The sequence below is a fragment of the Conger conger genome, chromosome 3 (genome assembly GCF_963514075.1).
Source record: "Conger conger chromosome 3, fConCon1.1, whole genome shotgun sequence".
Lineage (NCBI taxonomy): Eukaryota > Metazoa > Chordata > Actinopteri > Anguilliformes > Congridae > Conger > Conger conger.
In genome coordinates this window covers 21,235,631-21,481,615 of record NC_083762.1, presented here as the reverse complement: position 1 = coordinate 21,481,615, position 245,985 = coordinate 21,235,631, and the positions used below count along the sequence as shown (strand labels likewise).

General features: G+C 40.5%; 8 protein-coding genes and 1 long non-coding RNA gene across 15 annotated transcripts; 1 reads left to right on the top strand and 8 right to left on the bottom strand.

Annotated features, from left to right (window-relative positions):
• Window positions 1-5,013: 5,013 nt before the first annotated feature.
• LOC133123400 (rho guanine nucleotide exchange factor 9) lies at window positions 5,014-91,561 on the bottom strand. 5 transcript variants are annotated; one of them, XM_061233856.1, is made up of 13 exons: window positions 91,271-91,561; window positions 89,355-89,496; window positions 88,135-88,241; window positions 39,324-39,503; window positions 38,699-38,788; window positions 34,012-34,212; window positions 30,494-30,673; window positions 28,540-28,772; window positions 25,115-25,244; window positions 21,214-21,345; window positions 16,376-16,619; window positions 15,914-15,982; window positions 5,014-12,108 (listed from the first exon to the last, which is right to left on the bottom strand). In XM_061233856.1, exons 1-13 carry the CDS (start codon window positions 91,355-91,357, stop codon window positions 11,930-11,932), a joined length of 1,974 nt encoding a protein of 657 aa, XP_061089840.1. In that variant the 5' UTR covers window positions 91,358-91,561; the 3' UTR covers window positions 5,014-11,929. The 5 variants fall into 5 exon arrangements, with proteins under 5 accessions (XP_061089840.1, XP_061089841.1, XP_061089842.1 ...); XM_061233857.1 differs by lacking the exon at window positions 38,699-38,788 and having other exon boundaries at window positions 91,271-91,560; XM_061233858.1 differs by lacking the exons at window positions 88,135-88,241; window positions 89,355-89,496; window positions 91,271-91,561 and adding an exon at window positions 58,373-58,530.
• LOC133123436 (uncharacterized) lies at window positions 91,468-105,140 on the bottom strand. Its single transcript, XM_061233900.1, has 5 exons — window positions 105,011-105,140; window positions 100,142-100,241; window positions 93,496-95,113; window positions 92,118-92,164; window positions 91,468-91,591 (listed from the first exon to the last, which is right to left on the bottom strand). Exons 3-5 carry the CDS (start codon window positions 95,080-95,082, stop codon window positions 91,468-91,470), a joined length of 1,758 nt encoding a protein of 585 aa, XP_061089884.1. The 5' UTR covers window positions 95,083-95,113; window positions 100,142-100,241; window positions 105,011-105,140.
• Window positions 105,141-128,925: 23,785 nt separating this feature from the next.
• LOC133123239 (APC membrane recruitment protein 1-like) lies at window positions 128,926-138,003 on the bottom strand. Its single transcript, XM_061233579.1, has 2 exons — window positions 137,883-138,003; window positions 128,926-136,037 (listed from the first exon to the last, which is right to left on the bottom strand). Exon 2 carries the CDS (start codon window positions 135,954-135,956, stop codon window positions 132,672-132,674), a length of 3,285 nt encoding a protein of 1,094 aa, XP_061089563.1. The 5' UTR covers window positions 135,957-136,037; window positions 137,883-138,003; the 3' UTR covers window positions 128,926-132,671.
• A 126-nt stretch (window positions 138,004-138,129) lies between these two features.
• Window positions 138,130-141,199, bottom strand: LOC133124847 (ankyrin repeat and SOCS box protein 12-like). Its single transcript, XM_061236380.1, has 3 exons — window positions 141,050-141,199; window positions 139,722-140,569; window positions 138,130-139,562 (listed from the first exon to the last, which is right to left on the bottom strand). Exons 2-3 carry the CDS (start codon window positions 140,539-140,541, stop codon window positions 139,429-139,431), a joined length of 954 nt encoding a protein of 317 aa, XP_061092364.1. The 5' UTR covers window positions 140,542-140,569; window positions 141,050-141,199; the 3' UTR covers window positions 138,130-139,428.
• Window positions 141,200-145,560: 4,361 nt separating this feature from the next.
• Window positions 145,561-146,967, bottom strand: LOC133123219 (protein shisa-1-like). Its single transcript, XM_061233558.1, has 2 exons — window positions 146,591-146,967; window positions 145,561-146,220 (listed from the first exon to the last, which is right to left on the bottom strand). Exons 1-2 carry the CDS (start codon window positions 146,883-146,885, stop codon window positions 145,700-145,702), a joined length of 816 nt encoding a protein of 271 aa, XP_061089542.1. The 5' UTR covers window positions 146,886-146,967; the 3' UTR covers window positions 145,561-145,699.
• A 4,082-nt stretch (window positions 146,968-151,049) lies between these two features.
• LOC133123277 (uncharacterized protein C8orf48 homolog) lies at window positions 151,050-160,781 on the top strand. 2 transcript variants are annotated; one of them, XR_009708219.1, is made up of 7 exons: window positions 151,050-151,242; window positions 152,847-153,106; window positions 154,394-154,537; window positions 156,633-156,862; window positions 157,640-157,792; window positions 158,589-159,093; window positions 159,554-160,781. XR_009708219.1 is itself a non-coding variant. In XM_061233618.1 (6 exons), exons 2-6 carry the CDS (start codon window positions 152,887-152,889, stop codon window positions 158,697-158,699), a joined length of 858 nt encoding a protein of 285 aa, XP_061089602.1. In that variant the 5' UTR covers window positions 151,050-151,242; window positions 152,847-152,886; the 3' UTR covers window positions 158,700-160,781. The 2 variants fall into 2 exon arrangements, 1 of the variants encoding a protein (XP_061089602.1); XM_061233618.1 differs by having other exon boundaries at window positions 158,589-160,781.
• Window positions 160,755-167,470, bottom strand: LOC133123278 (uncharacterized). The gene is made up of 2 exons (XR_009708220.1): window positions 167,286-167,470; window positions 160,755-164,214 (listed from the first exon to the last, which is right to left on the bottom strand). It is a non-coding gene; the product is annotated as an uncharacterized LOC133123278 (long non-coding RNA).
• Window positions 167,471-190,757: 23,287 nt separating this feature from the next.
• On the bottom strand, window positions 190,758-195,940 carry LOC133124548 (zinc finger C4H2 domain-containing protein-like). Its single transcript, XM_061235844.1, has 5 exons — window positions 195,801-195,940; window positions 194,080-194,251; window positions 193,173-193,345; window positions 192,341-192,503; window positions 190,758-192,111 (listed from the first exon to the last, which is right to left on the bottom strand). Exons 1-5 carry the CDS (start codon window positions 195,851-195,853, stop codon window positions 191,998-192,000), a joined length of 675 nt encoding a protein of 224 aa, XP_061091828.1. The 5' UTR covers window positions 195,854-195,940; the 3' UTR covers window positions 190,758-191,997.
• A 4,721-nt stretch (window positions 195,941-200,661) lies between these two features.
• On the bottom strand, window positions 200,662-245,331 carry shroom4 (shroom family member 4). Of its 2 annotated transcripts, XM_061237046.1 has the most exons (10): window positions 245,036-245,331; window positions 226,682-226,833; window positions 212,106-212,252; window positions 208,196-210,500; window positions 206,992-207,053; window positions 206,061-206,687; window positions 205,133-205,720; window positions 204,650-204,791; window positions 203,898-204,170; window positions 200,662-203,202 (listed from the first exon to the last, which is right to left on the bottom strand). In XM_061237046.1, exons 1-10 carry the CDS (start codon window positions 245,168-245,170, stop codon window positions 202,909-202,911), a joined length of 4,725 nt encoding a protein of 1,574 aa, XP_061093030.1. In that variant the 5' UTR covers window positions 245,171-245,331; the 3' UTR covers window positions 200,662-202,908. The 2 variants fall into 2 exon arrangements, with proteins under 2 accessions (XP_061093030.1, XP_061093031.1); XM_061237047.1 differs by lacking the exons at window positions 226,682-226,833; window positions 245,036-245,331 and adding an exon at window positions 213,625-214,193.
• Window positions 245,332-245,985: the final 654 nt, after the last annotated feature.

Below are 245,985 nucleotides of genomic sequence, written 5' to 3'. Positions count from 1 at the left end.
GATCAGATGCCCGAACCACCTCAATTGGCTCCTTTCGACGCGAAGGAGCAGCGGCTCTACTCCGAGCTCCCTCCGGATGTCCGAGCTCCTCACCCTATCTCTAAGGCTGAGCCCGGCCACCCTACGGAGGAAGCTCATTTCGGCCGCTTGTATACGCGATCTCGTTCTTTCGGTCACTACCCAAAGCTTGTGACCATAGGTGAGGGTTGGGACGTAGATCGACCAGTAAATCGAGAGCTTCGCCTTCCGGCTCAGCTCCCTCTTCACCACAACGGTCCGGTGCAACGCCCGCATTACTGCTGACGCTGCACCGATCCGCCTGTCGATCTCACGCTCCCTTCTACCCTCACTCGTGAACAAGACCCCGAGATACTTGAACTCCTTCACTTGGGGCAAAGACTCGTTCCCAACCCGGAGGGAGCAATCCACCGGTTTCCGGCAGAGAACCATGGCCTCGGACTTGGAGGTGCTGACTCTCATCCCGGCCGCTTCACACTCGGCTGCAAACCGCTCCAGTGCATGCTGAAGGTCACGGTCCGATGAAGCCAGCAGAACCACATCATCCGCAAAAAGCAGAGATGCGATTCTGAGGTCACCAAACCGGACACTCTCCTCACCTCGGCTGCGCCTTGAGATCCTGTCCATGAATACCACAAACAGGACCGGTGACAAGGGGCAACCTTGGCGGAGTCCAACACCCACAGGAAACGTGCTTGACTTTGTGCCGAGAATGCGGACACAGCTCTCACTTTGGTTATACAGGGACCTGATGGCTCATAACAACGGCCCTGGTACCCCATACTCCCGCAGTACACCCCACAGGGTTCCCCGGGGGACACGGTCGAAAGCCTTCTCCAAGTCCACAAAGCACATGTGGACTGGATGGGCAAACTCCCATGACCCCGCCAGCAACCCTGCCAAGGTAAAGAGCTGGTCCACTGTTCCACGGCCAGGGTGGAAGCCACATTGCTCCTCCTGAATCCGAGGTTCGACCGTCAGTCGGAGCCTCCTTTCCAGTACCCTAGAGTAAGCTTTCCCAGGGAGGCTGAGGAGTGTGATACCCCAGTAATTGGAGCACACCCTCCGGTCCCCCTTCTTGAAAATGGGGACCACCACCCCGGTCTGCCACTCTACAGGTACTGTCCCCGACCTCCATGCGACACTGAAGAGGCGTGTCAGCCAAGACAGCCCAACAATGTCCAGAGCCTTCAGCATCTCAGGGCGAATCTCATCTACACCCGGCGACTTGCCACTGAGGAGCTTTTTGACTACCTCAGCAACTTCCGCCAGGGATATAGGAGCAGATTCCCCCGAGTCTTCGGGCGCTGCCTCTTCCACAGAGCACGTGTTGTTCGGGTTCAGGAGCTCCTCGAAGTGCTCTTTCCACCGCCCGACAATATCCCCAGTCCGGGTCAGCAGTTCTCCTCCCCTGCTGAAAACAGCCTGAGACAAGCCCTGCTTTCCCTTTCTGAGTCGTCGGATGGTTTGCCAGAACTTCCTCGAGGCCAACCGAAAGTCCTTCTCCATAGCCTCCCCGAACTCCTCCCATACCCGGGTTTTTACTTCAGCGACTGCCGAAGCCGCAGCCCTTCTGGCCACCCGGTACCTGTCTGCTGCTTCAGGGGACCCCCGGGCCAGCCAAGCCCGAAAGGCCTCCTTCTTCAGCTTGACGGCCTCCCTCAGGTTCTTGGGTTACCGCCCCGACAGGCACCGATGACCTTCTGGCCACAGCTCCTGCTTGCCGCCTCTGCAATGGAGGCTTTGAACATGGGCCACTCGGACTCCATGTCCCCAGCTTCCCCCGGGAAGCGTGAGAAGTTCTTCCGGAGGTGGGAGTTGAAGACCTCGCGAACAGGGGCCTCCGCCAGACGTTCCCAGTTCACCCTCACTACACGTTTGGGTTTACCGGGTCTGTCCGGCAGCCTCCCCGGCCACTTGATCCAACTCACCACCAGGTGGTGATCAGTTGACAGCTCTGCTCCTCTCTTCACCCGAGTGTCCAAGACATACGGCCGCAGGTCTGATGATACGACCACAAAGTCGATCATCAATCTTTGGCCTAAGGTGCTCTGGTACCAAGTACACTTATGAGCTACCCTATGCTCGAACATGGTGTTTGTTATCGACAATCCATGACCAGCACAGAAGTCCAATAACAAAACACCGCTTGGGTTCAGATCAGGCAGGCCGTTCCTCCCAATCACCCCCCTCCAGGTTTCTCCGTCATTGCCCACGTTAGCGTTGAACTCGCCCAGCAGAACTATGGAGTCTCCGGGTGGCACCCTTTCCAGGATGCCGCCCAGTGACTCCAAGAAGGCCGGATACTCTGAACTGCTGTTTGGTGCATAAGCACAAATGACAGTCAGAGCTTTCCCCCCAGCGACACGTAGTCGCAGAGAGGCGACCCTCTCGTTCCCCGGGTGGAACTCCAACACAGTGGCGCTCAGCCGGTGGCTTGTGAGTATCCCCACACCCGCCCGGCGCCTCTCACCTTGAGCAACTCCAGAAAAGAACAGAGTCCAGCCCCTCTCCAGGAGTTTGGTTCCGGAACCAGTACTGTGCGTGGAGGTGAGCCCAACTATATCTAGTACCGCTCCGCCTCCCGCACTAGCTCCGGTTCCTTCCCCACCAGAGAGGTGACGTTCCACGTCCCCAGAACCAGTCTGCGACGCCGAGGATCAGCACGCCTGGATCCCCGCCTTTGCCTACTGCCTGTTGGGCAAAGCACCCGGGATAAGGTCATGGGATAAGGCCCGGCCACCAGACGCTCGCCGACGAGCTCCCCTCCCGGGTCTGGCTCCAGCAGGGGGTCCCGGTTTCCCTTTTCCGGGCGAGGTAACTGGGTCGTTGTGTGGCCGTATCATGGGAGTCTTTGAATCGCTCTTAGTCCGGCCCCTCCCCCGGGACCAATTTGCCTTGGGAGACCCTACTGGGGGCTAACAGTGCCTCCGACAACCTAGCTCCCAGGATCACCGGGACACACAAACCCCTCCACCACGTTAAGGTGGCGCTTCCTCGGAGGGGCATGCTATTCCAACTTTATAATATTCACCCTGGCTCAGAGTAGATTGCTTGTGTACCCTGCTGTAAAATCCAGCTATGCCATTTTGACCAGCTTGAAAATTGAGCTGGTCAAGCTGGTCATAAACTTGGTATGAGCTGGTCTATAGGGTGAAGTTTTATTTTCAGTAATCTGCCATTTCCATACAAGAATTAATGACTGTGAAAGTGAACACTTAATTTGGGTGTTTTTTTCTGGATATTTGGAAGGGGTAAGGCTACATTGGTCACTATTTGAAAGTCTACACAATCCAAATACTTTTTTTCTGGTAACAGCTAAACAACTCAAGTCAATTAAAGTAGATGGCAAATTATAATGATTTGAAAATGATCTGAGAAAGAATAGTACTAAAATCAGTCAAATTAGCTACTAAGTTAGCTAGCTTGGGAAAATTCAGTCTCCCAAGATGAGCACGTGTCATGGAGGTAGCTATGGTAACAAACAACATTGTGTGGAAAGTGGGGGCAAGCCATAGTTAATTGACAGTTTTCATTACCACACCCAGACAGTGTGGGAGAACTTTTATAGTGGGAGATTTAGGCTAAGAAAAATAAGTTTTAAAATACATTTAGATGACTGAATAAAAAAAAAAGAAAAATTATGCACATTTGTTTTGTTGGATAACTGGCAAGTCACATTCAACCACCATGTTACTCCTTTAAGATAAACAGTGCATTTCTGGAGAGTTAATTTAGCAAACTCTAACCTTTTCCAACACCACTCTAGGTCCATCGTCATCTATGCAACACCTGGTGTGATTTTGATATGTTGCTTGTTTCATGCTTCAGCATTTAAATAAAATAGAACGTCCATTTTATTTTGAATAGGGTATGTGTTGTGTTTGCAAAATTTCATATGAATAGACATGCCTGCACATACATCCATCAGTATTACCCACAAAATATTTTTTTCCAAAATAGTCATCACAAGAGCAGAAGATTCACGCAGGTAAGAGGTTGATAACGAATTGCATTCACAGGGCTTAATTTTCTCTGTTTCACCAGCACCCCATGCATTTACCTAGGGGAGAGCTGCTGCTATTCCACAAGGCTGGTTCTGGCACTGGGGATTCTGGGAGAATGGATTTCAGACTCACTCAGCTGTTGCAGGTGAAGATAGGCAGCCCACACTCCACCACTTCCCAGAGCCACCATCTGGATTTGTTCCATTTCGTTCCATGGCCATCTACTTGCTTTTATTTATTTTCCTTTTGAGTGTTTGAAAATAGACCTTCACAAATGATAACTTTTCTAATGCCGAGACATAACATGTCCCTAGATTGACTCTTGTATCTAAAAGAAAAAAAAAACATTTCAGGCAGTTCACAGAGTTTATTATGAGAGCAAAATAACAATGAACTATTACAGAAAACACAATTAAACCATCGCCTTAAACTTTGGGTTTTGTATCCAGAGGAAAAATGTACTACTGGTTTTTTTTTCTCGTTTCTTTCAAAGTTAACTGTATCAAACTTAAGGTCTGTTTATAACTGAAGGTGTAGTATTTTTTAAAAAAAGGGAATTTCTCCAGTAACACCATTTTACAAAAAGAAATATGTGATTATTTTGACACCTTGCATGTTCACAGTAGAAATATATCCTCATTTTTTATTTCTTGAATATTGATTTCAGTGAAATAAAATGGTGTAACTCTTAGTATCATGTATGCAGTGGAATACATATCAACACAGGAATATTACTGAAATTCAGTGTGTGCCAGCAGAATATCTGTCTCTACTGTACAGTACACTGTACAGAAACAATGATTATTTGCTCAAGTATGATGCAGGGAGTAAGATAAGTAAACATCTAGGTATGTTAATGAAGTGATGCATATCAATGATAGGTATTCCTTATTTATTCAAAGATTATTTCTGTACCGTTGATTGTAACATTTTGTCTTGTATGAAGCTGTTCAATGATCATGAAACAAGAAAAAGAAAAATAGCCAACTTAATTATGTAGAATTTATTCAGTCAGCTTGGTGATTGCTTTTGATATAGAGAATTTTATGTATACAACACTGATAACAGTTGACCAAGTTACAAAATTTCTATATCTAAAATTCAAAAACGAAAAAATAGAGAACATTTTTTTCCTGTAACATTACAGCACCAAGCAGACATATGGTTTAGTGTGCAGTTATGTACAAAGTACCAAAGCTTACAAATGGCTCTTGAGATTGTGGAAATTGAATGTATCACCATATAGGGTCATTTCAAGGGGGAGATTTCAAAAATGATCATGTGAAATGTGCAAACTATTATTTAATTATATACCATTGACAAATTTACTTCGTAATAAATGACATGAAATTACAAGTACAGTGCTCCCTATATTATTTATAATTTGTTAATAAGGCTATTTTTTATTGTGTACAAATCTGTGATGTTTCTTCTTCAATGGTCATCTTTATGTCTACGTTCACCTTAATTAATAATACTATGTTTGCTCTAAACCAGTAGACAAATGAATGTCTTAAAGGAGACATTGACTATTTATAAGTATAAATAAGCTAGCTAATATCTATTTATTTAAATATACTGTATATTTTCTAGTTTTTTGTGGAGAAACCATTTGAATGTATAGTACTAAGAAAAATACAAAAGGACCATGTGATTGATTGGCAAGAAAGGAGTGGCCATGTGCTTTTCATCGCTGTCGATTTGAACTAAAGCTGTCTCTCTGTATTATGCACAGGGCTTTAGTCAACACATTTATAGGCATTTATTTGATTTGAATTTCACAATTTGTTTTCTTATCACATCACCTTTGGTCATTCAAAGGTATTAGCTTTCTCTTTGTCAGGAACAATACTATGACTGGTATAGCTGCTACCGTATTTAAGTTGGCGGATTGTGTTTGTGTGCAAACTATAATGAAAACATTGCTTTTATAAATAAATGAAACCCTGTTTCAACTTCTGGGTATTATTATTATACTGCTGTGTAACAGTGTGACTGACTATAATTAGGAGAAAACTGTATGAGGAGAGAATAGCAAAGCAGCTTGCCTATATAATCACATTAAAACTATTGCTAAAAGTCGCATTAAGATAAACATTTTAATTGGACTTTCCCTCTTCAGAAACAGTGGCGAGATAAAGCGTCAAGTGGAGAATAACAAAGATGGACATGAACATAAAGCCCCAAAGTGGTCAAACTACACAGTTTATATTTCAACAGAAATACACATTTCATTCACCGGATTCAAAGTGCATTTAATAGGGGGAGGGACTTCAAACATAGAATGAACTGCTCTCCTGAGGTCTGAAGATAAACCAAACAACTCAGAAGACATATTCTGTATATTAAAGAAAGGAACAATAATACACAAAATAGACTTCATACTAGATATATTTGCTTCCAAATAAAACCTACTCTTTCATTTATGTTGTGTGTATCTGTACTTCTGCAATGTGCTGTTGCAGTGCAAAAGCAGCTATGCAGCTGGTAGGTGGCACAGTTTAAGTATTAATTATAAGTACGTGTTACAGAAGACTGTGCTATAATGTCCCAACTGACACCACAATTCAGATTACAGTGCTCTTAATAATTACAATTAATTACAACTGATGTTCATCAAATAAAATGCACTTTTTACACCAATACACAACATATTCCCAGTGCTTCTGAATACACCAACACATTTACATAGACTGGTGGCCTCCCCAGGGAAAACATTAATTGCAGCTGTCACATCCTGGTAACTACCTGTGCCCGACACACGGCAGGGGATGTTGTGTCTATTTGGAGGTCAGTGTAAAGAAAAAGAAAATCTATTATATATTTTTCTCTTTAGATTGTATTTTGATTTGAGAAAAAGATATTGTATTATTTTATTCGGGGTGGTGTGACTACTGTAATACAACTGCAACGTGGGCAGTTTAAAAGCTACATTATATCATTAGCAAATTTTCTTTGGAGAGCTAAAATGGTAGTGGTAATGGAAGTTTTTTTCTCAAATCATAAAATAGAAAGCACATAAATAAGTGAAATCCCCCCTCCCAAAAAACCTAAGAAAACATAAAATCTGATAGTTTCTTGTGTCATGCAGAACCTTTGATGCCATTAACATGCGTCCACTTGAAACAAAACCTAGCATATAACTTAAATAATACTGTATCTGTCTCATACTTAAAATACCAATATTTAAATATATGATCTGTCATATTTACAATATGTACATGGTGTAGCTGCTAGTTGTAAGATAAATGGGTGTCAATTCATTTTTCCCACCATCCCATTTTCTGGCAGGAGTCTGTAGTATCCTGGTCTTTCTGCTGGATGTAAACTCAAATGGATGCTGTGTAGGATCAATCAAACAGTACTGTCATGGCAACTTTCACAAAATTCCATTGTGTTGGGTTCTGCAAGTTTCTCAGAAACTAACATTTTAGATAAATACATATATTTAGGAAACTCTTACCATTAAAACCCCAAATCATTAACACTGTTATTTCCTTCCTTAAACAGCAGTATAAGTTTGCCAGTTGTTCAAAAAAAAAAAAAAAAAAAAAAAACATTATTTAATAAATTTGTAGCATAAAACTAAAAGGATAAATCCTCTCTCAATGGTCACCAATATATCCTTCACAGCAGTCTTGTGGTGTTATTTGAACAATTGTTGGCCAGAATTATGCCATCCAAGTACAATTTGTCAAAATGATATTACCCCAACACAATGCTCAATCTGATTTTGTATTTGTCTACCTGAACTAAAATAGTAATAGTTTTATCCAGCCTTCCCCAAATGATCCAAATTATGATTCAGAAAAAAATGAAGTTGTGTACACAGTAAAATGTTCAGTGTTAAATCAACTCTCACAGAGTATATGGCTCCAATTTTATGCATGTATGACATGTACTCTGTTAGACTTGAATAACACTGTGTAGACATAGTCAATGCACAGAGAGCAAACACGGGACTTTTGGATAGCTGTCTAGATCATTCAATCAAACATCACAAGTAAAATGCTAGAAGGCACTGTTAGATGGCATCTATGTCTTTCAATCTGGAATCTGATAGCATGCAGCAATATTCCAATCTAAACCTGAGGTTTTCATTCACTATGAGAAAAAACCCAATGTACTCACATCTGACACACCCTGTTTTCAAGAGCATCAGGATTGAAAAAAATAAAAATAAAAAACGTATCTTGTGCCAGAGATAGAGGGACAGGATTAAACACTCACAAACCTAGCAACTTGGTATGTTCTAGTATGTTTTCCATCTTTTTGAAATCATGTAGGGATTTTCCACTTGGCAATCTTGTAAATCCAACCTCTATTGAAGCTATACTTATGAATTAGTGCTGTAAGTTTTGATTTTGTGTCACAAGGATATACATGGCAAGGGGTTTAAATCATATCACACTGCACCTTTCAATTTTGAACCTCTGCAGGGACATCACTTCATATAAACTGTTTTATGTTGAAAATACACTCACTGAGCACGTTATTAGGTTTTTATTAGACTAACTTTTAGAAGTATTGGTTTTCTGCTGCTGTTGTCTATCCACTGAAGAGGTTTGACTGCTTATGTGTTCAGAGATGCTCTTCCGCATACAACTGTTGTAATGCGTGGTTATTTGCGTTACTGTCACCTTCCTGTCAGCTTTGACCAGTCTGGCCCTTCTCCTCTGACGTCTCTCATTAACAAGGTCTTTCTGCCTGCTCACAGGATATTTTTTTTGTTTTTCACACCATTCTCTGCAAACTCTAGAGACTGTTGTGTGTGAAAATCCCAGGAGATCAGCAGTTTCTGAGATATTTACACCACCCTGTCTGGCACCAACAACAGTTCCACAGTCAAAGTCACTTAGATCACATTTCTTCACATTTGGTCTGCATGCTTTTATGCGTTTAGTTGCTGCCACATGATTGGCTGATTAAATATTTGCATTAACAAGCTGGTGTAGAGGTCTACCTAATAAAGTGCTCGGTGAGTGTATATTTAATGGTCCTCACTAATGTATGAGGTTGCTTCTTTGTCATTTACATTATGTACTGATTGTGCGTGCTGCAGGATATTATACTACAGAAGTAGACTTTAATCAGTAGCATGTGTTAGAATCTTTTCCTGCAGCATTGGCGGTACATGAGAAACTGTCCGATATTGACATAAAAGATTTATCAACAGATGTTTTACCATTTTTGTGGGGTGCTGTTTATGGAGTATGAGCTGTGGACAATGGGATAGCAATGGGAAGCAAACTGCTGAGCTTTAAGGAAGAAGAGACAACTGTCCCCAAAGGGGATGCTGGCTGTTGTGCACCAAAACACAGAGCAAATTCAGCTTTTCAATTCAGTTTAATTTCAAGTCCCTATTAGCCAATGAATGAGCAGCACTGTGGTCGTCTCTCATCACATTTTGCTCTAGGACTGTCATGTTTGTTTACCTGCGCATATCTCACTTATGTTATTCCTCATACAGTGGAGTCTGTAAGTATTTGGACAGTGGGACAATTCCTGTTCTTTTGGCTCCATACTCTAGCACATTGATTTGAAATTAAACTATGAATATTGAGGTTAAAGTGCTGACTGTCACTTTTAATTTGACGGTATGTACATCCACATCAGTTAATCCGTGAAGGAAATGCATCCCTTTTATACATAGTCCTGCCCATTTTAAGGGAACAAACGTAATTGCACAGTTGGCTTCTCTGCTTCTAGTATCAGCTGTATTATTTTTACTCCAGTCTTCTGATTGCCTTTGGAGTCTGTTATTGGCATTTGTCAACATTAGGGCCAGAGTTGTGCCAATGAAAGTCAAGTAAAGTCAAAGAAACCAACACTCGTAGAGATACATAGAGACATAGGCCAAGCAACAGGCTTGCCAAAAAAAACTGTTTGGAACATCATCAGGAAGAAAAATAAAATTTGGTGTATGTTTGGGATCATTGTCTTGCTGTGGGATGAAGCACCGTCCAATGTGTTAGGAAGCATTCGAAATCTGAAGTGAGCAGATGAGATACATCTGTTCACTTCAGATTTCATTCTGCTGCTGCTATCAAGTTATCAATGAAGGTAAGTGTGGCACCTGTGGCAGCATACCCAAACTATAATACCCCCACCACCATGTATCACAGATTGGGGGGGTGCTTAGGTTATTGGGCAGTTCATGTCAGCCTCCACACTTTGCTCTTGCCATCACTCTGAAACAAGTCAACCTTGGTATCATCTGTCCACAATGAGTTTTACCAGAACTCTGAAGGCTCTTTTTCGCGACTACTTACCAAACTACTTACCAAACTGTAACTTGGTGTTTGGGGGTTTTCTACATTATGACAAGAATTCTTTGGTCATGAACTGTGGAGGACTACCAGTCCCATTGCGCGTGCTGAGCTCACCAGTGCTCTCTTTCTTCTTAATGATGTTCCAAGCAGTTGATCTTGGCCTATGTCTATGTTTCTTTATTTCTCAGCCCATCTCATTGCCTCCTTGACTTTCATTGGCACAACTGCTGTCCTCATGTTGACAAATGCCAATAATAGACTCCAAAGGCAAGAAAAAGCACAATCAACACAAGATACTGAAAGGTTTCTTTTACCTGCACTAAGGAAGTCATCGTGTACATCTGACTAATCAGAGAAGAGAAGCCAATTGTCCAATAACTTTTTGTTCTCTAAAATGGAGGGACTATATATAAAAAGGTATATAATTCCTACACGGATAACCCTGTATGGATGTGAATACCGTCAAATTAAAGGTGACAGTCTGCTCTTTCACCTCAGAGTCAAAAAAACTAAAGTTGTACCACTGTCCAAATACTTACGGACTGCACTGTAGTAGTGTACTGTTTAGGCATAAGTGTTTTTGATAAAATTATGACATTTTATGAGCACCATTAATGCAATGTCCAGGAAATAAATACAATTATTTAATAACTGAGGTTGAAATGAATATGGTTATAAACCCTGTCACTTATGGCCCATCTGGGCTATATGATTTGAAAACAATTACAAATAATATTCAGAAAAGTTAGAATTGTTGCTCAAACAGAAATTACTTTAATATATGCAACAAAAAGTTACTCTGGTCCACAAGAAATAAATACCCTGTCAACAGCATTAAACTGGAGTTACCGATTCTGATTTCTTCCATCAACCAACAAGAATACCATGGCATGTTATGTAACTGCAGGTGAACAGACTTAAACATGCAGCAATCAGGAGAACACAGGAATATAAATTTTACCCGAAGAAACCCTTGCTGAATGATTGACCAGATGGACAGGCTTTCATTTACAGAGGGTAACCCTGGCAGATGGTGCAAAGCACAAGGACAATGATGAGAGAGACCACCAGACATGCCCACTGATATCACAGTGAACAACAGGGTGGATCCTGTCGTGGAACAACCGGTGAATGGTAGTTACTTTTAGTTTTCGTTTTCTTCTTCCACCGAAGAGCATTTGTTTACTCAGTTTGTGCTCAAGAAAATGATACTCAGTGTTAGCTTCCAGTTTGAGGGTAAAGCCAATAAAAACAATAAAATAACACAATCTTTACAAAGCGGGAGATTTGCAGGTGATTTTCGTCAAATATTTCTTTCTTTTTTTGTACAGGATCAAATGATCTGGTGCTGCAGTTGTAGTAGTAGAAGTAGTATGAGTAGTAGCAGTAATAGTAGTACTAGTAGTAGTAATACAGTAGTAGTTGCTGTAGAAGCAGTAGTACAAGTAACAGTGGTAGTAATTGTTGGCTGTCAGGCAAGATAGAATTTTGCAAATTGACAGCATTCCAAATGTCATTGGTCCTTTTTTCCTCTTTGTTTTTGTTTTTCCTTTGTGTCTTAATAGATCATTTGTCATATAGTGCTTCTCAAAAAATAAGGTAGTCCTTCTAAAAATGTCCTCTAGAGTTCCTCTATTTTTTAAATGGTGTTAACCTGCTGAAGTTCTGCCAGAAGGGAGACTGGCTCCTCCTGGGCTCATGAAATTCAAAGACCTGGGCTTGTGTGCCATCCGGTACCATGTACTGTCCTGGGTTCATGGGGTCCTGGGGAGGTGGATATGAAGGGGGCATGGATCTGCTTTGGCCTACACCTGGGCAGAAGAAATGTAAGCACATAGAAACCAGCAAGAGCCGAGGAAAGAGAGAAGGGGGAAGGGGAAGGCGGATAGACCAAATGAATGCTGCCGTTAGTTCAGGGCAAAATGAGAATAACGAAACACCCATGCCACAACAAATGGACAAACGTGAAAACTGATACGACACACATTGTCATCGTATCCACCGGGGCCGCATGTCATTGCTTTCATTGGACACCGGAGGTACGATGCACACATTGCTACATTTAAATGACAACAGTTTTTTAAACCATAGAAAAACATCTTCTCAAGGGGTGATTTTATCCTCCTTCATTGCATAAGTTTGGACATGAATATCTACAGTGCTTAAATGAAGGTCACAATGCAATCCAGTCATCTGAGCTTGCAAAGACCCAAGCTCTTAAGTCAACCAAGGACTGTAGAAGTAGCGCAAAATTCTTGGAAATTAGATAGGAACAGCTTTCTACTTGAATCTCAAATAAGCCAAAAAGTACAGATTTACAATTACTAGATGAGACATTAATCTGACAGCAACAGTAAATGTATACGAGCTTACTGACTATTGAATTAATAACTGTTTCCACCTGGAAAGATAATGACACATTTTATAATAAATGTTTTTGAATATGCATTACAGTATAATGAATATACACACCTGTCAATCTACAGTAGGCCTACATGCAAGGAATTGGACCTAGCGGAAGAAGATTCATGTAGCCTGCTGTAGTACAGACCTGCCTTTTCTAATCATTGCACACTGCTGAGGTGAAGTGGACATAGCTGTCTCTATAGGTGCACCTTTCCACACCATATGCAAAACAGAGATTGCATGTTCTTTTAAAATCTCCATTGCCAAAAGACTCTAGCTAGATCCATACTCTCAGAAATAAAGGTATATACATTTCTTATAAAGGTACAGAGGCTTGTCGCTAGGGCAGCACCCAATGGGTGCATACAATTATACCCCTAGCCAGGAAGGTACCTTTTGTACCTTTTTTTGCTTGGAAAATGTCTAACTCATTTGTACCCAAAGAGAACATGACTGTTCTTTCAGGATACATTTTGGAATTTTGATCCTTGAAGAACAAAAATGGACCTCCACTGTCACTGTCAATTTTAGCTCTTGGATCGGTACCACACAAACCTACCATGAACCAATTATTTTCTCAAGCAATACTGCAGACCATTAGCTGGTCAAAAACTTTCACTGATATTGCATCAGCACCAACAGTTTCTTTCCTTCAATACTTCAGATACTGGAATTGTAAGCAGCCCCTCCCAGCTCATCCTATCTTCATGGTTTTAAGCTAGAGAGTTTAATCAATGACTAGTTTGCTATATGCTGTACGAAAATAATGTTATAAACGAAAAAATTGTGCAAAACTTACCTCATAGCTTAGAGAGAAAGTTGAATAAGTATTGTTTGGACTAAAACACCAAGTACTGTATGACAGCAAGCTGTCCAGTTAACTGCTGCTTTGCTAGCTGAACCCGTTTTTCTGAGAGCGTGTGGAGTGTGGACACTTTTATAAATTTGAAATGGAAAAATTACATTGTACATTTGTAGGTATCGTTCCCAGTGGAAACAGGATGAATCTAATTCTAAAATTGAACCAGTTTTGATTGATAATCAGTCACTTTGCAAGTGTATAAGTTCAGAAGACCATTCAGAATCACAGTGAATGTTATCGATAATCTAGAAATGATAAAACCTCAGTTTGTTGATTTTGTTATTTTACATAAACAGACGGCCAAATGAAAAATACTGTAGGTTTAAAATACTGCTTCACATAGAGTCTTGTTATTTTTGTAGCCATTGAATGATGGGTATTTTAAAAGTAATACAAAGGTAGGGGTTTAGGATGATGATCAAAGGGATTTTGCATGTCATTAGTAAAGTTTGGGTGTAAGCAACCTGCCTTTGGATGCATGCATGGTGAAATATCTGTGCTTGTCTGCAGTTGAGATGCTTGAAAACCTTAAGACTGAATTGCACTGATACATGCAAAGCGCAACAAGGTCCCAGCAAATTGCATCAAGTCATACAAAGATGACCAAATGCTTTGCGGCTGGATTGAATCACCCCCTTAGATACAGTAATGGCACAAGAGGGCAAATTTTAAGACTCCAGATTTTTGTGATAAATTACTGTATTTGTGATACTGCGTTTCTGAAAAATTACTGTTTGGAAATCAACACTACACTAAAGCCAATATCAGGTAAGAACAACAGAAATTTAGATAAATTAAAAACTGGAATAAAAAAATATAACAAAAGTTGCCATGGCATCTTGGTAAATACAGTATTCCTTTGATTTTAAATTTTATTACATATCTTGATCATATAACATTATTTCCATAATTCCTCCATTTCCATTTTCCATTTTGATTTTATATTACACATGGACATAAGCCATATCAAAGTACATTAACGCAAATGTCATAATGGTTGCATCAACAATACTACAGTGATGTTTTGGCTTTTTTCTCTGCACTAAACATACAAGATCTATGGATTTATACTTATTTCAGACAAAAACAACTGATTAAGAGCAGACTCTACTTTGGCAATGAAAATTGCCATTTCAACAGTTGCCATGGCATCTTACAGAGCAATTTATACTCTACTTAGTGCTCTAAGAAATATACCTTTAATATTTTCATACCATGTCCATATAAATTGTCCATCTTTCTCAAGATGATATCTACAAATGAATCTGAAAATTTAAAAGAATACTTCACCTTGTGTTGCCCATATATAAATAATTATACACATATTTAATAATGACAATAGCAAACTGCCCTAACAGACATTCCAGCAGAAAGGAATCAGACACTACTGTACATCGGCATTCATGAAGCAAAAAACACAACAGTGTGAGAGTCCCAGATTAATTGTTTTAGCATTGCTATTACTATTATGATTACTATTATTACACCTTGCTTTTCATTAATAATATACGGTGAAAGAAAATGGAAGACACAAGGAAATACAACGAATGGGAGCAAGGCCCTTTGCCCACTTTACAGGTCTATTTTAAACATCATCGAACAGTCATGCTGCAGGCCGACACGGCATTCTGTACAGATAAACAGGTCCACCAGGTCTTTTCATTGCTGTTTCAATGATCTCAATGTTAAGATGAGAAGGGTACCGTTTATTGTCTGGAATGTCATTAGACTACTCAACTGCATGAAGAGGAGAATGACATACAAGGCCGTTTTAAAAGTCAAATCATTTTCATTTAGGAAAACAAAATTATATTTAATAATGTAAACAATTCAAAGTAAATTTGCATTATAAATGAACACGTCTAACCATTTGGAAATTGAGGTATACTTTAATAAATGATGGACTTCATATGTATAAGTATAAGTGTATATACTGTCGTCCAGGGAGTGTGTTTGGTTGTTCACAGTAAGCATGTACAGTGCAGTAAACTGTCTTTAGACTGCAACTTTAAAGGGGCTCGTTACAGCATTTCCAAGCTCACAGATTCACACAGTTTGCTTCTTTCAGTGAACAAAAATAAGTGCTGCCTTCATACATGCCTTTCATAAGCGACGCTGGGAAACAGTTTTTCATGTAACACAACCCTGGCGGATTTTCTCCCTGGATCCTTTCGAAATAAAGGTTATCATCAAATACACCAAAAAGAAATGTGTGATTCAAAAGCCTCTAAAGTCAGGTGTAGCCTATTCCTGTCACAGAAACAGCAGTGATGAGACCTGAAGATGATCATTTAAGTGAGATCAGAGAAAGTTTTTGGGGATCACCTGGTGTCTCTTTGTTGCCTCACCTTTCTGTTTGGTCACTTTCCGTACAGTCATGGCAGCCTGCCGCTTCTGGTACTCAGATATTTCAAACCCTGCAAAGAAAAGAATGTTGAAAAGCATACCCATATATCCACATTGATATAGCAAGACTTTTCCTGTTTAGACCAATGGAAGCATTCATCTAGTTACATAAACACAATGCTATTATTTCACTGTATGGGTACTATCAAGACAATTTGTGAAATAAAAATGCTTATCTAATCCAAATGATCTTCCACACACCATCTGTTAGTTTCTATATTTATGAGAGAGGTTTCATGAAACCCACAACGGGAAGAGCTAAAATAAAAGGTTTCTGCTCTCAACAGCAAAACACAATGTTTGGGTCAAATCTGTGAGTCACTGATAGCAGGGTATCTGTGTCCAGTTTTAGGTTCATGACACATTCGTGCCACTGCAAAATGTATGAACGTTGGTTCGCTTACCTATTTTTTCATCTTCTTGCACCATCTTGCGTTCTTCGTGAAAAGCTCTGAGCCACCTAATCTTCTCCTCAAGCTTCTTGGCCAGAAAGAGGTGCACCTCCTCCGTGTCCTTGTTCTGTAGCTTGAATGCATTTTTCACACTGACGTTGAAGTCCTCGTCCCGGCCTTCATCAGCGTCCACCACCTCGTACCGGTCCATGTCGATGCGGCCCTTGTAGTACAGGATGTCTCTGCGTATCAAGTCCTGTGGGTGGAAGTACAGTTATCCACCCGTGCTAATCAGATATGGGCAGACTGCATTGCTATTATCACTGTACACCACTCTTTCTCTCTTTAACCGTCTGAGACCCACCTCTGAGTCCTAATCAAACGGTAAAAAAACAAACTTGAAAATTCTTCGCGCATTTTCTATCCATAAAATGTGTTTAAAGGCTAAGATTCTCACCGAGCTGATGGTTTTTTTCTAATAAAGAAAGCCAGTCCTTTACAAATTCAAATAGGGGTGCAGTTCACCATAAATCTACCAATGCAAAGCACTTCTTTGGTCCGTAACTTTCACTGACAACATCATAGAGGCAATAGGAGAGTTCCATTGAAAAATTAATTCTAATTAAATTACTGTATGAGCTTGTTCATGTAGCAGAGAATGTTCTGGAAAAAATGAGCCATGGCTTCATGGTAAAGGTAAGTGCAGCCTAAATTTATGAGTTAAACTAAGAGGAGGAGAAATTGGCCAAAACATGCTTAGGTCTCTGAGGGCTAAATATGCCGATTTGTTTTCAAATAGTCTAGCATGCCCCTGAGTTCAAATGAGGTATTGGTCTCATACTGTCCAACCCAATTAATCATATCTCACCGAATGCTCAAAATAAACCATTCTAGAGACATCAAAAAGCACCATTCTTCAGAAAACAGAAAATAACAGCCTCAATTTGTTTTTCCCATACAAGTCCTAACTACACATCTTCCAAATAAAATACTTATTTTAGCTCATTGATGAAAATATAAATTTTATCTTCAAAGAAGTTCAGACCCTCAATTTCCTAAAGCTTTTTTTATGTTCTTTGGCATTTTTCTCCCCCAATTTGGAGCGTCCAATCCTAAACAGCTTCAGCCCTCATTTCTGCAGCCTACACTATTAATTTGGGACAGCGAAGACAAATATAAAATGTTCCCTCCTCCGAAGCACATGTCAGCCAGCGCTTCTTATCACACAACACTTCACAGGTTTGGCCCACACAGACACAAGTTCCCCCTGTAGGCCCACTGGCCAAAGTAGGCACCAGCATGGCCTGGATTTAATATCATGTACTAGAACAGTGTTTTAAAGCAATGCACTACCCAGCAGCACACCCTAAGTCTAAAGAATTTAAACCTCAGTCATGATCACATAATCACTCAAACACTTCCCAAAATTATCTGAGACAGGAATGGCTGCAATAATCTAGATTAGAAGTCCCATAATTGTTATGCGCTTAAATTTAAAATGCAAAAGACAGAATATTAGTTTAGGCCAATTATCATACTGGAGTCTGCTGACAAGACAGCAGTAGTCATCTGCTTAATGAATTTTTTTTAATCAGGCACATTGTTGCGTGACGCTGGATTCTTATGGGAAAACTGTTCAGATATCTTAAAATTATGCATGAGAAAATGAGGAGCTTCAAACAGATGTGCTTGTACAGTAATTAAACCAATCATGATGCACCATGACAAAAATAAATGGCCCATCAAAATTCTTGTCAAACTTTGTCCGCACAGTATGTATGATTTTGATTTATTTATGTATTCATTTAAGGACATTTAGGACATTTCAGCTGCAAAACTATCAACATTAATGAGAAAACAGAATCTTTATTTATTCAAAATCATTGGCACCCTTAATATAAATTAAGAAAAAAGGCTCCATATAATAAAGTTCATAATCTATAAATTATGTTCAAACATATGGGAAAAATATGGTATATACTTTTATTTCAATACAACTGTCAAAATTATTGGCACCCCAAACAATTCTTGTATAAAATCAAAGTGAAATTGGCGATAAAACATTACTTAATTTAGTTAATATAGTTCCTTTAGACTGAGATTGTGTCATTCCACCACAAATTAGGTAACAAGCATGCATAATTCCTTTGTCATTCATCAATATGGGAAAAGACAAGGAACTGTCAATTCAGAAGAGACAGATGGTAATTGACCGTCATAACTCTGGTAATGGGTACAAAAGAAGCCTTACATGCTTAAACATACCACTTAGCACTGTAAAGGCAATTATAAAAAAATTGAAAGCATATGGAATGACTGCAAACTTGCCATGTGCACACTGACCCCACGGATGGTGAGGAAGATGGTGAGAGAGGCCATAAAGAACCCAAGATTGGTAGCATCTTGGGGTGACCAAGTCTTCATAAAGTCAACCATAAAATGGCACCTGCATATCAACAAACTCTTTGCAAGGGTGACAGGAAGGCAACCCTTTCTGAGTACAATAAGAAAAACCAAGCATCTGGAGTTTGCCAAACCTCATTGGAATTATGACTGGAAGAGAGTGCTATGGTCAGATGAGGCCAAAATTTAATGTTTCGGCCATACACACCAACAACATGTTTGGCGGCAAAATGGAATGCAAACAGTACAAGGTGAGGCACCTCATACCTACTGAAAAATATGGAGGTGGGTCATTTTTTAGAGATGTTTTGCTGTCATGGTCCAGGGGCAGTATTTAAGATCAAAGGCACAATGAATAACAAAATACCATGAGATTTTGGCAGAAAATATTTATATGTTTACCTCAGCTATGAAGCTGAAACTTAGTTGTAATTACATTGTCCAGCAGGGCAATGACTGCAAGCAGAAATGGTTAACAACATTGACCAATTACCTTATCTTAACGATCTTAACAATAAGACATTAACAATCTCAGTCTCCAGACTTAAATCCCATACTCTAAACTAAATATCGGGTCCATAACCGCAAACCCATTGACGTCAATGATTCTGAAAAGTTCTGCATGGAGGAATGGTCAAAAATCCCTACAAATGTGCTCTCTGATCTTATCACAAACCATAGGAAAAGACTCTTGGCTGTGACCTTTGCCTGGGGTGTTTGCACAATGTATTAAACCAGGGGTGCCAGTGGGGGAAATACTTCTTTTTTTATGTTAAACTTTGGTTGATTCCATTGAAACATTATTAAAGGACACTACTTTACACATGTTGGAAAATAAAGCTTATGTCAATGACAATTATTTTTTAGTTTACAGTATTTTTGTGCATATTTACCAATAATTCAGGAGCACACTGTATGTACCCATTTAAGCAAATTACACTAATAAAAAATGAATGGGTGTCAAAAGATTGGCATACCAAAAATGTTAACTGAGTGTAACTGTAAGAGCTCTCAGTTTCAGGAGGCCGATATGAGTAGTTTTCATTTCCATGACTATCATGCGTGTTGAGAGACCTTTGAGGTGACCATTACAGCACCTAGGCATGCAAGCTTATATGATGTTATTTACATGAACACACATCTCTTGTAGTAGTGGAGAAGCTGTTTCAAAATTTGACGTGAGACCTGGTGCGTATCCCTACTGATCAATGAAGCAATAGGAGGAAGAGGAAGGAGAGGAACAAATAGCCTGCGGGTGCTCATTATACCATTGCTATTGCTAAAGCCAGAACCAAATTGAAGAACAAAGACAAAGCGGTAAATAATTAATGATGTCCAGCAGACATGCAACTAGCACAATTTCCCACATTGGGGACCTGATTAAGACATGCCATGTTATTATTGTTTTTTAATTGTAAAAAATTATTGTAAAATTGCAATGGAAAAAAATCAGTGTTCCTCTGCAACTGCCATTTTCATGGGCACAGATTAGGCTTATTCCTGGACTAAATTGTGTTTTCTACCATATCGCCACTTAAAATAACAATTAGTCTAGGATTAGGCTTAATATGTATCTGTAAAACTGTCCCTGTATTGTCTATTTGACACCTCCAGCTACCTAACCATTATGTGACATAGAACCATGATAAATCACAAAATGTCGATCAGGGATATGTCTCTACCATCAAATTTCTTTCCATCCACTTCCCTTCCAATTAACATCACTGTTATAAATGTAATTGCATTACCTTTGCGATTCATCCAGTTTGGTCGATATGTCAATGTTTGTGTATCACCCTTACACAGACAGTGAGTCAACAATCAAGCAGTAGCAATCAAAAATATCCTATGATTTATTATGTAAAGAATTCTATATTTTTATTTATTTGCCCAATTACGCAGGCTTTGAATGACATGTGCATATTTAAGAGCATGCTTTTAATAAGCATAACTCCATCAGGTGGCAATTCCTATTTTTTCCCTTGATGGGTGTGCTGACCTGTCATCTCAATGTGAATACAGAACAAAGCCATTACAAAGGCATGGTATCTTAACTCCCCAGTCTCCACAGTGAACTGTCTCCCCAAGTGTGCTGACTCAGTTATGGTCCTGAAGGGCTATGCTCCAACAGGGCTTCCATTCTCTTTAAAATAACTGGCACCCTCACACCCAGAAAAAGGAAATCAATTTTTTCAACAAAGATAATACTCAAGTGTTTCAGCACCTAGCTGGAGTGAAAGTTTGAAGACGAAGCAGATATCAGCCACCAGCCATCTAAGACCAAGACTGAGTAGCCCTGGGGACACCACAGTCCTTAAAGACCACAGCTGAGTAGTTCTGCAGACACTATGACGCTCCAGATCCCAACGCTGCAGCCCTCTAAGGCTAGAATACACTTGCGCTGTAAGTTCCTGTGGAAAAGAAAAAATGTATAAAGTAAAACTAACCTTTTTACACAGGACCATCTGGTGGTCAAACAGGAAGAAGACTCTTTGTTGACTCCTTCCATATGGTTGGTAAATCCATGACATCTCACCAGTGTAAATCAGCTCTGAGCTCCTGTCCAAAATGTCATCCCCCTACACAGGTAAAAAACAAAAACAAATAAAGGAAAAACAGAGGAATAAGCCAGTACAGTAGTTGAGTCATCCAAGCAAGAGAAAAACAATTGTCTGAAGAAAAGAGTTTGATACCTGTTCAAAATGCATGACCTTTAAAAAAATTTAATTCAAGTTATAAGTGGAAAAAGAGCAACAGAAAACTATGTCCTTGCTGCATGGGTGCCCTGGCTGTCCTCTTTCTCTCCTTGGACTCTTATGTGATTTGAGCCAAGTTCAATAAGTGATTTCATTTCATAATGTATAGCATGATGGTGAATGATGCACAAGTTATAGTTACAATTACAGTATACTTAATTACTGTCATTCACACCTGATAAACACACTTTCCAATTGTGAGCTAAAACCCCAAAATAAAATCAATTGTATGATTTTATTTTTACAAAACATAACACACTGAAAAGTATGTGTGGCATGTATCTCATAGATGCTGTTATCCAGAAAACCATGTGAATCTGATTGCTCTGCAACACATATTCAGCAAGAACTCTGGATTTCAAAGGGATATTCCTGGAAATAAGATGTGTGAACCAGACAGGACAAAATATCACCATTCTGAATGACTAAATTAAATCACTTATGGCATTTTCAAGTCAAAAGCATGTAGGTATTATTTGCAACTTTTGGCTGATCTGATTCAAAGATTAAAATACAAGCCAGAACTTTTAATTGAAGCCATCTTGCCCTGTGTATTTAGTATACTTAAAAAAAAATCGAAACAGAAACAGTAATTAGCACAGAGGAAGTCATTTGATTTGGTGAAAAGCAGCTACCTTTCTGTGGAGGGTTACAGATGTGAGATATGCTGAACAACAGCCGCAAGCTCGGCTTTGATCAAAACTGATAAAGCTCGGTTTTCACTTCAACCCGCAAACACAGACACAGATCTCCTGCCGCACTCAAAACAATCACACAATTTCTTCACGGTTTTGGCTCCATTACACATCCTTATGAACAGTGCTAAAAGCAGTGTAGAACTAGCTAGAAGCTAGAAGTTAGTCATCTTAAAACTAGACGACATGACCTTGCAATAATTCACAGCGACTGAAGATGCAAAATACAAAATCATATATCTATGATTTCCACCATTCCACCTGGTTAAAATTGGACAAGGTAGATGACCAGCTTCTTTCAGTATGGAGTAACTGACTATCTTTATTAGCTGCCGTGCAGCCAGTAACAGTGGTAAAACTAGACTATCATTACTATTCCATGACACATTCATTTCCTTAATTTACTTATCAAATGTGTTTGTTTATTAAATGTTGACAGTAATCATGCTCCGCCCTGACTACCATTATTTAATGTTGTATGTCATTATTTATTAGACTATATTATATTATTTTGCTTCAAAGAATATGAAATGAATTTGTTATAATTTGCTAATAATCAAGTAAGCACATGTAAATAAATGCCATAATTATCGTGGCTTTATTCCCCATGCTAGTCCTATCTAAGGGATAAGTGTCACTGCTGCCTCCCCAGTCCTGCTGGGGTCAGGGCAAATGATTGATGTTATTATCCACCATGGACAGATTTCCAATGCAGGACTCATGATCGACACTCACTGCAAAGGTCACCTTCAACCTTTGTTTGAATGCAGAGTGTGTGTGTGTGCATGTGGGTCTGAGTGTGTGTGTATGCGTGTGTGTGCTTTGTATTCGCCTCACATGTTTTCCCATGTCACTTGAAGTCACACACCACTGGTGCCAGAGGGAGTTGAGGGCATCTGTTCCAAATGTTTTAGCATAAATTAATCAGTTACTGAACATTGTGCATTCCAAGACTACCGCAAGTTCCAGCAACTGCACTTTTTTAATTCCTTCATATCCATATTTTTAATCCACATTAAGATGGGGAAGTAGAGACAGACTGTGTTCCTTCGACGGCAAGCAGACGTTCTGGAGCTACTTTGAACAAAGGTAGTGAAGCGTAACTGAAGGGATGAAGTCTCACTGTGAATGTTATTCCCTGCCTTCCTTATTTGTACCACAACATTAGAATTTCCATATGCACACACACACACACACACACACACACACACACACACACACACATCCAAGAGTTACTAGCTAGCTATACTAATCCTCGGCAGGCTGCAAAATAATCAAAGCAGAAATCATGAATGTCATCTTCTTATTTTTTCATCTCATTATTGGGTCCGCAACTGTAACCATACATAAATACAACATTGTGAACATAAAATCATCATTAGCAATAATATGATGATAGAAAATGGGAATCAGGGGGCATATTCTAAACTAAACAGCATAGCAATGAAATTCAAATCTGCTAAAACCCAATGAAACCATTTTCAGTCCTTGTAGGCTTGTTAGAATAATCAGATGTGGTTGCTTGTTCAAGTGCGTGTGTGCATGTGAGAGCGTGTTTGTGTGAATGTGCTTGTGTCTGCAGTATGTTGAGTTGGCATGTGGGAATTTCATGCTGAGCCAAGAATTTGCCCAGTTTGCCATGGGAAGTTTTCTATTAGATGGCATTACAAACTTCAGTGCTTCCTACATTAACCACCAGGTGGCATATATAGTCATAACAATAAGTACATGTGTGTGCATGCATGTGTGTGTATGTCTGGATGCGAGCAGTTGTGAATGTGTTTACATGTGCATGTTTGAGTTTGTGTGCCTGTGTGTATATACAGTACAGGATGTGGACATGTGTGCATCTGTGTGTATGTGCCTGTGTTTGCATGTTCATCTCTGTGCTCAAATGTGTGTGTGCGCGTGCATGCATGTGTGTGTGTGCATGTGTGTGCGTACATGCATGCGTGTGTGTGTGTGTGTGTGTGTGTGTGAGCGTGCGTGTGTGTGTGTGTGCGTACATGCGTGTTTGTGTTAATCTCCATTAAGGCTTACTGTCCTCACAAACCTCTCTGTGTGTCTGCCTTAGGCTTGAGAACCAGGACAGCGCTCCGCACAGTAGTGTTGGCCTGAATGCACATGAAGATCATGACCCTAAAGGCCTGTGAGATTACTCAATGCTGCTGACGCATTTACAGCCCAGCACAGGGAGGAACTGCAGGGAATCATGGGTAATATCTCCTGGCCTGTGAAATAATTCTGCAACCTCTGGCTTTCCCTCCCCATTTCAATTAAAGCATCCCGTCGGGAACAAGCCTCCACACACTATGATGTAACCAAATTTGCTTCCAAAGCTGGTATTGTACGCACATATTCATAGCTGGGCTGGACCCTGCAAGACATGGCTTCTGAATACAGTGAAAACTGACATTATTTTCTCACTTCTCACTTTTAAAGCATTACCAATAACGCTGCTTTTTTATGCTGAGTTAAAAGTTTCTTCATGGAGCGACGGTTTGGGAGGGAAGTCTATATTCAAGCTTTAAGAAACAATTACGTAGGATAAAACGCATGCCAATTGTCCATTTCCTTTGAGATGATGATTATACCTATATACTGTACCTGTAGTTTTTCTTTCATATTTACAAAATTATTATCATCACCATCATACCTTCCGGTTGTTCTGTTCCTCAAATAGTGAATCCAATAAACATATATTTTTAACAATTCATCAATTAATTCACCTGGCATGACACCATACATCCACGTGAAGCATTTTTTGAGAGATTTTGTGACCTTTAAGGATCTGCCTGTCTGGGGGGATAAATGGGTTTTGTGATGACAGCGCTATGAACCTTTATTGATTTGTGCTTGGAGGTGTGTTGAGTGAGGCCAAAACCCCAGATCCCTACCTCCCAGTCCAGGACAGAGGCTTGCCACTGTGCGATCTTATCGATGTTCTCCAGCCTCCTCTTCCTCTCGTTGATCTGCTGGGTTACGTTCCTCATGACGGCAAGGGCGGCAGCCACATAGCGATAGTCACTGGAGAAGTGGGACACACAGCCCACGTCAATCCACACATTCCCAATATTACAACTCCTTACCCCTCAGCACAAGCATAAATCACCACGGATCATGAAACCAAGGGTCCAGGGATAGCATCCGGTTGGACGTCCATAAGTCATATTCACTTGCCCATGGATTCAATCAAAACTGCCGTCATCTTACATGAAAGTGATACTCGGCCATCTTGCCTCGTCAGAAATGTCATATTAAATCATTAATCTTTGAACGTCCAACTTAACACTTTCATTGTAGCTCATCTGGACTTGTTATTTCATTTTATTTTGTCTATTTGGTGAATAATGTTCACTTTCTATTTAGATGCTATGCACTGATGCACTCTGCAGTTCTCATATGACGTTAATTGAGCTCGAGTGGAGTGCTGGCCATGCTGTTCACAGAGCAGCACTTGGACCATGAAAGTTCACCACATGCCTCAGCACTTGGACATGTTTTTCATTGCATTTACTGCAAAAAATCAGTTCTTCTCATCAGCATGTATTAGTGCTGGCATTTTCAAATGAGGATGTGTTGAAATACAATTATTGTAGGACAATATCATGCACAAGATTAATAAAAATAATAATTACCTTTTGCAATCTACAGGTAAATGTTTCGCGCAAGTCTTAAAAGGCAGACAAAGATTTTCTGACATACCGGCATTCTCCACCCCAAAATGATTCCCCTCACCGGACTTCCCCGGTAACAGAGAGTCATATTTCGCAGCATATTTAGAGATGAGACAAGGTTAAGCATTAGAAGAAGTCAACATTTTACTGATGACATGCGCTAAGGAGATATGGTGCTGAGGCTCCATAAATGGCCATTTTAAAAGCAAAGACATTCAAAAGCATAAAGTTGAATATTCAGTGAATAACATTAATTTTGCAGTCGCACGATGTATAGTTTGAGTGGTTGCTCTCTCATCTCTGAGAGACGATGGATGATTCAATATTACATTCTAGCCCAGGATTCCCTACAGGGTGACAAAGCGCAGCTCTTTCAGGCATTACTCACTGGGTAACCACGGCAACCTACCACATCACTTCCTGCAGAGAATCCAAGGAGAGGCTAAATCCGCAGAAAGGGGGGGGGGGGGGGGGGGCTATTCTGAGGCGCATTGGGCAGGCAAAATGAAAGCAGAAAAAAATTCAAGGAGAGGTATTGTTAAGACATGCTCCTGAAATCTCAGGCCGGATATTTGATGATCGCTTTAGGCCACTGTGTTCATCTGCTGAAGATATCAAAGAGACTGGCCATGTAACAATAGAGAGAGGCCACATCGCAGGACAAACTCTTCCATGAATAGCATGCCGTATCTGGCTGCTGCTCCCAATTTTACGCTTTAAGAAGGCACAAAGCTATTCATGTGATTAGACGTGACAACAGGAAATTGAGTCTGTTAGATTTAATTACGAGGCATTATTTCTGCTGCTCAAACTGGAGACTGGAGAATTTTTTTTATTGTTCTTCTTATTTATTAATTAATTTTCAATTATTTTCTTTGGTGAAAACAGGCTAAAAATATCTGACATATCGGTAATGAAATCAGGGACCCACAATCGGTGAAAGCCACATACTGCATGTCATAAAATCCAGAATCACCATAACCATAGGGCTGCAGGACCAATGCTGCTGCTTCTTCTTCTTCTTCTTCTTCTTCTTCTTTTCTTCTTCTTCATTTTGTTCTTCTTCGTCTCCTCCTCTTCCTTATCTTCATCATCTTCATCCCCGTCCTCCAAAGGAAAAAGTTGTTTCTGACGCACAATTCACTTGAAGTGTTGGATGGATCATTGATGGATCGATGAAAGAATGTGTGCAGTTACAGTCGAAGTTAGAGACACATGGTGATTAAATCCAGGGAAAAGGCATCCAGAATTCCCAGCAATATTCATGATATACTAATTATCCTGTACAAGCATACACATCTGAATCCAGTAGCAGAGGAGATGTGCAGTCCAATCATTTCACAAACATAACACTTTTTTGGCCAAAGAAAAATAATCAGTAATTATTGAGCAAATTATTGAGAAAGCTGTAAAAAAATGAAACATCACGTATTATATACTTATATTTATTGTATTTTGAAATGGCCTCAATCGTTTTATTTTGAAGGTTTAATTTCAAGCTTCACACAAAAAGTGTAACACATGCATTTATTTGTAAGTCAAAGTTAAGGACAAACATTAATCAAATCTGGGCCAATGACTGTTCCAGAATCCCCAGCAATATTGAAAGAGATATTATATTACTGACATTGAAGCCTATAAAAATAAATCAAATTACGGGCAAGATATTACAGTACAATCTCATTTAACAGAAATAATACTGTTTTGCCAAGGGAAGATAATCAAATCATGGGCAAATTTGGTCAGGAATAACGAAATGATGCACCGAGCATTATGCTTATGTCGTACTGCTTCTGGGGTTGATTTTAATCATTTATTTTGAAGTTATAATTTTCAAGTTTCTCTCACTAACAAAAAGTTTACTCCCTAATGAATGTAGTAATTAAAATAATGATGAATAAATTTGAGATGCAATAGTGGCTGTTACAAAACCTGCTCTGGTAGTTAACAGCATGTGAAACTACACTGAATAATCATAGCTCACTAAATGTATTTGAATGGATTTGACTAAATAAACAGAGTAATCTGTTTGGTGGATATTTGAACAGATTAAGCTGCCTTATTAAAATTTCAAGGCGGTCCATTTCCTCATACCATTTCTTATGATATTTAGTTTCAGTGAAGGATAAATAAGACTGGTCCAATGTGACACACACAAAAGCAAACTTTAAAAATAAAATAATTATGTGAACTTACCTTTTTTTAACAAGCGCATCATCTAGTAATAGGATACTGTTATGCAGCGATGGAGCAATATGTACAGATGTTGAGTTAATGTCAATACACATTACCTGCTCCAATGATTCTTTTTCTGCAATGACACTACTGGCGGCATCCATTAAGAGGCACATAGGGCAGCTCCCGCATGAAAATGAAACCCAGAAAGAGTGTTTGGTTGGACATACCACAGAACGAATAACAAGTGGTCTCCCCCCCACCCAGAGGGACCCGCTCAGTAAATCCCACCAAACACAGTCCCTGGGGTTCATTTTCAAACAAGTCTTAACTTTCTTCTCCCTGACCTGACCTACAGCATACGTCTGTCTCTGGCTCAGATTGGACGATAGCAGGCGGAAGCCCACAGAACTGCCCTAGGTGCCCTTTAATGGCGGTGGAGGCCGGCTCGGCGCTGTAGTACACTGTACCTATGCTCCTGGGCAGTGTACTTCAGCAGCTCGGCCAGCTGAAGCGGGTACTTGCAGATCTTCTGCACGGGCGTCAGCAGGAAGCCGTCGATGGCGATGTCAATCATCTGCTGCAGGAGCCGGCAGGCCTCGAAGAAGTGCTGGTAGCGTCCGTCCTTCATCAGCTTGGACAGCTCCATGCAGGCGTCCAGGTGGTTGTTGCAGTACTCCGAGTAGATCCAGAAACCGTCTTGCTGCACGACACAAATAAGACGGACGAGTGGGTACGATTGGACCAGCGGGTGGTCACCTCATATCACAATGGTTGGCCTAAGTCTATCTGAAGCTAGACGTTGTACCATAGCCATAATAAACTCGAGCAAGATGCTGAGATATACAGGAAATTGCAATGGAGGTTATATTAATATCATACAATTCCCTTGTCAGACCTGATCTAGAGTACTGTGTCCAGTTTTGTACACCGCACAATAAGGAGGATGTAGAAGCTATTGAAAAAGTACATGGAATGACAACTAAATTGTTTCCAGATGTAGTACCTAAAAGTTAAGGAGAAAGAATTAAGACACTTAACCTCTACATGTATAAAGTACTCTTTCTCTGCTCTCAGAAATAGGTTTTCACATGTATTTTACAAGGGATGTGCATATCAGAAGAAGAGATCTTTGATTTTTTCAAACCAGCCTTGACAGTGATCAAACCTCTTTAGTAGGCAAAATGAAGGATCTAGATTGTCTGAAAGGCCTGCTGTCATCATCAAACATGTTTCTGTGCTTGTATGGGGGATTTCTACGGAACTGTTGCAGGTTGTATGTAATGGCCACAGCTGCCACAGGTAATGAAAGCCTACAGATAACTGAAACAGTGGCTCAGAGTGTGACATGATGATTATTCTGCTCGTTTATTCTTATTTGTGCTGACATTTTAACAGTTGAATCCAATATTTCAGGCACTGCGTTTTGTGAGGACTATATCACATTGTTAACATACAATCTTTTTAACACTTATGGCACCAATTCTTTTTTTGCTCAAAGTGAAATATCAGCTTTCAGAGAGACTCCAGTGCATACAATAAAAATAATAAATACATGGAGAAAGTCTAATGAATAATAAATATATGAGATGGACATACTGTATGTCTATATAATATCATTTTTATAGTTATTTTCCTTTCATCTTGCCCACAGGAAAGGTCCACAGCCCTGAAACGAATGCATTTCTATATAGAATTTTTCTGCAGAATGTTAATTCATGTTTATTAAATAACATATGAAATGGTTCAAATACACAATAAAATTAAACCATGACCCAGTTCCAACCACCCTCTCATAAAAGTGCAAATATAAGAATGTCTCCTTATCTCTGCATTGTTGATAGCAATGTCTAGATCAGAAGACCCTATATTAAACAATCTTTCATTTTAGACTTTCAGCATACAAGATGGGAGGCATTGCACATAATGGAGCAGAGAACACATACTGAGCACTGAGCCCCAGGACCCCACAGGAAAGAGGGCTATCCTAAATTCCTGATGCTTCACATTTATTCCTAACCACCGTGCATCTGCAGGACCTTTAAACTGGCACAGGGCCAAAACCCTGTTTGACTAATCAATACCCCAGGTACCAGTCCCTCCCAGCTCCAAGGTATGGTAATGTGGAGACAAAATGTCACTCGTTACTCCAGAACATAGGCTTCTCCCTTAACTATTGTCCAGAAGGTGTTACTATTACTAGATTTATTTCTTCTTTTTTTCATAAGAAAAGATATACCTGTATGAATCTACTTTTGATTTGGGCCTGCATGTAATTAATATTTACACATAAGACACATTGGCCATCCAACAAAACATTAGTTAAGTGTACAGTTTACATTTATGTGATGTTCATTAGACACAGGGTATATTTTGTGCTACATACACAGACATCTTCCACACATTTTGAACCAAGAAACTTACATGTTCAAGGAAGCAAGGCCCAATTTCACTGAGATGAGGGTCCTCAGTGTTGTACTGCTTCTCCAGGTCTCGAACAAACCCCATTTGAAATCTGTAGATGTCCTCAATATTCCCAAATATGACTTTCAGCTGGTCATCATTGAACATATCTCTTCTCTTCCTGCACTGCCTCAGATAGCCCTTAAATGAAGGAAATGAAATTGCAAGTCAGAAACTGCTTAAGGAAGCAGAAAACCATAATGGCACTCTAAAGGGAACATCCAACTGCAGTTTTGTATGCACTTGTTATTATAAAGGAAAAGGATCTTTTATGGTGAAAATCTCATCTCATTTGATGAAGACATTATTGGACTGAATAGCATGTATGCTTGCCCTCCTAACAAGATTTAGATGGGGGTCGAATCACCACTGAACGCTGAACGATCTCATCACATTCTTTTTACGCCTGGCAGCTCATTGGCTCCATGAATATTTCATTTGGGTCTGTGGGGAAGGCTGGAGACAGTGAGTTGTCCGGGGGTCCCCATTATGTAATGATTCCTGCTTTTCACAGAGGTACCTCAGCACTCTCATCGTTATTACACTTCATTTACAAATAAGCCAGATGATTTCCACACTGAGACACTAAAATAATGTGCTGTGGCCTTCCCTGCAAGCTTCTTGTCACTTTATATTATGCAGATACTCTATATATTATGTTCATGTTTCACTATTTCTTTCTTAAATATTTTATTTCATACATGATACAATATTGTCCTTCGGCAAATACACCAAGTACCATTTTGCTTACTTTCATTAGGTAAATTTAAGTAGCTTTGCATGAGGTTGTAGAGGCTGGTGACTCATGGGGTATTCAAAATTGAAACTCCATTAACAATCCTGGCCAGGTTCTTACCATATTGCAACCAATGCAACCAACTACCATTCAATAAATGGGGAGGCCATGGTTGGTGGCAAAATCAAGGATAATATGACTAGATGATTGGGGCAGCCTAGTGGCTAAGTTGCTTGACTAGGACCAGGTTGGAGGTTCAAGTCCCAGTGTAGCCATAGCTATTGGGCCCTTGACCAAGGCCCTTAACCCCACATTGATCCAGGGGGGATTGCCCCCTGCTTAGTCTAATCAACTGTAAGTTGCTTTGGATAAAAGCATCAGGTGAATAACTGTAATGAAGCTGACTACTAGACAACCCTCACGCATCTGGTTGTTGGCAACACAAATTGGAGTTGGAGCTGAAATTACCCTGTCAGACTGTGTTAAAGGGGGCTGCTTGGCATCCGTCCAACCCTTGAGAGTGTGGGATCTCCAGAATGACCAAAGGACACCAGAGTCCCAAAGGTTCTATTTCTAACAAATAAAATAAAAATAAACTATCCTTCTTTGAACCTGTGGAGTCTCCCTGAGACAGGGCCTTTAGAGATGAAGTGCTTGTTACTATATTCGTCAGAAGAATTGCTTGGCAAGAAGTCCTGGTGAGATGGAAAAGTTGCTATCCTGAAGCTTTGTGCTACAAAGACTGTCTTTCTCAATTACTGTCTTCATAAGTCTAGCATCTGATTTAAATGATTCTTAACGGCATTAAAAGGTCACCTTTCTTGTCTTGTTACAGTATTACTGGCTGACTGAGCTTAACCATTTCACAGGGTCACCACTTGAATGTGCATCAATATTATAACAAGGGTTTGCTTCTTATTTAGTGCATGAAGGTTAAATTAAGAAAAACATTGTACATCTCATGGTCATTTAAAAAATATTATTCTTCAGTAGCCAGCTGCTTAATGTGATAACTGTTTTATCATTTGGAAAGACTGATGCAGAGCTTGTTTGAGAACAAGCAGTTACTGACACAAGCAAGGGCTAGCCTTGCAGTAATACCGTTCTCACAGTTCAGGCACCACAACGGCTCATATTGTGTTTTAATTGAAGAGACAACAGGGTTATGCATATGCATACTACCTAATATTCCAGTCAAAAGTGTTATTGTCACAGGAAATAAGTAAGCTTGAGTAAACTGCTACTGATCAATTTCAGTAAATATTTTGAAATAAACAAGGATTAGGAAATGGGTTTCCAGAACACAGATCAAAACTTACTATAAAATATAGTTTCAGTTTCATCCATTTAATTGAAACTCTGTTCTGAATAATATTTTAAATATTACAAATACTGCATCAAACTGGCCTAGATCAATTTAGACCCTCTGTGTCATAGACTTTTGAAGGACAATTCCATATAAAATAGGCAAACAATTCAGAAAGGTATGACAGAACAATACTTATCATGGATATTATAATAATACCACAGTTTTCCTTTCCTTTTGCACTTCATGCACCCCATTCCATTTTTAAATGTATCAAATGCAGATGAAGTATATGTGAATAATAATATATTTCATAAGAATAAAGCAACTGCTACTGCAGATTCAGTTGATATACTACTGCAGGAGCACTATGAAATCCATATCTGAGCAAAATGCATAAACTTAATGTTGCTCTGTTGATTTATTTCATCGCATTTCAAGTGCACCCTGACTGCATTACCATGGTGGTGATATATGGCCAACGATCCGGTCGATATTTTTTGTTGGGGGGTGGGGTTTATTTCTGTCTGGTGGAAATGATTTATTACTGGAGATGTAGGCAGACTGGAAATGAACCTTACATCCTCGTCTCTGTGTTGATGTCACGTAATAGAGGAAGGGTTCTCAAATCCAGTCCTAGGGGACCCATGCCATGTTGGTTTTTTATGGGTAACATTACATTTTGCATGCACAACATTTATTTTATTCCACAAGATATTTTTCTTGCCACAACTGACTGCATTGAATGCATACAAGTAAATTGTGCTTTACAGTTTATTGACAAAATGGTAAATGTACTTTAAAAGCCTTGCACTCTTGACTTTGCGCAGGGCTTTGCATATCCCCCAGACAGCACTAGATCCACCTAATATGAATATATGAATAAAGCTGTTGTGATGTTTGAATAATTATCTTGTATTTATTTTATGACCTATACTTTGATGCATCTGACTTTGATTTGTTGTCTCATGTTGCCTCCCATCATGTAAAGTCTTCTAAATTCAATTATGATTATGAATCATGAATAACACAAATAAAAGGGTATTGCCTGTATCAGTGTAAATACTACTGAACTGATTATTGCTGATTAAACGTTGTGAGAAATATGTTTTAATAATATGTATAGACTGAAGAATAGAAATAAAATAAATAAATGTGAAATGTGTTTGGTCATGAGAATTTAGTGCTACAATAATATTCTATTGCAACAAACTATGGATTTGTATTCCAAGATAAATGCTTGTATGGAATACATAGGCATATGAGCACCCAAAGTTAAAATAAACTTAACATTGTATCTCTTACTCAGAGGCAACTGCCATTACATATGCTTACATAAGTATGCTCTGTGTTTCATATACGGGTCATTAAGAGCTACAGTATGTTAAACATGTGAAGGCTCAGCATTAATCTTGGAGGGCTCAAGGAGTAGGTTACCTCGCAGATGTCCTTCAGGTGTTTGATGTAGTGTCTCTCTGTGCTCATGATTTCGTTGATGACGTTGGCCCTCATCTGGTCCCGGTTCTGAAGCGGCCGGCCCAGACAGAGGCAGTCATTGCCCGGGTCCAGGTGGCCATTTTGTACCTCGCTGGTGCCCTCGGCTGGCTCCGACGCACCGTCCTCCTGGTTCACCCATAGCTGGCAACACCAGAGAGTACATGTGAGCAGGGGGCCTGCAAGCAGCATTGTCAGCACCTACCCCTCAGCATGCCGGAGATGCTGCTCTAAATCCACCATGGTGACTGTTTTCAAAAAAATACATACGCAAAATAAATATACATTAAATGTTTTTTTAATTGTATTTGTCATATAAACAACATAAAGAAGGCATGTATGAGGAATGTAAGAAAGAGCAGAGGAACCATAAAAAATTTGAGAACATTAAATACACAAGGATTGGTGCCTGTCAACGATACAGAAATATTCTGGAAACAAAAATGAAAAAGGCAAACACATTTTGTAATAACATTGCATTGAATTTTGTATTAACTGATGAAGACACCCCAGACAAAAGTGCTCCTTATGCTTGAATTCAAATGTGCTAGAGAGCACAGCATGAGCAGCAGAGTGCAGGTAAGACTTCAGCAGATTCTGGGATGAAAGCGTACGATGCTGGCAATGAAACACCAACACCATGGTACACCACACACGGAGCAACACTCAGACAGCGGGGGCAAGGCCAACAAAAAAGCACACAGAATGCTTCAAGTCTGAAAAGCTGCAGTCATTATGTATAACCAGCGAGTGTTCTGTGTTCTGCGTTTGCATTTCAGCACTGTCAATATTTTCTCAGAAATCTCACCATGAAGGAATCTCTAGCTCAATTATGATGACCTCTTTTGATTCTCTGATTGAACTGTCATGAATCCAGCAAAGTGGGAAAATGACTCATCAGAGAAATGCTCAGTGTCTGCCCATCAAAACAGGATGTCAAAGCATAGCGATGTCAGGGGACCACTTCACATCCATTCGCCAGAGCTGGGGCCTGTATCATGAATCAGGATTACTGAGTTTGCTGGAAAACTGCACTGAGTAAAAACTGGGACAGCTCTGTTTACTTTAGTCCATGCTCCATGCTTTTCCAGTGGGTTTTGGGTCTCAGTGCAGTTATCCAGCTAACTCAGTAACCCTGCTTTGTGATACAGAGCTCTGTTCTGGGTCTCAGTGCAGTTATCCAGCTAACTCAGTAACCCTGCTTTGTTACAATTCCCGGCTACAGTTTTATTGACCTGGTGGTCCTGTCAAAGCTGTGTCGAGTTTAAATGAATCGTCTGTTCTCTAACACGATAATCCAACCACCCCCAAGCACAGCCCATCAGCAGTGACTGAAATTCTAGACGCCCAGATTAAATAAAGTGGAGTGGAAAAAATGCTGTAATTGTAAGACTTTCAATTCATTATTCACTGCATGTAACACCAGCAGGACAGCATTCCCCCATTCAGACATCCAGATTAAACATGGGTAATCAATATCAACACAACAAGCCCACATAGTCCTCTGCATCTGATTTCTCTTCTTTCGTAATCACATGCCAGCCTTTCAACATACTGCTAATCCCAAATAAACCTTGGCAGCAAATCCCCTGTATTTGCCATATCATCTAACACATGTGGGCCTCTATTAATTGGGAGAGAAAAGGGCAATTTGAAAGAGGACACACAGAGACTGGTTAATGAAAGCACTCACACGGTTCAATGATTTTAGGATTAGGACCTGGGGACTGAGAATCTTAACCAAACTTAGATTGTTTGAGCGTGGCTTTCGTTTCTTTATCCAAGGTCTCCACAACTTAAATGTCCACAGAATCATGTGAACTGTGAACCTTAAGTGTGGCAACACTTTGGGAGGACAGTGGTATGGTAAAGAAGCATACTTGACTGCTGGAGAGGTCAGTTGGGAGTTCCCAGCATTGTTGGTGACACTGTACACGCAGTGATCCTTACATAAGGAGGACAGCATCTTTAGCAACATCACAGTGCAAAAGTGGCGATGGCAGTACTGAGGTGACATCACACTGATCAAATAGTCAACCTCACATACTTACGTATCCTTGCTATGAACTCCTTAAATTGAGTCAACTCACACCTTGCTTTAAATTGTAGTGTCAATTTGAATAAAATAACACAATAACTCTGCAACAATGTGTGTGTTTACAACTTTTATTGATTAAAAAAAGACTTATATTTCAGACAACCGTGTTTGGTTCATTCATTCTAAATCTCCTAGCACTGTGTGGACCAGAATGTTCAACTATAGCCTGTGCCAGGTGTAACCCAGCAAACACTTTCATTAATCAACCTGAAATTGAAATTTGCTCTGTTGGTAGAATTTCAAACAAACTCTGTGCAAACAGGAGTAGGACAAATTGGCTGAAAGATTGTCTAGGATTTTAGTGGTATTAGTAAAGTAAAAAATGTTATAGTTATAAATGTACTGTCTGAGATATTGAGTTGCAAATCTTTTCAAAGAAAATACTATATCCCAGTTCAGAGGCTTGAGTTTAAATTGCATGGTCATGCAGTATCCAAGCTGCTGGATCCAAGAGCTTAATATAGATGCGTGTGATTAACAGTCAAGGAAACTCAAGAAACGTCACTTTGCACAGTCCTCAGGTCTGTACCTAAGAATAACCTCAATACATAACACAAAGAACTTTAGAGGAAAATTGTGACCATATCTCCACATTTCAATGAGCTTATGGCAGCAGCATTACACTTCTGCTTCTTGACATAATTTTTATGGTCACTACATGTCCTGTACCACTGGACAAAATAAATAAATAAATAAAAAGGCATGGTGCAGGAGTGCCAGATATGAAATATCACAATAAGAACTATGTACCCTGAAATTAACAAAACCTGGTGTAGAAATACAGCAATGGTGCATCCCCATAACTTTCCGCCAAAGGAATGGATTTTTGTATAAATCCATTAAGGATTGTGGTGTGTCCATAGACAATTGATAGTCATGGTATTACGTTATGTTATTGCTATTCAGGACATCGTGCATAGCTTTCACAGAATCAATACAGTAATCGTTGAAATGTTTGAGAGATCAGCAGTGTTGTGCTTACAAACGACAGGGCATCATTAGGATAATGTGATTCACTGTGGTTGCTGTAAAGCAGTCTGTCAGCAATAATGGGATTGTCGACAGAGGTTTTCATGTCATTCATGAATTGCCACATAAAATGGTCAGCAGACTGAATAATAAGGACTAAAGCAGGCGAGGGTAAAATCACTGGTGGATTAACAAACATGTAATATTGTGTATGGATCCTGTAATCATTTGTATATATTTCTGGAGGCTATCTACTGTCTGAGCTGCCAACAGTAAGGTTAGACACACACTGTAGTCATTGAAGGTCCCATAGCACTTATTAAAAATAGTAGTGGTGTTCGCCCTGCTGCCAGTCCGAAAGTCCATTACATTATTTATTACTAAAGGAAATCCAGCAAGCAACTCATGTTTAGTGGTAATATTATTTTCACATTTTTTTCAATGCTAATCAGGAGATTTTTGCTATTTACCGTTTGAGACCCATCAAGTTGACTGGTCAGCGTGCAATCCTGCAGTTTATATCTCTGAGGTTCTGCAGCATAATTCAACCAGCAGCGTCCATTGAGACTGCATTTGCCTGTGGCACACACAGCCTATCAATATCCGCCCTGCTTTCACCGGTTGCTGCGAGGGGGTCAAAGGTCACTGGTAAGGTGCAACCAAAAGGCAGGCAGCAGCCTCCTTTCCCTGTGGTGATGACATTTTCCTCCAACTCCAGAGTACTCAACACTGCTAGTATTCTCACGCGACCCTTTCCATGTACCATACAATGGCCTTCAAGCCCCAGCACAACACATCCAGAGACTCTAAATGTGATCCAGAGGGGTGAACGAGCAGTGCTTCTATGAACTATTAACTTCTTTTCATAGCAAAGGTTATGGTCCTTGTATATGCCTTTGCATTCTCAACTCATCTTATCTTAGCTTGTTTTCGGAGTGTTTATCAGAGACACATACATAGCAGCTTAAAATGTAAAGCAACTTCACAGACATAAAAAAGAACATAAATATGTACGCACTGAACGAGCGATGTTACACAACTACTTTGTGAAATGATGAATGGATAAGGATGTGTTTAGAGTCGGCTTCAGATAAATGAATAATATATTTAACATGTAAAATCTGAGGAAACATGGTCAATGTCAGATGTGTATGCAGTTTCCAGAAGCAGTCTGTCTTGTCAAATCATGTAAAATACCTGAAAGCACATATAGGGCTGGTTTCACAGATGCAGATTAAGCCTAGTACTTGTCTAAAGTCAGTTTTGTAAAACATTAAAACTGTGCTCTCTAGACTTTGTTCCATATGTCAGGATCCTTTTGAAAACAACCTTGAGCACAAGATGCACAAGATTCTTAAAAATGGTTGTTGTTTATTTATGTATTTATGTATTTCTTATTATTTTAATTATTATTGTTGTTGTTATTATTTTAGCAATAGATGAGCTGCGGTTATGGAGAGGTCATGGGAGGGTCAAACGCGCAGGGATGCTTGTGGACGAAGACATAACGGTTGCCATGACGAACCCAAGGGACCGTGATGATTTATGGGCAACAGAACGCACCTTTGTAGCTGTGTTTTGGAACCGTGGAGTTGCTATGGGGTTGATATAGAAAACTTGTTTTGTTTGAGGTTGAGGAGGGTGCGGTTCAACCTTAGAAAAGAACAACAAAAATACACTTCGGTTCAAGAGCTAGTATATATGACAATATGGATGGAGATGGAAGAGTGGTGGTCAGAGGAACACTACATATAGTTAATATCCTCCTGCATACATACATCCAATTTCAAACAAATGAATAAATGTATCCAAAGGAGTAGAAAATATAAAGATAGGGAATGTCCTCAATATCCACTGGTTAGTTTATATTGGGTATAAAACACTTTTTTGAACAGATTTAAAGTAAAAAAAGTATTCACATGATTTTTTGTGGTGACTTCAGTCACTTCAGTCTTCAAAATACATTTCTTCTATTTTTGTTCCAAAACTATAGTTAAAACTATAATGGAAATTATTTTGTGCCCTTAAGTACAGAACCCATTCCTAAAATGAAATTATGATAAATGGACAATGGACAATGGCGTAGAACATCTTGATTTTCTTTCTTCTTTTTTCACCTTTCCTTGATGGAACATGATGAAGGTGTTGGATGGTTAACAGAAAAGACCTTTACACTGCTTTCACTCACCCTCACAAAGCTGGCCGGAAACCACCCCTCTTCATCGTCGATTTGCCCCCACCACCAGTCCTTGTTGGAAGCATCCAGAACCTTGATGACGTCCCCCGCCTTAAACGCCAACTCTCGGTCGGCCATGGTCACGTGATCCCATACTGCCTCGGCGCTGACGATAGAACCTCCGCTGATCAACTGGAGGTGAGGAGAGAAAGACGCTTTTCAGTTCCCAGCATTCCCCTTAACACAGTGTCTGCAGCTCTAATCAAATTTAAGCCAGTGCTGGCCAAGGGAGGAGGGAGAAAAATGACTTAGAAAAGCTATAAGTCTACGAATATCCTTCATGCATTCCTGACTCATTCCTATCAAAGAGAAGGCTGTTGATCTTGAAAATGCAATGCAATTTTGAAAGCTGCCTTAATGGCATTTAAGAACTTTTGGGGAGGGGGGGTTGTACATTGTAGGTATCTTTCCACATAAATTGAAATAACTTTAGATTTCAATCATTATGGATGTTTGGACATGTACACAGAAAGTAATATCAGAACAAGAATGTTAGATGCGGTATACAAAGTGGAAACAGCCATTGACAAAACAGCGGCAGTAAATACGGACCCAAACATACATACAACGACAGCCTGAGACACAACAGGGCCAGCTGCGAGAGCAGGCTGGATTAATAGCAGCAGAAACTAACACACACCAAGTGAATATGCTAATATAAGTAGCTGTGCAGGTAAGAATGGCCTTTAAAGTTTTGTTGTAGGGGACAATTTCTTAGCAAAAAAACATCTCATGACTTCAATAACCTGAGCAACTCTGCGTAATGCATGCCCAAAGTCTCAACAACATAGAAAGATCGTAAAAACACCTACTGTTGTACTGGCATCATCTATGGTGGATCACACACAATTTGAAATACTGTGAACCACTGTGCTTCTCTTCATTATGCATTTACCAAAGGTTATTTGAAATAAAGTTTTCTCTCAGAAACTATGTTCCTTTTATTTACCGTTCTTAGCCTCAACTTGACAATCATATGCAAGTGGAACAAGGTACTGTAGATCCAAGCACATCCCGGAAGAATACATCCGAAAATCATTTTTGTTTTATTATTTTTCCCGACGGTGCTGAAAACATTTTCTCCTCAGTCCGGATGAAGAAAAAGTCAGAAATACATTCTTAAAACATTTAAAAAATATTTTCCCCACCGTTGTTACCCTGCTGTAGATAGAAGATATCATATTAAAATATATAACTTGGCCATAATATTAATTAACATAATATATAGCAAGGTATTAACAACTAGAGACCATATCCGTGAACCAGCCTTATGCTTTCTCCAGCCTTTTGCCAATTATTGCAATCATGTTTTGCTCAATTAGCAACATCGTCCTGGTTATTTAAGCATAATGAAGTATGACTGATCCAATTACACAATTTATTTTTTAGGTGAAGCAGAAAAAAAAAAAAAAAAAGATTGAGCTGTTAACGGCAAACATATACTCTTGGCAGTGCCGATGGAAAGTCCAGTTTCTCTCCTGCATATTGCCTGCAAAATTCTGGAAAGCTCATGGGCCCTCAACCAAAAGGCAATGCAATTACCGTAAAATGTTTTTCTGCCAACAAAAATCACATGAAATGTTGACCAAACCAAATTATCTTGACCATGTCATGAGCATCCAAGTGTGACTGAGATAATGCAATGAGCAACAGCTCTCGTGAATGAAATAGGCAAATCACATTGCGCTATTTCTTAAAGAAGGACCACTACAGAAATAAATCCACTTTAAATTTCCAGGGTTACTTTTGTATAGTTCTGCTTGTCACATGATTGGAAATAGCTTTTAAAACAAGGGGTTTCTTTGCAATTTTGTTAAAATTAATGCGTGGTGACAGCTACTTCAATGCTGATGCATAAAACACATGATTACAGCATTGAAAAACACTTCATGTTTCTGTCAACCATGTAACAATATAAAGCACTCGTGTTAGTTTTTTATTTTTTGGTTTTGAAAAACAAGTTTTGTTTTGAATAAACATAATAATCTGTGAAAATATGCATTATGTTACAAATGCAAATATATTAAAAAAAAATTTGAACACAAATATCTGAGCACATCTTGACTATTAGCAATTATTATACCACGGCAAGGAAAAATAACCAAACAAAATATGGCATTCTAAATGGCCGAGAACAGATCAAACAGGTGTGTAGAATTTTTCACAGCTAAAATGTCCAACAAATATCAATGTGTGCAACATACACTGCTGTTTGCAATTCATTCTTAATTCAAGTAGTCTGGTTATCATAGCCAACCTGGTAACAAAAATGTTACTGTAGGCTACGTATTGAGTTACACTTTGCATTGTCGGAAATATAAGCATGGGAGATGTTTCAAACGTATTGTAACTGAGAGATAGTGGCGGCTTGGTGGTGATACTGGATGGAGGGGGGGCTAAAAACTAAAAGTCTAATACCCATCAATAGCTCACGCTCCAGTATTGCATTTGAAAATATGCCATTCGAACATGTGTCTTGATGAATACTTTCATTCGAAGCACCTTAGAATACCATGAAAATCTCGATAAATTGCTTACCATTATTTTGCGAGCTAACTATAGTTAATAGCCAAATGTTATAATTAATTTGGGCAATGGTGAGCTAGTGAACTTTCCTTTGGTGGTGATGCAGTTAGCTTTTAGTCGCAGCAGGCAATTTAGTCTAAACTATCCCAAAGTACAGTCATTGAATAAAACTTATTTGAATTCCTTACTTTTCCTTTTGAATACACAGTTCAGAAATGTTTTTTCAGAAACATTTGAATGTACTGTATGAGTAAGTCAAAGTTAAGTTTATGATATCTAAGGCCTATATTTCACTAACTACTGGGGTCCAAGGTTTCTTCATAGGTATTTTTTTACCTATAATTGGATGGAAACCTGCTTTAAAATCTAAAATATTTTCTCTAACAATATTCTGGCACATTGCTATGCTTTTGACAACATATTTCCACTGAGTAAATGACATTGCATAAATTACTTCGGTTCTTAGAGCAGTCATATTGTTGGCAAATCAACCACCTTTCTGCCAATGCACACATAGCCCAGGTTGGCAGTGACTAAATCCTTGTTTTTCCCCTAAAAGGCAGATTCTTAAAAAAGGAAATCAGTGAACAATGTCAAACAATTTGTGTAAAACAACCTCTGGATACCTGAATAGTGAAACAGCCTTAAATGGAAATTTCTCCTTAGAATAAGTGAAGAGACCCATTTGGAATGCACTTCTGGAGGTGATTTTGCCTAAAAGCATCTGCTAAATGAATAAATGAAAAATTGGAAACAGTGATGATGGAAACAAAGCTTGACCTATCCTTTGAACACTGCAGTCTACAGAAAGCAAAACTTTATTTGTGCCTAGCAAAGCACTCGCCAATAGAAATCATTACAAGAAAATAACTATATACAGTATCCATAAGTATTTTTGTTGCTTATGGACATGACATGAGGGAATTGAAATGAAAAATTAAGGTTAAAGTTCAGAATGTCGGCTGTTATTTGATAATATTTACATCCATATTGGGTGATCCGGAAATACAACCCTTTATGTACATAATCTTCCCATTTTAGGCGACCAATAGTATTTGGAAAAATGTATCTAATTTGAAATAAAGTCACCATATTTAGTAATTGGCTGGAATCCTTTGCATTTTATGGTTGCCTGAAGTCTGCAAGCCATAGACACCAGGTATCTTCTCTGCTGATGCTCTGCCAGGCCTGTACTGCAGCCATCTTCAGCTCCTGTTCTTTTGGCCTTCACCTTTGCCTTCAGCAAGTGAAACACATGTTCAGCTGGATTTAGGTTGGGTGATTGACTTAGCCAGTCAAGAGCAGGCCACTTTTTGGCCCTGAAAAACTGCTTTGTTGCTTTATCAGTATGTATTGGGTCATTGTCCTGCTGCAGTGTAAAGTGCTGTCCAATGAGTTGAGACATTTGGTTAGATCTGAGCCAATAAGATGTGTCTATACATGCCATAATACATCCTGCTGCTGTTGTCAGCAGTCACATCATCAATGAAGTGATGGTAAAAGGTCTGCATTTTGTTCTTTCATCCAAAGCAATAGAGGTTCCTCATTCACCCATTGACACACACCAACAGCGACTGGCTACCATGCAAGGTACCAATTGAGGGCTAGGTATCTTCTCAGGGACACCTCGACACACCTAGGGCCGGGATCGAACTGGCAACCCACTGACCGTCAGACGGCCGCTCTTACCTCCTGAGCTAACCCCAGCCACACATGAAAGAGTTTAAATTCTATTAAACAATTCTGAAGGTGAAATTCAATAGAGTGCCAACTTTAATGGCTGTATAAAACTTGGAATTACGAAGTGAGAGATGACATCACTGAGAGTAAATAAATAGGCACCTGTCGAACTGACACACTCACTGAAAAGCTATACTGATATTTTCAATGCTTGACAACTTCCTGTTATTTCCTGTTTTCTTTTAAAGAAGCTCCTTTTTCTCCACAATGTCTCTACACTATATTAAACAAAATCCTTAACAGTGGCCTGAATGTCCAAAACACACACACACACACACACACACACACACATTTATGTATTATACCCCCTGCATATTAATAACTCTCCCCACACACAGCATCAACATGTCATACTGTATCTTTATGGCCCTACAATATTTTAGTAGATAAGAGTAAATATGAATATGTTAACAAATCAGCTGCATTTAAACAGCTTTTCACACTATTTTGAGCATCCTAATGCATGCAAGCTGAAGAGCTGGGGGAAGGTGACTCACTTAAACCCCTCACCAAAAAAACTGCACCCACCCTGTGGATTCACAGCAGCCATTTTGTTGCAGAACACTCACTGCACATCAGTTGAGAGGGGAGCTGGGGTATTATTAGATTGTCGAAAAGCATAAATTAATCTTAAAAAACAGATGGTAAGTGGGAAGCAAATAGGTAATAAGATTTCCACTTTGGTTTTTGGTGTGCCACTTGTCTCAGAATGTGACTAAATTGCATTGCATAGTGCAGAGCTGTGGGACCTTAAATTAGCCACACACACACAGGTATGCATGCACACACACAGGTTGCAGTGGGTCTCAGCTCTTTTAATACCAGGAGGTCGGGACTGTACACTCCTGCATGGTATAATTTCCACTTTAGCAAAATAACAAATAAGAAAATGAGACAGTTTTTACCTGAGGGGAAAATAATATGAAAGTGATTACCATACCCAGCGCTGTATCAATTCAAAATAAAGCTTACCATCGTTCATCACCAATTCCCAGTACATATACTACATGCGGTGCGCCATAATGGATAGGGTAATGGGCTTGTAACTCAAAGTCTGTGGGTTTGATTCCCAGCTGGTGCAATGCTGTGATACCCTCAAGCAAAGTGCTTAACCTGAATTGCTTCAGTAAATATCCCGCTACATGAAGACATTGTATGTAGAACTGCAATCTGTGTAGGTTGTCCAGCATAATGTTGCCAAATGCCCAAATGTACTGTTACATACATTTACATGACGCATAACAGCACATAGCTGAATGCAATTATCAAATTATCAGTCCCGATTAAGTTTGGTTTAATTAACTACCATTATACTACTTTTATATTGTTTATCTAATCTAATAACATGGTGCTACTTAAAAAAATCCAGAAAGCACATTCAGTATGATAAGTACATTTTGAAAGCACTTTTTAATGTATTTGCAGAGTCTGAAGGTGGAACCTTGCTCCCCATTTAATACATCCATTAACTACATCCATTAACACTATCCATTTACAACATGATCAATGCCTGTTTGCAACCGTCTTAAAAAATGTAAATGTAATTCATACTTGGGAGTCTATTTATTCATTGCTTTATAGCAGAATAAATAGGCCCTCACAAGCACAGTAACAAAGTTGCAGGTATGTACCTACAGCTCCAATTCTTGCCCAGGTCCTGAGGGTAGGTCTGGCCCGGCTGATTACAACATCAGACATCCTTTTCATTGGTGTAATAAAGTCTTTGGAGGATAATTGTCCTGCCGGCATTAACGCTGTCAGACTGGCCTGTGGACTATCCTGGGCTCCCACAGGCTTACCTGGCCTGATGTGTGTCAGATAATTCTCCATGAGTGTCCACTGTGACCCCGACAGAAGACTAATGAACATGGAAACCCAGAAGCAGCTCTATCTGTGATCTCTCACACAGGCTCATCAGGCCAGAGGGATATTTCACATGTACTATATATTAATGAATTGGAAGACAGCTGTCCTAAGTCAAATTAGATGGCACAAACGGCAAAAGGGAAATTGGTAGGGACTCATATATTTTCTTAAACTTCCAGCTCTGGTTTGTATGTAAATGACAAATGCTTCAGTAGCTCATCCATTTAAAGGGATATTTCATATTTCACTTTGGAATAGCGAAAGTTGTTTTGTGGAGCTTATCCCCAATTTATTTGCATAGAGTAAGTATTAGCAATGTCAGCTGTCCCTGTCGACGGTATCGCCTTATCTTCACATTGACCTCATCGAAATGAAAAACAGCTCAAAAAACGTAGACCATTTGATGTTAGTCATCTCTTTTATCGATCTCTGTAGTTACTGTGTCCTTTAAAACATTTGTGACCTCGCCAAAATTGATGGGAGCTGGAAGAATGGGAAATATGGCAATGTCGGATGTCAGGGACAGCTGATGGTGCTAGTATTCACTCTATGCCAATAAAATGGGATAAGCTATCCACAATTGCTATTACTAGTGTTACATCAAAGTGAAATAGCCCTTTAAATGCTTACAAGGCAAGTAAAGCATCTGTTGCATGCCTAGCTGGCAGCAGGCCACGGTGTTTCTCATCTATGGGTAGAGTGCATCCTAAGCCAAGGTTACTGGTATTGAGCAGATTTTCAGTCATACCATGCACGCAATCACTTGGGGTCAAATTTTCACCACTCAAATTTTCCTTTGCATACTTGATAAGATCTCATTAGAATTTAAAGTGGCAATCTATGATTTTTCAACCAAATACCATATTCGAGACATATTCCCACTGGCAATTTCTCACGCAATGGCCATTGAGATCATTTCAGTCATTTGATCATTTCATTTCTATATGTTACAAATTTAAGTTAGTGGAGGGCCTGCCATTCCCGGGCTGTATGGAAAAGTATGCACAGAAACCACAGAAACCTATGAAAGAATCGAGTGTTGCGAGTACAGAGACGCATAGTGTGCATGACACATACTTCCGGCAAAGGAAAGTTTGAGCGGACTTCGAGCACGGCTGTCTTTGCTTGCATTTACTTTACAACAATGGATTCATGTATAAGTAGTGAAGTGACCAAAAAAAGGAAAAAGGAAACCAACATGGAAAACCACGCTGTTGTGTTTTGGAGCGTGTCCTCATGTCGTGGGGAACTATGGGAATCAGACCTGAATAGACCTGTTATGACCACCAGCCACCATGGGTGGCCACTAAATCCACCAAAACCAAGGAAATGGTACATTGCCACTTTAATATCAAACTGTCTCTTGTGCAACATCAGTAGCGGGATGATTAGGTGGCCTAATGTAGACAATCAATATGTAATTTTGACCAGGACACCAGGCTTAACAATCTCACTCTTTCTAAATGGAATGGGGCTGTTAATGACCATAGAAGGCCAGGACCTTGGTTTAACGTCCATATCAACATAATGCCATTTTCTACAGCACAAAATTACTTTTTATTTTTACTTGGTCCAAAAAGAAGAATTCTACCCACCAGCATCATTTCCAAAAGCACAATTGTTTTCCAAACCAGTTTCGCTTCAGCTGTTTGAGGGCTGCTAATGAATGCACCTTATTTCTGACTCTGACCCTACTCTGCCAGAAAGTCTAGCTAGCTTATGTAATGTGACCTGAAATGTCCAGGAAAATGGCAAAATACAGTTGGAAATGAGGTATAACTGCCTTTTTTTGAGGTGAGAAGAAAATGGGATCAAGCCTCCGCAGCTAACCATAGAACATTCTGCTGTGAACTGGAAAGAATATACAGGTGGAATTTGTATTACATCGCTTAGAAACAAGATGAATTGGATGGATTTGGACTGTGTGACTGCATGTATTTAGGATTTTTCTGTTTCGACGAGGCTCTCCTTCCCCTGACACCATCCACCCCTGAATATTAGCACCCATTTTCTACAGTGAGTGTTCAGTATGTGTAGGTCACACGTCGGTGAATCCCACCCCACTTTAGTTTTGTCATGCCACCTCTTTTCCAACCCTGGACTCTGTGCCACCAATTACAACCCTGACCTTAACCCACAGAAAAGGAGGCAGAGGATAGCATCAGACCCCATACACTGCTCTTCCTTGTTTTTTTTGTTTCTGGAAAGAAACGAACAAGGCTCAGTATAGTTCTGCAGGTGGTCAGAGAGCTCATTAGACAGGATCTGCTGCTCAGGATCATTTGTATTCCTCTGAAGCGGGTTTTTTCATCCACCGGCTGTTTTCGGTGCCCGTTCACCAGGCGGAGCCCCCCCCCCCCCCCGCATTCTCCGACACACAGCATCCTGAGGAGAGCCCCATTCCAATCTCACCCCAAAAACTGGCACAGGCAGCCCTGGAACGGCACCAGAGTGCTCAAGGTCCTGATGTTTTTCGATACAAAGCATCTTGTTTAGTAGCACTGATCCAAGCACAGCTGGGTAGTTGCCCGGATCTGGAGTGATTCAGCGTTTCCTTGTAATTTTATCTGTCTATGATACTCATTTTATGACATGTTATTATGTCTTCCTCCTCAGCCTCTGAATAAAAAGTCATTTATATTCAAGAAAGCTGGTCATTAATTAGACAGGATGGCCTTGCAGAACATGAAAAACATACTGCAAGGCATAGTTGAGTATTTATGAAAAAACTAATAAAGAAAAATATATAAGCTTGGAGACTGACATCCATCAAGCATATGCTTGTGCCTTGTAGCCATATGCACGTATGACAGGCTAGCTCCACTACTGGCTAGTAGAATTATGTCAGGACTCTAAAACTCATGAGTATGTACACTAAGTGTGTAGTGCTCTGTCTTGGTCCAAATCTTCTCGTGTGTGCATTGATGACTGAAAGACTGAAATATAAATAATCTGTGAAATATGTTGTTATGTGTGGGGTCGCCCATGTTTTCAATATTGGTTAGGATTTGAAAAATCCTGCAGTCCGCACCAGGCATAACTAAGGCTGTTAACTAAAGGTTACACTTCATACTCTGATGTCTCTAGTAGTTATGTTACACTAGAGCCCATGCAACTGAGGAGCTCCTGGGAACAAATAGCCTCAGCTGTAATGTCAACAAAAGCCCCTTGTTTTATATTCTTTGCCTCTTCCCATCAAAGCATTTTTTTTCTTGCTGGCAGAATTCCACATTGATATTTCTCGAGCCATTTCTAAAAACAGAGATTTTTTCCAAAATGCATGGCGTCAGATAACAAATTCTGATATTCTGGTGAGAGTTCACAAAAATATCAATAATCTCTAACATGTGTTGCAGTAATTGCTCCACAGCAGAAATAACAACAACCTTTGACAGGTCAAGTTTCACATCACCTGGCCAGAGTCTCACACAGCTCTTTATATAAAGACAAGTGATCAGCAATGCACTTGTAATTTTGTAACTTGTAAATTTGGTACAATTCATCACAGACATGCTCAACTTCTCATAACAGTATATGAGTGAATCACATAGATCAGTTCGTGCATTGAGCAGTCGTGACTTCCTGGCATTCTTACAGTTCCTCACACATACTATCACCAGCTTGTGTCTCGTCTAAACTAAAGCACACAATACATAAAAAAATATAACAACCAATAATCAGACACAATAATACTTTCAACCTAACGTGTTCTGTTTAATGCATACAATTGAAAAGCTATTGCTAAAATATTCTGTGATTTAAACTGCTGTGGACTCAAAATGTAATTGCGCGACTTAACATTTTCATGTGATTACATCATGTAATCTGTGCCTGAAAATATATATTATGTATAAATTACTTCATGTAAAATGGGCATTATGGACAGCTAGAGAGTTGCTATACAGCCCTTTTTATCTTAATCTTAAAAATGTAAGCCATTGGCTAGGCACTTTTCATCCTGGTTTTGCTGATAAATGCACTGTATCATCAGTGGGGTAAAACCACTAGACACAAATGAGTTCCATGAGGGATAGCAGTTTAAAATATAACCTGGAATTCCACAAATGTGTCAGTAATTGGCCAGCTCGACCCTTTCCTCTCCATCTTAGGTGATGCAGTCAGTGTTCTGGTATTAAAATGGATACTGTACAACAGTATGGAAGACATGTGCTGATTTTGATAAATCATATCCCTTTCACCACGGAATTTTAAAAACATGAAAAGTCTTCTTCTATTTGTCTTTGTCTTCTGCTTCTTCTTCTTCTTCTTCCTCTTCAGTTGACTGCTTTATTTTAAGCTTAATCACCTAAGACTAGACATGTACAGACCACTTCAGGAGACCACACTGTAGACAATTCATGAATACTGAGGCAACCCACAGGATCTCCAACAATGGAGCCACTGTGATTCTCTATTCCCGAGCCCAAGTCTATTTCTCCATTGTTATGCATTGAGCTTTGCAATGCACTGGGCAACAGTGTCTGCTATTTTGCAAATTAATTCTTTCCATCATCAGAAAACATCAGAAATATGAGCAAACGCCAGTTTTTACACTATTAACATACTGTATACTCAACACAGTTGAGAACATATTGCAAGTCTTTTAGATGCACAGTTACACCTATGAGCAAATTGGGAGCACCTGGCAGATACTTTTCTCTTACATGGAAATGATGTCTAAGAATCAGAGAGGCTGGCAATTTCTGCAGCATTACTTTGTTCTACATTATATTGTCTTTTGACTCACACATCAAATTCACGAATCATGTATCAAAAAGTTTATTACAGTAAGCATATTGTTTGGCATATTTGACAGTTTTTTTCTTATTTCTCTGCCTCATAATCACTTCCTTGACTTTCATTGGCACAACGCTGGTCCTGATGTTGACCTATGCCAATAACAGATTCAAAAGGCATTAAAATCTAATCAAGATTGAAGGTTAGATATTGAAAGCTCACTTATACCTGTTCCAAGGAAGCAATGGAACACACCTGAGTAACAGAAACATTATGAAGCCAATTGTCCCAAATCTTATGGTGCCCTGAAAGTGTGGAGTAGGTAGTAATTTCCACGTGCTGAAACCAAAATGCCTAAAAATACTCTTTAACCCCTTCATGCAAGTCCCCAAGTGGCCATGGCACCAGCTTCATGAGACTGCTCTGCTCATGAGACATTCAGTACTCCAGCGAGCAAACTACAGTATGAGTGGGTGCTCTAGCTTCATTAGGAAGCAATGCACAAGGACATCCTGTCCAGTCTTAGGTAATTGTACTTTTTTACTGTAATTAGTATTATGGACAATTTGTATTTTTAAGTTTGTATACATGTACTTTCACCCAATTCAATTTCAGAGAAAAATATCATACTTTTCAGTCCTTATATTTTTAATTTACTCCTTCAAAGTACTTGTTACAAATTTCATAGGTCCAACCGTCCAACTTTTTCTTCTCTGGCCAAAATTTCAATCCCTGTTTTTATCCAATCAAAGCCATATCAATGGTTAATGAACCTGCCACACCAATTCTGATTGTAGTCCAGACCTGAGAATTCAAACTTTGAACATTTTAGCAAGTTATCTGCGACATTACATTCCAGTCTGATTCCAACCATTATACGGAATTTTTATGCATGGTAATGACTAAAAACTCTTAAACTAATGTGTAACTGATGTAATCTAAAATAACATTGAGCTCATTTCAATGCAAAAACAATGTGCCCTCTGTCCCTTAATTCCAGCCTTGTATATCCCTAGCAATTGAAAAGTTAACTTTTGACTGTGTAATACTTAAGTACATTTAAAAACAGATACTTTTTTATTTCCACTCAAGTATATTTTTGGCTGGATACTCTAACTTTTAATTGAGTGAGATTTTTACACAGTACCCGTACTTTAACTTAAGTATCATTTCTTGGTAGTTTTTCCATCTCAGTTAAACAATAGCATATAACAGTATGATACATATGAACATTTGTACCACCAGAAATGAATATTCAGTATGCAATTGAGAGTCCTCTGCCGTATTTTGAAATGAAATGTACACATAGTAATATTGGTTTAAAAATAGGCTTTGCAATAGCCTAGTCATTCTTGAAATGTTCAACATGGCAGTAAAACTTGGATCACTTGATCATGGCTCAAATTTGGCCATAATATCCGTATTCTTTAAGAAAAATAAAGACCGCACATATTGTGCAAACTGCAGATCCATTTCTTTAATAAATTCTGATGCCAAGCAATATGCAAATGTTCTAGCTAATCGCATTGATAGATATATAACTAAGCTCATACATCATGACCAACTTATGCAATGGTTCTCACAAATAATATTGCTCTCCACAGTTCCCCATTTCTAGAGGCATTCATCAGAGTTGTCCACTTTCACCCCTGTTTGCTCTTTCCTTGGAGCCACTGGCTCAGTCAATTCCCCAATCGATATCCATCAAATTGATAAGTGTTAACAATACTCAACATAAAATATCCTTGTATGCTGATGATGTCCCGTTACTTATTACTGATATTACCACTTCAATACCATATATTCAATCAACTTTTAATGAGTTTAGTGCTATATAGTGATACAAAATAAACTGGACAAAATCTGCAATGATGCCCCTTAACTCAGGGATAAGTAAAAATGCCCTGCCCTCACATATACCACATATTGCCATGAACAACTTTGAAAACATTTTTCAACAAATAGAGACTGAAGTCAAGAAATGGTCCCATCTTCCAAGCTAGGGTCTCCATTAATAAAATTGTATAAAGTGGACATGTATACATTTCCTTGCCTGTATACTATGTATACTATGATTCAACGTCCCCCTCCCGATAAAGTTCATACTCTAATGTCAAATTTTATCTGGAAAGGCAAATGTGCCAGAATTAAATTAGAAACAATAGAATGGGAAAAGTGATCTGGACTGCTTTCTTTACCCAACTTTTAATTTTATTGTTGTTCTTTTATTTTACGCTTAATTACAACTTGAATAGATCTTAATGTGTCGGTCTCCTGGCGACCTATTGAAGAATGGCTGGTATATCCCCACAGACTTCAGGATGTAATCCAATCAGCTATTCCTCTGCGACAAGCTAAATTGTGTTCCGGGCCCATAATCTCATATCTTCTCACAATTTCGGAAAAAGTCAAGAAACATACAAAGACCATCTGCAAATGGCATTTTGCCACTCCCATTTTTCATATCTATATGGGTCTGTCAACTAGACGAGTTAAGATAGTTAAGATTACTCCCATGATTGCTCATTTTCTCAATGGAGAACACAGGGAACTCATACATTTGCTGATATTTTTGTGCAAAATGGCCTCCATGTACTCCAGGATTTCAAATCATTATATGATCTACCTGGTACATAGTAGTTATTTTTACCTACATTTGCACCTGGCAATGAAAACTTATGGGGTCCCCTGGGGAACACAGATTCCTACACATGCAATACATGCCATCCTGGATAGGAAAAATATATAAGGGGTATCTCTTCCCTTTACACACTTCTACTTAGAGCCTCTTCCAAACCCCTTGCAATCCAATCATGAAGATAAAGGTCTATCTACTAGTAATGATGTCATTCTCGGGGATACCTAAAAATATATCTAAAAATCCTGACCTTCGGCTCATACACTACAACATTCTTCACAGAACTACAACATTCTTCACAGAACACCGAGAAAACATTGCATCATGAAGCTCGCTCATTCTCGCTCATTCTCAGTCCTCAGGGGCACAACAGTGCATATGTTTTGGGATTGCCCCACTTCACATAAAGAAAAGGAAATAATGTGTTAAAATGTTTTGTATTGAAATTGTTTTGAATAAAAACATTTGATTAAAAATAATAGCAAAGTTAGAAAATCAGTAGTCAGGCAGCCTACTAGCTACATAAATCTGAGAAAATTGTGAAATTGAGCTGTCTTCATCATGCCGTTCTATAATTGCAAACCAATACACGGTAAGTGTGAATGACAAACCAATAGATGTCAATGAGAGTCAAGCAATATGTATGCGAAGCAAACCAATATAGATGACAATGAATCCAATAGATACGTAATTAACAAACCAATATAAGCATCAATGATAATCCAATATATGCACGAGTAACTAACCAACACATGCATATGTCAAATGAATATATATGTGAAGCAAACGCAAGTAGGCATATGAAACCAGTATACCTGATAATCAAACCAATAGTTTGTAAATGCCAAACAATATAAGAGCACAGTTAAAAACCAATATGTGCGTGAATAACTAACCAATGCATACTTAAATAAAACCTATATATGTGCAGCAAACCAATGTACTTGACAATCAAGCAATAGCAGACCGATATACCCCTGAATGACAACTGTTAGCCTTTGATAATAATGCTAGGCATGTTTGTATCGGGGGCTAAGTAGCTGTTAGTATAGGAGCACGGTAGCATACCGAAGGCAATAAAACCAAACAAATTATTACATATTTAAGTATGTCTTTATTCTACCTTATTTTTTTAACTACCAGAATATGCAAATATATACGCTTTATAATGGTCGAAAATTTCTGAGGTGGTTTTGGATTGGTTTTTGGACCCCTAGATATCCTAAAACCCTATGCTGATGAAAGGATAGTCATTCCCACTTGGAAATGATGCAGAAGTGAGTTTCATAAGTCAAAACAGTTGATTTGTAGTAAAATATAAAATGACTCTCAGTATTTAATTTCAAACTAAAGGAGAACAATTTCATTTTTGCATTTTCACCTAGATTTCACCTAAGCACTTCATACCTAAATTACAAAAATAAACTAAGCTATATGTGAAGCTTACACCTGAGTTATAAAGAGTTATAACACCTTAAATAGAACACCAGAACACTTATGTAGGCAAGGATTGGACAGATATGGCATCTGCACGTAGGGGTTAATGAAAGCACTCCACTGTAACCATCCAGAAATGGTGTGATTATAACTCTAAAATTGTTACAGATTCAAATGAAACTCACTCTATATCTTTCAAAAGTTTGGAATCACTAGCCCCTTTTCCACTGCAGGAATCATTTCAAGAACTCAGGAACTTGTTTAGGAACTCAAAAACGAAAGCCCTGTTTCCACTGGAGGAACTAGAGCCAATTCTGGTTACTGGGGTAGTGGGGGATGGTTCTTGCACCCCTTTTTAATCCCTGCTCACATTGTATTACCATTCTTAGTTACAGGAACTATGCAGTGGAGCTAGCAGTCCTGTACATCGCTGATTGGTCAACCACAACCTTCTTGTGAATCATCTTTTGCCAAGCGAACAAACAGCCATATTTAAATGCCAGGTAGTGGCAAATTAGTTTAGAAATGTGACAGAAATTAATTTAGGACAGATTACCAAACTACCAATATGACTTGACGTGCTCACCAATAAGTAAGCATTTACTTGTAGCAGCATATATTTATATATATGATAGCACAATTGTTTTCAGCTGTGCTTAATATAAAGGGAGTGATTTCTCTAGTACCAAATTAGCACATAAGCAATACTACTTAAGGATGAGGTGACAGAGTGTGTTGTTACTGGAAGAAAGGCTGCTGAAAATGGGGCTTTGCAATAAAGATTCAGTTGTTGTTTAGATCAAACATCAGAATGGGAAAAAAATGTGATGTCAGTAGAATGATTGTTGGGGGCAGATGGGGTGTTTTGGGGGGGGGATTATTTTGATGCACAAAAGTCTCTAGAGTTTACAGAGAACGTGCACAAAATAAATAAAAACACATCCAGTGAGTGACAGTTATGTGGGTGAAATATGCCTTGTTAATGAGAGCGGTCAGAGGAAAATGGCCAGATTGGTTCAAGCTGACAGGAAAGCGACAGTATCTCAGATAATCACGTTACAACAGTGATATACAGAGGAGCATCTCTGAACACACAACACATCAAAAGTTGAAGTGGATGGGCTTCAGCAGCAGAAAACCAATATGTCCAAAAAAAGTCTAAACGTACCTACTAATGCGTCAAAAAACCACACTCAATATGTAAAGTTTACACACATAAACAAACAAAAAAACACTTTGGAGTGGGAAGTAATCTATGCTATTTCAAGTAATTTTGTTTTCGCATGTGAAAGTTGTAGATCACATTGGAAGAAGTCAGTCACGTGATTTTGGAAAAAAATTGGAATTTTACGCTTTCATGTCACGTTTTGTTTTCGCATGTGTACATTTTCATTCAGTGAAAATGTTCAGCGTGCATGTGACATTTTCTTTTAAATCACATGTGAATACCTTAAATTCATATGTGAAATCGTGATTTTAAATGAATTAAAATTTCACAAGTTTTTTTCGTGAGGGAGAGGAAGGAATGTTTTGTCAAAAGAAAATGCAAATACCAAAGGTCATGCGTTACACTGCTAAATAAATCCACATGCATTCAGCTGGTATCCCAGCAACACAAATAAAGATAAAAAAACATTCTAAGTGACTGTAATCACCATAGCATAACAGTTGCAATAAGCATAAGAGCAAGTTGTTTGGAGAAAAGAGAGCTCTTTTCAGCATTGCAGATTTTTTCTGAATCTCTAGCCTGTCTGGCAAAATGTTATGTAATAGGCTTATGCCCAGAGTATGAAGGCCAATCAAAGTTGCTTTGCTTCAAGCCAGCAGGAAACACACGCAAACACACTCACAAATTGCAGTGTGTATATATTCTGCCTGATTGCTGCATTTTCTTGCAATTTTGGAAAGAAACACCTGCTATGAAGTATTTGAAGAACTGCAGAATTAGCCTGAATATCCAGAGAAAAGCAAAAATGCTCAATGTAGAAAGATCTCTGAAAACAAGCCACCCCCTCCCCCAAACATACACACAAAACCTCTCTCTCTCTCTCTCTCTCTCTCTCTGTCTCTTACACACACACACACACACACACACACACACACTAAAGCAACAATACATGATCCCAATGTTCCGCTCGACTGTGTTAAAAATCGGATTCACCTTTGCTACATGTTCCAGAAAAAGGGTATATTTAGCACCACATGCAACTGCATGTGACAGCACCACTGTCTGCATCAAATATGCATGCCAATGCTCTACTACAACCACCCGCATTTGCCCTTAGACTAAGATCTACTGAATGGTCCTGAGAAAATCTATGTTGTCAAATCATAGATAGTTGTAGACTATATATACATAAAAATATCTAATAATTATATATGCACAATATCAATGCAATATCACAATGACAAGACATCTTTGAAAGTGGTTCATTTTGGTTTGACTGTATATTGATGAGGATGAGGATATCCTTTGGGTAACTTATGGGTTTTCTTCACACTTACCAATTTTATATATGTGAATGTCTTTACTCGCAGTATTAAGAGAATAGTTATTTAAGATACAGGTTTTAGGCCTAATCGACGGAAAGAAATCTCAACCAAATTAGGCAAAACCCAAGATATGCAAGCTATCATAGAAAGCTCTCATTTTTATTTACAACCTGGGTCTGCATGGACTTAAGATGTGATCTTATTTTTGGATAACAGAGCTCGGTCACAAAAAATAGTTCAAGTTCTACTGCAAATGCATTTACTTTCAACATGAAACATGTGAAAATAAAATATGGACACCAAATTGGGTTAAAAATACTTGCTGGAAAAGAGAGCCAACTTATTAAGCAATATAATGATTAAAATCTTTTTGAGAGGACTGTACAGCAGTATTGGCAGTGTAGCATATTTATTATGGCATCATAGACTTGCTACGTTGCTAATCAGAAACACCCCCGTACACACCCGCACACGGTTCAATATTTGTAACAACTAAAAGCACCCTTTTTGGCTGCCAGGAACATCCTTTGACTAGATCATTTTCACTTTTAAACCAAGAGAGCAGAACCAAACAATACACAATGCTATATAATCACATCTCTGCTTTTCTTATTGTACAGCGTTTCCGTAATAATACCACATTGATATGTGATAGCCTAATCTGGCATGGGCCTAACTCATAAAAAGACAAATTTGCCAATTAGGCTACAGACTATGCTCCGTTTATGTGAGGAGACTAAGCATGCAAATCAGATCAGCATCTTTGTCGATTACCACAAAATAACAACGTCAGGCCACATATTTGTTAGATCATGCGAATGATATTGAATCGATTCACAATACGAATACATATGAAATAAAACATTTTATATGCACAATATAATCTGCACACAAACGAATTAACAACACAGGGAGGAGAGAGATAAGAGAACGAACACACACGATAAAAAGGTGCGTTATGACAGCCGTACCACAAGCGAAACCTAATATATGTATCACAACGACAACCACGACCATCACCTATACGCTTACAGACATATTAAAAAGACAAGACAGGACAAAGGATTTAGGGATAGATATAAGATACCAACGTCATTCATATCACTGTGTGGCCATGTCGGAGCGCTGGGAGTCCCCCCGCTCTGAGTGAACGCGCACTCGCTCCCTCACTTCCACTGTATAATTGCCGTATGAATCTCAGTGCAGGCAGGCAAACACTGGCCCAAGCGAAAAAAATCCATTTAACGAGAACCCAAGAAGAACATTAAAATGACGTTCACAATCAGCAGCCCCACGACCACGGTAAATACAACCACCGTTTGTACGTCCAAGGTCATGGTGCAATGCAGGAGACTGAAATAATCACGATGTCGGGCTGGCAGGTTGTTTTCTGTTGTCAACCTGGGTTCTGTGCAACTGTCCATACATCCACCATTATAACCATAGAAGGGAGGAAAAAAAACAATACCAACAGCCTTTTCTGTTCTCATATAGCTTTTCTTCTTACTCTTTCTTATCGTAGCTCATGTTTAAATCTCGCCAACAGAAGCATCAACATCCTCACCATCATCATCATCAGATTCAGTACCGTTAATGTCTCTTCGAGTCTAAACCCGGCGTCCGCTGGTTTCCCGACTCGGGGACTGAAACGCAGTGAATACAGTAGATTACAGCCACTGCGCGAACCTTGACGTGCACTACTCTGACGGCAGCGCAAAGAAGCTGCGGCCGCTACTGCATCTCCCTGTGTGTAGCAGCGAACAGCAGTCTAGGCGGCCCCTCTTGAATGCTAATCAGTAACCGGCAGCTAGGCAGCGAGGACTCAGCCGTCAATCATACCAAAGGAGGGGGAGTCTATACAGTTGCACAGCCAATATGTAGCGATCAGGTCCAAAATTCCAAACCCATTATGTCATCGAGTCCCCGTTCAAAAAATAAATCTGACCTGGGTATAGTGTCCTACGAATTAAGTACTGTTTTCTTCTTATTATCCTAAATAAAATGTACACTTAGTAAAATAACACAATAAAACATATTCTTCTTCTCCTGCTTCTTCTTCTTCTTCTTCTTCTTCTTCTTCTTCTTCTTCTTCTTATTATTATTATTATTATTATTATTATTATTATTATAAACTTGAGAAATGTAATTCAACTTCTATGATAATGTATTCAATCTTTCATGACAGAAGAAATGTTCACATTTTGATTAACAGTACCAATCTACAGCTCCAGTCTACTGCTGTGTAGTCCCTCCTGAGCATACTTTTTATCTCCATCCATCTTTTACTTCAGCTCCAATGAAGTCTGAAACTGATGTATCGTTAAACAGCCGCTGGTTTCATTGGGCTGAAGGAACATATTTGCACACACTCGTGCACACACTCGCGCACACACAGACACACACACCCACACACACACACACACACACACACACACACACACACACGCATTCACACACTCACACACATTTCAAAAGGCTTTCTTTTCTTAGTCATTGCAATAATGTCATTTAACAGATTTCACAATGTAAAGTAAAAAGGTTGTGAAAGCAATACAACAGCAATTGTTCAATTCAACAAGGTTCATATAAACCTGCTAATGTTGCTACATTAAATTACAATAGGATACTTGTAGGGGGAATCAATTAAATAAATATTAATCCTATAGATATGTAGTCACATTGCCATCATGACCATATCTAATGTTAACTTCAAAACTATATTTCTATTTCTGAAAAATAACAAACATGCGGGGAATTATTCATTTTAACAGATGACTGTGCTAAAATGATATCTACAAGATATATACAAGATTATATCTACAAGAAATCTTAACTATAACCTTTGACCACAGGCCGTCATGGTCATCCTGTGGTTCCTAAATAAAAAGTCATTCAAGTGTCTTTCAAGTATTGTAAAATAAGAGTTTACATGAACATCCATTATATGTATACAGATGGTGTTGAATCAAATGGCATTAAATACAGTTTGACCTAAATGATACAAAATATACAGGAATGTGAGTCATCAAGATATCTGAAATATTTTGAACGTTTCAAACTTTTAACGTAAAATACAAATACACCAAATTTAATAGGTGTAATTTCTTGGAATGGTAACCTGCATTATTCTGGCCTTTTTGTTTTGGAGTGCATGATATGGGAATTGTAGGGCCAATATAATAATATTTTATTGCCCAATGATGAGGTTTACTGCCGAGGTCAATGCTGGTACCTATTGTACTTGTTTTACATTACAGCACAAATGCAAACCAAATCCAAGTGTCCACATTCATGGAAGCAGTAGAGGAAGAACATAGGCATGTGGAAAAAAATGTATACATTTTCCTTTTTTTAAGAAAATATTTAAATATACTGAGTCTCTGAACAGCTTTGCTTGTAGGTTTGGTTTGTAGAAGTGTTAAATAAAAAAAGATGACTGATTAAACTACTTTTTCAGTGTTCAATTTTCACTGAATTTACAGCATCAATGGCAAATAAAATGCATTGTCTCTCTGGTCCATATATCTTGGCACATCATACTGGTCCATCATATCAGCCATAATATTTGGTAATTGGCCAAACTGGTTAAAATGAGTTATTTACCAACTGATAACAACATTGAAAGACACAGTATAATGAGATAAAACAAAATAATTTATAGGTAAAGGCATACTATGCAAAAAATATTATAAAACAACCATGCTCTGTCATTACTGTTGTACAGGTAGCAGTTGAAATTGTACTTACCTCTAGGGTCTTTCAGCGAACTTATCCCTGGTTATGGGAATGCACTTTGTTGTACGTCGCTCTGGTTAAGAGCGTCTGCCAAATGCCAATAATGTAAATTACTATGACATACTGAGACATGTCTGTATTCACTTCTACCCAATACTTTGCTTGTTATCCATGGGCCTCTTCTGGGCATGGCATTTTTTATTTCTGTGCTGCATCTGACAAGCATGTGTCCAATACATTGAACTCATGCATTCTATGGTCCAATAGAAGGAGGGCAAGAGGAGACCTGTATGGATTGGCTACTACAGTGATGAGCTGGGTTTGCAAGAGATTAGCCGTAGTGGCTAACCATTAAGCAAGTGGCTGGCTAGCATTCTTTAACATTACAATAGGTAGCTGCCGTAATTAGCTAACTAAATTCAGTTTTATACATCAGCTGCTGGGCCATAATAGCAGGGGCTCACTGCAGAGTACTACTGTTTATATTTTTGGGAGATTCTACCTGATTATTTCCTCTCCTGGGCAGGGAGAGATGTCTGATGAAAATAAAAGCAACAATGAATTTATGTGTTTGTGAGTATGCATGTTTATGTTACAGAAGTGTGCTTCCTTCCAGGCAGGCTAGCTACAGCAGACTGGAATATACTGGTGTTAGCAGTGGCTAGTATCACCACTAATGACATTTAGCTAAATAAAAACATAAGTTAGTTAAAATGCTAGCTAAATGGCTTGTGTGCATAGCGACTAATATAGCAGATGTTTTATTAATCATATTAGCCGACGGTTTTCTGAGCAATTTGCGATCACACCATAGTCTGCAATGGCCAGAATCATCTTTGGGGTGTCGGAGGGTGGGGTTGAGAACATAGACGTTTATTCTATGTAAACAAAAGGCCAAATCAAGGCCTAAAATTCTGCATAGTTTTTGCCTTTAACAACTGCTTGCACAAAAATGTTTTGTGTTCTCAAAAACAAAACAAAAATCTAATTTGTAACTTGGCCATCAGTATAAGTAGACTCATAGAATGGGGCTGGTTTTGGATCTGTTTTCCAGCTGGTGCAGCAATGTACTTAACCTGAATTTCTTCAATAAAATATCCAGTCATATATGCATTGTATGTAAAATATTACAATTTGTACAAATGTACAATTCACTCTGATAAATGCCAACTTGGAATGTAAGCTAATATCAGAAAGAATAGAGCAAATATGTGTCAGCTACAGAGAAACTGAAACCAGAGTAACTTTGGCTTTTGAACAAAAAAAGCACCAGAGATACAGCGGGAATTATAAAGCCAGCTAGGAATGGTCCTAGCCATTTCATAAAAGACTCAATTTCAGTGAGGGATCACATGCAGGATGGCTTCTGACAACCCATCTTGACTCAAATTGCATTGCACCGTAAATTAATAAATACATCTGTCAATTATTTGAGAAACACAGTAAAACAAAAGTTTTCTAGACTGTCGGCTTTGTTTTATTATGCCACTCCTTCTGAAGGTCCTGCCCACAGCTTATAGATGGACCCAATATGCAGTTAGAGATAAAGGTCAACTTCCAGTTTTTAATCAATGGAAAGAGTTACTACCTATCATTTGATGCAATTTCTTTGCACCGGTGATAATAATAAAAAAAAATAGATGCATTGGATAATAATGTGCTTGAAAAGGCAGAATGATGCAAATGGTGTTTCTGGGTTCATACCATGTTCTGTTGACCAGTCAGTCCGTAAATGTGAGACTCATGTCTCTGAGAGTCCATTGTGTGATTATATAAGTAATAATCCTCGATGAGGTGGTCATTACATGGTTTTAACGTACGGAGGGGGGGGAAGAACCGGAGCGCTTATCTTTTCACTCTATCTTCACTCCAATTGTTTTATATGCATTAGGTGGAGCCAGCAGAGACATGGAGGGGCTTTCAGCCCTGCTGACAATGTGTGGGCCCTGACCTGATCCACCCTGTCAGGCCCCAGCATCGACATGACAGCTTTCAGAGAAGGGAAGTGCGTGTCTCAGACTCTGTGACCGCGCATCAGAATGCAGAGCTTTCCTTCCAGCTCATTTTCAATTCCATATCTGCCCTTTGAGGGCAAAGCCAAAGCAACGGCGAATCCAACAACTGTTCAATCAAAAAACAATAATTTATCATCATCTGAAGAAACTTTCGTTTTGAACAGTAAGGGTATTTTCAAATGAATCACATGCGTACTGCACATCCACAGTACAATTAAGCAAATACCTCTGAAACCATTCTTTAAAACTCAAACTAGACTTATGATAATTACAACTCGGCAAGTTCAGCAAAACTCAGTTGACAACAGCTAACAACACTCAGCTAACAAATATATAATATTTTTGACATGTAGACAGGATATTAATTTAGATATTTAAATCAGATATTAGCTATACACTTTTGATATAATCTTGCCAGCGTCATGCCAGTACTACAAACCATTGTTAATGCTAGAAGCAATAAAATAGTCACTTTCATCCCAGAGCAGAAAACCATATCTGAGCAGACCAATGGTGGTCAGAATAAAATCAGCACTACTTAGAGTAGTTCAGAGGGAGAATTTTCCCCCCATGTAAACTGTCAGGGGAAATTGTCACTAAAACCCCCTGACATGCACAGATTAGAAATGAGATATTTCATCTACATGTAAGGATCAAGAATTCAAGTCGAAGGTCACTGAGAACAAGAACAAATATACACACACTCATATTATATTCCAGCAATAAGTCCTGTCTGTACAACCTGATTATTATATGATGTTCATTCATTTACAAGGATCTTGTTTTTTTGGCAGACGGAAATGAGCAGAGACTGGATGGCTCTGTCAGGAGTTGGGGGGGCAGCCAGGACCACAGCTGTGAGGATGTAGCACACCCACAGGATCCTGAAATGTGACTGCAATGGGTCACCTGTTTCTATGGTGAGGGCCTCATATCCCACACTATGCTACACTGAAGAAGCCCCTGCACTAACAGCCCATACAGACTAAACTCGCACATAACACTCTTATGTTACCACTTAGGCCTATAAAGTGTGCGTAAGACCTGAGCGTGAAGTCATATGCAATATTTTCCTTTATCCTAAATTCTATATTCTACTTCTTCTAAATCAGTTATTACATTATTGGCATTTGGCAGACGCTCTTATCCAGAGCGACGTACAGTTGATTGGACTAAGCAGGAGACAATCCCCCCCTGGAGCAATGCAGGGTTCAGGGCCTTGCTCAAGGGCCCAACGGCCCAATGGCCCAACGGCTGTGCGGATCATATTGTGGCTACTCCGGGATTAGAACCACCGACCTTGTGTGTCCCAGTCATTTACCTTAACCACTACGCTACAGGTCGCCCTGATATCATAATTTACATTTTTTTACTTCCATTAATCAATTCACACATGAATGGGTTATTTAGATATTCAGGTGTTATATACTGTCCATACACAACCATGTATAGCATATTAGTCTATACAATTGGGAGTGACTGAAAAACAGTACATTTGCATAATGAGGTTCGAGACTGGCAAAGAATTTGCCAAGATGTCTGTTTCCTCGGATGAAGTCATTATGATTGACGTCATTAGACTAGGGTGGCGGGGGGTTCCCTTTTCCATACACGCCATCTGTGTTGTTCCTACACACCCCTCAGATATCAAAGACCCACCCACCTCCTCTCACACACACACACACACATACACACGCGCACTCCCAACTGGCCATACATTTCATATCTCAGAGTAACTGCGCACAAACTGCAAGTATCAAATGAATCCAGATCCAATTAAGTGCACCTTCCAGCATGACTTTAATCTGATTTAAATAGATGATGTAACTGTAAAATCAGTTTAGCTTTCACAGGGATACAGATTTAATGCATGACTGAATCACAGCCACAATGCGCTTGCATTCCCCTAAAAACACTTCTTCTTTTCTCCCCTGTGAAACAGGGCACTCTTATGTAAGCTCTGAATTATGCCCAACATGATTCCCCGTGCTGCGATACCAGCTCAGCTCTTTCCTGACATTTAGATGCCAAAAGGTCACATCTGAAATTTTAAATTTACAAAGAAGACCCGCAAATGCTAATGAATTCATGAATATAAGTAATGGCAAAGGGTGACTTTGTCAAAATGTGTTACCTCTGGGGACACTGCGGTCAGCGCAGACTGAGGCAGATTTTAGCTGTGCAAGGTCAACTGGTGTTACCAAATATCAACCCATAAATTAACTCAGCACACCTTCCTCACTTTTACTCACCACCGCTCACCTCTTTGTTGTGCGACTGTTTGAAAATGATTAATTAAAAGCAAAGAATATGGATTTTTCAGTGTTATATCTAGCCTCTTGGCCATCTAGCCTGATCTTGGTATTTTCTGGGTAGCATGATATGTCTTCCATTTTGTTGTTGCTTGTCATGTGATCTTTTTAGAAAATGAAATACACCAAGCCAAATGTATGCTGCCAATGTAAAGGTATTACAAGTAGGAATACATGTATTAATAATGTAATTTTCAGGGTTTTAGTTCTAATGTTATTCTGAAGACATATAAATACCTTATTTAATTATAAATCAAAAGCACTAGGATACTGTAGATGGGGAGTTATAAAAAAAAAGTCGAATTTTTTCATTTGGCTTTCTCACAGCAAGACAATAAATAATCAAATAAATAAATAATCAAAGTACGTCCTCATAGCACAGTACTTGCTCACAGAACACAAAAAAAATAATATTAATAATAATAATAAAAACACTTCCAGCCAACTACCGCCAACATCCTTTCAGGCACAACACCCCTAATTGCTAATTAAAACTCTGCCTGTACAATGCAGTTATTCTTAACCCTTTAAGCGGAATGATGCAATTTGCCACACCGTGGTGGTGAAGCGGTTAAGGCATTGGACTTTGGTTCCCTGCAGTTGCCCACCGAGGACCAGGGTTTGTGCCAGATCCGAGTAAGGCCAGCACATGAGGGAGCGGCAAAAAATTGGGCCACAAGTCCGAGGGTAGGGGGTTGGGAGGTGGGGAGGATCATCACAATCATGTGGCAGCAACTCGATGCATAAAAGCATGCAGACATGGTCAAGAGGTTCAGTTGATTTGTGATCTAAGTGACTTTGACCGTGGAATGATTGTTGGTGCCAGAGAGGGTGGTTTGAGTATCTCAGAAACTTCTTATCTCCTGGGTTTTTCATGCACAACAGTCTCCAGCCACACATTACAACAGTGGTGTGCAGAAGAGCATCTCTGAACACACATCGTGTCAGAGCTCTTAAGTGGATAGGCTACAGTAGCAGAAGACCAATAAGTCTGAAAAATAAGTCTAATAAATATCTCACTGGTTGAACCATTAAGGAATTTTCTTCAGCATATTTTATGTGTTCATGCACATTTTTGTGATGGTATTAGTGTTTTCTTTTCTCCAAATGACCTTAATGACTGATGTTTTTTTATATTAGAGTTTCTACTGGACATGCAACTTACACCATGGAAAGATGAACATCACCTCACCCCTGAACACCCACAACAGACTTGTGTGATTCCTTGTCTGCCAAAATATGTTCAGTGTTCATATGCCTATATTAGTAATGCCACCAAAATAGCACAGAGCACCAACATTTCCATTAACAGATGGTCTGACGCTGGGTGGACAATTGGACACCAAACTGGGATAGTGTTAAATGTTTTTTATTGGCCCATCACCACCAGCCTACCAAACCAAGGCAGAGATCAGAAATCTGTGAGGGGGGAAAAGGGAACATTTATAATTAGAGCCCTTGTAGCAGTGTCCAATGTGGCTATGTTTAAAACTAAAACCTTTAAAATAACACTTTCTCAATGTGCAGCTTGGTTCTCTGGGGGTTTGAGAATATATGGAATGTGCAAGGGCGCAAGGAAAAAACAGCTTGAAGCTCAAAAGCCCCAGTGGTTCAGAGAGGTATTGCAACTAAAAAAAGAAAACTGTAAATGGACTGCATTTATATCGTGCTTTTATCCAAAGCACCTTACAATTAATGCCGCTCGTTCACCATTCACACAGTCACACACCATCGATGAAAGGCTGCCATGCATGGCACTAATCAGCTGGTTGGTGCACACCGCAGAGATACACTGGCATGCATGTCTGCGGTGTGCACCCACAAGGAACGGGCATATGGCTTGTGAATTGAGCAGAAGGAGGCCTTGCTTTGTAGCTGCATGCTCAGTTCCAATGCTGTTGATTTCATTTAGTGGAGCAAGCAGATTAAAGGTTTTTATATGTGTGATCTCTCCTGAAATAGCTATTTGCAAAAACTATTTTTTTGGGGCAATAATCAGTCATAGAAACCTGCAAGGTTGTGATCCAGTTTCTGGAGACAATTTGACTCTTGTGCTACCATAGCCCAGGACACCGACCTTAAGTGCTTCATATGCTCAATAAGGGCTAAACTGATTCCGGGAAGGTTGCAGAAGCATTTATCTTAGCTTCATTTAATAATTAGCATTACAGTCTTTACAATACAATGCAGCTGGCTAGCCAGCTGAGCAAGGGAAGTCATAAAAAAATTAACACTGATAATATTTTACACACTGCGATTTATGTTAAAATGAACAGTTCAATGGGTATAAAAACAAATCTCCTTCCAAAACCATGCAAGTTATTAAAGTAAACTTAATGCATAGGATTTTCCTGCGCTAATGAGGAAAATATTCATGCATGACATATTGTAGAGCTGTAATGATTCACTTTTTCATGCATGTACTGCATATTACTTGCTATACATACTATGCATATGGATACAAATACATTGTCTGCCATTTAGAATTGCATATTTATCTAGAGCATAAAATACAGTGCTCCCACATTATACCATCGGTTATGAACCAAGGGCCAGGGCCACCAGTAAAAAACCAAGTTGGCAATAAGCAGGGGTGGTGATAAAATGGGTGCATAAAACTGCAGTGCATTATATCTTAATACGACATAAATATAATGTAATAGTCATGCTGACAAACACATTCCTGGTAGATTGAGCAGTCTCTTATGACAAAGGCACTCACAAATTCATGAGCCTCTTGTTTTACAAAAGGTCTGTGGCAAACCTGAGGCCCACATAGACATGGCTTTCTCCAAAGAACGCTTCTTCTGATCATGACCTTCAGACATAAGCAACTCATCTTTCACAGAACCTGTTGCTGACAAGTTGTGGGTATTGTTGCATACAAGTTATGCTTATTAATTTATTTCCTTAAGGTGTTAGGTGAGTGCGATGGCCATGCTCTTTATTCTTTTGCTGGTGGTGTAAAGCAGTTAGATTATGCATTTGTACACATTAGCTAAGCTTGGAGAGCTGGGGAATGGAAGATTTGGTGGGCTGATGGTGCAGGGAGATAGGAATAAACAATGGCTTCCTATGGGAGAGAGCTTGAGGAGCTCCATGTCTGGAGACCCAGGAGCCTGAAAGGCAGACGTGCTGCTGTAGACGGTTCCTCAGCTGGCTGGCTGAGACCCAGGTGCACTGTTTCACACATGGGGAGATGCAGTGGGCACAGCACAAAAGGGTATCCACTGACCGCATAAAGCCAAATGTATCCAAACACTACTCCTTGTTTTAATGCCTCAATACTATTTCTCATCTATTTTATTTGTGGTTCGACTTGTTCTTTCTAATTTGCTCAAGCAGAGTGCTTGACCAGCAAACATCTGTCTACAGACAGTTAATGTGTGAATCACTGACACAAAAGTACTTAATACACTGCGACAAGCAGTGAGTTTCCTAAAACTCACTAAATTTGCATATTGAAATGCTTATGATTTTGCAGTGGAACAATTATAATGGCTGTTGTTCAGCAATTTAAAGACTGAAATTAGCCGTGGCATTTACAACATTCAGTTGGCCACACAGTAAAAAAATGTCCAGCGTTAATTCTACTCTATCAGTGTGTGAGTACAGTGTGGACCATATGGACCATATGTACTTTGTAAGAACTTGAAAAATAACATACACACTACATAGGCATAAACACCAACATGAAATAATGTGTTGCATTAATTTTGTTTCTCCATTGTCTGTCTTTTGAAAGAGAACAAAAGGAAGACATGCATTAACTACTACAACTACACCAACTGTAGTAACTTGGAAAGTACAATCAAATATTAATTTTCATCTGATATTGGGATTAAAAACAGGCATTTCCTTTTGTAATGAATCCTCCCAATTAGGGAACAAGATGAGAAGAAGTGCAAAGATGCTCAACAACAAATTATATCTAACAGATTCTCAACACCCATATTTGTATGATTTTATGCATTGCACTGCTGCCACACAAATGGATGAATGGATAATCGGATGAATAAGTAGGTATACAGGTGTTCCTAATAAAGTGCTCAGTGAGTGTAGATCAATACTAGAATTTGTGGCATATTTTCACTGCTACAAAAATCAGTTAATCCAAAACTCCAAGCCTTCGATGAGTAGGTGGTTTCAAGCCTATCACAAAAGAGGGATTGTTCAATGAAAGAAAGGCATCATTGTTAAACATAAATACTTTCTTTTAGTGATTCATAATTGATGAAAAAAGTGGTCACTGAATTCTCAAGAACCATTGCAGCAGCATAACATGATGGACATAAATCCATCTCCAATATTTCACTAGACACCCACACTCAGCATTTGTCCTGAACAATACAGTAAATACAAATTATTATTAACAAATTAATGTTTTTGTTTCTGTTTATTCTTCACTAGTTTGGTAAATTGTTTTTGGTGATCACTGAACTTTCCAGATTGTACTTATGATGGGCTAACATTTACACTTGTGTATAATTAAAATTAACAATACATTTTCATTGAATCCAGATTATGGCCTTCACTGCCTGGGAACTTGACATTCAAGTTAACCAGACACTTGGAACTGTATGAAAACATCACAAGCATTTTACTCTTCACAAGGGAATTACGTGATCTTCTCACCCCTGATTTGATAATGGTAGGGGTGGCAGAGGGAGACTACCCCACCCATTTCCTCTCTGCATAGCAGTCTTTTTCTCATTTGCTTTTGTTCCAGATCTGTCTTCTTCTACTTTTCCACACCAGCTTCCTGTTTCCTGCCCGGAGGCCTCTCAGGCCATCGACAACATCCTAAAAATAACAATAGCAGCCCCTCTCCAATGCAATCTGTCTGAATGCTAACTCGTTCATTCCCTGAATTAACTGGACACTCAAAAGAAAGCTGATTGTTTTCCAATTTCTTTTATTATGACCTTCAGATATATTGTCTGTATGACAAAAGTTTTTATTTTATGATTTAGATGATAATCAATAACTGGGGAGCATTTTTTTGTATTTGGTGTACAGACTAGACATGACGTCCATGAATATGACTGTCAAGTGCAATCACTTAGGTTAACATTACATAAATGATGCACTGTTACACTGCTCTTCTCCAGTTCCATCGCTCTGGAAAAGACCATATCCTAAGTGATTATAATGTAATGTAATTAGCATTTTATCAGGTGCTTTCTTTAAAGACTTCCTTACTTTACATTATATGTATCATCTGGCTACCTAGTCAAATACTTGATGTTGAATAAACCACTCTAAGATGCAATGGCAGTTCTCATTGTAGAAACTGAGTCTGCAACCTTCTGGTTGCAAACCATCAACCAATAAAAAGCACTGCTGCTCTACAGAAACTCTTCAGCAACCATTCTCAGTATGGCTTTTGATAAAAAAGGTAACGCTTTATTTTACAGCCAATTAATTCCCCAGTATTTACTGGGTAAATACACAGCTTAGGTAACTACTTTGATTTCAGTGGTAAGTACTATGAAACAAAGTCAGTGAGTATTATGTAAATGCATTTTACAGCCAGTTTCATAGTACTTACATCTGAAATAGAAATGGTTACCTAATAATACCTGTTTTTTACCCAGTAAATACTAGGTAATGAGCAGGCTGTAAAATGAAGTGCCAAAAAAACCATACTGGTTGAGTTTTTGGATTCGTTACCAAGGAGACTGGCACATGCTTGGCAAGGAATGCAGGTAAGAAGACAACAACAGCCTTCCCCTGAAAGTTAGCAGCAGATTCCTATAAACATCCAATATGCAGCAAGGGTAGCCCACCACACATGGGAAATATATGTCTCTGTGCTGCTGACGTCAGTAACTGCCAGCCTTTGATGTGGAAACTAATTAGCCAGGTTGGTAATTACATAATACCGGATGGATATGAGGAGTTGTTCTCAGGGCTGGCTCAGAAAACCACTGATTACTGGCAATTTTGAAAGAGTTTCAGTTATATCCATTTGAATTAGAAATGTAATAACGTGATTTGGGAAAGACATTAATGAACAGATGATGAAACGCACAAGGCGATGCTTAATTTGTTTAAAAAACGGCATCTGTGGGACAACATAATAAAAAATAAAACTCATTAAAAGCAATACAAAATCACCAGGATCCTATCATCCTATCATCCTTTTACCCTTCACACGTGTTTTTGTCATTTAACAATCAATCGCAAGTACTGTGAATCCTTACAGTACTGAAGTCCTGTAAATCAAAGGATACAGAAACTAATCCACAAGTAGTGAGAATGTGTGTAATTGAATGTTGAATGAATGCTTTAAATCTTCTATCCCTTTTTCTGGTTTCTCAAAAAGATATGAACAGGGGCAAAATGACTTTTGAATGAAAGCGTAATAGCCTTATAATCTATTTTATTTGTAATATCCGACAGCTTCAGAATAGTAGTCGTGCAGATAGCAGGACATTTGTTTCCCCAGAACAGTATTCTATTTACCTTGCTCAGGAGAGGTTGAATTATGGCACACAAAAAAAACTCCTCGAGGCAGAATCAGAGTGGTGTTTTACTACAGAGACAAGGACAGAGGTTAATTCAGTAAAGGCAGCCAGAGTCATATGAAATGGCAGAAGCTCCCTAGGGTTTGGAAAACTAAAAATGACCCTGTGATACACGTGTCATAGACTCCCACAGGGCCTTGTCGACTGTTCCTTCTCATAATGGAACTGCTGGTATTGGTGCATTCATGTGGCAAGGATAAAATACTTTACTCAACAGTTTTATCTGCTTCAATCAACACAATCACTGGAACCAGTCATTCTGTTTTGTCTCTATTAATTCTAGCTTAATTTTCTGCAAACAGCATGCAATGTGAAAATGTGCGACATGTACAACAATTCTGCTTACTTGTCATTATTAGAATTGTGGGACTTAAGAGAAATCCCATTGAGGGAATCAAGAGACTGCATATACTTGCATTTCATAAAAAAGAAATTATATTGCATAAATTCTTTCCAATCAATACAAGTCCTATTCATATTCTATAATTTTGTACCAAAACACAAGTTATTTTTACTCCTGCAAAAACTGGATATCAGATATGTGGGCCTATGACAATTCTGTAAGTTCATTTACAGTATTGGACTAAATGGCTTATCTTTCTGAATATTATACCTTATTAATACCATTTATTTTACTGCTAGGACATTTCCACCTGCAGTAAAATATTAATAGTATTTCATTTTCTATATATTTGAGATCACATAAAATGCTTTTCAGCACATCATGAGATTTCAAAGAAGCAGGTAGAATAACATTTCCTTTTTCTACATTGGTTATTACCTTTGATCATGCCAGTTCGGAATGAAATGCCTGTGGGTTCAACCAAGCCAAACTAGCCACACCGTACATTTTTTAGTGTCAATTTACCTCTAAAAGAGTTTATAAGCATCCAAGAGCGATCAAATGTATTCTATGAGTCAAATTAACATTTGACTCTGAGTTTTTTCGGAGCTTCTAATTCACAGGACTCCACTGAACTGTGAAAGTAATGGATCTTAACATTCCCCTTACATTACATTACATTATTGGCATTTGGCAGACGCTCTTATCCAGAGCGACGTACAGTTGATTAGACTAAGCAGGAGACAATCCTCCCCTGGAGCAATGCAGGGTTAAGGGCCTTGCTCAAGGGCCCAACGGCTGTGCGGATCTTATCGTGGCTACACCGGGATTAGAACCACCGACCGTGCGTGTCCGAGTCCTTTACCTTAACCACTACGCTACAGACCGTCCCTCCGTCCCTCACGCTACAGACCGTCCCTTCTTACATTGAAAATTCAGTTGATGAGGTAAGCTCTTCAATCTTTTATTAAAAATGAATCTAAGTCAATTGAAGACAGCAGAGGCCATCGCTGCCTCTGCTTAAATTTTGCTTCTGCAAAATATCAGCAGTAATTAGTGACAATTAACCATTTGCAAGCTTTATAATAATAATAATATTACATTTTATTTGTAAAGCGCTTTTCCCAAGCTCAAAACGCTGTTTATGTGCATAATTAACTATTTCCATTAAGATATTACCCACTAAATAGTTTCCTTTCGAAAGATGTTAAATTATTAATGCTGTTAACATCGTGGATACAAGCAACATCACTAATACTTGGAAACCAGGACTACACTGTAATAAAGTGTATTTCTATGGTAAAATGTTTGGTAGTAAATTTACCATTGTCAAAGTCATATGCAGTCTAACTATCATATCATATACAAAGTTATCCCTTAAGATACCAGGCTTTATACAGTATTTCCCTTAGATTAAATTATCCTTAGATTAAACAGTGACATGGGAAATTTCACTGCCAGTCAAAGTCTTTTTCTACAGAGCACCTTTGAAAACTGCATTATGATGGTGTCATTATTGTCTCGTAAATCATGAAATAAATCAAATTAACCCCTGAGATTCACAAATATTTGTGTCATATCTTTCAAACAAAATAATTTCTTAAAAAACAAAATAAAACAAAAACAACATTTGTTCACAAATATGTATTTGCACTCAAATATCTCCCGGACAGACAAATGTATTAATATTTTATTCACTGAGTCTACTCCAGCCAATCAGATTTTCATTTTATTACTGCAATTTATTGTTATGGTTAACACTTACACAGTGGGGGGCTTTACTGGTGTGAAGTGACCTGGAATGTGTTTCATTCTGTGACTGTAAAGTCAGATTTATTGCCATTAAAATTTCTCCACCAAAGCATATGGAGGAAATGGAGCCATAAAATGCTTCGTGCCTTTTGTTACATGAGCTTACACCACGTCTTCTTGAGCTCATGAATCTGGAAATCACACTGTCCTGTACAAAGCTAGTCTACTCTAAGTCAATTCTTTGTAATGGTGGCTGTCATTGATACATCACTCCTGTATAAAGCCTAATAAAAAGACAGGATCACTAGTTACCCAAAGGCTGGGTTTATGTGGGCAGGTCAACTACAGTAAGCACTGCAGTCAATGGTAAATAACATGAGGTGATGTGAAAATGAGACCATAAAATCACTGAGATACTATACTGCACATTGTTCAGACTCTTGGGTTGATGATGATACTTAATAATGATTTATCTCATTAACATGCCTGCCTTCTTTTAAAAACAGGCCAATTGTTCCAATGGCAATTATGAAAGGTGCCTAACTTGTCAATATTTCTCAACAACACGAAAAACATTGGCATAAAGCTCAGAAAGTCTCAGCTTGTCCAGACTGTTCCGCCACAATGTTCCCATCGGTCAGGGAAACAGATGGATTATTGATTTTCCGAAGCCATTTGGTCGTCCGGGCTGGTGACCGCAACTCATAAGATTGTCATGTAAAAATGTTGTAATTATTCAGTCATGAAGACCGTCTTTTCTGGTCAAGGGTGATAAAACACTAATTATAACCACCCATCAAGCACTCAAGATGCTCACCGTGTTACTCTGAAGAGAGAACTAGAAAACAGGGAAGGACAGGGGGACTACTACCATACGCTATGACTGCTGCTCAACTCAAATTATTCAGAACCAATGAACGGAAACAGCAGACCGAGTCAAAGACCAACGGCCGTCGGTTAACATCCCCTTCAGAAAGTTTGCCCGATCGGCCATCACGCTTGACCAGGGTAATTCTGCTGGCAAGGCATTGTTTTATTTCATTATTTATTGGACAAGAAACAGTTATCTTATTAGAGCAGCTGGCGTAATATGAATCACTGTCCTTTTTTATTGAGCTTTATTGCTGTTGCGGAGAGGCTTGGAGGAGAGAGGCAGAGGGTCGCAGATTTATCGCTGCACTTGCGCCGCTGCCTGCGCTGTGAAGCAATCTTGGAAGTGAAAATTAAACACTCCCTTATAAGGGCGGAGGAATAACCTCAGGCACACATTCCTGACAAGTATTGGACCATCATTTTAAGCTGCCACCTTATTCTCTCTCTCTCTCTCGCTCTCTCTCTGTCTCTCACACACACACGCACGCATGCACACACGTATGCAAATACATGTGCACGGTTACTGTCCTGTCTGGCTTCTTTTAACCTTCTAATGCACGCAAGGTTGTTTTTGTTTAATATTTCTTGTATTTGATCATTTTTTTATCCTCTGCGGCCTAGTACCGACTCATTCCCAGCTAAGGAAAAAAATATTAAAACCACAGCAGCTAAGGCTCCATTCAAACATAAAATAATAGATTAAAAAGTTGCTGTTATACCAGAACATATTCTTTAGCTATCAATCTGATAGCTGGGCTCATATTACTATAAACTACATCTGCATTGACAAATCCGCCTATTAAACAATCTGTACAGAAGATCACATGACCAAATAAACACCAAGTAAAATCGCATATATATTCAGGGGTGAAAAATTATGATGGGAGATTAAGTGCAAGTTCTCAATTTCACAATAAACGTATTCAAGATTTTAGATGGCCAGGAAATGCAATAAACCATTACCATTCACAAACAGGTATTATGTTTCTGCTGCATTCTCATTATACTAGTAACAAATATGTAGTTTTAGTTCTATGAGACTATTTTTAAGCATATTATTTGCACATCTGCATAATCTATCATCATGCAGCCCAGCCGGCACCGGATACTCTCTTGTGTAAGAAAAGCAATATTCAAAAATCCTGTTTAAAATCTCATCACTAATTACAATGAGGGGACAGTATTGGCAGGGGTGGTACTGAGTGAAGGTAATAATGGTGAAATGAAGATTTATTATCATTATTGATTATTAGAGATGTGTATTACATTTCCAAGGTGACCATTAGGGATTTGTATGTGCGCAGAATGTTTGCCACAAAATGAATGTCAAGTCAGATTGTAACCCAATAAAATTCATGTTCTTTTTTCAGATTCATTAAGTTGCCATTAAAAGGCCTTCTACTTTTCAGTGTGAGACTCAGTGTCTGAAGAGAGACCTTACCATGACCTTCTGCTAGCCACAATCTCACAGAGCCATTATAGATAGCCTCGTGATCAATAGGGGTGAAGTAAGCCTTTTGAAGCTTTATCTTTAGTGTTAGAAGGCTCTCTCCGTTTCCTTGGCACGTCTCTCAATCCCCGGCGAAACCTTGCAGTGACCCTCGGGTGAGCGATGATTTCGCATCATTGTCATGTACTCCAGGAATCGATACGAGGGCAAAGATATGGAAATGTATCTGCGCAGTATGTAAATGAGGCCAGCCCCAGAGAAGGGGGGAGAAAACAGAACTCCCTGTGCTGGGCTGCTCATCCCTGGCTTTGCAGAAGAGAGAATCAGCACATTTTCACTCTCCCTGGAAGAAGAGATGTTCCAACTGCTTATCAGCCCAGTAGGGAGCCATTCTTTCCTCGTCTACAAAATGGGTGGCCAGTGGACATCTTGGAACGCGCATCATTCTCACAGCTGTTAGAAAATAAATTGGGGTCAGTTTCTTGAACGCTTCATGCACAATTTCAGGATTTTTTTCAAAATTTCACGTTTTCCAAAAGATAACATGAAGATACGTTTTCAAGAGTTACTCTAAGAGTTACCTGAAGATACAGTGCCCTTAATTGTTTGCAAATTGTCATCAAAATGACATTAAGAGGTCTGTGCTAACGAATTGCAGTTTTATAGCATAATTGAAACTAGGCAATATACTATTTGATGAGGCAGTAACTGCTTCTGTAAATTTGCAGATGCAGTAGCACATAAGATAGACATAAGATAATGCTCATGTCTGAAAAATGCACATTTGTGGTAGGCTAGAGGAAGTAGTTTTAGATTTATAATGGTTTAGATAGAATGGAGGTAATTGTATCAGGCTAACCAATTTGTCCTTTATCAGGACAAAGATATTTAAGATGGTACACACAAGACTTGAAATCACGCAACTCGTCCCAGTATGTTATTGAAAAGTGATTTCACATAATACTTCAGAAGTGACATGTTTTGAGGAACACTCGTAAAATGAGCAAATGTCTTGAAGAGATACTTCCAGACATTTATACCGCTACAGCATGCTTCAGGAAACTCACCCTACCAAATTTGGCACCATACTGTTGTTGTTCACTTTGGACCAGTGACTAACTAGGAGAGCTTTCAGCAATGAGAAGCTATGACAATTCCATCGAATTGCCTAAACTTTACGGAATTGAAGACAATATAGGACCATTGCATTATTTTTTAGCGTGTTCTCGCTTCTGAAATGTAACTAATGATTATATCTGGTACATTTGTAACTATTTCTGGTAAAAACTACCACAGCACCCAGGACATTAGTTGATAATGTATTACATTTGTTCTAATTAGCATAGGAAATCTTGGGGCGGCCTGTAGCACAGTGGATTGTCTGCAGCTTAGTCTAATCAACTGCAAGTCACTTTGGAAAAAAGTGTCAGCCAAATGACACGCAATCTTAGTAAATAGCATTCTGTATTGAATAAATATCATGGCAAATGTAAAATGAAAAAGAATTAAGCCTGGCCAATTATTAGCCCCAATTGTTCACTTAAGGGTAATTTCAGAATAGCAGCAACAAACACCTTCAAACCACAACACTGTTTATCCCATCCTTCCCTGTAAAAGACGTTGAAATGCCATTGGCTGTGGCAATCAGAACCAATTTTCAACCAATGACCTTGAATTATTGTAGTTATACAATGTTTTTGTACAGTGTCGGGCCGTCAACTGCATATTTTGACGATAAACACAGGCAGAGGGTGAGTCAACATGTCACTCAGCCTTTTTCAATGATAGGGAGGGACTTAGAATGGTCTTAGAATGGCTGGATTTGAGGGCCAGATTTGATGATTACTGCTCTGACCAAAAACAAACACATAGTAAACTAGGGGTAGCAACCAGTGAAGCAACAGAATTTCTGCAAAGCCTGCTATCATATAAAGGATCTCCAGTCTCTCAATAATATTGGCAGCACACACACATACATGTGTACAGTGTATATGTCTATTTATAGGAGGAAGCCTGCTGTGCCTTCTAGCTTCAACATTTTAAACATCCCTTCCGCAAACCCCGCAAAAAAAGGTCCCTGGTGGAGCGCTGCACGCTGCACAGACACATGCCGATTCTTCATACTGTGGCCATAAAGAATGACAATGACATAATGATACAAATAGGGCGATTATGTAACACAAGAGAGACGAGGCAGTGATGTCTGCTGAGGCGAGATGTACATGAGAGCACACAGCCACACAATCTAAAAAGATTTCATCTCTAAAGATAAGAGTGCTTCAAAGAAACCCAGAAATATACACTGGGCCAGTTAACAAAAGACGAATGGCATAAGCAACGTAGGTTTTTCTAACACATCTTGCTGTATGTACACTCAGTGAGCACTTTATTAGGTATTTATTAGACTTATTTTTTTGACTTTTTTTACTTTTTTGGTCTTCTGTTGCTGTTGTCTATCCACTTAGAGGTTTGACGCCTGTCTTCAATGATGCGCCTTTGCATTCCGCTGTTGTAATGTGTGGTTATTTGGCCCTTCTGGCCCTTCCTCTCTGATCTCTCATTAACAACGCATTTTTTTCACCGCTCTCTGTAAACTCTGGAGACTGTTATGTGTGAAAATTTCCAGGAGATCAGTTTCTGAGATACTCAAACCACACTGTCTGACACCAACAATAATTCCATAGTCAAAGTCACTTAGATCACATTTCTTCCCCATTCTAAGGTTTGGTATGAACAACAACTGAACCTCTTGACCATGTCTGCACGCTTTTATGCAACAAGTTGCTGCCACTTGATTTGCTGATTAGATATTTGCATTAATGTAAGGTCTCTCTTGCTGGTGTACAGGTCTACCTCATAAAGTTCTCACTGAGTGTATGTGAATTCAGTGTCAGGCTATAAACGGGTTGTGGCGGTGCCCAGAGGTACAGTATAGCAGACATACAGCTATAAATCTTTTCCACTGTACAGCTGGAACCAGATTGGCTCATTGGACCCCATTTCATTTGTGCTAAAACAGGCTGGTTTGTTATACTGAAAAGGGGTAATGAGACAGCTTGGACCTAGTTGTACAGTGGAAACGGGACATTGGAGAATGTGGCATAGTTAATGCTGCCACCTCTGCATCGGTACCATTTACTGTAGTTTGCACAGAATATGTGACCAGAGCCATCAGTGGGACTCCCATTACTCCCATTTCTGCCCACATTCGCTATATCTTTGACCATTCCTGCATAGGTTCTGCCCAATTCCCACCTAACTGTGACTGCACCCGCCCACAACACTGATAATGCTGAATCTCTTAACTTTAAGAATGAAGCATGTTTTTAATTTGAATTAGAATATGGGTTGAAACCTGATATGAAACTACTTAGCCAGCCAAATAGCAAGTGTTCACTTCATATGGCTAACATTAGCTATAGGCTACACTATCATTAGCATTAAACCATGGTATTCCCCTCCATTTGGTTTTGAGAATAGGTGAATGTCACTTCAGAGTTGTATAGGTGGGCTCACAGAAGATCTGACCAAAGTTTCAAAACCAACAATGCATAGCTAGCCAGTGCCAGGGCTGCACTGAAAGTAAAATGGTTTGCAGTGACCATATCAGATGGTATTCAGACGCATGGCGCATCACTGAAGTGAATATGTTGTAACTCTTTAGAGACTGAAGATTACATCCAAAGATACTTTGGAACACAAGAACAGGTTGCCTTAAACAGCCAGCTGTTAGCACCCAGGTTCTGCACCAGAAGTACGCTGCAATGCCACAAGAGGGATGATTAATATGAATGAGGCCTACAGCATGGTGTAGTGGTACCTAGGGATATTTAGCAGACACCATGGGCTCCACAGCAGAAAGGGTAACTTTTCATGTTGAAAAAACTAATTTACAAATATATTTGCTCTAGAGTAGGCCAGCCTGTGACTTGGATTTTCTTTTCTTTTCTTTTCTCTTTTGTAAATACCTAAATGCAAAAGGCTAACAAGCTTAGTTCAAACACAATTATAAGAGAAACAAAGTCAGTGGATATGCCTCATCACCCAGACATAATAATCAGCAATAATTTCCATGGTTTAATGCTGAGGAGTGTGTCCACCATCTGTCTATCCTCTGAGCAGACATTGACTGGCGTTAACACTGAAGCAAGTGTTTGAAGGGTCATAAGGCCATGCAGCAAGGGCAAGTGCAGTGTATTCTGAGGTTTAAATGAACATATAACACAAAATAAAATGCATTAAATATTGAGGGATGGCTAAATTAGTACCACAGACTAATCAGGTTTTTGCATCAGTTTGCATCAATATATTGAGACTTTAATTGAATACAAAAATGAAGTTAAAAGGGTAGACACAAGTTAAACCCTGATTCCAAAAATTAATTGGCTCAGCATTACAGGATAATATTGTAATAGAGCCTCTACCTATCCATAAGAGAGCTAAAAGTCTAGGAAACAGTACAAAGCTTTTAGTTCTGATCTAAGTACCTTGTTGCAATTATGTTTCACATTACCCTGATGAATGACTTGGATTAGCTTTCCATTCCAGAAAATTGAAACAAACTCATCGATGAAGACGGGAAGACAGGCAAAGGGCATTGGCTGTCATACATACAGTTAGGAGACAGCTGGTGAAGGACATTCTCTTGAGTGACACAAAGAACGGTACATACCTAAGGCAGGAGTGTGTTTTCTCATAAAATAGGGGTTTACAACTGATAAGGACATAGCAAAGTCCTTTAAAGTGCTCTGTAATCTGAATGGTGCTGTTCTAACAGATCTGTTGACATTGAGTTAAAATTGCATCCCTCACAGTAACACAATAATGTGCATGTGGCAGACAACACCAGGCGTCTATATCCACCATATCCTCGAAGGGTCCCATCCCTGGATATCTGTGTCAACTCCTGGTGATTTGACAATAACATACCTACATATCTAGGTGTGAGACACAATAATACAGAGGTGGAATATCAGCTTTTTTCCCATTACAACTGAGCCACCGTGTAAACACATGAAATGTTCTCACAGTAAACACCTCGAGCTGTTAAACCTCAAATAACACTTCAGTGGCATTAATCAATCCACGACCCTATTCCAGTTGGCTATAAAGGAAAGGCAGGTGCAGCTGGAATCACAGAAGCAAATCTCTACAGACTGTGCAGAGATCCATTTGTCGGCCGGGAAGTCATAACACGCAATGATAAATATGATGCAGGTGCATTCTGGATAACACCATAGACGCATATGTAAAAGGCTCCACAATAATGTATAAGAACAGAGCAGATGCAGATGACATGTCAGGTATTTTAAGGGCATCATTTACAATCTGCTGCACTCACCCAGCTAATCTAACCAAAAATCTATTTATGTAAGCGTGAAAATAATGTGAAAGAAACCACTGAATTCTGCAATGCTTGAAAAAAACTCCAGCACCCCACAGCAGTCATGAGCCATCATCAGCGAGAAAACAGATGAGCGGGCATTGAGGGGGGAGTTTTTTTACAATGAAAAAACTCTAGTAAAATAGGACACTTGTGTCTCTGGGCCTATGGATATTTCTGTTAGAGGAGTACTGGGTAAGCAAGTTCTGCCAGAGCCATGTCGATTGAACTTTGCCTTTTATCTCTAATATGTCTTGACAGGGGAATCAATTCATATCCTAAAATAATTATCCTTGTTTCTTTAGAAAAATAAAAAAACACAAAAGAATACAATTTGGGCATGCTATAGGGCTGTTTCTGTAACATTCACCGCCACTGTTAGCAAGTGTATAAAATTATCAAATTTATTAATTTAATATCTGTGTCGTTGTTACCGTGCGCAGCGCTGCTCAGACAGGCCTGCAGTAGCACACTCCACAACGCACAACAAGTAACAACACTGATCCCGATATCCAAGATTTCACAGAGATTACCTTGCAAGACATCATAGCATCGTTGATGAAGAACTACTGCCATGGCCCGTTCCGACCTGCTCACAATTTTATAGATCTAGAAACCCTGATGAGGCCTCAATGTTAGACTGAGATCAAGAAAGGACAAGCTAATTTTACATAATATGAAGCTCAAAATTAAGCTTTCCTATTCTTTCTTTTCTTCTTTCATTTCTTTTTTCTTTGTAGCTAGATGAATATTGCTTGAGTAGCCTAGATACCTTTACTCAAAACAGCTGATGTGAATGGTGTTATGTAGTCAAATTACATGTAGCGGAGCATATGCGATAAACAAAGTCATTGTGGCAGCCTAATTTAAAGCTTCTAAATTGGTCATCTCACAATTCATTTTACAGTTTGCTTTATAGCACTACAGAAAACTGTGCATCGGCTACTTTAAAGCAAGGCTATCTTTATTGTTCCTTTGTGTCAAGCTAGCTTCATTTATTTCTTCCAATCAGACAGATTTGACACCAGTAGCAATGTGTCGCATTGCAAATATTAAGCCTGAAGTAACCTTTAAATTGCTAAAGCAACCTCTGGGGAAAAATAACACCAAATTTAAAACATAACTGAGTTATTCTATTTGATGTGAATATGGCTAGCACTTGTCGAGTAAGAGTCCTGTGAGTTCCTAGTTATACATGGAATTTCATCTTCACATCTTTCATACAATGTGAAATGTTTCATGGAACCTATTTTCCACAATTCCAAGTAGCAGAAAAATTACATTCTGCCTTTACGAATCTAGCAAAAAGCATTGAGTCCAGTTCAGATTTAAAAGAGCACAGCTCAGTATTGTTATACATTTATACAGAATGTTCAAGATTCAATTTGACAGCCAGTTTATTTAAAGCCACTCCACTGGTGTACATCTGCCATCAAAACATCTTTAGATCACTATCCAAAGGAGACTTAGCTTTTCTATTTTCGTCTCTGCCATCATTAACTATCCTGAAAGTTCAAGAAAAGGTATGTAAATATTACTTGCAATGTACTACAAGCAATTAGACTGCATCAATGTCTATGTGTGCCATTTGGAAGACAGCAGTCAATGCACTCAGAATAAATTACTTCATCATCAACTTTTCACTAGCACTGTTGTAAATCACCATTAAAACATGTTGTTAATCCTAATATCTGTCATCTGCAATTGCTTTTACAATACAATTTTCAAAAGCTAGTAATTTTAATAAAGTGTCTTGAGGTCCAACACAGGTCTAAATTAACAACACACTTCACTTAAAAGATAACTCGGTTTATCTTAAATTGTGTTCATGCATAAACAGGCATAGGTTTTAACTGTGGGGATGAAAGAGAGGCAGTCACAATGAGGCAGAAGAGATTTAAGATTAATGTCTAATTAGATGCATTCATGGCTTTTCGAACTTGGCCCAGCAAGGGCAGGACAGAAGGGTCACAGATGTGCAGATCAAAGAATTCTGCATGGTAGAGCAGGCAACAAACACAGTTGAGATTTTTGGAGAGGAATATTTTCAGAAATCTCAAATATACCACAGCTTATCACTTTCTGTGCACATCCCAGTGAAGGTCACATTTGCCAGTCTATCAGAACCAGAGTGACACTTTTCATGCTGTCTGAAAGGGGAACTCTAAGTAGTGATTGCCTTTATCTGTCATTCAAAAGAATTCAGACCCTTGGACAGTTTTCACTTTGCATATGTTGAAAATGCAAAAATGAATTCTTTCAACAAACTATTTTGAAAAGGCTTATTTATGTGCAAAATATTGTAATTCACTAGTTACAGTATTAAATATTATTTTTCAATATGAAAATAGGCATAAAATGAACATGCAACAATGAATCAAATAGTAAATATAGATACATGAATTTAACTCATCAGCGGCAATATTTCAAAATTAGCCTGCGTGAAAAGCAATGACTAGGAAACAGGTTGCAGGCTGTCACAGTATAATTACAGTATATGAGGTGAATTTGTTCACTGTTCAGAAGAAAGCACATCAGCATTCTGAAATTAGAAAAAAATCATTAATCCTTGTTTGACAGTATCAAAAAGTCAATGACACACAGCTGTGGAGGTCCACTAATCCTAGCTTGCACCAAGTGTGCAAGTACGGACATGCTATTAATGTAATGCACTCACATACTATTTGGCACTTTGCCAGGCTGTCAGTCTTGATGAGAAAATGACATTTTATGTGTGTGCGTGCGTGCATTTGTGTGTGTACAGCCTTCCCTGGCATGCTGGGAAAATTTAAGTTGATCCTGCAGTCTGAGCAATGTTCTTGCAGACAAGATGATATCACTGGATCAATACTACTCTCCACCATTGGTGGGGGTCAGTTACCCACCCATCTGACTGAAATATGATTACCAGAACAATGCCTTCCTCATTTATATATGCCAAGCCCACTTACCACTTAAACAGTCCAAACATGTGAGAGCTATCTAACAAATTACTTATTGCTTGTTATGTTTTGGTAATATTGTGTCAAGCAAGTAAGGAATAGCTTTGAAAAATCCCTAATTAAAATAGTATACTGTGAAGCACCAAAAGTAACAAAATGGGGGGTTTAGTGCAGTGATGTAGACTATGGTCTGAAATCAGATCCAGATGATAGCAGTGAAGCCTTAAATGAGAAGTATTGGTAGATAATTGCATCATCCTCATAACCCAGGGGTGGAGGGTTTTAGTCAGAAATAGGGTCAGTTTTTCTGGCACAATCACTGTGCATTTCACCTGCAGCATTTCAAATAGAAATGAAGTTGCAACTGTAGCCATACACCTATGGACAAATACTTCAGTGCCCATTCCTGAATGTGTTTGGTTCAAATGTAAACCTGTAGTAGTACAACCTATTCATATCAGTTAACTGAATAAATTTTTTATTTTATTTTGTGTGATTATTTATTATTTATTTGATCAGACATTTTGCCATCAAATCCAAACCAACACAAATAATTGAATTTGGGGCTCATGTTTTTCCTTTTCTTAAATCAAATACAACAAAACATCCTAACATTGAGTATCCAGAGATGATGTGATACAGTACAGTAGATACCAGTAGCCATAGCATAGGATGGCCCACTATCACACAGCTATCTTCAAATATTCAGAATGATTATTTGTGAGATGGGGGAGAGGAACATGAGCAGGAGAAGGGGTGAACAGTCACTGAGGATGTTTCAGAGATTACTCTGGTACATGTATCATGAGTAGCTAGTATACCTTAAACTAGGAAGTTTAATCTTTTTTAAATAAAGAACTACAATGCACAGATGACACAACTAGATAGTTACCCAGCTCTGTGCCAGCTGAATCTCAAATACTATAAATGCAAGTTAACATTTTAATTAAAACTATGCTTGAAGGACTATTGGAGAATCACTATTTAAATGAAAATAGAGAAATATAAGCATGTAAATGTTATATACAGTGGGCTGTATAGGAGGCTTCCATTTAGAAAGTTTTGCAGTTTTACAATAGTCTTCAAAACTATATAGCTATATAAACAATGAACATAACTAGAAATTATGTGAAAAACCACATTTGTACTGTTTTGGACCCTACATGCCCTGGAGAAAAAATAAATTTACAGAAATCCTCATATACATTAGCATAGTTTGAAATTTGCACTTCTCTAAACAATCAGCTCATGAAGAAATCTTCACACAGTGGTATAATTTATAATTTAAGTAATACCACTGTGCTGGGTATCAACACTTAAAAATATGCAATCGGATTCAGTCAACGGATGCGGTCAGGAAGTGGTACAGGAGTGAAGGGAGCCAATAACTAAGCACTGCACTGAGAATCAAATCGAGCTCAACAGAAAGCACATTATTATGCACAGGGCATATGTCCTTAACACGTCAAATGAGGATTAGGAGGCTGTAAATACAAGGGAGCGTGTGAGACACAAAACAGGATGACACTCACATCGTGAGAGAAACAAGTGGAAATAAAGAGCAGCGCCTTACCGACTGCCTCTTAGCCAAACAGTAAAGAAGCATCCCGAAACTACACGGAGTCGTCACAGGAATGCGCACGTTTGACAATTTAGTTTCACGGTGATGTTCTCCCTCGGACAATAATCCTATTTTCAGAAGGGACGCCAGAGTGCTCAGTGTCTGCACTTCAAAGGCATTTCGATGGCCTGAACCTCAGAAACACGACTGCTCCCGTCAGGAGGCAGGCATCACCTTAACATCTGGGCAGCGGGCTATTAAATTAACACGCATGAATAGAAGAGAAGGGTTTTTTCCATCCCTGTGTTTTTTTTCTTTTCTTTTTTTCCCCATCCTCTGTCCCGTGTTTCTTTGTGTGCTGCTGACTCATCTGGTAATAAGTACAGTTGCATAATATGATCACCACAGAAACAAGTTTAATTGTCCTTAAATGACTCTGTGAAACTAATTAAAATGAATAAGTGCTAAGTGTTACAGAATCTAAACACAATTGAACAAATTCCAAAAACAAATGTTCTGGAGTAGATTGAATTTAAAAACTGTGGTATACATATCTCAATCTTGGAATTAGCTCTTTTTCGCTCACTGTACAGCTGAGTGCCCGCTCAGGACAGCTCAGGTTGCCAGGTTTGTGGAGCAATGAAAAGGAATGAAATTTAAATGAAAAAATGTCTCCCTCTCTTTCTTTCTCTCTTGCTCAACCTCTCTCTCCCAAACGTCCACACAGGAATTCTAAAGAAACACGGAGAAAAGAAAACAAGGCCGCTATGTCACGGCAACAGGGCCTCTTTGAGAAGTAGGTAATCAGGTGGTTGATAAGTGGAGCTCGTTTGTGAGTCAGGTGACCAGGGAACACTGTGGGGAAGGGAGGAATTAAGTGTGAGCTCCTTTGAAGTGGCAGTTTAAGACAGGAGATTAGAATGAATAAAGCCACAGATGGTGGGCAAGACAGAAGTTACACATGACTAATGCTTTAAAAAAAACAGTACTATTGTATGGCAGCCACTTCAGTAATGATAGATTGGTGTGGTGTTGTTTATTTCCGAAAGACCTTTAAGCTATGCTCAATCACTTAAATATCAAATACAGCCAAGGCCTCCATCATGAAATAGCTTTTATTGCACACACACACACAGACACAGGCATGCGCGCACACACACAAACAAATTGCAGATGTGCAAATCTGCAGCAGCACTATGAAAAGAGCCCTTAAGGAATGTTGTATTTGCAAATACTGTGCCTCATTTGGCAGAGACGCTGTGAAGCATAACGAGTTGTTAGGAAGCTGCACTGCATTCTGGTGAGACGGCAGTCCCATCGATTTAAAATCGCCCAGCCACAGACGTCACAGTAGAAGAGAGACCAGGGGGGTAGAAGTTGCCTGTGGATATCATGTCATGCAGAATGACCCTCCACTGAGTGATGTATGTCAACAGGGGGGGCTCGAGGCTCACCTTCACTACCCAAACTCCAAGGTCACCTTGACCAAACTTCAGTCTAGACTCAAGACTAATGCCAAAATTTGAAACATACTTCTTAAAGAAGAGAGCAATGGGGAGATAAATCTCACCCACACAATATCAAACCCTTAATAAATATTTCAAAAAGAGAGAAAAGTCTCTACTCGCTACCTCGCAAACAACCTGCATATACGTATTAAGTATTCACAAGGACCAGCCATTGCACTTGCTTGGTTTGAATCCACTCAGTGTGCTGTAAAAATAGGATCAATTAATAATGTTCCCCTGCATCCTGAGAACCACCTCCCCAGCTATTTTTGAACTGTTGCTGGCATGTTGCTGGCCTGAAACGGGACGGGTGAGCAGGAGTTGGGGAACAGTTATTTGGGGGCAGTTCTGTGACTGGAGATGGTGATCTGGGGTGGGGAACAGTGATTTGGGGGCAGTTCTGTGACTGGAGATGGTGATCTGGGGTGGGGAACAGTGATTTGGGGGCAGTTCTGTGACTGGAGATGGTGATCTGGGGTGGGGAACAGTGATTTGGGGGCAGTTCTGTGACTGGAGATGGTGATCTTGGGTGGGGAACAGTGATTTTGGGGCAGTTCTGTGACTGGAGATGGTGATCTGGGGTGGGGAGCAGTAGGGTGGGGCAGTTCTGTGACTGGAGATGGTGATCTGGGTAGGGAGCAGTAAGGTGGGGCAGGACTGACTGGAGATGGTGATCTGGGGTGGGGAACAGTGATTTGGGGGCAGTTCTGTGACTGGAGATGGTGATCTGGGGTGGGGAGCAGTGATTTGGGGGCAGTTCTGTGACTGGAGATGGTGATCTGGGGTGGGGAGCAGTAAGATGGGGCAGGACTGTGACTGGAGATGGTGATCTGAGGTGGGGAGCAGTAAGATGGGGCAGGACTGAGACTGGAGATGGTGATCTGGGTGGGGAGCAGTAAGGTGGGGCAGGACTGTGACTCACCATGTTTATGTGCAGTTGTTCTGACCCGGGCCGGAGAAGCCTCCTCCTGATGGTGCCTGTGTGTCCACCGTGCCAGGTTGCATCCGACTGGAGTTTCAGCGCAGCACCTACAGGAAGGGAGGGACATGGACATCACAATTCAGCACTGCCTAGTCAAAGCAAGAGCCATCTTATTACCCACAGCCCCAAAAAGTACGTAAAAAGGTACAAATGCTTGACCCTGGGGTGGCACCCTATAGGTACATACAGCTGTACCCCTAGCCAGCAGTATATAATTAATTTGTGCCTTTTTTGCTGGGAAAACGTACTCATTTGTACCCAAAGAGAACATTACTGAACTTTCAGGTTACATTTGGGAAATCTGATCCTTGAAGAACTAAAATGTGCCTCCACTGTCACTTAATTTATTTTCATATTTGTGACCCTCTGTGGCAAAATGAAATGAGTGCTGCATTGGGAGCAAGTTAAATTCTGTAATGAAATATCTAAAAAATGAGAAATGTAAAAATGCATAGTGTATTGTACAAATAAACTAGAAAATATTTGAAACATATTTGTTTACATATTTAGTTTATTACTAGCGCTGCAGGACTTGGGAATCTCCACCCATCACCCTTTGGGCTGCTGCAAGCTCAGAGTTAAGAGGCAGAATGTGTTTTCAGCAGCGTTACGATCATTAAGCCCGTAGGTTTCAACAAAACAGCTTAACTCTCCATTCCCCTCACATTGCACCTCTTTGCATATGCATGTACTTTAAATAGTGCTTAATACAGTATGTATACATACCAATGTAGAGAACTATCATCATAATATATCAAATATAGTATAACTAGCTGCATTTAAAATGTTTATTTTCCTAATATTAAATATTAAATATTAGAGTGATGTTAGGATAATTATAAAAGTCCCATATTGTACACTTTTCCAATGCTTAATTTTAGGTCCTGATATGCATAAGAAGCTTTTTTTATGAGCTGTTTTAGTGACTGTGTCTTTAAGGCTTATTGATATCAATGAACATCTGTTCTGATTCTGGCTATAAGGTGGGTTGTGCTGAAGCAAACAAGCTTATCGTTGTGATGCCCAAGCACCTTGTTTAAGTACAAATTGTCTTGATACAAGTGTTTTTATAACCTTCAACTCCTTTATAATCCACATAGTAAGGGAAATGTCATGGGACCAATATGGGGTGCAGGGATATGTGCTGCAGGTGCAGTGACCTGGCCTTGGTGAGCTGGACGTCCAGCCTGCTCGCTCCAGCCCGCTGGGAGTGCTCTGGGAGAGGGGCAGGGACTGACACCGTTGCAGAGTGGCCCTCATAGGAGGGTGCCGTGGAGACAGCCCAGGGGGGCGGGACATGGGCTGAGGGTCACAGGACAACGTGAGGAGCAGCTCATGATCAAAATGTAATTACACATGAATAACAGACAAATTTACAGATGTTAAACAAAAACAGACAGAAAGACAGACATCGACAAATAGAATTGAACATAATCGTTCATAATCTCCCGCAATATACCGGTTAAAATCAATGGTCAATATACCCCTTAATATTAAATGACCACAATGAATTTGGATATAGCATTCAAATACACAGGTACAGTGAGTTCCAGAAAGCATAAGGGTCAGTGATCAGAACATGTGCTAAGGCAAGTGCCACACCCTGACACACAAACTGTGAAATCACTCATTTATTTCCAAGCAGCTGATTTTCTGGCTCGATACCCCGGGATATGGAGGATGAAGAGATGGAATGAAAGCATGAAAGTGATGAAAGCAGCAGTGTGACCAGGAGAGAGGGGGATAGGTGACAGCACAAACCTTACAGCGCTTCCATTTGTGCAGGCATCCCACTGCATGTACCGTTACAGTATGTAAGTGCTAGTTTGGTGTCTCCTCATTACTGCAGCTAAAGCCTATAGACGTGGATTCATCAGCAGGCGATGCTATATTTGTCAGTGAGTGGGCGATGGGTTGTGGGCAGGCATCTCCATTCTACTGCTTTCAGTCTGAGGTTTCATATTTACTGTCGAACAGTCACCTCGTATGGTTTACAGAAAACCCGCCAGGTTTTACAATAAAATCACAGTTTTGCATTGCAATCTGGATGCAGTTGGTATTGACAAAATAGACTCTCAGATACTGTATATAGAACACAAGCTTCATATGTCAGAACTCATATTTTTAATAGCAGAGAGATACTCATTTGTAACAGAACAGGATTATATGTAGATGAAGAAATTATAGAAATCATTCATTGCATGCATTGAATTTAAAATGAATGTGGTTGACTGACAAGGATAACATTACAGTATACTGTATGCCATTCCTTCATTTTCATATGACATATATGTACTATTTAAGATACATTTCCTCGGAACTGAGTCTATAACAACTGTACTGAGTTAAAGTAAAACTAAGGATCGGGGTTGCTGCTTGGTTATCTTTAATGCAGAAGTTAGCTGCACTGCATAAACATTGACTGAATCACATCAAATGCACATGAAATGTACATGAAGTGATGAACCGAGACATGGGTCTACATTCTTATCTTACTCGGCCAGATGTTTCTTTGAATAGAATGTATCTATTATGTAACTTTGCTGAAACCAAGCACCAAGATGGTCGCTGCTCTAACCCTCTCATGCCGAGTGCATTCTGAGACAAGCACAGGATGGAGAAGTCTTTCCAGAGGCTTAGAGCTCCTGGATTGTCACATCTTCACTGGATTATACAAAGCGCCGAGCTGGGAGCCTTAGAATAAATATCTGAACAAAAGCAGGGCTGCTTTTGCACAGAAGTGGCACCTCAGGAAATGATTGTGTTTTGTGCTGAGGGTTCAATACTATTTATATTTTTGTTTGCTAAGTTGGAAATCAATGATGGATATGGGGAGGTGGGTGGGGGGTGACATAATCTCTTAATACCTTGCAGTTGTGGATGGGAGGCATCTCCTATTGAATGGTCAACAGTGAGGCATCTGTTTCATGGGTAAAAATATTTTTTTGCCAATTGCTATGGAAACGTTCATTGTCTGGGCCTGATGTGAGGGAAGCGGACAGAGCAGACAGCGGGGGGAAGGATTCTGCCAACGGCCACACACCAGGAAGAGAGTAGGGTAGGGGACACGTCTTACTGTGAGAGGGTGCATGGGCTCGGTCTCCATGGGAACATGTCCGTCTATCACAGAGTGCGGTCTCCTGCGTGTCACCGGTCGTCTCATCACCGGCTCCCCCGGCTCACAGGGGCCAGCCCGCCGCTTCCAGAGCGGAGAGGAGGGCCCATCTTGCCCAGAGAACACAACCCCTTCCTCCAGAACGGGGCACTGCAAGCTCAACTGCGGGGTATAGACGGAGACCGGGCGGCGTTCCCTCCACGTCGGAGAGGTGGCTGCCACCGGGACACCGCCCAGGTCAGCAGGACTGCCCCTCCCTGAACAAAGCCCAGCCGGTACATCCTAGTGTACAGCCAGTAGTTAAGGGAGAAAAGATTACCTGCTGAGATAACTACTGTACACAGGCCCAGAAATGAGACTGACTTTCACTATGTCTATACTGGCACCAGCCACCTGTCACACCTGGGCTTGGTGGTTCAAGCCCCGGTGTAGCCATGATGAAATCTGCACAGCTGTTGGGTCCTTGAGCAAGGCCCTTAACCCAGCATTTCTCCAGGGGGGGTCTATACTGACACTTAGGATAAAAGCTTCAGCTAAATAACAAATTATTTATTCTTTATTTTTACATGACACTGTCTATGTCGAGCTGCGGCCATTTCCTTGGGAAAAAGTCACATTATGCGCAAAATCATATACAGCAATACAGGAGGCAGCCGACATGTTCTGGAATGCAAGGTGACAAGGAACGTTCTGCGGAGACCCAGGTGGCCAGGAAGTGTGAGCCATTCTGACAGAGCGTCTGGGCCAGTTTTCCACATCCATGAGCAGCCACCCCGTTTAATTACAGTGAGATGAGTCGCAGGGGCACCAAGGCGTGAGGACCGAGGGCAAACACCTGGAGAGCAGGACCCGGCACTGAGATAGCGGAGAGCCTGGTTATGCTGAACACAAAACGAGTAGGTGTCCTCACTGGTCCTAAACAACTACGTACACGTTTGTCCATGGGTGAAAAATTGGCAGGGGGGAGGTGTAGGTGAATGTGGGCTAGACGTTCTTTGTTCTGATTTATATGCCTGTACTCTCCAGTAGATGGAGCAAAATTATTTCTGTAAGCATTTAGGATCTCCTCAAATTTAACTCTAATCCTCCTTTTTGGCAGTCAATTTAAATACAAAAAGTCTGTAATTCTCGCTAAGGTAATAACGTTACACTGAATGGTTAATATTTGACAGGGCTGACGAGATGCGAAGATGGTGGAAGAAAAGCAGTGATGAGACAGACCATATCCAGCAATGAATGGCAGAATGTTCTGCAGTAATGGGATGAAGAAGTGATTCCATTAAGAGATGTAATGATGCTGTTCATGTTCTGAAAATGAGGTGTCGTAAAAACGGCCACTCTCCTCACTGCCAAATAAAGACAAATTGGCCGTTAATTGAACAGCAGAATTATTAGATCGATCTGCTGGACATCTTTACGATGTTCCTCAGGCAAATTCCATTTTACTGTATTCCAGCTCTGTACAATTCAGACTGAGCAGGGAACTAATATCTATGGCAGCATTAGCATGGAAGCTGTCTCTAGGGGCTTTTGGGGCAGCTTTTTTTCACAGAAACAGACATTGCCTGACAATAGTTAGTTCCTTATGGAAAAATCTTTATCTCAGAATTTTGCCACCAGGGTTATTGTTATTCTACAGTGCATAAGTCTAAAAGGAACAGATTTTATATTAAATTAGCACATACAGTATTTCTCAATTTAGTTATGCCAGTAAAATAATACCACCAGTAGACCTCCAGTGTCTCACTGATGTGTAGTTTATTTTTAGATTATTTTCTGTTTCACTGTTTTTTGTTTTTTTTTACATTAGAGAAAGGATTGATTCTTGTGTTCATTTACCACATAAATACACATGATTTAAAACATATTCTTAATTGCATTCACAATAAACAGCATGGTGGCCAATATATTTTACTAAAGGCATTGTTATAATGCAAATCACTACCCCACACTCTACCCTAGTTTGGATCCCTGTACCCTGAACCCTGTTCTTGATCATGTGCTCTGTCATTTTAAATGTCATGTATCATACAGTATATGTTGACACAGTATTTATCAGCATTTCACAAGGCAAAGCGAAGATGGAATATGTGTATTAGCTACATAATTGTTTTTTGAGGGGGTATTTGTTTTGCTGAACTGGGTTTTAATCAAATGAATAGAGACAGATAAATATAACCCCTTACCTTTAGTGCAGTCATTAAGCCCTCTGATGCATAGTCTGTATTTGAGCAGGTTTCTGTGCCTCCTGCATCCCTTTGATTCTCTTGATCCTGTCTTGGACCGGCAGAGACCGAGACAGAGATATCTGCAATATTCCTATAATTTCCTGTATCTTCTGCGTCCTCAGTAGTGTTGCAACTTGACCCAGTTTCCATCTCCAAGAGAGCCCTGCTCTCTGGAATCTCACACCTAACATGGTGCTCCACTGGGGACTTAGGCGAGCAAGGTGACCCAGGCGGAGATCCTAAATTTACCGCAAGGTCCATGAGGTGGCCGTTGGAGCCTTGGGAATCTGAGCAAGTCTTCCATGACCTCAAGACCACCTGTGGAGAACCTTGTTCAAGACTGTCAAGAGACAAGGCCTCACCTGAATTTGAGTTCAGGGACATGGCTGTAGCACCCTTGTCCTCGTTCCCTGGGTGTAAAGGCACGTTATGGGCAAAAAGTCCAGACCTCTGAGAACAGGGGGAACCCAATTGGGACCTCTCTCCCTCAGGAGGGGAGAAGGACTGGGCAGAGTTCCTCCACTTCCTGGCTGTCTCAGCCACGCTACTGAAGAACCTGAAGAGGCCTCTGAAATGGCCACCTTTGCTGTCAGCAGCAGGTGCTGCAGGTGGAGGGCTGTGATCTCGGATGCACTCGAAGTCTGCGGAGGCACAATCTGAATCGATTGTCTTGTCCAGGGTGTGAAGCTCTGAGTCAAAACTTTTCCCAGACATGCCAGAGGATCCTTTTCCCATGAGGGAGATTTTTCTCAGGTAGCCCCAGACATCAGCTCCACGCAATCTCCTCCCACCCTGGGGCGTCTTGGGGCAGTCCCTCCAAGGATGCTCATCATGGGCTGATGAGTTGTTGCTGTTTGAGAAGTTGGGGTGTGCTTTCACCTTTGAGTTGGGCGCCCCTTTGCTTCCATTCTGACTGCTGGACATGTCGTGAGGCAGTTGTTGGTTGTTTTCTGAGGGCCTTGTGAGGTCCACATCCTCGAATGAGCAGTCAAATTCCTTTGTTCGGCCAGCATAAGAGTGCCTTTTGCCTTTGCTCCTGAAAGGTCTTCTCCGAGAATGTGTTTGGCCTGGGTATTCCCGGCTGGGAGATTGGATATCAGGGTCATCTTTGAGAGTACTGCCACATTTCACCCCATACAGCTTGAAGGACCTCTCCTTGAAAATAGAGGGGGGCTTCAGCTTCTTGAAGGACCTGACTTTGTCAACAAATGACAGTTGCGGGGAATTTTCCCCAGGGAGGATCATGGAGTGGGGCCGCCTCTCAGACCCAATTGTGGTTTTCCTCCGCGTGAGAATCCTCCAGATCCCAGCTGTTCTGGGCTTTCTGCCAGTTGCCACCCTCTCCCCATCCTCCTGGCTTGGACCGGAGGCTGGGGCGTCCCCCTGCCCAGGGTCCTGGATCTGCACTGCGCCTGTCACATTCTCAACATCCAGGGAAACATTGAACACCCTGTTCACAAATCCATTTGGGTCTTTGTGCTTAGCGATGGGGCTACACGCTTCTTCCATCATCACATCTTGGAGGCGTTGGTCAAAGAAGTGCATACAATTCCATGACTGACATTCGGAGGGCTATCTGCACACAGAGAAAACAGATGGCCTTCAGGATCAGGAAGTAAAACACACAGAGTTCAGCAAAATATATGCTATCTACACCTCCTTGGGGATAGCAAAGAAACTGCTGCTTCCTTTTATTGTATCAGTGCCTTTTCCAATGCATGCAATCATAAAAGTTCACACCCTCAATTGCACAAAAGCAGCATATGTGGTTAAGTAACTGCAATAAAAGAAAAATACCGTACCCACAGTTTAATGATCTAGGTTAAAATCTGGTCAAAATGTCTTTATGGCATAGCCAATACATTTCACTTAGCAGCATTAAATTGTCAGCCAGATATTTTCCCTTTCTTGATTCACTACTTGCCAAGCACCAGTGCTGACATTTTTGCTGTGTACATTGCATGCTTGGCTAATTAATCTGACAACATATGCTGCCAGGTCTTAAATCTTAAGAGTTTGTAGCCTCAAACAAAATGCTTACATTGAGACGAACACCTGACTCCGCATAAACAGAGGCTAGAAATTCTACTAAAACACTAACAGCACAAAAGTCCCGAAATCATCTGTTTATCTAATATATTTCTGTTTTCTGGTAAGTAACAATAACAATAACCCTGAGCTTGTTTTGCATCTGTGTGTGCAGTTTCTACTGCTGCACTGTAGACAGGTCACAGGTTCACACTGCACATACACTGAACAAAAAGACAGTCGCCATTATTTCTCAAGGTCTTGGCCCATTTCTCCACAGCCCTGCTGAGTTCTGCTGTCGGCGGATCCATCAGGGTCCCTGTGTATGTCACGGGCCTGCTTGTGCAGCTGGGTCATGGGTACATGCCTTTGGTCACACAAAGCAGCCTGTGTTTGCAGCGGCTCCATGCTGAATGCACAAAACAGCAGCAGCCGTGTTCCAGCTCAGCTGGCCAGACTGCATGGCAGCTCCTTAGCTCTTGCTTACTGCTATGGACTAACTCAGGAGACATGCTGGGCCCGTGCTAATCATCATGTCATGGACAGCTTGTTACCGCACAGCAACTGTGACACAGGCTTTGTTGGTTCAGATAATGATTGCACAAACCCACACACACACACACACACATGCAAACAGGCACACACAGACACACATACACGCACACAGACAAATACACACACAGGCAGCTGTGAACACATATATACAATACGCAAACAAAATAAAGGACAGTAGTAAATTCATCATGGTAAACATTTGTATAACTTCTGTATCAATTTATGGTAATTTATTGGGACAATTGATCTGGACAATTTGTGTGCCTCATCATATCACCCATAAAACATAATGATAATAATTCACCTCATAATCCCCTTTGAAACTTCTCTCTGTGATAACACTCTGTCAGGATAACCCAAAATCCCATTACTCTTGTCTTCATATGACACCCAGGAATTTCTTTGTTCTCTCATTGATGTCATGCAGTTCTGCTTCCGAGTCAAAGGTTGAAGAGGAGCCACATTCACTGGCTTGAGAAACAAGCTAACAAGCTAACAAGCATCCTTACTAACAGCTAAAGAACACTTTGCATCTCCTCTTTGAACTCAATGCTAGAACCCAATGCTAGGATTAGTTATATCCAACAAAAAGACCCTCTATTAATCCTTCACTCAGTTTAATAAACATGCCAGCTTGCCTACGTACAATTTTGAAATCATACTTCTTTGCTATAACTCTTAAAAAAGTCAAAAGGCATTTCTTCAGAAGTCACTAAGGGGTGGATGATAGCATTCTTTGTATGCCTGTATTTTGTTTCTTGAGTTTTTGACATTTGATATCTGACAACTTGCTTGCTTTACTTTGAAACATTCACAGGTTTACATTTAAAACAAAAAAAATACTACTTCGAAATACTATAGGGATATTATGTTTCCAGACTTAGTACACATCAGCATAATATTTTTGTATACGTATAGTGTATACTCACAATTATAAACAGAAATATACATTTTTATATTATGCCGGTACTTTTGAATCTGAAACAAGGGTGGCCTGGCTGCAGGGGAGAGCTTGAAGCTAAGGCTGGAGCTTTAACTGTAGGCCTCAAGCCAACGTACAACAATCTGAACAGAGGAGAGAAGGTTTCTGTCAAAGGATTTACCCTTGTCTCATTACTCAAGAATGACTCCTCTAGTCGATCTGGCACATTGGGTCTGCCTAAGGCAGCTGGGCATGAAGTGTACTCATCTGACTGCACAGGTCAGCTAATGGATTGCAGTGAACAAAGGAGGACAGCATGTGCCTTTGTGCACTCTCCCAAATCGACAGATGACATTTTAGCGATGAGAAGGGTTCCTGAATACAACTGGCTTTTCCATATTGGGAGTAAAAGAAAAGATTGGGGTTAAAATTGGTTTAGAGGAGATCTAAACCCTCTACTTTAATTTCTTATTCAAACCTTTAATGGACTTGATTTGCTCTTGTGCTCATCTCATCAAAAAACAGTTTTGAGTATAAAACAGTACGTGTACTAGCTTGAGACTTGAGGCACCTACAATCACCTACAACATTGCACGCAAATAATTTTTGTGTTATATCTCTGTGGCACGTCAGGAAGACCATTCACACCAGAATAACTTCTCCTGTATCCAAAATTGTCTCTCTCTCATAACCTACAAGAAGGGCCAACTATTTTTTGCACCCTATTTATAAAATAATATGAGTGAAAAAAATATATAGACCAGACTGGCGAATCTGGGTACTTTGAAGTACTTTGTAGTACATGCCCCTTCTTGGTATAACATGGCGGGAATAGGATATTTTACCTCTTTTGACAACAAAATCCGATGTTTTTTTATTTTATTTTATTTTATTTTGTATTTTGAGCATTTCCATTGTGAGAATCCATTCAATTGAAAGAATAATAAATAATAACTATGCATTTTAAGAGTGTCTTTAGATGCAGTGTCTTTAAAATGCATAGTTATTACTTATTATTCTTTCAGGAGAATAACATGACATATGCTGACTGGACAATCTCAATTTCTGATGCATCAGACTAATACTTTTTTATATCTATGGTCAGCAGCATTTAGCCACTAGGATGTCCACCATGATGTATCTAATAAAATGGCAAAATATAAAGTCCAAAAATGAAAATTAGAGGGAAGCTAAAGAAAAAGATATTGCCGCAGTAAAGCGAATCTGCGGAAACAAACTAAAGAAACAAGGGCAAATTGCCCTCCACAGAGCTAAGAACAGGTCTACTGAGAGAACCCACGAAACGGTGCCAAAATCTCACAGATATGATCAACACTGTAACTTCTGCGGATCTGTGCTCCCCTACACACTAGAAGGAAGACAGAGCATAGTGCTCTGCAGCAATTGGTAATGAGTGCACAGAGCCTAGGAAACAGAGAATATAATATAGAGCTCACACAGCTGAAACTCATCAGGGGTAATTAAGTTCAGAAAATCCAATGCGTGGGAGCCTCCCAGTGGCCCAGAGCAGAACCACACTGGGCCCCCACCTCACACCCGTAGCATTAAAAAAAACACTCCTATGTGAAGTAGAGATTCAGTAAAGACAAGCAGAATAGAGAAATCCAATCTAATCTTGCACAACTCTTGTCAACTTGCTGAGTTTGCAATATAACTAAGATTGTGTCAATTGTTTAAATTAGAAGGCTCACAAAAATACTAGCTCTCAAAAATGCTGATTACAATAAGAAAATGTTTCTTCACTCCTGTGTTAAATGGCTATTAATAAATAACCAAGTGTAAGAAGGCAAATAGAATAACCTCATGGTGTTACGTCACCAAATAACATGATTATAGGAAGTAAACAGTCTATTTAAAGGTCCAGAGACAGCTGAAGTTTGTTAAAGCAGATCGGAAGAGCATTCTGAGGAGATAGTAGCAGTTCAAGAGTCAGGGCGCCTCATGACTTATCAAGTCGGTTTCGTATGTCAATGGGGAATCTGTTCTTCCTGCCCTCTTGTGAAACTTGTAACCAAACATAAAACAAATCATCCTCATGATCATCAAAGCAAGTTGACATTTTTGTCCGTTTTTGGGTGAATATAGTTCAAATATATTTATATAAAGAAATTCTGTTAACAAATGAAAACAGCTTTCATTGAATCCATTCATAAGGGTGCTCATGTACGTCTAAGAGTGAGAGACAGGACAATAGTGCACCTAGGAACAGAACCTGCCAACTTCTTCTAACAAGGCCAGTTCCTTTGACATTTTCAGGAGGTCCCACACAGGTTATGCTACTCCCCTTGGTCCACTGGTTAAATGAAAATTATGCAACAGATCAGACACTGAATATGGCTCTCTTTGGCAAGCTAAAGCAGATACAGTACCAGGAATTCAACAGCAACTCAGCTTTAGATTCAACAAATTGTCAAAAAGTGTGGATGCACAAGCAACACAACTCAATGACAATGTAAGCTTAACTGGTTGACTGCAGAATGAGAAGGAGCAGCAGCTTCACATCAGATTTCGGCATACTTGTCCATGCTCTCCCAAAGTGACAGATTGGGCAGCAGTGATGATCTCAGCTTTCCAAAATTGTGAATTCCAAACAGAAAGAATTGATATGGTATTCTCAACAACATTGGTCACATTAATAAAGATCTCATTGACAATTATATAATCTGAAATGACATCTAAATCATTAAAAATCTTATACATGCTTGGCACTGAGCTGTGAAATTCTTATGCATATTGAGACATGTCATCACTCTAAATTTGGCTGATGGTAGGCCAATTCTTTATTGGAGGTACTAATGGACCTTCTCTGATAACCTTGGCGAAGAATTTTAACGACTATCAAAATATAAAGAGAGCCCACATTCCTCCAATGGACCTATTGTGAATAATAAAGAGTTCCATTAATATTCTGCCCATGGAAACTATACTGCAGAAGAATGTGTGAGAGACATTTAATGGATCATCCTCACAGACACAGGACCGGACCAAGAGCAAAAGAGTCAGCTTGTCAAAGGATACATTATGACAGAAAACCAGTAAAGACCCTATTAGAAGGCTTGTGTTGATATGGACACTTACGGTAGTGATTGTTAATCAATCTTCACTGGAAACATCAAGCTGTTGCAACTTCTGAAGATACAGTCAGCTCCATATCTGCAGACACCGCAACCCTCCAGGACTGGCGTTAAGAAAGATATTTTTATACACAGTGCTGTGAAAAAGTATTTGCACCCTTCCTGATTTGATTTCTTTATCATTGCATATTTTTCACACTGAATGGTTTCATACCATTACACAAAATGTTATACATTGCAACACATTTACAAAATATATATTATTTAATTGACTTAATTAAGTTATCAAACATCTATATCACCCCTGTGAAAAAGTAATTGCCCCCTTAACTTGAATAACTGGGTCACCATTTCCTATTATTTGCTGTGGAGGAAATTTAACCCACTCTTCTGCTTTAATAAAGACAAACTAGTAGGTTTTTGAGTTGGATTTGGTAGGTTGTGCCACAGTATCTCTATTCGTGTAAACACAGAACTTTGACTAGACCACCCCAAAAATATTGATTATTTTAAATCAATAAGATGTAGACTTGCTTTTGTGTTTTGGATTATTATCTTGTTACATAACCCAATTATGCTTCCACCGTCCTACTCTCTCATGAATCCCTTCCCTGCCCAGTCTCTTTATTACTGTTGAGTTCTGAACACTGCAAGTTCTTCTGGGAGGGACTTCCTGGATTAGTTGTAACAGTGGATTGGAGGAAAATTAGTTAGTATTAGTTAGAATTCCCTAACAGGAAATAATGGGTAAATGATTCCAAATGGTTCATCGTATAAGATTTGTTAGCTGCATGAGATACTGAAAATACTGCCACCTCCAATTGATTGGCTCTACATTTTTTAATGAGAAACTATATTGTTATAATCCATTGATAAATGCGTACATCACAGATATTTGAAATTTTAATATTAGGTTACATTCCGCAAGTTTTAAGCTGTGATGTAAGTTCAAAACATTTCAGAGTAGCGGCAGGTTACATCATGATTGGTGTAGGAACTAAGGTGGGAAGCAATGCTAGTGCCCAATTCTCACCATGTGGGTTGTAAGCACTTTGCAGTCTGTATTCTAACCTGAGAACAGCAATTGGGAAACTTATAGAATGGGAGGTACAGTGGTGCTCAGACTAAATAACATCAATTTTCTCTGTCTACCCACACGCCCACTGGTGACAGAAATCTGAAGTTATGGGTTGGTGGGGCATAATTTACACAGAGAGTTTACAACTTTTCATGGTCTCCAACAGAAATTGCCATAATGGTCACAGACTGTAACCTCAAGCAAAACACACAGAATTCAGATACAGCCTCACAGACAGAGGTGGAACCAGAGGGGTGGCTGGGGGGCACTGGCTACCACTGAAATTTGACTGGCCACATTGGGTGCCACCCCATATTTCTATCATGTAAATTTCTATCAAGTAACTGACTGATAACAATGATTATCCATCCCCCAAGCAATAAACAGTTGAGGTTTGTTCAGTGCGCGTTTCAGTCACCCACACATTCCGTCCAGTGGCAATGGATTCAAAGTTTAGAAAGTATGTTTTAAAAAAAAAATCTGTTTTAAAGTTGTAGTTGGAGGGTGTAATCATTCTTATCGGCCAGTTATGTGAAAGAAATTGACATATTTGCGGTACCTTAAACTATTTAGATAAAAGAATGTAGCAAACTTGTACTAACTATAGTCAGACAGTAGTTCATTGAACTTGGGCTTTGCTATCTCACTTGTCAGCTCACGTTAGCTAAAAAGCTACTTGTGGTGTACTTTGCAAAGTGGTGAAATTGTGGAAAGTATTTTCAAGAGGCGATCAATACTACAAGTGGAAATCGAATAGAATATTAACGTTACTAAAAAGTTTCCTGTTATCCACACTCTCTCCACAGACTGCAAGCTAGCATGCTTTCATTCATTTGTATTAAACAGTAAGCTAAATTAATATATCAAAATTGTTCAAGGTTTTTCCAGTTCTTGAGGCACGTTATATCTTAATTGTGGGACCCCCTAAAGTAACCCCTAGGACACCCCATTTATATAATTCTAGAAACGCCACTGCTCATAGAGCCACACAATGAAGCCCATTGGCTACAGCAAATTAAGTACCGATAGTCAGCTCTCGCAGTCTGGATTCCATACAAGACTGTCAAGCCTATCCATACACTGTAATATTGCAATTAATAAAAAGATTATCGATCTGATTTGTTTGTTTACTTATATTTTAGCAGTAAACTAAATAAGGCCCAGAACCTAGGTTGTGTAAAGTAGGAGCTGTCCGCAAACAGAAAAAGAAAAAGTATACAATGTCTCACTCTCTGATTCTCTATTTATCTCTCTCTCTCCTTCTCTCCTGTGATGACACTGTGATGATGATTTACAGCAGTCCCTGTAGCTTCCATAACCTTTGGAATTTGTACACATGAGTACAGGCATGAACTCGTTCAGACTCATGAGCTAAGCAAGCTTTGGGGGAAAAAATTCCCACCCTTGTCATAATGTCCTCTGGGACAATGCAGTCAGCTCAGCTTTTGACAAGAGCAGCCCTCACAGAGGATATCCGCAGCTTGTGTTTTGTCTACAATTACACCATGTGCAAGAAGTGGCTCATGTTTTGCCACTTAGCCAGTGTATCAACACACCCTTATTCACAAGATAGGTATATTTCTGTTCTTCTTTTTCACCTTTCACTGAACCAGACTCATACACCCATTCTCACACATTCAAAAGATCTCCAAATTCCTGAGTTAAAGCTAAAGTATGAAGCAATACCGGTAACCATATCAGTATTAAGCAATACCTGTGGCAAAATCTGTAAATCAGATGACTCCTCCTGAAAACCCACAAATACATTGTCAAAGAACTGAATCATGTGGCAGCAGAGCAATGCATAAAATCATGCAGATACGGGTCAGGGGCTTCAGTTAAATGGCAAATGGCTGGCATTTATATAGTGCCTTTTTCCAAAGTGCTGTACAATTGATGCTTCATTCACCCATTCATACACACACTCACACACACATACACACATATACGCACACACACACACACACACACGCACCAACAGCGATTGGCTGCCATGCAAAGCACCAGCCAGCTTGTCAGGAGCATTTGGCAGTTAGGTGTCTTGCTCGGGACACTTTGACACACCCAGGGTGAGATCTAACCGGCAACCCTCCGACTGCCAGATGACTGCACATACCACCTGAGCCAATGTCACCCTTCTAAGTTAATGTCCACATCAACCATCAGAATGGGTAGAAAATTTGATCTCAGTGATTTTGACCGTGGCATGATTGATGGTGCAAGACGGGCTGGTTTGAGTATTGCTGCTGATCTAGAGTTTGCAGAGAATGGGGTGAAAAACAAAAAACATCCAGTGAGCAGCATTGTGTGGTCGAAAATGTGTTGTTAATGAGAGAGGTCAGAGGAGAAGGGCCAGACTGGTGAAAGATGACAGGAAGGTGACAGTAACGCAAATAACCACGCATGACAACAGTGGTATGCAGGAGAGCATTTCTGAACACACAATGAGTCAAACCTTCAAGTGGTTAGGCTATCGCAGCAGAAGACTTCATAAGTCTAAAAAATATGTCTCCTAAATACATAATAAAGTTGAATATACATAACTGAGTGTATATTCCTTCAATTGGTGCAGGGCACTTCATTTCAGATTGGTTGCAGAGAATGTTTACAGTGGCTCAGTCAGAGAGGGTGGGGAGGCATAATAAGAACAGGATATGAATGACTACAATCTTCAAAAAAAACAAAACACACGCCGCTGAAAACGTCACAGGACACCAAAACCCAGTTCTGCTCCATTGAGGTATGGAAAGTAAATGGTTAAAGATGTTTAAATAAAGTCTGGTCTGGTTTGTTGTCAATTAAATTGACCAAAGCAGCGCTTCTTCAGAGAGCAACACGTATAAACTTAAGCAGAATGCAAACACACGTGTAGTTCCCTTTTCCCAGGACAAAGTTCAAACAGCGCATGTTTGGGGCTGCGTACATACAAACCAAGGGCACTATAGTTCTTAAGAACAGGAACAAAAAACTGGCCACCAAACTCAAAGATAACTCCAAGTTAATGATTCAGCTCCGTTAATTTGTTCTCACTGGTCCACAAAGTTCCTCTTCGTTTTATGACTGTTAACCAATTCTAAGCAAAGTCCAATAAAGACCTCGAGTTACTGTAGAACACACGTGTTTCTGAAGATCATGCGTGCACAAATCTGAACATTCCTGAACAACTCAATTATTTCGTATGCTACCAAATTGGACACAGGAAAAACGTGTAGCGAGAATTTAAAGTAGCAGTCCCTCCCGAATTCCCAACTTTAAAGTAGATGCAATGATTAATGTTGACTGGTTTAACAGAGGACTATTGATCTTAATCAATAGGCTATATTGATTTTGAGGAGGTAAATACGAATAGGTTAATATATCATAATATTCCAGAATGCAGCCTCAACTTATACACAAACATATACATATATAAACAAACTTTTAAATGAAATATAGGCGGATACTCTGTTTTTAAAACAACTAAATTGACATACTATTCTTCATTTGATACATTCATATCCTTCAAATTACATCACTCTTGAAACTACTAACAGGAGAACTTCTAATTAGGCTAGTCTATGGCATCATGTTCTGCTGTCTGTGTTGTTGTTTTTCTTAAATGCTGAAATTCCAAAACATACCCTTTTCGCCCAAAAGTACCACTAAACCTTTTCGTTTGTCATTCAGAAATTTCACACAGCGACCGGTTTGTTTAAAACGCACACAATGTAACACATATTCCAATGTCCAACGATTTTCCGTGTTCCGCGCAACAGTTATTTCAAAGTTAGTCAAAGTACCGATATTCCACCTCACCCGTTTTAGTCTTCATTCGGGTAAACCAGAGTCCCAAGGTTCCCTTTGTATAACCGAGACATTGACTGAAGTCACTTATAATAGTTCCAAATTGTCAAGACTGCTTTACTTTAGCGGCTCGGTAGCCCGGTTACTTCAGTGGACTGAAGAGACCACACTGGGTTATCGTAAAACAGACACGCATGCTCTCATACTCAAGACCCGACCGGTCAGCGCGCAGTTCATAGCCGCATTCTCTGCACCACTCGAATTGAACAAAAGTCCGATGAATTCCCAACAGGTCTCAATTTTAATCCCAATAAGTGTGGAACTACACATTTAAATCTGATCACATATTTCTCGGGTGCTTGGCAATATCTATCGCAGCAAGCATAGATGATCGAATTCAATCTAAATAAGCATCGCTACTGACACAATAAAAAGGAACACAACCATGGAGCACACATAATTTATCGTTTACTTTTATGAAAACTCCAGTACAAAACTAGGACTGACAAAACATGTAATTTACCTTTTAAGCTACATGATTCAATTATATATATATATATATATATATATATATATATATATATATATATATATATATATATATATATATATATATCATTTGAAAGGCCACTGGGGTCTCTGCACGCCCAAATTTCAAAAATCATATTATTGTCTGGTTTGTTAGACTTCCTTCCTGGAGATCTCTCAAAATGAACCTAATTGCATGGGAGGAGAATTCTTCCGTTTTATCTAAACTGGCTGTTTGATGCACAAAATGTCTACAAAAAAAAATCAACTTAAATAACTGACAGACAAAAACAACAGCAAAACGAATGTGAAACATAGCATTGAACGATTGTGATATAAAAATATACAATAGAAACGTTTCCTATCTGTTTTGAGGCTATTGTCATCATAGAAACAGTGTTTCCCCTTTGTACACAAAAAAAGGAACTCTCATACCAGTGGGTTGAACGTTTGACAAAGGAGAGGAGCAGTACATTCAGTATGTACATCGTATGCAAAAATCTGGGCACAGAAGCAAACCTGAACTGTAAATTAACCTTTAAACATTGAGAATTTTTTTAAAAGCAAGATTGCTCTTTATTTTCATTTTTAGTGTTAAATGATAAAAAAGGAAAAGTTTGGGAACCCTTTTGGATTATTCTGTGTTACCTTTTAAAAAGATGATTACTAAGGCCCAGACCCAGGTTTTCTTTGAGTCAGGTGAATATAATTCCAGGGCTGAACTTTTTATTCTGAAGTAACTTCATGACTTCTAAATTATCGAACTGCAGTGGCTGTTCCGTCTGGTGATACAACCAAGGGTTTGTTACTCTAAATAGTTGTCAGAATGACGATGGTTAATTTCCACCAAGAAAGAAAAGGTAACAAAAACTGTCTCAACATTTCAAACTGCCTATTTCCACTGTCAGCAACATTATTAGAAAATGGAAGATAACAGTTGAAGTCAAGGCAAGGTCTGGAAGACTAAGAAAATGGTCAGATAGAATGCCCGAGACCTGGTGAGAAATGCTCAGAAGAACCCACACGTCACTGCAAAAGAGCTGCAAAAAGGAGTGGCAGGCACAGGTCTAGCTGTTCACGGGACGGATGGGGGGGAATTCCAAAAGCGAGAATTGAAAGCTGGCTACAGAAAGTGTTTGCAAGCTGTTATAGTTGCCCAGGGAGGAGTTACAAAGTACTAACTGACAGGGTTCCCAAACTTTTGCACAGGGCCTTTTTGTTAGTGCCTTGACCAGCTTGAACTCAGTGAAATAATATATGTATACATACATGCATACACGACTGGCTGTAAAATCTTCCTGCAAGCCACAGCAGTAAAATGTCAGTATATCATGGTCTCCTAAGTGAAACAACAGGAACAGTTTCTGTCTGCTGAATTTCTCATACCTGTCCCTGTAGAAATAGCATGTGGCATTGTACACATGTACACCACTGTTAAATTTGTCATCTTCTCTCACAACTCTCCTTAAATGAACTGAAGCCCACAGTGACACATTTAGCCATATACAAAATCACCTGGGCTAATACAAATGGCATATAAATGTTTCATATTGTAGGCTACATTATGAAAAAATTCCATTACATCTGTGAAGAGTTTTCAGATGATATCAGAGGTTTTCTCATTGTTCAGAAAAATGAACTTCCTCCCTGACTTCCTGTGAGAAATTCCTTGCCATGTAGCACAATGCAGTTTGTTGGAACACAAGGTTTGCATGAACATTTTGGTTCAGAACAAAGAACAGCAAGGGCGAATTTAGGTATAAAATAAATGAGGCATGTATTCAGTCTTACCATTACATTACATAACATTAATGGCATTTGGCAGACGCTTGTCCAGAGTGATGTACAGTTGATTGGACTAAGCAGGAGACAATCCTCCCCTGGAGCAATGCAGGGTTAAGGGCCCTGCTCAAGGGCCCAACAACTGTGCAGATCTTATAGTGGCTATACCGAGGGTCAAACCACTGTCCTTGCAGGTCCCAGTTCTGTACCTTAACCACATAGTTAGATAATTCTATTGAAACAAATTAAATCCCTGTGCGTCCAGTACAAAACTATGAGACAATATTTACAGGCTGCTTGCTAACTGTACCACCACTATGAATGGCTGCAGATGGAAACAACATTAGCTTTGCCAACTAGTAATGGAAATACATCGTCCAGCATCTTCAAAAGCGGAGTTATTTGCATTGGTATCTTGCCTGTTTATAACAAGTAAAAATAAAAACAGAGCTCTTAGTTGTTGTACACGCAGCTAAATTCAGAACTATAATTCAAAAGTAACTATGTATTCATCCACTGCTTGGGTGCAGTGCCACTTGAAGCATGAGTTTGGCATTGCCAGGTATGCAGTACTATTGCGCTGAAGGAGTGGCAGTGGGAGCACAAGTTTACAATAAGTGGTACGCATATTTTCTGGCAACCCCCAGCTCACACTTGTATTTCCGTCACTTCACAGCAGAGTTAATATTGCTTCCATCTGCAGTTAGTATACACACCGTAGATATTGTCATATATTTTTGTATTGAATTCACGAGGATGAATTGTTAGACCACAACTACACAGTATAATGTTGTATAATTGTAGAAATAGATGCTACAATCTTAAATTAATTTCGCACAGGTAAGACAAAATAATATGAATAATTAAGTTGTGCAAACACTAGCTTGTTAAATAATAATTCATGACATGAGGCAATATTTAAATACTGGTCCTGCTTTCTCAATGATAACTAGGGCACAAGCAGGCACTGATACAATGCCACCAGAAAAGTCATACATTACATGCTACAATACGTTAATTGATATGTAATTGTGCAGCAATTAGACCTTCCACAGAAGCCAGTTGAAATTTAACCAAAGCTTAATTACATGCTTTTCAATGGGCTAAGCCTAGACATCCATAAATAAAATGTGTTAATTGGTTGTCACCAGACAAAGGTGCACAGATTGGCTTTGAGCTCAGCACTGGTGTCCCACAATGTGCAGTAGCAGGAGGGCAAGCTGTAGCTGTCAATTTCAGTTTTTCCACATACACTCAGTGAGCATTTTATTAGGTATTTACTAGACTTATTAACTCTGCTGTAAACTCTAGAGGCTGTAGTGTGTGAAAATCCCAGGAGATCAACAGTTTCTGAGATACTCAAACCACCCTGTCTGGCACCAACAATCAAAGATGACATTTCTTTCCCATTCTGACATTTGGTCTGAAAAACAGCTGAACCTCTTGACTACGTCTGCATGCTTTTATGCATTTAGTTGCTGCCACATGATTGGCTAATTAAATATTTGCATTAACAAGCTGATGTACAGGTCTACATAATAATGTGCTCGCTGATTGTACATTGTCAGGCCTGTCTGTCAGTGAAGAAACTGCAATTTCCAATTCCGCTAGACCTCAGGACTCATACAGGACTGATCTGTATTCTTTCTGGTGTTGCTGTACATTGCAAACAAAATTGAAGCTTTAAAATACTGGGCCATTTATTGAGTCAGCCATTATTGTTGTTTAAGTCGTGATTTGTTTCAGTGGTGAGCATGGAATTCTACTTCTGAGAAATCAACCAGCAGTTCTAGCAAGGGTTTCACCTGTTAGCAAAACTGAACAAATATTTACTGTTAGATAAGGCACAGCAGTTGCTTAATATGACATTGTTCCGGATTTGGAATGGCTAGCTATATATGCACAACCTCTGCTATCAATTCAGTTCATAAGTCAGGCTGGCACAGACATGACTTAGAGGAAGATACAGTTTTTGGTGCGCAATGAGAAGATGTCATCCCAGCTGACTGAAAACCCTCCCATCTGTGGACAGCGCTACCAGAAAAATGTTGGCTGGTCCTCACTAAACATTGAATCCATACACCTTTTTGTTTATATCTTCCTTTTATATAATCTCTCTATTTAAATTATTTTATATTACTGTTTTTATAATTTTAGTGAATTGTTGTAATTTTATTGTGGTTTTATTATGTTGTCATTTTCCCCTTTTGCACAGGGCACATATGTGTCCTTGGTGTGAAGTGTATGATCCCTGTATAAAAAAAACATTCATAATTATAATCATCATCATCATCATCATCATAAAAATGGTTAGTTCTAATTCTTTATAAGACTTCTAATCCTAATCACTCACAGCATTCTACACTATTTACTCCTACTCATTGTTTTCACCAAAGTTTGAATGTTCAATTTGTGTGTGGTCATGCTTATCACTGCAAATTCAGCATTCAATTCAAGAATGTCCAAACAAGCTTGCACTCTCTTCTAAAAAGTGTGCTGTCAGTCTGCTGCTTCTGTTCACACCATTCACCAGTTAAGCTTGTGCAGACATTGAGTCAGAGAACAGTTCAGTTACAGCTTCTGGACACAGACTGCGGCAGCCTGACTGACACAGATTTCCCACTGGCTGGGTTTTATGCCTGCCAATTAGACACATTGGCCTGTGGGATTCCCAGCCACAGCTGGGTCTGCATTGTCTGGATTCAAGACCAAATAATGGGACTCATCCATCCTCAACAGTGTTTTAACTGGCCACAGGAAATGGTCTTGACTCTATATTTGTCTCAAAACTCAAAAAAGGAAACAATATGATGTCAAATGCATTTGCACCAATATGGACTCAGTGTATCTCTCCATCCATCCATCCATCCATTATCTGAACCCGCTTATCCTGATCAGGGTCGCAGGGGGGCTGGAGCCTATCCCAGCATACATTGGGCGAAAGGCAGGAATACACCCTGGACAGGTCGCCAGTCCATCGCAGGGCACACGCACCATTCACTCACACACTCATACCTACGGGCAATTTAGACTCTCCAATCAGCCTAACGTGCATGTCTTTGGACTGTGGGAGGAAACCGGAGTACCCGGAGGAAACCCACGCAGACACGGGGAGAACATGCAAACTCCGCACAGAGAGGCCCCGGCCGACGGGGCTTCGAACCCAGGACCTCCTTGCTGTGAGGCGGCAGTGCTACCCACTGCACCATCCGTGCCGCCGTGTATCTCTCTATATAATTTATTTATGAGTAGAATATACATTTGATACTTACAGGTATTGCTATGATGATTTTTCTGACAAATCGGGAGAACACAAACGGATTATAATTACACATGCACAATATCATTTGCGTATTTCTTTCTCTAGTCACGGTCAAACTGTGGACAATTTGAAGCTGTTTGTGCACTCTCAATGCAGTGTCCTTTGCGGGTTGCCATGAGTGGCAGTGCATTCATTTGGCCCTTTCCTCCACGCAATGTGTCCTATTGTGCTGTGAATAACTTCAGGCTCATCTGCCTCACTGAGCAATGGTCAGTATTTGTGCCTGTTCTATTATTTATCTGCTCCAGGGCTAGCATGAGTGGAGGGATCATCCAAATGGGAAGGGCTGCCCATCTAGGGTTAAATATTTAATTTAGAGTGCCTGGAATGCTATTTTGTGTGATAATACATTCTATTTATATGATCACGTATTGGGACTTACATTAAGTCCCACCACCCACCACCCTCCTCACAGAGATTGCTATGAGACAGAAATGTAATGTAAACATCCCATGGAAAATAACTGATTTGCTTGCACCGCTGCAAAACAGACAGGAAACCACTTTTACAATTCCTGTTATGTCAAGTAACTCAGGCTATACACTTGGAAGGATATGGCCACGTTGAAGGTATGCATTTCCTAAAAAGTGAATAAATAGCTGAAACGCAAGGCAGGAAAACAGACTGATTTCCTCCTCTTGCCTCAAGTGCTTTTTCACTGCAGTAACTGGAGAGTTCAGCAGGCATGTGCTATCAGAGGAAAACATCAGAAAACAGGAAAATCAGTTACAATAAACAGGATCAAAGACAGAAAGCCACAGTTAAACCAAGCCCGTTTCCGTTTTCAGAGATAACTTGGAAACTACATATTTCTTTGGAATTCTAATTAAAGACAATTTCATCATCAATCTATAGCCAACAAAGGCAACAGGAGCAAGGTTTTAAAAAGATTTGTTTCATAAACCTGTATGCCATGACTCAATGTTTAAGGTGGTGACACATTACAGCTTATTGCACACTTTTGGACCCAAACGTACACTTACGTGCAATTCATTGCACATTTCTCTGTCGGAGCATACCAAGGGATAACAATAAACTTAAATATGGAGATGGGACTCCACTCCATCCATCCATTAATGTTATAAACCATTCAATCCTGGTCAGGGTTGTGGGGGGCTGGTGCCTATCCCATCAGACACTGGGTGAATGGCACGGATACTGCCATTAATCCTGGATCCTGCAGAAGTCACCAATCCAATAAAGAGAGACAGGACCGGTGTGAAAAATAATACCTTGATCATAAAGCATCTTGAATTACATTAGTGAATCCTATGGTGCCTTAAAGTAACACTTTATAGCAATTATATTGTTCCATCATGGACAGTTGGTGTTATATATGGGAGTACTCAGAGTCAGCAAAATATACACCTGGTGAGCACTTTATTAGGTATTTATCTATTAGGATTTTTTTTTATGAAGTCTTCTGCTGCATTTAGTTGCTGCCGCACAATTGGCTGATTAAATATTTGCCTTGAGAAACTGTACAGATCTACCTAATAAAGTGATCACCTAGTGTGTATATTTTTTAGTTATGTATTGAAGCTGTTTAATTACTATAAAATAATGAAGAGCTTCATCAGCCTCATTGTTGGGGAAATTATATTGATGTTTATCCCCTGACTCACAGGGAGGTCTGTGAGGACATTTTTCACCAGGGTCTTCAGCCTCTGCCTCTAAGCCTGCGGTGGAGGTCTCTTGGTCAGTTCAGAGATAAATGCTCTTACTATCCGCATGAAGCATGGGCTTCCCAGTCCGAAAGGATAAATCAGTTCTCCACATAAAAGCAGAACAACTCTTGAGGGAAGGAAATGATGGAACATTTGACTTTCACCCAAAATCCTTAAAAACAAAGAGAATTATTCACATCAGCTATGTGGAAAAGTAGTTGATTACTTGAATTACTCAAGAAAAGAGCTCCCTTGTTCTCAGTCTGAATTCAATCATTTTTATTTTAAAAGTAGCTGGAAAACTGTGAGTCACATTCCACACACAGCATCAACCCACATATGTCATTTACAATGAATAAATGCAAGATAAAATTCATTGTATCCAATCAAATACTAACTATGATGCATATACATGTATTTTTCCTATTTATTTATTGCTTGTGGGTTAACCCTCGGTTTCACGTTTGGGGTCAAATTGAGCCAAACAGTTTAAATAGAGAGAAAATTATTGTAATAGAAAATTGTCGCGTTGTGTGTCGCCTCCTTATTTTCTTCCAAATGACTAGCCTTTTATCCATAAATATGAAAAACCTGTGAAGAACATTTTTAAAGCCTAAGGTACAGTAAGTGAAAGTTTGGCACCTGTATGGGAAAGTTCCACCAGAATCATTCACAAAGAAATCTGAGATAAAAATGGTTGTATATTTTCTTACAATTTATACAGTTACAGAAGGTCAAAATAATCCTAAACAACACATTTAAAGGCCAAGTTGGTACAGGATTTAGCGTAGCATTATGTTTATTGCATGTTTACTATTTAATCCCACCAAATTATGTATCAAAATCATACAGCATAATAATGAAAAACAATTGGTTTTGGAGAGATGTCAAACACTGAATGGGGTCGAATTAACCCAAAACATAATACAAAGGTTAATTGTGTTTTATTCCATGTGCTAATTTTAAGGAACTTTCCGAGTGAAGACAGCAAACACAAAGGTGTTAATGAGAAACCATGACAACTTGATGTATTTCTACAATATGTGTCTCTGTCAGTGATGCAGTGGTATAGCTCACAACCACGGGGCAGCTGCATTGTTATATTATTATGCCTTTAATTAAACATCCAGCCCCTGGTCTGCGGCAGTAAGGCCCCCCAGCACTCCAACCCCCCTAACTCCACCCCACCTGGCCTCTCCAGAGATATCGGGGGCCAGCCAAGAAGGAGGTGTATTGTTCTCTCCACGTGCACTGCGGTTCACCTCCAAGGGGAACCCCTGGGAAAAGTGTCTTGCGAATGCCTCCACCAACTGCATCCCCCTTGGGAAAAATATGACTAAGAGCACTCCTCCTGAGGTCGGCAGAGCTCCTGGCTGCTGTTTTCTCCTGACCCAGTTGGAGAGAAATTATGTAAGGCCAAGAAATCAACCCCGTTCTCCACTACAGCACTGTACTTCAGATGAAAGCATAGAGCAATCAAGTGGATTTATCTTGTTTTTTTCCTTGAAAACTGTTGAAGTGAAATGGGTTTGCACGCAGTCTAATTACCGTGAATATCATCAATAATGAATAATCCCATTTCTGCTATAAAGACTGGCAGAAATGTCTCCCTTTTGAGATTTAATTTGCTCTAACACTACATTAAATAGTAATCAAAAGGGGAAGGGATATTTACAAGTCCAATCTTTGCATATCTGGCTTGCAGCAAAGGTTCATCAATTGTTTTAATTTTTTGCAATCAAAAAGTGTTCCATGAGGTAAGCTTCCAAAAGAAATGTATGAGCTCTGTAGATATTTATGAATTGTCCTGCACTTTCATATGATACATTACAGTCTATAATTTTTTTTAAACCGTACCATAATAAGGTCATCCATTATAAGTAAGGAAAATTACGGTAAATGTTAAATATACAATAATTTAAGAAACACATGCAGAAGTATCCAAAATGTTTACTTTTGGTATAATGCCATACATGTTATTTTGATAAATACACACTGTAGCCAAATGTAATTAGTTAAAAATGTTCTGATATGAATTTTTCTCTATAAGGATCTCATATTTTCAGATATTTCAAATCAAACAATGACAAGTGTAGTCAGTGACAGACAAAGAGCATTCCTAAGAGTGTTCATATTGAACTAAAATGTTTGTCGCTTGCGCATACTTTCTGTGGGCTCTTCTTTTTACAGTCATTAATCATTCATTTTGCAGCCATTCAAAGACATATAAAGACATTCATCCACACAGCCATTGTCAAATTCTTTAAAAGTTTCCTCTGATTCCCAAGCACATTACACCCACTCAAATATGAACAAGAAGAAAGCAAAGGAACATTAAACAAATATCAAGCAGGTGTTGAACAATGGCCTATATAGCTCTGCCCCTTGTTTTTCTCAGCTGTGGTTGCAGTAACAGAGGAGAGGGCTTTCACCTCTGTTGCTCGCATGATTGGAACAGCCAGTGTTATGTAACATTTCCCTCCGAAGACATATTTCAGTGCTTGATTGAGCTCTTCCCCTTTCCTGAGGAATGATCAAAAAGGCTGAGGTGCCTCACAAATGGTTCATCCCTTTCTCTCTTTTATAGCAGCAACCATTCGATGCCACCAGACTCCTAAGTGAGGAAGAGAGCTGCTGCAGTGGGGTTTGTTTCTGTGGCCGCAGCAGATCTGTTTTATGCAGGTGAGGAGGAAGGACGTTGTACTTTCTGCTTATTTCATGGCCCGTTTGAAAAGCCTCAAGGGTCTGTTACTTATCTGCAGAGAGTAGCAGAGCTGTGAATTATTAAATAAATATGTGTTGCAAATTGCAGCAAACGGTCAGTGATGTTTCACACTCCTACAGCAAAACTAAGTATAAAATAATCTTTGGAATAGCTCTGTGTCCAAAACTTGGGAAATGCCAAGAGAACAGCCCAAACAGCATCAGCTTTAGGGGCAGGCTGTCTTAAACAGAACTATTTTCATTCCAAGAACACTGCAGGAGCAGAACCAAAAGCAAGAATGCAGCCGAAGGGTTTGAACAAGTGACAAGAATGCTTTGGTTGTTATCATTCATTTTGAAAAGTATTATAGTCCAGCAGACACAAACAAGGTGTGTGAGGCAAGTTCTCAGCCAGATATAAACTTCAGGAAATGTGAAAGCTGCCTTTCTTGGAATACATTTCAGATTGTTGCCTCTTACCACTGCTAGAGATCGTTCACTCACTTACTGCGGCAGTCTGCAAAAAAAAAGTAGTGTATGTGTACAACAGCTGTTTTAATCATTACAAGAGTGATATAGAGAAGTTAAGCAGTGAAGAAGAAATCAGCCTATTGTTAAGAATGTTAAGGTGCTGTAGAGCTTTGTAGGGGTCCTCGCACGGGACTCCAAATTATGTAGGGTCCTCGCACGGGCCGCCAAATAACGCAGGGATTTTACTCTCTACGAAACCGGGGCGCCAGTTAAACGTTGTGTAGCAGTATAACTGCAAAAAGTAATCAGTCTCATAAAATTACTATTATCAGAAATATCTAACCACAAATTTTGTATTTTAATTAATAATTAAAATAACTAATTTTAATGATTAAACATACCGATAACCTGAAGGTTGGAAGTTCTTCGAAAGACTGCTTTAACTCGGCTCTCATGTCTATGCGATTCCAAAACGGACACCGGGGTTTAATAAAATATATTTATTAAACAAACATACAAACACATAACAGATAAACTAACGGGAAGTTAGTAAGGAAATTTAGTTGGGTATGTGTGTGTGCGTGTGTGTGGCGCGCGCAAGCGCGCGTGTCGCTAGAGTTCTGGGTGTGGTAATGAGTTAGAGTTAGCTGTGAGAAGGGACTACTTGCGTAGTTTTACTCTATATATGCGCAAAAGACGGCGAATCAATTCACGTACATATATATGTAGCTAACCAAACACATTACAATGGTTGGATGGTAAATATTGAAACACAGATCCACAAAAACAGTTAAGACTAAACTAAACACTGGCTATGCCTGAATGTTTGTTCTCTTACTGAGTCCATACGCATTGGATCCAAAAGACGTGCTGTCCTTATAGGAGCCGCGATGGTGCTGTGAATGCGTGTCCTGGAGAGATGCGCAGGCTGGGGTGTTCCCGTCTTAGCAGCGCGTTGTCGTCTGATCCGCTGGTCCTTTTCCAGGTGTAAAAGTTCGTTGCTGTTTCGTTGTTGAGCTTTATTTGGGTAAACTGATGTAGCGTTCCGCGTACAACAATTTCCACTCACTATAGGCCACGTAGTTACCGCGAGGTAACTGGGTGTGTCCGTAGGCCTGGTAGTGCGCTGTGCAGCATTCAGCCTCTGTCCGAGTCTCGGAGCAGATGAGCTGAAGCGACTGGCCAAAAAGGGTGCGTCGAAGAGAAGAAGCAGAAGAGGCAGAAGAAGCAGAAAAAAGCCAGAAGAGAGATCCCAAGAACGTGTCTTGCTCTTATACGGGACCGTTTATTGCTCCCGCCATTACGGGATTGGCTGAACCAAGTTAGACGTCATTCGTGGTGGACGTCGCAGAATTTTCCTGTGGGAATGCGGAAGTTGTAGTCCCTACATCCCCCCTGTGGTCTCAGGATGCGGCTGAAGCCAGTGTTCCTTGAGAGCATACAAGTCAGTTCACAGTCCACAGGTGAAGTACATTGGGTCGGTAACACAGTTCACAATTGACTGACAAACATCCAGGCATTTATCAACAATTAACTAAACTGGTCTAAGACACATGATACAAACAATGTGAAACACTAAGGTCGAACAGTGAATACATTGTCACAAAACAAAAGAAACCTTGGTGAAAGGGTTAGTCGTTTTGTTAGTTCAGGTGTTTTGTTAGCTATTGGATGGTGTCCAGAAGGTGGAGCACCAACAGGAATAACCCAGCCATGAAAATGTTCAGATGATGTAGGGGTCTAGGATGGAGAGGCTGTAGCCTTTTTGGAAGTCTTGTTCAGACTGACCAATTGTTCTAGTCCCTACAGTCAGGTTGCTGACGAGGGTTGTCATCTGAAATATGTGGGGACATTTTCAAATTAGGGCAGCTTTCTGTATCCAAGCTTAACCTTATGGCTGTGTCATCAGGAAGGAAATAGAGAGGTGGTCTCATTTCTAAATGAAGTGGTCTTGTCTTGCTTGGGGAAGAGGTGGAGTAAGGCACACTGGGGTGTGGCAATATACTTGTAAAGATTACCCTGTAGTTTCTACATGCAATACTTTACGATGGTTCAGTAGGTGTAGAAAGCAATGAACATTTATGAGTTATAACAGGTGTCGGATTTAACTCTACAGTACCTACTTACGATCTGCGTTTGCTGCTGCTACATGCAAATCTAAGTGGCTGCTATAAACTACCTGTTTATTTTGCCACCCCCCTTTGGTAGGAAAGGTGTGCAAAAGAAAGTGGTCAAAGCTTCCGCTGGGAGTCTGCCTGTGAGGAGACCACGGCTATAGATCAGTCTTATTCAGTCTTTTGATGGAGGTTGAACAAGACCAGATAGCTCTTGAGTGGTTACTCGAGGCATACACACTACTGAACAAAGGTTAGAGGCTTTAGTTGTCCTCAGAGGAACTGAAGAAGCTCTCTTCAGACAAGGTATCTTCCCTATCAGAGTCATGCTGGTGACTCTGAGGCTTGGGCCTACCGGGTCGGTCTTCTCTCCAATTCCGGCTGGAATCAGAGTGTGAGAAGCGACCACGGTGGCTCTTAACCGGGAACTTACTCACATGCCGTTGTTTTGAGCCATTAGACTTTAATGGTGCACCTTGGGAAGTGCCGGCGGGCTTGGTTGGAACAACGTGCTTAGCTGTTTCCAATACCTCGTTCCTGGGCACAATCCTTAAAGTGTCCCAGACCATTTGGGCTTCATTCCTTAATTCAAGGGCTGAGTGTTGGCCCCTTGAAAACAGTGAAACATGAGTTCGGACGCAGGGGTGCAGGTTGTGCACAAAAAGGGATTTGAAGGCTTGATCTTCATCTAAGCCTGGTCCGTTTCTGCCCTGGAAAAATGCATGTTTAAGTCGTTGGTAAAAGTCTTTTGGTCGTTCTGTACGGCTATGTTTAACCTCCACAGATTTGATCATGGCTGTGGCCTGATCAAACCGTGGCAGGTACTCAGCTACCAACGCTTCACAAACCTTGGGATAGCTGGAACGAACCTGTGGTGGAAGTTGTTCCATAAATGTATGGATCTCTCTGGTAGAGGTTTTCCATACAAGTCGTACCTTTTCTCGATCGGTTGCCCTGGGCAGATCCAAGAGACAGTAGTCAACTTCTCTCAAGTAACTCTGAATGTTAAATTCGGAGTCCTTGGGGTCAAATGTGTGGACATACTTCGCCATGGCCTCTAGCTCCTCAAAGCGAAGACCATGTGAAGTTGCACTAGTCTGCCTGTTTGGAGAAGGAGAGACTGAAATCACATTTGAATGTGAATGCGTTTCATGCGGAACTCGACGTCTTCGGTTTGGTTTAGGGAGCGGAGCTACAAAACAGTCATTCTCACAATGGTTGGCAGAAGATGAATTGTCGCTGTCAGTGTACTGTACAGAGCTGTCACCTATCCTCTCAGTTATAAAGGGAAAGCTAGCGGGATTAGCGTTGCTTTTTGTGTGCCCAATTAATAACGTTAGATCTCCTCTACCGTGTCCACGGGAGGGTTCCCTGACCTCCTCACGAGAGGGGTGGGCATGGAAGGTGCAGTCCTGTACTTGCCTGACTGTTTCTCCCTTGCGGAGATGGACCACCATTGGGATGGAGTCCCCCCTTTCCCTCTCCAGGGAAGAGGTGGGCAAACCATTGCATGGGTGGTCAACAGCACTGCAATCTGAGGAGACTGACGAGTCTCCATCAGAGCAAGCTGTGGAACCGGGATCTGACAAACCCGAATCAATTTGTGACCCCCCTTCCCCCGCCTTGTGGTGTAAGGAGGAAGCAGGAGAAGCTGGAGTTGGGCATGCCTGAGAAAGCAGGCTTACAGAAGAGAGTGGATGTGGTAGCTTATGGCATCCACTCTTCAACTGAAATAATTCCTCTCTGTAGGAACAAAGATCTGATTCGGCTGAATGCAGATCACGCAAGTATTGTACTGCTTTCTTGCCAACAGTTTGAAGCTCAAGTAAAACACTGGTGTGTTGTCCTTTGAGGTATGCCATCTCTGATTCTAAGTTTTTGTTGCTCTGAAGAGCAAGACTAATCTGTCTGGCAAAATTCAAGACCAGACAACTTAGAATTGGGTCTTTTGACTGGGTGGGGGAGTGACCTTTCTCGTTGATTAAGGAGAACATTTCTTTCCTACAATCAGTGAGGTTCATCTGATTCAGGAAAGCTACGTAGCCAGGTGCTAAACCTTGGGCTAAAAAGGAAAGGTACTCATCAATAGATATGGGTTCCATATCTCACGCCAAATAAAGCTAAAAGCTGAATCAGTAACTTAAGAGGGTACTCTTGAAGTTAACTATTTCACAAGGGCCTTGAGCTCCTAAAAGTTGGCAATGAATTGTTCACCAAAATCACAATCCAACATACAAGTTGTGATGAAGGATAAATAATTTAAAACGCTCTTTGAATATTCTCTAACTATAGTACAAGGTAGCTATAGCATCACACAGGGACTCGTTGCTAGTTGCACTAGCGGTACTGCAATGCAACAACAGCAAAATGACCGAACATATGGCGGATATTCAGACCGTAAAATAGGAACTGTGATGCTGATCACATTAATCCTAAATACCAGAATGTGATTGGTTGAAATTACAATTAAATTTGGATTTAAATGTAAAATTCAATTAATTATTAAAATTACTTTGACAAAGTAATTATAATTAATAATACAGTGCGGCTAATAATACTATTATTGATAATACGTATTATACCGGAAGGTAAATGCCAATCAACAAACTACCGTGTAAGATTACGAATGTAATGCCACAATGTTACACGAGGGGGCAGTATATTGAGAAAGCGGCTCATGCAGGCTTTCAAAAATGGTACAAGGGTGACATCTAGCGGTATTTTCAAAAAATTGCACTGGTGGCAATTTAGCTGAGAAAGAATGCCGAGAATTCGTTCTGGAGTCACGTGACATGAGCCAAAGCTCGTCTTTCTCACGCAGAGCTCCAAATTAGGAAGGGGAATTCGTTATGAAGTCACAAGACATGAAATTTGAGCCAAAGCTAGTCTTCCTCACACGGGGCGCCAAAATATGTAGGGGTCCTCGCACGGGACTCCAAATTATGTAGGGTCCTCGCACGGGCCGCCAAATAACGCAGGGATTTTACTCTCTACGAAACCGGGGCGCCAGTTAAACGTTGTGTAGCAGTATAACTGCAAAAAGTAATCAGTCTCATAAAATTACTATTATCAGAAATATCTAACCACAAATTTAGTATTTTAATTAATAATTAAAATAACTAATTTTAATGATTAAACATACCGATAACCTGAAGGTTGGAAGTTCTTCGAAAGACTGCTTTAACTCGGCTCTCATGTCTATGCGATTCCAAAACGGACACCGGGGTTTAATAAAATATATTTATTAAACAAACATACAAACACATAACAGATAAACTAACGGGAAGTTAGTAAGGAAATTGAGTTGGGTATGTGTGTGTGCGTGTGTGTGGCGCGCGCAAGCGCGCGTGTCGCTAGAGTTCTGGGTGTGGTAATGAGTTAGAGTTAGCTGTGAGAAGGGACTGTTTGGGTGCGTCGAAGAGAAGAAGCAGAAGAGGCAGAAGAAGCAGAAAAAAGCCAGAAGAGAGATCCCAAGAACGTGTCTTGCTCTTATACGGGACCGTTTATTGCTCCCGCCATTACGGGATTGGCTGAACCAAGTTAGACGTCATTTGTGGTGGACGTCGCAGAATTTTCCTGTGGGAATGCGGAAGTTGTAGTCCCTACAGCTTATAGTCCTTTTCAACTGAAGAGCTGAAACCAAACTGGATCGTTTGAACCCTTTTCCGGCCTGCTCATTACACAAATCTTTACAGAAAAAGAGCCCCTTTAACACACGCTCCAGGTGCTTTTACATTAGTGCTATGAGCCAAACTGATCTTGTCTGTTCAGCTTGCTCTCATTACCAAATTACACTGTATGGGTAGAGTCAGTACGCTTCATACTCTATTACCTCAAGCAGAAGTGAAAATCGTGAAGGTAAGCAAAGGAACCTATTACCATTGCTGATCGTTATATTTATTTTGCTTTTCAAATAAAGGAAAAACAAGAGTAAGAAATTCAAGCTCAACCATTGTTACCACCTGGAACAATTTCCTCTCTAGTGTTTCAGAGGAAATAGCTCTCCGCAGTACCACCCACAATGACATATGGCTGTAGGCACGCGTGACGTCATCCACTGCAGCTTTGGCTGCAATGGAAAAAGCAGTCATGCCATACTGGCCTGGTCAGCTTTGGCTCCAGTTCATATTAACCAGGTTTCAGCTCCACAGTGGGGAGGAAGCTGACCTTTGAAACAAAGAGCAGACTGTTTCCATAACACAGTATGAAATGTATAGACTCAATATGCAGCATTTTGTATCATGCATTTCACTGCTGGACTTTTAAAGTAGACCAACAGTGGAGCTATTGGTAAATATCAAAGAGAGTTCCTTCCCAAGAAAAATTGGCATGGTGTGAAGGTTGAAACATTTAAAATGTGCAATCATGGTAAATGAAAACTTCTGGCACAGAACAGTAACTTGGGCATGATGCTGAAAGAAAGCTTGACGGCAGATACAAGGGTATTGCAGACATTGTCAGTATTGTCTGTCAAATAAATGTGAAATGTTTAAAGCCTTTGATTTACCTCACATTATTCAATGGCTTTCTGAATGAACTGCAGATTAATGTGTAGAGATGAAATATAATCTGGGTTTTCAAAGGAAATAAATATACAACTCTGACAGCATCATGGCCATAAGCACTGCCTTGAATCTGAATGAGGGCAGCCTGTAGCATTGTGGTTAAGGCCCACAATGTCAGTGTTTGATCACCGGTGTAGGCATGATGAAATCTGCAGAGCTGTTGGGCCCTTGAACAAGGCCCTTAACCCCACATTGCTCCAGGGGGATTGTCTCCTGCTTATCAACTGTAAATCACTGTGGATAAAAGGGTCAGCCACATGAAATGTAATCTGACATCACACTGAAGATTTCAAGAAAAGTAGTACAGCCATCAGTCTTATTATTGTCATGTTGAGAATAATAAATTAGTATGACCTCAAAGTTCACTATTACTTAATTCTGTTTCAGTGATAGTTTGTCATTTAGAGCCAAAACTTTGTGCTTTTAGCAAGTGAATCTTGACAATATGGAGAAATTTAAGGACATATCAGGGGCCTGTATCACAAAGCAGGATTATTGGTTTGATGGAGAACTACATAAAGTAAGACCCATATAGTAACAGCTCTTTCTAATTCAGGCCATGTTCCAGATTTGAGCTCCTGGTTCAACTCACTGCAGTTATCCGGCTAACTCAGTAATCGTAATACAGGCCCCAGATGTTCCTTGGGAAAGATTTTTCTATTATTCATTATACATTGGGCTTCAAAATATTTATGAAAACTGGTAATTGGAGCAATAGTAATAGCTCAGCTTTCCTGACAGATGGAATACTTTAGGGTTTAAGAAAATCTCACAACACACAGCCATATGGGAGTCACAGTTGTAGGTGCTTCTTTAAAATCAATGTTAAAATCAATGGACTGAATAGTTCCCTAGGAAATAATTCAGCTCTATTGGACACTGAATTCTTTGGAGAAGTAGGGAGGTCCCTGAAGGAGAAGCTACTGTATTTACATGCTGTGACACTACAAACCCACCCAGTGCAAAGAACCTGGTGAAAGCCCTGCGCACAGAACTGGCTGTGTATGGGGAATGATAGCAATAACTCTAACTGTGTGTGTGTGTGTGTGTGTGTGTGTGTGTGTGTGTGTGTGTGTGTGCGTGTCTGCGCAAGTGTGTGTGTGTGTGTTTATTCTTATTCTGTGAGTTTGTTCTCCTCTTTCTCAGTAATCTATGGTACTGGGATCTGCCAGAAATAAGAAATGTACTTAAGTCCTCATAGTCATGGCTGAGCAGTCTTTACGAATGAAATGACAGAAGTACGCTAAATGCTCAGTGTAAGGAAGCTACCATCATCATCTAAAAAAAAACAAGTTTAAATATACATGGTTGCCGTGGGAACAATCCTCCTCAGCAAGTGCTGATAAACACAAGGAGCTACCTTGATCTATTCTCAAAGACTTCAGTGTCAGCTAGACTTGGCTGTAGCAAAGACAAGCAAGAAAACTGCCTAATAAATGCAGCATAGGCTCTTAATTTCTACGTGTTGTCATTCAACTAAGAGGAGTTTACAGTTCAATTTCAGTTTAGCTATCTTAAAATGGTTTTATGGTCGCAGTTGGGTATTTTTGGAAAGACATTCTACCTGAGAGTCTCATCCCACTTTGCTATAGAATGTATTAGTATCAGAATTTTATCAGTTTAAAAAAAGATAATTGCTGCAAGTATTTTTAATGACTTGCTACCATTAATTCCTATTTATTTGTAATCTTCAATGAAACACATACATTAATCTACATGGAAAAGTACTATGTTTGCCAAACAGCCAGTGTTGGGCTTTTAGTGTTCTGTATTATGGTAGCTGCCTGTACTTGTCAATGTGTTCTACATTTTCCCAGTCATAATTTCTGTAATCTTAGAATAAACTGATTCCAATTAACCACATAATTCTCAGTCACAACCTGTATTCCTTTCAGCATGACCCGTTATAAGCATTCATTAAATAAACAGGTGCTGGTTGAGGAAGTAAATTTGTCTGTAAAAGGGTTGCATCATCCAAGGAATCCTGTCAGTAGGTGCCATATTTCCCTAGAGATTTTGTACAAATACTGGTACAATTCAGGTTTACAACAATTGTTAGTACTTGGAATAATTTTGATGCCAGGGATAGGAGTATTGCATTCATGGCAAGATGACATAGGTGTGACAAATTATTTTGTTTCTTGCTGTAATAATGCCGTTTGCTAATATTTAAATGTTCATGACATTTTCAGAGAGCTTCACTGACAAAGAGTGCCACCAAGTGGTTATAATAGCATTGTACTGAGCCAAGGGAGAGCAATGGGCCCATCCAGTAGATGGCAATATAGCATACTCACTGCAATGTTTCAAATATTGACAAATTATTACATGTAAACAGGAAGTTAACTAATTAAGACAATATGCTAAGCAATTATGCACACAAATACGTATTACAGAGCTATATATTCTGCAATTAGTTTAAGTCACAACACATCATTTACAGGAAATGGTTTCTCAGAGCTTCCTCAGACAAAGTGAATTTAAATGTGTGTTTGTAAACATGAAAATTGTCTTGTGCTGAATAATATGTACTCCATTAAGGACACCCATACCACACACTCATATTTCATGCCACAGAGACCTGATTTCCTTACAATTAAAAAAATAGTAAAACGTGAATGTAATGTGATAGTGTTTCAGCAGTTAATGGATCAAAAATAGAAGCTGAAAGAGATGTGTATTGCCTCCACAGGATGGCAGTAGAGGGAGAAGGGGAGGCAAAGCAATGCGTTTACTGTCCAACCTGTATACAGCTGTCAGACACTAGGCCGGGGCAGCTGATGTCAAAAGACTCAATACTCACTTCTTGGCACCAACCACTGCCAGAGCTGTGCCAGGCACAGTATTCCACCAGATGGCCATTATGCAGGAAGGACAACCAACAAGGCGGAGGGAACCTCATGTTATTGAACAAGGACCGCTCATATGGCAAGTGATCGTGAATGTTACTTATTATACGGAAGGGTATACAGTCACACAGAGAACGATAATGGTGAATCATGCCTGTATGTTCCTCTCTAACTCAAGTCGTGTTGTTAGTCAGCATGCACTCCACATCAGCAACTTGAGCTGGTTTCCATGGAAACTCCAGCTTTACTGCTGTTGTGGTGAAAAGTGTCATCTGTGGGCGGCTTGGAAACGGTTTCAGTCATCCAGAGCGGACAATGGATAGGCACGTCCCAGGTCACATGACTTTACGCGCAAACCTACGTCATCACACTGTCTAAAATTATATCCCACATCTCAATCACTATGTGAAGTATAATTCTCTTAACCTTCCATGCGCACAGATAAACTCAGATTACCAGAGAGTGCATATTTATAGGTTCTAGCAGAAAGAATGCAATTAGCCTAAAAAGCAACAGTAGGCACTACCTCTTTGATGTTTTTGGGGTTTTTTTGCTTTCATTTCACCTGTCAATTTGAGTGTATACAGGATTATATCCACCATATGTACCACAGTAGACAATGTCCTCTGGTGTCCAACAGGGATGTTATCTCAAAAAAGCCACCCGTAACACCGACTGCCACCCCCCTCCCCACAATTCTTCCTGTGACTAACTGCTTGGCTCACAAACATTTATCCCATTAAACCAATCCATCATATTACAGCAGCAGGCTGGCGGCTCTCCCAGTCTGCCAGAAGCTGGATAGTTCTGGAATAAATACTTAAAATCGTGAGATCTCCCATAGGCTACACCATGCAGTCTGAGTAAGTAGATGGAAAGGTCCATTTTGAACAATAATATTTACACAGCATGTTATCTATTGCCTTGTAAACTGGAGAAAACAGGATGAATATATTTGTCATTGTCATGCACAGAGCAAACCTGTCTAAGGTGGCCATCCAGTGGAGTAATTAAAAATGGCTGTCATGTGCGGACACCCTTCGCAATTTTCCAAGCTCTATTGCCTCGTTAGTGTAATGTGTGAAGTCTTAAAATACTTACAGGTTTCACTGTACATATTTATAATTAACTCATTTTCAAACTTTCAAATAAAGTCAGTGGAGAGGTATTGTCCCTGTTTTCTTTTCACATCTGCTGAGGTCACAAACTGTATTCCTTCTTTGCCCTGATCTCTGCAACAGTTTTTCCCTTTTCAGGAGGTAGACCTTGTGCCCTCGTTAAGATTCTTTGGGCATTCACTCAATCTATCAGACACCCTACCAGAGCTGGTCATACCTCATTAATCTTGCTGCATTCATTTGCCCCTAATTGAGTTTCCCACTTACATATAATCCATTCATACAACGAACACAAATGTTCTTTTGTGGAGAGGCCCAGACAGACTCCATCCACACACCAGGGGGCTTTAACAAGCTGTCCTGTCTCCAGTGATGGAGTAGCTCTGGCCATCTCTCAGCTGCAGGTGTATTGCAGTATCACCCACTACCTCATGTGCATGCACCTGAATGACATTTAACAAGCCCATTGTTAGCCCTGCTCTAATGTTGCCATCTACACAGTTTTTAACTCATTCAGACCTGAATCTTTTCCAGCCAGATCTTTTTTCTTACTAATTTTGCATGTAGAAATGAGGCTCAAACTACATTTTTTAAAGTTATTTTATTTCATGTCCATTGCCATGGATGTCAGGCCCGAACACTTGTGAAAATCGGTTGAAATAATACGTCTGCCTATTTGCCTATCCATCTATATGTCTATTATTGATTTAGGTTATTTATATTCACACTGGATTGAATAGTGACAATAAATAGATTATATATATATTTAGGTCCCACACATATGTTAAATGTTATTCTGCAATCACCAACTATCTCAATCTTGGCTGTCAGAGGCACACCTTCATCATAATTCTCATCCATACTACCTCTTTTGCTGAATATGAACATTTTTGGTCAAATATTACGTTTTTGTACTATGCCAATACATTGCTTTTCTGTGCCAAAACTTAATTTTCACGATACACTCGATATTAGGAACACCCGTAAACCTATTTATTCCTGCGATTATCTAATCAGCCAATACTAAACAGCCAATCAGAAGACTGTTGTGTAAATCAATCATTATCATTAACAATACCAAACGTGGCGGCACGGATGGTGCAGTGGGTAGCACTGCCGCCTCACAGCAAGGAGGTCCTGGGTTCGAATCCCCGTCGGCCGGGGCCTCTCTGTGCGGAGTTTGCATGTTCTCCCCGTGTCCGCGTGGGTTTCCTCCGGGTACTCCGGTTTCCTCCCACAGTCCAAAGACATGCAGGTTAGGCCGATTGGAGAGTCTAAATTGCCCGTAGGCATGAGTGTGTGAGTGAATGGTGCGTGTGCCCTGCGATGGACTGGCGACCTGTCCAGGGTGTATTCCTGCCTTTCGCCCAATGTATGCTGGGATAGGCTCCAGCCCCCCTGCGACCCTGATCAGGATAAGCGGGTTCAGATAATGGATGGATGGATGGAATACCAAACGTGGGTCTGAAGGGGTTTAAATGTAGGCCCTTCACTGTAGTGGTGGCCGGTAAGCTGTACAAAAAATATCTGATAACGGTTAACATTTCCATGAACAAGCGAGGCAGTTTTAGTAAGGATCATTAAAAAAAGCATTACTACCAGCATTAGTAGTGAAGTCTCAGAGGCCAAAGAGCCCTCTGCTGCAAGAGTGCACTTCCCACACAGTCCGTTTAAAAGGCCCCACATCTGAAAAGTGGTGATTATGTGACTGTAATCAACTGGCTTTGCCAAAACAATGTGCCCAGACAGCTGAAAGAATTGTCACGACTACAGTAATATTCTGGGAAAACCTTTGAATTGAGTTGTGCCTCCAAGTAGAATTTTGGAACATGGAAATGCTGAACGAAAAATTAAAAAATGTGTCATTGATTTTGGTGGAATGTCAGCAGCTGTTTTAAAGGACAAACGCCCAAAAGTTTTGTTTTACATGGCATGGCATTTTCAAAAAATATGATTATGCATGAAGAGGCAAAGGGGCTGTTTAGACTCTTACAGAATTGGCCACATTGATTTTCCAATTAGTATTGTGCCACTGTGCACCTCTTACCAAGCACTTACATTGAATCCGGTTGTATCATTTGTTCACATAACCCATTATTATCAATGTCATTTCATACATTTTTACCTAAAATCATAAAATCGCCCGAGACATCTCAGGATGTCTTTGAAGAGAATTTCATTTAGAAATATATACCTGTCAATGAACACTGAACATGCCTTGAAGTAGCATTTGGCAGCTCAGGTAGAGACAGCATCTGGTGTAGCCCTGGCACCAGCCTGCTTGGCCTGGCAGACACTCAGCGAGCCAGCATGAAGTCTATTTAAGCTCTGGACGCTGCTTTTGGTGGCACATGGCGTCCAATTTTTAGCAGACTTGCATCCTTTGCGAGGTATTCCTTTTTGATTATTCTAATTTATGGTTGGCCAAACGCAGACAAATGTACAATTTATTTCCCCTGATCAAAAACTATTCTGACAACTCAGCACAAAGGTTTATACTGATTCCTCCTGCTGGAGTAGGGTGGGCTTCAATCAGCTTTTTCCAACAGGATTCCTCAGATTCCTGCTGCCCAAGAGCTGGAGTTCACAAGCTACTATCATTTAAGCCCCAAGCAGATGGAGTGTAATATTGACAATAACATGGGGGGGGGCTGTTGGAGGAGCCCAGCACAAATCTGATTCAAAAAGTGCCTCTAGCTTTCTTGTCTAATGAAACTGTACATTCTCCCTCATTTTATTTTCCTTAACTGAGGAAATATACCACAATCACATGCATTCCTTATGTTACAAAAGACCATGATGAAGTAATTTTGTTCACTGTGTAGTTTATTTTTTTCAGCTTCTGCCACAAAACCCAGCGCAATCCCAAAATATTTTCTCAAAATTGGTGTACAATGTGCCCATCACAAAAAAAATTGGCACTTTCAAACAGGTTTCAAGAAATGGATTGTGGTACCAAACAAATGTGTCCATTAACATTTTTCAAAATGCTGTCATAAAAAAGGTCTTGCTCTTATCCACCAGACACATAATTTCTCAAAATATTTGGTAGCACCTCACCTCAACAATAATGCTGTCCTACACAAGCAGTGAGGAGTATTACTGGTACAAATGTGATATTTTACCTGACTTGCCACCTAGGGTTAGTATATTTAACAATAACCATCCATCTAGAAGAAGCTAATTGGCTAGTTGTTACAAAAAGAAATGTACAATAATAATGTAACTGTAATCCTAATAACTTCTGCTCTGATGAGCACCCAAACATTTATTGACCAGTTTGTGGGTTCTTCTGGGCCCCTTTAATACCATCATGAAAAAATATTCAGAAGACCACCAGCACCAGACATGCCAGAAAAAATATTGTTTTAAATCTGAACATTTCAAGTACAACATTTCAAACATGAGTGTCCTGGATGCTGTGCACATTCAAAAAGAAGAAGCTTGAACACAAAATAGGAAACGCATTCATATAGTGAAGACATGCTTTATGAAACATCAAAAATGCAGGGCATTCACCACAATCATTTTAGAAGCTCCTGCTAAAAAAACAAACTGAATGCTCCAGAGAGAAAGAGAAAAACAAGACAAATGCAGCTGTACCTTCATACTTACAAAATATTTTCTAAAAGCAAACAGGTCAGCATTTCAGCACAAAGATGTTGGCAAGAACTGGTCACAGAAATTAATTTTATATTAATATTCACAGGTAGAAAATGAAGCAAATAATTTTGTAAAAAGAAAGGCTGCTGTTGGTAAGTATAGACAAATAAATGACAATATGCATAAAATAAATTTCACACAAATACTTTTCCAGTATCAGTACTCAACTCTACATGACAAAATGTATACAAACAACAAATCAGTACAATAAAAAAAGAACAGGGTAGGTTCATAAGAAGAATATGAAATGCTTTACATTAGCATGTAAATGAGACACTTCACTGATTCTATAGACTAACCAGATAGTCAGCTCCACAGTCTAAAAATGGGAAGTTATTGTTGAAGGTGAAAGTTCATTTTATATTCACAAAGGGGCATTAACAAGAACAACACAGTAGTAATTCTCTGCCCTGCAATTCACTTTATGAATATTCATTAACTGTTGTATAGCGTACTTCTGAAAACTGCTGTTATGAACAGCCACTTTCTAGACTGGAGTGACAACCCTGTTCCTTGAGTGCCAGATACAGTCCTGGTTTTAGCACCACCCAGAACACAAACGACACAGTTGGATTCGTTATCAGGTTTAATGTAAGCAGGTGACCTTGTGCTGGAGGTACTTGGCATTGTCACCATTCAGATTCATTCAGAACATTCAGGTTTAAGGACCATAATTTATCAAACTGTGCCATTAAGCTCAAACAGAAGCATCACTGCCATTTCAGGCCAGAGTTTCCTACCTCTTTCTTAATCTAAGAATGCAAAGAAGACAAAGAATGAGCTAACCATCTTGTTGGTACGATCTCGAATAACACTGAGAAGGCACTGAAGCCTGGCCTAGCAGCAGTGATTTAAGGCAGTCTGAAGCCCTATTAAATACAATCTTTCCCTTAAGTAAGGATACCAGATTGACAATTAAACCTTAATAGGATGTTTACACATTTCCCGTAGAGCAGTCCAAAGCTCAGTGCAGCTCACGGTTTAGCTAACTTGGCTGTGTGTGGTCAGTCCATGCTGTGGTTAACACAAGCATACATGCATCACTTGGTAAGTGCAGGAGACCAGCTCATACTTCAACAGGGCAGACCTCTCACTGAGATGACCATCCTGCATTGTCACTGGGACAACAGCTCGACCCACGGGTCAGTGAGGAGGGGCATGTGTGCATGTAGGTAGCATGCATGTTTATTTGTTTAAGTACTGCTGCATTAAATGTAAGAAATATGTCTAACATTTACATAATTGGGGAGAGACCTGGGGGGATTAAGTAATTGAAATGCCCTGTGAGGGCAAAAGCCTACCCTGGGTACCTATCACTAGCTGCCCATGAAAAAGTAAAGGTATGTTCTGCGTTTGCTGTAATAAAATAAAAAATGAGCAGCAAAGATCACAAGCAGGGGAGCTATCCAAATGTAATCATTCAGCAAACGGGCAGCCAATCACACTAAAGTGAAGTTGGGAGTTAAACATAATTATAGTCTGAAAGTGTAATAGTCCCAAGCAGACTGGCAATCATGTTTGTTCAATCAATGATGCAGGTAAAAACAAAAAAAGGTTAACCAAAATGTAAACTACACCAGGTCTCATCCACAGCACATAAACTATTCTTGGCAAATCCTAAAATACTTCTACAGATAAATACAGATAAAGCGCTAGTGCACACAAAGAACCCAGAGATATTACTTCAGCAGTGCAGTGAAGCATGTGCCCGTGCTCTGAGATACAAGTTAATACGAGTTTATTATCAACAGTAAAATTACATTTGTCTGATTCCATGTGTCAATTCATATTGTATAAGATTATCTCTTACATGACAACCGATATTTTATGACACTGCTTTGTCATGTACGTTTTCAAGCTTGTCGGTCAAACTGCAATCCAGGGCCGACCACGTCATCTCCTTGGCAAAACGAGAAGTAAAACTAGGTGTTCATAAATTGTTTGATATGTAGCAGTATAAATGTCTGTAGTTCTAGGCTGACTAAAACTAATAAATGTCAGTAGATTACGAACATTCAGTCTACTTCCAGACCGTCCAGCAGCCTGGGAAATTAAAAAAAGCACAGCTTGTAGCAGTATTTTTAGAAATGAATGGTACACAATAGCAGCAGGGCATTCACAACTAAAAAAAGAACAAGGCAAAGACACGTACCTAGATAAATGGGTAAATGTATTAAAGGGTGGCTTAATCAAAGCACCATGAACCACCCTCCAAGGAGAACCCTGAACTGAAATAACCAGCTCAAGGTCTGCAGGACATAGATGTATGAATCATAAAAGCATCAAGTATGATCTGCATTTGAATGCTCTGGTGAGGTTAATCTACAAAGAGCACATCAAAGCATGACAGGTAGACTTGTGCTGCAATACAAAATACAAGCTTGTGCTTACTGTGACAGCAATCTGAAGACTAGAAACAGTACCATTTAACAGCAAATGCATAAAACAACAGTTTTATGCACTACCTAACTGTAGATTCTAAAAGGCCATTTCTTGGATTCAAGACTACAAATAGGATTAGATACGGTAATTTTAGGAAAGAAAAAAAATGCCTAATCATCCACAGAGGAAAAAATATTAATTATTGCTTTTTACTCCATTTAAATCCAGAAACACAGAGGGATCAGTTATCCTAGCAATTAACAATCATGGTGAAACCTTAACACATTCTGGCAAGAATCCATCAGAACTGCTGTTCTTCAAGAAAATAATAAGGCTTCATGGTTAAGCTTTGCCTAGTATGGCACATTTTCAATAAAGACAAGTAATAGAAAATTAGTGGTCGGTGTTGTGTCTGAAAACTTGTAAGATGACCATATTGGCATACTGGCAGTACATTTTTATAATCCATACAAATACTCGACTGGAGAACCTTCAAACTAATCCAAGCTCTACACTGAGTGCTTGTGAAATCCAACAGGCACACTCAGATCTTCTCTGCCTTTGCTGGTACATTCTCTTTGTTTCTTGCAGTTGGAGTTTCGATTTGTGTCTGGACGGAAATGAGGCATCCCTCGAGTGATTCCCACAGGTCTGATCTTCGAAGGTGGTTGGATAGACTTGTGGGGCTGCTCCGCACAATGTTTCTGTGGGAAATGTGCTTGGTTCCTGTCGTCTAATGCGGTTACTTGAGTGGGATCCCTGCATAAGAACTCTCCTGGGGTGCCTGACATGGACGGATCAGGTTGAAAGCTGTGGGGACCACATTGTACTGGCAGATGTGACGATTTGACCATCTGTCCGGGGCTCTGCAGTGTTGAATTACAGCCCAATTTCTCCTCCACTGCACACTTGGAAATCTGAGGTCTGATTTTGCATTTAGTAGCTTGGCTTATGTGCTGAGATTGCGGATGGAATGCTGGCTTGGCCCCTTCTAAAACACTCTGCATCCAGCCTATTCTTTTCTCATCAGTTAGCGAAGGCACCGAGTTTCCTGAAGTCTGTGGTTGCCATGAGAGGGTTGTTTCTGCTCTGCCCTGCGTTTCTGGGTTGGCTAAGTGGCCATTAGTTTTCAGGTGTAGAGGGGATGTGTTAATGGAACGTTGTTCAGATTTCGGAAGATCAATCAACACAGGCTTCGGCTTTTTTGTCAGACACAAGTCACTTATTTCAGATTCTAAGGCATCTGTGTCTAGGGACCTGCTCCTCCTCTTTGCGGATAGTGCAGCAGGTACAGGCGGGCTAATACCAGCAAGACCATAATACCGTGGAAGACTTGCAACCCCCCAGGCGTTATTATAGAACAAACTCCGGTCAAAGTCATTTAACATTTTGTCATCCCATTCTGCAAAAGCATCCTTCTGTAGGTAGCTTTCATATGGTGAGGACTCGTAGGGAGACTCAACATCATCATCTGTACCCTCCATCTCCATCTCCATTTCCATTTCCATTTCCATTTCCAGCTCTATCTCCGTCTCCATCTCTGTGTGACGATCACATTCACCCTCATTTTCTGTATCAAATACATCAAAAGTTACCATAGCTGGAAGAGCCTCCATGTTCTGGGCAAACACAGAGCCAGGTTCAGGACTCCGCGAGAGATTACTGAAAAGCTTGGCGTTATTCGTGAAGTTCACAAGTGCTTGGGAATAGCAAACAGTCTTGCCACGTTCTGCTTCTACCTCAACATTGCTTGAAGGATGTGTTTTCCCTTGATTCTCTGGAAGGTCCTTTCGCTGACCTTGCACTGCATATGAGGATAAATCTCGCAGTGGTAGAGCTGACTTTGGGACAGCAGTGGTACAGATGACATCTTCCACTTTTGTGTCATCTAGATGATTGTCTTTTATTTTCTGAAAGTAGGACACAATTTGACCATTCTTGTTTCTGTCATTAAGGCAACCATATTCATATGAAACACGCTCTCCTTTCAGACTTGGTGTCCATGAAATAACCTGCTGCTCCTCGTTTTGACAAGCTTGTTTTTTATTTAGCCTTGTGATACACTCAGTGGGACTATTTTTAAAACAGAATTTGAATTCAGCCTGTTCCTTGGCAGTTGAATTCTGTACACCCTGCTGTGCACACTCCTGTCCAGGGAGATGCTCTTCCTCAGGGGTCTGAGATGTCAAGCACAAAAAATCTAAAGAGTCCAGTGTGGATGACAATGTTTTGATGGAGTGCTTCCCCTCCAGAGGGGGGCTTGTGAGGGGGTCCTCTGACTCATAGAGCTCATAAAGGGCATCACCGCTATAACTGTCCCTCGGAAGCCTTTCGTTGGCAATTCCAACAATATTGTCGTGTCTGTCCTCATCTGGACCCGGAGTGGTAGAATCATAATAGCCTTCATCACTGTTAGGCAGTGACCCCTGCTGGTCACTCTGAGGTGTCAAGGCAAGCACTGGTGCATGGCCAGTGCCAGTTACATGTTGTAAACTACTGCCATTGCCACCAGCATCCATATTGGAGGAGGGAATCAGTGGTGCTTCAGCTAGGCTAATATCACATGGGTGCTCTCGGGGACAGCTGCCCACCTTTCCAACTATATCACTTTCCCACAGTCCCTTAAGATAATCTACACTGTCAACCTCATCAGGAGTGGCCATTTCTTCCCCTCCACCTTGGTAATTCACATAGCTGGAGCTCCGCTTGGCAGCACAGCGGCCTTTCTCTCCCAGAACTGTCCTATCAGCAATGCTGTCCTCATCCTGGTCGGCAATGACATCACCACAACCGGTCAGCGAGTCAAAGCTTTTCAGAGAGGCCTCATCCGCTGATTTCACCCCAATATGGTCAGGTGGCTGAAACTGTTTACCCTCCTGTGTTAGTTCCAGCCTGGCTACAGGCGTAAGGGCAAGGTCAAGATCAACATTTGAGCAAAGAGCCTCACCTTCAGTAGCAATATTCAGAGCATCTGATGCTAGCTCTAGAACTGCACCTGTCAGTGAGTTCAAGCTGTCTTGGTCGGTGCAGTCAATACTGTTTTTAGACACAAAAGCCTCCTCATTTACTTCACATGTTATAATTAAAGTATCTTTGACATCAGAAGCAGGAGGCTTGGGTTCAACTAAATTACCCACACTCTTTGGGTCGTGGTTATCAATCTCAGACTCAGTGGGACGTATCATGTGTTCACTGATGTCTCCCGACATTTCAAAAGCCTCACGATTTCCAGATTCAGCATTTCTGTGCTTTTTGGGACACCTGAGGCTGTTAAAGAAACCTTTTAGTCCTCTCTTTGGTCGGCGGAAGGGCAAGGACTTGTCCCAAAAGGCTTTATGGTCACCACTGAGTGACGGCAGACAGGAGGACACACGCTCTTCAGAAAACTCATTCATAACCTGTGAACTCTTGCTGCTTGGTAAGGCAGAGTCTTTTTGTGTGTGGTATTCAAAGTCTTTTGTTGGCATGTCCCCTGCTCTACCTCCATCTTCCCAGCTCACCTTGCTGATGCCATCGTGGGTTTTGCTCTTGTTTATCCCCTTTTTTGAATTTCCCTTTCCATGACATTTTCGACCCCTAAAGAAGCTTGGCAGACTGCATATGCTTTTTCTGCCCCCAAAGAGCTTGAGGGCAGTCCACTTCAGTGACCTGGTTGGTTGTGGCTCTGGAAGGTTCACATCACATGACTCAGATGAAGACATAACCTCAAGATGGAGCCCCCTCACAGTTTGTCCAGAGTCCCCAATCAAAGGCTCTGTCACACCAATGGGCCCACTTTCTTTTCTTGGTTCCATGGTGATTATATCTATGAAAGGGTTTGCTCAAATGTGGGTAGGAAAGCTGACATCAAAGTCAAAATGGAGACATCTTATGTTCTGAAATTTCAACAAAAAAAAAAAAAGAGAAAAAATGTATTAGATCATTGTCTTTTGTACATGTTACCATGCCCATTTTCAAGCCTGTTCAGTTCAAATAATAGTATATTTTATTCAGTTTTTACACAATTACAGGTATGGGGTCAATTCACAATGGAATGTTCATTTTTGAAAAAATAAATTATTCACCAGGAATCCAAGGATTCCTTTCCCTTCAATCCACATCTACTCATACTTATAATTATATTTGTTGATATAATAAATGTTTGTATCCTATTCCAATTAAAATTCCAACCAACTGTGTGCATTTAATTCAATTTGGAATTGACACCAAAACCCAGAAAATTGATTTGCTTCTATCAACAATTAATATTAATGTACAGATTTCATGGCCAGTACCTTCCAACTAAATAAAATTAAGAAACTAGATATGCTCAACAAAAATTTGGGAACACAATCCATAGTCCATTAAATCATGTTTATACAATAGTGTGCAGGTATGACTTTAGAAAGGATGTTGTGTTTTTCAGGTTCCCTCTGTTCATTATACCAGAACATCCAAAACATATGAAATGCAAGTATACAGTACAGGCTTGTTTCAAAACAAGACCAAACACACTGATGTGACACCACCATAAATCCATCTTTACCATGTCCTCTGAGATCAGGGAACAGACCCAGTGTGGATGAAAAGTGTACTTTTCTCAAAGTACAATATTTGGAAATCGGTATACTATCAAGTGTTCTGGGTGAAAAATCAACCAGAGGTGTTGGAGTTGACCACTCCAATTTTACATCATATCTTTGGCATTAAAGTAGGGAGAAACCAGAAAACGTGTAGTGTGACACAATGAGGCTAATGTTTTGGATGTTCTTTATTGAATATATAAAGAACATTTAGCTACAGAAAGTTTGAGCAAAATTGGAGAGGTCCACTCCCACACCACTGGTTGATTTTTCAAGGAATAACCCTACTTTCATTTCCTTTTTTCATTGCCGATGTAAACAGTTATGTGCATCTCGCTGCCACTGTTTTTCTTTTCCTATTTAAAATTCATTCGAAGTAAGAATTTAAGGAAATTATATAGGTTCAACAAAAATGCTCGGTGTTTGACTCAGCACAACTAAAACAATGATGCTAATTAAACAAAACTAACGTTGGATTCTGACAATAGACAATAATACATTAACTTAATCTGAACCTGTCGCATGTTGTCTCAACCCGGTCAAGTAGCTACCCCCAGTAAAGCTCTGCTCCAATGAACTGAAGCTCGGCCTACTCCAGGAATAACACTGCAATAAAACATGCAGAAACTTATATAGCAACTTAAACGGAATTCGAGCCAATCCCGCAAAGCCAAAATGGCAACACGACTGTCATTGGTTTTACAGTTTGTTAATCAATTCCAGAATATTCATATTTGTCGGCATCACCACAGGAAGCTAGCGAGTTACACGGCTAGCCTACAATAACAGAGAATATCTCCAGCAACTCTATTCAGGAGAAAGCAGCCAGGCTACTCAGATGAATACAGTAAACTGGCTGATGTGATGGAGCACAACATTGTTCAGCAACCTATAGACTAATGCTTTAATCAGTTATAGGAGTGCAGTAATTCTCAGATTGGCTGGCTAGTTAGCTAACGGGTTAACATAGTATCCAGTATTTCAGCGACAAATCAAACGGTTGCAAAAAAGTATAATTTCAAAAGATTAGTTAGCAAGCCTGCTAGCGGACTGGCCACAAAGCACAGGGAACTCGATAGCTAGGTAGACTTGATGTGCTTGTAGATGGTTTTTGCGCTTTGATAATGTTACAGTGCTAAAGAACACAAATCCACTCACCTTTAGGCCACAGGTATTACATGAAGCTACAAGTTAACAGCATGTTAGCGTTTTGCATCCTGTTGAAACAAGCCGTCGAAGCTGTACATACTTGTTACTAGCAAACAAAGGCTGGACCGCTTGCGGCAGAAAATGAATGACGGGTGAAGGGTCCAATTGAAAAAGAGAAAGGAAACTAGGGAGCAAATAGTATGATAGTGGTGGGTGGGACAATCTCTGAGAAACCACGCTGCTCTTTCTGTGTGTATTATGGAAGAACCATTGATGCAGTTTATTAGAAGACATGCTCTTTGGTTGCTTGTACAATGACACAACATTATACTCCTACAGCCTTTCATGTTTACAGCCAATTTCACAATATACACCATAAATATACTATTCCTGATTTGATTAAAAAAGAAATACCTTTGTGCCATTTGTATATGCCTTAAGTATACACATTTTGGTCCCAGAACCTCAACTATGTCTATGACCAACTCACTACTTACACTAATCAAAAAGTATGCAAATGCAGAACAATATGTTACCCATTTACAAATCTGATTCCAGTTGTTAAACAGGTTGACGTCAAACCTGAGCCACGCAACTGATTTCATGCATTATCCAATAAGAGTGCAAATGTGTGGCACAAGGTCAACCTCTGTCTAAATAGGAGTGCTTGATACTCAATGTCCAGGCCACATGACCAGTTTGGTCAGCTGACTTCTTAATTTTAAAATTAGCATGGTGAACTGATTGGATAAAGAAGGCATATGTTTTTCTTTCATGTTACTTAAACATCAGTGTCACTATCAAACAGTAACATAAATTACAGTGCAGACTGGGTCATTAATTTCAGAACACTTTGATTCTTGATTTTAAATCCACAGGTCCTGTTGATTTGCTGGACAGGTTCTGCAGACATTCTGGTGTGACAAAACCCTTCCCTGGATCGTATTTATTTTGATGAACATTAATCTTTTATGATGACATTTCATATATATATCAATTAAAGCTGGTTTGGTTAATAAAAAAACAATCATTGCATAATTACTTAGATAGTATAAAATAATTTCACTTGTGTACAGTCTTATTAAATTAACACATCCAGCAAAAAAAAAGCTCCACAATATAATATTAATAAACTTGTATTCAAAATGCATACCGGCAGAAAATTGCATGCAGCTCTGCTTCATGATTTAATTCAAGCCATTTTTGACACTAAAAACCGTTAACCCTTTAAATCATTGGATAAACCTCAATTAAAGAAAATGTATATGGAATTAAATTCTTCTTACAATTATGCAGTGTTAAATGCTGTATAAGAGATGAGCTATAAAGTACCCAGGTTCCTACACAGAGGGTTCAGAGGACAAGAATGACACAACTGTTGTACCTTTGAAGGAGATTCAGACTTGGATAGACTTGTTTGTTTTTACAATACAAAATACGAATCATGAAATATGTCTACAGAATATTTCTAAGAAACACAGAAAGAAATCAGTTTGTGTTCAGTGTCCTTTTCCAGTGTGAGGAGATCCTCATACTAGTGTTAATTAAAGTGACATCATGTGACATGTTTCAGGTAGTTTCTCAGTATTGGGGGGATTTCCAGAAGGTCGAGGGAACGCATGTTGTTAGCTGCGCGTAGATATCTTCGGATAGCAAGTCGTGTTTGGGACATCAGTGACTTGGGGCAAACTGGAAATAAACACAAGAGTTTACGTTAACTGGAATTTGGTATCACAAGCACCAATATAGATTAGGTTAAGTATTACATAGTGATTAGTTATATAGTGCAATCCATTAACTGTAGAGCAGGCACTACAGATATGAAATGAATAACTAGAATAGTCTTACCTCTCTCTTTGAGTAGCAGCAGCACCGCTTCGTTTTGCTTGGTGGTTTTGTCTATAATGAGAGTGGGGAGGTAGACATTTGCCCCAAAGTCTATCAGCAGCTGGATATACTCAACACCACAGCCATACCTAAGGCACATCTCCAGCACGGTCTTAGGCTGCTTGATCCTGGCAAGCAGCTTCTCCTCAATGCAGTTGTAATTTGGATCGCTGCCTTGCAGGAGGAGCAGCTTGAAGCAGTCCAGGTGTCCGTAAACTGCGGAAAGGTACAGGGGGCCAGTGCAGGCCGTGGCGTTGGTTGCCCACTCGGGCACCTTCGGCCGGACGTTGACCTCCGCCCCATGCAGGAGGAGCTCTCTCAGGATGTCCACATCCCCTTCACGGGCGGCTGTGAGTACAGGAGTGCAGTTGTTGTACACGCTGCCGTTGGGGTCAGCCCCAGCTTTCAGGAGCGCCGCCACGCAGTCCAAATGCTTCCCACTGACGGCGGTGAAGAGCGGGGTCTGGGCCTTCACATCCAGGCTGTCCACCTCTGCGCCGTGGGCCAGGAGGAGCTCCAGGCACCGGAGGTGGCCCTGAGCAGCCGCCGTCCGGAGAGGGGTGCCAGGGATCCCCCAGCCTGTCCGACTGTTGATGAACTTCCTGTACTTCTCCTGAGACAGCAGCTCAGCCAGGAGTCCGGCGTCATCATTGGAAACGGACTGGTTCAGCAGCCTGCCCTCGCCAGAGTCTTCTTCATCATCCTCCTCTCGGGAGTGGAGCATGGAGAAAATCTTGGATATATCCATCAAGCTCATGTCCATGGCTTTTCCGAGCACCATTATTCAAATGAACTTCTCAAAACTCCATCTGGAATTGCAGTGGTTGTAAAAATATATATATATTATGCACAGAAATGAAAAGAAAAAAAAAATCAGACCGGATGTAGGCCCATCCATCACCAAGCAATAGGTCCTAAATGTAATCTGTTATACATTACACATTATCTTTTTACAGTTCCAACAACATGTTCATTAAATCCATTTCTCTTCAAGAGTGGCTGACATTCCTGTATCCATGCTTATGTTGACAGGTCCTTGGTTGAGCTGCAAGATATCACCAGAATATTACTTATTTTTCCTTTATTTTCTTTGAGGATGGGTTCCCACTATTGGGTCTATTTCCTCCCAGGCTTTCTACCTATTTGCTCACCAATGGATGTGAAGCATATTATGACAATGCTTTGGAAACTTTGCAATTTAATTCCATTTGTATTTCATAAAGATAAAAAATATATATTTGTCTTGCCATATTTGCCAAGCAGAAAAGACACTGAAAGAAGACACTTACCTCAGTCAAAAATCCATACTTCCAATGATGATGCAGTTGGTTACCTAGATTTATCCTGCCCTCATTGCTGCAACAGTAGCTTGAACAGAAGGAAAGTACTGGGAAGGGGCTGTTTCCAGTGGACACAGACATATAAGCTGAGGCACAGTGTCACCATCTGACACAGCACTGCCACACAGAATGGCCTGCTCGTCAAGGGGGGCTAATTTTAGGCAGCAAACAGATCTCCAACAAACTTCCATTCTTGGAAAGCTTGAGCAGGAAAGGTATATTTAGACGGGTGATGGGCATGTGCTTTGCCACCATCTTAGTTGGATTGATTGGCTGGCCTTGAATTCTCATGCCTCAAGAACAAACAAGTATCCATGTAAATATTTATCGTAATTGCTACTGTATTTTGAGGACCCCTCTCTCTCTCTCTCTCTCTCTCTCTCTCTCTCTCTCTATTCTGTCTGTCTGTCTGTCTGTCTCTCTCTCTCTCTCAACCCTCAACACAGTTTTATATTGTAATTCCTACCACACAACAATTCCTCTGAAATTTGACGTTAACCTGCTTTGTGTTAACTTACATTCATGTTTCACAGGGTTGTCGTGGTTCATGTTTACATATCACATTTGTTGTTGCCTTCTTGGTCAAACCTGTTGCAGTCACTTTCTCAGGGGCTGCTGTAAACAATCAGCTGTCCATGCACTTCCCAAAGTCTTGTGTTCATTTGACAAATACACACAGCCATTCACAGCATGAACACTGCAAATCACTTTGTTTCCCCTTGTTGACAATGTCATTTTGAATTTCATGGAGCACATTATGACAAAATAAACTCATAAATGGAAAATAGAAGTGAAAGAATTATTTGTTTATGACAAAACATTCCATTTAATTCTATTGTGTAATAAACATGCTGTATGTACGCTATGTATGCTCTATGTAAAAGATACTTTCCTTTGACTGGCAATGTTCTGTGACTGATTGTTAACACAGTAGTTTCCAAAAAATATTGTTTACAATAAAATAAATAATGCAGACCATGAAAGATCACTAAATGTAGTTGATAACAGATTTTGTCTTTGACTGATCGGAGGCTTTTACCAATAGAAAAGTGGTTCATTTTATAACACATATTTGAAGCAGCTGTTAAAAATGCATTATTTTGTGATGTGTATTTTCAGTGAATTAAAACATTATTGGCATCTGCCAAATGCCTGTAATGTAATATAATGTACCAAGGAAGAAGCTAGGCTTCAATTAGTATAAAAGTAGGAATTTGTAATCTGCTGCCAGAGGAGCTTTCACAAGATCTGGTTTCAGGAAGCTAAAGGTGCTAACAAATGGCAGCATAGAACAACATGAGGTGTGGCAGACTTGACATTTCTCAAATTCTATGGCAATTTTCTGTTGCTTTGTGAAATGCATTGTCTATTTGAATGTATTGTTCAAAACAATAACCATAGATTTAACTGTGGTGCTTTTCAGGGAACTAAAAGTACTTTATATTGAAGGAGGGATACTCACCTCAAGCACGGTTAAATTTAGTGTGCCATACTTAAGCCGTTCTCACAGCATTCCTTGAGCAGCTGTGATGATTCAGACAGTTCTGACTATATTACTTACCTCATCTTACCATCTTATAACGGATTGCCAGCTTACCTTTTTATGCTGCAGAAATATCAACCCATATTTTCAAAAATATTTAAATGTACTTTATTTGTTCAGCTCTTTTCTTTCAAGTGAGTAAACTCAATCACAGACATGTATACATTTCATATAGGAAACGACTGTGATCACACTGGTGAAGAATTTAAATTCCACATTCAGGGCTAAAATGGAGAAGCCAACTGTGCATTCCAGCGTATGTGTGCCTGCATGTGTGTGTGCATGTATATATGACAGAATGAAATATATGAATAGTTAACAATGCAGACACAAAGTTGCTGTTTACCTTGAAGCAAGAGCAGACAGACAGCATGGCTGTGCATGGACAGTGTGGGGACATACTCTGTGCCCTGACAGACACCTGGGGGGGTGATAAAGAGCACCAGATGGGAATCCTTCTTGTGGATAAGAGTGTGTAGGAGTACTCAGTGGTTAAATAAAGCTTTTCTGACATTCCTCGGCTTGTCTGTTTGGGGTGCAACATATAGACTCTTGAGCTGAGCTGTGTAGGCATTTGCTGGTTCAAATAATTCTGAGCCAAACAATGTTCTATTTATCCCAACCACAATAGCTTTGGAGCCAGAGAAGCCCTATAGGCAGTTTATATGTACAGTCCAATTACATATTCTGTGCTCAGCAACAGGGCCATCTGTTAATCTCATTCAGGTTTTCTCACTGAAATTCACCTCTTCACTGGATGTACTGTTTTATGTAGTCACTAGGGGTCTCTCTGAAGCAACTCTGATACCTGTTGTAATTTTCACAAGACTGTGAAACATTGACTTCCAATTAATATAAGACAGTAAAGAATAGGACGTCACAATTAATGAATGTATAATATAGCAGTAAACCCATCACATTTGTACAATGTTTTAGTTATTTTCAAATGCATGAGTCTTTGTAATCTACTGTTTTAATAGTCTAATATGAATAGATAAAATCACCAGATCCTTAGCTCTTAAAAGGTTACATTTAGCTTTTAAGTAAGAAAAACAAAGGTGAATAAGCCCCTTACCTTAATTAGCATCAATTTCCTTGTGGGTGAAATCTCCTTTTGCTAATCTCTATAGAAATGGCATTGTCATGTAGCACACCTTTGTGATTTAAAGTAACCTCTAGCAGAAGAAGAGTGGGGGCTTAAACCTCATGACCCCTCAATCACCTCATTCCTGTTTGTTCATGGCTTACAATTAGCATAGGTAAAATTAGAAAATGAAAGCAAGGCAACAGAAAAGATAATTAGACATAATCTCATTCCCCATTTAAAAATGTTTTCATTATTTCTGTTCATTAACTTTCAACTTTTTTTCTGGTTAACTTGTGTTTTAAATCAAGGTCTACAATGCATTAGATTTTGGTAAAAACTTGACGATAAATGACTATTCATAGCTGATTAGCACATGGTTGTGGTATAGTGAAGGTTGCTGTGTAAAGGGAATTGTTCAATTGTAAGGCCTTGTTCTATTTAATTGCAGATTTGTATGTAGTATTAATAAGTATATATAGCATTCAACACTTGAAAATGTGACATTCTACAAAGTCACTTATTTGCTTGATAAACTAGTCATTAAGTCACACTACACAAAACTATGGTTGTGACTTTGCTATACTTCCATAATAAGGAAAAATGAAAATGAAAATCCATGAAAAAGAAATCTTAGGTAATGTTAAGTTGGATTTACTAAGCACTTCAAAGTAATCTTTGTAAAGATTGCTGACTCGGAAAACACTTTTTCAGAAAGCTTCTAACTAATTAAAGTGTGTTACAAATTCTACACGTGTTAAACGACAAGCTGTCAAGATAAACTGATAACCTTTCGGCAAACATGCACCCTAGATGCCTTGAAAGTTCACCACTGGACTTTTCTAAAAAACTGATTGCAGGCTAAGTTTTGTTTTGTATTCACTGCCCTTCTTTTCCTGCAGTGCAGCTCCTAACACACACTCGTCTTTCACACTCCATCAAACCCATCTCTCGGGGGATTAACACACCAACTGGGCTCATTCCAGGCTACTCTGGGTGTGAAGAGATAGCGACCTCCCTCTGTTCCCCACCCTGCTGCCGTCACCCCCAACAGAGCACACCATCCCCCCTCCACATGCACACACTCTTGTGAAGACATCTGGCCCCAGTCACAAAAAACTTTTTAAAACTTTTTAAACATCTCAATCTCCATGACGTTCTACATCTTCAAGACCAACAGCAAGCGGCTAGAATTTGTTTCACTACAATTTCACTGCTTCACATGGGACATTTTTACATGTATTCTAAAGGAATGGAGCAACAGTAATAAATGTGCCCTGAAATGTAATGAATGCACTCACTGTCCCCATTGTAATTACCTGCTCCTATTAAATTACATGTGAAATCTTGCAGAACACACTGGCTTCTGTCATGCCTCTCTACAGCAACCTAAGAACACACAGAAATCTTAGGCTTATGTACAAAATATACAATTTTATTTTTTTGCAACTATAATGTTTGTAGTACAGAAGGCATTTACATTGTTTAAAACCAAATGGCACACATGCAAACAAATACAAATATAGAAGTTTACTTTTTTTAAAGTTACACTGATATCAGTGAATAAACATTTTACAAAAATGGTACAAAATCTTGTAAATCTTTGTAAAGCATTGCAAGCATACTTTCTGATCACATTACATTTGTCAATTCAATATGAATAAAATTTTTATACATGAAGTATGTCTTGCTTTTTAATACAAAAAAGCAAATAAATAGTATGTCGGACTGGTATTATATTATACACAGTGCAAATTCCAGAGTGTGTTAAATGTGTCATATCCCACACAAATTTTTCATTGATTCATGGCCACAGTAACACATTATGAAATTTCTTATCATTCTGGTATTTTGGCATTTGGCCATCAGACCGTAAAATTGACCTCCAACATACCAATGTAAACAATGAGTGATAGGAAGAGGACCTCTCAACACACCAGGCTGTTTACCAGTTTAATCTCGTCAATGGTGTTCACATGGCAATTCCAGGGTATACTGCCTCTGTGTGCATTGGGGCTTGTGGGAAGGGGTAGGCTTGCTGGTGTCCATAGGTGGCATGTCCGTCCAGGTAGGCGGGGGTCATCAGCACTGTGTGCTCTGGGGGGATTCCATAGCTCAGGTACTGCGGCTGGAAAAAGGGGCCCAGGGCCTGTGGTGGACCGAGATACTGTTTGGCATGGGCCCCTGGTGTGACGTACCCAGCTCTCCCTGCATACAAGGTGTTGTTGCCCACCGCGTCCTCCGTGCCCGCATCGGAACCGTTGTGCTGTCTGCCTGTGGACCCGGAACTGGCGCTAGAGGGGCAGGATGGAGCGGCTCCTTCAGAAGAGGGCCCGGATTCCAGCAAGTGGCTCTGAATGGGGGCCGATTCACTGCGGCACTCTCCAGGCTTGGGCTTCAGACACCGGCAGCAACAGGCGGCGACAATGGAGCCAACAAGCACGAAGGACACGAACGTGCTAGCCACAATCACGAAAGGCAGGTACATGGGCACTGAAGGGGAAAAGCATAAAATTTGATTATGTAAAGCTGCAACACACAGACCCTCCTCCCCCTTCCCCACTCCTACGCATCCGCTGGCCATTTTCACCACTTCAGTCGGGTCCAAGCCTACACTCCACATAAGGAGTAATTCAAAACCCTCCCAAGAGCACTAAAAGTGTGCTGAATGGAGGGCGGTGAATTCCAGGATAAGGTTTCCTCGAACAAAGCCAGTTTGTATTATGCCTCTTTTAGGTTTAACCTATGTTTAAAAAAAGGCATGCCTAGACTGGGACAAAGTAGCCTATAATCTAAGCAATAGCAATGACAATGGTAAAACATGACGATTTCTAACGAAACTTAATTATGGCAATGCTCTTACCTTGTGGCGGAGTTTTGTTGCCTTCCCTGTCGTTTTCCATGTCGAAAAAATTGTCGTTGTTGCAAGTGGTCTGGTCCAACCTCGCCTCGATTGCGGTGCAGCAGTACCGCAGAATGCAAGTCCCGCAGCAATACTTTGCGTCCTGGCCATCATGACGCTCCGGGCACTGGAAACCTTTGTGCCAGTTGTCAGAGTCGGTCCAGCCGTGGCAGTACTCTCCGGTACTTTCAACTCCAGTTAGCTGCGTCCCAGAGATTAGGAAACACAAAGCGCAAACTACAATAGAAAGTTGCATGTTGACTAGTACCTAGACAATGTTCTAAGTATTGTCTAATTCTCCAAAATAATACTTTAAATGATAATGTTGAGTCTGTTTTACTTTCTACTTGCGAAATTTGTTTATAAAAAACGAAAAGAAGCGCGAAGCACAGTAGAGTTACTGTTTCAGGGAGCACTCGCAAATTGACACGACACACTCACAGCCTCCGCAGTTTTCGCCCCTTGCCCCCACGTAGCTATATAATCCTATCTCACGAGTGGGTGGAGTTCATGGATACAGGCATTGTCGACGATTACCCGGATTCTCCGATAATCTCTATCTCGGGACAAGCTATTTAAATATGTTCTTAAAGAGAATTGAATTGATTTTCGTGTCCCCACGCGACACTTAACACAAACCAGTGGAACATTTCTATTTTGCTAGCTAGTTTAGTTAGTGTAGTCAGATGTGGCAGTTACATTTTCTTGTGGTAATAAAAGTAATTGAAAAAAGTAATTTTCAGTTTCATTTATTATGATAACTATTATATATTCACTAGACAGAACATGACTAATTAAGTCCTTAATGTAATTCTCTATGTATGTGAACTTCCTTAATTATCCCAAGAAAATATAATAAGGATAAAGAATGCAAATAGTTGATTTCCCTATTCCCACCTGATTTGTACTCTCTACAAAATGTCTCTTTGTTTGTGCAACTCAACAGGTGACCATACACAGAAGCTGGCCTGGACTGTTGCATTACCTGCAACCTAATTGTCAGTCCAAAGGAGGCAAGCACTCACTGGACAGTCATAAAACCACACATTTCAAGTTATTGAAAGGAAAAAGCATTTTGGCATGCCTGGTAAATTAGTCCAAGACAGAGATAAGCTATGACATAAGACAGAGCTGTCAGCTCAGAGGATTTACCACCATAGCGTTTTGTCTTTTTGTCTTACTCCAGACTGTCTGAGTATGTGGGCCATTAGTCAATGTCCTCAGATGTCAATCTCCACAGTTGCATTCCACTTCCATTTCATATATTTTAAATTGATTTTATTGATCTTACTTACGCATTTTTGTTTATATATTTATTTGTGGTCTGAATCACATAGTGGTGGCCTCTTTCAAATCAGCCTCGGTGCATACATTTATCTCTAAATATACTGCTAAATCTATTTATGCATTAAACTAACAGCTTTTAACATACATAATTAGAACTAAGGACTTTTTTATTATCTATCCTTTATTTTACGAGGAAAATCAATAGTTTATCTTTGGGATTCCAGAGCTATATTTTTGTCATTTCATGAATGTGGTCTCTACTGGATTTACTCATTCTATCAGAAGACTGTCAGCAAAGAATTTCACTCAAGAAGTCACTACAGTATCTTTAAACTGTATCTGATCCATTTGCAGATAGCTAAATGCAATGCGTTCACAAGCTTAAGTGCATATAGTAAAGCTCGCCAAAGAACCATCAAATGCCTTCCACAGAACCTGGCAGTTTTTTGCAGGGCCTAAAACATACAGTTGCATTCCACAGCTTGGAATAGTGTTTTCTACATTGGCCTGCTCATGAGCTCATGACTTATCCTCCTTAAATGGTGACGCCCAACCCCAAACTCACTGAACAGCCAGATTCAGGTGACAAACAAACATAAATATACATTTATAACACAAATATAAAAGTTTGTGGCTGTTTGATTTGGGAGGTGCCATCATTGTTCTTATGGGGCTGTGATTGTGAAAGCCTTACTGACTCTTAAATCATCTGCACCCAAACTCTGCAAAGTATGTGAGGACATAGGTTTGTAGCATGCTATGCAAACAACATTCAAACAAAAAGACAACAACAACAACAACAACTGATTATGATTACGTTTTACTATATTAAGATATTCGGTATTCAGCATTTAATGGGTTTCCCCAGCAAAAACATTCCAGCCCAAACTAACCAACTGACTGTCACTACTAATAATGAGGATGAAAGCCACTCAGCAGCAGTATTGTTGAGATGTACATCATTTGCACTCATTTAAGTTGCACATTTATATTTCATTAAAGTAATTGTTCATTAAAACAATGCATGTAAAAATGGAACATGGTCATTTTTTCTTATTCGTTTCTAGGCCAGACTAATATGACATTTTCTTCCTTATCAGTAAACTGAGGACCATTCTTATGATAATATGGCTACCAGTGGGGGACCACCCTAGTAATTAGGAAAGAGAGGCTGCCCCTTCCCCCCGGCCTCTTCTACCTTTAGAAGGGTCAGGGCTAGATTGAAATCTGGGAAAGACCAGTTTTTCTTTGCATATAACAGCCATAGATGTATATAGATGTACAGATGCTCAACAGCCAATCCACAAAATGTATTCTGCTTCCTTGTATGCAGGCTCCAATAGAAACAAATAAAATAATTTGTAAAATAAGACATTTGGAACATTGTTATAATGCAATTTTAGTGTCACAAAAACCTTACATACTACATAGCCTAATGAAGAGCCAGTGTATATGCATTGTTCATATTGTTGCAGTTTATTTCTTAGCAGTTTGAGTAGCAGAATCAAACAGGTTACACAGCCTTTCTATATGCAGCATATCTGGGAATATCATATCAGGGAGTAAGTAGACATGGGAATTATGGAAATGTGTGTAAAACACCCATGGCTATGTTGAACATGACTTGGTGTGTAATCTCTGTGCGGTACCTTTAGGTCACATGGAGGTACTAGTAAAATGTGCAGGCTTACAAATACACAATGAGTTAAGTTTTGAATCTGGTAGCCAGAGCATGAAGTGCGTTGGTGTGAGCACATTTCCCAGAGTCTGCCTTTACAGGGATTCACACCTGTTTCAGTAGCAGGCATGCAGGCTCATCCACATCCGGTTCTCTTCAAAAAACCTAACAGTGTTATTCTGGCTCCATCCAGGATGTGGTAGCAATTAATTCAATGAGAGCAGTGTACAATGAGCTGGGCTTTGACTCAAGTGAGATTTCTGCTTTTTATGCAGTCTTTTTGATAGCTTCACAAAGGAAATTGTTGTGTCTAAGGCTATTTCAGAATGCTAGGAATGCATACCTTTACATATCCACTGCACTGATAACTTGCTTGTATAACACACTGAAATTACTGTTTTGGAGGGAAATATCAAGATTGTAAGTAAACCAACTAAGAAAAATATTATGTGTGAAGTTGAAATAGCACCAGTGAACTGTGAGGTGAATCACAATTCTGAAAAGAGAAGAAGAATCTGAATTATAAGGCATAATCTGAATAAGGCCAATAAGGTCTGTAGGATTTTCATATAAACCTACAATGAAGCAGGTGATTCAGTGTCACAGCGTCAGAGTAATTATTTTGATAAGTTGAAATGGCCTTTCATTTTTTTACCAGGTGAGGACGACTTCAAAGTATATATTGTCTGGGGCAAGATGACAAAACCGTAATAAACCTATATGACTTTTTTATTTACAGAAAAACTAACGAGTAGGCTATGAAATCTAAATTTGTATCAACTCAGAATTGTTTTTTAATTCAAAATTGCAATGGTTTTAACTACACTGACTGGGCTTTTTATTAGGACCTTTTTTATTAGACCTTTTTTTTTTTACTCATTGGTCTTCTGCTGCTGTAGCTAATCCACTTAGAGGTTTGATGCATTGTGTGTTCATAATGTGTGATTATTCGCATTACTCTAAACTTGCTATCAGATTTGACCAGTCTGACCCTTGTCCTCTGACTCTCTCATTAACAACATGTTTCAGCCCGCAGAACTTCTGCTCACTGGTTGTTGTTGTTTTTTCCTGCAAACTCTAGAGACTGTTGTGTGTGAAAATCCAGAGATCAGCAGTTTCTGAGATACTCAAACCACCCTGCCTGGCACCAATAATCATTCCACAGTCAAAGTCACTTAGATCAGATTTCTTCCCAATTCTGACATTTCACCTGAAAAACAACAGAACCTCTTGACCATGCCTGCATGCCTTTATGCATTTCGTTTCTGCCACATGATTGGCTGATTAAATATTTGCTTTAACAAGCGTACAGGTCTACCTGGTGTACAGGTCTACCTGATAAAGTTCTCACTGCTTGTATATGCAGTGATTTGCCCGCAGCTGTGTGTGGGGCGTGTAAGTAGGAACCGAATTCAGAGAAGATGTGCAATAGAGGACTACTTTACCGGTCGTACAAGAATTTTCTTTTCCGTTGTTTTGTTGTTGTAGCAACGCGTCTAAGCAATCGCAAAGCTACAGCTACCGTTAGCTAAGCTGGATAATAGCAGATGGATAATAATAAAATTAGTTGTATAACTAACAACATACATGCACGCTCTATGTAACGAACACAGAACTGTCTGACTGTGGTAACTACACAGATACACAGGTGAGGTATTCAGCCGCCTGGCGATAGGTTAGCATTTTGGGGAAAATGTTGTCAACATTTCACCTCGTGTACCGTTATGCACTGTTAGTTATAGTTAACTAGGCAAGACAGATAGTTTGCCTGAAGCCTTGGTTTATCAGTCAAAGCAACGTTAGCATACGAGATTAAAGTTCGTGCCTTAAAATAACTAACATTAATACTTAACTTTAAACTAGGTAGCCTCTATTCTGTTGCAGCTAACTTAACTATTGCAGCAAGGTCGGTAATTTAACACGTTAGCGAGAAAAGCGTTAATGTTACACGTTTTATATGCTTCACAATAATATAAAAAAATGTAAAATACAGTGTTACGTTAATGTATATAAAGTATAATACATGTTACATGATAGCTACAGTGAGCACCATAATTAATAGGACGTTTTTTTTGTTGTGTTTTTGTAAGTTGGGATACAATGAGGTTGAAGTGCAGACTGTCAGCTTTAATCTGAGGGTATTTTCATCCATATAAATAACCGCAACTTTTATACATGGTCCCCCCCATTTTAAGGTACGATAAGTATTTGTTGAATTGGCTTCACAGATGCATTTCGTTAGGCAGGTGTATTCGTTTGTTCATGCAGAAGAGAGCTGTTGATCGGTAGTCTTGAATCTAGTCTTTTTAATTGCCTTTGGAGATTATTTTTGGGATGTGACAACATGAGGAAGACAGCAGTGTCGAGGCAAATTAAGGTGGCCATCATAAGGCTCAGAAATGAAAATCAATCAGGAACGTTTGATTGATTGAACAGTTTGGTTCATTATTAACAAGAAAAGAGTTCTGGAACGAAGTCTTGTGGACAGATGAGAGAAAGATTAACATGTACCAGAGTGATGGAAGAGGAAAGTGGTGGAAAGTATACCACCTCATCCGTGAAATGGGGTTTTATGGCTTGGGCCTGTATGGCTGCCACTGGAACAGGCTCACTTGTCTTCATAGATTATGTGACTGCAGACAGAAGTAGAACAATGATTTCTACAGAAATATTTTATCTATACAGATAAAACCAAATGCCTCCTAACTTACTGGTTGGCACTTCATCATGCAACAAGACAATGTCCCGAAACATACTGCTAGAGTAATGAAGGGGTTTTTGATGGCCAAAAAGTGAAAAATCCTTGACTGGCCGAATCTGAATCCAAGCGAACATATACATTTTACATGCTGAAGAGGAGACTGAAGGCAAAAAGTCCCCGAAACATGCAGGAACTGAAGATGGCTGCAGTACAGGCCTGGCAGAGCATCATCAGCATTGTAGACTTCAAGCAGTCATTGCATGCAAAGGACCAAATAATACAAATTTTATTCTACATTATGTATAACTGTCCTGGGGGGGGGGTGTACAAAAGGTTCTATAATTTCTAAACTGATCATCTGACATTGATGGCTATTCCCTACAATTAAAGCTGACAGTCTGGACTTCAACCTCATTGTCGTAGCTTCCTTTCAAACTCGAGTGCTCGAGTACAGAAGAAAAGTAACAAAAAAAAGTGTCACTGTCCAATGAATTATAGTGCTCACTGTATTTGTTAACAAAATGCCTTTCATCTTTGTCTTCTGTTCACAGTTTGAAGCTGACGGGGTTGCCTCGAACACCTGACATTATCATGACCAGTCCCGACCAGGACTCTGATGGACAGAATTCACTCTTAAATTATGAAGCCGAATCTTTTGAGTCGTGGCCAGGAAGCGACAGGACATGTACCTCGTCCCGTTCCTTTGAATCCCAGAAGACGTACTTCTGTCACAGTGACTCCTCTTTCGGCGACGCAGAGCTCGATTCCCAGTCGCACAGCGGAATTACGCCATCCACTGAAGGATACGAAAGTAGGCGAATGCTTCGACTATGGCATGTAGAGTGTCCTCATCTTTGGGGTTTAGTCTTAATGTTTCCTCAAATATAAAGGTCATGTGACAGTCATGCTGAACTGTATTGTTTTTAAGGTCTGGAGGCTTGTCCGGAAAGAATTAGCTAGGCAAGTTAGGCCTCATCATACTTACTGGGTTTATGCGTTCTGCATGATTGAATAGCTCATCATGCATTAGCCCAAAAGCAACGTGGGCTAACTTTTGTCTTTGTTTTACCTTTTTTTAAGTGTCATGCATTTAAATATGTGCAACCACACAACCATCACTTATTACCTCGATGGTTTGTCCAAATTATTTTCTCCTACAAAATGCCACTTTCTCCCACTCTCATGCATATTCTGTGTGAAATCAGTTGGCATTTTGACTGCAAAGCTGATTTTAAAACTGTGTCACCAAACACTGCCCCCACCCTGTTTCATGTAAAAAGCTTGATATCAAACTGTGGCCTCCTACCTTGTTTTTGTTACCTTACATTTCTATTGATTTTATTCTGTAACCAAAAGCGATTACACTTTGAGCATCTGCAGTTTCTAAATGGGTGGTAATTCAGCCCCAGTGATTGAACAGTTTTAGTCTCTCCCCTTTTCTTACATTTTATTACTTCATATGTGAGAGACCATTTAAAGATAATTACTCTCTAGAACACTTTGTTTGTATGCCTTCTTTAAAGTGAAACATTTGAATCCATGCCATTATATAAAAATTTCAGAAATTAATATAATTTTGGTAGAAAAAGAAAACCCGGTAGAAAAGTGTCTTTCTCTGCCCTCTGAAGTTTGAAAAAGGCTCTGTCTGCTGTCCACTCTGGCCCCACCCTCTGTGGAGGTGCCTCTAGGTCACATCGATGTCAATCAAGATATCTGGCCCATTCTGTTCGCTTATTTTATCCATCCTTGTGTGCTTGTTTCTCGAGTGTCCCAGAAATCGATTGAGGTCTTCCATCTTTAAGGACATTACCACCCATTAAATATTTCTTTAAGGAGCTAGGAACCAGGTGCTTCTAGCTCCTACATTATATGATCACTGCATAAAATGTACGTTAAGATGTGTGATCAGACACAAATATGTTCTTAACTGAACATCCTAATGGCGATGTCAAAATCACAGCCCGTAATTGAAAAATGGAGTTCCAGAACCACAAAAGGCAAAGGGTTACATAAACTTGCTTCTGTACAACCTCTGTTCATTTGTCAGAGTACCCCTGATTTCTTTCTCGGGGTTGTTTGGGGTGTTCCTTCATCTTAGATGATGACTTTGAAGAGGACGATGAAAAGGGGTCCGCGATGGAGGAAGAGCTGAGGGAGAAATGGATCAGGGTCCTGAGGAGGAAAACACTCCCCTCGTCTGCTCCTCACCCAAAGCAGAGATCAAACTGCAGTCCGCACAGAGGTGTGTCATAAGTGGGCTCTGCCAGGGTGCGGGAGAACAGAACAAAGTCCATTCCTCTCAGATGCCACATCAAAGTGCCTCCTGGCTCCTAGCAAATGGAAATGGAAAAATGCCCCATACACTCTTTTCAACATGCCCACAGGCTTCCGAAGTGTGTATGTGCGACTGAGTGATGGACTAAGTCACCGGGTCACAAACTGAAAACTCATTTTTCAGCCATAATCACATAAAACACATTTTTAGTGTTTTCAATAAAATGTATAAATATATACCATTCTTTTTGTTTCTAGCTGGGTGCCAGCTAATTGCCAGTGGAAAGAGGAAATGTATGTTCTGGCAGCTTTCTCCTTGAAAAATGCGATGATGTGTTTATTTCTCCCAGGATATGGAAGTATGTTTCGTATAAACACTCGTATGATTCTCGCTTTTAAAAAAAGGAAGTCAATTTGTCTGGAAAACAGATGGTAATGTTGCTCTTTTGTTCCAGAGGAATGATGCCAGTATTTGGGTAATGAAAAAATTATGTGACCTTTCCATGCTTAATGGGAAAGAAATGCCTCCACTTTGCCCAGAATAAAAAACGAGAGCTATATCAAAGTTTTATCAAATTTACAATGGGATAATTGAATGCATTGAGCTGGTAAGGCCCAATTTCTATCTTCCTTAGCCAATCCGTAAACACAGAGCTCTGGCACTAATCCTGTTATGCCAGTAATAGTTTTCAGGATACCGACAGACAGCAGGTTTTTTCCTCTCCTTGCAAATGGCTGTTCAGTGTAATGAGGCAGCGAGAGTCCAGCCTCATTAAAATGGAGGTGTGAAGAGCCACAGATCAGGGCCCATTGTGCTAATAGCAGCTCGGAGCCCTGGCATGCGAAATGCTCCTAAACAAATGCATGCACTGCACACTGTTCCATTATTATTTATTTAACCACACTGTCCCCATGGCCAATTGCCATTCTTCTCAGTTTGGGTGGGCAGAAACTGACATATCCACACGGCCACCCTCTGCTTGTTTTCACTGTGCTGTGTACTGTTAGCTGCACGGACAGTGCAGCAGACGACTCCACAAACTGCAAAAACCAGTCAAAAAAAAAAAAAAAATCAGTCTCAACATGTATTTAATACTTATCTTGAGACTTAAAGTCGAGACTAGAAATCGTATTTATTTTACTGTTTTTGCTAAATAAGTCAAAAATACTGCCAGTGCCGACAGTTCGACTCATTCCAAGATTTACTAATGGAATGAGAACATTTCACTTGTCAAGCAAACAGTAACTTAAAGCAAGTTAATATTTTCTACTTGAAAGAAAAATGTCTTAAGTATTACAAGACTAAAAATGCTTGTTTAGACACATTTTATGCAGTGCAGCACCCAGTCAACCAGAGGAGCCACTATTTGTTGAGAAGGCCCTCTGTCACTTTGTTGATTATACCTGGGTGATGGGATGTAATCAATCATTGGTGATAGCTGTTGTACATCACCGCTTTGATTCTTGACGAGCCATAATCATCATAGAATATGAGGGAAGTAATTGATGGGAAGCCAATTGGTGACTCTCTGGGCAGGTTTGCATGGCCCACGGGACTTCCAGCCACTGTCTGCGGTAGTTCAGTCTGGACTATGGGGCGCTCTTCCACCAAGAAACCATGAAATACGCCATGAAAAAGCACACTACGATGCTATAGAGACTATTTGATGTCATTGAATTTAGTTATGTATAATATTACATTTGCAATTTCAGTTGAAGTTTCTTAAAGTCTTTTGCAAAATTAAAACGTTAAGAAGAAGATGTTAGGAATGTGGTGTCTGACACTGTCGCACTGTTAAAAATGGCTAAATGAAGAAACCGCCTGCAGTGTCTAACACGGCACTGAGATAACACTGTGTTGTAGCTGTTTTTGACACCGGCGAAGAGGTAAACACAGAGAGAAAGCTGACGTAGTGCTCAAGCAGGGGCAACAGAAGAGCTTAAAGTGTCTGGTGTTTCTGACACTGGCTCAGTGTTAAATCGTTGCGAGAGCTGAACCACTTCCTCCCTGTGGTCGGTGTCTGTGCTACAAACGGGGTTGTCCGGACTCCATCTTGTTTCAGGTGGCGGGAAGCTGTGTCTGGAAGAGCGTGTGGCGTTACAGGCCTTTTGCCAGGAGAGGATCAGACACACACAGTCTCTGCAGTGGACGAGTCCCCCCGCTCACCGGACACAGCCTGGCAGGCACACTGAGCCCTGTCCAGAGACGGGACAGCTTGTGGCCGACCGCCTGGTGCCAAAGCAGCTCATATCAGTACTGAGAATGAAGAGTTTCACTGAAGAGATGAAGAAGGTAACCTCCATCTTTCTATGTTTTTCTGTACTTCCCAATGCTTAACTGAGCTTCTCTGGTGTATTGGAACCTAGCAACACTCTCCCTGCCTTCTGGTCCTCGTGGTTGGCTCAGCTGCACCAGGCAAGATCAACTGAGCACAGAAAAATATTTGAATCCAAAGCAATTATGTATTTGGTGCTAATTATATATTTGGTCCAAAGCAATTACATAGGTCTGGTGTGATTAAGAATCCCTCCAAATCCACATTCAGGTTCAAAATACATTTTCTTACAGTCAGAGAACTGGTGGAGAAAATAACACAGCTTGCTCTGGAAGGAGGGAAACATGATAAATGGTGGCGGAGGCAGTCTGGATGTGTTCTGTGCGTTTTAATGTAATTCCATTGTAGACCCACTTCATTAAACGTAGAGGGCACCAGTCCAGATACAATTAACTTGGAGAAAATAACAAAACCAATTCAATAAATTTAATCTTTGGAAAGATCTTACATTTTAATTTGATTCAGCACCTCATTAGGACCGAATCAATACGAAACATTTTTAACAATCGACTTTTTCCTTTGTTATTTATTCTGCGATGTAGTTGTTGAGCTTTTGTTTGCCGGCGAGCGCTCGGAACTTAATTAAAACCGGGAACATTAATAACTTCTAACAAGGTAACAAGCATCGATGGGGTCAGTCTTGCAAGGGTATCTTGAGAGATTTGTGAGGTTTTTTTGAGTCGTCTTTTCTCTGGCATGTGTGTGTGCGTGTTTGGTGGCTGTATCTCTGACAGGCTATCGAGACAGAGCTGCACCAGCCCTCTCACTGCGGACCCTGTCGGGAGAACCTGGCCCGGTTGGCCCAGGACACCTTCATCCGGAGGAAGAGGAGCCAGCTGGAGTGTGGGCTATTGGAGGACAAACTGCAGGCCCACCTATACGAGAAGGTACAGTACACACACTGCCCTGTTTCAACATACACACTGCCTCATTTAGACCAGAGACAGCAAACAAGCACTCCCCTGTTTCAGCCCAGAGAAAACAGGCACACTCCCTGAGTGAGAGTGTTTCAAAAATATTAGCCGTATGTGGGAGTCGCATGAATATTAACATATTACTTCCATAACTCTGTACTATATTCTTATCTTAGTATTACATATTGTACATAGTTAGCGTGTGTTTATCTGTGGTTTTATTAACATTTCCACATATAGAACTGGTTTTTCACAAAATCACATTGATTGCATCTAGTCTATGAACTGTTGGGATGTAATCAGCTAAGAGTATAGTTATGGTTTTTGGACAGCATTGTAATATTTCATATCAGGGCCTGATTTCAGAAAACCTTTGTGGGTTCCATTTTATCATTCACAGAAGTGATAATGAATGGCATAGCTGAATGCCAATGCAGTCTAGTGCAGCCATGCCTCTTCAGGCTAAATACCCTGAGTGCTGAGCGACCATGTATCCTTCTCTGCCTCTCAACTGGATCTCATAATACCTATCATGTATCACAATATTGATTTTCATCTTAAACTGCTAAATTAATGCTTTTCTAGTACCGTTGCCAAAATTAATTTTAAGTGTTTGACAATTTTAACAAAAAGATTTTGTGCAGAGATCTGCGTATTGGGCATAGTAAAACACAAATTTTACATGCCGTATGCAAAGACAAAGATAAGGGTCTGGGAAAAGATAAGCAAAAAAGGGAAAGATATGCTTCTCTGTCTTAAAACACTGCAGGACGCCATTTGCCTGGTTGGGGAACTACTGAGTGACATTCCTAAAATATCAGACGACCCCAGCGAGATCTGGCGAGGCTTGCTGACAAACGGCCGCTGGACCCCACAGTGACGTAATGGAGGGCTTTCTGTTATCCTACAGGAGCAGTGTGCTCCAACGCTGCTCTATAATTATGTATGCCGGCACATCCCCTTGCAGTTTGCTGCCAGAGAAAGAGGTAGAATGCAAAATGCAGTGTTTTTCATTAACCTCGCACACACAAGTTCCTGCTGCTAAACAATGAGGCTGGTAGGTCTAAGCACCCAGGGGCCCTATCCAGTAAGATATATCCAGTGATATTGCAGATAGCATTCGTGCGCTTGACATCAGCATAATGGCTCGGGTAATTGCGTCTCTCGCAATAACCAAAAACTGAATCTTGCTGTTCTTCCTTCAGGCTCCTCATGCAAGTCTGATTGTACATTTGGAGGACAATTTCATTTTGTGGCAAACAGCTACATGAAAGGTAATTACCAAGGGAGCTCATGGCAGTGATGAGAGAGTGGCTTTCTGTTTTTGCACATTGTGAGGGGAATGAATGAGAATGAGGACAACTGATGCATCTAAAGTAGGTTCAAAAGGAAGTTGTACTTGGCCATTATAAATTCTGACAGAGAAGGTTGATGAAAATGACCGCGTATCTCACTTTGTGCCTGACCTACAGCCAAAACAAAGAGTTTGGAAAAAAGAAATGTCACCACAGTGCTCTTTTTTTTTTTTTAGCTAATGAATATAAGTAGGTCCTAAATGCTTTTGGTTTCATTATGTACAGTGAGCTCCAGAATTATTGGCTCACTTCTCAAAAGAAAAAAAATATTTATTTTCCAACATGTGTAAAGTAGTGCGCTTTATTAATGATGATGACCAGATTTTCTGCCAAGATTTCCTGGTACCTTGTTGAATTCATTGTGCCATTGATCTTAAAGGGTGCCCCCGGACCACTGGCAGCAAAACATCTTCAAAACATCAATGACCCACCACTATATTTGACAGTAGGTATGAGGTGCTTCTCCTTGTATGCATTCCATTTTGCCACCAAAGATGTTGATGGTGTGTATGGCCAAAACATTCAATATTGGTCTCATTTGACCATTGCACTCTCTTCTAGTCGTAATTCCAATGAGGTTTGGCAATTTCACGATGCTTGGTCTTGTTTATTGTGCTCAGTAAGGGCCATCTTTGTGCCACCCTTCCAAAGTGTTTGCTGGATGTGCCGTTGTATGTTTTTTCTTGATGACCCCAAGACACAACCAATCTCTGCAATTCTTAAAACAGCAATCCTTGGATTACTTATAGACCCCTTCACCATATTCATTACTGTCCCTGGGGATAATATGCACATGCACCCTCTTCCTGGCAAGTGTGCAACCATTCCATATGTTTTACACCTTTTTATTATTGCACTTACAGTGCTCAGTGGTATGTTAACCATTTATACAGTATATTTTTGTACCGATTAACCGACATGTGATGGTCAGTTACCATCCGTCTTCTCAATTGACATTTCTTTGGCTTTTTCCATGCTGATGGTTGACAAAGGGATTTGGCTTGTTACCTAATTTTTATACTCTAGTGAAACAGGAAGTGATGGAATGACACAGTATTGTAGTTCCTTTAGACTAGGATTAACTAAATATTTCAAATTTCATTTTGTTTACAATAATTGTTCGATTGAGTAATTTTGGCACCTGTGGTTTTCAGAAAAAGTGAGTTTTCTAAATAAAACAGTAAATGTATTGAAATAAAAGTATATCGTTTTTCCTGTATGTTTGAACAAAAAATATACATCATTGTCAATGTTGTTTATTATACTCAGCCTTTTTTCTCCATTTTTCTCCAATGGTGCCAATAATTCTGGAGTCAACTGTATGCACTGTATTTAAAACTGAATATGTGTTGAGTGTATCAGGCAGTTATTGCGTATTAGTTAACAGTATTAACTCATACAATGTGTTCTTACCTATGGAGTGTAATGGGACTATAGAAAGTAAATTTGCACATTGCACGACTGCTGCTTTAGACTGATTCTTAAATTCTAAGATAAAGTATAGGATGGTTTGTGAATTTGAACATGTATTGTACAAAAACATATTTTTATAATTACACTAAAAAATCTGAGTGGAGAACTGTGATATTTGGTGCTTTTATTGTCTTAACACATTTAAAGCTGTAGCACTTCAATAGTTCAGCATTAGCAGTTTAAAAGAGGCATACAGAAGGACATAATTATGATTATGCGCCCTTCGGTAAATTGCCAGTGCTGTTGACTTATAATGGAAACAAACATCAGTAAAGCCGAAAATAAATCAAACTCTCTGAATACTATTATACTCTAAACGGCAGTAATAAATGTTACATTTCCGTTAGTGAATAAACCATTAACATTTTGCTAAATGATAATTTCATCCATACTTGGAAAGCCTGTTTGCTATTCTTTTAACAAAATCAACTGGAAAGGAGGGATGTGGCACATCTTTAAGTTTATTACCCCATAAAACCATAAAAATACCATTAATAAACATGTGGGGAAAGATGCAGCACTTCCTCAACATTAATTTGTGGAGAAGCTAATGAAAAACAGGGCCTGCTTTTACCTTTCTGCTCAGAACAGAAAGGCAGTACATTTTTAGAAGCATACATATAAAAACATAATTATATTTGTCCTGGTTGTAAGTATGAGTAACCATCAGTAAATGGGCAGAAATGAATTATATTGTCCATTTTCAGCACGCAGGGTAGTTTTTTTTAGGGAATTAGGACGAAACTGAGGAAAAGTGCATCTTTTATAACAGCAAAATGGCAAGTAAGTAGTATATACAATTCACATATTAGTGTCAAAAGTAACATAAAAATCAGTACAAGGAAAGGATTACGAATACTGTCTACTTCTTACCTACAAGGGAAGAATTCCAAATACTGTCTACTATATAAGTATATTATGCATTGTTCACAAAACATCCCCACAAATTAAGTACTATTTTGGATGTGTATTTCTGCTTTTGTGTTGATTGTTTCCCATACAAAATTGACACACGGTATACAGAAGCTAAAATCTAACAGTACTATCATTTTATTTGGTCACTACCTCGATAATGTATACATAAAACCTTCATGAGCCTGTTCTTACAAACCAGATAAAAGCAGATGTGTTTCATGACACCCAGTAGACTTATATTTCCCTGTTTGGTTCTGTATGTAACACGCCATGTTACTGTTCTCAAACATCAGTCATCTCATACTCAGGAAGGTGCTATGTGTGCTATATGAAGGTGTTGTTTATAGAAAAGGTGACCCTATTCTTCTGTATGCGTGTGTGTGAAGTGCGGCTCATAGTCAGTTTTTTTGTATTACAGTGGGCTGCCGGTCCAAGTCTACTTTGTTGTCTACTTTATTAACACCTATAAAACATATCAGAGCACCTTGGCCAACTGGTACAGTGAGTGGTAAAGGCGCAAACAAACGTGGGCTTAGTCCCATAGCCTAACCACGGCTTGCTTGAATCTAAGCTATTAACCAATTGTGACCAGGAGACTGCAGTGACTGGAAACAGTTTTAGCGAAATGTGTGCCTCATCAAATGGGCGCTAGCTATCCAGTAGTATGCTGTTTGGCTGATTGTGTGGGACCTGGTCACAATCTTGCAGATGTGTGTATGAGAGAAGAGCACATACTTTAGCTGTTCTACAATACATATATATGAGGAAAAGGAAAAGATAAGGAAAGTCCACTGATAATACATGATGGTAATGACTGGGATGAAAGGTGAAGTGCCAGGATTCATCTTATTGACATGGTATAAGCTGTATCCACAGTTCAGTGAGTCCATTGTAGCTGTGCTTTACAATAAGCAAATGTCTCACAGCTGTTTTCTGATCACTTTTCCGACTTTCTAATCATAACGGATGATTTAGACAAGGACATTCTTCTCCTGAGTACATAGCAGGAACAAGTCTGAATATTTTATAAGTTACTTCCATCAGCAATGCTTGTTAATGGACAAGTAAATGAAGAAAAATACATAAGTTGCAGTTTTTCTCTGAAGAAGAGGCTACAAATCCTGCAGAAAACTATTGATACTGATATTATTTATGAGCCATTATTTACGCATACACTGCTTAAAGACACAAAGCTATGCTTTTATTCTTTTAATAGCCATATAATATATAAATATCAATATTTTGTTCTATTTGAACTGATTGCTGCTTAAACTGATATACTGTATGGAAAGTGACTTTCACCTTTTCTCGATTGATGGGATGGGATTGAGGTGCTGGAGGAATATCTTAAACCTTACATTCTGTATGTGTCTGGTTGTAATGGACAATGTTCAATAAGTATATGTTTTTCAAAAAGAAAGACATTTTTGAGCAATGTTTTGGAAAGTGGCTTTAAACATGGATTTCAATATTTCAGTAATATAAAATATTTTTCATTTTTGAACTCACCCCAAAGCAAAAAACAACCACACACTATTGTTGAAGCTAAATAAAACCCTCTTCAATGAGCTGAGCTATATTGATTCATTTATGTTTTTTCTTTTTATGCATTACTGGTTCAAAAAATAGGTGTTCCTTGGACCTTGGACAAGTGTCAATATCCAGGATGAATAGTCATCCATTTTGTTGTGTCCCTGCATTCTTTGAGACATCTGACAGCTAACAGGAAGTGCATTCCTTATTTACATTCGGACCCACCCCGGAGAGAGATGTGCTCAAGTGCTCAGCGCGGATCCCGGGGCTCCTCTCTCTGCGCCCCTGCTGCGGTCACTCTCGTACTCCGCCTGGGCTCTCCTGAGTTTCCTGCTGTGGAGCTGCCACCGATGGCAGTGGAAAGTCACCAGCGAGGCCACAATCACCGCGCAGCCTAGCGCTACCACCACCATCAGGGCAATGATGGACGAGGAGGAGTCCTCCTGGTGTCTGGGGACCGCCACCTCGGCCAGACCACTCACTCCCGTCCGGGTGCCGTTGGTTGCCAAGGATACGGGCAAAGAGCCACCTTGTATTTTCAGCCTCATTGAGATGTTTTTCAGGGATCAGTCCGTGAAGCAATAAGCCGCCCGATAAAGGCAATCTCAGAGGACGAAATAATATACACGTCACGGTTTTGTCCTTCCTTCCTGTTGGTTAAAAAACGGCGGTAGACGAACCCCTACCGGGTCGCCCCTGGCCCAGGCCACCTGACCTTGATTGGTGATTCACAGGCTTCCCCCCTTTACCAGTGCTCTCGCAGCATGTACCACAAGCCCTTGCATCAGTCGCGTTCGATTCTTACAGGCGGAGGCGCACTGGCCGCTCTCAAAATGAACGCGGAATGAGATTTGGGTCTTGGCAGAGGGCCAGTCCTGCTGTTATTAAATCCTGAGTAATAAGAGTCACAGGAGCTTTATTAGAACAATGCTCCACTTTCTCTCCTCTGGGTTGTCAGCCTCCCTCCCCCTGCTCGTTCCTCCGCTGCTGCAGGAGCGTCTCGGGCGCCTTAGAGACGAGCCCCTCTCTTCACGTTCCCCCTGGGATCTCTGTGCGAGGCTCCATCTGAATTTGCAGGACGTCCCGTGAGCCTCTGGTGCCGGAAGGTGCTGGAAGGACCTGGGATGTGGGTTAGAGAAATAAGAGTAGGGCATTAAATCAAAGGCGGATTCCATTGGTCTCTGAGGTGTTAAATTAGCCTCGTCGTGGCTGAGACAAGGTGGAGGAGATGGACGATGGAGAGCGGCATTGATTGCATCCCGCTTGCTGCACCGGTCCTGGTGCAAGGCCAGCTGATTTAATGAAAGCCACTAATGATATTCATGTCCTTGTGTTTAATAAAGAACCCATCTTGGAGCGGACAGCTGGAGTACAATGTGCTAGTGTTTGGGATACGTGCACACACAAACAGACACACAGTGTCGCACACGCAGGCTCTCACTATCAGACTCATATCAGTATAATGCACGCCACACCCACAAGTACCTCACTGTCAAACAGCATCTGGCCAAGACAGCAACATTTGTGGATACAAATACACAAGACAATATAAAAAAAATAACATGACAGTAAACAGATGATATTGCAGTTAATGGAACAAGCGTTAAGCTGTCGGGTGTTGCAGGTGCAGAGACAAGCATGCACATACACTCGCCACAGATCATGTGCAATGTAGGATCTTCCACACTTCCTCTGTGGCTCTCATCCCCTCCTGTGTCACTATATTTCACTCAAATACGGGATCTCTTCAAACGTATCCTCGCTTTATTTGGACTTATTGTATATTTTATTAGATTTCTTCGCCACACGGGAACACATTGTAATGTATCTACCTGTATAATGTAATACTGCTGTAACAAATGAAACCAAACCAGTTATAGGCATGGAAACTGGTGTGTTTCCTTCGTGGTACTTTTCAAACCAACCGTCAAACCATTTCCCCATTAATATTAATATATACAGCTGCTGGTCATCACCAAATCCCCAAAGGACCACTCAAACAACTCAAGGTTTACTGCTCATTTTTTCCTTGGAAGCAGGAAGACCAAAATGTCAGAACTTTGCAATATTGGACAGTGATACAGGGGCTTAACAGCAATGTAACTAAGCTAAGTTCTGTAATAATATGACCAGAAGCATTGAGAATTATTACTTTTTTCAGGAGTTAAGATTCAGCTTTTTGTTAGCTTGTCAGCTACATCCAATTGGAGTTTTTTAATGAATACCCACATGAGCAAAATGGAAAGCGTCATACATGAATGCTTGAACATCTGGTGTTTCATACAAGACCAGCTGGTATCTCTCCACATCTCCCAATCTGAACTAAAACGCAAGCAGAACATGGCTGACACTTATCTTGTCTTCAACTTGTAGTACAGCCCTTTTGTAATTCCTCTTTAATTTGCATTGGACAGCATAAGCTGTGCTATGGTAGGTGCAAAATGCAACCTTATTAAATCCTTGAGTGCTCAGCAGTGGTGGTTGAGGGAAGGAGCTGAGCTGACTTTTGTAATATGACACCAGGCTGGAAGTGTGCATACCCTTGAGCTGAAAGCACAAAGGACAGTGGGCTTTCATCAGTGGCTAGGAAAACATTTGTTTGTCTGGGAGGAAAATGGCAGCCACAGAGTTCAGACATTTGTGAAGGATCATCGAGCAGGTTAAGATGAGTGATTTACTGCAAGTTGCCACAGCTCTGATGTGCATCATGTGAATTTGACCTATCTTCCGATGAAACTATACCAGTTTGTCATCTGCAGTTGATCTAGGGTACTAATCCCAGTCTCATTAAAACCATCCAACGTAAAATCAGACAGCAATTAGATGTGCCAGCTAATTTTGGTACAATTAAGTTTATAGTGGTACAAATGTATTACAACATCTTAAGTCAGTGTCTGTTAAAAAAATTAACATTTAGGCACTTGAAATTACTGATTGTCCATTAGCCTCATTGTTTCTCATTAATAATTCATACCTTTCCCATGGATGCAATTTTTGTTATGGCGGGCATGGAGTTGTAATTACATTAACTGTCTTTGCTGAATACATAAATGAAAATTCTCATAATATGCAATATCTATAATTTTATATTATTAATGTTTTGGCTCATTTATAATTCATAAGTCATTTTGATGCACATAAAAGCAGCAATATTTCTTCCTCTGTCAATCTTAAGCAAAATAATAACAGAAGCAGCAAAGGGAGACTTGCTGTACTGACTTTTCATGTGGAAGAAGGAAGCATCCCATTGGTCAGTACATGTTCAATCACAATGAATAATAATATGACAAGAAAAGGCATTCCTCTAAATTACATTGATGAAGCTTCATAACTTTACAATAATTTTTGAGGAAAAACAATAAAAAAAACAGCATTTAGGTCTTAAAAGAGAATTTTGAATATCTATTGTTAATGCCTCTGGCACAGTATGACATTGTATCACATAAAAAAGTTATTCAGACATTTTTTAATAAAAATGCTTAGTGGAACAAAATGGGACACTAACACCAGAACTGACAATAACTGAAATAAATCAAATATAAATGGAATATTCTTTGGAATCTCAGGGATATTTGTTAAACTTGGCCATCCCCCCTGGAAATTGGTTTTGTCCTAAATAGCACCCTAATGGAATATGAAATGAATATGAATACTTTGGCCAGGTTTGCATATAACAGCTGTTTTCAGACAAAATGCAAGATCACAACTACAAGGAAATGTAACATTGCATATTTAAGAGTTTCACTAATATTGTTTTATTTTGGCCATAACCAGTGACTAGCATGATGTTATTACATATGTATATATTTAGAGACCATTCATAAAGTTGTTCTCACAAATTAGTCCATTTTGATTTTAAGCATTCATGGCAATGGTAGCTTCCAGCACTGACAATGCTTACCGATTTTGCAGTACAGTTTTGCATCAACTGACACAGTAACACTGCGCTCTACTGAGTTAAAGCACTGTGTAAGTACAGGGATACCACAGAAAGGTAAACACAGTAAACATGGGCTGCTATATGCAAAGCAGAATCGTAAATAAAAAAGAAAAACTCACTGGACGTGTTCAGGTTATCACGCTCCGCCAGTTTAAAGAGCTGTAGCACAGATCCTGTCCCCTGAGCAGGAATACAGGCAGCACCTCCTCTCCAGCTGTCTTCATTCACAGGAGGAATTGCGGAGACGTACCTGAGACACAGCTGCTGTAGCCCTGGCAGGAGAGGGAGAGGTGCACTGCACACGGCATCCGAGGGGCTGCGGAGGGGAAGAGGGCTTTCTGGAGTCAGGGCGAGAACCGGCGTCTCTCCCAATGGCGTGAGGGAGGCTGGTCTTTATTAGATGAGGATGTTGCTGAATAGGCTTGTTGTCTCTGTCTGCGGTGGGAGCAACTGAATCTCCCCTCTTCTCTCTCTCTCTCCCTCTCTCTCCCTCTCTCTAGCGCTTGCTCTAACCATGATTGTCCAATCACCCTCCTTCCTCTCCTCTCTCAGCCTCCCACCCATCCTCGTTTCTGTCGTCCTCTAACTGAAGCCTGTTTCTTCAGTCTTTTCACTATTTTGGGGGGGCATTGAGCATATTCTGGTAGCCTAGTGTTTTAAAAATAAAACTGGGTCATTTTCACAGTAAAGTTTGTCTTCCAGTGAAGAGTTCCTAACATGAAGACGTGCAGGATGTGGGGTTCAGGGAGTTTTCTCTTGTCTTTTTAACATAAAAATGAAAAGTAGCTTGTAATCAACACTGCACAATATCTTTGAGTTCAAGGCCTTTGTCATTGTTCCCTTGAGAAAGTACTTAGTCTTGCTTCAGTCAATATTCAGCTGTTTAAATGGATTACATGTAAATATAAGTTGTGCATGTCGCATTAGGAAAAGGCTTTTGCAAAGGAAATTGAATTATGTACTTGGCATGTCTGATAAGCCTGCCCTGAGCCCTGCTGCCCCTCCTGGCTCATGGGGCATGAACAGGGCTCCAGATTGTGTGTAAAATAACACATTCCATTAATTACAGCTTTTCAGATGTGAATCAGCAGACCAACTCCCACTCAATCTTACAGCTCAACACAAGAGGCCTTGGCCTGAAAGTAGATTCTGTTGATGCTGAAATTGTACTATTCTTAGTAGATACAGATAATCAGATGCAAAGATTGATATAGCTGAGTGAATAAATATTACCAATGCAACACAGTGACAGGCTGCTTTGAATTCCGAATGAGCTGTTCTGCTGACGGGAAGAGGAATGTGTTCACGTATAAAGGAAATGAACACCCCTCCCACATAAAAAGACAGCACAAATCTAAAATCTCCTGCAAAAAATATATCGAAAAATAGCACTGTGGCAGGCTAATTTTACCACATCTGTCAAAAGGAGAGGAAACAGTGATTTTGCTTGCATGAGATGGCTTTTGGAAGCAATTTATTTCACATTGCAGTTATGGAGGCATCATCCTATGTGCGAATATCAAGCTCTCTTTTTTTGTCATAGTATTAAATCGTCTACTTTATTCCCCGAGGCACTCCCCACACCTTCAACTACAGTTTTTTCCACTTGGGGTCATCTTTTTTCTCTAAAACAAAAGAAGACTGCTTTGCTGCATGGTCAGCTCTCTGTGAAATTAAAACTATAGGGTATCTGTTAATGTTCTATCACAACTCAACCAGAAGAGTGATTGTGGTAAATGTAAAAGTATCCCCTGTCCGTCCTGGTTAAACTGCACACAGCTTGTGGCATAGAGCGGGAACACGGAGCCTCTCGCTTCACGCTCAGTTGAGGGTTGGCTTTTTTCCTTTAGTTATTTCTGATGTCCTCATCCTCCGGACGGTTTCTGTGGTTTTTACTCACTCACCTGCCTTTTCTGACCCTCCATTACTGTAAACAGAGCAGCAGAAGCCGGAACATCTGCCGCAGTCCCAAATGCACGCTAACGCTACCTGTGCTTTCACTCGAAGCTGTTTCTACGTGAAAGTAACTGGAACGTAAATATGAAAGGTCATATGGCATGAGGGTGGATGAGGCATTGATGAATTGAATTGATTTTTAGCCAATACTTTTATACAATGTAACTAACAAGCCAGCTGAGATTCATTTTTTTAATTAAATCAAACCAGAAATAGCTAGCTTACCTGAAATATAAAATTGACGTGAATCAATAAAAATTACAATCCAAACTCACCTCTGTTCACATCACGTACTCCATCAATCAATGTTTTTAATAGCACTGTGATAAAAACATAGACTGCCCTCTAATGAAATAAGCAGACAGCAACTTTTCCATGCTATGTGCAGCATAATATGAGCAGTTGAACAATACTGCCACTTTTCCACAGCAGAACTAGCTTATATATAGCTGATATAGTACAGCACAATTGCTTTTCTGTTGCATTACCTACAACCACAGTTATGTCAACCCGAATGCCATACTTGTTTGCTCAGGTTCAAACAATTGCTTGGAATTTATTTACAGTCCCCAGCTAACTGGTGGGAGACACGCACCAGATAAAATCCATGGAAATATCCTCACAAATTGCATTGCTGTAGCTGGTGCAATCCCTTGGTGGTTTAATTGGATTCCTACCCCAGACGACACTTACTCTTAAGTTATCCAAGTGGCTTAAACACTTATTCAAAGAAGGTACTCAATGAATTACCCACAAGGGCAAATGGACAAATAAAAAAACTGTTAACAAGTGCCATAGTATGAGTTACTGAGTGTCATATTTCTGTCAAAGTGCACAGTATTACCTCCACATCATATGTGTATTAGATTGTACAGTATGCTAAGGCTATTTGAACGACATTTGCAGAGATTACACGGTGGAGTCATTTTTTTGGCGTGACCATCAGCTTTTCCTACAGCAGGAGCACTCAGAGTGGATGATGGCACTGCACAATTAATCACATTACTTTGCAAGTCATCCTAGGAGACAAGGAAAGTCATGTCAAATGGACACCTAAAGGGTCATTCCAAAAGGTCCAACATGCCAATAAATAATGTCACATTAAATCCATTGTGGCCCTGAAATATGTTACACGGAGCCATCACGCTGGAATTAATCACTGTATGGCAAAACATATTTAAGGCACCCACAGATAACCAGGAGATTCCCTGCTACTTATGGTGGACAAGTTATTCACATGAGATAGCTTTTTCATTGCACTAACATTGTTATATGAAGGACTTGAAGCTATAACAGATTACTGTTGCAAAATCAGCTCCAAATCCATCCAAATTATTATCTTATTTTCAGGGAAATCCAACAAACACCGTTTTGTTCCCCCTGTAGGCCCAGGGCTAGGAAATGTGACAGCCCACTGTCTGACTTCAGACATCCACTTCATTTCTGAGAGCATTCTGACAAAATGCTTTATTCAAAACATCTTCTGCACACTGGCAAGTGCTCGTCAGGGCCTTCAACCAAGAGACCAGTGTTGCACTCCAGAAAAGTCTACTTTCCTTGAAGGTGCTAGAGAAGGAGATTCACACAAATTGGTTCTGGAAATTGTAAGTTGCTTTAGCTGAAGGGAAAGATTAGCTTAATGAATTCTACAGCTGTGCATTGCCATGGTTCAAAGTGTCAGCTGAGCAATAAAGGGTGATAGATTGTATTCTAAATTCAATTTTTCTCTTTTTTCTGTTTTAAGAGCTAGTGCCCAACTTCAGAAATGATGGTATCTATTGGAATGGACAGCCATAAAGCTATCAGTATGATATGGCTCGCTCATGTCTGCTCGCTCGTGCTGTTCTATTATTAACATAGTGTGCTAAATGTATTCCAGCATTTCTTTCCTCAGTGGCACATATAGTTCCCTTGTGACCTATATTCAATTTGGGAAGCCATTAGCCTCGGAAACTAATATAGCATGATGTTGCATTTAAAAGCCTCAATAAACCCAGTATCACAACAAATCAATATTTATTTCTGAAATCACTGTCAAATTATACAGTTGCTTTTTATTATATAATTTATTGGCTGAGCTGACACCTTCATTCTGAGTGACTTGCACAGGTACTTACTTTTTTGTTAACATGTGCCCTGTTTATATGGCTGGATATTTACTGTGGTCCAAGTAGAGTACCGTGGCCAAGGAGGCAGTGGCATTGCCACAGCTGGGATTTACACTTTCAGGTTACAAGCCTAGCCCTTAACCAATGCACCACAACAGCTGGGACTTAGACTTTCAGGTTAGAAGCCTAGCCCTTAACCAATGCACCACAACACCTGGGATTTACACTTTCAGGTTACAAGCCTAGCCGTTAACCAATGCACTGCAACACACTGCCCCAGCCCATTTCCAGTTGAGCTCATTCAGAGGTTTTTTCAAACCAGAACAGGTGATTTTTTAAAGCAAATATAGGGTAACATAGAAACCAGGGCTGTCACTGTGAGTTGACAGTCTTGCTTTAAAATTTGTAGAAAGGTCTCATGTTTGACTTGATTCCATTTAGAGTTCAGATTTGCTTTCGATCACGTACAGATTCATTGTAACAGATATTTTGTAACAGACCATTTGTGCACCCTACTGTATATGTGGCAAATGTACTTCATAGGCTACTTGTATAACAGACACCTTATAATCCCATGTGAAAAATTGTATGCTGAAGTATACCTGATTTACAGTATTTTATACTGAGAATATGTGAAGTATAATTCAAGTTTATCTGAAGTATGCATCTTCACTGTTCTAATACAGTGTATATTGATTGACATTTACTGAAGACTTACTCTCAGGTTTATATTTTCATTAGAAAAATATAGATTTTTTGCAAACACTGAAGTAGACATGCACACTGAATGAAAAACACAAATGAGGATTTAAAATAATAAGAATAGGGAGCAGTGCCTGGCCTGCATGTGGCAATACTTCAGAAAGTAGTCTATACACCACAGCCTGAAATACGCACATTTCACACAGTTACATCATAAAGATGTCATGTCTAAAAATATGCCTCTCTAACACGCCTGTGGTGGCCCCACACATCAAATGAAATCCAATCTAATTAAAGCCCATAAGTGCCAACGGAAATGACAGCCACCTGAGTCGTGGTTTGATTTTCAGATATGCCCTCTCTAAACACGAGGGGAAGGTGTTATCAATACGCTCGCTGTCAGGTTACTTCAAAGTGACAGAATTGTTTTTGGGTCGGTGCCCTGCACTTAAAATGTCTGCCCGACAACTAGCTGCGGCCTGAGGCCCTTTGATCCATTGTGTTTTCCTTCATCATCATTAAGGTGATGGACAGGCCACTGGAACCCTTCATTTCTCTGCGCATACGCATGTGAACGTAACAACAGTGGGAACAACGGTCTGCTCTTAACCCATACACTCAAGTGTGAAGAAAGCTGTCAATTCTTCAGCAATCACTGTATGTAAGCTTATCTCTTCAGAAAGGATCAGAGTGAATTTGTCTCTTTTGTTTCTGTTATTCCAGGCTTTTCTAGCAAAAGAGCATACTGCCATTGAAAATAATCATAAGATTCTAGAGAATAAAGGCCCATTCACACCAACTATAACTATAACTATAACAATACATACACTCAGTGAGCACTTTATTAGGTATTTATTAGACTGGTCTTTTTAGACTTCTTCTGCTATAGCCTATCCACTTAGAGTTATGATGTGTTGTGTGTTCAGAGATGCTCTTCTGAATACCACTATTGTAATGTGTGGTTATTTGCATTGCTGTCACCTTCCTGTCAGCTTTCACCAGTCTAGCCATTCTCCTCTGACATCTCTCATTAACGGCATTTCTGTCTGCTCCCTGGATTTTTTTTTGGTTTGTTTTCTGAACCATTCTTTGCAAACTCTAGAGACTAGTGTGTGTGAAAATCCCCAGAGATCAGCAGTTCTGAGATACTCAAACCACCCTGTCTGCCACCAACAATCATTCCACAGTCAAAGTCACTTAGATAACATCTGTTCCCCATTCGGATGGTTGATTTGAACATTGACCTGACCTGTATCTACATGATTATATGCATTGCACTGCTGCCACACAATTGGCTGATTAGATAATTGCATAAATAAGTAGGTGTAATAAAGTAAAAAATGTTCCTAATAAAGTGCTCGGCGAGTGTATGTCATTCTAACTCAAATGGATGTGTAAGTTCACACCACGACTAGAACAACAATGATGGTGATGAACAATATCATTGGGATCAGTTTCAGAATGGTATATTTTTTTCCAGCTGCATGAACGATAAAGCACTGACAGCCAATCAAATCCAACCAAATGTACAGGGTGTCACGTGCAAAATTGCAGATGATATAGCTAAGAGACTATATACAGAACATTATCGATCAGCAGTATGGATGCTCATATCGTTATAGCTAGTTTGTGTGGATGGGCCTGAAGCCATGTTTCTCCAATGGTGTTGTTTGTTGTTTTGTGAAGAATCAACATCTGAGCATATGAAGTAGAGTGTAGGTGGGGGTGAAATGTGCATTTTCTTTTAACAGAATTACTGCATCAGAAGGGTTTGGATTTCGGGAAGAGCCTTTTTAAATCAAGGAGCTGATTGCTGTACCTCAGCATAGTCAATCTCCTCCCTGCCACATCAAGTCAATTATGTCTGACTCAAGGTTTCAGAAAATACAGACAACAGCTAAAAAAAACACCTTTCGGAATACATTCACTAACTGAGTTTTTTTAGAGAGGGAGTGAAGGTGCAGTTATGGATGTTCTGTTTTTGTTTGAATTTGGCTGTAAGAAAATGTTGATGTTTCTGTCTATATCCTGGTGCATTAACAAAATAAACATGCTCTAATGCCAGCAACTAAGATAATTATGCCATTTTCTAAATGTATGTGAGTGACTCCAGACAATCATCAGAAGTTTACTGAAAACACAAAATCCCATATCTATAGTATTCACATGCATATTGTACAGTATGTGCACATGCATATGCACAGAAACACTGACAAACAAACACACCTGACCACTCTGTTTTGCACACACACACACACACACACACACACACACACACACACACACACACACACACACAATATTTCATAGTGACAAGTTTATGACCAAAGAACTACTAATGCATCACATCCAGTGAAGGGCTTGCATGAGCACAGTAAAACCTGAACGCAGTGAAAATGACGTTTTAGAGTGATACATCATATAGAGTTATCACATGTATCACATATGAGCATTTAAACTACTCATAGTGCTTTAAGGCTTTAAGGATTACACTATTTAATTTCTGAAAAACTTGTATTATTGTACTCATGAAATCTTGTATGTGTATGAAGGCCGTCTGCATAAATATACAGGTATTTGGTGCTACAGCTGTCATCTGAAATGTAACATTTCAAATGCATAACCCTGTTGACTAATTTCTCAAAGAGGCAAACATTTTGTTATACAGATACAAATATAAAGAAAACGTTTTCTGAGAGCAGCCATGATGTTGTCATACTGGATTTTCTGCCATTTTTTATTTTATGAAAAATAATTTCCTCATCTACCATTTGTCTAATTGCATTGCATTATATTACATGCACTGAGCAGGTTCTCTAATCCAGCATGATGCACAATAGTGAAGGACATCAGTGCTTGGTCACTAAGTGCCACATAAATCTAGCAACCAACATTTTGGAACAAAAGAAGGTACGTCTAATTATATAACCAAGCTTACACAGCTATATAACATTATGCAAAAGGAAATCCAGAGAAAAATGGTGCAGTCTGAAGAGGTGAGTGTTTCGTCTCCATTGGAAGATAGGCAGGGTTTTTGCTGTCCTGGCTGCAATCAGAAGAGTCTTTGTGATGTTGGAGTCCTTTAGATCAGGGATGGGAATCTGGTGCTGGCTGGGGTCAAAATGTCCCCGCATACACTACAATAAGGCCAAAATATTTGTAGCCCTCATTATGTATTGCCTCATACATTATGTAAAATGGTTATATTGCAATAGCTATAATGGTAAATACAGTATTAGAATATATAGATATTAACATAGTAATATTGTATCTGCTTTCAGTTCTCAATTAAGTCATCCTGCAGCATGAAAATAAACATTCTCAGCGAAACAGTCAAAATGTAGTAAGACGTAGACCTGGTTTTCAAACACAAAACCGAGTTGACTGTTCGTCAATCTGACGTATTTCAAAGTCCCAAGTCTCCCCTGCATAAAAAAATGAGGATGAGTTTTCCAGAGAGATTAAATGGAATGTTTTTTTGATGCAAATCTAATATTTGAATCAGTTTGAAATAGTTTCACGGGCCGCATAGAGGGCAGCACCAGTTGCCCATTTCTGCTTTAGAGTGCATTGTCAGAGCATTCATTAGCTTCACTGTTATCAGAGGCTGTAATCAGCCTATATATGCAGCTATATTTCTATTATACTTCCTTACTACCATTTTTCCATCCAATCGACACTTCTACAGATTAAAATTAACCTATATAAAGTTAACAATGGCAAGATAACCAATTCTGCACTGTGCCTTGCAGTCCGTGTAACATCTTAAAGAAACTGAGAATAGACTAAATAAGCTCCAATTAATTTACCACCACATACGTGCACAGGAAGCACACATATAAGCACTGTTGGTCCAAAAGAGGAAATATACATTTTAAATGGATACAGTCAATAAGCCTACCTCTCTCAGCTGACTGTCGTTATTAAAGTTGGTTTATTCGTACGTTCACAGAGCTCTTTGCACAGTGGGGAATTAGCTTGTGGGGTAACTTTTCTCAACGTTTCATCTGTTGACACACTTTCCTCTTTTAGACGAGCTCTCCCATCAGTCCAGAGAAATGATTACACGCTGTTCTTTCGTGTCTCTGAAGCTGAAGGAGAAATGAAAAGAAGACTCCACCAGCGAGATTAATTAAAGGAAAAGACACCAACTGAGTTGGAATTTAATGACAAAAATACTCTCCTTCCCTTCCTTTAATGGTTTCATCAAAGATCCTAGCTGTCACTGTTTTGTAAGCTGGTTGAACAGCTGTTAGCTTTGGGGTCAAAGGTTACAGAGCTCAGAGGAAAAGGCTGAAATAATGCTCCTTTCATCTACGGAATTGTGCTCTAATCAGTGCTATATACCTCTCTCTTTCTCTGCCTAATGAGCATGTTTGTTCTCCTTTTTAAATTCCATTCAATTCCTTCAATTCCAATCTTAAGTGCAGTATAGGTCCATCCCATCACTGCACTTTTATCATATCATATATGTAGAAAGGCTGAATTGTCTGGCTGGTTATAGCCTTTCATGACACTCAGGGTATAGAACAGGGATCATCAAATTATAGTCCTTGAGGGCCAAGAACTGCTGGTTTTCCAACCTGCCTTTTTGTGAGTCAGGTGTTACGGTCAGGTCAATCATTGGCACTAATTGTTCAGTTAATTACCACGAAGAGAAGAAAACTATGGCTGGATTTGGGTTCAAGGGACAGATGATCTCTGATATTGAATTTGGAGAGCAAAAACAGAAAATTACATTTACCACTTGGATACATGTTCCAAATTATAATTTGTTGGAAAAAGGCTACAAAAACTAAAATTGAATAATAAAAAAACTTATTCCAATTTTTCATTTAGCAGAACATATCAATTTAAAGGGACAGTTCACCCAATTAAAGTATGTTTCCATTTCCCCAGTGTACTATCTATCCATCCAGATAGTTATGCTGAGAAGTGACCAATTTTCTAGATTTGACTACTTTTTAGATGCAGTTATACAGTGCATCCGGAAAGTATTCACAGCGCTTCACTTTTTCCACATTTAGTTATGTTACAGCCTTATTCCAAAATTGATTAAATTCTACACACAATACCTCATGATGACAATGTGAAAAAAGTTTTTCAAAGATTTTTGCAAATTTATTAAAAATAAAAAACTAAGAAATCACATGTACATAAGTATTCACAGCCTTTGCCATGAAGCTCAAAATTGAGCTCAGGTGCATCCTGTTTCCACTGAGTCCACCTGTGGTACACAGTGGCCTCCATCGTCCGTAAATGGAAGAAGGTCGGAACCACCAGGACTCTTCCTAGAGCTGGCCGCCCGTCTAAACTGAGCAATCGGGGGAGAAGGGCCTTAGTCAGGGAGGTGACCAAGAACCCGATGGTCACTCTGTCAGAGCTCCAGCGTTCCTCTGTGCAGAGAGGAGAACCTTCCAGAAGGACAACCATCTCTGCAGCAATCCACCATCAGGCCTGTATGATAGAGTGGCCAGACGGAAGCCACTCCTTAGTAAAGGGCACATGGCAGCCCACCTGGAGTTTGCCAAAAGGCACCTGAAGGACTCTCAGACCATGAGAAACAAAATTCTCAGGTCTGATGAGACAAAGATTGAACTCTTCGGCGTGAATGCCAGGAGTCATGTTTGGAGGAAACCAGGAACCGCTCATCACCTGGCCAATACCATCCCTACAGTGAAGCATGGTGGTGGCAACATCATGCTGTGGGGATGTTTTTCAGTGGCAGGAACCGGGAGACTAGTCAGGGTTGAGGAAAAGATGAATGCAGCAATGTACAGAGACATCCTGGATGAAAACCTGCTCCAGAGCGCTCTTGACCTCAGACTGGGGCGACGGTTCATCTTTCAGCAGAACAACGACCCTAAGCACACAGCCCAGATATCAATTCTGGGAATGTCCTTGAGTGGCCCAGCCAGAGCCCAGACTTGAATCTGATTGAACATCTCTGGAGAGATCTGAAAATGGCTGTGCACCGACGCTCCCCATCCAACCTGATGGAGCTTGAGAGGTGCTGCAAAGAGGAATGGGCGAAACTGCCCAAAGATAGGTGTGCCAAGCTTGTGGCATCATATTCAAAAAGACTTGAGGCTGTAAATGCTGCCAAAGGTGCATCAACAAAGTATTGAGCAAAAGCTGTGAATACTTATGTACATGTGATTTCTTAGTTTCTTATTTTTAATAAATTTGTAAAAATTTCAAAAAAACTTCTTTCATGTTGTCATTATGGGGTGTTGTGTGTAGAATTCTGAGGAAAAAAATGAATTTATTCAATTTTGGAATAAGGCTGTAACATAACAAAATGTGGAAAAAGTGAAGCGCTGTGAATACTTTCCGGAGGCACTGTATATGCACTATATGCCGTAGTGCTGGGTGACTCTTCCTATTGTTAGCATTTCAGAACATATTTATCTGCAAAACATAATGGACCCAATTTATTTATATAAATTCCCACATAGGAGTATTGTCCAGTATTGTCATGTCATACATTACATAAATCATTGTGACCCTAGTCACTCCTAGGCCCACTCTATGTGGTTATTAACTTTTCTTCATTTCATGATTGGGTACAGATAATGGAAGAGTATGGAAGGCACTATTATTTTGGAAGGAATATTAATCAGCAGCAAGACTTCTCTGGGAAAACTAATGAATGAAATGGGACTTCATTTACAGACAAATTTCCATTGAGTAGTTGATAATTTCTCTCTGTCATTGACAGCCAACTGGCACATAGTTTACAACAGCAGCTTCATTAATGCTGTAAACCTTTTCAAATTGCATTTTAATTAAGGTAGACATTCACTGCTGTTTTTATTAATGATCCTCAACAGTAGTATTGTGGCTGTGACAATACACCAAAATTTGTTATGGTGCTCCATGAAGAAATGGATACCTTGAGAAATTGTAACTAGAGCCGCATTGGGTTGATATAATCTGCGTACAGATAGTGCTGCCAGTGAGACTAGCAGACAGATGGAGTGGTGCACCATCCAGTGTTTACCATCTTGCTCAGGCAGTTTTTTAATGTGACGAAGACATGCAGATTTTGGAGGAAAAACCTGATCAGCTAGTTGTGATAACTAAGCTACAAAACAACTTTTCTGTCTTTTCTGGCCTCAGAAATGTCTGGTTTGTTAAAGCTGCCTTTGGGTGACATTGGAGATCTGACTGTACAATATCGTTTCGACAAAAGGAATGCAACACAAAAGAGCTCTGGATCCCATTGAAGTACAAGCCATTGAAAGGCAGGCACAGAAACGCATACCACCCTAAGTATCATAGAATATGATGCAGTGTTACAAGCCAATGTCAAATTATCAACAAAAGAAAACTGGTCCAATTTTTTCTCTCTGCTTCGTAGCTGGATGATATAACGTATTCAACCTGTCAAGCCCAGTCAGTTCATACATGTGATCACATAATTCTTTGTAACTTTCTTAAAACTGCTTGAAATGAGAACATTTTACCAGGCTTATGAAGGCAGCTGTAAATAAGTTAAATATTATTTTTTTCTAGCCACTTTCATATTGAATATAAAAGCAATTTACATACAGTCCTGGCTGTAAGGATACTGTGGAACTGTGTCCTGTACGTTATCAGAACTGTAACGCTGCACAGGGGAGCACCGTGGAGCAATACTACAGCTGAACTGAGCCGTTTCCCTGGTGTGCTGAACACCCCAGTTCCAGCTGACCTACCACCCATGTATTTTATTTCTGTATTTTTCTATTAATAATGAACCTCCTTTAACTACTTTTAGTCATTAGGGAAATTATTTTCTTCATATGCTTTGGGAAATCTCTCTCATGACTGGAAGCAGAACAACTCATATTATGGTTTTTGTGTGTGTGGTTTATCATCTCTATAACAAATCATTCATGTAATAAAGTATCATACCATCATGTTACTGTTACTGTTTTCCAATACTTTAGATTTGTTTGGATTATATGGACGACTGAAGTGTTTATATAATGTGCAAAAAGCTAATTGACTCATCTGTGGGTTTTATGAAATCTATCTGTCTGCTTGATTTTACTGAGGCCTCATCAAATGTGGAGATTATAAGTAATAAAATGAGCCATTTGTAGCAATATTGACAGGTGTTGAGAAAGCTAGTGTGTTATAGGCATCATTACCTTGGAGTGACTTTCTAATTTTTCCTTTTTTTAATATTTTCCTCACAGCTAATACATTAGAAAATTGTCAGGGTACGAACGGTTATTATACTCAAGGGTAATTGTTTAGGATAAGAGCTCTGGAGATGTTGGAGTTGTGTAAAAATGAGGTAATTATATTTGTCTGAACCCTTTTCAAACCAATGTTAAAAGCCCCAGAACATGCTTCTTCTAAGTGTTTGACATTTCAGAAAGAGGAACTCATTTGAGAGGTGGTACTCGCACAAAGACATTAAAGGTCAAAGCAACATTAGTGTATGATTCATCCACTTTGTGTGGAATTATAGATTAGAGAACAACCACATTCATCTGATTCTCTGGTCAAAGGATTTGGGCCAGATTAAGAGAAATGGCTCCCTGCCCACTCTACTTCAGTGGCTGTGTGAAGGTAAATATCACTAAAGTGATCATTTCAGTTGGTCATACCTAAATAAATGACTATAACTCCAACAAGTGATTTTGTCTGAAATTTACTGATATTACTTACATTTATAGAAATAAAATGTTTTTAAAAGGTTGAAGTCTGTATTATTATTGTTTGGTGTGCATGTGGCAGGGAACCAAGCCAGCACTGCTGCTATCAGAACTGGAGTAATGAAGAAACTAATCTGCTTTCCCTATAAATGTGATAAATAAAACGTGCTTTGTGACATGTTATTACTTATAGCTTACACATAATGGTGATGATTATTGTCAAACCAGTGAGCGGGTAATGAATGGTAATGGCTGCTGCTGAAAGTGATTATTATCATATTACGTATAATATCTTTCAATAATACGAATGAATAATGGCAGGAAACCCGAGTATGCAAAGCCCTGCTTCATTTGAAGGGGCTGACCCATTTCAGGAGCCTCACTTCCCCATAACGAGTCCAAACTGCATTTGGCAGAAAACTGCTGACTGGTGTCAGGTGGTATTTACTGGGCCAAGGCAGACAACAAAACCAGCCCTTTCTCCCAGCCTTGACACTAGATTATGGGCTCTAGACCCTCCTTAATGATTGATCATCCAGCTCATGGTCGGTGACTCTGCCTCACTCCTTAACCCCTTTTGGGAAGCCAAGACCGGGCCTGCTGGTGCGTTACTTCTGGAATCATAATGGGAGCGGAGCCGGGGAAATCTGTATAGGGGGCTTGGTCCGGATAAGTGGCTGCAGTGAACTGTTGCAGACGGATGGCAAGGCTCCAGGCCGGAAGAGTAATGAGCTTGCGGATAAACTCTGACACGCTGGATGGGATGTGTGCACACCGAGGCTTCTTGCGCTGGAAACAGCCTTTTTTATCAATATTTCTCCACCCAAAAAAATAAATAAAGAAATAATGGGGACAGGCTGCGAGGATACATCAGTTCTGTGCTTCTCCCACGGGTACCGCAGTACATCTGATTGTGCCACACTATTCATTTAGACAAGTGAGGGCTAATAACAGGACGACAGGGCCGATAGGAATTATGAGGCCGGACAGGCCTGTACCCTATCCATCATGCTCCGTTTTTCCTGCAGTCTGCCATGGTTTGAAAAATAGGCCCCGTAGTGCTAATCAGCATGTACTGATTAATATGTAGAGTGTGCATTTCCCCATTCAACACATGGTGAAATGTGGCATCGATGTGTCTGAAATTAATTTTCAGTTACTCTAAGCCTGTACGTTATGTGTGTACTGGACATGCTGTGTGGCAACATATCATTTTCCCAGCTGTAGCATGTTTGGAATTAATGCGGCTGTTGCATTGAGCTTCCATAACTGAAGCTTGCTGGTCACACACACACACACATATACATGCACAGGCACACAAACACACATACTCATGCACACCATTTATAGATGTTACCTTTTAAAGTTTATGCTGCCTTATTTTTGATTAATAGCCATCTCATAATTTGAAAGAAAATCATGTGCTGGGACTGCAGAAAGAAGCCCACAGAACTAACACTGTGGTGAATTGACACAGTCATCCTTGAAGGTGACCCAAAATATAGCTAATTGTCTAAATTAGAAGAAAAGTTATTAATTTGCTGCTCTGGCAGCTGTGTACTAATTACGATACCGCTTCAAGTTTTTCTTCCACCCTAGGTCCTGAGCCCTAAACAGTACTTGTACTCAGCAAAAGCTCAAGCAGTGGTCACAACACAATGAGTGTCCATGTAACTCATCGACCACAGTTATTTTCACATATCTCAGTCCCCAGGAGACTGCTCAAGAAACCAGGCCTGCTATATCAGGAGATCACCTGCCCCCAGAGAGCCCCATCGTGCAGCACTTACACACAGCAAGTGCCCTCTTTTTGTTATTGCCATGGGAAAGGCCAAATTCCTACGGGCAAGGTGATGCATTTTGTACACAGTTCTCAGAGACACTGAAGGACACAAAGGATTGAATGTAGTGCAAATTAATGAATGCCTCTACAAAGAATGTGATGAAACACAACTCACAACTCAACTAACATAATGAGGAAAATAGCACAGAGATAGCAGATGTATGAGATGCAGGGATGATTAACTGACAGAGATATTCCCAGAGAGACAAAGGGTTGCCAAAGACATCAAGGGTAGTTGGTGAAATCATAAAATCTTGTTTAAAGCAGAAAAAACTTCAATAGACTTTGATTATTGTTGTATACCCAACAGAGAAAGTATAAATAATGGGAACAGAGACTTTGTTAAAAGTTTCAGAAACGTTCATCCATTTTATTATATCACTACCTGAAACCATTGAGCACAAGTTCAAACGGCACTTCTCTGGACTTTTTATTTGATGCGCATGCCTTCTTTATAAGGACAGTCTCAACTGTTATTTATTTGACCAATGAACTTAACGGTCATGGAGGAAACCAATGACATTGGAATAAGTTTATTTAAACATGTTTTGTTGTAACCCTTATATATACACCGCAATTATTTGGTTTTGCTGAAACTTCCCTTAGAGATTTTGTGTTCGCCGCCAACTGAATTCAGCTGGGACATAGTCACATTCCTGTAGTAAAATAGGTATTTTATTTGTGACAGCTCTTTTAGCAGGTCTTGCTGTAACCGGACATGCTGCCCTCTTGCTAGCAAAAGCAAATGAGGGCGATGATGGGGCAGGAGAAACGCCAGCATCTCTCTGAATTATGTATTTTAATCTACTAAATAGGGTTATGCATCCTAGTGGCTGTCTCCTAGCAAGCACCTCGCCCTGATGCTGGCCATCAATAACACAATATCAGTGCACAGAGCAGGTACTCGGTGAAGAGGGACACTTGTCAGGCAAGGAGAATGATAAGACTCGAAGTGAAGTAAAGTGTCTGGAAATGCAGCCATTCACTATTATCTAATAATCTTCAACAGTAGCAGGTAAAATGTATTTTGTGTAATGTAATGTGTTCTCTTAATCTTAAATAATATCTCAATGTTCTTCGGCCATTGATATGAAGCGTATTGTCATAATACTTTCCATTGGATGTGTCCTTCCATGTTATCAAGTCTCTCGGTCTCCAGTAATATTCCAGTGATCGTATAAAATTAAATATATCACGGGTTTAATGAATAGGAGCTTAGTTTTCGACTGAAAAGACTCACGTTCGCAAATGTGAGACTCCAAATGCTCCTCACGACCTGGCAGCCATTTTCCCTGAACCGGTTCGTTCATTGAGCTGCAGCTTTAAGACTTCCAGTTCCTCAGGGTTCCTGCTGGGTGGAACGGATTAGGTCACATCACAAACAAATGTTCTTCCACACAAGTAAGCTTAGCAAGGCATTTCACGTCTGCTGCACATTAGCCTATAACCTTAAGCATGTCACGGCACAACCCAGGCCTCTGGACTGGCACATGAGCTAAAGCCAGTGTAGAAAGCAGTGTTTTTGCAGCTAAAGCACCAGTGAAATGCATTGAATGAGCTTCCGCACTGGCTGGCTGCACCCCTCAGACTCCTGCAGTTTCTTGTCATTACCGTGAGCTACAGCAGAGAAGAGTTGAAGGTCAGGGCCCAGCACCGTGGAACCGTTCTACCCATTAATTACTGCAGAGACCATCCATCACAGACAAGGTGTCTCACTTGCCCCTGCCAAACTGGAAGGGTAAACCCACCCAGCCAGCCAATAGGAGCCAGCTTAATGAAGGGTAGAAACCTATATTTTAAATGCATTGGCACCCATAAGCTACAAATCTGCCGATAAACATACAGTCGGCGAGGCAGCCAACATTTCAGAGCCCAAAAAGCACTTCATAAAGAATAATTCCTAAATATGTGGGCTTCCCAGCAATCGTCAGCGTGCCTCAGGTGGTTTTCAACAAGGGCAGGACAGAAGGGATGGCAATAATGCATGTAACTGTTCATCTCTGACACTCAGCATTTAATGAAGTCAGATTTCATTAGGGCTGCTGGATGTAACGAAATGACAAGGTCCCATAGGTGTCCTTGGCGATCTACACTGCCTGACCAAGGCCTCCCTGTGTTGGCATGAACTGTTTATCAGCTTTGAATATTGTCTTAACTCTCATTTTCTAAACTTTTTTTTATTTTTGTATTTCTTAGCTCACTTGCAGGCTAACCTGTAGTCTAAATAACCAAACAACTTTCATTGCAGAAGTATTTATTTTTGAACTATGCACAATGCACTTGACCTTAGAATTATATGGTTCTACCTGCGTTCTGAGTAGTTTTGAGATATTGAGCTTCAAAGATTTCACATCCTAAGGCCGCAAAAGTGAAATGCAGTGCAGTTCTTCATAGATCAAACTGAAAGACACCCTAAATGTAGCAAAATCCTATCAAATCATATTTCTGACACTAAATTTTGTCATTTTTGTCAAAAATGTCAGTTAGAACCTTATAATTCTAAGGTCTCGACAGTATATATTGTACGTCTGTGCAAAGTAGTGGATTATGGGTTGATGCCAATGAACGTTGGTGCACACTCACCAGCCAGTTTTAAAGTTTATTTTATTCAATGACCTCCATTCAGTTGGACGGAAAATGTTATAGTCACACCTTTGGTGACTATCAATGCTAAATGTTTATCATTCTAAAATGTTTATTCTAAAACTAGTCCAAATTAGAAGTGTCCCTGCTTTCAGGGGGAATAAAATTAGGTTGAAACAAAACAAATTTCATACAATTACTTTTGACTGTTAAACTTGAGCCATCTAGTTAGTTTGCAGTACATTACTGTATCGTAACTGGGATCATAAACCTGTTTTACAAAATGAACAATGGCCCACATTTTACACCCTATTCACTGTTTTATGCATTTACCTCAACTGCCCAACTGAATGTATGTCCTCCTTAATCTCTACTACTCAAAGGTCACTGTCAGCCGTAGTTGGGGTCTCAAGGGGGGTGAGTCATGGGTTTGCTCTTTTCTGCCTGTGATAGACTGATATATTCAGCACTTTTAGTGTTAGGTCTTATCAATAAACCATCATCAGTTCCAATTTCCTCAAACGATGAATTAATTAAACACCTTATCGGGTTCAATATATGAGCATGTCTGTCTCCTTTCCTCTTCAGTTCTTAGGACTGAACATAAGATAATGTAATGTGCAGAATATTCCCCCCAGGAAGCCAAGACAGACACAGATGTAGTTGTAAGCTGTACAGTTTATAAATATAACAAATGTATACACTGAAATGTTGTTATAGCAAGAGGCATATGAATATGTCTTCTCCTTCAACACAGTTGCTTTCTTTTCAAAATGTCTGCTAGGATGTCTTCTTGGCCTCTTCAATCATCAAGGGTTACATGTTTACCTCCAAACAGAATTCTCCATGAATTCCAGCAACTTCTGTATAAAAAGCAAAAGCATAAAAAACTGTAACACTTGCTTTTTAACAAAAACCCACAACTAAGGGAGGTGTGGTTAGACTGAATCAAAGCCAGGGTATGTGGGATTCTAATAGGGTGTGGGGTGCAAATAATACTTATTTTATTCTAGTTATTATCATCCAAATTATATTAGCCCAGGGGTAACTATACAGGATAACAAATAGCTACGAAGAAATTACCCCACAGAAAACATGTGAAACACAATCTACATACACCGTAGTCGCATAGAGGCTACCTCATGTGTCTATAAAAGCAAGTATCACCTCTTTATGAGTGCATTTTCTATAAATAGCGATGACAGGCAATTAACTACAATAATGTGGTTTCTTGCTTTCTTTAAAATTTTCGATGTGAGAAATATTTACTTATTGAGGACATACATTTAAGATGCATATAAAACAGACTGTATTCATGTGCAACAATGGAACAATTGAATATATCTGAGTATTAGCCACAAAGGGAAATTACTGGTTTATTGCAGAAAATATTTTTCAATCTGTGAATTCTTGTAAACCCTGATGATATTTTGTCTTTGTAAAGATAAACAAATTTGCCATCTGCCTGGGATATTAACATGAAAAATGAAACCATTTGTTCAGAAATCTTGTATTGTCTGTCTCACTGAAAAGTAATTATAGGAGAATGAAGCATTGCAAGTGTCCATGTGCTTTATGTGTCCAGCATGTTTGAAGGAATCAAACTCCTTACTCTCCACGATGCAAATAATGTCATTGATTCAACTAATTCACAAGGTCATATTAATGCACGGGCTTACCGAGACCCAAGTCCCAAGGCCCAAACCGGCAGGGAGCCCAGGACGCATGCGAAAAAAAATCACAGAATCATTTTTGGAGTGTTTTTTTAGTTTGCAGTATGAACTGATGTACTGCTGATTCAGTAAGTTGTTGACAAAACACAATAAATCCATGCATTTTTGGCAGGTCATGACATATCATTCTCAAATCACAGCCTAAACCACACTATCTTAATTTTCTCAAAAACATTTTCACTGTTAACCCCATCCGCTCTGCCCCCTTGTGGTTGAGTCATCAACGTCTCAAATTATTGCTTTGTTCATATTTTTGAATACAAAAAACGGCTAAACGCCAATGCCAGATTGTTAAAAAGAACAGCAATTTAAATTCTTATCAGCATCTTATTTGCAATGCAGAGCAATAAAACAGCAGGCTTCCTCATGCCATGCTTATGGTTTACAACTCTGACCATGTCACAGACTCTAACAATTCTTGATAGCATTTCTTCATGTCAAAAAATCATGTTGCAATGTAAGAACAAAAATATACAACTCAGAAGTTGCATGAATAAAGCTATGCCAACATATTTCCCTTTTGGTGGAAATACAAGTTTGCTTTGCAAATTATTCAATAGACATATTTATGGAACCAAATATCCCACCTGGTTATGAAACTATGACTATTTTCTGATTAACTTTCAAGTTTATTTCGTAAACCATTCAGCCATTTTAGAGAAAACATTTTTTGCCGGGACTATACCTAAGCAAATCTTGAACTATTTGTTATTGTTTTGTGTAAATGCATTCCTAGGTTATTGCAGTACAGAACTAATGTAAAACATGGCATACATGGCATTGTACGGGGTGTCCTACCCTTTCCAACATAATTTGTCATATTCAGGCGATGGACAGTTTAGGAATATTGATGTGTTTGCATAGCAGAATGAATATACAGACATGCATAATTGCAGGATTTGGACTTGCTATAGATCTGAACTTTGAACTGGCTAATGGGGCTAATCTGGTTAACATAATTTTGAAATAAAGTTCCATTTTAAATGTGATGCAGATTTGTTAGAAAGCATTAGGTTGAGTAGTCAGTTTTGGAGAGCTTTTTGGACACTTTGGGCATGCTTTATAAAACATACTCTCATATACTCTATGTGAATTTAAAAAATCTGTTTTAAGATAGAAAAATAAGCTTTTCTGATCATTCATGTGTCTGGATAAAAAGATATGCAGATGTTCTCAATATTCTCTTTAATAATTTCATAATAATGCATAATTCTAAAGGGGGTTTATCACAGGATGTTTGGCTGCTACAGGCGTTGTTTAATGTTTGTAAATGGTTTGTAAAAAATTGTCATGAAAAGATTATATACCCTTTTTGTAGATTATATACCCTTTTATACATACAAAAGCATTAGATGGCTTTGGTCTTGCTGATTATTTCATAATAGTTGTGACAATCATAATTTGCCATTGTTAATCTGCTGAACATTTTATCAGAAAGAATGTTTTCTAGTCTATCACTAAATGCAATGGAGATTTAACGCCCCCCAGTGTTCTTACGAAGCACAAGCAATAGGACACAAATACTATGGAAACATTCTGTCATAGATTTAATGATTTACTTTAATGACTATCACTCTGTGATCTTAGCAATTGAAGTATTTTAAGCAAAAAAGCTGTATTTATACACTCAAAAAGACATAAAATATAGTCATTGCCAGATGTGAAATACATGCAACCAGAATTAGATGTTTATTTTTCTTATCCCAGAGAATGTCTTCAGTAAAATACATTTCTAGGATGTGAACACTGTTACAATGCTATTGCCTCCAATGCTCACACATTTTCTTGTTGCTTATTCTCATTAAGATGTGCATCAATGCATTCAATTTGCTTGAACTTAGCAGGGGTTTACACTGACTGCTAGACTGAACTCTACTAGAACTGGAGCAGCTATCCCAAACCTGTGAACCCTGAGGTTTGAAGCAACCCCTCCTGGATTTGACCTTGACTCCAGACATCACAGAAACAGATGTGATGTGAAACATCAGCAGATGTGTGTTTTTTCACTGTTAAAGTGCCAGGATGCAAACAGATGGGGATGGGCTTGTGGTCAGTTGAGTTCAAACCATGAAAGGCCACAGGTGAGAGTGTAAACCTCAGATTTACACCATGAAACCAGGCTACTGGGTTGCTCCTAATCTTGTGGCTGGTGTGGTTTGGTAAGTTACATAAATGTGCATCTACTTACCAAAATAAAAATAAAGATATTAAATATCTACTTATATAAATATGAACCTAAAATCAACCAAACGTGTCATTAATACACAATGAAATGCAGTTATCACCAAAATAAAGGAAACAGTTGTTTGCATTTGAAAAGAGAATGTGTATTTATTTGTTGGGCCAAATTTATAATAATTCTTTATTGGATCAAGGTCATTGTTTTACTTTCATGTATGCTCTATGGGTGGCAGTGTGGTGATGAAGTCCCTAAACAGTCAAATGTATTACCTGAATGTTGTTGATTCTATTCCATTTTACAGAAACCTGAATTCAGAAAATGTCCAGATGTTATGTAGAAAAAATGTTACTCTCCTTAGATAAGGACACCTGCTAAGCTGGTAATGTGCCCATTAATTTTTTTATATCAGCCAAATATTGTGGCACCTTAAACCATTTTAATTCAAATTAGATGCAACAGTACCATTCATCAGTCGAAAAGGTTACACACATTATAAAACATGATAAATTATTAGTTTATGGAACCGAGCCCACAAAGAAGTAGTGTTGGTAAGTAGCTATGTACTTCATTTGCACACTTGAGGCTTCCAATCCCATGGAGGGACCAGACAGACCACACACGCCTCTGTGCCTATTATACAGCCAGATGGGCAACATCTGAAATTCCTTGTTTCAAGGTTGTTATGGGATTTACAAGAGTTGTATCTCATTTGCTAGTTCAGTCTCCACAGTGCTAAAGCACCATAGCATGCTGGGTGGCAAGGGTTCAAAGCAGCAAAGAGCAGCCCTCCCACCATGCCATAAACCTGCATATTTCACTCAGTAAATGTTCTCAAAGGCCTTCATTATGCCATGTTAAAGGGGTCTATGGTGGTTCTGATTAGAATATTTGATCATATAATTTACTTATGCAATGATCCGTTATCTCAGATCTCTTATTAGGCATTATTTTGTAAATGGCATACAATGCCATACAGAAACAATATTTCTCAAAATGTAAACATGCTTTGCTTTGGGTCAATATGCTACTTTTTTTACCATTGCGGAAAGATATATACATTTTCAGTTGAAATGAAGTTCATGTTGTTCAATCAAATCCAGGTTGCTTCATGAAATTCAAGTATAGATATAATAAAATGATATAATAAAAGGTATACACTGCTAGGACAAAGTACATGCCATACAGGAAGGAGTCAACAAACCTGCATGTGGTGAAGGATTACCATCTGTTTATTGTTATGTGGCATTAGACATGACCTGAAATGTACAAGCAGCACTTCCAAAATACAGACAATAAACAGTGAATATAGCTAGTGTTTCCACACTATCTGCAAATTTTGCTCTATGGCTGTAGTAGTCAGTACAAAGTTCTTACAAGGTGGAAACAAAGGTGTTTTTCAAAACGGACAGACCTCTCTCTCTCAGAGGGCATGTTTCTTGGCAGCCAGAGTGTTTACTGTGGTAAAGGTAGACCATAGACAAGCACAGACAGATGCAGCATTGTGCTAGAGGCATCATTTCAGTGTTAATATGAATCAGTCTAAAATGTAACAAGAAATATAAAATTATAAAGTCACTGAGCACTTTTATTAGGTAGACCTGTACACCAGCTTGATAATGCAAGTATTTCATCAGCCAATCATATGGCAGCAACTAAATGCATAAAAACATGCAGACATGGTGAAGAGGTTCAGCTGTTTTTCAGACCAAATGTCAAGAAAGGGGAAGAAATGTGATCCAAGTGGCTATGACTGTGAAATGATTGTGGTGCCAGACAGGGTGGTTTCAATATCTCAGAAACTGCTGATTTCCAGGGATTTTCATGCAGAACAGTCTCTACAGTTTCCAGAGAAAGGTGAAAACATCCAGTGAGCAGCAGTTCTGTGGGCAAAAACACTGACAGGAAGACACAAATAAGCACACATTACAACAGTGGTATGCAGAACACACAACACGTCAAATCTCTTAAGTGGTTCAGAAAATGTTTTAATCATGGACCCTTTATATACAGTACATAAAAAATAATGACAAAATTAATTACTAAATAACATTTTTCATAACATACCAACATGATCTTTTTATGTTAAACAATTAATGGTGAACAGATTACTGCACGTACTGACCAAAAAAAAAAAAAAATTATTGAAACTCCTTATCAAGTATTCCATTTAAGTCATACATTAATACACCAACTACATCAGCTACTTCCATAAGCAATACAAGACCATCTGAAATGCATAACACAAATATGTAACTTTATTGTAATTTGCCTTACCCTACTGAAATGACTCGTTCTTTCCAAAAGCATACTAAAAATATGCATTTTCAAAAATAATTCTCCCACAGCCATTATAGTAGACAATTCAGGCCTTCCATTACTACACCTTAGAAGTATTGTTACTACAGGCATGAAGAGAGACATCCAGTAATGCATGAATTAGTTCAACTACACAACACGATAACTGAGATCCAAGCCTGACAAGGCTTTTTACACAAAAATGAAGGCAAATCAATGGTATCCTGAATGACTTAATGAGACAAAGGAAAATGAGGAATCCAGTTTTGACAAGACACAGTGACAATAAGACTTCACATACAAATGACCCTTTTAACAGTTGAGTGGAAATCATGTGCATGAAAAAAAAAAACAGAAAACAGGCAGCTAACCAATTTTGCTCTGACTTTACTTAGTCATTTAAAAACAACCACAGATACAGCCGAGCTGAGCTGTCAGGAAATCTTTAGTCAGGATTTACACTGCAAATATCAGCAGAACTACCCTCTAAGGGGAGGTAACTTATCATAAGCAGAAGGAATTTCACATTTTACAGTACCTGTGTTACAAACACCTATCACTACGGAACTTTGGGTCTTTACACTTACCAATAACCTCCACTTAAAAGACACTCACAGATCAGAAACACTAAAAATGTAAGAAAAAAAACATTTTGGCATACAGTCAGTCTTAGTAATTTACATGGAAGAGTTATTACAAGGTTTATTCATTTGTTTCGCTAAAATTGTCTGCCAATTGTAGTGAGGGCAATAAAAAAACACTGAAATATGTAGACTACAGGATAAGATCAACTTGAAAATGCTAAATAGCCTTATCCCCTAAATTTTAATTGGCGCTTACATCACATGTAAATACATAGCTGAAAAAATATGAATGTGAGACATAAAGCCTTCCTAAAAAGCATACGATTCATTCCTCTTGCTTCCTTTTTGGTTTCTTGGGATTTCGGGAACGGCTCTTGGCTTTGCACAGGGGACAAATGGGAGCATTTCGATGGATTTGCTGGTGACAGGACAGACAGGCCTGAAGAAAAACAACAAACAAAGCAGAGTTACTGATGCAATCTGGCTTCTATGTATCCATTAATCTTTTCATCCATCCTTAAGTTACCTCTTTTTCCACGTATGCTGGTTCTGTTGTTTTTGTAAAAACAAGGCTTCTGGGAATGACTAAAATAAATGTTTGATGTCTTTTGATTATGTCTGGCTTCAGGTAGAGGTCACCCTCCTGCAATGTAGGTGAAACCACTCACCTTCATTGGTGGGGGCTGCTGGCGGAAGGTTGTTGGCTGTCGTGAATCTTGTTTCCGGGAGACTTGGAGCTGTTGGGCAGCGGCGGCTGCTGCTGCAAGGGATTCTGGGATCAAAGGTTCTTGTGGTTCCGTCTGCCACTCAGCCTTCTGCTTCTCAAAGTATCTGCGCAAGAACACGCCATTTGTCAGTAATGAAACGTGGCATGTAAACATAGTAGAACACGACTGTCAGTTTTAATGATTTAAGAGTTGTACTTTAACACTGACCAAACATGCTGATGTTCATGCCAACCTCTAACAGACTGTATATTTATATTTCAAGACCTCAATTCTGCCTGCGACTGCTATTTACCAAGCACCAGAGTGCATCCCTTGGCTGCATGTTAAACAGACTGAACTACATTGACACACTACCAAATACCCTTGTGGGTAAGTGGTGTGGTGTGAGAGGGGGTCTGGATGAAGACTGGGCGACTGTGGGTAAGGGTTGTGGTGTAAGACAGGGTTCGGCTGAAGACTAGGGGACTGTGGGTAAGCGGTGTGAGACAGTGTCTGGATGAAGTCCGGGACACTGTGGGTAAGCAGTGCGGTGTGAGACAGTGTCTGGATGAAGACTGGGAGACTGTGGGTAAGCAGTGTGAGACAGGGTCTGGATGAAGTCCGGGAGACTGTGGGTAAGGGTTGTGGTGTGAGACAGGGTTCAGATGAAGTCTGGGAGACTGTGAGAAAGCGGTGCGGTGTGAGACAGGGTCTGGATGAATACTGGGGTACTGTGGCTAAGCGGTGTGAGACAGGGTCTGGATGAAGACTGGGGCACAGCTCAGGGACTCACTCGAGCGAGAGCTTCTCCTCTTCCTCGCTGAGGTGCGGCAGGCGCTGCAGGCCCAGGGTCATCCGCAGCGCGTCCACGTGCTCCTTCAGGGGCTTGTACTCGTCGTGTAGGCGCCGGGTGGTCTCCAGCAGCTTGTTCAGGTCATTCTCCGACTGCTTGATTGTGTTCTCCATCTACAACCCAACAAGTGCACTTACAGTTCACCTACCTGCTGCCTCAATTAACACTTACAACAAATTCAATTCTAACTTCCATTACAATAGTTTTAAGTTCAAAGCAAAAAACAATAAGAGGCAATTATAAAAATGAATCTCAAGAACCAAGTTGTAATGAGTCTGCTTTATAAATACTTGGGAGTTTCCAAAGAAGACACTAAATGCCTTTTAACTAGATACAGGGGTAAAACAATGGGCTTTCCCATTAATAAATCAATGCCCAGAAAGACAAAGCAAACACTGGCTCGGTTTAAAGAACATGTATATTTTGTATAGCATATATGTGCATTGCAATTCATGTGCAGCATGTTATCTGTATTGAAGACCATTTTATTCAAATCATGGTCTTCAAGGGCTTCAAGGGCTTCAAGATCTGCTGCTTTCCTGCCCTCCCTTTACCTGGAAGTCAGGTGTGAGGACAGTCTGGCCAATCAATCACACTAATTCTTCAGTTAATTACTAGGGGGAGGGCAAAAACAAGAGGGGACAGGAAAAAATAAATCAATAAAATAATGGATCTGGATTTGAGGGCCATATTTGTGTATCCATGATTTAAGGCAGTGGTCTCAAACTCGTTGTCACGGAGGGCAGTGTATGCAGGTTTTCATTCCAACAAACCAGCATACACATGGCCCTCCGTAGCATGGAGCTTGAGACCCCTGATTTAAGGTATAATGAAGACAGGTTCTAACCACGTTGATGTCAGCGTGAATTAACCGCAGCTCCTCCACGTGAGCCATCTTCTCCTGGAGCAGCAGGTCCATCTCCTGCTTGTACTCCTTCAGTTGCTTCTCCTCCGACTCCAGTGCTTCAAACTCTGTCTTCAGCCTGCTCTTGATCCGCTCCATCTGAATAGTCTTGTTCCTGAGACACAATAACCAGTCAGTTGAGGACTAATAATTCATAATACAATATACCAGCATTAAATTAAACCAATTAAAATGCACAAGGAAATACAAACCAGCTGTAAAATAGGTTTATGAAACAAAAGCTAAGAATAATGTTTTAAGCGTGCATACACCTGCACAAGTCGTGCAATATGCCGACTGAGACAAGTTGGCCAGTAGTGAAACAAGCATGTCATCTGTAGCATTGCCAGGTGCTACATATAGTACAATCACATGGTGAGTACTCTGTACTGGCCATTAGGGTTTCTCTAATGTAGATGGCTTTGAGCATTAGATTTAGAGCCAGTGACTTGGGTTTTACATGCCATTGGTGTGTGTGTGTGTGTGTGTGTGTGAATGAGAAGCATCAATTGTACAGCGCTATGGATAAAGGCGCTAAATAAATTCCAACCATTTACCATTTACAATCAAAGTCCCATTCAGCTCAATAGGTTAGTGGGCTCCAAGGTTGTAGATGTAGTCTTGATGTGGGGTGCTACCTAGGAGGTGCCCTAACCGTTTCCGTTTAATAGTCAACAATATACACGGATTGGACAAAGGCAGCCGCCAAATGCCTTATGCAAAGTGAAGGTTCTAAATATAATAAAGACAACTACTGCGGAAATATAAAGTGGGGAGGAGGGCTACTGTCTGGTATGAACTGTAGCTGCTGAATAAATTTTGATAACCCACTCTGGATATTGCCAGGTCTTGCGTGTTCAGTGCGTCTAGTGTCTCCACCAGTGAGTGCTCTTTCCCTGAATCTATTTAATATTTAATTAGCAATGCATATTAGCCATGAACTGAACAACCACAGCAAGTGGTACTCCGCTACATTCAGTCAATTGACGATGGGTTGATTAGCACTTCTGAAGGTGGTCACTTTCCATTTCCATTGTTTGCTTCACATCCGATAGCTGCGTCAGGAAACCTTTATGCCAGTGTTACTGGAGGCAGTCAATATTAGCTTGCTAGTTGTGTAGCTAGCTAACTAGCTAGTTTTATTAACACCGAAAGACAAATTCAAAAATTGATGCGGCGTCAGTTTAGCAAGATTAGTGACATCTGAAATCCATAAGCCAAAATGTACAATACATTAACCTAGACTGCACAAATGATACTATATTTTTATTTATTTCATTTTATCGTTAAATTAGCCTTTTCCGGGTGACTGTTGCCTTGATACATACGACAACTAAGTTATTTAGACAGGCTAAATTAAGATTAAATAAGACCTATTGTTATAGCTAAACTTCCTTTGTGCGCGTTTACATAATAATTAGGGAGATGCCTTAAAGCAAAAAACAGAGCGGATACAGTTGCTAACTATAACAGAATGGCACTGCGAGCAACTGTAGCTAGCTAGCTAGCTATAGTCGACAGTGGGAATGGTAAAATGTAGCTTCCTAGCTCGCTAAGCGAACGATGCATGCATCTTGCAGCCTAAGGAAAACAGGTTCATCTTCATCATATCTTTATGTATGAAAAATCAATTTAGAAAAATGTATTAAGCACGTGCGCGATACCTTATTTCCTTTATGTTTTCCAGTTTGCACATAATTTCTTGTTCGTCTGCCATGATTCTCAGCGTGGATTCCAGTGAACAAACCTTTCACCCGAACCCCAGCAAAACAATAGACTTAGGTGGCAGCAGCTGAAGCCGACTTTGTGGGCATGCGCCAGACAGAATAGACTTGTGGTTAGTGAAGTGACATTTTGAAGAAATCGTAAAAGCGTGTTGCTGCCACCTACTGATACAGTTGAAAATGGTGTGCATTGTTTTTTTTTAAAATTAGAATTTAGTATCTATATAGCCGAAACAAATAACTCACTGTAATTTACATGACATTATGTTTTCGTTTAGTATCACTCGCATCCATAGCGACACGACAGAATTAAGTTAAAATGGACAAGACAAGTAGTGAGTGTGCAGTGATGAATATACACCACCACGTTTGTCCATTATTCAGCAAAATTACTTCTGCTGGCCAGTTGTTCCAGTATTTAAGGTAACACGAACTTTGAGCGGTGTCACTGATTTAGAAATAAAAAATATATGTGAATGATTAAATGCTGTAATCAAAGCAAAGGGTGGCCACACTAGATATTTACTTTTTTCTCCAAAAGAGACTATTATTTTTGTTTTCACAATATATTGTTGTCTGTTTAGTAATTTTCATCTACATTAACCAATATTACATGAAATAAATACTTGAATAGTACATGGTATCTTCATTGTGTCAAGTGTATAATCATCACTGCACACTACTGTATTATGTATATTGTGCCTTCAGGCAAGCGATAGCCTATGTATTGCGCAGCATGGTAACTTAAATTTCGAGAACTCCTTGGTCAGTCGTGACCAGGCAGTACAATTTTGTAGGCAGCGATGTTTTGAAAGCGGTTAGAAGTACTAGCAGGTCTCTCCTATTTTATAAATAAGTAGAAGTAATTTGCATGTCATTGAATTACATTCCGGCAATTCTTTGTAGAGTTCATGGTTATGTTACGACCTAAGGCTCGATTTGGCCGTAACATAAAATGGACGCAAACAACCAGGTGAAGGAATAACAAATATTTATTGAATACCTTCTTTTACTCAAGACTTAGTATTTAAAGGCAAATCCAAAAATCAAACAAGTGTCCAAACAACCAGGCAAACAAACCAGGAAAACAAACCAAATACAGGCCACAACACCAGAGCGCGGCAGGCGCATTCGCAGTGCAACAAAGAGCTAACGCGAGCTACCTGCAGAATGGGGAAGAAGCTGTGCTTTTAAACCCCAGCTTCCAGGTGCGCCAAATCCAATAATCAGCAGTTCTCCTTTGCTCCGCCCACCTCTCCGTTCCTGCAAGCAGAGCACACCAGCAGAGATAAAAACCCAGAGTGGATCGCGAACCTGGGTCGTAAAACAGTTAGCAAATTCCAAAATCCAGACCCAAAACTAAACCCTGGTTTCTAGCACCACCACGTGGGCAATGAGATGGTGTTTATTATGTGATGTCACCAGGGGTACGCTCCTTGTGGCCCCCCATGATTGGCAAAAAAATAAAAAGATTAATAGACCGAATGAAGCCTTTTTAAGAAATGGTCATTTGCCATAATAAGTTCAACTGCCGGGATTAGTCATCTAAAACGGCATGTTCCATAATGCATCAGGACAGTTTGGCGGGAGGAGTGCTAACGTTGCACCTTTTTTGTCGAAGTAGAAATCGCTAGCTGCATTGTTTAAAGTCATTTTGGAAACAAAATCCCCCAACGGATGCTACTTCTAGCTACCAGGATAAGTGAAAACGCTCAAAGGAAATGGAAGCAAAGGAGGGTGAGTGATTTCATGGACTGCCTCCTTGCTTCGTATTGCCGAAAAAGGCCTCAGCCAAACCAAAGCGGCGGATAAACGTTCATCTGGCTGGTATTGAATCCAGAGCCTAAACACCGGCTCGATTATTAAGACAAATGCGAGCGTATTCATTAATGAAAAACAAACACCAGTGGATCGATACAATACTGCAACGTCCAAAGTCCTTCGTAATACTGTCCTCTGATTTTTTCGAATATCACGGTCATTTTTGCTATTGTGTTTTCAAGTAGCCTATGTTAAACAGCTGCTTTGCAGTGGTGTTGTCGGTGTCTTGTCGGCTAATGCTGCCTGGGTCACTATTAAATTAAATTAATTTGCACAAAATAGGCTAAACTCAGGCAATGTTCCCAACAAATAGCCTTCAATAGCAGCCAGGTTATAGTCAGTTTTCCATCAACCCAGTAGATGGCGGTAACATGCAAATTCAATTAATCATGCTATATTATGTCTTTAAACCTGCGGTTTAACTACTCCAATTACTTTTCGTCCTCTAAAATAGGGGGACTATGTACAGTGCATCCGGAAAGTATTCACAACGCTTCACTTTTCCCACATTTTGTTATGTTACAGCCTTCCAAAATTGAATAAATTCATTTTTTCCCTCAAACTTCTACACACAACGCCCCATAATGACAACATGAAAGAAGTTTTTTTGAAATTGAAATTTATTAAAAAATAAAAAACTAAGAAATCACATGTACATAAGTATTCACAGCCTTTGCTCAATACTTTGTTGATGCCCCTTTGGCAGCAATTACAGCCTCAAGTCTTTTTGAATATGATGCCACAAGCTTGGCACACCTATCTTTGGGCAGTTTCGCCCATTCCTCTTTGCAGCACCTCTCAAGCTCCATCAGGTTGGATGGGGAGCGTCGGTGCGCAGCCATTTTCAGATCTCTCCAGAGATGTTCAATCGGATTCAAGTCTGGGCTCTGGCTGGGCCACTCAAGGACATTCCCAGAGTTGTCCTGAAGCCACTCCTTTGATATCTTGGCTGTGTGCTTAGGCTTGTAGAAACATCTCCAGGTTGATCAGTGGAAACAGGATGTACCTGAGCTCAGTTTTGAGCTTCATGGCAAAGGCTGTGAATACTTATGTACATGTGATTCCTTAGTTTTTTATTTTAAATAAATTTGCAAAAATTAAAAAAAAAACTTCTTTCATGTTGTCATTATCGGGTGTTGTGTGTAGAATTTTGAGGAAAAGGTATAAGGCTGTAACATAACAAAATGTGGGAAAAGTGAAGCGCTGTGAATACTTTCCGGATGCACTGTATATAAAGGGATGTGATTCCTACACAGATCACCCAGTATGGATGTAAATACCCTCAAATTAAAGGTGACAGTGTGTGCTTTAACCTCATATTTTCATTGTTTCATTTGAAATCCAATGTGCTGGAGAGTACAGAGCCAAAATAACAGAAATTGTGCGCTGTCCAAAAATAAAAGTATCCCAGAATAATTTTCATGTGTCCTGTGTTGCATAAATAGGGTGATCCCCAAAGTGTGGGGATTTAATTTATCTGTGGATGCTGTTTTTCAGGAATCTTCTTCGTTTGCTTGTTTCAGAATTACCCAACCAAATTTACAAGAAAATTGCTTCACAGCAAAAACTGAATGTACAAATTGATAGACAAGACCAATAAAAAGTATCTGAGCAGTTCAGAGGAGTGACAAGGGAAGGTTGATGGATCACTATTGATATTTAGGACTTCATAGGTCAGGAGAAGCACTTTGAAATTAATCCTGTAGTGGACTGGGAGCAAGTGTTGGCAAGTATTAGCGTGATATGAACTGAGTTATTTGATCTGGTGAGAACAGCAGCTCTGTTCTGGAAAGGTTGAAGGCGGTTGATAGATTTGGCTGGGAGAATAGAGGGGAGGGCATTACAGTAGTCAATCCGGGAAAGAAAATGAAAGCACAAACCAGTTTGTTTGCATCAGGGTCGGACAGGGATGGCTTCAGTCTGGCTATGTTAACACACTCTTTCATTCCTATGGGTCTCCACATTTAAGTAAGCTATGCCTGGTCCCTTTCTTTTCTCTAATCTGTGAACCGGCCGTAGGAGTAGGGTCAACCCACTTCCTGTCTACGGACCCTTTCCAGCTTTCCCTGTCGGAGTGTTTTATTTAGACTATTCTGCTAGAGGGGAAAAGAAAAGATGTGGGAATCGCTGCCAAAAAAATCCATTTGAACTGCACTAGGTCAGCAGGGAGATTTTGTTTTGATTGGGGTGGGGGGTGCCTGGCTTATGTCTGTCCCTGTAAATACTGTATCTAATCTGCTGTTCTTTCTGCACAGCATAAATATTAGTGCACCTACCTACCAACAGAAAGTGTCCCATTTGCTCATGGGACCAGACACCATTAAAATGTGAAGACAGAATTAGATTAAACCAATACTGAAATGCATTTTTTACTCCAATATGACATTTCACATTCACGACGGTGGGTTTCCAAATGCCTCACAACTTGGCTACAAATTACCAACGTTTTTCAACACCACCTGGGATAATATTTTGTTTTATTTTTTTTGCAGTTGAGAAGCTAATTGTAAGTAAAATAACAAAATACTTAATATTTAAATACACAAATATAACGGTACAGGAAGAAATCAGTAATTATTATTTTTCTGTTCTATCCACAATTGAAATCCCACAATTTTAACAAGCTGGTATTTTTTCTTAATTACAGTAGGTACTTTTCTTGTTTAGACAGATTATGTATCCTATTAAATCACATTATGTGAGGATTAGCTATGCATGACATGTAGAATAAATCTCATGTTCACATTGTACTTATTGTTCTCTATTGCAAACAGTTGCATAAAGAGACTTAAAATTATTAAACTGATCTAAGACTGAGAAGAACGTGTGGACACAAACTATTTTTTGTAGTTTTACAAAAAATAGTGGTAATTACATTGTAATGTAAATTAATGTGTAGTATTTGTTTGCAACTAATATAAAAGGGAAAACAAGTAGAGACACACATTAAGGAAATGAAACAATCACAACTCCAGTCACATTTAGATTAAAATAGTATTATTATTAATGGTACTTGTCAAACATACAAAAGTTGTTCTGCAATGAATCAAGAAATGCATTACAAATATAATAAAAGCACATTCCACATACTGTATGTGTCAGTCCCATTCTTGACTGACAAGTTCTTTCCAGTTGGATTGTGTTTATGGAATGTAGAACTGAGCATAACATTAAAAACAGGCATATACACACAGTACACAATCAACAAAGGGATATGTACTACATTGCATAATTCCAATAAAACATTTAAACACTTCCTTCTATTCTGGCATAAGAAACTGAACGATCAAAAGACAAAAATACATGCCAGAACAACACCTCTGCTGCAAATATGCAAAACAACTAAAGGCAGTAAATCCCCCCCCCCCCTCCAAAAAAATAAAAAAATAAAAAATCCAAAGCAGCTTTTTTTTCTTTTCTTGTCTTGAGGCATGTCCAGTTTCTCTCCCATTGGTTAATGACAACTAGCGGCTTTCCCACAATATGCAGCACAATGGAACGAATGGTTGTACCGCGCATGGAGAGACACTCTCACTGACGCCTAGAACAGGAAGGATGGGGAGCTACAGACCAACGAGAAACAGTGTATGTGTGCAAGCCGCTAATTTATACATGGCATCACAGAAATTGTCAGTCTTGCTTTCTGAAAATTATGGTGCCACACATTTTTTAACATTATATTTACATGAAATTCAGTACTTCTCATCTCCAACATGTATTTGTTCTCAAGGCCTTACAATAGGCCGCTGGTCATGCCTGTGAAAACTAGTAGGCTAGCCAGGGTCCACAAAGCATTTTTTCAGGCAAAGTTACAATGACAACTTCTGATTTTGGGTTTATTAAAAAATAAATCTTTGGCAACTTTAAGAGCAATGCTGTCCCAGAGTCATAAGACTATAAATATGACTCATGGCAGATTTGGATGGCAGATTTATTTGTGTAGCATTGGACTGGAAGAAACTGCACTGTATATTGTAGGTAGGTGCTTTTTGGCAAGACCGCAGATTCTACTTCTACTTCACTCCACATTTCTCTCCTGTCAAGATGGGCCATAACATCCTGAGCATTGACCAGCACCATGAATTGGATTTCTGTTTCAAACTACTTTCTTTTTAAGCGAGTGTTTGACCTTTGCCAAGTTGTTGCGGCACAACGGTATCCTTCCCCAAACTATAAACGTGCTCCAAATAAATACTGCAGTGTATGAGTATTCGAGTTGTGGCATGAATTTGGCAAAGTGCAGCACCATGGATGCAGGTGGGAGGCTTAGCCACATCCTGAAGCACTGAGAGCAAGCACCAATTCCAGTTTCAAATTCTTCATCTCATTGTAAGGACACCTATATTCATTTTTTGCAGCCTCTATTTAATACAACTGCAATAAGGTCTGTTCTTAGCTGCATGCCACTGTTACTTTTGTCCATTTCTATGCATGTGCTTCTGCATTCATTTCAGCTATATAAGCCCTCCTTGACCAATTACTCTAAAGGTAAGCACAGACTGTAGAGATGGTGCAGTCTGGAACTGTTAGGCTGTGGATGGCTTTGCCTGAGTTACCTCTGGCAAGTCTCTTAAGGGCCTCTGAACATTGGGGTGGGCTTGGTACACTCTGGAAGATGGCAGTGTGACTGTTGATGCTTTAGGAAGTCCCAGAGAAGCAGCATGAGCTGAAACAGGCATTTCCTTGGTAGAAACTGGGACAAGCTTCTGTCTCCAGCTTAAAGAAACGCAGGAGGAACATCAGGAGAATGACACCTGAACTACACCTGGCCCCTCCTTACGGATAAATAAATAAATAAATAGCAGTGCCGAGACGGACACTTCTTCAGTCTACGCACAACAAAATACTTTGGCTATAGGATGCAGTGTGCAATTTTGAGGTTACCATTGGCTAGCGAGAGACTCACCACTCTGAGGTGCAATGCTGCAAACTTCATACAACCAATAAGGCACCAAAATTCAGAAGGGGAGGCGAGGGCTAATTCACCTCAGGAGTAACATCACCAACAAAGGGCCACAGAGACACGAGGCAACACCCAAAGTCTGCATTTGGAAGAGAAGGGAAATTCCCTGGCAGTTACGTACGCTCTAACACGGATGTCTGTGTCACTATTGCTTTGTAATTGGCTCCCTTCTCTGACATCCTGACCAAAACTGTCCTTGACTGAGAGGAAGTTGGCCGGTGCGGGTTCCCCTTGGTGGGGCCCTGTCCCTGGCCCCTGCAGCGGTCAGTAGTGGCCGTAGCCCAGGCCTGCGGGCACCCCCATACCCAGCCCCAGGCTCTCGTGCAGCGCCCGCAGCTGCTCCTCTCCCAGGCGGATCTTATCCTCCAGTTGGCGCTGCTCCACCAGCAGGGCAGCCTTCATCTTGACGTAATGACTGTAATCGCGCAGCTGTTCGGGGGTCAGGCAGCGGCCCAGCACCCTGCAGACGGCCTGCTCACGCCGGTCCACATGCTCCTTCAGCTCCTGAGCCTCGCCCAGCTGGCCCTGCAGCAACTTCTTCTTCTCCAGCAGGGGGAGCTGTGGAGGCAAGCAGGGGAAACAGTCACAATGTAGGACTGAATGGGTAGATTTTTCTGGGTAGAATAGGGTTTATTTTTGTATATTTCGAAGTACAAACAGCAGAGGAGGGAATGAAACAAACAAGAGGAAGATAAAGAAGAGGATGACAAGGAAGAGAAAAATGGAATAATTATCCACAAAGGAAGATCTCACCGCATGTCATATTTAATATTTAAGCTGTTTTAACCTATCTGTTGGTCAGCACACCGTACATCTGTTATTATTATTTTCCCCTTGTTTTATTGTCAGAATCCCAAATGTATACAAATGTAATGTAATGTATTAGTGCTGTGACTTGTATTTTAATAATTTTTTTGCCCAGGGACCACAGATGAAAATTAGCTACAGAGCTAACTCTGGTGCATCAATCGTCATGGGTAAAGTAAAGTAGATAAAGTTAAGTAGGTGCAGAGGTGGAAAACCCAGGGGTCAGAAAGTAAGAGTCCTGCTATAGGTGTCTTCTTCCACCAAAGTCAGCTGATTTCACCAATTTGTTATGTCTGTCCTATACATACATCTTGGCTGAAGAATTGTGCAAATTAGCAAATTCAGGTGATTGGAACCAAATACTGGGGAGGACTTTCAATTTCTGAACCTGGTTTTTCCACCTGACCCTGAAAGACAGAGAGGAGACCACCTCCCCTCTCACTCACCCGCTCGTGATGGGCCGACTCATCGCCAAGGCACTCCAGGGCGCTCTCCACACGCAGTAGCCTGCCCGACAGGGACAGCAGCAGGCTCACAACCTTGTCCAGGTCTCCGATGAACATGCGGAACTTGTCCACCTCGTTGGGCTTGCAGACAGCCAAGACCAGGGTTTCCACCTCTTCTCCCAGCTGGGCGTTGGCCCTGATGTCCTCCTGCAGGCCCCGCTGGGCCTCCCGCAGCACGCCCAGCTTCTTCCGCAGGCTCTCCATCAGCTGCCGCTGTCGCAGAGCCAATCAGATTGTGACAATCGTGTCTACACTGTAACTAATGGTGCTTTTAGCTATCCTAGTTCTTTGCACTTGGATTGCAATAAATGCAATAAATACCATGCCAAAAAAACATACCATAACTTAAGTTGGGGGCAGCCTGCAGTCTAGTGGCTAATATACATGACTGGGACCTGGAAGGTTGGTGGTTCAAGCCCTGGCGTAGCCATGATACGATATGCCCAGCTGTTGAGCAAGGCTCTTAACCCCGCATTGCTCCAGGGGGGATTGTCCCCTGCGTAGTCTACGGTTGATGAAGTTGCTTTGGATAAAAGCTTCAGCTAAATAACTTGTAATGTAAATTAGCTTTACAATTGCTGCCTCCTTCCTCTCTGCTAAAATGGTCACAAATAATAATAAATAGTGCCACTGTTACTGATACTAATGCTGATGGCAGTTCCACACTGTATTTTTGCAAGGCCTGACATTACCTTGTAGCAAAGCTCCTCATCGTCATCTCTGGAGTTCATCCCTGGAAGTTCCTTTATCTTGTTCAGCAGCTGAGCCTTCGTAGCAGTGCTGTTACAGTAGGACCCTTGGCCTTGTGTCCTAGAGGACCCCTGTCTGGAGCGCCTGCAGAGACCAGAGAGACCAGAGTACAGATGTGCTGAGGCCTGTGGGCTTATATTAACCCTTTAAGGTGTAAGATCACAAACATGACTAGAATGGTTTTAACTGGACTTTCTAGCGCTGACGTAACAATCACTACTGTTAACTGAAAGTAAAGGAATTCTATAACACTGACTTAGAATTTTTAAGAAAAGATAAACGTTTCAAAAAACCTACTCTTCAAAGGGTTGAACACAAATATTGAATCCATGGTCCTGGGTACAAATAACAATCATCGGACTTTATGATGAAATAGAGCTGACTGCAGTATTATTCTGCAGTCAGATGCCAAAAAAATGTCTCACCGCTCCAGAGTGTCGACAGTGAGCTCTAAGACATTGTGGCCACCCCTCCACGTCTCCCCACCCGCCTCTCCCTCTGCGCTGTGGGGAAAGAGCTCTTCCATAAGGTCAGCCCTTGCCCTGGACCCAGAATTCTCCACCAGGAGAGGGTCCACCAAGGAGCCTCGAGGGGTTCTGGTCATGGCTGCGGGAGCGGCCTCCACCTCGGGGAGGGTGTCTATATCCGTCTCCAGGACCGTCACGGGCCGGGCGAAACACTGCGTTTCTGTCCCCATGGGCTCCTCCACTGCTCCGTCCCGGAATTCGTCGATGTCCGTCTCAAATGGCCCGTTGGTCACCTCAAATGCTGTCCGCTGCTCTGGGTCCTTACGGTACAGCTCCTGCTGCTGCTTGTAGCTAACGGAGAAGTACGACCGTGGCAAGAGTGCCCCCATGTGGGAGCTGCTGTCCGCTGAGGGGGCCGCAGAGCTATGTTGGGCACCATTTGCGGGGTTCTGGGTCTCCCACTCCGCAGCGCCTCGTTTTGTCAGGGGGGCGGGCTTCAGCACAGCCGGTCTGCCTTGCGCAGGGGCAGCATCTGGGTCAGTCAGTCTGGAACACAGCAAGTACACAAACACACAACATGAGCTCATTAAGTCCTAAAAAAATTGTGAGAGTAAAGTGACTGACACCAGACCTGGGTAAAATACACAATAGTTTTGGATTCAAATACTTTTCTATGCTTTACTGCGCTTGTCAGGTGTATTGGTATCTATGAAATAGCCTCAGAAAGTGCAAACCCCACCTTCTGGTCTTCTTGGTTGGCTCAATTGCACCAGGCTAGATCAACTGGGTTAAGTATTTTAATTACAAATAATTACACATTTGACCCAGGTATGAATGACATGCTCCACTCTAGAGTACAAAGGGAAGCACCCTAAGGACTACTCACATTCTGTAGGGCTCAGACGGGGGAGCTGTGGGAGGAGCATGGTGTTGGTGTGGCAGGTCATATTCTTGTAGGGGCGGGGCCACAGGTCTGAAGCCTCTGTGCAGGAAGGCGGGGCTGCGCTCTGGGAGGCTCTCGGGCTCCAGCCTCGGGGGCTCTTGCCTTGGGGGCAGGCTGTGGGAGCGGGGGCGGGTCAGTTCAGCGACATAGAGGTGGTGCGAGGAGCCCTCAGGGTGCTGAGGGGCGGGGACGTCCTTGGGTGGGGAGGGAGTAGCAGAGGAAAGGAGGTTCTGGTAAGATAAGGAGAGGAGGTTGTGGTGTGACGCCCTTCTGCGGTGGAACTGCTCCCAATTTGGAGGTGGCGGCCGAGGGGGAGCCTTTTTTCGTGGCGTGCTGGCAGTCTCCTCCAGCTCGCTCAGTGCAGGGGCTGTAAACGCTGCGACACGTGTGCACAGCCGCTGAGAGTCCAGGCGGATGTCACTCTCCGACAAGGCCCGTCCACGCTGGGGATACTGCGTTGCAGGAGGCTCCTCTACACTACATGTAGACAGCATTAAATTGCCCATTCGACATCCCTGCTGCGCAGCGCCCTCTACTGTCTGGAGGTCTCTTCTGCACCATGTATAGTCCCTGTATGCAGGAAATGAGGACGAAATAAAGTTTTTTGCTATAGCCTTGCAGCATGGGAAATAGTTTAAACATCAAAGAACCTCTGCACTCATATGCCAGATGCAAAATTGGAGCAGTAGAGCTAATTCTCAGCTTTAGGATGCTATTAAAATCAAGTCATAAAAGGGAACGGCTGCCCATGAAACTTTCAGCCTTTTCAAATTACCCTAAATGATCAATCATACAGTGCTGAATGGCAAATTATTAAATTAGCCTCTGGGAAACTATTTGTATATTTTCGGGAGCCAAATGTTAAGTGGCTTACCTCTCAGTCAGACTGAACTTCCTGTTGAGTTTTGTTTGTTCCCTCTCCCTCACAGGATATGCCTGCAGAAGAGATTTGCCAAGTTTCACAAGAGAAAAACACAGAGGACAGTGTAGATGCATGTCCCAACTATGGCAACTGGATGGAGGGGAAAAACTATGTGAATGGATTCAAAGGTTTATAAGGCTGCAAATTTTGGACACCTACACGAAAAAAAAAAAAAACACATTTTAAAATGGTTCCAAATGCTGGGTAAAGGGGAAAAAATGGATGCTAATGCAAGATTCAGTACAATACATACTCTATGTCATTTCAATGTAGTGAGCCAGTTCAGGAACCCTTTGATATTCCTTTCAATACTCAGTATTTTTGTCTTTGGTTTTTTTACTTTTACTATGTTTTGCACATCTGGTAATATGACACAGGAACTGGATTCTATAGTAGATATAAAACAAGTACCCAATGGTTATCATCCTGGGACTCAACCAAGGGCCTTCATTTGAAAACTACTGAAGCAAAGAATAATGGGGTTTTGGCCCAATGGCAAATGGCCAGGAAAAATACCTAAAATCAGCTATGTAAAGTTACACCAGCAATCTCACAGGGATCGTGTTACACACGAAACAACATCTTGAACACGTGAACTTTTTTTCTTAGTTAAACAAACCTATTTGGAATATTACAAATGAGTACAGTCGCTGTGACTTGATACATCTCTGTTGTCAAAACACTTTGGAGAGTGTGATTAATTCTCAGTTTGGGATGACTTATTAAAATGTAGGCGAGCTGTGGTCCCTCTGGAACTGAATGAATGAGGCATATTTTACAGTGAAACCAGTGCTGTTTACGAGTTGATTTAAGTATGAAAACTATGCTTGAGTCATACAGAGAGTGAGGGTGAAACACCTCAGTTTCCCAACATGCTAGGAGTGAGAGACACAGCTGCACAAGGCTGGATAAGCTTTTCTTGGCTTGCAGTAGAGACTGCATAGTGCTGAAGCTTGCGTGCCTTTCCGAATAGGAACACCCAGGAACACACCCCTGGTCTCTGATCCATAAAATCCAGTCATGTCCCTTGCCAAAATTCCGGCCAGGGACCCCTGTTAATCTTTAATCCAAGCCGTATGAGGTTTAATCTGTAGGTTTTGTGAGAGTCTTGGGGGTTGGCTGTGCCTGCGTGTGTGTGCGGGTGTGCATCACTTACATCGGTTGGGGTGCGGCTCCTCTGCTCGCGTCCCAGGCGTGAATGCTGGCTCTCCTGGGGGGCAGGGACAGTTACCGGAGCGACGGGGTGAAAAGCAGAGAGGGGGACATGGTCAACATGCCGCTCATAGGGATACTGGGAGCGGTTGGGGGCTCCACTGTGCGAGTCTGTTGAGGGCCGCTTCTGTGGCTCGGGGTCCCCCCTCCCCTGGACAGCACTGCTCACGCTCGGCCTCCTGGGCTCCACAGGGCTGCGGGCGGTAACATCCTGTCGAGCGCACCCCTGGTAGGAGTACCTCCTGCGCCCTGGCTCTAACGTGGCCGTTTGCGTATGAGCAGGGCCAGGATGTTTCCCATGCCTCTCTGGCCTCTGGCGGCGGCTCATCAGGCCCGGGAGGTTTGACACAGACATACTCCTGCTGGTCTCCTCAAAGAACTTCCTGCGGTCAGCGAAAGGAAGTATGTCGCACTCATCCAGTCTGGAGAAGCGTGACACGGTCGCAGAGGGCCTGCCTGGCTGAGCCAGCGTCGCTGAGGACCCTGCTCCCACCCTCAGACTCCGCTTTTCCAACTCTACCTCCAGCTGCAGCTTGTGCTCCGGAGTCCAGCGCCAGCGTCTGGCTTTCCCTGTGGGGCCTGGCTCCTCATCAGCCTGGCCCCTGCTCGGATCACAGCCCTCAGGACCCCGTGCGTTGTCCTGGTCCCTCCTTGAGTGGACTGCTGGGGTGGACGGGTGGAGCTGGGGCGTTGAGTTTGAGACCAGCCTGTTGAGAGGGCCAGGGGCATTGGGGGATGGGGCCCTGTAGCTGAGGGTTTGGGAAGACTGGGAAGGAGAAGCGAGGCGGATTTGGGCTTCTGGAACAGCCTCGCCCCCTTCTTCTTCCTCCAGGGTGTCGTCGTTGTGAAGCAGGCTGCTGCCGCCCGTGCTCCTCTGCAGCTGGGCCTTCTTACGCTGGATCTCGTTGCGCAGGTTTGTGGCGAATCGTTCGCTGCGCCGCCGCGACTTAGAGGAGCGGTGCTGGCGGGTGGAGCCGGGCTTGGGCAGTGGCTTTGGGGCCTCCTCTCCTCCCCCTCGCGCCTCCTCCAGCAGGGTGTCCATGCTGGCCGCCCCGCTGAGGCCCCCAAACACCCCCGGGAGGGCCGTGGGGTCGGGAGCAGTGCCAGAGGGTGGGTGAACTGTCGGAGGGTCCCCAGGCACGCTGACCGAGCGGCCCCAGGATCGAGGGACATGGGACAGGGTGGGGATGGGCCCTGGGTTGTCTGTCTGCACCTGGGGCTCCTCTGCCTCCAAGGCAGCCACCGACCCAGGGGTGGAGCACCTACTCCCGCCCCACCTCCCTGGGGAGGCCTCGCTGGCATCTGGGCTCTCTGGCTTCTCTGTGGACCGGGGCGGAGATTTGGGCCACTGACCGCAGGCAGACGGGGTGCTCTCGGCTCGACCGTTAGACATCTCCATGAGGCGGAGCTGGGCCGAGAGGAGCTTCTCAGGAGCGCTGTGCCTGTGGCCTCCCACCGCATGCTTGTTCTCAGGAGGTGGGAGTGTGTGACTCGTGTGTTCCACATTACTCCTCCGGCCAGGGGAGTTCTGGGGAGGAGAGGGGCTGGAGGCCGGGGAGGTTCTCTCGGGGACAGTAAGATTGGCAACTGGGACTTCCTCCTTGTGATCTCTAGCTCGGTTGCAGTCGCGGCAGGGTTCCAGCTGAGAGCTGAGCATGTAGTACTGATCAGTCCTGTTCCCCCTGCTGACCACATCCCCCCGAGCCTCGCAGGGACACCCCCTCTCGCTCTGGCCTGGGGTCTTGAGCGGGTCCTCTGCCCGACAGCTCGACAGGCTCAGGATATCTACGGGAGCAGAGGTGCAGCGCTTGTCCGGGCGACCTCGTGTGGCTCTGAAGCTGTCCCTGCGTGCAGGAGGCTGGGGTGGACCTCCACCTCCGCCCCGCTCCCCCTCGTAGGCATAGGAGGATGGCCTGACCTGGGCCTCGGGCAGCCGGGAGAGGGAGTGAGACTTCACGCCGGCCTCCTCGGCAGAGAGAGTGCACCTGCCCAGGCCGTGCAGCAGGTTGTCCATGGAGCAGGCCTCGTCTGGCCGCAGGGACACCGTATAGTCGGAGGTGTTGGAGCTGGCCGAGAAGGAGCTGTAGGCCGAGTCCCTCTTGTTGTTGAAGATGGCGGGGTCTACGGGGGACAGCTGGCTCTCGTAGTAGCCTTGGCTGGGAGGGTCCAGGCTCTCCATGCTGCCCAGGGAGCTGCTGCGGTCAGTGCTGCAGTGTCGGGACAGCTGGTTCCACTGCATGGACAGGTCACTGAGCGGAAGGGAGACAGCACACAGCCGTTAGTACAGAGGCAAAGAACCCGCCTATGTTTGAGGGCTTTGTACACATAAAATGCAGAAAGAGGCTAAAGCATGTTGGACTGTGATCATCCTTCACTGCCTATATCATGTTTCTGACAAAAACAAAAACATTCCTGAGATAATAGGTTTCACATTTTAAGAAATACTTTATATAGCGAACCTTAAATGACATGAACTTCTCTGTTTCTCACAGAAAAGCTGTTTTATATAAAACGGTGGTTAGGTTATTACATTTGGCTTGTCAACTGCTCTTCATCGTCAGTAAAGTACAACCTTTCATTTTGCATGTACGTTATACTAAAAAATATATAGCTGCTACTAAACATGCTACTAAACATATTATATTTACATACAAGCGTATACCAACACAATAATTACTACATCTATTAAAACACTTTCAGCCCATGTTGTGATATAAAATGCAGAAACATGTAATGCTACTGCAATTATTGCAAAGATTTCTACTAAAGATTTACCAGAACAGTCAACATATAATCTCTATGTATGTATATATATATATATATATATATATATGTATATATATATGTGTGTGGGTGTGTGTGTGTGTGTAGAGAGAGAGAGAGAATTTCTCATTAAATCACAACTTATATAAAAAATATATAACTTACTGCCTTGTTTTTATTAATGATTTGCAGGAAAATATATTATTTGCTTAGATTTAAATATAAGAAATACAAAATACGTAGGATACACACACAATCATTCAAGAAGAACTTTGGAAAATAGTTTGAACTTGTGATCTAGCTTTGTATGTTCAGTTAAAACTGAAGTAATTTCAGAGAAAACCTACAGTTTATTTCTGTATATTTAATAGCTAGCAATCATTTGCAAAATAAATAACCAATCGTCAAGATTAAGCTGTAAAAAACATTCCTGAACAACCTTCACCTTGTACTGTAAGTTTAGTCAATTGTATTGCCTGCTTTTCTCAATTTAGTAACAAGGATTAATGTTCAAAAATAACCTTCTAAGACATTCCATAGTACTCAACTGAAAAGAACAGTTGGCATTTTGTTGAAAACAGCCTTTAAATAAAACATATTGTGTTTATCCAGGTCCTTTTATTTGTCTGTAGAAAAAATGTCGTAGTCACATTCTGAAAATAGCGGTGGCATCCCGTGGGGGCACATGTTGTCTTTAGACATGAGGTCATCAGTTTCCTCTTCATTGTTTTCCTCTGGAAACTTGTCAGGGTCTGAAATCCCCCTCTCCCACCCCACAGAGCACTTTGACAGGGCATTCTCACCCTCCGCACCCTGTCCTCTCACCAGTATAGATGTCTGCTAATAAGACTCCACATGAATTGTCATCACAGATTTAAAACTTTAGACTGATACAACGCTTGGAGACCAATTCAAATCCTTTAACGAGTAGCGAAGGGACTGAACTACAACACACACAGTCATTTTACGCATCAGATTTTGCTACAAATGTTGACTTCATAAAGCGCTGATACAGGAGCACCATGCGGACAGGGTTTCAGTCAAAGCTGGCAGGCGGAGTAAAAGTAGGGCATGGCTGGGCCCTGGCTCACCTGTTGTCACCCCCGGAGTGCCACGGTACGCTGAAGGGCACCGGGTGGAGCTGCATGGCAGGAGGAGCGTCTGGGGCTGCAGTGCTGGAGGGCTCCGACAGCTTCGCCAGATGCCACGAGTGAGGCCTGATAACGGGAACACTCCGCCTGTAGGAAGCAGAGATACAGTACAGGGGAGTGAGATCACACAGAGACACACAGTACAGGTGAGCGAGATCACAGAGACACACAGTACAGGTGAGTGAGATCACAGAGACACACAGTACAGGTGAGTGAGATCACAGAGACACAGTACAGGTGAGTGAGATCACAGAGACACACAGTACAGGTGAGTGAGATCACAGCGACACAGTACAGGTGAGTGAGATCACAGAGACACAGTACAGGTGAGTGAGATCACAGAGACGCAGTACAGGTTAGATCATTGAGTTTGAGAAACATAGTACAGGAGTGACATGACAACGGAACCAACACCTTAACAGCCACATAGGACCCCAAAACATTCCATTCCAAACATGGCTCCAACCAGAATCCCTTACGGTGTAGGTGACTCAGTTGATCACATAGAGATTGCCACACTTTCCCACAGCAACGGCTACAGGCCTCTCTGCTTGTTTGAGTCACCAGGCACCAGATGGAGAATAGCCTTCCCAGAGTTATGAATCAATTGTTATTCTACTATTAATAACTGCTGAGAGTTCCTGTCTGAGCACCAGGAGGGGAAAATCAAACACGATAAAGACGTCTGAGTAAAGTCTCGTGAAAGAATGTGGATCTAGCGGAGAATGACCAAAGTATGCATTTTTCTGTTTACAAAGTAGCTAATAAACCCAGTGCAAAAGTAAACTAAACCTAATCTGAAGCACTGATTTATTTCTCGATTGACTGTTCCATAACAATGAGTTTCATGTCCGTGGGAAAGCAAATTAGATTAGATAGAAGAGAGTATAACTGAGATTACATGCACAAAGCTGCACACAAATTCAGCTTGCACTGTTGAAATATTGTATTTAACCAAAATAATTATGCAAGTGAATACAGAGTACTATAAATATGCTAATGCCAGAATCCATTTACATAGCATAACTGTAGCACAAGCAACGTCATTATTCTGATTCCCACCAGCTCCTGAGGAAATACATATAATTAGTAAGTGAAATGAGTTCCATCTGATTCATCAAAAATATAAACTTTGGAGAAATGAAATCAGTTTCACAAGAAACAAGTTTTGTCATTATATTTATGTCTTGATTTCACAGACAAGCTAAAGAAAAAGAAGACCATCATTCATGGTTAATGGCTACTTGCAAAAGCAAACACAAGAAGAGGAAGTTCACACGATTAATTGGGCAAAAAAACAAAGCAGACCAATTGCTTTTATAGTTTGTGGCTGAAGTTCAAAAGTAGCTTTCCAGACTCTGTTATTCTCTCTACACCCTGCTGAGCAGCTATGGTATATAAAAGGACATGTTACCAGCATGAGAGTTGAGAAGTTACAGCACCGCAGTCAAGTACTTACTATGTGCCGATGATGTCCTCATACAATCACAAAGCTGACAAACAAGAGGAGGCTGTGCAGACAAAGTAGGGCAAGATAACGTGTGCCCAAAATCGTTTTCCCGTGACCTGGCTTCTTATTCCATGAATCGGCAGTAACATCCAATCTTTACTGGACCCACAGAGGAGGTTGGAAAAAGTGGTCAGTGCTTTGAGTCCGGATAAGCCTGGTAGTCCCTAGTGGAACCAACCACTTCACAATATGGAGTTCAATATGCAAGTAGTTATAGAGGCAAGCATCTCCAAAGGGCTTCTGTTTCAAACTCTACAAGACATCCCAGAAGGCTAAAAATACAGATTCTGAAAAAGAATACGAAATGAGTTTTTTCCCACACTGCTCTATCCTAAAGTGCCAGACGTTTAGAGACAGCCAATCTCTGTCCTTCTGGAACAAAGGGGAATTGAACCGCTGCAGTGTCCACAGAAAATAGTTGCAACTGTCCGACTTAACCGGCCCTGGATTCCTATCAGATCGCCACAGCGCAAAAATGAACAGGACCCCCCCCACTCTAGAGAAATCCAAACGCCCTGCTTTCTACCTCCCACTCTCCCCTCGCTCTCCTTCTCTAATGATATTATAAGGCAGGAAGCCGGGCTCAGACAGAAAGGAAACTATGTTCGGAGAAGATAAAGGCTAAGCTGCTGCAAAAATAATACCCCGGCTTCTTTTTATTATTGTTTGAATAACAAAAAATGTGAAGTCGCTTCCTTTCTCTCAGAAAGCTGTCAGATTTGGCCAAAGCGGTGACCAAGAGTGAGGAGTGTTTCGGTGGCGCCCTGCCACCCAAATGTTTTTTTGCCCTTTTCTTAATGTTGATAGCACAACAATGGGACTTAATGGTGGTAACTGCACCCACTCCTTAATCGGTACTGTTGAAAAGAGTGCTATTTTGGCTGGTTTTAAACATGTCTGCGTAATGTAGGGCAGGTTATATACCCCCATGACCAAAGTCAACAATAATGATGCCAACCATTTGAGGAAAAGGAGGAGTACAAAGGGAAGGAAGAAAGGAGGAAAAAGGTGAATGAGAGAAGGAAGAGGATAATGAAGGTGTGTATAGGAGGGAAGATGACAAAGGAGGAATGAAAGGAAGGAACCAGAAGGGAGGAGAAAAGAATCCATCCAAAATTCGAACTCAGACACATCCCAGTTGCCTTTTCGCAATGACATAATTCAGAAGCAAAGCAACGCAATATGCATGACGAGTGCTCAAAATCTTAGCTGGGGGTTTAGTATGGAGCACTGTTTTACATAATGAACCATGACTGTTCTATGAAACGGAAACCAGATTCATCCCCGATTTCACACTACGCCCTATGACCTCTCAGTCTCTCCCCTTCACCACCTCCCTGGTGAGAGATCATTTCCAGCCACTGTATAAATCTGAGCGCCTGCTAATGCTTTCTCTCCACAGGTGGCGGGAGGGAGGAAGAGCCTCCCAGGGCTAACGGGATGAGGTCAGAGCCCGTGTCGGCCTCCAGCTCTCTGAGAGTCGTTTACTGACGTAACAATGGCGCAGCCAGGCCCAATGCAGTTTTGCATCGCCTTAGGTTCCATTTCCACGAGTCATACCAGGCTCCCAAATGCCTGACATTAGCTTGTAATTATAAAAGCCTTTCCAGAAAGCCACAGTCTTCAAGTCGGACTTGGTAATGTGTGTTCTAAGAGGTGTGCTGTCCCGTTCTTCCCTGGTCCGTTGACACTTATCAATGTGGAAAGAACTTTTAGATAATTTAGGGGAAAAACTCATGAAAGCATGACACACTGGGGCTACTGGGACAGTCTGAACTGGGTTAAATCCAGCACCACACAATGCGAAAATAATTAGATAAACAGTGTAATTAGTCAAGCCACATCTATTTCCTGCAGGTTGAGGTTATAGCAGCTGGACAGGGAGTGAGAGGGGGAGGGTGGGAGGTTGGAGAAGGGGCTGGAGCGTCGGTCGGGGTGTGACGATGCTTCTCATACTGCACCTTCCTGTGGAAGAGGAGGAGGTTAACTGGTCCCTTCCAAGAGCAAGCCACCAACAACTCCCCAGCTGCAATCAGGTTTGTTTGTGTTGGGCACCCGCTTCCCGCAAACAACCCGAACACTGCACTGCTGCATTCCAGCTAATCAAGAAGGCGAGACTGGGCCATTAGCTCTAACCGTCCAGGAAGGGTGAAGCCCAGTACGACTTCCCAGCACAATGCCCTGTTTGTTGTTTTGGGTTTGGAGAGCTTCTCTTTTTGTCCGAGTGAGGAATGCGCAAGAACTCGCCACGTCGACAAACAGCCTTTTAGGCACGCTGGAAACCCCCCCCTCCTCCACCACCCGCCTGCCTGTGCCGCCGCCCCCCCCCCCCCCCCCCCTTGAGGACACTGGCAGAGAAGTCACCACAGGCAACAGAAGGGCTGCTTGTTCGCCCTAGAAAGAGGCATGCTCTCCGTTTTTCACAGATCAAGGTACAATCCCAAGTAAAGAAGTAGTAGGCAGGCCCAATGTGTATGCTGCAAATCAAATCTTTTGCGAACAAAATATTTCTTGCTATAAAATTAATCATTTAAAATTTGGATATAATAGGCATAGTCTTCTCAGTATATTCTTACTACATGGAAAGAGGCAAAAAAAGATTATAAGGCATTAGAAAATGGATCGAAAACACAGACCTAATCCATGCATTTTGCTGTTCCCCAAACAATTTAACCACCACCAAATCAATTTACTTCACGAGAGGTTTCTTTCTACAGAAGGATTCAGGCTTTAGCATTGCATTAGCCCACAATGATAATGCTCTTGTTATCTAACTGAAGTAACTGTTGCCAATTACAGCTGCTCCAGTGAGAAACAGTACTTCAATTTATTTCAAAGGATAATGAATGGTCACTATAGCTTGCTTTACAGCAATATTCTTTTCCTAAAAATCACATATAGGACATTTTATCTTAAAGCAAAAAGAAATATGCCTGTGTTAGCTCAATGAGTGGTCTATAGAGTGAAAAGCAGCAGCTGATATCACATTGTTATTGCTTCACAGTGTATGTTCTTGCTCAAAACCAAAACCATCAATGCACCTATACTAGCTATTATAAAGCTGCCAGGCCATCAGAAACTTATGTAAATATATACAACATTCTTCATTGTACAACTGAATACATTGAACAAAAGTGAAATATGAAAAAACCTCCAAAAATTTAACTAACCTTTTAAAAATTAGAGGTCCAAAATATCACGGGTTCCTACACTGGTAAAGCCCCCTAGTATTTTACTAATCCTCATTTTCATAACATACTGCATGATTTTTTTCTTAGGCAAGAAAATATGTTTGGGATTAAATTTGGGATTACATATAGTATATTATGCAATATCACATTGCTGTCAATCAGCAAGACAGTCATTATACCAGAGCATTGTTGACAGTGACCAATGGAGTCACTATTGCACCATGAGATGGCCTGCGTATCGAACCAGCCAAACTTGCACCACCCTAACATACTTCTGGCTACAGCTGGTATCGGCAAGACTAATCAAGTAATCAAATATAATCAGTGCTGATCTGGATTTGACATCTATCTATAATATGGTGAGACATCTACTTTTGATATTGTTGAAAATGACTTGTTCAAGAGAATGGTTTGTTAGATTTGAGAAATTGTTTTGTACCCTATAAATGAAAGTCAGTTCATTTAATTTGTATTCCTAATTTGTTGGCTGCACAAAAGAACAAAAATATATGAAGGAAATTGGGTTATTTATACATACAGTGCAGTCTGAAGTATTGGACAGTGGTACAATTTCTGTTCTTTTGGCTCTGTACTCCAGCATGAGATTTAAAAGTAATTAATTCATTATGAAGTAATTGCAGACTGTCACCATTTATTTCTAGTCACTAGTCACCTTCAAAAAAGGATGGCCAGGTTACAGTTTGCTAAGAAGTACCAAAATGTGCCTGCAGAGTTCTGGAAAATAGTCTTGTGGGCAGAAGAGACAAAGATTGACTTGAATCAGAGTGATGGCAAGAGCAAAGTGTGGAGGCTAACATGAACTGCCCAAGAACCTAAGCACCCCCTTCATCTGTGAAATATGGTGGTGGGGGTTATTGTTTGGGCATGCATGGCTGCCACAGGTACTGGCTAATCTGCCTTCATTGATAATGTAACTGCTGACAGCAACAGTAGAATTAATTCTGAAGTGTAGATAAGTATCCTATCTGCTCAAATGCAATCAATCCTGGTACATTCATACAGTTTTACCCAGTAATGAGATTTAATTGAACTGTAAACCAGCATGAAGACTGAAAAGCTGTAAAATGAGTGGCCAGTGCGTGCCTGGACACACACGCACACACATGTCCATGACAAAAACAAACACAAACAATGCACACACAACAATGCTTAATAACCATGATACATGGCGATGGAACTGGAAATGTTGGTAAAACAGCTATTCCTGGAGAGAACACAGGAAGAGTTAAAGAGGGGAAGGGGCCTGGGAATGTCAGGAATGTCCATTGTTTTGTTTGGAGCAGGAGAGCTTTTGTTTTGCTCTTCATTGGCACAGCAGGAGAATAGCGCGGTTCCCTCTCGTCTCTGTGGTGGGCTGCCCTGGAGAATCGAACCACTTCCTGACTGCAAATAGCCTCAATCTGCAGCCTGTGCCTCTAACGGACTCTGCTTCCCTTACTGGGTACATGGACGGAATTCAAAGCCTCATGCATTCCGGCGTCCAGCACCCATATCAATCCGTCATGTGGGGTACAGTGGAGGGTTTTGTTTTTAAGGAAAAATACAATGAATCCTCAGTAAATTCAACTGCCATTTTTTTCCATTGTCCCATCATTACACATTATTCTCACATCAAATCCATGCTCCATTAAACTCGCTTCCACTGCCATTCAAGCAAAATACATAAATGAAAATACTTTTGAATATTTTTTTCAATACGTCGATGCACCTTCCACATCAAATTTAGCGGGTGAACCTCACTTCCAGGAATTGTGGGATTAATGACTGTCACGATTCACGCAAGTGTTCCCACAAGTTTAACGGTTTGGATGTTTCATACTGTCTGCCAGACTTTAATCATCACATTCCGGATGTAATGAATCAAGCACAGGACATGGTACAGGATGTTTATTTTCACTTGGTGCATTATTGTGCGTTACCGTTCCTGTTCCTACCTCCCTACACCTGGCATAACACTCCTCTTTTATACATCACTCTTTGCCAGGGTTATTCAACGTAATGATCCTCTATCCTACCTACTTACCTACACACATTTGACTTGTGTTTAATTGTAATATCATCAATATCGGCTGTGTATAGTTTAAAGAAAATGTGTTGCTTTTTAAAAAATATACAAGATTGTCAGAGAAATTATTAAATAGCAAATTTTGAGAGATGATATGGAAGTGATTCAAAGCAGACAATGAACTCCCATTAAGAATTATAATTTTTGTGTAGTCTGTATACTCCCCTTGTCCTGAGGGTCAAAAATGACCCGCCTTCACTAAACCCCTAAAATAAAGCAGTGTAATCAAATTTCTATTTTTCAAATCTATTTTGCACGAAGAAACAGCCTATCACTCATCACAAACTTTGTCATCTTGTTTTAAGTTGAAAGAAGATAATTTAGGAGTTTTTTTCTGCTGTTAAACATAGTGGCGGGTCATCAGTAACACGAGGGTAAATCAAGCTTCTAGAACACTTCACTGCCACAGCAATAGTTATAGTACAGAGCAATTTGACACTTCAGCAGTTAATGTATGTATTTTTGCAATAACTAGCCCATAGGCCAATGCATACTCGCCCATTACAATTACTGAAGGAAGATTAGGGAAGATGAGCCAGAAAATGACCAATGCAGGGAAAGGAAAGCAGGGGTCACACCGAGTTCACTAGTGCATGTGTTGTCAGACTAATGACAACGAGGGACACCCAGTAAAGACTATTTTCAAGAGATGCCCAATCTCAAGGGGGGGATTTAGACCCATTCATAATAGTATGTTAGCGGCAAAACTGCTCAGGACTTAACTGAACATGAAGTCAGTGTAAATGGAGTTCTAATCAGAATTGGGACTGCAAACACTAAAGCAGCCAAAGGAAACAATATTTCAATGTATGTGTCTGTTCATACATAAATACTTACAAAGTAATTTGCCAGCAGTGCATTTATTACAACCGTTATGATACCTTCATGAATGCTGCATACACCCCCTAACACCTCATTCCTGCCCTCTCTGCGCCCTTGGTCAAAGCAGACACAATAATCAAAACTTAGTCAAAACAAACCTTTTTTTGTTTTCTTTGATTTGGCTATTTTAACCCACCCACCCAGATCCTGCTGTGTGGTAAATGAACAGGAGTTCAGTTTCTACTGGGTCTGGAAGAACATCTCTGCTGGGCTGTCACAGGAAGAGTGGAGGAAAACAATACTGAGCTAAATAGGACATGTGATCTGATGTCCAAAGAATCTGTGAGAAGTAGTGTGGTGAGGAGAGTGGAAAGGCTGACTAATCACCCTTGGCTGCTCTCCTTACCAGTCACCAAAGAAAATCCATTCATAAAGCAGAAATCAAGAATTGGCTTTGAGTGTCTCCACAGCGACTATATCTGGTTTAATTTCCCATTGTGTAACTCAGGTCTGTGTTCTGGGCCCTGGAAGAATTGTGTTATGAAGTGCAGAAACATTACTACAACATATACAGTGGGCTCAAGAATTATTGGCACCCCTCACCAGCAATGCACAAACAAGGCTTAAAAAAAAAGAATATAATTATAGAGAAAGGTAATACACCAACATGTGCCAAATACTGTACTTTATTAATGTTTCAATGGACACAACCAAAATCATAACAATCATTTAATAAAAAATACATTTGAACAAAATCAAGGTTTCAGAATTATTGGCACCCTTCACCTAGTACTTAGTGCAACCACCTCTGGCAAGGATAACAGCATGGAGTCTCTTCCCGTAATTTTTGACAAGATTAAGGAACACATTTGGAGGGATTTTGGACCATTCCTCTTTGCATATCCTTTCAAGATCCTTCACGTTCTTGGGTTTGTGCTTATCAACTGACCTCTTCAACTCAGCCCACAGGTTTTCGATTGGATTGCGGTCTGGTGACTGAGATGGCCATTGCAGAACGTTGATTTTGTTGTCACGGAACCATTTCTGTGTGGATCTTGAGGTGTGTTTTGGGTCATTGTCTTGTTTGAAAGTCCATCTACGACTAAGTCCCAGACTTCTGGCAGAGGGAACCAGATTTTCAGCCAAAATTGCCTGATACTCGCTGGAATTCATTATGCCATCAATCCTAACCAGTGCCCCTGGACCTCTGGAATTAAAACAGCCCCAAAACATGACTGACCCACCACCATATTTCACTGTGGGTATGAGGTGCTTCTCCTTGTATGCATCTCTGTTCCCACGCCAAACATACCGATGCTGTATCTGACCAAAATGTTCAATTTTGGTCTCATCTGACCAGAGAACCTTGTTCCAGTCATAATGTGAATGACGTTTGGCAAACTCCAAGCGCTTTCTTCTGTGTCTTGTGGTCAGAAAAGGCTTTCTTCTGGCAACCCTTCCAATGAGGCTGTGGTTATGGAGGTGGCGGCTGATGGTGCTTTTTGAAACCTGGTGACCGCAAGATGCCACCAAGGCCTGCAATTCTTTCACTGTGATCCTTGGGGATTTTGTTGCTTCTCTCACCATTCTCCTCAGTATCCTGGGGGCAAGATGCAGTTGCGTCCTCTACCCATGAGATTTTCAACAGTTCCATATCTTTTGAACTTTTTTATAATTTCTCTGACAGTGATCAGTGGTATATTCAATCATTTGTGAATTTTCTTGTAGCCATTACCACGTTTATGAAGGTCTACGACCACCTGCCTGTTTTGAATTGCCAATTCTTTTGTTTTCTTCATGGTGTTGGATGACAAAGGGATATTGCATGTGTGTTACCTCATTTTTATACCCTAGTGAAACAGGAAGTGATGTAATCACTCAATACAGTTCCTTAACACATAGATAAACTTAAATAAGTGGAATTTAATACCTGGTTTAATTTTGGTAGGTGTTATTTACAATAATCTTTAAGGGTGCCAATAATTGTGAAACATTGATTTGGAGGAAATTGATTTTTAATTAAATCAGTAAATGATTTTTGTTGGTTCCATTGAAACATTAATATAGCACAGTATTTATCACATGTTGGTATTTTCTGTCAGGGGTGCCAATAATCTTTGAGCCCACTGTACTGGTATGGATTCTATAGGAAAGTAATAAAACATTGTGGATTTGAAGGAGTGGAGTGGACTGGGACCCACTAGGCATCCCACTGGGAAGCACTGGGAGGTGGAGGGGGGCATGTTTGTCCACCCCCTAGAGCTGCCAAGTGCAGTGACCTGTTTCTTAACACAAATGGTCCGAAGTTCATTCTTGCAATCAGGAGGACAACAGCAGTCTGTCCTTTTAAATTCTGCGGACATACCATCAGAACATGGTTTCTTCGGTCAGTTTTCCCAGGACCTAGAACACAGTGACCACACCCACATTATGACTGCAGTTCTTTCACTATGACCATAAGACAGATTTTAAGGTTTCCACAGTTTTTAATTGGTCACACTCTGGGGGGTTGGTAATATGTGTCTAAGGAATGCAGCAAAACGAAGCACAAGCAGGCTGTGTCAGGTCAGGAAGAGGAAATGCCCCTTTTGCACGCCTTCCCCCAAAGTGTCACAACCTCAAGGAATACATAGACCTCTGTCTTTTCACATAAAAGATAAAGAAACTAGCACAGAATCCACACAAACACAGAAGAAAGCATGGCATGGGGAAAACAGAAGAAACATGACTAATAGTGTAGGCCTTTGATCCCACGAAGATGGGCCTCCCTTCATTCCCTTTAATTGAGCTTAACATAGGCTTAGACCTACTTGTAAAAACTGTGAAAATGAGCAGTGATTAAAAGTTATGAAAAACTGAAATGCATCTTGGCAGATACTGGGCCTGGAAGGACCAGGGAGTCCTGTGTTTCTCCTCTTTCTCCCACACTGGTTACCCAAGGAGTGCCGCTCATGGCAACCATAATTAACGTCATATGAACACATCGTCATATATTCCCTTGAGCTTTACAAGGAACAGTAATGGTTTTTGGGAAGTTGCTAATGCAACCTTTTCCACAGTAAAAATCGACACCCTGGATATTTCTCCCTGCTTGTCTCTTCCACGCAAGTCATGTGGATTTTGGCAGCAGTGCTGGAGAAAGGCCAGCGCTTGAACATTAATGCCGCTGGAGACGCAAGTTCATAGTTCACCAGTGTGCTGATAGAACTGCTTCCTACACAAGTAGAAAGCAAGGGTCAGTGGGTTAATGTGGATTATGCAAAGCCTTGACCGAAGTCCTGCCGTCAGCTGCAAGCCTTATCCAGACCAACACTCGCATTGATCATGACCGCAACACTGAAACTCATGATGGACACAGTCCCTGGCAGTGCTTCTCCTTTAACCCCAGGCCTTCTGACGATCCAGCCCCAGTTCTGAGAAAAAGGGCCAACAGCAGTTGAGACAGACCGCACTGCAAAATTTGTACAAGCCCACCATTTACAGTAGAAACCACAGTTGATAATAACAGTGTTTATGGATATTTCTTCTCTTATTGAGAAGCCACAAAACAATTGGAAGATTTTTTCCATCTTAAACACTCCTAGTTCCCCACTCAACCCACTTCACTATGGCAAGGCCTGCTGGGGGGAAGTCCACCCGGGTCAGGTTCTGCCGTTTCGTCTGTGCTATTAACTTAAGCTGTGACCTTTTCTGGTCTTCAACCTTCCCAAACCCTCGCATGTCACCTCCCTGCTTACTTCCCTCCACTGGCTGCATGTCATGGCTCGCATCTAATTCAAAACAATGGTGCTAGCCTTCCAAGCAGGTAAGGGGTCTGCCCCAGCTTACCTCCAAAAATTCATCAGGCCCTACACCCCTGCCAGACCTCTTCGTTCGGCCTCCACAGGCCGCTTGGCGCCTCCCCCTCTCCGAACTTCCACCTCCCACTCACGATTACTGTCTGTTCTGGCTCCACGGTGGTGGAACGAACTCCCCGTGAAGGTCAGAACAGTAGAATCTCTTTCCATCTTCAAGAGCAAATTGAAGATGCACCTCTTCAAGCTGCACCACTCCCTGTCCCTGCCTACCTCCCTGTAAACCTTAATTGTAATCTTTCTGTGATATTTACTTGTGTATCAGGATGTCTGCGTACTTATCCCTGGTTATGGGTATGCACTTTGCACTTTGTTTGCACATTACATTAATGGCATTTAGCAGACACTCTTATCCAGAGCAACGTACAACAAAGTGACGTACTTGATTAGACTAAGCAGGAGACAATCTTCCCCTGGAGCAATGCAGGGTTAAGGGCCTTGCTCAAGGGCCCAACGGCTGTGCTGATGTTATTGTGGCTACACCGGGGATCGAACTACCGGTAGGGGGGGTTCAAGGGAGGTTGCGGACAGCGGGGTGGGAGACACAGCTGGGACGGTTGGCTTTGATGTATGGTCAGTGGAACAGAATGCAGTTGGCCTCGGCACTGCTACAGAACTCCCTTTGACAGATCAGGCCACCCGATTATGCTGCCCCCACATGCTAGACAGTATCAAAGTGGTGTTTCCGGTTATGTGCAGTGCTACACTTAATCAGTGCCTTTGTTGGAGCTTATACATCTGCTTTTTGCTCACTTCATTTTTTGTATTTACTTTTTGGTAAACTTTTTGTAGCACTACCACAAACAACAGGAAAAGAGATAGCACTGAACTAAAGGGATGGTCTGAGGAAAACTGCTTGAGAAAGGCATTCTGCCAAAAATCTAAGAATTTTTATTTATTTTTTATTTCAAGACATTTCCTGTAATAAAATCAACGGACAAACTGTCTGACACAGAAAGTAACATTTCATGATAAGACTAAGATAACCCAGATAAGTTCTCTGCAATGCTAAGAATTCCCATTGCACATGCAAGAATTTGCAGAAAAATATTTTTTGATTTTCATTTGTAAAAAAAAAAAAAAGGTTTAATAACTGATTCAATTACTTTCACTAAAGTGAAAACACCTCAGTTTAACACATTGTAGTATGAGCGCACCATGAACTGTGGGAACATGCCCTCTTCCATGAGTCAGAGTAAAAGTAAACAGTGCCTATGGTCACAGGAATGGACAGGGCGTGTTAGAGGGCAAAGGTAACCTCATGTCCGGCCGCCAGCCATCCTGACGTCAGCTCAGAACAGATTAGCCAAAGCAAACAGATAAAACAAAGAAACCCACCATGTTGGAAAGCACAAGATTCCCTCTTATCAGTCAGATGATCCACTGTGCAATAACCAGACAGGCTGACCTGTGAATCATGCATGATGATCAGCACTACATCATTCTGGCTGCCATCTAGGACTCAAGACACCCAAACCAACCGCCCAAAATGTGGGGTGGGGTACTCTGAGGTTGGGCTGAGTGGGGTATTCCCAACCGGTGTGCTGCGGCACTCTGGTGTGCCGTCACGTAAGGTCAGGTGTGCCATGTGAAAAATCATGTTAATAATTTTCAGGTGGACATATGACACATTCTGCCCAGGAAACATGCATTGTATCAAACTGGCGCATGGGGCTGGAACGGCAGTATGCATGTGATCTACATTAGTCATTGCAAGCTGCACTTCTCTCCTTAATGCAGATGCATTTTAGGGTGGATTGCGCAAATAAGGGCATTCCGTTGAATTTACTGAAGTTCACACAATTAAAGAGGGTCAATTTGTGCACAAAATGTATCCACCTCTAAATAGCAGGCGTAAACCGAGGCGCAAGTGAGACTGAAAATAATTTATTAATTAACCAATATCTCATTCAAAGCTGTGGGAAATGACTGAAATAACGTGCTCAACTATAGTGACAGGAACAAGTGTTTGAAGTGAAGTTTTTTGTTGCCACTATTAAAAATATGAGCAGGCTGAATGCATTGATATGCTGCTTTTAATGCATTGATATGCTGCGTGTGGCGACATTGGCTCAGGAGGTAAGAGCAGTCATCTGGCAGTCGGAGGGTTGCCGGTTCGAACTTGCCCTGGGTGTATCAAGGTGTCCCTGAGCAAGACGCCTAACCCCCAATAGCTTCTATCAAGCTGGTTGGTGCCTTGCATGGCAGCCAATCGCTGTTGGTGTGACAGTGAATGGGTGAATGAGAAGCATCAATTGTACAGTGCACAACCATTTCATCACTTCATGCTTTTTGCCTTTAACAGAACATTATTATAAACAAAGTATGTTCAACTGCCATTGCTAAAATAATAAAAACAGGGTTGTGTGTTTGTTTGTATTAGGTATCCTCCAAAACAATCATGGAAACTGAACGGGGAAATACTTATGTGACATACAACCAGCCATACAAATAATTGCGAGAAATGAAATAGTGAGGTCCAACACATGGCAACCAATACAAGGAATACGCCACATGCAGTGGAAATATTCACTGCACTAACCACATGTTTTAACTGCGCTGTTTAAGATCTGGCTCTTCCACAAAATGCGCTTTGTAGGCAGTCTGATTCGCTGATTGCGTGATGAGGTGTAATCTTCGTAAATAAGACATTAACTTCAGGCAGACTGCGAGCGGACCAACATGCCCTCGTCAGGCTGCATTTTGCAGTTTCATGTACGTAAATCTGGCCCTATGTGAACTAATCAATATAAGAAATAAATAAAATGCATATCACGTCGTTAAAACTCAGGAAGAACGTTTAGGCCTGCTTTAGATACATCAATTCAACGTGGAACGTTGCTTTTGAGAGTGGTGTGCCAAGAAATTCTTTAAATTTGTAAAGTGTGCCATGGGAAATGTTTGGAAATGCTGCTCTACAAGGCCCCACTGAGAGGTTAGAGCAACAGATTGAAGATCTGACCTTGACCTGTAAGGGAAAGAGATTCCGCCTGTAAGTGAAAGACCTTCCTGAGAACTTGACTTGGGCAATCTATAGGGACCAAGGTTCTTACCTGCGCACCACCATCTTGAGGATCCTGTAGGAGCCCTTGATAAGGATGAGGGCCTCCTGGCGGGAGCCGTAAAGTGCCGAGCCGTTGATGTTGACTAGCTCGTCCCCCACTCTGAGCTTCTTGCACTGGGCCGCCTTTCCTCCGTCCTCGATCTGTGGGGAGAGAGGGGTCAGACCTCACACAAAATATATGACTGCACGCACGCAGCTGCCAACCGAGCAAATAAATGGCCCCAAAATCTCCTTGTGCTCACAACTATCCTGCTGCAAATCATCAAATACCTTCAGAAAATGATGAATGGATTATCCCCAAAATCTGTAATATGAGAAACCCTACTCTTTAGATGAACATCAGTATGCAGCCAAGCAACAAGTGAATGACTTTGGCTATCAGGTAGGCTAAATCTTTACAAATTATACAGCACCACCCCTATTCTGATGAGACCATTTTGGCTTCAAAACCTAAATGGAAACACTCACCCAAACAATGCACTCACATAATCTCAGCTCTCCCTGCCAGAATGGTGAAGCTCCCATGCTTCCAACCATCTGTCTCTGTTGCAATGAGGAGGAGAGGCTGCTACTCCTGAATAACCTCCATGGTCAATTTCAACAGCCCTAGCTGAACCTAGAGTACACTCTCCAGAGTTGCCTCCTCTCTGAAGTCCCGGTCTGAGGTTTCAGTGAAGAACCAGACATTTCTGGGCCAAGATGACTCCTATAAGCCTCTACTCCACTCTTGGGTGCCCTTGATTTTTACCTCCAAATAAATAAATGGGGAACATTTGCAGAAGTTTTAGTGTGCCCAGCATGAAAGACAGGGTCAGAGCTGGACTGGTCCCCAACCCCCTTCAAACAGTCATGATGGCCAGGCAGACAGTTCGAAAAGTGGCCCCATTTCACTGAGAAAGGGGATCTTAAAACCCTCAAACAAACATCTCGCCATCCGATCCTGCGGTCGGCCAGATCGTCACAAAAGCAAAATTAAATGTTGACGGGGGCTTTGAGGTTTGTGGTGAAACAACATGGCTGCATTGCAGGAATACTTCTGTGGGTTTGGAGGATATTCAGAGCAAAAAGAGTGATATTTATGTGAAGGCAGTGTGTGCCTAAGATATTTTCCATAGTGTATTTGCATAAATGTACAGTTGAGAGTGGCACAGAGGTCATGTTCAGATCATGTGACCTCAAAAGTCAGCAGGACGCTTGGAGAACAGATAAGAGATGTCTGTCAGAAGACTGCAGCAACAGGAAGATATCCATGCTGTAACATTCCTGAATGTTCCATAGTTAAACTGAACATCCTATATTCCTGCTGTCACAATGGGAGCATGGAGCCAGACTGCTGCCTAGAACAACATTCTCCCCTCACATTCTACCCCACTGACACAGAGACTGATGGGAAGGATTGGGAAGAATGCATGTAATGGAAACATAATTCAGATTTTATGGTTGCAATTACAGTTGCACAGGACATTTTTCTTTCCTCTCTTTCTCCTGTCAAACAGAAATTAAAACTTCCCAGGGATGCATGGGCTCTCATCTGCAACCAGGCAAAACAAGCTGGCTATGCGTTTTGTCCCCAAAGGCAGAATGCCTAGGTCAATTCTGAAGCTTTAAATGTTTATTCATTCATGTCACGGATCAGATTCTCTATTTGCATGGATGACTGTAAAGTCATTGACGCACATATTCAGTGTGAATGTGGAGCCTCCACATGGAAAGCTTTTCAGTTCCCCCATGTGAATTCAAGACCAAACCGAAAAGGCATGCTAATACAAAAAGCTTACATTTTGAATAAATAAAACATTTAATAATACCATGACTTTTAAACAATCCCACTGGAAAAAAAGGAAGAAATGAAACCCAGGGTTAGTTTTTTCGCTTGACGGGAAGTTCCAAGCATGCACTGGCCAAACTGATGCCTCTGTCTTTGTAAAGACGAGAATGCCAAGAGCGTTCTGCCATTCTTCGGTCAATTAAAAACATCAGGCAGACATGGTCTTACCTCATCGACTGCACAAGCTGGGGAAACTTTAGTGACTTTTTCTTCTGGAAAAAAATTAAAACGGAAGAAATAACATGGTGCCTGCTGCGTTCTCGGTTGTGTTCTCCATCAAACGAACTCCGTCTCTCCAAGGAGTGTTTTAATGGCCGCCCGAGCCATGATGTAATGGAGAGCAATTCTTGTTAATTCTAACTCTTCGCCCTTTGTGTTTATTTAAAGAATGTGCTCTGAAGGGAGAAAAAAGGTTGAGAGTGTTTCGCGATACCCCTGGCAACCCTGAAGAGCAGTAACCTTTTCCCTGCTGCATCGCTCATAGCCCGCCTAAACTCCGGCCTTGATCCAAGCTATCAGTACATGGACCACCACCTTCTCTCTACCCCCCCAAAGGCGTTTTTAAGGTTTCCTGGGCAGAAATGGATAAAAATAACCATGCTGTTAGTAGCGCGTATGCCACACCTATGTTTCCATTGCATTTTTCCATTTTTATTTTAGTTTGGAGCAGGCGCCAGCTGGTTTCGCAGTCCCCCGTGACTGTGTGGTGGGCGTACAATGAGGGCCTTGTGCAGGTTGGAACTTTCTCCTTGTCTTCCCCTGTGGAGTCCCCTGAGGACTGACTGTTCGCTGCGACCCTCGAACATGAAACAACCATTCCATCTCAATTCTTAAAACACAACTTGGCAGAGCCAGCAGTAGGCAACATCATTCGTCGCAGGATTTATGTTTGTTTGGCTTTTAATTAGTCACCATTATGAAAACAACCTGGAAGGAATGGACTCCAGATCTCCACTGCACACAAAGACCATTCCTGTGCTTCTTCATCCCTCCTATAAACTGATTTCAAAAACTGCGCTAAAATGACTTTTAAGGGGGGGGCAATTGTCCAATTACAAAAAATGCAAGAAGATTACGAGTCACTGCAATAATAGCAAAATACAATAAGTGGCTTTGAACGTCCATTTTTCTCAGAATACTGTAAAGCCTGTGCACACACCCCAGATCTCAGACATGGGAGATAGAAAGGGACACCAACAGGAGCGTATTCCAAAATCCCCCTTTCTCCTGCTCAATTGCCCCAAACACGCCACTGTACCCCTCACCCTCCTAGCATACTGGTCCAGCCGAGTCACCCTAACCTCAGCTCAACTTAAAACCTGACAAATGCAAAGTTTTATGACCTAGTAGGCAGTCTTATTTTTTTTAAATAATGTCAAATTAATAATAAATAGGGGGGGTTGAAATACATAGATTTGTGTCAACTTCCAAAGTAAAGAAAACACAGAAGCTATGACTTTTATAAAGACAATTTTAAGTCTGTAATACGTCCATGTTTATTATGGCAGCTGTTCTAAATGTTAAAATAGCAAAGGTATCCTGGTGTGTGTGGCCTCAGTCTTGTTTCATTCCAAGTCATGCAAGCAATTATGTGTGCAAGAGCAACCCAGGACTGAAGAAGTAGCCCAAGTCTTTATAAAAAAGAAAATGGAGAAGAAAAAAAACCTAGAAATTATTGACCTTTGACCATTGAGGGTTTTTAAATAGATAAGACCATATTCAACATTGGTAAACGCAAATATACAACATTTGGCAGCATTTGCTTACTTAACCCGGTGAAACTACTGAAGAGTGCACTTTATTACTTTACAAACTCATAGTAGACAGGCTGAAATTCAATAAATTACAACGGTTGTAAATTGATGAACACAACTTAATCCCATGCCAAAATGGAATTCAAAAACACACAATTCTTCTCCAAGGAGCAAGTCCATAATACTGTCAATGATTCTGCACCCATGGAAACCGGGGTCCAACACTGCATGGTTGAATATTGCTACATGTAGCCTAGGCCACCGCTAGATATTGGCTTAGCAGCCACACATTTCCAGGTGGAAATATGGTATGAACAATAAAATTCTGTGAACGATTTAAGTAGCAAGGGGTCGACTGGGCGAAACCAAGTGCTTGGAACACACAATTTACAGGTCATCCGCCCCAGAAAGGAGCACAGGCCATCTTGGAACCCTCAGGCAGTAACATGGCAGTGAAAATTGCAGTCGACGGGAAGCTACCCTGCGTTCCTGCACAGGAGAAGAATGTGCTCATTGTGTCCAGGGCTCCATACAGGTTTCCAGGGAGCGTGAGGTCACGCTCAGACGCACTATAAATAACAGGGTGTGGGCCACCGCTATGGCCGGGTGCCCGCTATTGTACCAAGGTTGATTCGTCACTCTGGTGCCCAATCATCACCTGATGCCAAATTGACACATTCAGCTGTAGATACCCTACAAGCAGGAGACAGAGAGGCTATATCTGAGACTGTATATGACTTTACACTGAAGAGGCGATACTACATATGCTTTAAAGGCCAAAATCTTATTCTTTGTTTTCTCCATCTTTCTACAATGACTAAATATCACCAGAGACAGTTTCAGGGCAGCAACAGTTACAATTCCGCAGACTGCACTGTATGAGGTTTTAGCATAGCTGCAGGCAAGAGAGTAAGTGCAATGCCTTAATGTTTGTTGCCGACATACTGCAAGCCATGGCACAGCCTCACTGCTATTTCTAATGCCAAGAGTAATAAGTACTTTTTGGAACCAGTATGTACCCCTTTATCAGAATTTAAGGAATTTGTTGTTTTCAGAGCATGACATAAATCAAATCGGGATGTAGCCTGAGACGCCATATTGTATAAGCTTTGTGTATCACAAAGACAAAGAGTGTCCACCCAGAGGAATTATTCATTTAAATCTTTAAATTTTTGTTGGCCTTTTATAAGACAATATATCACAAGAAGGTAGGTCACTGAATGCACTAAACATTTATAAATCATCCACAGGAGTCATAAACATAAAACAACAATTTAAAAAATCTGACAAAATGAATCGATTCATGCAAGCCCTGCCATATTCACACTGGACTATAGTTGTACAATAAACTAACAATACGTTTCATACAACACCTCAAGGTTCTACAGCATATATTTGTACTGCCCCTTCTTTAGCAGCAATCCAAGCACAGCTCTGAAATGGTGCTCCCACAAGACAAAGACTTATTTATTATTGCTGAAGTCTGAAAATGATCTCTTCAGCGAAAAATCATTAAACTCTCAGACCACAAAATGTGTCTCAGCAGTCTGGAGGGCCTACAGCCCAGAGAACATCTGCTCACCACACAACGTTCTCTCTGTTAGAGAAGGCATGCGGTCAGTCGCATCTCTGGCTCAGGTTCTTCTGCCTGGGTTTCTTTTCCACAGGTAGGAGAACAGCTTTACAGGTTCCCCAGCATGAGATTTCCATAAAGGCTACTATGCCATGATCAACTGGAATTTTCTGGCTAGAAGGTTTAAGCGATCAGCTCATCTTGGGGACGTCTGAGAAAATGAAGACTGGGCAGTCACAAACTCTATAAACATTTGGAGTGGAGAAAGGGGAAGTCACTCTAACACCCTAGTGTGGGAAGATTTTAACATAGCTATATTGTACCAGGACAATATAGTTAACCATTCACTATTCTGAAATGACAACAAGAAGGGGTGACATTTTTTTCAGCATCAAATCTGATCTATTTTGGAATGCCATGTGAAAATTATAGATAGATTAAATGTGGTTTCACATTAATTTCAACAAACAAACAAAAAAGACTTGGTTAAGCAAAAAAAGTTGGTAAGCAAATAGTCTACATAAGAAATACCAAATCCTATCAGAACACACTGAGGAGCCACAAGGTATGCATTCAGTCTGCAATTCAATAGCTGAGTCAGCAAGTCACCACAGAAACGTGACCATGATCATCTAAACACAGTCGCCTAAACCAGACGCTGCCTCCGAGCTGCAGCGACGTATCGAGGAGGAATCCCATTCTCCTCCACGCCGCTCCCACACCCCCACAGCTCCTTTTCCCTAGGACAGCCATGATGTTTAAAGTTGGATTTGTCCCTCTCATTAAGCTGACGAACTGCTTTAAAAAAAGAGTGGAGACGGTTCACAAATAGATCCAAACACCCACAACAGATATCCCAAACGGCCCTGCCTGGTACAAAAGGGATGGATAAAGACACACCCTAGGAGGGGGGCTGAGGTGCACCCAGCTTTAAAGCCTCACTTTTGTTCTCCATTGGATTCCCATTCCCATGATCCTGAGGCCTACGACCTTGCCCAGCACAATCTTACATCAAAATTTCTCCCCCAACTCCAAATTCTTTCTTTCTTCTCCCCATTCAAACATGTATTTAACCCTTATTTCGAACACCCACATCCACACAATACCCTCAATAATCCAAGTAGAGCTCACTTCTTACACCACTATCTGTGTGGTTATGCATCTGAGGTCAGTGTGACAGGCTGCTTGTCCTTGAATGGCCCCGTTTCAGCGCCTAGGTCTAAGGAGAGCAGAGCTGCACGGAGCAGACAGAGGGAGGCCCCCGGACGGCCTGGGCCCGGCTAGGCTGCTGACACACTTGGACACAATTCAATGTCAAAGTGGGCGAGAATGGTGTTGCTGTCTTATGTGCCACTTGAGAAAAGTGCACAGCAACCCGGACACAAACACACACACACAGACACACACACCCACACACACACACCCACACACACACACACACACACACACACAAAAGCGTCTTTCACTGGGCTGCAATGCAATGCAATGAAACACTCACTCTCACTCACACCATCGGTCCATCGCCCCGGCACATCTTGACGTCTCTGAGACTCTCAGACAGGGGTGGCAGACAGGACAGGCAATATTTCCACAGTGAGCACAGAGCTGCAACTTTTCCCAAATTCAACATAAAAAGAAGAAGTATGCCCCACCCGCACAGCCACATGAGCGGTTAAACAGTGAGGTTTCTGTTTTCCTGGTACGAAAACAAAAAAAGCGTTAACACAGGAGGAATCTTCCTCCTCGGAGTTGTGTTTTTCCACATTCCTTGGTCTGTTTGCCTCTTACAGTTCTGCTTGGACTAATCTTGTTTGCACAGACTTCCCCTTCAGACAGCTGGAGCAGAAACCATCACTGAAAAGAAGAGGGCCTCTATCGTCTCTGCTTCAGTGGCTAATTTCAGGGATTTCTGCAGTTCCTTACAGGCCATGGGAAAACTACAGCTATCCCTGATCAAGGAATAGTTCTAATGAATACATTTACTGCAATATATTTCAGAATTTTCTCAAAGAATATCGACTGACACTTTCACAGAAATATGCAAAGCAATATAGCCTACCATTTTATCAGCTCTTAAGAAAGAATTCAAAAATTCTGACTTTCACAATATAGAAATATTTTTGCAATAGTCATAGGAAAAATAGCCAACGTTTTATAAGTTGTCTGCATAACCAAAACTATGGAATCACTTTATTTACTACACAAAACTTAAAAACTAGCATAAGTGCAATACTAGTACAGTAGCACCCAATTCCACCAAGGCAATCATCAACCCAACATTAAAGCCACCCACTTTGAATGGTCAGCCCATTGAAGTCCCAAATTTAGATAACCTGTGTTACAGCACTGTGGTATCCTATTGCTTTAAAATACTTCCTAATATAAGCAGAACCATGCTTCAGCAAATATCTGACTAGCAAGTTAGTTTCAAGTAAACTAACAAAATATGCTAATATAATTTTAAAAAGATGAATAATTAACAAAGATAACATGTCACTAGGTAGCTAGACTTATCCACATTAAAAAGATAATTCTGCAAATATTATTACTGTTATTCTAAATATTGATGTTCTTGTTACAGGATAAATAGCTACAGGATGTACCCATCATTTTTTGTGCTGGTCTACAATAGCCATTTTGGTACGGTATCATAGCAAACCAACACCTGTTGTCAATTGCAATGTAATGTTTTACTCATTGCAACACTACATTACAAACAATGCAGTACATTACATCCATTACTTTAAGTGGCACAACAGGACATGCATATAAACGTTTGTATTTTAAAAAGTCAAATTGCTCCTTAAATATCACAAAACAGTTAAATGCTTGTGCAACATGTTTCACTTCATGTTACACCAATGAAAATGCATTGTTGTAGCTGCATCGGCTACACAATGTGTGAAATAAGAATGTTGGGTCATCTGCTCAGAAAATAAATAATAAATTGTGATTCAACAAACCGAGCTTACATTGCAGTGTAGCTCCTGGTTTTAAAAACGTCTTCAATTGTGTATGGATGTGTTCTAATGCTCAAAATAGTGTGAAACAGTGTTAACTGCAAATGAATTGATCAAGCTCTTATTCAGAATACTGGGAAAACTATCCTCTTTTTACACAGGGGACAATGAGATATGTCACTGAGTTGACGGCCTCCTGGAAAACAACTAAGTAAGATAAATCAATCAGTTGGCTGACCAGTGACAGGAGGGAGGGGCAGGGCCAGCAGTGACAGGCCTTTGAATGGGTCCACGGTGCACCATTCACACGGTAATGTGAGCGAAATGACCTTGCCCTCACCAAATGGCCCACTGGAGAAGGAAAAAAATAAACCACTGTGGTGCTGTTACTGCCTCCCTCTGAGATAAGCGCTTTAAAGGGAGTTTCTTTATTAGAGGTTCTCTAGCCGAGTGCATGCAAAACAAAACAACAGCGAAAGAACCAGTAACAGTCAAAAATGGCTCAACAGCTTCCATAAGCCAACCCAGGACATAGACTGTAGCACCCATGAAGGAAAACCTTGGGTGAACTAACTTCCTGCCTCTTCAGGAAAAATCAATACAGCCAGTCTAAACAGACTGTGTGGACTAATATACCTTGTTCACTGAACCTGATCAGAGTTCCAAAGCAGTTAGTTCACACTGCTTGCTGCTTTGGCAAGAACGCCCATGTGTTTACCCTGCCATTGCAGGGACACTAAAATGCTCTGCCACAAAATCTCCCTCCTCTCCCGGTCACTGCTTTAACGATGGGCAGGACTCACAGGGTGGCTGACAAAAAAAATGAACCAAAAAAGCAGACTGATGACAGAACTGTGATTACCGCTTCATGCGTCCATTCAAAAAATCCTTTGGTACACGCATTTTTTGGGTTGGTCGGTGTGGCAAGCAATGAAACCAACCCAAAACAAAGAGCATCGAGTATACACTCTATCAGACATCAGAATTTCTTCCGGAATTCTTACTTTGTTGCAGTTGTTTTAGCCACATAGATATAAAGATGCATACAAGGAAAGGTCTGGTTCTCATATCTTGGTGGAAAATAACATTTCTACTATGGAGTAAAAACAAGCAGTTGATTTTATTGGGTGTCAGCACATATTTTTTTCTTTAAGCATTAGCATAGCAATTGTCTGAATGGGTTGCCTTCATTTCCCTTCATATGGACATGGGCCATACTAGTGTATTTTATGTGCTCTTATATTACACAATGTTTGGTGAAGATAAGCCAAAATCCTACACTATACTAGCTGAGCACTGCAAGTCATGAGTCAATCCACAGTGCATTCATGTGGCACTTGTGATCAATTTATCAAATTCATTTTCCATTGAGAAATGTATAATAAACATTTAAGATTAGCATGTTTGGTCATCTGAGAACATTCCTGTCTTTCTCCATCCCTTATCCTTATTAGTACATTACTTGTGATCTGGTAACATTAATATAAAATCACTCAGCACAGTAAGAGAAAAAAACAAATCTTAGCATAGATTATCTACTGCTTAGTATAGCATTCACACTCATTATTTATGCCTTTAAGTGATAATGCTTTTTTAAAGAATTAGTAATAAATAATGCAATTTGTTAATTCAATTTGCAAAAAGGAAAGGTAAAGCAAAGGATTCCAGGCTTTGTCATGGATCACAACACATGAACCTGAGTTAAAGCTATTCAAATTAATATACGTATATGTGGATAAGAAACTATTTCCTGTGTGTGTTTGTCATTAAAACAAATTGCAGGCTACTCAAAGCAAATGGAAAAGCATTTATGATTTTCTGTGAAGTTAACTTTAAACCTGATTAAACTTTGGCAGCAGTGGAGCTGGGCTTGTAATTTCAAGGTTGTAGGTTCAATTTCCCAGTGGGGTACTACTGTTGTATCCTAGAACAGGGTTCCCAACCCACATTGCTATAGTAAATAAGCAGCTGAATAAACACATTTTAATCGAAGAAGGAAAGCTGCGTAAGCCACTCAAGATATCAGTGTGATAAATGGCTAAAATGTAAATGTCATTTAAATGGTCCATTTGAAATTTTGCCAAATGTGCTGTATGGAATTTTTGGTTTGTTTTTCAAATTAGGCCTAAATCAGCTGAATGTTGAGAAACATTATCCAGGGACTGAATAACAAGGCCGGCAAAAGATTGGAGACCTGCTCAGTGTATTTCTGCCTCTTGCCCAGTGCATGCTGGGATAGACTCTGGGCCCCCGTGACCCTGACCAGGAAAAAGCGGGTTAGATAATTGACTGATGGATGAATAACAGGGCTACTCATAATCCAGTCTGCTAAATTCTGTCTGTTAAAATACTGAAAAGGTCAATGATTAGCACCCAATAACAATCACAGTAAGCAAAATTACAGTAAATTAATACAAGATAAAATAGTGTTCATGAATTTGGTTCCCTGAGTTTAAAGGTACAATAGGTAACTTCGGACTTATAATGGTCAAGAGAGGAATTGCAGCAACAAACACCCTCATATCACAACATAGTTTATCCCTCCCCCCTCTCTTTGTACGCGCTGATGTTCAAACCCCCACACCATTGGCTATGGCATTTAGAACCAATCTGAGCTTTAATTATACAATTTTATGCGTCAGTCCGTCAACTGCATATTTTGAAATCCAAACTGAAGCACTATAAACACAAGCCGAGGGTGAGTCAACAAGTCAGGGAGCCTTTTTCAACGTTAGGAAGGGATTTACAATGGTTTGATACAAAATCTTACCTATTGTACCTTTAAAGAATTCATAAAACCTAAACATAAATATCTGCCAAATTCTGATTTCCAAATGTTATCAGAAATCAAAGGATATACATAGTCTTAAAGCAGATTCTGGGAGAAACCACTGGCTTGAGTGTAGTTGAGATCAATGCATTCAATATGGCAATTGTAACCGAAATTACTTGCACTGCAAAATATAGAGATAGGCATTTTCCATTAGAAATTGAAAAGGGGTGGTGGTGACTAAGTGGATGCAAGCATGTAGCAAACTGTGTGCGTGTGCGTGTGTGTGTGTCTTGTCACTGTAACATATTTATCTCAGTGGTATAACACAGACCCACACATAATTTTGGTACAAATAAGTCAAGTTTTATAGTTCACTTTGCGGTGAAGGCACTGCCACACTGGTTCTCTTAAGCAAACACCCGGGGGGACTGAAAACACACATAAAGCATTAGTGATTAAATCTAAAACACATAATGATGTAGAGATGTTGCTGTTGTACATGCCCTAAATTACATTGGAAACAGGATGTGGTTCCATTCATATGACATTTATTACATTTATGGCAGCTACCATTGTTTAAACATCTCTTATCTGGTTGTCTTGCCGTGTTTACACCATTACCAATGTGATACAACACAGAGTAGGCCGTTTCAGCATTCAGCATTAAGGCCTATACTGTCGGCTTTTGGGTTTGGGTACAGTGGCCCAGGTAAAACTACCCTAGAACCAAAGCTTGGAGAGAACTATAGCCACAGAGCCCACACCATTTGTCTCTTCACTTTGTATTGTTTTTTGTTTGTTTAGTTTTTTAAGATATTACATTGTTTTGGTGTGCTATAAAGTGCTATATACCAGAAGTGGTCTTACTACGTAGTCTCCATAGGGGGTTTCCGTTGGGATTGTGTGGGTAGGTGTAAATGGTTGTCTTGATGAGTACAAAAATGCAAATTCTGCCATGCTGATTGGTAGCCTATTGGGTCTGGACTAGTCTATTTGATGGTGCTGGACTTTAAAGGCTCCTCCAGGCTAGACCCAGTTAAACATAGCTCCAGGGTCTAGGGAATGGAGATAAGAGCTCACAGCTAAGACTCTAAACAAGGTTTTCTCCATCACTCCGGCTCCACCCTTAGAGCGATTAACCTCCCCTCAGCAAGACATGGTAAACAATGAGAGGATAGCACCCTGAACCTGACTGCCTCTGATTTTGTTGCCTTGTGTCAAACATATCTTTACAGATTATCATACATTTACTCAAGATTACTTGTAGTGCAGAGACTATTTTCAAATATAGCCTATGGTAGTTTCAAATATAGCCTAAAATAGTTTCAAATTATGTTAGTGGACCTAAACAAGATAGAGCTCATTTTTTTAATTTTCAACAATTTGTGCTTCATTTCACTGGTATCACAACTGAACAAAAGCCCAAGCCAAGAATAGAGATGATTGTAGAGAATGTATTTACAGATTTGCTTCAGAGAAGAAAACCACTCAAGCTGTATTCAACTTGATTTCCCTTTTGGGAGGTATTGTAACTTCTTGGACAAGGCTGTATAATTTGTCTCAGTGTCATCAAAGAAATAACCCAATGAGAATTGCATGTTAAAAACAATCCAAGCTACAATTGTATTGCCTTCAGTTTTCACATCAACGCCTGGAAGGAGCAAGCAGACATACTTTCAACGTGTGATGGTAAACCTGAAAGACTAGGTATTGTGTGTACTATTCAGACAGAGGGATTCAAATGGACGTGTGAAGTGTGACTTGGGTGATAAGATGGGACAGTGACGGGAGCTTTACATGCTGCACTAAATAGCTGCTTTTTCTCCCCAGTTACTAGGAAATGCAGTTCAGAATTGCAAGGTCTATACTGATGCCACTCACATGTTCATTCACATGGCAAGTATGTAGTGACATTTTTTAAACACTATAGGCCAACATATAAGTAGTAGGCCTATATAGAGACACACTTTATGCCTACATGTAGCATATAGGCATGTGGCATACATAACACATAACATGTAACATAATTGCTAGGATACAGGACCACCACACCACAATAGTTTTGAAATGGGGGAATTGCAGTGTGTCATCCAAGACGTGGCTACAATTAGCCTACTAGCCTACAATGTGCATGTTAGCTTTTACACTACATAGCTAACTCCAAGACATGTAGAATGACGGACAGCCAATACCAAGCCATCCAGCTATTTATTTCCTTTGTCATGGTTGCTTGCTCTCTATGGATGGATCAACCTTTGTGCTCTTGCCAAAAATCACTGCCGAGATTCACTGCCATTTAAATAATCCCAACAGCTCATCCCAGCCAATTCAAATTGGGAGTATTCATCATTTACAATGAATTCATCATAACATGAATTCACTTTTACTGCAACAAATTTAAACACACTTGCTTTCACAGGCTGTGAAACCTCCTTTTTTGTCATTCTGCTTTAAAGGAAGTGCACACTCGGGGGCACGTACAGTCCTATATCCTTAAGGTACAATAAAGCAGCTTCTGTTGGATGGTTAACCATTCCTTTAATCATCAAGTACACCCAGTTAATCAGCAATTTGCACTTTGCAAGTTGCAATAGCACCTTGAGTTCAGTAATGTACTACTGTTTCTTCAGTCTCTATTTGAGCGCTAAAAGTTCCCCCACATGACAACACAGTCAATACTTAGACTGCATCATAAATATGAGCTTGATTTGACTGTGTTTGTCAATAGTTTGGGTTTGAGTCTAATTAAATGGCATTTAGAAAATGGCAAGGCAGCAATTTACAAAGATATCACTCATACTCTGCACAACAGGTGCATTATATTATATAGAATTGAACAAATAAATGTGGGATTGTTATGGTTTAAATATTTAAACTCTTAAAATCACATGTTAAAAGGTACACAAATTACAAAGCCTTTGTAAATATCTTATCCATAAAGGTCATTCAATCTGTGCAGCATGTGTGCAACCCTGGTCCAACAAAAAACAATTCCACTCCAACAAAAAACAATTCCATAACTGTTACACAGTTATCTTTAATTGATTATCGGCAGTCTTTGTCAGACAGAAGCATGAAAACAACCACTGAACGTGAAAATTCTGCAACAGCACTTACTTTTGCTCATAATCAAATAACATAACATCTGAACTGTTAAGCCAATGTAGGATTTAAATGTGTCAAAATGTAAAAAGTAGTCTTGAAGGATTAATCAAGCAGAGCAGAGGAGGATGCATTTTTCAAGTATTGAGTGAGAGAAAATGACAAGTCATTCCATCAAATACTGCTGAAAATCTGAATATTAAATAATAGGAATAATGAAAATAGAACTTTCAAACACCATGTTGGTTTGCTTTTCCAACATTACTTACATTATTTTTTCTATGTAAACTAAAGGGTTGTGTTACTGCTAGCATGTTTTACACAAATGTCACCACTCAGCATTCAGTAGGTAGCTCACATAAGAATGTAACTGATGAAAACCGTCGTTTACCATCTTTCTTTTTTTTACTTCTTGTTCTTCAGCTGCTGTTGCACAATTGAGTTATAAATAAGCTGTTTGATCTTATACATTATATCTTATACATCATATAGCTGGCACAATTCACCCCTGCAAATATAGTGTGCATAGCTAGTAAAATTGACCCCTGCAACCCTGCATACAACTGAGGCATACAACTGAGTGAGAAACAACAGCACCCCAGTTAATTATGTGGGGGGAAAAAAGGTTTTGAATTAAGATTTTGTTTAGTGTGGTTTATGCACATATAATGCATGTAATTATGTTCAGTTGTTGTGACAGCTGTATTGTTCAGCTCCAAATCTTGGGATACCAAAATCAGTAATAACATCCCAATAAAATGTTTGCATCCAGTTACTAGAGTACAGGTAAATGAATATATATAGCAAGCATTGTTACAGTGTTATAGTAAGTCAAAAGGCAAAATGACCTTTTGTAGACAAAGCCCCAGTAACTGGATTATAATCTTTTAAATAAATGTTAACCTGTCATCTCGATTTTACAGACATCTCCAGGACATGAATGCTTTCTAACACAAAATTTTAAAAGCAATACCTAATGGTCAGAAGATTATCATATCACTAAACCAGTTTGGATGAAAAAAAAAATGAAAAAAGAAATGCCAAATCATTGCAACACAAAAGACTTAGGCGTATACACATGGAACTCAAACATGCACATTCCAGTCCAGCTCTACTCTATAGGGCTACAGGGACTCCTGTGTCTGACACATACCATGTGTTTTGGGTTAACCAGTTAGTGAGTCTAAGCAGAGGATTTTCTACAATGAAATCCACCACCTCGACAGTCAACTCTATAAAGGGTTAAAGCCATTCTGTATTTTACCAGCTTTAGGGCAATGTTGGTCTGAACACCCCACAGGATGTGTGGTCAAGATCCCCAAACATACCAAAAATTGTACCCAATTATTTGTGTCCCACAAGCCAATGTTCGGCATAAAATATTTCACCACTCCTCTCCCTAGATGTACTGCTTCTCAGCAGCACTACAAAAATGCTGGCAACTGAACAGGGCCAGGACACTGAGAATGGCAGTTTTAGATAGCACAGTCTCTGCAATAAGGTGTGTCTCTTCCCCCTGCCCCCACCACCACTGCTCAACACTTGGGTTTCATACACTTGGACAAGCACTTATCTCAGACTGATGTCAATTTAGATAACTAGTCTATTCAGTCTTGCCAATGACTCCTTGAGAAACAAACTGGCGTTTGCTTAAGGCTAGTTCTGAACCACTAAACTAAGTTTCCCTATTTAGGACTGCCTAGAAAATTGGCCAAATTGAAACACAAACCAAATGATAGAATGAGGACATCAGACTGACAGACTCACTCACTGAAAGAAAGGATTGGGCATGTAAAAGAAGTGATCAGTGGTCAGTCAGTTGGAAGCCAAAAGCTGAGTGGCTGGTTGATCATGCTGACTGAATCCAGACGGAGCAGAATACTGACTGAAACAACAACTAAACTTAACCTGGGTAACCTTCCCTACTCCCCTCTCTTGCTCAGCAGTGCGAGTCTGAGAATGTGATCTCAGGGGGTCATCCACTCCAAAACATCTTCATTCAAGAAAAATAAATCAACACTTTAGAGGAATGTGGCAAAGGGATGGGTGGTGGGGGGGGGGGGGGGGTCAAATCTTTTTTACCATACCCTTCCCCCACACAAATGTGCAGGGTAAGATAGCTGGGAGATTTTCAAATAATAACAAGCGGAAGCACTCTAAACAGCTGCATTCCTTTTAGCTTTTTTAAAATATAGCTATAGATGCTGAGTACCATAAAATATCTGACCAGGCAACATGAATGTGCAGTGGTCAAGAAAACAGACTTTGACCCCAGTGCAAGGCATTTGAATCCCAACTTAGTCAAAGTTACTCAAATTGTTTGAGTACATATATTTGGATGCATAAGGAAGGTATTGATATTATGTGGTTCAATGTAACCATTTAGGTTTTGGTTTAAGAAATAAACTACACTCACACAGAAGCATCTGCACTCAAACTCTGCGTTATTTAGCAACAAAGCAGGCTTGTCTATCTCACCCCAAGCTATATAATGGCTGTACATAAACATTCTCGCCAATATGAGATGAAAGGAAAATGTATCTCTTTGTGGGACAAACCCTCAAAATGCGCTCATTCTTAACTTCAGAGCCATGAAAAATAGAAACTGATTCATGGCTTAAATATGGTAATAAACGCAATAAATATATAACCACTATGTGGAAGCACGGCAACTTTTCTAGAATACAGAAACAATGTGCACCCCTAGAACTTTTCATAAAGTTGAGCATTCAGTCATTAAAATGTCTACACAGAAACCACTCAGTTCCTTGTATAGTTCTACCACCCATTCAAACTTAGCGGGTGCTAACAAGCTGTTGACATAAAGCTGCGCCTGGCTTTGATTTTATCTTCTGTTTGGAATCAACAATCTTTCCCAAGGCAGAATACTTCCCCATTAAATAGATGGTTCTTTACAGTAACTACTGCAGATATTTAAACCATCAGTTACATCCCATATGCTAAGGCAAAGAAAATATCAAAACCACTCAGGAGGAAATTGATTGATGTGGCTGACGGGAGACTGCTCACTGTGGTATGTGCATTACCTGCTGTAAATAAGCCACAACTAATAAGACAATAGCCCAAAGTTCACTGTGGGACGCCATGGGAGCAGCTCTGAGCATTAAATTATCAAGATGAAAAAACAGAAGCAGCCAAGCTACTTGTTAAATCTGTTAAATTACTGTTAACACGTCTTTGCTGTCCCCATATTTTAGATAAGGACAGCGAGAGCAATCCAGTACTGCTACCATTTAGTATAGCCAGCAACTGGCTGTTATTCTGAATATCTCGTTTTATGGGGGATTTTTTACAGTTTAGCGTTTACTTCAAAAGTCCTATTCAGAACTTAGTTGATGTAAACAATGATGTATACAGACAGAAACAAGAACGTTTCTGGTTTGCTAAGTATGAGTAATTTAACTGCGGATGGTAATCCAATTTAATTATAGTGCACTGCATTTTCTCTGAAAGGGTTTCTGCCAGGATTACAAAGCCACTGCAAGAAATGACTTCTGACTAATAGATCCATTGCATGCGATTTATCCTCGAGAATTAAAATTAATCGGGATACACGCGAGGCATCCAGCACTTATGGAACATACAGTACTAGTGTGGTCGTTCGTAGCAAATTCTAAAAACATTTAAACCATCATAAATTACTGTGACTAGCTACGTCACTCAATGTAAACCTTGGTAATACACCAACAAGAAGAAAATATCTAGCTAGTCAGTGCAATAATATGAAATGACATGCAATAATCTAATTTACTCGAAAGGTGCTGAGGTGGCTTGGCCAATCTCGTTATTTAATTACACAGGGGGGAAATGTAGCTCGTTTGCTGCAATTTAGAGAAGCCATTTAGCTAACATTGGTCACGTTAACTTGACCCCATCAACACAAACTAGCTCGCAGACTACGACTGAATTACACAATTAACTTAAGTTACTGTTAATTGTTACTCAGTAATAAAAAAACAATAATAAAAGTTATAAATATCGATCTAGCATATCCACGTGTGGACTGCTCAGCCAAACCTGTCATCACCTAGCCTACCACTGTTAACTTGCATAAAAAATAACGGCCTTTTTTTAACCACGAGCCAAGACGGGCAATTTTACGTTATTGTAAATTTCATCGCCCCAGGACAAGTTTGAAGATAAAAAGTTAGCCAACGTTTGCTAACAAGTTACGAATAAAATCAACCGGTTTATCAAACTAAGGACACATATAGCGCCAACTTGAGCATCCAACCATACATTTTGACAATGTTCTCTGCTTGTCTTTGCAATTTGGTAACTAGATAATACAATAACATGGATGTTTAGTAGAAAATACGAAAATGTAGCTACTTTTGTTATGATGAGCGGCTCGCCGTGCTCGAGTCCTCCTTTCAATGTGAATCCCCAGGGAGCACCTCCTTGTAGTTGGACCTGGATGTGCTGGAAAGACACGAGTTGCTCCACGGTCTCCATTCTTTGCTCCATGACACTCGCGTCCTTAATCGCTTGCAACTATCCACAAGTTGTTGCAAAGTTTCGGATCTCCATCACCACTGTTCCGTTAAGTTCTAACCACCAAGCAACGAAGAGTATAACGGAGGGAGGGAGAGAGGAGAAAGCGAGGGGATTCCAATTACACCGAGGAAGCTTGCCTCTGCCGAAAATCAGTAGTTTGAGTGACAACTGCAATGGCCTATTAGAAGTTGGGGTTAAGTTTGACCGACCAATGTGGAGTGCAAGAGGGGAAGGAACTATGTAGCATCAACCGCTGTATTGTTTTCCTCCGGAAAATGCCAACGGCACCTAGTGGGTCGTGGCATCAATGAAGCAATTATGTCTGCAGATTTAAAAAATGGACATACGTTTGTTTGCTGCTTAGTACTGCGCAGCTGTTTCTTTTTCTTCGTTCGAGAAGTTGTTAATTCAAAGGAAGTTAGTTCTGCAAAATAGCCCTACATTCGTGGGTTATGGTAGGCTATGAGAGCACGTTAAACGATACGATATTTTTTGTCCATTTGAAAATGCCTTGTTCAACATGGAGGTATATGTAACTTGCATTTCTTTAATATTAGCTGACTTAAACGAAAGTAAAATTACAATATCTCTTGTACTTTAACCATCGTATCCATAGCGAATTACAATGTAGGAGAACATCGATGTGATAATCACACCAAAAACAGTGTTTAGAGGGGTTAGGCTATCTATGAATCACCTTCAGCCACATTAGAAACAGTGCATGCATGAATACTACAAATTCCATGTTTACATTTCTAGACTGCAAAATAAAGAGGTAGGGGCTA

Bases quoted from the DNA above. Each gene is read 5' to 3' on its own strand.
- LOC133123239 (XM_061233579.1), bottom strand. From the start codon at position 135,956: ATGGAACCAAGAAAAGAAAGTGGGCCCATTGGTGTGACAGAGCCTTTG.
- shroom4 (XM_061237046.1), bottom strand. From the start codon at position 245,170: ATGGAGCAAAGAATGGAGACCGTGGAGCAACTCGTGTCTTTCCAGCAC. The intron at 204,792-205,132 runs GTGAGACATTTT...TGGTCTCTGCAG, and splicing joins ACTGTCGACACTCTGGAGCG to GCGCTCCAGACAGGGGTCCT. The intron at 203,203-203,897 runs GTGAGTGAGAGG...TTGCCTCCACAG, and splicing joins AGTCGGCCCATCACGAGCGG to CTCCCCCTGCTGGAGAAGAA.
- LOC133123219 (XM_061233558.1), bottom strand. From the start codon at position 146,885: ATGCAACTTTCTATTGTAGTTTGCGCTTTGTGTTTCCTAATCTCTGGG. The intron at 146,221-146,590 runs GTAAGAGCATTG...TTTCCCCTTCAG, and splicing joins CAACAAAACTCCGCCACAAG to TGCCCATGTACCTGCCTTTC.
- LOC133123400 (XM_061233856.1), bottom strand. From the start codon at position 91,357: ATGAGACGACCGGTGACACGCAGGAGACCGCACTCTGTGATAGACGGA. The intron at 89,497-91,270 runs GTAAGACGTGTC...TGTGACCCTCAG, and splicing joins AGCCCATGCACCCTCTCACA to CCCATGTCCCGCCCCCCTGG. The intron at 12,109-15,913 runs GTGAGGCAACAA...TCTTCTGCCCAG, and splicing joins GAAAGTGACCAAACAGAAAG to GTGTAGGCCAAAGCAGATCC.
- LOC133124548 (XM_061235844.1), bottom strand. From the start codon at position 195,853: ATGGCAGACGAACAAGAAATTATGTGCAAACTGGAAAACATAAAGGAA. The intron at 192,504-193,172 runs GTGAGTCCCTGA...GTTCTTGCGCAG, and splicing joins GAGGAGAAGCTCTCGCTCGA to ATACTTTGAGAAGCAGAAGG. The intron at 192,112-192,340 runs GTGAGTGGTTTC...GTTTTTCTTCAG, and splicing joins AGCAGCCCCCACCAATGAAG to GCCTGTCTGTCCTGTCACCA.
- LOC133123436 (XM_061233900.1), bottom strand. From the start codon at position 95,082: ATGCACTTCTTTGACCAACGCCTCCAAGATGTGATGATGGAAGAAGCG. The intron at 92,165-93,495 runs GTAAGGGGTTAT...CCGCTATCTCAG, and splicing joins GCTTAATGACTGCACTAAAG to TGCCGGGTCCTGCTCTCCAG. The intron at 91,592-92,117 runs GTGCCCCTGCGA...GCTGTACACTAG, and splicing joins CCCTCGGTCCTCACGCCTTG to GATGTACCGGCTGGGCTTTG.
- LOC133123277 (XM_061233618.1), top strand. From the start codon at position 152,887: ATGACCAGTCCCGACCAGGACTCTGATGGACAGAATTCACTCTTAAAT. The intron at 153,107-154,393 runs GTAGGCGAATGC...CCTTCATCTTAG, and splicing joins ATCCACTGAAGGATACGAAA to ATGATGACTTTGAAGAGGAC. The intron at 154,538-156,632 runs GTGTGTCATAAG...ATCTTGTTTCAG, and splicing joins AAACTGCAGTCCGCACAGAG to GTGGCGGGAAGCTGTGTCTG.
- LOC133124847 (XM_061236380.1), bottom strand. From the start codon at position 140,541: ATGGTGCTCGGAAAAGCCATGGACATGAGCTTGATGGATATATCCAAG. The intron at 139,563-139,721 runs GTAAGACTATTC...GTTTATTTCCAG, and splicing joins GCTGCTACTCAAAGAGAGAG to TTTGCCCCAAGTCACTGATG.